This window comes from Dipodomys spectabilis, unplaced genomic scaffold (assembly GCF_019054845.1).
Source record: "Dipodomys spectabilis isolate Male_0828 unplaced genomic scaffold, ASM1905484v1 ptg000095l, whole genome shotgun sequence".
NCBI classification, from domain to species: Eukaryota; Metazoa; Chordata; class Mammalia; order Rodentia; family Heteromyidae; genus Dipodomys; species Dipodomys spectabilis.
In genome coordinates this window covers 49,800,581-50,088,938 of record NW_024870772.1, presented here as the reverse complement: position 1 = coordinate 50,088,938, position 288,358 = coordinate 49,800,581, and the positions used below count along the sequence as shown (strand labels likewise).

Genomic DNA, 288,358 nt, shown 5'->3' with positions numbered 1-288,358 from the left:
TTAGATACTTGAGCAATCTCACAATTTGCTGCCCAAAATTGTCAGCCTGTATTGACCATTTGGAATGGCCCACAAATAATGGTACAAATATCCAAATGACCCCAGGCAGAAAAAAAGGTCGCCCACATCTGCCAAGGGTAATCCTTTACCTCAGCCAAATGATCAAGGTTAACAACAGTAGTCCTAAGTCACACTGGTAAAGTACTAGGGCAGGATGTGATAAGAAAGGCACTTTACCCCCTGTGACCTTCTCCCTAAGCATCACACTCTGCCCAGCGGGCTGCCCATTGCACAGCCATGTATGGGGAAGGGGACACACCCTGAGGACACAGAAGTTTCACATTTGAGACTCACCCAGACTCAATCTATGCATCTCCTCATTGGCTAGTCCTGACTTACCTTCTTTTTTTTTTTCTTTCTTTCTTTCTTTTTTTTTTGCCAATCCCGGGACTTGAACTTAGGGCCTGGGCTCTGTCCCTGAGCTTCTTTTGCTCAAGGCTAGCACTCTACACATGAGCCACAGCCCCACTTCTGGCTTTTTCTGTGTATGTGGTACTGAGAAATTGAACCCAGGGTTTCAAGCATGCTAGACCAGCACTCTAACACTAAGCCACCTTCCCAGCCCAACTTTATATAAAACTATAATTAGCTGGGCACTAGTGGTAGATGCTTGTAATCCTAGCTACTTGAGAAGCTGAGATTTGAGAACTGCTGTTTAAAGTTAGCCTGGGAAGGAAAGTTAGTGAGATTCTTATCACAATTAAGTGCCCAAAAGCTGGAAGTGGATTTTTTTTTTAACTACACACATTTTCTTTTTTGGTAGTGGGATTTGAAGTGTTACTGTGGTTAAAGTGGTAGAGCACTAGCCTAAGCAAGAAAAGCTAAGGGACAGTGCTCAGACCTTGAGTTCAAGCCCCAGTACCAACACAAGAGGGAAAGAGGAGGGGGGAGGAGGAAGAGGAGTGAAGAGGAGGAGAAGGAAATCCTATCCTCTTAAGTATAGCAACTTCCTACTTCCTGAGTCTTTACCAAATCAAAAGTTTAGCAGAAATCTGTCAGAAACAGGGGGAGTCTGGGAATCCCAAGAGTTTGCCACTGGTGTCTGAAATGAGAACCATCTTTTGGAGGATGAGGCCCTTACCTGTGACGCCCATATTAACAAGGCAAGCACGGACTTCAATTAATAATAGAGTACTAACCAGTTTGTTAACTTCACAAATCCACCATGCTAATGTAAGACAATAAAGAAAACTGGATGGACAGCACATGGAAACTCTGTACCAGCTGTGTCATTTCTCTAAACATCTAAAACTATTCTAAAACCAAGAATTTCTTTTTAAAAATCTACTTTTAATTCTAAGCTTGAGTGGTATTCAGTACAAATTTGTTACTGGGTTATAACTGGACATATTATGTTACAATATCTAAAGAATTATCATAAACTAAACGGCACTAAGAAAAAATAATTAAAAGCTAATTATGCCAGGCACCGGTGGCTCACGCCTGTAATCCTAGCTACTCAGGAGGCTGTGATCTGAAAATCACAGTTCAAAGCCAGCCCAGGCAGAAAAGTCCCCGTGAGACTCTTATCTCCAATTAATCACTCGAAAACTGGAAGTGGCACCTTGAGCAGAAAAAAAAAAAAGGGAAAACACATGCACGTGCGCACATACACACCAAAAAATAACCAACCATGAATAACATAATTTGCAACTATTTCCTTCCCAAGGCAAAAACACAGTTTGAAGCTAACATAGATGAGAAAAGACAAAAGTTGTATATATGTGCATATATAAATATACACAGAGAGAAATATACAGATATGTGTGTGTGTGTGTGTGTGTATATATATATATATATATATATATATATATACAGAGAGATAAATATATAGATATATATGCCATAGAGGTTAGATATAGAGCAATAGATAGTTACAGATATAATCTAAATGCTGACCATTAAGTGGCCTAGATATGGCCAGTGTCCCAATGCTTCTGTCATTCCTCTAGGATGTCCCTGCAGCTTTACTCTGTCACTTTGTCCCAGCTCCACAAAGCAACACAATGGCAGAGAGCACTAGGGTAATAGAGCACTCAGCAAGCTTTCATGATGGTAAGAGCTCCCAACCTCACAGCATTTCCTCTACATTACACAGTCTCTCCTTCTATGTTTTCCAAGTCTATGCTCCCAAAGGTGACCCTTGACTCCAGCAGAGCCCCCTCAAAAATGTTGCTAAGCTCCTGGCTTTGTTGCTTCTGCCTGACCAGCTTATCTACCCTAACTTATTTCTGCTTCATACACATTAACCAAGAACTGAGCTACATTTTACCTTGATAAAAACACTTTCATACATTACAATTAAGGAAGTATGCCTAATTTCTAATATGCTAAATGGAGTGAGAGTATTGGGAAAACTTCAAACATAAAAAATGATTATCTAAGTTTATACAAACAATATTAGTGTCAAGCATACATATATCATGCCATTTGTTATATAAATTTCAATAGGTAAATAATAGCTCATGTAATTTTAAAAAAAGTCAAAGCCTTAGACAGCACTAGATCTAAAAAGTTACAGGTAAATTCTCCTTTGTAGAAATTCATCTTTGTAGAAATGCATAATTCTAATCATTTTTGAATGTTCAGGAATAATGAAGTACAGAAGCATTATTTAATAATAGCAACAATAACAGATTGCCTGTTGCTTCCACCAGGTGCATGAAAAGCATTAAATAGCAAAGTTTTTATTTAAATAGACCTTATACAAAATAATTTATTATATATTATCACTATACTTCAAAGGACAGAAAAACTAGACTGTCACATTAAACTGGAAAAATAAAAAGAAATTTCTACCTTGCTTCTCATATTTCTGATAGATCAAAGGCAAAAATAGTGAATTCATTAATATACTGTAGAAAATAATAATCTTCATTATATCTTACTGTGAAAGTGCTTCTAAGACACAAAATTCCAAAATGGAAATAAATGCTAAGTTTAAGGCATAAGATTTTTTCCAATCTTCAAAGACAAAAATGTCATACGTCAAAAGATACATAGCAAACTACAAAAATATACTAACAACACATAAGACAGAGGGCAAATTTTTTCATATGTAAAGAATTCTTACAATTTGATCAAAAAAGAAAACAAGGCGACAGAAATATGGTTCACACACTGTTCACAAAGTAAAAATACTAACAAATTACTTTTACTCCATAAGATATTTGAGAGCAATTAATTAATTTCTAAAGCATATGAAGTGAAATAAAGCAAGGCACCAAGGGTTTACACAGGAGGCTCTTATTTATATGAAAAGGGAGCTAGAATCACAGAACATTTGCACATAGCTTTGCACATGTTTAAGCATTTGAACATGCTAAAATTATTCAAAAAATAAAAGGGAAACATCATGGTTCCCTCTGGAAAAAGGAATTTAGAGATCTGGGGTAGAAGGAAAATGTAATTTTGCTATTGAGCATTCATGGTTTGAAATTTCTAGTTTGAACATTTTAATGATAGAAGCTTGTACTTCATTATCAGACATGTAATACTAAAAAAATCACAAACTTATTTTAATATAATTAATTTTTCTTTTAGATAAGTAATTTATTATTTCTTGTATACTAAAATTATTTAGGGGCTGGGAAGGTGACTCAGTGGTAGAGCGCTTGCCTTGCGTGCCTGAGCCCTGGGTTCGATTCCCCAGCACCATATAAGCAAAAAGAAAGAAGGCCGGAAGTAGCACTGTGGTTCAAGTGGTAGAGCGCTAGCCTTGAACTGAAGAGCTGAGGGACAGCACCCAGGCCCAGAATTCAAGCCCCACGACCGGACCCAAAAAAATAAAAATAAAAATAAAATAAAATTATTTAGAACCTTCCAAATGTTCCAGGAAGCACACTTCAAAAAACTCTCCTCTGCCGGGTTCACACCTGTAATCCTAGCTACTCAGGAGGCTGAGATCTGAGGATCATGGTTCAAAGCCAGCCTGGGCAGGAAAGTCCATGAGACTCTTATCTCCAATTAGCCACCAGAAAACTGGAAGTGGCACTGTGGCTCAAGTGGTAGAGTGCTAGCCTTGAGCTAAAGAGCTGAGGGGGAGAATGCCCAGGCCCAGAGTTCAGTCCCCACGACCGGACCAAAAAAAAAAAAGAACTTTCTGCTAGTGGTGCCAGAAACTCAAGATGTTTCCAGCAACCAGCACAGATCCAGATATGCTGGTCAAAGTAGTCTCCTAGCAGATTAATTCCCAGACAATCAGTACTTTTGTCTTTCCAGTGAGTTGATCAACCTGTCTTTCCTTCCCTCTCCCAAGGTTTTCCTTAGGAAAAGGTTCTCTAGGGCCAATAAAAAGAAGCATTTGGAAGTGGTTCTGTGGCTCAAAGTGGTAGGTAGAACACTGGCTTTGAGCAAAAAAAAGCTCAAGGACAGCACTCGTGCCCTGAGTTCAAGCCCCACAATCACAAAGAAAAGCATTTGACATTCAACTAACCAGCTCAAAATTCAGTGCTTGCTACATTGTTAGCAGCACAATAAGAATTTAGATAAATTAATGTCTCATCAAAGTAACATAAAGAAATGAACTAGCCTTTAAGACAGATAGCATGTGGAGAGAAAAACAAAGTTTATTTAAAAAAAAATCCTCATGTGGGGCTGGGAATGTGGCTTAGTAGTAGAGTGCTTGACTAGCATGCATGAAGCCCTGGGTTTGATTCCTCAATACCACATAAACAGAAAAGGCCAGAAGTGGCACTGTGGCTCAAGTGGTAGAGTGCTAGGCTTGAGCAAAAAGTAGCTCAGGGACAGTGCCCAGCCCCTGAGTTCAAAAAAAAAAAAAAAAATCTGCATGTAATTCTATTCTGGGTTTCTGAAAGGTCAATTTTAGAGTCTACAGGCCTTTGTTTTATACTGTGTGTATGGGGCACCTTTTTCTATTTTCTTTTTCAATAGTGACTGTTATCTAATACCCATTAAAGCTCCCATGTTTCCTGCAAGATACTTATTCCTGATTAGCTATTCACACAGTCAAAGATGGCTTGCTTGGGCTCTTTGAAACTTTATCCAGTCCATTATCAATATCAATTCATAGTCTAATACCCACATAACTCCAGTACATGGCAGTATATGTGAACAGAACAACATAGTAGACAAGCAGAATATTAAGCCTGGGGAAGGAGTACAGTGGCAGACTAGGAGGAAGCTCAGTAGTGGGACACCTGCAAAGCACACATGAGGCCCTGCTCAATTCTCAGCACCAAAAAGAAAAGAAAAACACAGTGGAAATACAGTCACATATAGGTATCTGTAGATGTGATCTACAGAAAAGTAGAGAGATAGCTATGGAAACTCATCTATCATTAAGTATTCTGAAAATATGAACATGCTACAAGCTAATCTAGCAAAATAAAATATTATATTTCAATTTTTAAGCACATTAAAGGCATTATTAGGTTTAGGCAATAAGCTCAAACCCCTTAGAAGTTCATATACTTTATGGTCTTCCTATATACTTCTCAACCAAACTTTAGGATTCTGTTCCAAATCCTTTTTAGGATCTTTAAAAGTTACTACTGCTTGGTCTGGGGGCTCATGCCACTCATCTAGCTACTCAGGAGGTTAAGATATGAGAATCACAGTTCAAAGTCAGCCCAGGTAAAAATATTTGTGAGACTCTGATTACCAATTAACTAGTAAAAAGCCAAAGTGGAGCTATGATTGAAGTGGTAGAGCACTAACCTTGAGCAAAAAAATCCAAACAAGAGTACAAGGCCCTGAGTTCAAGCTCCAGTATTGGCACATACACCAAAAAACAAAAACAAAAATGTTCCTGCTCCACCTCTTCTCTCTACAAAATATTTCTTCAATCAATATCTGACTATAAGAATGTACAGTTCTGTACATTCACAAAAAAAGCATTTGTGAAATTCTAACAGAGGGTACAGAAAACTAGGGTTCAAGACAGAAATGAACTATGGCATGGTGGCATGTGATTTTCACAGAAGGAGGCAGATGACTTAATTCTGCTAATGAACAACCACAGACTTGTTTTTACATCCATAGACCTTTGATGTCTTTATACATAAAACACAATAAAGGCCACTTCCTGAGAATTACTTTAAAAATGGATGAATACAAGTGAACTGCAGGCAGTATCACCGAGACGACATAGGCCTGAGAAGATGCAATGTAAATTTGGGGGTCACTGGAGCCTTCCTGTACAAAAGCTGCTCTGAGCACAGAGGCCTCTAAAGGTTTTGGACACAGGAGACTTTTGATCAACAGACCCAGGTCTTTCAGTATGAACACTTCTGTAGCTGCTCAGAAGTTCCACTGGCCCATAAAGAGACCAAAGCAATTTTTGAGAAAGATTACTAGCTAAGCTTAACCAAGACCATTCAAAGCAAAATGTTCCAAGATTCTTTTATCAACTGACAAATTACACAATAATAAATTCAATAAAGAAGCATTTCTAAAGTATATTTTAAAATTAAGCCAGGACGCTGGTGGCTCATGTCTGTAATCCTAAAAAAATCAGAAGGCTGAGATCTGAGGATGGCAGTTCAAAGCCAGCCCAGGTAGAAAAGTCCATGAGATACTCATCTCCAATTAGTCACCAGAAAACTGGAAGTGGAACTATGGCTCAAAGTGGTAAAGTGTTAGACTTGAAGCTCAAAGACAGTGCCCAGGCCCTGAGTTCAACTACAACCAACCAATCAACCAACAACACACACACACACACACACACACACACACACACACACACACATACACACACACACAAATTAAGTACATTATTAAGCAAGTTATAGAATTTGGCATAAAAATACTTAAAGCATGACTATAAAGTTAGAGATAAGAAGACAATGAACCTTTTTTTTAACCTGATGATTCTTCTAAGCTCCACCTGCTTAATTTTGTTTAAAGGTACAAAACACCTTTGAAATATGAAAGGACAAGTTCAAAACCTTTTGAAAATCTACATGAAGCTTTTTTACATTTTTTATTATTTTTAAATAGTTGAACAAAGGTATTTCGATCCAAAAAGTCAATATATTAATACAATCAATGGAAATAAAGTTGTTTTTGGATTTTTGGGTTTTTTTTTGTTTTGGGGGGGGTTGCTTTTGGGGGGAGTTTGGTTTGTTTTGGGTTTTTTTGTTTTTGTTTTTGTTTTTGTTTTTTTGTTGTTTTTTTTAAATTTTATTTTATTTTATTTGAGAGCATACTGTACAGAGGGGTTACAATTACATGGGCAGGATAATGCATACATTTCTTACAAAGCATTGCAGCCTCCTCCTTTGTTTACCCTTCACCTCCCTTCCCAGCCTCCCCCCTCCCCCCCACCCAATCCTTCCCCCCACCCCACACCGACATTGTAAAGCTCGTTTTTGACATGACATTTTGTACTTCTCATTGTTGCAACAGGTCCACCTGAATCCTTAAACGACTTGTTTGACTTTTTTGTTTGGTTTTGTTTTTGTTTTTGTTTTACGAAAGTTGTGGGGCTTGAACACTGTACCTGAGTTCATGCTCAAGGCTAGCACTCTACCACTTTGAGCCATACCTCTACTTCTTGTTTTTTGAGTGGTTAGAGAGTCCCATGGGGCCTTTTCTGCCCAGGCTGGCTTCAAACAAGGATCCTTAGATCTCAGCTTCCTGAGTAGCTAGGATTACAGGCATGAGCCATTGACATTTGGTGAAAATAAAGCTTTTTGTTTTTTTTTGGGGGGGGGGGGTGGTTCTGGTCGTGGGCCTGAACTCTGGGCCTGGGCACTGTCCCTCAGCTCTTCAGCTCAAGGCTAGCACTCTACCACTTGAACCACAGCGCCACTTCTGGCTTTTTTTTTCCTGCTTATGTAGTGCTGAGGAATTGAACCCAGGGCCTCATGCATGCAAGGCAAGCGCTCTACCACTGAGCCAACTTCCCAGCCCAAAAATAAAGCTTTTTAAAAGGAAGTTAATCCTGGAAGTGGCGCTGTGGCTCAAGTGATAAGAGCGCTTCGCCTTGAGCTGAAGAGCTGTGGGATAGCACCCAGGCCCAGAGCTCAGGCCCATGACCAACAAAAAATAAAAAAAGGAAAACAGGTGATATGGAAAAGTCCAGAGCACAGGGTAGGGCCCTTCCTGCATCTTCAAAGTTCCTATTGCATGTTTTGGTTTTTTTTAACTTTTCCTCTTTTAAAACGTCTTCAGATTATAATGCTTCAGTAAAACAAAAATGACTAAAGAACTGTGAGCATCCAAAGATTAAACTGCATCTGCTCTGTCCTGAGGGGGGAAAAAAAGAAGTTAATCACGTTAGTTTAGAAACAAATCTACTTCTTGAAATCAATAAGTATAAATGTACATTCATTATGTGCATTTTTCAAATCTACATGCATGCATAAATTAATAGAAACCTTTTCACAGAAACCAGCAGAACTGACTTCTCAACCATGATTTTTTTAAATTTTTATCAGCATATATTTGCTGCACAAGATTTCATTGTGCCATTGCCACACATGCATTAATTAACCACTGAATATTTCAAGCACAGACCAGCTATGATTTTTAACATGGTCAGACATCCTTCTCCGTGTTCAGTTTTGCACAAAACACACTGTCATACAGATGCAGGGTAAATCTGATAAGTGATTGTGACTTTCATGTCCTGTAATGGTGCCCATTAACCTGGTATTTATGATAATTCTGGAATAAAGACTTCTCTGAAACAGAGATAACAATGACAACATTTATTTGACAAAACTATACAAACAGAACAAGGAAATGTTAATGGGTACATGATTTGTACTTGGGGTGAAGAAAGTTGCTCTAAAATAACTACTGGTGATGATTGAGTAGCCTTATAAATATACTAAAATACAATATGTCGTACACTTTAGTAGGAGGAATTTTATGTTATGTGAACTGTACTATTAAAAAAATAAAACAATAGTCAAAACTGAGTAATGAGCCAGGCACTTGGCAGCTCATGCCTGTAATCATAGCTACACAAGAGGTTAAGATCTGAGGACTGCAGTTCGAAGCCAGCCCAGGCAGGAAAAGTCAGTGAGACTCTTATCTCCAATTAGCCACCAGGAAACCAGAAGTGGAGCTGTGGCTCAAAAAGGTAAAACTGCTAGCCTTGAGCAAAAAAGAAAAAGAAAAGGCTCAGGGGCAGCATCCAGACCCTGATGTTCAAGCCCCATGACCAACCCACACACAAAACCTGAGTAATGACATTCTATAATGTGTGCTCTGTATTTTAACTCAGCCATAGCTGGGCACAGGAAACTAAACAACACACACAAGATCAGGCTAGTTGGGGAGAGGGGGTGAGAATGGGGAGGAGAAAGGAGGGAAAAGAATCAGCATCAATGTGTTCTTTGCTTTGATTTCAAAAAAAACTATATAAAAGGCCTCAGATTCAAGCCCCAAGTCTTTATTCGTCCTCTGAGAAGCTTCCTTGTGGAAAAATTACCACTGGCTTTTTAAACATGCCTAGACAGAAACAGGGTAAACACACCCTGTTCTATTACTTCTAATCTTGTGCTTAGAAGCTGGGTCCCAGGAGACCAGGGAGACCAGGGCGCCCAGCACCAGGTAGCCTTCCTCCACCCCAGGATTCCTTTCATGTGTCCTGAGCTCTTGTGAATGAGGACTGCTTCCCAGAGAGGGCATCTCAGAAGTCTGGGCAGCTGAGCTATGTCCTTTTCTTTCAGTACAATGGACACTTTTTCTTCAACGGATTTCTATACTAAGGATAAATCAAAGCCAGAAACACATTACCTATTTGGACAGAAAAAAAACCTATAAGATCACTCAGTCTTTCTATGTCCAAATTTAACAACCTTCAGGACTTACATCTCTTTCCAAAAAGCATACTTTGTAAAGCAATTGAAAATAAAAGCATATAACAAGGCATTCCTAAGGCTGCATTGGTCAGCCAGAGCTATTAAAAGTTTACATGACACTAAAGGAAAAGACTTTTTCCCCCCTTTAAAAAAAAAAAAATCAAGGACAATGACCAGAAAGGAACAATGATTAAAGCTCCTGTGGGACAGGTAACATTCTACATCTTGAGTTGAATGTTGGTTGCATATGCTCTATTTGTACAAATGCATTAAACTGTATAATTTTGAAATGTACTTCCATAAAAAGTAAGTAAATAATAAAGTTGCTGAATGAAATGGGAACATTTCATACACTAGTTTGTTCACTAAACCAAAACATCAAGTTTAAGAGTTATAATGAGGCTGGGTGCTGGTGGCTCATGCCTAGCTACTCAGGAGGCTGAGATGGGAGGATCATGATTCAAAACCAGCCAGGGCAGCAAAGTCCATGAGAGTCTTATCTCCTTAATGACCAGAAAACCAGAAGTGGCACTGTGGCTCAAGTGGTAGAGCACTGGTCTTGAGCTGAAGAGCTGAGGGACAGCTCCCAGACCCTGAGTTCAAGCCCCACAACTGCCAAAAAATAAAAAAAGTTTAAAAGGAAATAATAATTTGATGACAACACTTAAAAATTTTAAAAAGCACTATGCTGCCAGGTTCTATGCTAAACCCTTTGCATATACTTTATCTTTTTTTTTTTTACCTAGTTGACAAAGGGGTTTCAATACACTCACAAGGCAAGTTTAATATAAAAAAAAATGGTCACATTTTCAATCTATGGGACCCTCTACCTAAAAAATCTTGTGTCCATCTTTCTCTAGATAATTGTGTGAGTAGGTGGAAAAAGTCACAAAGCAACTTCTATTTCCCACAGTGGAGGAGATAAGGAAGAGGCAGGTACAGACATGTTAACAATAAGATTGTTGAATGGATTCACAAAGCACCCAAGAGTAGAAAATGTCCATTTTCCTCCTGCTGAATATTTTTTAAAATGCTATTTCCTTTAACTGATGTGTGTGTACACATCAGCATAGATATGTGTGTATATAGAAAGAGTAGGTAAAAATTGATTATTTTTAATCCCCTTTAAAGTATTTCTATCATATCAATAGGCTGTTTTCTGTTCTGTAATGTATGAGATGATCCATCAGGTATTTACTCAGGATAAATGGAAATATATACCTTTAAAGACTTACGTATGGCAGCCAAAAATGCAACCAAAGAAAAAACAAAAAAAAATTCTCACGCCGGGCGCTGGTGGCTCACGCCTGTAATCCTAGCTACACAGGAGGCTGAGATCTGAGGATCTCGGTTTAAAGCCAACCTGGGCAGAAGAGACCGTGAGACTCCTATCTCCAATAAACCACCAGAAAACCGGAAGTGGCACTGTAGCTCAAGTGGTAGAGCGCTCACTTTGAGCTGAAGAGCTGAGGGACAGTGCCCAGGCCCAGAGTTCAAGCCCCATGACCAACAAAAAAAAAAAAAATTCTCAAGTACTTAATAACTAGAGTAACAAAATTTGACATATACAGTTCAGTAATAAAAATGGATGAACTATAAGATAGACCATTATTTTTTTAATGAGTTATTGATAGGTGAAATAATATAAATCCCAAACTGGCTGTGCTGAGTATGGAAAAAAAGATAGAAATGCTACACACTATTTATTTCTATGCATATAAAATTTTATAAAATGCAAGCTAATCTATAACAACAGAAACAAACTAGCCTTAGGGGTCCCTAGATTGCCTAGGAATGGAGAAGGTCCAAGGGAAGGACAGAGAGGAATTACCAGGATGCACAAAGAAACTTTGCAGAGTGATGAGTATGTCCATTATCTTAACTGCGTTGGTGGTTTCAAAGGACTATATAAAACTGATCTGATCACATACATCCAACGTGTGTAGTTTGGTATGGCAAGGTGGCTCACACCTGCAGGTATCCAGGAAGTGGAGGTCAGGAGGACTGTGGATAGAGGCCAGCCAAGGCACAAGATAAAAACAAATATGAAGGGCTGGAGCGGTGGCTCAGTGGTAGAGTGCTTGCCTTGCATGCCTGAGGCCCTGGGTTCAATTCCTTAGTACCACAAAGGCAGAAAAAGCCAGAAGGGGCACTGTGGCTCTAGTGGTAGAGTGCTAGCCTTGAGCTGAAGAGCTGAGGGACAGTGCCCAAGCCCAGAGTTCAGGCCCCACGACTGACAAAAAATATATATATATATAATACCATTACAATCAATAAGCCAAGCCTGTGGCACCCACTGTGAGCCCCTATGAGGGAGACAGAGGTAGGACAAATCATGGTCATGGGCTGGCCCAGACACTGTCTGAAAAACAACTAATAAGAAAAAGTGCTGGGGCTGTTGATAAAGTAATATAGTACCTGCCTAACAAAGTATAAGGCCTTGATTTCAAACCCAGTACCACCAAAAAATAGATATACATGTATGTACACATACATGTCTGTCATAGCTCAGCAAAGTGAATTTTAAAAAGAACAATTGTGACCATGGGAAAAATCTGAATATGGACTTTCTATGAGAAAATAGTATCTTGTGAATCTGTTTTTGATTTTTGTTTTTTTGAGCCAGTCCTAGGGCTTGAACTCATGTCTCATGGTCTCACATGGCTTTTTTAGATCATGCCTGGTGCTCCATGCCTCCACTTCCCTCAATCAAATTTTTATAAAGCAGGAAGGTAAGATATCTTCATCCCCATAATACAATGCCACCAGGGAAGATCCAAAGACAGGCACTCCGATACGCCCATTTTTATCCTGTCTACTCATCAAAGAATTGCCTCTTAAGCACCATTTCCAAAATACATGTCTGCCTGCCCTCTTTCATGTCTAAATCTGTTCATATTAAATAATCCTTTGGGGATAAACAATTTCTGTCTCCATGTAGCTCAATGAACCAAAGGAAGGCCTGTGACTCTAAGGTGAAATGCCACTGTTAGCATCCTAGTTCTTTACCCGCAAGGAATTCTCTAGCAGTTACTTGGATCAATTCCATGTTTTAAAAAATGAGTTTCATTTCCAAGAATTATTTGCTGCTTTGTATCACTCTTAGACAAACCCAAGACTAGACTAGACTAAGTTAGGCCCAAGCATAATATCTTAGATGCCAGGAATAATCAGATACCCAGGTAATATATAAGAGTTGTCAGGAAGGTGGGAGGAAGGTCAGAATGCCCATCTGGTTTCTCCTCTGAAATCACTGGAGAAAAAAAAAAACAACCCAGGGCCTCAAGGCGAGAAAGAAACAGCGAATGTAAAGTGTTTTGATGTATTTATGAGTCTGAATTATCAGGCCAAGTACCCGGCTCTATATTCCCATCTGGTACCAAAGCTATGACTGGCGCTTAGATTAAAAATAACACATTCAATATGGCATTGTAATTATCTTCCTAAAACTGACTGCTTAAATAATCACATTAAATTAATCTTACTCTTAAAAACTTAGAGCTTATCTTGTTTCAAAGTAATGGCATGCAGAAATATGTATGTTCTTTAAAAATATGCCTACAACAGAAGAATCTCTAAATTTTTCTCAATTACTTATTCTATTAGCATGGAGAACATACAATGAAATGATACCATTCTCAAGTCTGTACAAATTTAATATAATTTTATAACATTTTAAACATTATAAAACTATATTCTGAATAGATATACTTTGATCATCACTATTCACTTCTTTGGATATTATACATTTATAACCACATGTTAGGTATAAAATCAAGTTCATTTCTGAGCAAGGCGAAAGATCTTCCAAGGTAAACTGGGGTGAAGAGGTATACTGGGGTTTGAACTCATAGCCTCAAGCTCCCTTAACTCAAAGCTTAATGTTCTACCACGTTAGCCATCCCACTTCCAGATTCTTGCTGATTAACTGGAGATAAAATCTCCTAGGTTTGTCTGTCCTACCTGGCTTTGAACTGTGATCCTCAGATCTCAGAATCCTGAGTAGCTAGAACTACAGGGGTGAGCCACCAGTGCCCAACCCAAAAGAACTTTTGAGTAGACATGCCTTTGTCTTCAGGACCCAGGCCCACATAGTATGAGACATTTCACTAAGTAGACACGCTCTCCTTACACAAGAGGTATAGAAATTAGAACAGGGATTCTACACATAAGAAATCCTAGATGAAATGATGACAACCGAGCTGGGGTGATAATTCAGCAGTAGAGTAGTTGCCTAGCATGCACAAATGCCCAGCACCGTAACCTTCAGCAAAATTGGCACATGTGCCAGGGCAAGGCAGCTCCTAAGCTCCCCATCCAGACACGCCTCCCTCACGGCCTCGAACTGTGGCCAGAGCTACGTGAGGATGGCCTCCTCCAAAATCTGAAACCACCTCTTTGGCTTGTCTAGATTAGGGTATTTAAAAAACAAAACACCGCAGTTTACAAAAGCTGTCAAATTCTCAGCAGGATGAAAATCTTACTGAATTTGACACTAATTCACTGTCTAAAACAGGAGCTAAGAAAAAAGATGGACAGTGAACAGACCTTCTTTAGTGATTCCATATTCATCAGTAGCTTAACCCGAATCAAGAGTCATGTATTACAGAGAAAAATCACCTTGCTGGTCTCATATCCTCCTTGTTGTTAGTTTATACAGAACAGAGAGAAACCCGAGTTAGAAAGTTAACTTTCTTTTTTTTTTTTTTTTTTTGGGGGGGGGTCTGGTCATGGGGCCTGAACTCGGCCTGGGCACTGTTCCTCAGCTCTTCAGCTCAAGGCTAGTGCTCTACCACTTGAGCCACAGCACCACTTCCGGCTTCTTTCTTTTTGCTTATGTGGTGCTGAGGAATCGAACCCAGGGTCTCAGGTATGCAAGGCAAGCGCTCTACCACTCAGCCACCTTCCCAGCCCCGAAAGTTAACTTTCATGTGTGGGCATGGTAGCACATATGTGTAATCCAGCATTCACAAGGCTGGAGCAGAAAGATTGTGAGTTTGAGCCAGCGTGGACAATAAAATGATTATCAAGGAAGGAAGGGAGGGAGGGAGGGAAGGAGGGAGGGAGGGAGGGAAGACCATAAAATATGAAGACCATAAAATATGAAATTCATATCTCAGTACCTAGGCAAGTCTATTTGCAACCCATCTGAAAGTAAGATGCTAAGTTGAAGCTCCTTCACGTAAATATATAACACACATATGTTATAGTACTGTTATCCAATAAGGTGGCTAATGTCTAGAACAAGGAATATTCCAGGCCACCTTCTCCAAACCCGTCTCAACTGTGTGTCCCACTCAGCAGATACAATTTTAGTCTTGCTCACATTTCTAGGTTGTGCCTTTCAGAACTGCTGGGCTCCTACCCAAAGTGAATTAGGATACATCAGAGTTAATCACAGTGGTCATATTTGAAGCCACATTATTGGTTTAAGCATGGATGTGGGCCATAATTGTGGCCTGCAAGCTTTGAGGATGGTCTTCCTCCAGCTGAAAGAAGGCGGCAGGGCAAAGAGTTGCTTTTTCACATCCCTGGAAGTAGTTGCACAAAGACCACAGGACAAAGGTAGCCACAGCAGCTCTAAGCATCACTTTTGCATCTATGAAGGAATTTCTAAGATATTGACCTAGACATCTCAAGACACCAAGCTGCTACATCAAAACCTACTTATGTATTCTTACTTAACTTTTGTGGGTTTTTTTGGTTTTTTGGTCGGTTGTGGGGCTTGAACTCAGGGCCTCGGCACTGTCTCTGAGCATCTCTGTTCTCAAGGCTAACACTCTACTACTTATGCCACAGCACCACTTCTGACTTCTGAGTGGTTAATTGGAAATACAAGTCTCACGGGGGGGGGCTGGGAAGGTGGCTTGGTGGTAGAGTGCTTGCCTTGCATGCAGGAGGCCCTGGGTTCGATTCTTCAGCACCACATAAGCAGAAAAAGCCAGAAGTGGCTGTGACTCAAGTGGTAGAGTGCTGGTCTTGAGCTAAAGAGCTGAGCGACAGTGCCCTGGCCCAGAATTTGGGTTCAACGACAGACAAACAAAAACATTAAAAGTGGGCTGGGAAGGTGGCTCAGTGGTAGAGTGCTTGCCTTGCATGCATGAGGCCCTGGGTTCGATTCTTCAGCACCACATAAGCAGAAAAGGCCAGAAGTGGCGCTGTGGCTCAAGTGGTAGAGTGCTAGCCTTGAGCTGAAGAGCTGAGGGACAGCGCCCAGGCCCAGAGCTCAGACCCCATGACTGGCAAAAAAAACAGTAAAAGTCTCACAGGGACTTTTCTGCCCAGGCTTACTTCAAACCATGATCCTCAGATCTCAGCCTCCTGAGTAGCTGGTATTGTAAGCATGAGCCACCAGTGCCCAGCTACTTTACGTGTTCTTGAATCTGCTTGCACTTATCACCTATGGTCAAAATGTGAAAATGATGCACCATCTAGATTCTAAATAGACAACTAGAACTTCCTCTGCCTGTAGCACTCTGACAATCAATTTGAGAGGAAAAAAAAAAAAAAACCAATCTGTAAAACTGGAAGGGAATATTTCCTTGGTTGGCAAACTAGTGCTTTGTAAGGATGAGCTGCTATTGATCCCTGGAAACTTCTCTCTTTGGTAAAAATTACTTTGTATCTTTTTTTAATACAAATTGGATTATGTAGTTAATATGACCAGAGGAATGTTTTAATTATAGGACATAAAAATGGCAACAGTTTAATCTTAATTTATCTCTCACTGTTGAGGCCAGGCTGGGAGAAATAGCCTCAAATCAAAGAAACTTACTTCACATATGAAGATGAATTTCCTGAAAGAATCACAAGAAAAAAACAATTCTCCCAGGACAATGTGGAATTTCCTTGATGAAAATCTTTTAAAAAAAAGATATTTCCTGTAGCTGAAGGCTTAAGAACTATATTTGGATTACTTGGATTACATGACAACTCAAAATCCCAGCCAGGCCACCTATGCAGAGAGAAAATTCTTCATTCTACACAGAAATTTAGAAAAAAAGTTAAGCCTTAAGATGAAAGTAAGCCAGGCACTAGTGGCTCATGCCTGTAATCTCAGGAGGCTGAGATATGAGGACTGAAGTTCAAAGCCAGCCTAGTCCATGAGAGTCTTATCTCTAATTAACTACTCAGGAAAAGCTGGAAGTGGTGCTGTGACTCAAGTGGTAGAGCCCCAGCCTTGAGCACAAAGAAGCTCAGGGACAGTGCTCAGGCCCTGATTTCAAGCCCCAGGAATGGTATTAAAATATATATATATACTATGTCTCAATTCTTACAAAATTATTTGGCCTGAAAATGTCCAATGACTGAGTGCAAGTTAATTTATTTAATCAAAAGGATAAATGAAAGCACTTACTACATCAAAAAGAAGTTGCACATACTTATCGGAATAAAAACTGTTTCAGCCCAATGGCAATTCCATAACTTAAGACTCTTTTTTTCAAAAACCATGTTTTAGATTAACAACTTTGCTGGCTAAGGGTAATGCCGAATGTAGAAAATACAGTTTGAAATATTAAGACGTACTGCGCCAGAGTATAAAACCCCCTCTAGAGGGAGTCCTAATTTATAATGAACAAAATCCAGAATGTTAATTCAGAATATTAACATTGAAAAGCAAGTGCAGTAAGTGTTCATTTCTCCAGGGAAGTCATAGGGTTTGTTGACTTGCTGTGCAATGGAAAATGGGTCTTTGAGTTAGGAACTAAAACATACACATCACCTGTGAGCTACTTACAGAAGGACAGGACAAGAGAGGCAGTGGTGTGGCTGGCATAGGACAGCTACACCTCTAGTGGTAGAGCGCTAGCCTTAAGCTCAGGGACAGTGCCCAGGCCCTGAGTTCAAGCCCAGGATCAGAAGAAGAAAGAAGAAGACGAAAGAAGGAAGAAGAAGAAGAAGAAGAGGAGGAGGGGGAGGGGGAGGAGGTAGGGGGAGGAGGGGAAGGAGGGGGAGGAGGGGGAGGAGGGGGAAGAAGAAGAAGAGGAAGAAGAAGAAGGAGGAGGAGGAGAAGAAGAAGAAGAAGAAGGGATAGAATAGATAGGATAGGAAAAAGATAGATAGATAGACAGACAGATAGATTGATTGATTTAGATAGGCAGACAGACAGACAGATCCAATGCATCAGCCTGCATGGGCTTTGCTGGGGCTGGACAAATGAAGTGTCCACTTCCACCACGCATCCAAAGGAGTGAGTAGCACCATGCATCCAAAGGAGTGAGTAGCATCATGGACGCTGAGCAGTGTCCAGTCAGAGGGAGTAGAGTAGTCCTTAGCATCCCAGAGAAGAGTGGCGAAAGGAGCCCTTGCTGGGCCAGGAAACAGCAAGGCCCCTTCCCTCAAACATCCTGCTGTCCCCACCCCTGGTAATAGCATACCTGGCAAACAGAAGGAGGGGAAGGGAAGAAGAAAGAGAGGAAGGGAGGAGAGAGGAGCAGTCTCATTCTTAACAGACTCAACTATCAGATGTCCTCTCACTTTAGAAAAGGTTTTCGCTAATGTTTCATTAAATTGAGTCCCATTCCCAAAAAACAGACCAAGGAGGGGGGGAGGATAGATACAAAGATAAAACATTTTTAGAGGAAGTAAGTAATCAAGTCTCATAGATTTCTACTTTATGGGAAAGCTATTCCTTTATCTGCATGTATAACTTTTATCTACACAAATATTTACTGATCAATTATAGATTATAGAGTCTCAGAATCTATAATTCTAAAAGAAAGTGACAATGGGCATTATAGTTCTATAAGTATTTAGAAAATGATAGCCTCCTTTGTTTATTTAAACTTGGACTCTGAAGATATATATTAAAAAGATTATAATCAACCATAACCAAAGCCTAGGCTTGACTCAAGTCTGGTCGAGATAATAATATATTAAATAGCCTTCTGGAGTTGAAATACAAGATTGGCATCTAATCAAACAGCACACCAACTCAGTAGTATAAACAAATCACATGTGTTAGGAAATGGTCTTGGTCATCAAAAAATTAAGTAAATAAACTGTCAGGGCTTCAGACTAAAGAAAAAATCTGCAAACATTTATACTCCTACCTGCTGTCCTGACGTCAAGCCTTTGGTACATCCAAGTAAGTATCAATCAGTGTATTATGTGATTGCTTATGCCACGTTAACTACGGCACTCTAACCATACAAACTTTTTATAAGCCAATAGCCATAATTAGAAGGGAGTTTCTGTTGTAAATGAAGGGTCTGCTAGCAAAGAAGCAGGGTAGATGAAAACACTTTGAAGAGACATTATCTGCTATTTACAAACTAATTCTAGCTTCTACATATGAGAGAAAAAATGTAACCTATGTCTCTCTGGACCTGACTTACTTCACTTAACATGAGTTTCCCCAGGTCCTTCCATTTATTTGCAAATTATATACTATCATTCTTTCTAATGGATGAGTAAAATTCTATATGTATTACCACATTTTCTTGATCCATTCATCCACTAGGGGCATCTGGTCTGATTCCATACCTTGGCCATGGTGAACAATGCTGCAATGAACACAGTTGTGCCCATGGCTTTACTAGATCCTAGTTTGTAATCCTTTTGATAAATGTCCAAGAATGGAATTACTGGATTATAAGGTAGTTCTATGTTTAGTTTTCTGAGGAATCTCCATACCATTTTCCACAAAGTTTACATTTCCACCAAGTTTACATTCCCACCAACAGTATACCGTATACGGTATACCAGTATACCGTGCCAGCATGTATTATTCTTTGTATTCTAAATGATGGGCCTTAATTTCCTCATCTACCAAATGAGAATGACACAGTAACTATCTCACAAAAAATTAAGAGGAAATAACATACATAAAATACTTGTAACATTGCCAACTGGATCATACTCTACTCTTGTTATTGTTACTATCAGTAATAACGGTTTCTTTCTCCTTTGATCCCAAAACCCCAACTGTCAAATTCTAAAGAAATTATACAAACTACAGTAGTAACACAGAATTATTTACTTCAGCTAAGCACTGGTGGCTCACACCTGTAATCCTCATGACTCAGGAAGCTGTGATCTGAGAATCATGATTCAAAGCCCAGGAAAGTTCATGAGACTCAATTCTAATTAACCACCAAAAAGGTAAAGATGGAGCTGAAGCCCAAGTGATAAAAGCACCAACCTTAAAGAAAAAGCTAAGGAACAAACCCCAAATCCTGAGTTCAAACCCCAATACCAGCACAAAATGTGATGTGTGTGTCCATCCTTATAGAGGGCATGGTTGTAGTTTCCACATTCTCAAAGGAAAAGCATGAGCCAAGAAAAATTAAGAACCACTGGTCTTGATCTAAAGAATCCAACTGTGCGTCCTTTAGACAATTGTCCACACTCACTTTCCCTTCAGGGCTTCTAGGAAGTGTTGAGCTTCAGGACCACAACCCCCGAACAGGTACCTGAAATTCAGCTTTTCTCTGATATGAAATGGGTTTTCAAGCTGTGTCAAGTGTCAGTAACACCCATACTCATATGAAGCACATAAACCATCCACTTTTCTACAAGCATTTCGCTATGAACATTGACAAAGCTGTCTCAAAGGATTGATGGTATTTCTTCCAGGTAGTATTAAACACATAGACACATAGACACACAGACACACACACACACACACACACACACACTTCGCCTGTAGATAAAAATTGCAGGTGAGCCCAATACCAATCATTTTCCTAGCTACACATCACTTGTGAACTTTAAAAAATAATAATTTTCCTCTATCTAATTGATGGAATCTGGAAATTTTTTTGTCTTATTGTTTTAATCATGTGTTATACAAGAAAATCCCTGCCACAGCTGAGATACACACAATCAACCCTCCTCTCCTTAGAATGGTGGTTAAAATGTCACAAAACCCTACGAGCATAAAATTAGGACAGTTGCCTACAATGCCATGGAAACATAGCTCTGTAAAAAATTGCATGCATCAAGGTTGGTGCTGATGGCTCGCACCTGTAACTCTAGCTACGCAGGAAGCTGAGATCTGAGGATTGTGGCTCAAAGCCAGCCTACGTAAAAAAAAAAAAAAAAAAATCTAATAGAATATATCCAATTAACTAGCAAAAAGCCTGAAGTAGAGCTGTGGCTCAAGTGGTAGGATGCCAGCCTTCAGCCCAAACAAATGAAAGGCACTGAATTCAAGTCCCAGTACTGGTAAAAAAAAAAAAGGAGAAGAAGAAAAACTCATGCATCTAAACAAAGTCACAGACTCAGAATCTAGTCTTCAAATTGGGTACTGGTGGCGAATGCCTGAAATCCTAGCTACTCAGGAGGCTAAGATCTGAGGACAACAGTTCAAAGCCAGCCCAGGCAGAAAAGTTCATGAGACTCGTATTTCCAATTAACCACCAGAAAACCAGAATTGAAGCTGTGGCTCAAAGTGGTCAAACACTAGCAAATGATCTCAGTGATAGCTCCCAGACCCTGAGTTCAAGCCCCACAACTGATTTTTTTTTAAATCAAAAAAAAAAAAATCTAGCCTTCAGCAGAACAAAACCAAAGACATAATTTTTGTCAAACAATCAAATGTTGAATAGGCTCAGAGCACTAGCATAGCTAGTGCTAGTGCTACTTCCTAAGAGACTAAGATATAAGTCAGAATGCCGACTTATTAATTAATCATAGAGAATATATTCTTTTCCACTAATCAGAAAATTTAAACTTGAAGCCTGGGTGCTGCTTTCTCAATGTCCACAGAAATAGAATCCTGAATTAGTAATCAGAAGTTCTTTGAAAGTTACACAAAGGGAGATAGAAAGGCTTTGTTAAGTCTGATCTGGAGAGGGTGCTAGCTAAAGAATTTTCTTGCCTAACATACATCTTAACAGCAGGTCTACACAGGTAATCTCTCTCTTTTGGATACTACTTCCTGAACAGGAGACTTTTCTTTGTCCCAGAGTTTTCCTCTTTCCCACTCTTCCCTCCATTAAAGTACTTCCCTAACAAGGCACAAAACTGTGAACAAGGGCACGCTTTCTCAGTGTTATTATCCTCTTTTTTAGATAGGAAACTTCCAGATAAGATTGCTTAAACAATTAGCCAAGGTCAAGTATAAGCAGAGCAGAAGCAAAGCCATATCTCAAAACCTAAGCAGTAGCCAAGCAGAGTGCAGTACACCTGTAATCTCGGCATTCAAGAGCCTAACGCAATACAACTTTCATTTGAGGTCAATGAATGTAAGCTATTTAGTCAAGGCCAGACTGGACGACATTGAGAAATCCTATAGAAAGAAAGAAAAAAAGAAAGAGAGAGAGAGAGAGAGAGAAAGAGAGAGAGAGAGAGAAAGTTCCCAATTTAATCTTGGAACAAATGATGCCTTCACAGTATTTTTCCCTTAGCCTTCTGTCATTAGTCTGATTTAAACATCCCTCTCTGTGGTCTCATAACACCATAAGCATGCCATCTCTCTCACTACAATGAAACTGCCTGAGTTCTATTCTAGAAGTCACTTTGTATCCCTAGAGCACTATTAATCTAGGTGAATAGGCAAAGCAGTGTGCGGAGTAGTTCAACATACAGATCAACAAATCAAAGGTCCCAAATTAGCATCTTACGATGGTCACAAGTCCTCAGTCCTCAGCATCTCATCTAAAAAATTAGGATGAAATGGATGTAATTGGATATACAAGGTTCCTTCTGGATCTAAAAATCACTACAACGGTAGATAGACTTGGAAATTTTTTTATGAATTACCTCAGCAGCATGAAGCATAATAAAATGAAATTCTACATTTATCCTCAAAACTCTCTAGCTACAGAAAATGTATAAAAATAATAGAGAGTTCAGTACCGGCTTTCTTGTTTTCTGAAAGTCTATAACTGTCATCTGTACTAAAATCAGTGGCACCCTCCTCTGGTGAATGCAAAAGGATCTGAACACCACCAGAACTACCTGCTGGGCTTTGCTTCCAATGATACAGAATGAAAAAACAAAAGGGAATAGCACAAAAGTACTTAATGTCACTCCTCTAGCAACTCAGTAACACTTTTTATAGAAGCTTCCTACTTTCCCCTAAAACAAAGCCAAAAATGATGAACTAATGACACAAGGTTATAGAGAAAATAGATATATTTTTCAAAGGTATTAATAATATTATTTTGCAAGCAAACATAAGCTACAGCAACAAGCATTTCATAGTTTAGCTAAAGATGACCATCTTTTTATTTTTAAAAAGTTTAAATGAAAATCCAAATATATGTAAAATTCTTTTCGTTAAATAAAAGCATCTACCATGCTCTTTCTGGATAGTATATTTACCACAATATAATACCAGAAATTTTCAACTTGAAACTTGATTAGGTCTGCGAGTTTCTGATTTTAGCAAATCAACTTAAAAAACATTGTTTTAGTCATCCAATTACACATACAGACTCAAAATATGCCAATGTATCATACCAGACAACCACAACCCAAAGTTTTATGATGTTATTGTTACATCATACTGCCAATTACAAGTTAAAATTTTAATCCGAATTTTAAAGTAAAAGTGTGCTTTCTAAGACCAGAATCAGATTCCTATCCACCAACTACTTTCAAATCAAAGTCTATTAAGCTCAATAAGTGACTTACAAATGAGAAAATGAATGCTTCCTTTCACCCCAGAGAATCCAGAAACAAAAAAATGAAAACACAGACATTCTGAATCCAGCCAACAAAACACATCAGTCATTACACTTGCTGGCAACCTTGTCACTCAGGTGTGTCTTTGTCCAGGTACGTAGTGTCTCTACCTCCAATTAACTTCTCATTTTCCATCTACCTGTGGTCAAGGGGAGGGCTCACTCCCACGCCACACAGAACGTTACAAAATGACAACTACTGGGAAACATTCATTCCGAAAGAAAATAAAAGACTAGACGGAAAACTGCTTTCAGTGGGCTTCTGTTTTGTTTTTAATGGGACTGGGGTTTAAATTCGGGGCCTACAACTTGCTGAGCAGGTGATCTACCACTGAGCCACACCTCCAGACCCAACTCAGCCCACAAAACAAAACAAAAACAAAAAAAAAAGGCCTGATTTAAAGTTTTTCCTGTTTGTCAACCTCTGTAAAGCGGGTTCTGCAACGCAGGAGAATTAACAGAGAAAGAATCGCTGATGGTGGGTGGAGAATGCAGATAAGATAACCAATTAAAAGCCTTCCTCGTGTTTACCCCGAACCAAGGCCAAGGAACCAGCAAACGTCTGAGCGACGGTGTAGTTTCCTACAGCTCCCAAAAGTCCCGGGGGTGGTGAGGGGCCGAGCAAGTTGGATGGAAGATGGTGAAAAAAGAGAAAGAGGAGGTGCGGGTTACAGAAGAATAAGGCCAATTAAAAACCCCAAAAAATAAAAAATAAATAAATAAAGGAAGGAATCTTAAGTATGGAAGCAATGGATCTAGGTTCCACACTGGCCAGCTGAGGAAGGTGGGGCGCCCAGGCTGCCCCCTCCGGAGCGCCGGCGGGGTGTCGGCCACGTGTAACACGCCCCTGTCCCGGTCCCAGCCCCGAGGCCGGGAGCCAGGACCCCCCTGACCTCCAGGCAGCTGAACCCCCGCGGGCCATCAGGGGGGAGACGTGTGGGAGAGAGGTGCAGACGGGCCTCCCGCCCCATCTTCCGATCCCAGACGGATCGGCGGGGGCGCCGGGGTGGGCCGGGGCCCCGCCAAGGCCGCGGGGGCTCCTCCGTCCCGTCGCCGCGCTCCTCACACCCGCGGCCGGCGAGGCGCCCGGGAAGCCGGCCGAGCTGGGGGGAAGGTTGGGGGGGGGGGACGCGCGGGGCCGCCCGCGGGGTTCGTCCCCGGAGCGCCGGCGATCGCCGGGCGCCCCTCGGCCGTCCCACCCCGGCCGGCAGACGAAGGGTCTTTTCCTTGGGAGGGCGTCCGACAGAACTCTTCCTTGGTGGCTAATTCGGACTCTATCCTGAGAACAGGGGCGCTGAGACCCGGGGCGGGGGGGGGGGGGGTTGGGGGAAGAGGGATCCGGGCGAGGGCAAAGTTCACTGGAAATGTCAAGACCTGCACAATCACTGGCCGGGTCAACCGGCTGTCTGTCCCAGCTTGGGTCTCCCCGCTGTGGGGGACCCCGGACCCCAAAGAGTTCTGCGTCCAGAAGTGTTTGGGGGCCAACTTCGGGGCATCGCCACGCCCCTCTCACACGCGCCGTCCACAGACAGACAGACAGACAGACACGCTGCCAACCCCTACCTCGCCGCCGTGCCCGTCGAAGATCCCGAAGATGGACGGGTGCGTCTTGTTGGCCAGGTCCGTGAGAACCTGGAAGCGGTCCTCCATGTGGTCCCGGCGGCCCTGGATGGAGTAGACGGCCACGTTGTGGCTCTTGAACTCCCAGGTCTTGGAGAACTCGGCCTCGAGCACGTCCAGCCCGCCCAGGCGGTCGTTCTGCATGATCTCGGCCACCTTGCCCTTCACCATCTTCACGGCGTCGCGGCTGGACTTGACGATGGTCTTCACCTCGTCCGTGTGGAAGAAGTAGCTCCACAGGGCCAGGCTGACGCACAGCAGGAACAGCGTCTCGGGTCTCAGCAAGAAGTAGCGCATGATGCGACCCAGCAGAGACAGCAGAGTCATCGTATCCTCTATCATTTAGCACCGCCGGGGCCCCGCCGCCGGCAGCCGCGCGCCCCGAGGGCTCGCGGGGTGCGGGGCGCGGCAAGGGCGGCCCGCGGGGACCGAAAGTCGGGGTGCGGGGCGCGGGGCGCGCGGGGCCCGGCGGGTCGGCGGGCGGGGACCCGCGCGGCCGGCGAGGCGGCTACCCCTTTTGTCTCCCGCCCGGCGGCCCGCAGGCCCGCGCCGCCCGTCCGCCCTCCCGCCGCCTCCCGCCGCTCTTTGTGAGCCCGCAACGACGCCGGCGGCGGTGGCGGCGGCGGCGGAGGCGGCGGCGGCCGCGGGTCCCGGTCCGGCGAGAGGCACCGAGTGGAGTTGCGCCGGGCGGGCGGCGAGCCCGAGAGTTCGGGGCGCACGCGCGGCCCCCGCGGAGTTCCCCCGCCGGTTCCCGGGAGCGATCGGCAGGTGAGGCGGCGCGGGGCGCGGGAGCCTGGCGGGCCGGGGATGCGCGCTGCTCGGTCTCCGCGGCCGGGAATCCGAGCGCTCCGGCCCCCTCACACACTCGGGGTGCCCAAGAGAATAAAAGTTTTCCGCGGGAGCCCGGGAAAAGGCGGGGAGATGCGGAGCCCGACGCGGCGAAACCGGAGGGGAGCCGCAGGCGGCCGGCCCGGCTCTGCCAGCCTCTCCCCGTACCCCGCGCTCGGCTCGGCTCCGCTCGGCCTCGCTCGCGCGCTCCCACCCGGACTCCCGGCTCCGCCCGCTCGGCCCCGCCCCCAGCCAAGGCTCCTCCCCTCTAGGCCCCGCCTCCACTCGGGGCCACGCCCCTTCGCGTTCCCTAGCCCAGAACCTAAGACGTGAGGAGGGGCGGGCGCGCGCGTGTGGCCAGGGCGGACCGGCCCAACTGCGGCGGGCGGAGGCGGGGAGAGCAGGGCGCGCGTCCTTCGCTGGGCCCTCGCATAGGGTTTCCCTCGTCTTTCGAGCGGGCTCCCGTGACGGCACGTGGTAGTCGTGGAAGGCCGAGCGTGGGCTTCGGGGCGCGTCAGCCGCCGTTGGCGGGGCAGAGGGTGCGCGAGCGCGTCACCCCCTCCGAGGCCGCGCGATGGTGCGGTCCGCCGGGCGAGCGGAGGGCGAGCGAAGAGGGACGCACTTCCTCGGGCTCCGAGGCCGCGCTTAGCGCACCTGTGCCTGCCTGCCGCCCGCGGCCTTCGGGACCCCGCAAGGGCCAAGAACGCACTTATGGGGTGGGGGTGAGGAGGCTCCTGGAAACTTCCATACAATAGAAGGGGGAGCCTGGAGACGAGTGCGCCCTGATGCGTCCCCAGGGGTCCTGGCCGTTCGCGGGGACCGGGCGGCCTGGCCCTAGCCCTGCCCGGCTGACCGCCCTCGGGTTTGGGGGTCCCTGGCTGGCACGGCCTCCCCGGTCCCCGCAGGGAAAGACGAAGGGGGCGGGAGAGCCGAGAACGAACCGCGCGCCCACGGGCCGGGAACGCGGGATCGGTGCGGGGAGGGCCGCGGGCGCGGGAGGGAGGCGATCGCGCCGGGCGGGCCGGGGACACCGGTGCTGCCCGGCGCCTGCAGCCCTGCCCGGGACGTCCTGACCCCGGCTCCCTGCTTTACAAATAAGAAGAGCTAGAGAAAGATGCACCACCCTGGCCCCGGGGTTGTTAGAGTCGTCTGCTCGGCTCTCAGCATTGCCCCCGTGGCTTGGTCCGCTGACCACCCTCCCTGCCGGGGATCTCCCCAAAATTCTCCAGCCCAGAGTCTTCATCGAAATGTGAAATTCCACTTCCTCCCCGCCAGGTGACAGGTGCCTGAATTCCTAGAAGCAGATGCGGCTGGGGACTTAAAGCAGTAGGTTCCCGCACCTGACAGACCTGCACCATAAACTCTGAACCCTCCGTCTCCCCGTGACCCCATGACCCTGCTGAATCCCCCCCACCCTGCTACCACGTCATGCCTCCTGTCTCTAAACTCTCCTCTGGTCACCATGGTGGGCCACTTCAATGCTCCAATAATGCTCTGGTCTGTTGAGATTGTTTGCTGCTCTTTCTTTAATACCCTCGAGACTCCGTTTTCCTAGGACTTTTTTCAGTTTCTAAGACTTTGCCAACATTTCTACAAAAGGCAATGTTTCCATCATCACTAGAAGAAAAACAAAGGAAGAAAATCTGAGCATTTATATGACAAACTATGATCCCCAAAATGTAAGTGTGCATAAAAAAAAGTAAGTCTACACTAGGTTAAATAGTCAATTGTTAATAGTCAAGAGGTTCCAAAATCAGATAAATTCAAAAACGTTTAGGAACTATAAAATAAAGGTAATGAGCCAGTCACCATGGCTCATGCCTGTACTTCTAGCTACTCAGGAGTCTAAGATCTGCAGATAATGGCTCAAAGCCAGCACAGAAAGGAAGGTCTGTAAGACTTATCTCTAATTAACTCCCCCTCCCCAAAGAAAAAGCCAGAAGTAGAGTGCTAGCTTTTTTGGGGGAGGTGGGGGAGTAGGGAGAATGTTCAGGAACAGTGCCCAGGCGTTTGAGCCGTAGGATTGGCAGGCATCCATGATAAAAAGGTAATAAATCATGAAGATGAGTTAACATTACTTATTGTAAATTAGTAAATCACTCTGGGTGCATTATTACTCATGAAACTGTTCGCAACAAAAGAAATGTAAGCGGGCATTGGTGGCTCATGCCTGTAATCCTAGCCCCTGAGGAAGCTGAAGTCAGAATCATGGTTGGAAAACTGTATGGGCAGGGAAGTCCATGATACTCTTATCTCCGATTTACCACCTAAAAACAGTAAGTAGAGCTGTGGCTCAAAGTGATAGAGCACTAGTCTTGAGCATAAAAGCTTAGGGACAGTGCCCAGTCCCTGAATTCAAGCCCTACAACCAACAAAAGAAAATAAATTTGTAACAAGCTAGTTTTGTTTTTTTTTTTGCTAATTCCCGAACAAACTACAAGTCAGAGTAGGCCCTAGCATAACAGAGACTCACTCAGATTCCTATCACCTCTCCAGCACTCTTGTAGTCATAAAAGATGTGATTTCTGTTTTTCCCATACCTAAGTGAAAATGACATTATCATACCAGCCTCTCTAGAGGTTAATTAGCAAGGCTTGACTTGATGAATTAATTAATAAACCTAGATATCCTGCAGAGTCTAGAGACATGCTTTGACATTCACATTAAGTAGTTCATCTGTGTGAAAAATCAATAAAATCCTTTTTCACACCCACCCTGTGGGTACTTTTCTATTTCTATTAAATCATGTCATTTACTTGGCAGTTTCCTTAAATACCTAGATGACTTTGTAGTATACTGTAAGTTTTAGAACAATAGGTAAAAAATGACTTTGCTCTAGTAGCAAACATTTTTCAGGTGTAACAATTCTATTTTCATTCCATTTTCATAACAATCCTCTGAGGAAGACAGAGGAGCTCTTTTCTCATATAAAAAAGAAACTGAAAGCCTGGCACCAGTGGCTCATGCTTGTGATCCTAGCATCTCAGGAGGCTGAGACCTGAGGATTGCAGTTTGAAGCCTCCCGGAGTAGGAAAGTCTATGAGACTCTTACCTCCACTGAAGTACTCAGAAAAAGCAAGAAGTGGTGCTGTGGCTCAAGTGGTAGAGTGATAACCTTGAGCAAAAGAAGCTCAGGGACAGTGCCCCAGCCCTGAATTCAAGCCCCAGGACCTGCAAAGAAAAAAGAAAAACAACAAGAAGAAAGTGAGTAACAAAAGATGTAAAATGAATATTATAATACAAAAAATTAACTCAAACTCATTTCTTCAGATTAATGGTTCACAACTCTTAGCATCCATTGGTTGACCAGTGATGCTGAAATGATTAGGCTAATAGTTATACCTCTCTAGTCACAAAATTTTCAGGCCAGGTGCCCATGGCTCACACTTGTAATCATAGCCCCTCCGAAGGCTAAGATCTGAGGATCAAAGTTTAAAGCTAGCCAAGGCTTTAAAGGCAAGTTGGCCAATTCTTACAATTCCATAATTACAGGTGTGAACCACCAGCATCTTGTATGGCTTGGTTTTTGAGCTTTATAAAAATAACTTACTGTTTATTGTCTTTCAGTACTTATCTTTTTACTTGCTGTTGTTTATTACTTAGTTCTTCATTTATTGATGTATTTGAGAAAGGGTCTTGCCCAACAACTGGTCCTCCTGCTTTAGTCTCCCAAGTGCTGGGATTACATAATGCCCAACTTACTTGCTATTGCATTTCTAGATCCTTCCATGCTGTTAGCTAGAGCTGTAGTTCAATCATTTCTACTGCCAGGTTATGTTCCAGTATGTGGCTATTCCATAATTCATGTAATCATCTTCCCTAAATGTGTATTGATATTCCAAATATTTTCTTTTATAATCAATGACTCCATGATTATTTTAATGTTCTCTGAAATATGAAGCTAGGAGTGAGGTTATGATATGGTAGAGGATGTAAAGATGGAATATGATATTTGACTTGGATTGTGTAAAATGGATAATGAATGATTTTAAGATATAAATGTAAGTGTGCTGTGGATAAGACTTCCCTGGTAACTCATTACTTTAGCTAGTAACTGTAATTGTAAGTCTGTAACTCCATGACCCTGTAACTCTGATTCTGCTGTTTTCTGAGCAATCGGAGCCCTAACCCAGTGGACCATCACCACCCTTTGTTCTATTCCCCTGCTTCCCACAAGCAAAACCTTAGTGGGATATTTAAACTTAAGGTGTGTATTTCTTGTAACAATCATTGGCTAAAACCAATACCCAGCCTCCCCTTTCCCCGCCCTAGCCCAAAATGCTTAAAAGCCCATATGGGCTGGCCCTCAGGGCCGTTTCCTGGGATCCCAACTCCAGGTGCGGTCCTGGCGCATCAGCACTTTTCACTCAATAAAATCTTTTACATTTTTACTGAGGACTGAGTGGTCTCACTGCCCCTCCCCACTACAGTTACTGGACAGTAGAGAATGAAAGTATTCAATTTTAACATTCATGGCCTAGTTATTTTTGAACATGATACTCCTATTTATACTCAAACCAAATGTAACCAAGGTTCCTTACTATAGATTGATTTCTGCCAGGTGCCAGTGGCTCACGCCTATAATCATAGCTACTCAGGAGGCTGAGATCTGAGGATTGTGGTTCAAAGCCAGACCAGGCAAGGAAAGTCCATGAGATTCTTATCTCCAATGAACCACTAGAAAACCAGAAGTAGTGCCATGGCTCAGGTGGTAGAGTGCTAGCCTTGAGCTGAAAACCTCAGGGACAGCGCCCAAGCCCAGAGTGCAAGCCCCACAACCAACCTACCACCCAAAAAAAGGTGACTTCTAACCTAAATGTGATTTTCAGTAAATTGCAAAACATGGTCATGACTATTAAACCATATTGAAACTCCAGTGCTTCTTATAAAACATTCCCAAGTGTGAAATTCAATGGTAAAATTCCCTTAGAAACAAAACAATTCAATAATTTTCTTTTTTGTTTTGTGTTGGTCCCTGAGCTCAGGGCCTGGGCATGATCACTGAACTTTTTTGCTCAAGGCTAGTGCTCTACCACTTGGGCCACAGCTCCACTTGCACCTTTTTGGTGGTCATTAGAGATGAGAGTCTCATGAAGTTTTCTGCCTGGGCTGCCTTTGAACTGTGATCCTCAGATCACAGCCTCCAGAGTAGCTATGATTATAGGCATGAGCCACTGACATCTAGAAGATTTTCAAGTTTGAATGAACTTTTAGTGAAAGTGAGGGCTTTAGTGCAGTTTTAAAAATTAATTTAGGGGCTGGGAAGGTGGCTCCGTGGTAGAGCACTTGCCTTGCATGCATGAGGCCCTGGGTTTGATTCCTCAGCACCACATAAGCAAAAAGAAAAAAGCCAGAAGTGGTGCTGTGACTCAAGTGGTAGAGCGCTAGCCTTGAGCTGAAGAGCTGAGGGACAGCATCCAGGCCGAGTCAGGCCCCACGACCAGACCCCCCAAAAAAATTAATTTAGCCCAGTGGGGGTGGCTTACATCTGTAATCCTAGGTAATCAGGAGCCTGAGATCTCAGTTCTGAAGCCATCCTGGGCAGGAAAGTCCATGAGACTCTTATCCCCAATAAGCTACTCAGAAAAAGACAGAAGTGGCTCTGTGGCTCAAGTGATAGAGTGCTAGCGTTGAGCAAAATAGGCTCCGAGATGGAGTTCAAGCCCCAGGATCAGCAAGGGGAAAAAATTAATTTGTCATTTAAAATTAGTTTAATAGTAGACCAATTTGGACTTTTTTTAATGTCCCAAATATCTGTCAAACGAGAACAAGGGCCGGGAAGGTGGCTCAATGATAGAGTGCTTACTTGCATGCATGAGGCCCTGGGTTCAATTCCTTAGCACCACATAAGCAGAAAAAGCTGGAAGTGATGCTATTGCTGAAGTGGCAGAGCACTAGCCTTGAACTGAAGAGCCGAGGAACAGCACCCAGGCCCAGAGTTCAGGCCACTCACCACCGACAAAAAAAAAATTGAAAACACTAGTGTCAGGGCACAATAGATTTTATTTCACTGGACTCCAAAAGCATAGTGATATTTTCTGTAATCTAAGATTTTATATTAACTACAGAGATATCAGGAATACTTTTTGCTAACTACAATTTATACCATTGTGCCAAATCTATTTATATAAACCATACTTACCCTAAGAAGCCTTCATTTAATTCCCTTAGGTTTCCCTCTAACACGCTTCAAAAAAAAAGCTTCCTAAGGGGCTGGGAAGGTGGCACAATGGTAAAAGTGCTTACCTTGGATGCATGAGTCCCTAGGTTTGATTCCTCAGTACCATATAAACAGAAAAAGCCAGAAGTGGCACTATGGCTCAAGTGGTAGAGTGCTAGCCTTAGGCTGAAGAGCTGAAGGATGCACCCAGGCCCAGAGTTCAAGCTTCCTAAATGTTAATGTTACCTAAAGAACATCTTAAATTTTGTATTGTAATAAACACATTGCTAAAATTCTATCCAATTTATTGTGTGAATAAGTGACTAATTGTTTTGTAAAGCCAATGATGACAAGAAATAACAGCATATGTGAACAGATGAACTTTGTTTTTCTCCCTACAGTAGGTTGGGTTTTCTTTTAAAAGGTAAAACAGTTTTAAGAAATAACACCTAGCTGGGTGCTGGTGGCTCAAGCCTGTAATCCTAGCTACTCAGGAGGCTGAGATCTGAGGATCATGGTTCAAACCCAGCCCAGGCAGGAAACTCTGTGAGACACTTATCTCCAATAAACTACTAGAAAACCAGAAGTGGCGCTGTGGCTCAAGAGGTAGAGCACTTACCTTGAGCTGAAGAGCTGAGGGACAGTACCCAGGCCCAGAGTTCAAGCCCCACAACCAACAAAAAGAGAAAAAGAAAAGAAATAACATTCTCAGAGCTGGGAATGTGGCTTAGTGGTAGAGAGCTTGCCTAGCATGCATGAAGCCCTGGGTTCTATTCCTCAGTACCACATACAGAGAAAAAGCTGGAAGTGGCACTGTGGCTCAAGTGGTAGAACACTAGCCTTGTGCAAAAGAAGCTCAAGGACAATGTCCAGGCCCTAGAGTTCAAGCCCTAAGACTGGCAAAGAAAGAAAAGAAGGGAGAGGAAGGGATGGTAAAAGAAAGGGCATCCTCCAGAGCACAACTAACTGGAAGTATAGTAGAATAAGAATATGGCTCTGAAGAAATGCTGGGGACTGGCTGAGGATGTCACTCCGTGTGGAGCAACCCTGGGTTGCTTTCCTGCCCCACAAACAGGAGGCCTGCCCGAGCTTAAACTATATGTATGCCAACAGAGGCTTATGTTAATATCTCTTTCTATTTCTTTTTTCAGCTGAAAATATTGCAAACTCTTCCCTATTCCATTCTTTTATCCAGATTCTTCTGGAGGTTTCTGTGTACATACCGAGAATAGCTACATTCCCTTTGATTTTCATATGTTCCCTCAATAGCTCCCATTGAAAATATTTATATTATGTTGGGCCACTACATTTGGGAATCTAATTAATTTAAATAAAACAGTAAGATGAGCACCGGTGGTTGTGATCCTAGCTACTCAGAGGCTGAGCTTTGAGGATCGTGGTTCAAAGGCAGCCCAGGCAGAAAAGTCTGTGAGACTTATCTCCAGTTACTCACCAGAAAACCAGAAGTGGTACTATGGCTCAAAGTGGTAGAGCACTATCCTTGAGCAAAAGAGCTCAGGGACAGGGCTCAGGCCCTAAGTTCAAGCCCCATGGCCAACAAAAAAAAGTTAAAGAATATTTGAGCCAGGCGCCAGTGGCTCATGCCTGTAATCCTAGCTACTCGGGAGGCTGAGATCTGAGGATCATGGTTCAAAGCCAGTCCAAGCAGAAAAGTCTGTGAGACTCTATCTCCAATAAACCACCAAAAAACTGGAAGTGGCGCTGTGGCTCAAGTGGTAGAGCGCTTGCCTTGAGCTGAAGAGCCGAGGGATAACGCCCAGGCCAAATTCAAGCCCCATGACTGACCAAAAAAAAAAAATTTGTAAAAATCTTTCTGGTTTTTACTTTTGAAGAGATACATCCTATCTCTGCTTCTCCCTCACACCCAAAATAAATCTTAGCCACAGTTGATACTACTTGTGGTTGACTGAAAAAAAGGTCATGTGATCTAAGGTTACATAGAAGTAAAGCTGGGACATAGCTCCCATATGGTCCCATGTCCATTAATATTAATCATAATAAATGGGTCAGGTGTTGGTGGCTCACTCCTCTAATCCTAGCTACTCGGGATGCTGAGTTGGGGTTCTAAGCTTATCTCCAACTAACTACAGAAAACTGATGTGGCACTGGCTCAAGTGGTAGAGCACTCACCTTGAACAAAAGAGCTCAGGGCAGAAGTGGAGCTGTAGCTCGAATGGTAGAGCACTAACCTTGAGCACAGAGAGGCTCAGGGACAGTGCCCAGGCCCTGAGTTCAAGCCCCATGACCACCCAAAAAAACACATCTTCATGAAAGTTTTTTCTTAACCACAAAAAAATTTTAAGACAGTTTTCCAAAGAAGTACAAACAGCTACTAAATATAAAAGGAATTTTCGAACTCCTTAGCCATAAAGGAAATGCAAATCCAAAGTTGCTGAACTTCTGTCTCAACCCAGCCAGAATGGCAATCACCAAGAAAACAAAAACAACAAATGCTGGTGAGCTCAGGGGCAGGTGGATGCCTTTACACTGTAGGTGGGAATGTAAATCAATGCAGCCACTGTGGAAGGCAGTACGGAGAGTCCTCAAGAACCTAAAACAGAATTACCATAAGCAAACAAGTATATAACCAAAAGAAGGAAAGTCAAAGTACAATAAAGGTAATGACAAACTCATGTTTACAGCAGTGCTATTTACAATAGTCAAGCTATGGAATCTGCCTGAGTTCCCAACGGCTTGATCAATTGATCAAGGAAAAGTAGTATATGTACACAGTGCAGTCCTATTCAGCAACAAAGAAGAATGAAATTATGTTGTTTTCAAGAACACTGGTAAAACTGGAGGTCATCATGCTGACTAAGATGAGCCAGGTTCAGAAAGAGAAATAGCACATATATTTTTTGCTCATGTGTAGAATGTAGATCTGATCATAATAATATGCCATAAATATTAAACATGAACTCTTTGGGAGGGAGAAATGGAAGGTGGGGAAAAGAGACCAACGGGTAAATATGAAGATACAAAGCGTGTGTGTTTGTGTGTGTGTGTGTGTGTGTGTGTGAAAATAGCATAATGAACTTCACTAGAAACTTAAAAAGGACAGAGCTAGAGGGGGCGATTAAGAAGGTAGTACAGTCAAGCATCTGTGGCTCATGCCTGTAATACTAGCTAATCAGGAGGCTGAGATCTGAGGATCACAATTTGAAGCCAGCCCAGGCAGAAAAGTCCCCATGAGACTCTTATCACTAATTAAACACTGAAAAACCAGGAGTGGTGCTGTGGCTCAAAGTGGTAGAGCTTTGAGTCAAAGAGCTTAGGGACAGAGCCCAGGCCCTGCGTTCAAGCCCCATGACTGACAGAGAAAGAAAGTATAGATGGGATGAATTTTATCAAAAGATATGTGAATACATATAAATATCATAATGAACCCTCTTTATACAATTACATTAATGTTTTTAAAGTTTGCTGTTGAAAGAAGGCTTGTTTCAGAACAACTCATGTAAGTTTTCTCATTTAAGTGAATAAACATCTTTGGTGTATTTTTCCACTTATTTCCCTAGGCTTGTTCCTTTCTGTTCTCTGTATCTGCTAAGAGGTCTGTTTATTCTAAGTCATTAGCATCTGTGTCATATGACGACAGATGCTGAGGAACATCTCACAATGTCTAGAGACTAGCAGAATCTCTGAAGCAAGGTAACAATGTTAAGATGTCTTGCATCTCAGCTTGCAGATTAAGTTACTGGTTTATTTCATTTTCACAAGTAGAATCAACCCTAAGCAAATAAGAGCCAAAGATAATTTACTGAACTATCTTAACTCAAAATGATTGTCCTAATTTTGAAGGAGCGCTTACCTCAGAGAGAAAAATACAGTCCCTGGAGGTGTGGGAGAATTGCACTTAAATAACAAATGTGGGAGCTGGGAAGGTGGCTCCGTGGTAGAGCGCTTGCCTTGCATGCATGAGGCCCTGGGTTCGATTCCTCAGCACCACTTAAGCAAAAAGAAAAAAGCCGGAAGTGGCGCTGTGGCTCAAGTGGTAGAGCGCTAGCCTTGAGCTGAAGAGCTGAGGGACAGCGCCCAGGCCCAGAGTTCAGGCTCCACAACCGGACTCCCCCGAAAAATATTAACAAATGTGGAAATTTTTGACAGAAATTAGCAGAAGTATGAGAATAGTTGTCTTCACCTTATGTGTGGTATATTCAACTGTACATTCAGAAGGAGGAGGGTACAGAACCCAAGGGGAAAAGGATGGGAACGTCCAGCAATGGAGCTCACTGGACACTGATGAGAGTAAATTATACAACTCATGGGTGGAGACGGGAGGGAGGGACTGGGAGAGAGTGAGGGAACAGAAGACATTGTACAAGAAGAAATGTACTTGTTACCTGACTCATGAAATTGTAATCCCTCTGCACATCACTCTATAATGCCAGGAAAGGAAATTAATAATAAAGTATGAGAATAAGAAGTAACACATTGTGATGTTAGCACAAAAGGAAGTAGAAAAGACATCCAAGAATACTCACAAGACAATATATTGGAAATGAACTTTACAACTTGGGGGAAGGGAGTGGGAAAAATGAGAGAGAGGGTAACAATGTTCAACAAGAATTGTACTGCTTATCTTGTGTATGGAACTAACTCCTCTTGTACATCACCTTGACAAGTAAATTTTTTTTAAAGACATCCAAGAAGGAAGGAAAGAAAAACTGATTTCTAATAACTTATATTTCTTCTTCATCTTATCTTTTGGTGTTGGGCCTAGGCATTGTCCCTTAATTTTCCACTACAGGTTGGCAATCTACCTTTGAGCCACAGCTCCACTTCTGCCTTTTTACTGGTTAATTGGCGATACAGAGTCTAAAGGACTTTCCTGCCTAGACTGGCTTCAAACCTCATATCTCAGCCTCCTGAGTAGCTAGGATTATAGGCATGAGCTAGCCACTAACACCAAGCTAAGGACGTGATAGTCAAACCATAACAGATATTGAGTCATTTTACAACAAATCTTAACAAGCCATTTATGAAGATTTTCCCTAACAATGCACCAATGAATAAATATAAAGTCAGAAGGTATTTTTCATCTTGCTTGCCAGTACTGTCTCAGCTTTTTCACTCAAGGCTGGTACTCTACCACTCGATCCATGCCTTCACTTTAGGTGTTTTGTTGCTTAGTTGGAGATTAGTCCCATACGCTTTTCAGCTCAGGCTGCCTTTGAACACAATCCTTAGCTCTCAGCCTCCTGAGTAGTAGGGATTACACTCATGAGCCACTGTGGCTGTAATCAGAAGATACCTTTCTGTTTCCAGTCATTACCACCTTCTCTGAGCCCATAGTATGCTCACTGATAGATTGCCACCTGTCTCTGGTTCTCTGGGCAGGCCAGGGCTCCCAGCAGCAGGCCAACATGGATGCCCTTGACATCTTGAGTTGGGGTAGAAAATGCAAGAATCTGCTTTCTAAGTCATCTCCTACTGCTCCGTGTCTGGGAGACTGAGCCTGTCTCCCTGAAAGGCCAGCACAGTTGGCAGAGAGCCTCCACTGTGGTCCAGCACTGGGTGTGTACAGCCACCAAGCTTCCCACGGGCAGTTCCCAGCCATTAGCCGAATGTCTGTCCCAGGAGACAAGGGACTTCTCTGACACATGGCTTTGGCTCCAGGACTCCTTGTCAACATGGCCAGACTTCCCTAAACTTCTCGGGGCCTGGACTGTTCCCACCTCACCTTCCTTCCCTGTCTTCTCCCTTTAGCCTCAGGCTGGCACTGGGGTGCCAGGCTCCCCCAGCCTGTCTGCCTGCCTGCCTCTCCTGCAGGTGTTTCCCTAATAAAAATCCTTTCACATTGAATCCGTTTTAGCAGCTGAGTCTCCCAGGGCCCAAAATAACACACTTTCTAAGTTAAGAATGACTGGCTTAGATTTGCTTTGCTCAGAATGCTTGGCAGTGCCTCCGAAATAGAAAGCTTATAAAAATACTCTGCGGTGGGCGTCTTTCAGTGCACTCCCTGCTCCATGAGGTGCCCGGCCTAGCCAGCTAGCTCTGTACTCTGCCATGTACCCTCCACACAAAGACTGGCACCCTAGCCTTTCAAATCTATTTTTTATATGTGTATGCGTGTGTGCTGGTACTAGGCCTTGAACTCAGGGCCTGAGCACTGTCCCTAAGCATTTTTACTCAAGGTTGGCACTCTGTCACTTGAGCCCACAGCTCCACTTCCTTGGTAGCTATTTGGAGACAAGACTCTCACCAACTGTCCTGCCCAGGCTGACACCAAACTGCAACCCTCAGATCTCAGCCTCCTGGTAGTATGACAGGAGGCACTGATACAAGGCAAAACTACTCCTTATGCAATATCCTAAATTGTTTTTAACTAACAGTATGCAATTTGGCTTCATAGGCAGCTCAACACCTCTTTGAAGCAAGCCCTTTGTCCACAAAAAGTGATTTCAAAGTTATCAGGATTATGATCAAACTTTCTTCATAAACATATTTACTGATTATACCTAATGCTATGTCAATTGTGCATACTTATCTAAATGCTGTCCATTGGCTAATTCATTTAATCTGCCAATAGTCCTATGACAGGCATTATTTGTACCACGTTACAGATGAAGAAGGCAGGTCACAAAGATAGTAAATTTAGCCAACATCACATTGTTAACAAATATAAGCGCCAGGATGCAGGCCGACTGGCCTTGATCCAAACTCATAACAACTACCCTGACAACCATTCTAGCACATAAAAGAAGAAAGCTGGAGTTTCTAGTTGGAGGAAATATCGATGTTTTCCATTACTGACATTTCTACTTAGAGTGTGAACATAACACTGCTGTAGTTATTTAAAGTGTCCAAGTTGTCCTTTCTAAAATTTGAGAACAAAATAAAAGGTTAATTGCTTAAACCACAGAGTCTCATAAACAGTCTAGAAACTCTAGCAAGGAATTACCATTGGCTGTCTCCTTTTTCTTCCTCCTAAGCAGCTGTTTATACACACAGTGCAGCACACTGAATTTTCAAAAATCACCCTTGCAGTTCAGCTGGAGAATGCATTTCCATAATAAGAGCAATTAACTTGCACAATGGTTTTCTAGGAGAAAGTCACACACTTTACACCTTGGGCCCTGGGAAGGCTCACCTGACCAGGATTGATTCACAGAGGAAAATTCAGGACAAGCATGCCCAGCTCTGCAGGAATTACCCCTAGCTTGCTCTGCTCTGGTCAAAGTGACCAGGACCCCTGAGGCACACATCCACTTCTGAAGTTAACATTTAGGCCAGAGGGGGGAAGATAAGGAGACACAGAGCAGGCAACGCCCCAGCCTCTGTGGGACTCCAGGGAAGCAGAGGACCAGGTAGAAGTAACACCTCTTCCTCTTCCTAAAGGCCCCCTCTTCTCTTCCCTCTCCTTCTTTCCCTCCTCTTCCTCTAGTCCTTCTCCTTCTCTCCCCCTTCCATCTCTCCCCTTCCTCCTCCTATTCCTCTTCCTCTTCCCCAGCTTCACTCTCCTCCTCATCTCCTCTCTCCTCTCCCCATCTTCCTTCTCCTCCTCTTTCTCTGCCTCTCCTCCTCTTCTTCCTCTTTCTCCTCTCCCTCTCCCTCTCTCCTCCTTTCTCCTCTTCCCCTCCCCCTGTTCCTCCCCTTCCTCCCCTCTTCCTCCTCCTCCTTACTTAGGAAGCCAGGAGACCTCATAAGGCATAAGATGCCCCCCACCCCACCCCCAGTTTAGAGGGTATATATCAACACACTGCTAGCTATCTTATTCTTACCATCAAATAAACTTTGCCTCTGCTCCCACTTCTCCTGCTTTATAATTTTTTTGTTCTTGGGTGGAGAGAAAGAACCCAAGACTTGTGGACAAGTCTTTTGACTGATTCCAATTACCAAATGAGTCTGAAGGGGTGAATTTTGCCTGATTTTCACGTTGCGCAGTGCTCTGGAATGTCTGCCAACTCTATCAGGGAAGACAACTTGGCAAGATCACCATGTCTCAAAAAAGCAGGTGTGAAATAAATGTAAGGTTTATAGGCTGATGAGAGGCAGAGCCGAGCTCTCCGCTGGCCGCTGCTTGTCCCCGAGCAGCCTGTGCCAAGAATCTGTGTGCACAGAGGCTGTGGTTTCCACAGCCTCTGCGAAGAGCTCGCTGGGTTTCTGCCAATTTGGCTTCATTTTCTGGTGCAAATGGTAGCTGTGCCAGTTAAGTGTTCGTGGATTTGACTGAATTGCCTTGCGTGCTTTTGTTGTTGTTGTTGTTGTTTACACTAGTAATTTTGGATTTCAAAAAAGTGAACATGTTGAAAATGAGTGCACAGATTTTTGAGATTTCTCATGAACATTTTTAAAGAGCAAGGAGGTTGACATCCCTCGGGGAACACCAGCTCGAATTCACTTGACATCAAGCTCTGGAAATAAACAGAAGTCTCACGTCACAAAGGCTAGAACCGCAACTTAGCAATGGTGCTCACATAACCGAGCCATTCCTTCACTTCCTAAAAGCAAGCCAAATCTTAGTGTGTGTGGGGGGGGGGGGGGGGGAGGTTATTAGTTGATTTGTGTGTGTGTGTGTGTGTGTGTGTGTGTGTGTGTGTGTATGCGCGCACGCGTGTGTATACTGGAGTTTGAACTCAAGGCTTCATACTCTTACTTGGATTTTTTGTTCAAGGCTGACCTTTGGCCACTTGAACCACACTTTTACTTTCTACTTTTTGCTGGCTAGTTGGAGGATAAAAGTCTTAGTTTTGTCCACCCAAGCTAGCTTAGAACCTGGATCCTCAGATATCAGCCTCCCAAGTAGCTAGGGATTGCAGGTGTGAGTCACCAGTGCTCAGCTCAGATAATTGGCGTGATCGGTAGTGTATGCTCCTGAGTGTGGTTATTTCATCTCACTTTCTCTTTACAGTCAATACATAGAAAATTAATAACAAACAGCTTCTTAAATAGTCACTTTCCAAATAAGATGATGTCATTTGCAGGGGAATGGACGGAGCTAGAACAAGTCACGCTAAGCAAGGTAAGCCAAACTCAGAGAGACAGACGGCACATGTTTTTCCTCCTATGTGGCAGCTAGATCTAAAATAGAACAACATGATAACTTACACAGGACTCTAGGCATCCACACACAGTCCAGCTAAGGGAGGATACTCTTGAGGAAAGAACATTTAAAACACTACTCATTGAAATAAACTACAGAAATGCAAACATGGGGTTTTGTTATTATTGTTTATGGTAGTGTTTGGTTTTGCTTTGGGTTTTTTTTTCCCCCTTTGGATTTTCTTTTTCTTTTGGGGGAGTCAAAGGGGACACAGAAGGGTGGAGGAAGAGTGAACAAATGCAGTCATAGTTTTCAGTATATGCTATGTGGAAAACGAACTATTACACCTTGGGGGCATGTGGGGGACAAGCGAAGGAAGGGGTAACATTGTCCAGAAAAAAAAATCTACTCATCGCCTGACTTGTGAAATGACAACCCCTTTGTCCAACATCTTAATAGTAACATTATTTTTTTAAGTCACTTTCCATGGTAATTCTCAACCCATCATGAGTGGACACATGACAGTTGGTTCTAGCATTTTACTTCTCTTTTCTTTAGGGAACCCTGAACTTCCAGGAAATCCAGGTGTGTGCCTGTCCCTGGGAATGCCCATTGGATTGAGGCAGAGCCAATCAGAGTCAACCAGAGGCAATCAGAGCATGCTAACTCCCTAGCTGTTTGATGAGAGGGGCTTGGAAAACACACCCCAAGTAGCTGGAGTTGAGGAAGCCACAGAGGGAAAAAGCCAGACTTTTAATGCCTTCAAAACTTCAGGATCAAACCACCTGAAGCTCCCTCTGGACGTCTCCAAGAATTCCCTTTTATTTTAGGTATCAGACATAGCTGCTGTTTCTTGTCATTTGAAAACTATCTAATAATAGTTCTTTGCAAGGTGTCAATCACGGGGGCATTTCCTTAATGTTGGGACCCTGGCTGTCCTGTTTTTCTGAAGTAGGATGTTTCTGGCAGCAAACAGTAGAAAATCTGTCCTAACTAGCTTCAAGGATAATAATATCCAAGACCGATGGGAGGCACAACACGAATGGGTCTCCCCAGAGTTCATTGTTCAGGGGTCTTGACCACTGAACTATTTATAATGCCAGAGGACAACATGGTTATAATAGTGGCGATAATATTTATAATGCCATAGAACAACATGTTGGAAATACATGTACTCACACACACCGTTGTTTTGTTTATTTGTTTTTCTTTTCTTTTCTTTTCTATTTTTTTTGGTGTCTGTAGTAGGGCTTGAACTCTGAGCCTGGATGCTCCATAGCTCCACTTCTGCAGAGTCTCACCGTTTTCTACCAGGGCTGGCTTCAAATCTCGATCCTCAGGTCTCCTTCCTCCAGAGAAGACACTCGTACCACCATCCCTAGCCAAAGGCAGTCTTGATTTGGAGTTGGTTCAACATGATCACTAAAGACCTAAGTTGTTGCGTCTTTTCACTCTCGTGTTCTCAAAGGTCTGTCTGGTCTCTCGTAGCTGGAAGATGCCTGGTAGGAAGGTAATGGTTCTGGGAAATGTCTCACCGACTCTGCCTCACATCACAGGCCTGCACAAAAACAGTGAATAGATTGGCGTAAACCTTAGGACTCAGGACTCTGCCTTCATTGTATTTGTTGCCATATGATGGATGGAATCTGAACAAAACTGGAGTTGTCCTGGCAATGAAAATATTTGCCATATCCACTAAGTTGATCATGAAAATACTATTATAACCTGTTTATAGTCTACCTTGAGAGAAGTTAATCTATTAAAATGTTCAAAATGAAATGTTAGAGTGGAAAGAAGATATTAAGCTTCATTTGTTTTTATGTTCAAGTCACTCTATGTCAACTACACATCGATAGAGCCTGAAATTATTCTGATTATGATTTGTACTGGCATCATAACTGTTGAGCCTGATTCAGTGTTCTAATATTAAAACACAAATTCCGGGATTTAGATGAATTCAGCAGCAAGGTTATTAAACAAGTGAATGTTCAATTAAGCTCTTGTTGGAGCAAGACATGTCAGTTGTGGGAAGTTCATGTGGTTTCTTTTCATAAAAAGAGGTTAGGACCCAGATATATTAATATAAAATATTAATTTTATATACTGATAACTCAAGATGTATAAATCCACAATATGGCAACACTTTTTTTTTTTTTTTGCCAGTCCTGGGGCTTGAATTTAGGGTCTGGGCTTTGTCCCCGAGCCTCTCTGTGCTCAAGACTAGTGCTCTACAACTTCAGCCGGGCCATTTCCATCTTTTTCTGAGTAGTTATTGGAAATAAGAGTCTTATGGACTTTCCTGTCTGGACTGGCAAACCGTGATTAGCTAGGATTACAGGCATGAGCCACCGGTACCCAGCAAGTGGCAACACTTCTAAGACCAGAACCAAAGTTTAACTGACAATAATTTAAAATGACAAATAGAAGAAATAGAAAAGTTAGATGTAGAAGAAAATTAAGTTCAAGAAAGGAAGAGCTAGAGAAGAATAATTCTTTTTCAAAAATTGTGCTTTGCTATCATAAAAAAATCATCCTCCAAGAGGTATCTATATTCAGCAATATGACTACTCATATTTTTATTTCTTTTGAGTGTTTATATATCTAGAAACAGATGTTGCACCTTGTTTACTCTACAATGAATTGCTCTGGCAATATTCACAGATATACTCTGCACATCTGCGAAGGTTCTGGTACACAGTTTTGGTTTTTTTTTGTCAATTCCATTATTTTGATTCGTTGATAAGATTCCTGCTACCTCAGAATGGATTTTACTAATGGAGAACTTGGCTTTAGCTTAATATTTAATGTTTTGACTTTCCTAATAACATACTCTTAGGTCCCAATTACCTCAACGTACGTCTCCTGCCTATCCATTGTTGCTTTGTTGCTTATAATGACAACTGAACAAATTCTGTGTGGGGAAAAATAGGTTGCCTATAAAGAAATTTCTGCTTGTCTTTATTATGATAAATAGCATAACCATTCACATGATTAGGAGAATTATTAATCCTTATTGTTATCGATCTGTTATGATAGAATAACTGGCTTCTCTTTGATAACAGTCTATATTCACTAATGAAAAGTTTAATAACAATATATTACAACTAGTATCACATGCTCTCTCTGTCTCTGTCTTTATCTCACTCTATATATTTCTCTCTCCCCTCCCTCTCCCTCTCTCTCTCTCTTCTCCTCCCCTCCCTCCCTCCTTCTCTCCTTTCACCAGTGCTGGAGTTGAAATGGAATGCCAAACCGTTTACATGCTAGGAAAGTGCTCTACCACTGAGCAACATCATTCTTAAGTCCATATTTTTTTTAAAGGTTTGCTTATATTGTCTAAAACATTAAATGGATTTATTTTATATATGATTCTTACCTAGTTAATCCCAAATCTGAGTAGCAACATTGGAATCCACTGTTTTTTTATGATATTCCTTTCCTTTTTTCTTTTTCTTTCTTTTTTTCCTTCCTTCCTTTCCTCCTTCCTTCATTTCTTTCTTTCGTTTTGCCAGGCCTGGGCTTGAACCCAAGGCCTGGGCACTATCTCTGAGCTTCTCTTGCTCAAGGCTAGCACTCTACCACTTGAGCCATGCACCATTTCTGGCATTTTCTGTATATGTGGTACTGAGGAATCGGACCCAGGGCTTCATGCACGTTAGGCAAGCACTCTACCACTGAGCCATATTCCCAGCCCCTGATTCTCCTTTTCTTATAAATAAGAAATGTTTTCAGCTACATATTATACTCCATTGTAAATTAACTAATTAGAAATAGCATTTTGATTTATTATCCTTTTATAATTTGATATAATGTTGGTGAATTAATTATGTTGGATCTACATCATTTAAATCTTAATTGTTTTTAGTAATGTCATACTACTAAATGTGTTCAGGAGTCTGTATGCTGTTACTTGAAGTATGGCACACATACATATTTTATCTTTTGGTGGTACTGGTGTGGATTCAGAGCCTTGGGCTTGCTAGGCTGGTGTTATACTACTTATCCATGCTCCACCTCTGGTTTTTGCTGGTTATTTTTTGTTTGTTTTTGCACCAGTCTTGGGGCTTGAACTCAGGGCATGGGTGCTATCTCTGAGCTTTTGTATTCAAGGCTAGCTCTCTACTACATGAACCACTTCCAGCTTTTTTGATGCTTAATTGGAGATAAGAGTCTCACAAACTTTCCTGCTTCAGCTGGCTTCAAACCATGATCCTCAGATCTCAGCCTCCTGAGTGGCTAGGATTAGAGGCGTGAGCCACCAGTGCTCAGTTTGCTGGTTATTTTTAAGATAAGGTCTTACCCTGGCTTCACACTTTTAGTGTCCAGAACTGTGAGAAAATGAATTCTTGTAGCTTGCAATAATGTATTACATCAGCCCCAGGACACACCGCCTCCCCATGAAGAGGGTGACATATCTCAGGGACTCTGCCGCCTACCTCTGCCTATTACTGACCTTACTAAGACTCAAGTCAGCTCAGCTAAAGCAGCATTCATTACCTGCACATTGAATGCCTGTCACTGCACATACACATTGCCATGTTTTTTTACAATAGTGAAAAAAGACAGACACGGCCAGCCTTTGACCCCATTGATCTCTGTGTCTGGAGAGAAAAGGGCTGAAAGTTAAACAAGGAATGACAAGAAAAAAAAAGCTGGGCACAGCAGCTCAAGCCTGTAATCAAGCTACTTGGGAGGTGGAGATCAGGGGAATGTAGCTTAAGGCCAGCCTGGGGCGGGGAGGGTTGGAATAGGGGGAGTCTGTGAGACTCCATTTGAACTGATGGCTGAGCACAATGATGTGCCTTTGATCTCAGCCATGTGTCACAAACAGGAGGATCAAAGTCCAGGCTGGCCCAGGCCTAATGTGAGAAAGTGATTCAAAGATGGCCAACACAAAAAGAGCTGCCACAGTGCCTCTAGTGGTAGAGCTCTGCCTAGCAAGTACAAAATCCTAAATTCAACTCCTAAGAAAGAAGGTTGGGGGGGGAGGGGATGCAGGAAATTACAAGAACTAAAGAGAAGGATTTCATGCCCTTCCAATGCTAGGACATTATCTAATGGGCTTGTCATGGATTATTTTTTTTAATTCCTTAGAAAAACATACCTTTGTTCAGCTTTGCCTTGGACTATTAGATTTGACTATTGTAGATTTCTATCCAGTAGACTTACAATATTTGATACCAAATATTATGAGTATGTTGTGTACACAGAACAGTAACATTTGAAAATGCCTTTCTTAGAGGGCTGAATAAGCTCCTGTTCCTTACATGCTTTTGGATGCCACCTGCGCCTCCTAAGGTCTTCCTTCATCCATTAACTAATTCAATACATTTTCTGACATGTTCATTCTGTTTTGGGGTGAGAGTCGTTTTTTTTTTGACCCTTTGAGTATTGTACTTAGACATAGAGTGGTATATCTACTTCTGTATTATATTTCTACAACATAGTAAATATATTGTTCAATTTTTCTCTTTCATTAGTGCATTATTCTGTTTTGATATAGTACTTTTTGTTTGTTTTGTTTTGTTTTACTAATAGATGTATTCTGTTTGTGAGACTTTCCATGAGAATTACCTGAATTCCAGGCTGAAGAAAACTTGGGCCAGGGGATTGCTGCCACCTTGTGGAAGAGTGGGAGAAATTCAAGGTTCTGATCCCTCCAGGAACTCTGGAGGCCTCTGCTTCTCTAACTTGGCGTATTGCTCATCCAATATCACAGAAATGAAGGCTTCTGTGCAAATCACCAGGTATCTCCCAGAAGTAGGGCACCCATGAAATTAATTGTTCAAGCTGAGACTTGAGTGTGAAGAGGAGTACTATGAACATTTTCTGACCAGGCAGGGCAGGATGAAATGCCATGTGACCATGGAGTCTCAGAAAACCATTTCCCACAGCAAAGGCCCAGGAGCAGTGTCCTTCCGAAATTGTCCTGTTCTCCTGTCTCCTGAGCCTTCTCTCCACACCATGCAAGGCACACGCTGGAATTTCTCTTCCTCTAGGTGATTCTAGAAACTAGACACTGTTTCTATCCCCCTTCACAGGCCATCCAGGCTAGAATGACATTCTCTGCCTGTCTTTCTGTTTAGGAAGCAGGCATCAAGAAATTCTTCAAACCACCTTGTCTGACAGATCATATGACACCATTCCAGAAGAGACTTTGCCCCAAAGTCAAGAGGAAGAAGGAGAGTACAGAGAGGCTCTGGGTGGACAGAACTTGCTGGACTGGCCTACTTGTTGTTGTCCATGATGACACTGTCTACCCATCATCAAAGCTGATTCTAAAAATGGAGAATTCACTCTGAGCCTGGGCGTTCAATGTCGTGTAACACTACAATCAAGTACCTGTGTGGTACTCTTCTTTGTGTCTTTTGGTATCTGTGATAATGGCAAGATAGAGACCATCTTCTTTTCTGCTCTTTTGAGTTCTTACCTTGAGTTGGACCAGCTCTGTTCATGGACTTGGTTCTTTGCCATGATCCCTTAGAGATCAAGAAAATATTGAGGCCAGGCGCTGGTGGCTCATACCTATAATCCTAGCTTCTCAGGGGGCTGAGATCTGAGGATTGAGGTTGAAAGCCAGACTGGGCAGGAATGTACGTGAGATTCTTATCTCCAATGAACCACCAGAAAACTGGAAATGTTGTTGTGGCTCAAGTGGTAGAGCACTAACCTTGAGCCAAATTGCTCAGGGACAGCACCCAAGCATAGAACTCAAGACCCACTACCAACCAAAAAAAAGAAAGAAAGAAAGAAAACATTGAGAGGCCATGCTTTTATCTAATTTAGCAGGCCAGATCAGTCTCTTCTGTGTTAACAATATCTAAATAGCATAATGTGTAGATTAGGAAGTCTTGATTTTCAATCTATACTCTATGTTGCAATATGAACAACATCTTTAACATTGTTTACCACGAGGCCTTCTTTAGCAAGTAGTTTGGAACTGCCATATAACCATGTAGCCAAAGCGGAGAAGAATTCCAAGGGAGGAAACGGGAATCTTGTAAACAGTGATTTTTCAGCTTTACCCAATGATGCACTTTGTTTTTTTAAATTATTAAGTCCAATTTAAAGAAAGCTTTTCATTTCAGCCTCTGATACTCTTGGATGATACCTGGAGGGGAATGTGCACTCACAGAATGACCTGTGATCTTCAATGTTCTAGAAGTTCCATGTCACCAGGAGTCAGTTCTTACTGCGCAGCTGGGAACCAGCAACTTTTTAATTCCGTCATCCTCTCTACACCTATCTGCAGAAAAGTTTTTCTTTGCTCCGACCTCAAACATTTTATTTCCTCTGCCTCCTATTTTGTTAATAAGTATCTCCATGGACGTAGGGTTGTGTGTTTTTATTTGTCCAATGTGTTCTAACCCACTGCCGTATTTCTTGATGGATGCTGGAATTGTCTCAGGCTTGGCCATTGCAAGTCACTTTTAGTTGTCTCCTTAACCTTTTGCACCTGTTTCCATTGGCTTTTGTTCTCTAGCAAAAGAATAAAACAAAAAGAGCTATTTCTGGCTCACCTTTCTGAGGCTTTCCATGCCCCAGATTTGAATTGCCATTTCTTTAAGGAGCTCAAGTTCCTTGCCCGGGAGAAGAATGCTTTGAAGCCAAGATCTGGCCTGTGGTTCCCGTAGGTATATTGCTTCTTGGCCCTTTTCATTTCCCTTCGACAGATCTCCCCTTTCATTCTTCCGTTTGGCTAGGTGGCATTTCACAATCATCTCAGGAGCAATGTTTTGCTATTACAGATAACTCCAGGCTACTTTTCAGTCTCTGGTTGTGTATTCTCAGGGTCAGTTCCCTCAAATGAGATCTTTAGATTAAAAGCTAAAGGCAAATGTGTTTTCTTTTGTTTTGTTTGTTCCTGAGCTTGAACTCTGGGCCTGGGTGCTGTTCCTGAGTTCCTTTTGCTCCAGGCTAGAGCTCTACCACTTGAGTCACAAATCTGCTTCCAGCTTTTTGCTGTGATTAGTGGACTTTGCTGCCCAGGCTGGCTTCAAACTGTGATCTTCAAATCTCAGCCTCCAGACAGGCTAGGATTACAGGTGTGAGCCACAATTTGTGCCCAGCACAAATGTGGTTTTGTTATATTTTACCTGCTTCCTTTCCTGAGGAGACACAGGAGATTGTGTAAGAGATTTATCATACTACAGAATGGCTGTACTTTATAGTACTTGGTAATATACTTGAAAATCACTGAGACTAGTTTGCTTGTTTGTTTGTGTGCCTGTCTTGGGGCTTGAACTCAGAGCCTTATGATTGTCCCTGAGCTTTTTTTGCTCAAGATGAGTGCACTACCACTTGAGCCATAGCTCCACTTCCAGCTTTTTGGTGGATAATTAGAGATGACAAATTAACCATTTCCTGCCCAGGCTGGCTTTGAACCACGATCCTCAGATCTCAGCCTCCCAAGTAGCTAGGATTACAGATGTGAGCCACCAGCTTCTGGTTTTTAAGCATCTTCAACACAAGGAATAAGAATGTGAGATAACGCATATATTGGGTCACTCAGCCATTCCACATGTATGTATATTCAAAGCATATTCTATATCATAAATGTTTATCATTTTAAGTTTCAAGATATAATTATTAATTACAAAATAAAAAATTTGAATGATTTATTGACTTATAGACTTCCTGGTATATAGCACACCTGGGAGCTGGGTGAGGAGGACTGGAAATTGGAAGTCAGTCTGGAATACAAAGTCTCAGTCAGCTTGAGCTACTTGAAGAGACACTGTCTTAACCTCCCCTACACAAAAAGATATATTGACTATAAATACACATGAAGAAAAAAATAAAGACTGCAAGAAAAAATAGAAAATGCTAATAGAGTTGCATTTCCCTACTTTCTAACTTTGATACATTTCTGTCAAAAAATATCCTGAATTTTATTAAATATTTCTTCTCTGTTTCATAGTTAGACTTTTGTATAGCATTAGAGTGTTTAATAATGGAAAGTACACCATAGCTTAAAGATACAGCTGAAACTATGCAGAGGTGTGATACAGAATTTCCACCAAACAGCTAAGAGTTGGTACTTTAACTTTGTAAGAAGACAGAGAATTCCTTTCATGATTGTAGGCAGCTGGAGGGATGGAGTCTCAGATTTCTTCCCTGAAAATGGTGATAATGTTACTACCCTACAGAGTTGTGTGAGGAGTAAGTGAGATAATATATACGAATATTTAGACACTAGCCTGCAGTGTAGTGTTAGCATGTCTTAGCTGTTCTGTTTTGGGGGTTTTGTTATTAGTGTTAAACCTTGGTTACAGCGCCCTCTTCTGTCCATATGTTACAGTACTTCTTATCTTTGAAAGGTTTTATTAATACTTTAATGCATTTGAAATGCCTTTTCCACTCAGAAGCAAAAATGTGGAGGATGGTGGTTAGACTCAAGACTAAAAAGATTACATCTTTTTAAGACATGTGTTCTGTTCCTGAATATAAAAGCTATATAAGGGGCTGGTAAGGTAGCTCAGTGGTAGAGTGCTTACCTTGCATGCATGAGGCCCTGGGTTCAATTCCTCAGCACCACATTAGCAGGGGAAAAAAAAAGCTGGAAGCGGCGCTGTGGCTCAAGTGGTAGAGCACTAGCCTTGAGCTGAAGAGCTGAGGGACATCGCCCAGACCCAGAGTTCAGGCCCCATGACCGACAAAAAAAAATTTAATTTTAAAAAGCTATATAAACCCACTATATAAGATTTAGAGAATTTAGATACAGAAATTTAGATACAGAAAACTCTAGTCACATACAATAAATGTTTTATGTGTGTGTGTGTGTGTGTGTGTGTGTGTGTGTGTGCGTGCGCGCGCGCGCACGACACGTGTCTATTTAATCTAGGTTGGGTAATGCTTAGTTTCCTTATATTCTTAAAATAAGGCTGAAAAATCGTTTCTGACCCCAACATGATTTCTGAGGGAACAAAACTAGAGTAACTGAAAACACTACTCCCATGCTTGAGTCTAACCACCATCCTCCACATTAGTGCAGCACCTTTCAGATAAAGTGTACTTTTTCATAGATGAAAGCATTTAATCTGCTAATAGGACTATGGTAAATATCTGGTGGACCGGAACCTTCTGGCATTCTTAGGTTATATTAAAATATGAAGATGCCCAGTAGCACTGCCAAAGGAGAAGTCTGTCTGTCCGTCTCTGACTCAATCTTGGGAGAAAGTTTGCCAAACAAGAGCAGGCTGGCACTAATGTTTGCACAATGGAGCACGGAGGGTACTCGTTGCTTGGGGCACATTTCCACGCGTCCTGCACACCTCAGTGATCAGTGGCTTCTGAGACGGCTCTTTCAAGCTGGCCAATTCCTGCTCCTTCTTTGGTTTGACAAAACGCATGTGTATCATCAGAAGACTCCAACCTTCAGTTTCTATTTTTATTGTTTAACACTGGATTTACTCTTTTTTTTTTTTTTTTTTTTGTCGGTCGTAGGGCTTGAACTCTGGGCCTGGGTGCTGTCCCTCAGCTCTTCAGCTCAAGGCGAGCGCTCTACCACTTGAGCCACAGCGCCACTTCCAGTTTTCTGGTGGTTTATTGGAGATAGGAGTCTCACGGTCTCTCCTGCTGGGGCTGGCTTTGAACCGCGATCCTCAGATCTCAGCCTCCTGAGTAGCCAGGATTACAGGCATGAGCCACCAGCGCCCGGCTGGATTTACTCTTATTTTTATTCAATATTTCATTGTTAAGATAAAGGTGGTGTACAGAGGGGTCACAGTTACGTGTCAGAGAGAGGGTACATTTCTCTTTTAGGTGACTTCACCCCTTCCCTTGCTCTCACCCAGTTTTTCCCTCCCATCCCCACCCGCAAATTGTATAGCTCATTTTCTAGAATCACTGCTGCATTTGTTCACCCTTCGTCCCTCCATTTCTGTGCCTTCCTTTCCTCCCAAAGACAGATAAATGAACAAACAAGACAAAATGAAAAGAAAAGGGAAAAAAAAACTTGTTTCCATTTCCTGGAGTTCATTTAGATAAATAGTATTTTATATGATCAAAGGCCTTTGTGTTTCTCTCTTAAGGATGTCCTCTTTATGTCTCGCTCTGTGTGTGAATATCGAGACTCCTGTATAAGTTTAAAACTGACACATTAATATGCCAGTCTCTGAAGTAGCTCAGTGGTAGAGTGCTTGCCTAGCATGCATATAGCCCTGGGTTCAATTCCTCAATACCACATACATAGAGAACACTAGAAGTGGTGCTGAGGCTCAAGTGGTAGAGTGCTAGCCTTGAGCAAAAGAATCTCAGGAACAGTGCCTAAGCCCTGAGTTCAAGTCCCAGGACTGGCACACAAAGAAGAAAATGAAAAAAAAAAGATAGAATATTAAACTTGTGTTTAGCTTTCAGAACATGTAAGTGATGCTTATCTTCATCTTAAAGATTGAGATTTGCTTCTAAAATCAAATTCATAGCAGTATAAAACTTTTGCAGTTAGGTGCCACTGGCTCATGCCTATAATCCTAGCTACTCAGGAGGCTGAGATCTGAGGATCACAGTTCAAAGCCAGCCTTGGCAGGAAAATCTGTAAGACTCCTATCTCCAATGAACCACCAGAAAACCACAAGTGGTGCTGTGGCTCAAGTGGTAGAGTGGTAACCCTGAGCTGAAAAACTGAGGGACAGCACCCAGGCCCAGAGTTCAAGCCCCACAACCGACAAAAAACAAAAAAAATGCAGAAAAGGTACAGAATAAAATTGTGTAGTATTTAGGACTTGTTAAATAAAGTGAGATGATAGATAATTTGCTATACCATACAATTATTAAATTGTCTATATGCATTCATTGTCTATATGTATTGTAGCCTCCTCCTTTGTTTCCCCTTCCCATTCCTTCCCATCCTCCCCTCTCCCCCCCCAGCATACTTCTTTACTTCTGCTGTTGCGCTTAATCTATTCTGATCAGCTTATTTTTCTTTTTTCTTTTTTTTTGAGGGGGGTGTCAGGTCGTGGGGCCTGAACTCTGGGCCTGGGCGCTGTCCCTCAGCTCTTCAGCTCAAGGCTAGCACTCTACCACTTGAGCCACAGTGCCACTTCCGGCTTTTTTCTTTTTCTGCTTATGTGGTGCTGAGAAATCGAACCCAGGGCCTCATACATGCACGGCAAGCGCTCTACAACCTTCCCAGCCCTGATCAGCTTAATTTTCTATGAACCTTTTTTGTTATAAAAGTAATATTTGTTGGCCTGAACTTTCTGTGTTTTCTTCGGTGGTGAGGATCGAACCCAGAGCCTCCTACCTGCTAGGCAAGAGCAATCACACACAGACTCACCCCAACCCTGTTCTGGCCTGTTGGAAGCTCACCAAGGAAAGATTATATCTTTTTTTTTTTTTGGTGGTCATGGGGCTTGAACTCTGGGCCTGAGCGCTGTCCCTCAGCTCTTCAGCTCAAGGCGAGTGCTCTACTACTTGAGCTACAGCACCACTTCCGAAGATTATATCTTATCTGTAAAACAATGTGGCAGTAACAGCACAGGCCTGGGACCCTAGCACCTCTGACTTTGAATCTTTGTTCTACTACTTTTTTCTGTGGTTGTTGTAGTTTAACCCTGATTAATCTCAGTAAACCTGTAAAACTGATAGTCACAGCTATTTTCCTCAGGGCCGCTGGAAGTATGAAATGGCATGTGGAAGGATTCAATCAAGGGTGTGAGGCCCTGAATTCAATTCTTGTAATTACAGTAAAAGTAAATAACATGTATGTTGATGGAGCAAGAGGTATGGTTCAAGTGGTAAAGCACCAGTCTAGCAGGCATAGACTCTAAGTTCAAACCCCAGGACTGCCCCAAAATGTAAGCTAATAATAAGTACTGTGAATTAAATAATAATGAATAATAATAAATGTCATGAATAAAATATTCACAGCCTCTTTCCTCTCCTCTAGCCCATCTAAGAGTTAGGTGTGCAGTTAGGATGTGTACATCTTCATTATTTAAAACATCCCATGTGGCACAGGTGCCCTTGACCTTTGCTGAGCAAATCCTGGTTAAGAGAAGACCATCTGCCTTTTACCACTGAACTTCCATTTTCCTTTGTGATCTTAAGATTTTGAACCTGTCCTAAGCATCTACCCAGAACATCACAAGCCAAGATACTGTAAAGATACTTGCACATCCATGTTCATTGCTGCACTAGTCACAATAGCCAAGTTGTAGAAACAGCCTAGGTGCCCCACAGAGATGAATGGATCCAAAAACTGTGGTATCAATATACAATGGAATTTTACATAGCAGGGGAATGGATGGACCTAGAACCAATCATGTGAAGTGAAGTGAGCCACACTCAGAGCCACAATCAGTACATGCTTTTTCTCCTATATGGAAACTACATCTAAAATACACTGGGACATGAGAAATCACACAGGTCTCTAGGCATCCACACATAGCCAGACCAAAGGAGGACACTCTTAAGAGAGGAACACAAAGGTGCAAAGCCTATGTGCATCTGATCATACAAAATAATATTTACGGAAATTAACTCTACCACCTAAGCCACAGTGCCACTTCCAGCTTTTTCTGCTAGAATCGAATCCAGGGCCTCATGCATGTGAGGCAAACCTTTTAGCTACCTTCCCAGCCCCAAGAGATGTATTCATTACCTGACTTATGTAAATGTAGCTACTCTGGACATCACCTTTATAAAAACAATTAAAACTTTTTTAAAAGAAAGGAAGAAAAATAATAACCATTTGCAGTGTGGAGGGCTGCCTCGGAGACTGAAGTTCAGCGTCCAGCCCAAATGAGATGAGGCGGAGTGGGAAGAAAGACTCTGTCACATCATGACTTTTCCGCAGTTCTAGGCCTGGGAATCTGCATTCCAATCTAGTCCTCTCGGCTGCACCTGGATCTTAAAAGGCCAGAGGCGTCTCCTAGTGAAGGAACTTTCCCTGACTCACCTGCTGGGGTCCAAGTCCGTGGGAGTGAGCTAGCCCTGTAGACAGCACCACCTCCTCCTCTGTGGCATTTCCTGCTCCCCAGGTCAGAGTCCTGCCACTAGTGTGGTGATTGCCCTAATCTAGTTCCTGGCTTTATATTGCTTCCCCACCCCTCATGAACAAAGTGTGCGCTGCTGCCTGCTTGATCAGATGAGATGGTGCGAGGTAGTACAGCTCTCTAAGTCATGGAGATTCCACAGATTCCCACTGAGAGGGGTCTCGGAGCTGCAGCTGGGAGCTGAGCCCTGGGGTCAGATGCTCCATAACCCCCCCCAAGGCCCTCCCTTAACCCCAGACTTTGTCAATCACCCAATGCTTTCCCCTCCCCACAGGACACAGCTCCTGGGCCATTAACCTGGTTTATTGTTTTAAGACTCTGCGTTGAAGGAGGATTTCCAAAAGTTGGAAGGAATCCAGACAAAAACAAAACAAAATGAAAAACTAGGGATTTGAGAAAGGATGTTAGTATCCAAGCTTTTCCTCTCTAGAATTTACAGTTTATTGTTCGTAGCACTCAGCGGTTTAGGGAGAAGTGTGATCGAAATTCGATACCTGTGTGAGGGAAAGATGATTCAAAAGACTTCTGACCCAACTAGCAGGTGGCTTTCTGGTCTTAGCCACATCAAATCAATAATTATTCCCAGGGTTCCAAACCGGTCTTGGGGGAATCATCTGACCTGTGCAAACTTTCACAGAGTATTCGAGACGCTTCTTTCTCAGTGATCGTGGAGCACGCAGGAGGCTAAAGGCTCCTGCTGGGAAATAAACATTTGCTAGAGTTGGTGAACTGACCAAATCACAGCCACCTTCAGCCACTCACTTTATTTTCTCACATCCCAATGGAGATCAAACAGGAAGGGTGACTATCTCATACTGCATCATCATCTCTCTCTCTGCATCTGCCTGCAGCCTCATTTTTGCTTGAAGAAGGCCAGGGTGTCTCTGGACTTGCGGTGGCTCTTGAGGAAGGAGGTCAGCTTGGCGAAGGCCTCGGCCAGGCCCTGGCCGGTGAGCGCACAGCAGGGCTGCACGTACCAGCTGCGGCTGCTGCACAGCTTGTGCACTTTAAACATCCTGGTGATGTCTTCTGCGTTCAAGGCCCCGGGAGCATCTTGTTTGTTGGCTAAGATGAGGACGGGCACGTTTTTAAGGTGTTCGTTGCTCAGGATGTGTTTGAACTCTTTGCAGGAATCTTTGAGCCTCTGTTGGTCTGTGCTGTCCACCACATACACCAGGCCATCAGCCTCCTCGCAGTGCAGGCTCCATGTGGGCCTCATTTTTTCCTGTCCTCCAATGTCCCAGACTGTGATCGGGGGTCCATCTTCCACCTCGATCATCTCCACATTGAATCCAATGGTTGGGAGGGTGGTGAAATCCTGGGCATGCTTGAGTTTGTAGAGAACCGTGGACTTCCCAGCCCAGTCAAGGCCCAGGAGCAGGACGTGGACTTGCTTGACATTCCGATTTCTGCAGCTCAGCTGACCCATGTGCCCGAGATTCTCTGTCTTCTCCCAAGACCTTTGTCTTCAGGCAGCAAAGTGTCTCTCTCTCTCTCTCTCTGTCTCCTCTGAGAATGTCTAGGAGAGGGAGTTCCGAGTGAAAAGGAGCCTGGGTAGCCTTATCAACCGGATTATAGGCAAACAATCCTATTTGCAGTGGCAGCCAGTCCTGAGGGAGCCGGAGGACGCTGGCAGCCAATGACACAGTGGCTCAAAGGGGACATTCTTAGAGAGTGAGTCCCACTGGGAGTGGCTGAGTGGCTGAGTTTATTCCCTCAGGTGCGAGGTCTGGAGGGGCCCGAGGGTACATCACAGACAGAGACCCAGCGAAAACAACTTTTCCTTTTAACTGCCCAAACTACCCTATTCAACATCTTCTGTGCAACTCTCTGAAGAATTGGATGGTTTATCTAATCCCAAGTGTAAATAAGTAACCAGGCCTCTTACATGTCTCTTTTCTCTCCTTCCCACGCCAGTATCTTAAGTACCTTTCCCACATCCAGAATGCTCTACAGGAAAAGTTAAACCACCCTGGAGCACCATTGCTTGCATATTTCGGGTAGAAAAGGAAGGGAAGGGCTGGAGGTATGGTTTAACCAAGGGCTTGAGTTCAATCAACAGCACTAACAAAAAATAAGAATGCACAGAATTAGTAAACAAAAAAATCTATGGATAATAATACAATTCTTGGTCGGGTACTAATGGTTAATGCCTATAATCTCAGGTATTACTGAAGATCTGAGATTCATGGTTCAAATCTCCAATTAACCAGCAAAAAGCTGGAAGTGGAGGTGTGGCTCAAGTGGTGGAGCACCTGTGTTGAGGGGGAAATGAAAGGGTGTTGAGAAAAGAAAAAAGCCAAACAAAAGCATGAATCCTGGAGTTCAGGCCCCAGGATCAGCACAGGAAAGAAGGAAGGAAAGAAGGAAAGAAGGAAGGAAGGAAGGAAGAAGGGAGGGATGGAAGGAAGAAAAAAAAAGAAAAGAAACTAAGAGAGATTTATTTGGGTGTTTTGTGTTTTTTTTGGTTGTTTGGTTTTGGTGATACTGGGGCTTGAACTCAGTGCCTTGGGTTTATTCGGCTTGCTTGTTCACGACCAATACTCTACCATGCTTTCAGCCTACTAAGGGGGATTTGTAACCTAAGTATTTTTTAACTAAGCAGACAGTCTGGTTATAGGTAGCAAGCTGAATTCACATATATATATATATATATATATATATATATATATATATATATCCTTTCCTTCCCAAGGCACCATCATGATGGTGGAATAAGAGGAGCATCCCAAGCCCACAGAAAGAAAAGCAAGGGTGGAGATTGCAGCCAGGCTCTGGCAGTGATGAGAGATGACTGATTACCACAGCCTAGAGCCCAGGCTGGGAGCCAAGGCCCTGCAGAGACAAACACGTGAATGGTCGAGAGGAGGCAGGAAATATAGGACTCACAACAGGGAAATAACATCTGAACAAGGAACAGAAAGGACACACCCGGACACACATGGATGACAGATAGACACACACACACACACACACACAGAGCTGCTGGTGACCACTCATCCTCCAGATGTTTAGTCCCAGGCCAAACAAACACACCAACCAAAAAACTGAAGGCTTCTTTTCTACACAGATCTCAGAGGGCTGAGTGGTAAAATATTTACCCAGCAGGCTAGGCACTGGGTTTGATCCCCAGCAGAGAGAGAGAGAGAGAGAGAGAGAGAGAGAGAGAGGCCTACTGTGTGACCCAGCAAGTGCTCTATGTCAAGTTGCAAAGACTTTGACTAAAGTTATTGAAACCCCCCAAAAGGACAATAAACAAAGCCAAAAGGGGTTGAAGAAGTGCTTGAGTCTCAAAGCACTAGTCTAGCACGTGTGAGGTCCTGGGTTTAATCCCAATATAAAGGGAGAGAAAAAAGGAAAGAGAAGAAGAAATGAGAAACACTAAGGCATTTGGAGACATTTGAATATAAACTATTCAAGAGGCATGGTGGTGGGGAGTGGTGATGTTCACCTATAATCCTGGCACTCAGGAGTCAAGAGACAGGACGATGGCAAGTTCTGGACAAGCAGAAAGAAAACAAAAGGCATGTTTTTCAGAAAGAAACGAAGCTCTCCTGTGGGCCATATTGTTATGGTGGTTAGGAGGGAGGATGTCCCAGTTTGAGGAAATCCTGGCTAAAAAGACAATTGCTTGTAACGCATTAATTTCACTTGGCTCAAGCAAATGCAAGCACAGGACAGGTGTGTAGCAAGCGTGCAGGGGGGAGGAGTTGGGGAACAGGGAAACAGGGAGCCATGGGAGGAGCGGGGAGAGGGCTTGATGCTGAGCTTTTGTCTTGAGTTCTTGGTGCTATTTCAGGACTTCCTTCTACATTTTGAAAGTTTTCCAACTCACATGTCGGAAAGACAAGTGAGGCAAACGAATCAAATTAAGCTGCTGTTCATAGTAATAGAGAATAAACCAGGTTTTATATGTGCTTAGAGTGTAGTTCCAAAGTGAACTTAGAGACTCTATAGCCTATCAAGGCTCTTTCCCAATCCTGTAGACAGGCCTAATTTTTCATTTTCTATTTTATTTTAAGCAAAATGGTACAGACCTCAATCCAGTTTTCAGATTATACTCTGGTATGAACAAGTCAGTCTTTGTCCTAGTTGAGATTCTTTTTTATTTGGCCCTTCGTGGGACCTGAACTCAGGGCCTGAACACTGTCCCTGAGCTGTTTTGCTAAAGGCTAGTGCACCACCACTGTGAGCCACAGCTCCACTTCCAGTTTTGTGGTTAATTAGAGATAAGTGTCTCACAGACTTTCCTACCCAGACTGGCTTTGAACCATGATCCTCGGATCTCAGCCTCTGGACTAGCTAGGATTATAGGCGTGAGCCACCAGCACCTGGCCTAACTGAGATTCTTGACACTGAGAAAAATGAGGAACACCAGTTGATGATACTGGGCCATTTCCTCCAGACAGACCCAAAACTATCACTTATGCTCCCAAAGGTGGAAAGCTCTTTTCTTTCCCTTGGTAGAATGCTGGATCTGAATTCAAATCTCTCTTCTTACACTCACTAAGTATTAAATGATGGCTGGCAGGCTTTCTCTCTCCTTGTCCTCATAAATGTATTTTTTTTTGTTGCTGTTGTTGATCGGGGGGGCTTGAACTCTGGGCTTGGGTGCTGTCCCTGCGCTCTTCAGCTCAAGGCGAGCTCTCTACCACTTGAGCCATAGCGCCACTTCTGGCTTTCTGGTGGTTTATTGGAGATAACAGTCTCACTGACTTTTCTGCCTGGGCTTTGAACTGCAATCCTCAGATCTTAGCCTCCTGAGTAAGTATTACGGGCGTGAGCCACCAGCACCTGGCTTTTTTTTTTTTTGGTTTTTTTTTTACATTTTCAAACACCTGTGATTGTAGCTAGTTGTGGTAGTGTACACATGTAATCTCAGCAATGGGCAGGATAGGGCAAGAAGATCATGATCCTGGACTACATAGTAAGATATTATTTCAAAAACAAGAAGAAACTAGGTTAGTGGCTCATGCCTGTAATCTTAGCTACTCAGGAGACTGAGATCTGAGGATGGAGGTTCATGAGACCCTATCTTCTATTGACCATCAGAAAGCCGGAAGTGGCCCTGTAGCTCAAGTGGCAAAGTGCTAGCCTTGAGCACAAAGCTCAGGAACAGTGCCCAGGCACAGAGTTCAAGCACAAGGTCTGACAAAAAAAAAAAAGAACCAACTGAAAATGTACTCTTTAGCTGACTTATGTAACTGTAACCCATCTGTGCATCACCTTTATAATAACAATAAGAATTAGAAAAGAAGCCACTGACCATTGAGCCATTTGAAACTTCTTTTTTTTGGGGGGGGGGGTCCGGTCGTGGGGCCTGAACTCTGGGCCTGGGCGCTGTCCCTCAGCTCTTCAGCTCAAGGCTAGCGCTCTACCACTTGAGCCACAGCACCACTTCTGGCTTTTTTCTTTTTGCTTATGTGGTGCTGAGGAATCGAACCCAGGGCCTCAGGTATGCAAGGCAAGCGTTCTACCACTGAGCCACCTTCCCAGCCCCTTGAAACTTCTTTTTTAAAAAAGTACTTTCCAATCATTCTAGTTTAGAAAAGGAACATTTTTATCACAAAACATCTTTAAAGGGGCTGGGAAGGTGGCTCAGTGGTAGAGCGCTTGCCTTGCATGCATGAGGCCCTGGGTTCAATTCCTCAGCACCACATAAGCAGAAAAAACCAGAAGTGGTAGAGTGCTCGCCTTTGAGCTGAAGAGCTGAGGGACAGCACCCAGGTCCAGAGTTCAGGCCCTGTGACTGGCAAAAAAAAAAAAAAAAAAATCTTTAAAATGTAAAGCATCTTTTAAAAATGTAAAACCTACTGTGATTGTGGAATTCACTTTAGTCTATTTTCTTTTCCTGCTCAAACACACATACGGTTTTTGCAGGCCTCAAGCTTGTAGTGAGCACATAATGTTTATACATAATGCAAGACACTGGTGGTATGAATATAATCCACACTCTCCAGTTCAAGGAACTGAGAATCTAACGGAGGAGACAGACAGCAGCTTGCATAAATACTTCTATAAATAAGACTTCCAGGCAGCATCACAGTCACACAAATGAAGGGTAAAATGGCAGGTGTGCCCAGGAGCAAAGTGCTTCCCTCACTCTGGGGGCGGGGGTAGAAGTGGGGGAGGGGGCAAGGGGACAGAGGAAGAGTGGAGGAGGTGGCAGGGCCCCATGGAGCAAGTGTGGCCCATCACGTGTAGTTTGCACAGTGGAGGTGTGCTAACACTGCCACCAGAGGGTGCCCAGGCCCGACCTGGGGAATTAGGCTGTGGGTTTAGACCAGTGTCACCCACGTGAGCTTGGTCTAGCCCCACAAGAGGAAGCCTGGGCTGGTTCCAGGATGAAAGGCAAGCTAATTGTCAAATACGTCCACTGCCATTCTTCTTCTTGGGCTTCCTAGAGGATGCACAGGACGCTGGAGTGGTCACAATGAGAAAACTGGCCGATGAGCGAAGCGGCTGAGTGCAGTCTCCAGGAGAATGCACAGCCCCGGAGAGAGCTGGTTAAGATCAAGGTCAAGGTCATCTCACTGGCTTCTCTTCTGGTTCCTATCAACTCCTTGCTATTCTCCTTTTTTCCTTCCCACTCCTAATTTAGTCCTTTTCCTTCTTTTCTTTCTGCCTGGATTGGGTCACTGGTGACCTGGAGCATTCACAGATATGGCTTTAAGCACTGGATTATCATGCTGTATTACAAGCCAAAAACAAAAACAAAAAAAAAAATGCTTCTCACTTCACAAGTCGGGTTTTGTGTTTGTTTTACCTTCTGATTTTCTACAACCTGAGGCAGCAGTGAATTCTTGGTGGAGAGCAATCCAGTTCCTTTCCACCAATCTCTGCTGACTCTACTCCCAGCTAAAGGACAAGCATGTAGAATAAAAGCATTCCTCTTGCTGTTCACATTGCTCTTTTTAAAAAGGAAACCAAGTCCGTCCAGATTTGCAACATGCTTCACAACATAGACATAATTGAGACAACTGAATTCCAAAGCTCCATACTGACATATAATGGTTATTTATATGGTTGTAATGGAAAAGTTCATCTTCTGCCATTTTAAGTGTATTATAATTAGGTTAAAATGAGGTTAGTTAAAAGTATTAACTGAAAGCAATTAGAGTTGAGTGAAAGCTAGAACTAACAAACAGCAAAATTATTTTTCTCTCTTCTTTCTTATCATTAAAAAAATTCCTTGTGGGTTAGGAATGTGGCTCAGTGGTAGAGTGCTTGTCTAGCATGCATGAAACCCTGGGTTTGATTCTTCAGGACCACATACATAGAAAAAGCTGGAAGTGGCACTATGGCTCAAGTGGTAGAGCACTTGCCTTGAGCTGAAGAGCTCAGGGACAGCACCCAGGCCCAGAGTTCAAGCCCCAGGACTGGCAAAAAAGAAAAAAGAAAGAGAGAAAGAGAGAAAGGAAGGAAAGAAGGAAGGAAGGAAGAATATCCTTGCTCTAATAAGCCTGAAAGGAAAAAAATAATGATTTTAAAAAGAAATTGATAAGATTAATGTGAGTTAGTCCTCCTTGCATAAAGCATATGACAAAGTGCATGACCACGTTAAATGCTTGTGTGAGCAAGTGTCCAGGTACTGAGACAGTCAGGTAACCATTTTTTTTTTTTTTTTTGGGTCCGGTTGTGGGGCCTGAACTCTGGGCCTGGGCGCTGTCCCTCAGCTCTTCAGCGCTCTACCACTTGAGCCACAGCGCCACTTCCGACTTTTTTCTTTTTGCTTATGTGGTGCTGGGAATCGAACCCAGGGCCTCAGGCATGCAAGGCAAGCGCTCTACCACTGAGCCACCTTCCCAGCCCCCAGGTAACCATTTTTGATAAGGAAATTTTGTAATAACCAGAGATGAAAGAAATGAGAGGGTGAGAGGAGAGAGCTGGTGGGTGCAGGATGTTCAGACTGCCAGAGAGTCAAATGAGACTTTTTATTTTGCCTGTCCTGGAGCTTGAAGTCAGATCCTGGATACCATCCTTGAGCTTTGTTTTGCTCCAGGCTAAGACTCTACCACTTGAGTTCCACTTCTGGCTTTTTGAGACAATTAGTTTCATCAAAGATTCTGCTCTTGCGGGGCACTGGGTGGCTCACGCCTGTAATCCTAGCTACTCAGGAGGCTGAAATCTGAGGATCCAGGTTAGAAGCCAGCCAAAGCAGAACAGTCCCTGTGAGACTCTTATCTCCAGTTAACTACTCAGAAACCGGAAGTGGCCCTGTAGCGGAAGTGGTGCTGTGGCTTAAGGCCCTGGAGCACAAAGAGGCTCAGGGACAGTGCTCAGGCCCTGAGTTCAAGCCCCACACCACACACACACACACACACACACACACACACAAATTCTGCTCTTGCACGTTGCCGCTCACTGGTGGAGCTCCCTACCTGAATGTGTACAACCCAGGGCATACAATGAGATCTAGAGAATAGCTGGATTTGACAAAAGCAGGAGAAATTTCCGAGTACAGATCAGATACTTTGGAAGTGACCCAGAGTCTCAACTTTAGTTTGGCTTAAACTTGAAGCATGAAACATCCCAGGTTTAGTCAAGCACAGAATCTGACTGTCAAGGCTGTCACATTTCCTTTCTGTATCCACGGGACACTGTATGAACCTCCTCCCTCAATTCCTTCAGCTGCAAATCGGGAAATAACATCATTTACCTCCCAGGGTTGTGATAAGGAATAAGTGAGATATGTAACGACCAAAGTTAGGACACATTAGGGTCTCGGTAATGGCCACTGTTATTTTAGCATTCATTGGTCAGAGGATTTGTATTTGCTGATTGGATTTACTGTTATCCTGTTTTGAGATGGAGTCTAAAGTTATCTTAGCTCCATAGAATGCACTGTGGTATCTATTGGGAGTCGAGGGAGCCAAATTTGCTCAGTATCAGACATAACATGATAGAATCATGTAACGCATCTTCTCCACAGTCAAGTTCTCGAGATTCTTCACCTCCCTCCCTCCCTCCCTCCCTTCTCTGTCTTCTCTCCTTCCTTCCTTCCTTCCTTCCTTCCTTCCCTCCCTCCTTCCTTTCTTCCTTCCTTCCCTCCCTCCTTCCTTCCTTCCTTCCTTCTTTCCCCTCCCTCCTTTCTTCCCTCCCTCCCTTCCCTACTTTCTCTCCCTCTCTTCTTCCCTCCCTTCCTCCTTCCTTTCCTCCCTCCTTTTTTTCCTTCTTTCCTTCCTTCCTTCCCTTTCCTCCCTCCCTTCCTTACTTCTTTCCTTCCTCCCTCCCTCCCTCCCTCCCTCCCTCCCTCCCTCCCTCCCTCCTTCCTTCCTTCCTTCCTTCCTTCCTTCCTTCCATGTCAGAGCTTGAATCTGAGGCTTGCACTTGCTCAGATTGCTTGCTGAGCTGACACTCTTCTTGAGCCATGCTTGCAGCCCAGTGTTTTGCTGGTTAATTGGGGATGGAGTCTTGTGGGTTTTTCTGACCTCAAACCTTGGTCCTCTAGATCTCATCCTCCTGGATAGCTAGGATTGGAAGTGAGGAGCCATAGCTGACCAGCTTTGCTGGGCAGTATATAAATATAAATATATATATATATATATACATATACACACATATATACACACATATATATACATACACACACTATCAATATAGTCTCAATCTTAACAACAAGCACTTAAACAGCTCTAATTCTCCTGACCCAACACCGCCATCCTAAGGAGGAATCCAGTCATAAGCTGGCTTCCTGGGCAGCTCACTTTGTCTCCAGAGTCCTAACTCTAAGGCTAAGGTCTCCTGCTTGCTAAGCGAGTACTTTCCCACTGAGTTACTTCCCCAGCCCCGGCCTCCTAATTTTTAAGAACTGAACTATTGCCTTTTGTTGTTCTTGTTGCTTTTTGGAATGCAGTCCCTCCCGCTAACTGCTCTGGGGATTAGGTTTCTTGTACTCCTGTCCTTTCCTAAAATAGGTATCCTGACTCCCATTGGCCATAGCAGCTTGACCCTCATAAATCTAACACTCAGGATAAGCCCTTGTGAACCGTTGTACACATCTTGGTCTTTTGAGTACGGGCTCATCATGGTCCCCTCCAGGGTCTCCATCAGCATTCTGTAAGACCAGCATCTTCATTGATGGTTACCAAGTAAAAAGCAGACACATAAATACATGGAGATATTTACAGAAGTCTTAGTATAAAGTATACATATCTAGCAAGATAATATCATGAGACTTTCTTTCAACTTCATTATCAAAAACTTCCATTTTAAAAATTCTACCCACAGAGGCAGGTGGCAGGGGCAGGGGGAGAGGGGGTACCCCACTGAGGCTGCAATGCACGCCTTCTGGAAGAATCATATCTCCATCCCAGGTCAAATCCTGACTTCCCAGGGAAGCAGCATTGGTGCGGTAGGTGAGGCCCGTGAACTGTGCTGATGAGGACACAGGGGCAGCTCACTACCAGAGCATTATTCCAACCTTTGTCAGAGTCCAGACTATGGAGGCTCTTTGTGGAGGCCTCACTCTGCTCTGAGAATAGTTCCTCTAAGAATTGCTGCTTCCCTGGGGAAAAGAGAACCCCAGGGGGGGAGGGGGATCCACATCCATTCTGGTTCAACTGCAGAGATCCCATCGCTGATTGGAGACTCTCCTCCATCCCTAAGGATATGGTGGGTGCAGTGCTAACTGGCCATCATTATCATCATCACCAGCAGCAGCAGCATTGATGACTTAAACAGCTTCTCCCCTCAGGTGTTTTGCTTTTCTGTCCACGTGCAAATGGTCTCTAGAATTCTACTAGTTCATGCTTCTAACAGCTGGATGTCTGAAGATTAAAATAGCAGATTAAGCCAGGTGCTGGTGGCTCAGGCCTGTAATCCTAGCTACTCAGGAGGCTGAAGATCGAAGTTTGAAGCCAGCCTGGGCAGGAAAGCTATGAGACTCTTATCTCCAATGAACCTCCAGAAAACTGGAAGTGGTGCTGTAGCTCAGGTGGTAGAGTGCTTGCCTTGAGCTGGAGAGTGCAAGGCCAGCGCCCAGGGCTAGTGTTCAAGCCCTATGACAAAAAAAAAAAAAAAAAAAAGATTAAAACAGCCTATTGAAATAGCAGATCAAATTGTCACTAAGGAGAGAGAAGAGACTTACCTCTTCTGCTGCAATTCAAAACATCAAACAAAGTTGGGAAGTTTTATAGGACAAGAGCTTAAGAGTACCCAAGGCAGAGAGGAAGACAAGAAAGCTTCGAGGTGACACAAAGAGCTAGCTAGAAAAGCCACTGTGGGATGACAGGCTAAGAACGCACAAGGCTGCCAATCCAAGATCCATCTACAAAGATAAGCAACATCACTCTTGATCAGCAGAAGTGAGAAAGATCCCAGTGATTTTCAAGAACTGGAAGACAGGCTGGGAAGGTGGCTCAGTGGTAGAGCTCTTGCCTTGCATGCATGAGGCCCTGGGTTCGGTTCCTCAGCACCACATAAGCAAAAAGAAAAAAGCTGGAAGTGGCGCTGTGGCTCAAGTGGTAGAGTGCTAGCCTTGAGCTGAAGAGCTGAGGGACAGCGCCCAGGCTCAGAGTTCAGGCCCCATGACCAACAAAAAAAAAGAGAGAGAGAGAGAAAAGCAACAAGAGGAGCAAAAGGCAACACTGAGTTCATCATGATCATGGCCAGCAAAGGGACAGGTAGTTGGAACTTACTTGAAGAGAGAGAATTGAGGAAGGTAACATGGAGACTAAGCAAGGCCAGTCACAGAGGGATTATGAGTCAGGGGGAGGAGCTTGAGTTTCATTCCAGATTCCCCTAGAAAGCCACTGGGCACTTGTAAGCAGAGAAGTAGCATTTGGGCTGCTAGTTGGCAAATAAGAAGGTAGAGGAATAGCCAGGCACAGGTGGCTCACGCCTATAATCCTAGCTACTCAGGAGGCTGAGATCTGAGGATCACGGTTCAAAGCCAGCCCAGGCAGGAAAGTCCGTGAAACTCTTATCGCCAATAAACCACTCGAAAACCGGAAGTGGCATTGTGGCTCAAGCGGTAGAGTGCTCACCTTGAGCTGAAGAGTGCAGGGAGAGTGCCCAAGCCCAGAGTTCAAGTCCCATGACCGACCAAAAAAAAAAGAGAGAGAAGAAGATAGAGGACCAGTTAGAAAACTCTCAAAGTTGTCCTAACCAGAAACAACAGCAGGGTAGACTCCGGTCATGAAGGAGGAAGTGAGAAGAAGTGACCAGATTCGAGGAGTCATTTGGAGAAGTCATGACCAGGGACTTTCTAGATGTGGAGAGAGAGAGAGCCTCCAAGAAGCATCTGTATTGTAGGAACTTCTTTTTTTGGTTTTATAACCAACAACTGGCAGGATGGTGATTCTACTTACTGACAAGAGTAAGCAGAGCTTGAAAGAGAAAACCGACATTGAAACGTCATTTCTTTAATAATACTTGACAAGCCGATGGAAATCTAATAGTGAAGAGGAGATCAAACCAAACACAATGCAATATAATAATAAAGCAAAATAGCAAGCTGGATAGGATGGGGCCCATCTATAAGCCTGGCCCTGGGGAGACTAAGCCAGAAGGGTCACGAGTTCAAAGCCAGCATGGGTCCCATAAGGAGACTCTGTCCATAAAAGAAGCAGATTAGGAAGTATGTTTTAATAAGCACTTATGCACATATCTTTGAATGAAAACATATTTACAGGAATCTTAGAGGAGCGTTGTACATACACACACAAACACATTTATTGACAATAACAATATAGTCTTTAAAAGACTCCTTCCTTGAGAACTCTCCTTCATACATGCAGATCTCTGCACACCAGGCCCAGCCAGCCTCTTGCCTTGCTGCTCAGTTCTCTATCACACTGCAGAGCAAATTAAAGAAGAGTCTAATCATTTACTCCTCATCATTGCATTCATTTGTTCATGTATGTATATTTCCTTACATATTTATTGAAGTACTGGGATTTGAACCCAGGACCTTGTGCTTGCTAGTCAAATACTCCACCACTGACATTCTATATAAATTAGTTCATCTACAATTCTTCTTTTGCTTTACAATTGTCTTTCTAATAAAACTTGCTAGCATTGTGTTTTAGTTTAGATTTAGTTTTCCCTTTAGAATATTACTTCAATATTTATTCACCTGACTATTAATGAATATTTAGTACATTTTCAGACTTTTGTTGTTATGAATAATGATATTATGAAGGAATATTCTCGTTCATGTGACCTGCTGAACATTTTCAAGTTGTTTTTTTTTTTTTTTCTGTTGCGACACTCAAGAATAGATACAGAGAGGAAAGGCATATACTGTGTGTGTGTGTGTGTGTGTGTGTGTGTGTGTGTGTGTGTGTGTGTGTGTGTGTGTGTGTGTGTGTTGTGGGGCTTGAACTCAGGGCCAGGGCACTGTTCCTCAGGCTAGCGCTCTACCACAGCCCCACAGCTCCACTTCCAGTTTCCTGGTGGTTAATTGGAGATAGGCGTCTCATAGCCTTTCTTACCTGGCTAGTTTTGAACTGCAATCCCCTGATCTCAGTCTCCTGAGTAGTTGGGATTACGGGAGTGAACCACTGGCACCCAGCTTACTTATTCCATTTTCTTAGATGTTCGGTTAATTTTTACGTCTCTAAACACTAACACTTTTATCAGCCTCAACAGTAAGGTGGATTTCTTCTTGATAGTATAGAGTTGGACCTTTTATGGGTGTTTATATGCTGGTACTGGGGCTTGAACTCAGGGTCTCACACACTCACTTGACTCTACGACTTGAGCCACAGCTCCATTCTGGCTTTTTGGTGGTTAAATGGAGATAAAAATGCCTGGTTGCCTTTGAACTCAGTCCTCAGATCGCAGCCTCTTGAGTAGCTGGAATTACAGATATGAGTCACCAACACTTGGCGGTTATCTTTATTTTTCACAGATAAAGAAGAACAAATCCAGATGTAGTTCTATAACCTGCAGACTTACAATATTCCAGTGTGTGTGTGTGTGTGTGTGTGTGTGTGTGTGTTGTTTTTTGTTTTATTTCTTAGGTCTAGATTCTGTATAGGGAAAGAACATACAAGCATTTTCATCTTTCTCAGTCTAGTTTTATTATCTTTCCATGAAAAGGGATCTGCACTCAAAAGAGACAGGCATCTGTGAGACAAGATAGTTCTTACAAAGACACAGTTTTCCTCATCAAGGTAACATCTTTGTGGCCATTAGCACCCCAATGACAAGGCTCTCCTCCTTAGCTGGGGAACTCCACCCATAGGGCAGGTGGCCGTCTTGAGATCTGTCACCCTGGACTTGGCTGATCACTACTCTTCTTGATACAACCAAGATGACAGACATTAACGACATTCATAATGACATTTCTTTTCTCATGTGATTATTGGAGGCAACTTCCTCTATTCACTGACTGTGTCCTCCGCATGCTGCAAAATATGCAGGCATGTAGATAAACCCTTGATATGTGGTGCAAAGGTATGGGGGTTGGAGAGCTTGGGAGGGTGCCAGACATTTGGCTCTGCCATGGGAGAGACTGTCATGTAGCAAAGACCATTAATGTCTGGCTTATGGTCATATAATTTACAATTCTCCCTTGGACCAACTATCTATAGTCGTCTGTCCTCCTGACCTAATGCCAGTTATAGGATCTGTATGTTTTGGGGCTGGGAAGGTGGCTCAGTGGTAGAGTGCTTGCCTTGCATGCATGAGGCCCTGGGTTCAATTCCTCAGCACCACATAAGCAAAAAGAAAAAAGCCGGAAGTGGCGCTGTGGCTCAAGTGATAGAGTGCTAGCCTTGAGCTGAAGAGCTGAGGGACAGCGTCCAGGCCCAGAGTTCAGGCCCCACGACCGGACCCCCTCCCCCAATAAAAAGGACTGTATGTTTTACAAATAAACCAGTGTAAGTGTGGTGCATGGCTTACACCTGTAGTCCTAGCTACTCAGGAAGCTGAAGTCAGGATCTCAGTTCCAAGCCAGCCAGGGCAGAAAAAGGCCATGAGACTCTTGTCTCCGATGAACCAGCAAAAAGCCAGACATGCAATGTGGCTTAAGAAGTAGAGTGCCAGCCTTGAGCAGAAAAAGCCAAACAAGACAGAGAGGCTCTGAGTTCGAGCCCCAGTACCAGCATACCAGCACAAATGAATATACAACCAACAAATACATGAGCGCTATCATTTCAACACGTCAGCCAGATGAAAGGTATTGGTCTTTTACCACATTTTCTTCCTGATAAGTCTTTGAAACTGATTTGCGTTCTTCTTCACTAAACCCATTGCCAGAGCTCCATAGCCACTGGTGACCTGAGCTGCTGGCTCATTCTCCAAGCTGAAGAGAGAAGGTCAAGAGTGGGAGCAGTGGATGGTCACTGCAAGATACGGCTGAGTCCCTACAGGTGGGGACAGCTGGGTCACCACGGGTGTGGACAGCAGAGGATGGAGAGAGGAGCACATGACCAATGGAGCAAATGGGGGGGGGGGACTGGGGTTTTGAGGACATCCTACTACTCAGGTGGAACCAGGTAAAACAGGAAAGAGAAATGACAACTGTGCAAGTCTAAGACACATCCTGAGGCCAGATAGGCCCGGTGCAGAAAACACTTGGCAATTGTCCATGTCCCTGGGGCACGTAAGTACGGGTCTCAGGTTCCGTGGGCGATGCCACCCCACAGCCAGTGCCCAGCCCACCTTCCCACATGGCACCCGAGGCAGGCAGAGCTAAGTTCATCAGGAAGATTTTTTTTTTTCTTTTTTTTTTTTTTTGGGTCCGGTCGTGGGGCCTGAACTCTGGGCCTGGGCGCTGTCCCTCAGCTCTTCAGCTCAAGGCTAGCACTCTACCACTTGAGCCACAGCGCCACTTCCGGCTTTTTTCTTTTTTGCTTATGTGGTGCTGAGGAATCGAACCCAGGGCCTCAGGCATGCAAGGCAAGCGCTCTACCACTGAGCCATCTTCCCAGCCCCAAGATTTTTTTTTTTTAAAGAACCCAGAAGTGAGCTTCTCTACAATTGGCCGAGAATGGGACTTGGGAGAAATTTAAATTCACTTAAATAGGTGACATTGTCCAAAAAGAAATGTACTTCTTAACTGACTTATGTAACTGCAATTGCTCTGCACCTCTTTTTTTTTTTTTTTTTGCCAGTCTTGGGGCTTGAACTCTGGGCCTGGACACTGTCCTTCAGCTCTTCAGCTCAAGGCTGAGTGCTCTACCACTTGAGCCACAACACCACTTCTGGTTTTCAGGTGGTTCATTGGAGATGAGAGTCTCATGGACTTTCCTGCTAGGCTGGCTTGGAACTGCAATCCTCAGATCTCAGCCTCCTAAGTAGCTAGGATGACAGGTGTGAGCCACCGGTGCCTGGCTGCTGTACATCACGTTTATAATAACAACTAAAAAAAATAGAAAGTAAGTTAAGTAAATAAAAAATGAGATAAATTCACTTCAGCATTTGGAAGTTGTGCATTGTGGTCTGCACCGAGTGGAGAGGGGACTGTCCAGAAGGGAACGGGTCCCTCCAGTCACCTGGCCAGAGCCCTGCCACACTGGCCACGCCTGTCTGTAGTCCCTGCCACCCTGCCCCAGCGCTGACCAGAGGACCTGTGACCAGGCCCCTGACCTGGCGCCCAGGTCCCATCACCCCACCTCCCTGCCTGCTCCATAGCGACAGCCTGGCCCTGACTCTCACTGCTGAAGGCTCTGGGGTCAGGGTAGGGGAAGCCTGCCACACTGCTGATGGGGATGAGCCCTTACTTCACACCCAGCCCCTCACATTCTCACCCATTCCCTGTTCCCAAAGTCCTCCTTTGTGTCTGTCTACTCTCTGGCCCACACCACACTCTGACCTCCTCTAGGGACTGTAACATTTAAAGAGGGGCTGGGAAGGTGGCTCAGTGGTAGAGTGCTCGCCTAGCATGCATGAAGCCCTGGGTTCAATTTCTCAATACCACATACACAGAAAAAGCCAGAGGTAGTGCTGTGGCTCAAGAGGTAGAGTGCTAGCCTTGAGCAAAAGAAGCTCAGGGACAGTGGCCAAGCCCTGAGTTCAAGCCCAGGACAAAAAAAGAAAAAAAGAAAGAAAAATTAAAGAGGATTTGCTCTCAAGCTTCCCCCCAGGGAGTGAAAACCTTAAAATTTGTGTCCAGTGGGCCTGTCCCTAGCCCAGGCCTGGGGGCTTTCTCCCACCTGCAAAGAGTCCAGTCATTCTTCCCAGATGAGCTCTGTCGCTCACACAGCCCTGGGAGCCCCTTGCCCTCCCTCGCTCAACCTGGGGACCAACCCAACTGCCAGGAGCCCTTTCTATGTTGTTCCAGCTTACTTTTGTTTGATTTTGTTTGTTTTCCATGTCAATGATAGTATTCTTCTGTTTGTTTACTGGGGACTGAACTCTGGACCACTTGAGCAACACCCCTTTAGCTCTGAGTTTTTTAGATAGGGTCTCAGGCTTTTGCCAGTCCAGCCTGTGTCACCATTCTTCCACAACCACCATCCTAGTAGTTGAGATTACTGGCAGGCCTGGATTCAATGATCATATAGTTTTATGTGGCTGCGGATTATTCAAGATCCTGAGTATATGTGGAGTGGATGGGGAGGGTTTGCTTTTTGTTGTTGTTGTTTGGGGGTGTGCTGTTTTATTTTAACTTGGGAGATTCTCAGCCATCAAGCCATCTCTGGAATGATGGCTTAAAGAAGAAAAGTCATTTCCAGGCCTGCCATCTGTTAGATAAAATGGTGGAATGATCATAACCAGATCACCTAAAAACCTGGAGTTCCATGAAACAATAATCAAGCATGAGTGAGAAATACGTATTGTGGGGAGGGGGTTACTCCCATTTCTGACAGCTTCTGTTTGTCTCAGACAACGCACTCCCATTTCTGTGATAAGATGCAAGCAAATCGATCCCTTCAGGGCCTTAGGATCCAGATGGGATCAAAATAATATTAAGTAACGGATGTTAAAATTAAGAAATTTCTATCCCGTAATAACATTCAGGACATGTAGCCTTCAAGGTATTCTGTAAGTACTTGATAAAATTTCTCTCACCATTCACCTTAACTTCGAATCCTAGTACTTTTGTGGGTGAGAATCTCATGTGCAGAACCCAGGTGACTCATAGTTAGAATCAGGGTCTTTAGACCCAGTCACCTGGGTCTCAAGTCAGGGCACCACTCCCTGTGGATGGCCTCACTGCCAAGAAATGACTCAGTCGGGCAATCTGTTGGCAGAAACATCAATTTACTAATCTGATTTCTTTCCCCATAACTTCTGCACAGACTACAGAACATCACACTAGCACTGCCAGACAAATGTTAAGATATATGTCTACGTAAGTTGTGTGTGTGTGTGTGTGTGTGTGTGTGTGTTTGTGTGCACTAACTTCCTCAGCTGCATAAACTCATTTCCACTTACTCTGGATTTCTCGAGAAAACTTACCTTATGATAATATTTTAGAGTTTAACTCAAAAAGTTAAACTAGATAGGAGGAAAGGAGATTTACTGGAACAGGTATGTAAATAGAGTAGTAAAATCCCCTCCCACCCCACATAACTAATCCAAGCTAATTTTTAAAAGTTAAACTAAGTAAGAAAAATAGCATCACAATTTTTAAGAAAGTATTCTTAAAGGACCGTTGAGAGAAAAATCATTTCCAAAGGGAATAGCTATTCTTCAACAAGTAAGACAATTATCTATCTTCTGAAGTTTCTAAATTATATTTCAGTGAAATCAATAAATCTGTAAAACTACAAGAAAAGCCAACTTTGCGCAAATTTTTAGCTGAGAAAATGTAATAGTGCTTTTCTTTTAACTAGAATTTTCTCTTTCTGCTTAAAAATGTACAGAATGATGCAGCCTCTTAAGGAATTTCTTTCTGCTGGTGTTTCTTTTCTTCTCTGTTTTTATAAAATTACTGTCTAACTATCCTATGACTTCACATAAAATTTTAAATAAAGTTGGCATTCATTTATAATAATATGCTGGACAGTCTGCTTATTAACTCCAAATTCAAAGCATTAAGAAATTAAACATGAAATTGCTTGGTCTTATTTATTAGCCATGTAACAAAGATTTACTGCCTTCTCTTAGCTATAAAATTATTCATCCAAACCAAAGACACATTCAGCTTAGTCATCAGAAAGGTTAAAGCATGAAAGTTCTCCTTGCCAAAAGTGAACAGTAAAATAAATCAGGAAATATTGATTTAATAATAGCAGCCTACATTCAGAGGGAAAGAAGAAGCAATTTCTGTCTCCTCCTCCTTATTTAGCAATGGTTAAATGTTTTCATTCATGAAAGAATTTCTGTCCAAATAACTCAAGATGACTTCAATTCTCCTTGGCTTTGTCTACAGGAGTCACTATATACTCTGGTCAATTAAATTAACCTGTCATTTTGCTTTTCCATACAATGCTGTTCTCCCCAGAGGCCTCTGGAAGAATTATTAATGATGATCGTGAAAGGTTTCAAAAGCCTGATTATTTACTAGCTGCATACCAAGTAATGATTAAAAATGAGAAAACATTGAGAAGAACAGAAGGAAAATAAACTACTTTGCATTTCATCTTAGAGTGTGACTTGGAAAGGTAGTTCGGTTTAAATGTTCTTGAGTAAGGATTCGGGAGTAAAAGCTCTTCATAATATTATTCTAGAAAGATCTATGGGAAAGAAAGGAATATGAAAGGATAAATTCTTTAGTCCCCCCCCCAGTAATACTTCTCTCTATTACTATGGATATACTTTTTAGAAATAACATAAGATTCTTACTAGCAGTTGAGAGAGAGAGAGAGAAGCTTTTCCTTAAACATCTAAACAATTTAGTTAAAATATTTTTAAAATTTAATTATGTGGAAAATCAATTCTCTACACGAGTTTGCTAAACCCCAAAGTGATTATTAGAATTTGAGAGGTTAGCTCAGATAAAATACAGGTCTCATCATAAGAGGAAAATCAGTATTAATTAAATCCAGAAAGAGGTCAACAAGACAGGTCATGACGGAAAGCTTTTGAGGCTGGAGTCAAATCCACCTGGGTGGAAAACCAGCCCTGCCACTCGCTGGCTCCGTCTCAATTTCCTTCTTTTTAAACCTTGATAAACCTGTTTCACTGTGTTGCTCTGTGGGGTTTTGAACTCACAGCCTCCTGCTTTTGAGGCAGTATCTGTACCACTGGAGTCACAACCCCAGCCTTTTCCACTTCACTGGTTTTTCTGACAGGGCCTTGCTTTTTGCCTGGGGATAGCTTTAGAACATGATCTATCTATGCCTACTGCATAGCTGGGATCATAGGCACATGCCTCCATACCCAGCTTGCTCCATTGAGATGGGTTTGATCTTTTAGTTTAGACTGGCTTCAGACTTCAATCCTGACCTTTGGCACCCAAATCGCTGAGATTACAGGCATGAGTCGCTAGGCTCAGAGTGAGAAAGTATGTCTTGTCCAGAGCCTGGCTGTCCGGTAAATCCTTTAAAATGCTGTAGTAGCTATTCTGTTTGGATTGAATTCAGCAACTAATTGCAACAGTAAAGGATCCCATTTGAGACGATCTTATCCAGTGGTTCATTAAAACTTTAAAAGAATCTAGCAGATCAAGATCACAAATGTAGCTGGTACTGATGACTTCTGCCTATAATCATGGCTGCTGAAGAGCCAAGATCTGGAGGATCACAGTTTGAAGTCAGCAAAATTGCAGAGGGAGGCATAGCTCAAATGGTTGAGTACTAGCTGTGAGTAAGAAAGTAAGTGAAAGCACTAGGACCTGAGATCAAGCACACACACACACACACACACACACACACACAGAGAGAGAGAGAGAGAGAGAGAGAGAGAGAAACTGGGTACCAGTGGCTAATGTCTGTAATCCTAGCTATTCAGGTGGCTGTGATCTGAGTTCAAAGCCAGCCTGGGAAGGAAAGTTTGTGAGACTCTTATCTCCAATTAACTACCTAAAAAGTAGAGGCGTGGAAGAGGAGTGTGTGGCTCAAGTGGTAGAGCACTAGCCTTGAGAAAAGAAAAAGATCAGGGACAGTGCTCAGTGCTCAGGCCCTAGAACTGGCACACACACAAAGAAAGAAGAGAAAGAAAGAAAGAGAGAGAAAGAAAGGAAGGAAGAAAAAAGAAAGAAAGAAAGAGAGAAAGAAAAGAAAGAGAGAGAGAAAGAAAGAGAGAGAGAAAGGAAAAGAAAACATTAAGTTTGTGACACAGGCAAATGAGTGATGTGGCAGCTACCTGACACCGTATAAAGGAAGACTGACCGCAGCATGCATGGCTCATACCACAAGTCCCTTATAAGTCATGATTGAGAGGCTTTTTTTAGGGGGGGGCTTTTGGGGGGGGGCTGCCATTGCTTTATTTTCTGCCGATGACATTTTTTATTTTGAAAGAATTTCAGTCATGGCAAAATCTACAGAACATCGAATCTGCTGCTTTCACCATTTTGAGGCACGAGGGCACAGGTGCATTCACGGTGTCTGCCACGGCCACCACGCCCATCTCCAGAGGCTTTCTTCTTCCCATGTGGTCTCTCTGTTCCCACTAAACACAACTCCCCACACACCTCTCCCAGCAACCACCCCCCACCTTCTATCTCCCTGACTTTGACTTCTCTGGGTGCCTCCTATGAGAGGATCTATGGATGATGTTTTTGGGCATAGAGAGGAATGGCTTGAGATCTTCATATCCATCCTCTTCCACAGCTACATTCTCTGTGGGACAGGTGCCCCCCTGAGGTACCTTGGCTGCAGCCTCGATTAAGGACTGCACTGACGCCTGTAATCCCGGATTAAAATTGCAACACAGTATTTACCGTGTAACCAATCCACTCATCACTGTACAGCCTCTAAACTCGGGACTCTCGAGATCACCATCCTGGAGAGGAAGCAACAACATAGGGAAAGGGATTCTATTCTAAGCATGTGCTGGGAAATCTGTATTTTTCACCTAATTTTATATAAAAACTCTGCACAGAAAAGATATGAATAGAAAATGCACCAAAATAATAAGAGTAGCTCTATTGGGGTGGTGGGTAATATGAATATTCCTTTTTTCTTTTTCTTTCTTTTTTTTGGGGAGGGAGGTCCAGTCGTGGGGCCTGAACTCTGGGCCTGGGCACTGGCCCTCAGCTCTTCAGCTCAAGGCTAGCGCTCTACCACTTGAGCCACAGCACCACTTCCGGCTTTTTTTCTTTTTGCATGTGTGGTGCTGAGGAATCAAACCCAGGGCCTCATGCATGCAAGGCAAGTGCTCTACCACTGAGCCACCTTCCCAGCCCCTCCTTTTTTCTTATCTCTAGTTATATTCCTTCTGTAGCAGAAAAAAATATGTGTATAAGTACAAGCCAATGAATTGTAGAAAAGCAAATGCACCAGATACGTTATTCATAGCAGCTCCATCATCGATTGAAACCCTGCACTGCATTCTGATAGCTCCCCATCTTGTGTATTTGCTTTCCCGAAATAAACTCTAAAACCCAACATGCGAATGAGGGGTGCTAGAACTAAGGAGACTGTTCAGCCAGAAGTTGAATTAAGTGATTCTGAGAGTATGTATCCTAATTCAAAATGACATACTGAGCAAGGAGTTCACATCTGTAATCCTAGCTAACTCAAGAGTGTGAGATGAGGATTGCAGCTGGGGGCCAGCTGAGCAAAAAAAATCCCCATGAAACTATTACTCCAATTAACCACTCAAAAACTGGAAATAGCTCTGTGGCCAAAGTGGTAGAGCACTAGCCTTGAGCACAAAGAGGCTCAAGGACAGCGCCCAGGCCCTGAGTTCAAGCCCCACAACCAACAACCCCAACAACAAAAAGAATAAAACACCCTCAATAATTAGAGTCATGTTTAACCAAAGCATTTCAGAGTTGATACACTACTCAACTCCAGAGCTCTCTCTTCTGTAGCACCATGCTGGTCTCGTGGCCCAATGGTGGGGCTCTAAGGGGTCAAAGTTTCCATCAGCTCAGACCCATGAGAGATTGTGGGAGAAAACCCTCCATGATCCAAGAAAACATGCTATGTGAGCAAGAAATACTCTTCTGTTCCTTTAGGCCACCGAGATGCAGGGATCAATTTATTATTCACCATAGTCTACCATTGTCTGATTAATGCAACTTAGTATCTGAAATTGGAAGTATTTAACACTGTACAAACAATATATAAATTCAAAACACCTTATATGCTAGAGAACAACTTATTCTCTAACCAAAAAAGAATGCAGATTTATTGTCATTTTGAGTTAAGCAAAGATAGTTACATTTACTTGAAAGCAACAATGAAGACACGGCATTTTACCAAAAACCCTAAATATTTAATGGTGTTAAAAGGAACAAATAAATCATGCTTTTCCATTCTTATACAGAAAAAAATGGAACTCAAAGCCAGGTTCTAACAGTTTACACCTATAATCTAGCTGCTCAGAAGGCTAAGATCTGAAGATTGAGGTCTGCCAGCCTGCACAGACAAATTCCAGGAACTCTTTTTTTTTTTTTTGGGTCCGGTCGTGGGGCCTGAACTCTGGGCCTGGGCGCTGTCCCTCAGCTCTTCAGCTCAAGGCTAGCGCTCTACCACTTGAGCCACAGCGCCACTTCTGGCTTTTTTCTTATGTGGTGCTGAGGAATCGAACCCAGGGCCTCATGCATTACAAGCCAAGTGCTCTACCACTGAGCCACCTTCCCAGCCCTCCAGGAACTTTTATATTCAGTTAACCAGCTAAAACCCAGAAGTGAAGGTACTGTTCAAGTGATAGAGTGCCAGCCATGGACAAAAAGGCTAACCAAGGATGTAAAGCCCTGAGTTCAAGCCCTAGTATTAGTGTCGTGCATATACACACACACACACACACACACCAGACAGAACTCATGAGACATATTAGTTTTCATAAAATAACTAGAGAAAATTGTGCTTCCATTTTCCTTTCTCTGTATCCTGTGTGCCTTAATTGTGGGCAGATTTAAGATGGCAGAATCTGCAAGGTAACATCTTCATGTAACTATCTAATGTTTGATTTAGATGGACTGAAGTTCACAAACATGAAGCCCTGAAATATTGGAATATTTTCTGACAACCAATCACATTCCTTTAACATAGCTGGAGTCTTTTCTGAGATCCAATCACATCCCTTTCCACATCCAGAGTTTTTTCTGATTTCCAGTCATATTCCTTTCCACATCCCTTTACCCTTATCCAAGTAGTCACACTATTCTACTAATCCTACTTCCTAAATCCCCCCGAATTAATTCCCCTCCCAGCTTGCAGACCTGGTATCTTTTTCAGGCAGGATAGGTAAGGAGACAAGGAGAGTATGTTATGTTAAATGAAATCAAAAGGGTCAGACTCAGAAGTTGAAACAAGGAAGCAACTGAGGAAGCAGATTAGCTCCCTTAGCATTACAACATGCTTCCTTTATTAAATTATTATTAATTATTATTATTTTAAAGTAATCATACAAAGCAGTTTCAATTCAACAAATCACATCTAATATACCTCCTTTTTAATGTTCAACTACAAGATTAGGAGATCAAGGAGCAGGTATCTAAATTGGCCTTCTCCTTCAAAATGATAAGTCTAGGAACTCTTCCTGACCAAGTAGCACAGAGAAAAACAGAAAGTCTGGCCTAGGTCAGGAGCCAGTGGCTCACGCCTGTAATCCAAGCTACTCTAGAGGCTGAGATCTGAGGATTGTGGTTCAGAGCCAGCCCTATCAGGAAAATCCATGAGACTCTTATCTTCAATTAACCACCAAAAAAAAAAAAAAAAATCCCCCCGGAAAAAAAACAAAAACAAAAGCAAATCCAGGAGTGGAGCTGTAGTTCAAATGATAGAGCACTAGTCTTGAGAGAGAAAAAAAATCTCAGGGACAGGTACCCAGGCCCCAGTACATACACACATACACACACACACACACACACACACACACACACACACACATCTGATCTAGCAAAAGAAGTCCTGAAGATGGGTGTGCCACACATCATCTTACAGCCCCAGAGCCAAGGTATACGGGAGAGGAACAGCTAGAAGAGCCCACCAAGTATCTCCTTGCAGCTCAGAAAGTATAAAAGCTAAACTGGGCACTGGTGGCTCACGCCTGAAATCCTAGCTAATTAGGAGTCTAAGATCTGAGGAGCATGGTTCAAAGCCAGCCCAGGCAGGAAAATCCCTGAGATTCTTATCTCCAATAAACCACTAGAAAACTGTAAGTGGCACTGTGACTCAAGTGGTAGAGCGCTGGCCTTGAGCTGAAGAGCTCAGGGACAGTGCACAGGCCCAAAGTTCAAGCCCCACGAACATTTTGAGTCTATAACTCCCATTTCCTGCCAGAGGGGCAGGAAATTCTTCTCTCTCTTTTTCGATTTCTCCCTGCTTTAGCCCTGTTATACTAAAACACATTCTTGCTAAAACTTTACCTGCTTTTATCTCAGACTACTTTGCTGTGAGATACCCTGACATTGTTTGCACACATGGCCCTCAAGGCCCTGCAATGCTGCATGGACCCCAGGAAGTGGCGGGAACTCATTGTCCATCATCTAGGACACCAGTGTCCTCACTCACCTGCTCAGAAGCCACCCAGCCCCACCAGGGAAGCTGGTGGCATGTCCAGCCCCCTGCCCATGGAATCAGATGACCTGGCTCAGCCTCCTCTGGCCCACTCCACTCAGAACTCAGAACAAGGACTCCTGTAGTCCTCAACAATACTTAGTCGCCCAAACCAAAAGCCTAGGAGTCATCTTGACTTTTTCCATTTCCCTTCACATTCCACAGCTAGGCAATCCCTGACCGGTCTTCTCTGACTCCCATAGAATTTAGGAGAGTCCAGTGAGGGACAATGTTCTTACTCCAAGTGAAGAGACAACTGGAAGATATACAAGTCAGACGGATGGAGATGGACATATGACTTCCCCAAAATATAATTAAGAATCGAGCCACCAGACATACCAGCTCAGGACTCAGCAGGCTGAGATCTGAAGAGTTCAAAGCCAGCCCAGTCAGTAAAGTCCATGACACCCTTAGCTTCAGCTAATCACCAAAAGGCCAGAAATGGAGCTGGAGCTCAAGTGGCAAGGCATTAGCCTTGAGCAAAAAAGCTCAGGGCCTGAGTTCAAGCCCCAGGACCAGCTATTAAAAAAAAAAAAAAAGCAGAGCTAATATGGATAAGCTCATTCTCCCCTCTGCAGGTAACAAGGTACCCCAACAGTGACCCACAGCTAGACAGGCTGACTAAGAGCAAGGAACAAGGGTTTCCATGGACAATTCCAGGGCAGGGTGTGTGTTCCTGCAACGCTTACAAGAAGGAGGCACAGTGGAGAACACACAACCTCCAGCATTCCCCAACGTTCTCCAGACTTTAGTTTCTCACCCCCAGTAGGTCAAAGTGTTCACAATGGATATGGCTGCCATCTTTGCTACAGGATGAGATTAACAATCTACCCAGCCAGTCTTGGCTTTTCCGAGATGCTGAAGAGTGTTTGATTTTAACCCTAGGACTCTTTAAAATGAGTCAGAATAGTACATTAATTAAATTAATTTTAAGGTCTGTTCCCCTCACCTCCCCTGCTCAACATTCTCCATTCTACTTCCCTTCCCAAACTCTGGACTGTGTCATTGTAGCCAGTGCAGCTATATCAAAAGTTTGGCACTGGGATTAAAATCATAACATAAACATACTCAAATAATAAAAATGTCAGCAAAGACAAAGTCTCAGATTTAAATATTAACTGCCTTTTAAAATGTATTTTCCTGGGGAGGAAATTAGAGTTAAAAATTAAATCCGCACACAAATTAATCCAAATATTTTAGAGGTCAACACAAAGTCCACAGATCACATTCTTGTATACGTGGGAGTTCAAAATCCAAAGAAACTGAAATCCAAAGATTCACAAATCCCCCAAGTCCCAAAGAAAGAATTGAATGGACACACACACGAAAGTGGGAAAGCAAGGAGTTTCATTGAAGAACTTGAAAGTACACAATTAAGGGCAACTATGAATACAGCTAGGCAACTCTAGAGTAAGCACTGGTTAACAATTTTCAACTTTCTAGCTAGCTGCCAGTTGTTCACACCTGTAATCAGGAGGCTGAGATTGAGAATCAAGGGTCAAAAGCCAACCTGGTCAGGAAAGTCCATGAGACTCTTATCTCCAAGTAACCACCAAAAAGAAATGGCACTGTGGCTCAAGTGGTGGAATGCAAAAGAAGCTTAGGGACAATGAGCAGGCCCTAAGTTCAAGCCCTAGGATCAACACACACACACACACACACACACACACACACACACACAGCTGAAAGTGGAGGTATGGGTCAAGTAGTCAAGCGCTGGCCTTGAACACAAAAGCTCAGAAACAGCAACCAAGCCCTGAGTTCAAGCCCCAGGACCAACAAACAGAGAGAGAGAGAGAGAGAGAGAGAGCACAAAAATTCAGCTGTCTAGAACTTGGGTGGGTGTGGGAGGAGTTCACAGTGATGATGAGATCCTAGGGAAATGAGGGACCATGATCTCCACGTATGCAAGGCTGCCATCCCATAATTTCACGTATATCGACGAGATGCATGGAGACATCAGGCTAAGGATGCATACACATTTCCACTGCACAGGTGCATTCCCTGATTAGAATAGACATTCGCACACAGTGAGATCAGAGGAGGACACTCTTGAGAGAAGAACACAAAGAAGCAATACCTATGTGTCTCTGAGCACATGAAAGGATATTTATAGAATTGAACTCCAGGGGCTGGGAAGGTGGCTCAGTGGTAGAGTGCTTGCCTTGCATGCCAGAGGCCCTGGGTTCGATTCCTCAGCACCACATAAGCAAAAAGAAAAAAGCCGGAAGTGGCGCTGTGGCTCAAGTGGTAGAGCGCTAGCCTTGAGCTGAAGAGCTGAGGGACAGCGCCCAGGCCCAGAGTTCAGGCCCCACGACTGGACCCAAAAAAAAAAAAAAAAAAGAATTGAACTCCAGGAAATGGAGTGGCTGTTTTTGTTTTCTTTTCTTTTGGTGTTGTTTGTTTATCTGGCTTTGGGAGGATAAGGAGGGACATAGAAATGAAGTCACAAAGGGTGAACAAAGGCAGCAGTGGTGCTCAGTAGACACTAGGCTGAAAATGAACTAGACAACTTATCTGTCTTATATAACTGTAACCCCTCTGTATATCACCTTTATAATAACAATAAAAAAGAATACTAAAGTGTCAGCCAAGAATAAGAAGAAAAGAAAAAAGAACTGGCCTGAACTTTTTCTACCCTTAGGGAGAGATCCTAACACAGACTGACTACAAACTGAATGACCAGGGAGGGACGAGGGAGGAGAGAGAGCTCGTGTGTTTGCGAGACTATGACAAGGACAGTGTGTGGGCTTTAGCATTCTTCCCCACGCCAGCCTGGCTCGAGTGCATCTCTGCTATGTCCCGTATTTAAAGTACCAGGATTTAGGAGAACACAAAAGAGGATCGCAGCGCTGGGCTCTGACTCACCCGCTCCCCCCACCAAATCTAGAAAAACAGCCAATAGTGTTGCCACAACTCAAATTGTGTCATGCCCAGACTTTCTGCTGAGACTTAATGAAATTGGATGGCAGGAGGTCAGACAAATAATGTTCACAGCCTTTTTCACACCAGATGCTCACCTGCTGAAGAAGGGATAAACAAAATGTGCTATATACATACAATGGAATACTATTCTCCCCTAAAAAGGAATGAAGTACTCCAGCATGGATGAGCCTTTGGAAACATGATGATGAATGAAAGAAACAGCAGGCTGTAATGCTCCATTTATATGAAATGTCTGGGATAGGCTAATCCATAGAGACTAGAAATTAATTAGTGGCTTCAGGGGACAGAGGGTAGAGGAGAGTGGAGAATAATTGCTAGCAGGAACAGGATGTCTTTTACGGGTGCTAGAAATGTGCTAGAATTTGTGATGATGACTGCACTCATTGAGTGGTATACCTTCAAGTGGTAACGTTTTTGCTATGTGAATTATATCTCAATTATTAAAAAATAGGGGAAGGGACCTTGCTTGAGATCGTGATACTCCAGTTCTCCCTCTCTGCACATGCTCAGTACATCCCAGGTCACCAGAGCTCAGCCTTCCATCCCCGTCCTCACACTTGCTCCTTATGCTTACTTCTCTCTTCTTGTGGAGGCGCTCAGGTCAAGGTCACCTTCACAGCGAGGCCTCTGTCCTGCCTCTCTCAGTGTCTCTCGTGCTGTCTTGTATTAGTTCTTTCCCTGCTGTAAAGGTTAATTGTAATGGTGGACTCATTGGTTTGCAAGCTGCCTAGGAAGTCAGCTTGTGAGGGTTTCCCCAGACTCCTGGCAGATGCCACAGTAACTGTCCCACCTGTAAGTGGCCCCATCCTGTGATCTGGGAGCTGGCAGCTGGGATGGAACACAAGGGAAAGAAGGAGGAAGCCAGCTAGTGTGGGTATGTAACTATATTTATGATATCTAAGCACACATAAGTAGTATATATACACACATACATAATTATACATATGTGTGAGTAATATAGAACTATTATACCATATGTATGCATGTGAATATATACATACACATATAAAATTATAGTTATATAAAATATTTAGTTCTGTTCCTTAGAGAATACTCTGGCTAATAAAACAGCACTTAGCACTTTCTGAAATGAGTTATTCATTCTCTCTTCTGTGAAAACATATGTTCTCTGAAAGCAAAAGGTTAGTCTGTTCTACTCTCTGCTGTAATCCAGGTGCAAAAACATATATATATATATATATATATGTATGTATGTATGTATATGTGAACCAGGCCCACGGGGAGCAGATGAGAAACTGGAGGTCTGGGGAAAGGTCCCCACCATCATTTGCAAATTTCCCAAAGACAAAGCTCTGTAGTTGTTGAAAGGGACACAACTGCCAGAAGTCTATGGAATCAGCTACACGTGTGTGGCATGGTTCTCGATTCTGGAACAAGCAGGAGAGTCAGGGTGCAGGAGAGTCTTGATCTGGGCGCTGGGCACCATGGAAAGAGATCAAATAGAGGGGGACTAAGAGGCAGGGTGTGGCCAGGTGTCCTGGGATTGCTGTCAGCCCAGCCTCGGGGCTTCGTTCCCAGAAAGGGCAGTAATACAGACAGAAGCCCTCTCAGCCTTGCACAGAACACAGTGCGTTGGGGAAGTGAAGCAAGGCAGCCATGGAGAATGGAATGAAGGAGCCATCTGACACAGCAGTGTTGGGAGGTGGGGCGGTGGATGGTGGGAAGCACAAGGCTGGTCTGCCAGGCGGCAGGAGGTATGTTCTGAAGCAGACAGCTGTACCCAGTCTAGCCTGGTCTCTGAAGCAGACATCTGTGCCTGGTCTAGCCTGTTCTCTCCATGAACTGCTGATGAAGCTGGAGCCACACTGCTGTTCTGTCAGCAGGGCTAAGGAAAATGTGGCTCACACATACAGCAGGGGAGAGTGGTCATATTCTCTTCTTCCAATAGGAAAATGTCCTGCTTTGAATTCTGAAATGTTCTGTGAATCATCTATGACATAAATTAAGTGGAAGCAACACTGCAAGGGGGTGGGAAGCCATCTGCTAATGTATATGTCTGTAAATTGATCATCGAGTACATATATATGTATATGTAGAGAGAGAGAGAGAGACTGACAGAGACACAGAGATAAAGAGACAGAGAGATGGGAAAAAAATGAATGTGTACACACACACATACTTCTGAACTAAGCAGGGTAGAAGAGGACTTATACATTGTCTAGGTTTAGATTACCAAATAACACAAGGGTTAGGGGAGGCAGGAAACAAATGCTTGAAGGATGAGAAAGTGAGGAGGTACAAGGAAGTTAAAGGCTTATTTGGAAACTATAATCAACATTTAAAAAATGGAAAGGGTTGGTGGGTGCCAGTTGCCTAGCTGTTCAGGAGGCTGAGGTCTGAGGATTGTGGTTCAAAGCCAGCCTGGTCAAGAAAGCCCATGAGACTCTTATCTCCAATTAAACACCAGAAAACCAGAAGTAGCACTGTGACTCAAGTGGTAGAGCACTAGCCTTGAATGCAAAAGCTCAGAGACAGTGCCCAGGCTGTGAGTTCAAGCACCGGGACTAATGAGGGAAAAAAAAAAAAGGAAAGACTGGCACTTCAAGATTAAAAAGATAGGGGCTGGGGGGTTTAGCCCAGTGGAAGGGCGCCCACCCGACGCACGCAAGGCCCTGGGTTCGGTCCTCAGCCCTGGAAAAAAAAAGATTAAAAAGATAGCACCTTTAGCTTTAAAAAGATAAAGACATACCCATAGCAGATTCAGCAATTACATGTGATACTGTAACTAAAAGTCGTTTTTACAAAGTTTAGGAAAATGCATTCCTACAATCCTAGCACATGCCTTTAGGCTAGTGTGGGCTACTTAGCAAACCCTTGTCTTAAAAATTAGGAACATGAAGTATGGCTCAAATGGCAGAGCACCAGCTGTGAGTGGAAAAGCTGAGCAAGAGAACTAGAGGCCTTGAGTTCAAACCCCATGAAAACAAATTTTTAATTAAATTTAGACAGACTCTAAAAATTACTTCAAAATAAAATAAGGTAAGTATAAGAAAGTGAGCAGATGGGCTGGGAAGGTGGCTCAGTGGTAGAGCACTTGCCTTGCATGCATGAGGCCCTGGGTTTGATTCCTCAGCACCACATAAGCAAAAAGAAAAAAGCCTAAAGTGGCGCTGTGGCTCAAGTGGTAGAGCGCTAGCCTTGAGCTGAAGAGCTGAGGGACAGCGCCCAGGCCCAGAGGTCAGGCCCCACGACCGGACCCCCACCCCCACCCCCCCAAAAAAAGAAAGTGAGCAGAACATAATGGGCTAAGTTTGCCCAGCCACACTGAAGTAATAACATCCAGGGATATCTGAGATTGTGAATTAGACACATCTCAGGTGGGAAAGGAGGAGCTCAGATCCAAACCCAGATCCACCTGTGGGGAGACGTCTGCTGTCAAGCTGTCCCCTCACATCATTGCTCAACTTACCTGCCTGAAATAGGCCTTTTACTCACCACGAAACCTTCAACACCCTCCCATGGCTTACGACGTCAACTCCTAATTCTGCCTATTCAGCCTCGCTTCTCTGACCTCTGCAGTACACTCTTCTCTCGAGCCTGTCTCCCCACTGCCTACCTCCCGGCCTTTGCCCAGGATGCTGGTGTGAAATATATGCTGTCTCCTGCCTGACTAACCAAACGTCAGCCTTCTGTCAAGGCTGATCTAAGATTTCAGTTCCACCATGGGCCTTTTTTATTTGTTCTTTTCTTTGAACTCCCAGGACACAATTATATTCCATCGTGTATTATTCATAACTGTTTTCCATATATGGATGCCAGCATATAAAAGAGAAGGAAGAAATTTCATGAAGAGAAAAGTCGAGAGGATGGTGCCATAGTCCACTAGAATGGTACATACACCACGTTCTGTCCACCTAGAAAGCCCTTCCTGGGAATTCCAACTGTTGCACCCTAATCTACCCCCTCCCAGCAAGAAGCAATTGGAGTGGTTGTCACCCTCACCCCCTAACAGCAGTCAAAAGAGTGAAGAATGAGGGAGAATTAGATATAGATAGGTATAAAAATGATGGATATTGGGCCTGGGGATGTGGCTTAGTGGTAGAGTGCTTGCCTAACATATGTGAAGCCCTGGTTTTGATTCCTCAGTACCACATACACAGAAAAAGCCAGAAGTTGCTGTGGTTCAAGTGGAAGAGTGCTAGCCATGAGCAAAAGAAGCTCAGGGACAGTACAGAGCCTGAGTTCAAGCCCCAGGATTGGCCAATAAATAAATAAATAAATAAAATGGCGGATATAACAGAAGGCCCATGGAGCCCATCAGAGTGCTTCTTCCCACAATGCCATGGGTTTCAATTCAAATTTCTCTTCTTCCCCCAATTTCCTGGTTGCCCACTCAACCAGCAAAAAGAGCCAGGGCCAGGACATGCACAAGCCATCAAGCAATCAGTGCAAAACCCAAGGAAGGAGATAAGGGAAGAGCCCTATACGATAACAACCACCCTTTAAGGGGACCACAGCAGACTCCTAGCTCTGGAGCCCTTAATTAGGGAGAATCCATACTCTACTTTTGCTTTCAATAAACATGCTCTGTCTGCTTTAAGCAACAACAAGAGGGGCTCTCTCCACTGTGAGCCTCTGTTCTGTTGCTGGAAGGATGGAGGTATGCCGCCGTTTGATGCCAGAAAGGATGCAGGGCTGGCTGTTTGTGGTGAGCATCCTGCTTCCTGTCACCTAGCACTCATCCTGAGTGTCTGGCATCTTAAGGAATGAAACACTTATCACATGGCCAGTCCACATTACGGGAGCTTACTGTACAGATTCTTGGCCTCCACTCCAGACCTACTGAATCAGGAAGTCCAGTGTGGCACTAAGTAGTCTGTGTTGTAATGGCTTTCTAGATGACTCAACTCCACAGGAATGTCAGAGCAGACACTTAAATCATAATATGAAATTATTTCTGTAGGAAGTGCAATACTTCTTTGTCTTCTGGAATAAAAGGTAGGAAACAGAGTCTTTTACCAACTGCCAGGAGAACTAGCAGACATCATTCCAGACAGAAGTACAGGACAGCACACAGCCAACACCACACAACACCAGATTGCAACCATCCGTGTTGAGCCATCCAGCCCTGGTCACTGTAAATAACTGAGGCACCAACAGGCCTCTTTATCATGAGACTTTATAAAAACAATACAATGATCCTAACTGAATCACCGTCTAAAAGAAAACCCAGGTATTTTTCTAATTATACACATATCTTGTACTGTAACAAATACTGCAGAAGTATGCATGTGTTCTCATGTCTTTAGTCTAGAGTCCTGATGAAAGTTTGAAGGCAACTCTTAGAGAATGTTTTTCTTTTCTTTTTTTTTTTAATTTTATTTTATTTGAGAACATACTGTACAGAGGGGTTACAATTACATGGGCAGGATAATGCATACATTTCTTACCAAGCATTGCAGCCTCCTCTTTTGTTTACCCTTCACCTTCCTTCCCAGCCTCCCCCCTCCCCGCCACCCAATCATACCCCCCCCCCACACACCGACATTGTAAAGCTGGTTTTGACATGACATTTTGTACTTCTCATTGTTGCAACAGGTCCACCTGAATCCTTAAACGACTTGTTTGTCCCCATCTCCTCCACATGTTATACTGACATCAAATATAGTGAAAGCGGGGGTTACACTGTGGAGGAGGGACATACAAAGCAACAAAGAAATAATCTTATAAATGCGTTAGAAACACATGCATGAAAGAAACAAAAACATTAAAATACATATTTAAGGGTTCGTTTTCCTAACATCACATTATCTGACCTTTTCCGCTTGACTCATACCTATACTAGATATTGCAAATAAGGGAAACCATGGGACCTATGTTTCTTTGGGCCTGGCTTACTTCACTTAATATAATTTTTTCCAAGCCTTTCCATTTCCTAACAAATGGGGCAATGTCATTCTTTCTGATGGAGGCATAGAATTCCGTTGTGTATATATACCACATTTTCTTGATCCATTCATCAACTGAGGGGCATCTGGGTTGGTTCCGTATCTTAGCTATGGTAAATAATGCTGCAATAAACATAGTTGTGCTGGTAGCTTTAGTGTGGTCTTTTTTGTAAACATTAGGGTAAATGCCCAAAAGTGGGATGAGAATGTTTTTCTTTTCAATTGGATTTCAGTTCCTGTATTATCTAGGTTTTATTCATTTTCTCAACAAAATATACTGTTTTTGTCACACTGTAGTTTGCCCAGGAATGGCTGGTTCCTCACAAGTTGTTTAAAAGAAGTCTCAAATTTGCTCAAAAGTTCAGATTGCTTTTTCTGGAGTGCTCTGGAACAAACCCCATACTAGCTTCTAGCTCCTCAAATCAGGATCATGGAATCTGTCTACTTTTGTAGCTCTTTTGTAGCTTTTTTTTTTCCAGGGCTGAGGACCGAACCCAGGGCCTTGTGCGCACTGGGCGGGCGCCCTTCCGCTGGGCTAAACCCCTAGCCCCGAATCTGTCTACTTTCAACAGCATCTCTGATCTCTCCCTCCTGTGGCTTTCAGTTAGATTTATATCCACTTTCTTCTAGAGAAGAAATAATTTCCAGGTTGAAACCAAACTGAAATTTTCATACATCTGAGAGTGGATGCATGGAAATCTGACAAATATTGCCAAAACACCTGTCAGAGGGGTTCTACCAATGGTCCTAGAAACATGGCAAGTGTCCATTTTCCCATGTCCTCAATGCCAGAAATACAGATAGCTATCTACTGAGGGTATTTTGGGGGTCTTATGAGATTCTCACATTCAAGCATCTCTCTATTGACCCTTTCTCTCTAGTGAATATAATTCAAAATTAAATGAAGGACTTACTATCTCTTACAAGCAAAGAAATCATAGAATTTACCTATGATATATGTAATGAACTGTACAACACAGGGAACTTTCATATAAACTATGGATTTTAATCACTAGTAATATGTCCATATAGTTTCATTAGTTATGAGGCATGTTGTAGGGATGATATATGAATGAATGTATAAAGGATCTTTCCGAACTTTCCACTGTAAGCCTAGATATTAACTCTCTAGACTATAAAGTCAATAGTTGCTCCATATCTTCAAGAAGCAAAAATCAAAAGATAATGAATATCAGTGGCTTAAGTGGTAGAGCACCAGCCTTAGAAAAAATAGCTCAGAGACAGTGCCCAGGCCCTGAGTTCAACCCCAGTTCCTGTACAAGAAAGAAGGAAGGAAGGAAAGAACAGAGGGAGGGATGGAGGGACGGAGGGGCAAGGGAGGAGAAGAAAGAGACAGAGAAAGAAAGAAACAGAAAGAGAAAGAGGAAAAAGAAAGAAAGAAAAAGAGAAAGATGAGTGAAAAAGAAAGAAGGAGAAAAAGGAAAGAAGGAAGGAAGAAGGAAGGAAGGAAGCAGGGAGGGAAAAAAGAAACACTATTGATAATGTAGATATTGGCTAACTAGGCATGAGCTTGATAATGACTGAGATAACATTTGGTTATGAGACAGTGATTCACGTACTTCACTTGTTTATTACCCCTATCATATACTGCCCTGCTAATTGAGTCAACCATTCATTTTTTGCACAATAAGTGCAAGGGGTATTATCTCCAAATAATCTGCTCCTTCTTCAGGTGACCCCTGGAACATACAGGACCTCAGATCCCAGCCGTCCGAGCTGCCCCAGCAATCCTGACCTAGCCTATATATCATAGCAGCAGGACATAGACAAAGACTGACTTCTAGTCTCCAATGCCTAGGAGACATGGGCCTGGAGCCCAGAGGGAGGAGGAGAGGTAGCAGCTAGCCACGAGCACCAGGAAGTGCAAAGGGAACTGCAAGTGGAGGATGGAAACACAAGGTCTTGAAAGGACATATGGCAATTTAAGCTTTTCAGCCCACCTTGCTGGCCTGCTGAGGTTCTGATATCACAAAATATATTTTCCTTTTTTAGTTCCTTACCCACCTAAGAACTAATAAAAAGCTCCACTTCAGCCCAAGGTGAGCAAAGGAATAGTTCCTAAAACAACAGATCTATAATTTACCTACCTGGCTAGTAAACCACATCCTAGACCAGTAAACCTTTACCACACTGTGGCCATGACTCTGCTCTATGGGCTGGTCCTGGGATGGGGGAGGGGGGACTTAGTGCCCCAGGCCCCTTCCATGCCAATAAAGCTTGTGTCCAACTAAAAATCACTGTCATTCTCACCCTAGAGATGACCTACTTTTGGTGTATTGAGGATATGTTCCTTTCCCCTTTCCTAATAAACTTTCCTATCACTTTGATTTCAATAAAACAAAAATCCAGCTGCCTAAGGTTTTGCCTGGTAAGTTTTATTGACCTTTACAAGAGTAGTAGCAGAGGAGGTATTAGCTAGACCTCAAGGCTGGACCAATACAAGGCCTGAGGGTCATAGGTCTGATGCCCAGATGTCCATTCCATCCCTGCACCTCGACATTGGACAATTCTATTCCTCTTGCTGTTGACTAATCGAGAAACATTTTAATTAGAGGTATAGTATTTTAGACAGCAGAGTACACTCTCACTTGCTTAAGCAGGAAGGGATTCATTATAGGTTAGCTTAAAACATGTCTAGGGGGCTGGGAATGTGGCTCAGTGGTAGAGAGCTTGCCTTGCATGCATGAAGCCCTGAGTTCGATTCCTCAGTACCACATACACAGAAAAAGACAGAAGTGATGCTGTGGTTCAAGTGGTAGAGTGCTAGCCTTGAGCTGAAGAGCTGAGGGGCAGAGCCCAGGCCCAGAGTTCAAGCCCAGGATTGGCAAATAAAAAAACAAAACAAAACAAAAACATGTCTGGGCAAGCCAAGGAAGCAAGTCTGCCTTTTGTATAATCATTGACCACAAAACCAGGAGAAAATGACCAACCGAAGCCTAGGAACTTTTGAGCAGAAATGCATCTGCTGCCACTACCTGCTGCTTGATGACCCTGAATCCAAGATCTGTTCAGCAGAACCTCCACAACTACAATAACAAAAGCAATGGTGCCTGCCAGAACTGCGTGGTACCTGCCTGTGATACTCCCTTCCGCCAGCCACTTCTGGCTGGGATGCATCTTCCTGGTATGAAGCATGAACTATCCCAGCTACACTTCAGGGAAGTCTTGTAAATATAGCAAGCAAAATTTCCAGCTTTTAAAGCCCAAGAAGATGAGTTCCAATGAGGCTGGAGGGGTGGGAATGAGTAATATTCCCCAAAGCCCATCCCTTCACCTCCTGAGGGAGGGAGGAGGGGGTGACATCTTCTCCTTCATCTTACCACATTCAAATTTCAAATCACTAGCACTTCTGCAGTCTGGGATCTGAGGATCTGCGATGGTGATTGGAGGTCAGCCTGGACAAACAATTTCAAATTACAAATTGCAATGTATTCCGCCCCTTGTACTGCATTTTATCTTCTCCTCTTCCTTTGACACACAGAATCTCATCCATAATTCATTTTTTGTGGGGTAATGTATTTTCTTCCTTTATGTGATCACTAAGCATTAATGGAGTGAACTGTGAGGTAATCAATCACAGGTGAACAGATGAGTAGAAACGTAAGCACAGAAGAAAATAAGGATTGCTGCTACAGGCCAAGAGGCTACAGATGCTACTTATGACTTTCTTCCTCCACTATTCATCCTCTACTCCTTTGCCCTCCACCAGAAGCTTCATGGTTGGATCAGTTATCTGATGAGAAGTTCCTTCCTAAAGAGTGTAAGCCTTTTATGGTAGTTCCATCCTATGGCATCCTGGGTTTGCATTGGTTTACCATTAGACATGGGAGTAGTGGAGGGAAAGGATTCTCTAGGGTCCAAGCATTCTCCAACTTAACTTCAAGGTGTGGAAGACACTATTTCCCCCTTTCAAATCAGAATCAGGTACCTTGGACAAGTATGTAATCTTTGCCTTCCCATGTTTGTGAACTAGGAGAGATCAGTCCAAAACGATCAAGTGTCAGTCTTACCCCTACTTCAATGAAATCCTTAGGTATGATTGTTACAACCAAAGCATTACAATCATCAGGAACATGAAAGAAAAACTTCAAGAGAAGACCACCAGGTTTATTAGTAAGAAGTATTACTCCTTAATTTATCCATTGGTTCAGCCAACATATCAGGGCCATGAAAGATATATGCTGACTACAGTTGGACTGCTAGACAGCACTACGGCCTCAGTAGGTAGAATGGCTGCTCAATCTGTGATGGACCACTATAGAGAGCTGGTGGATATTTCAGGGATGGGGGCCGGATCAGGGGCTCAGGTCCTGGTCACAGTTGCGGGTGTGTTACACATATAGGAGCTGAATGGCCAAATCAGCCCAGGGGAAGAACTCAATATTACACCTATGTGTAATCTACTTCTCTTACATGGTGGAGTTTTCACATGAGCTTATTGAACAAACACTTAGATTAGAAGACCACTTTGTCAATCTACTTAAGAAACTCCTCTCAGATGTAGTTTGACAAATATTCACACAGTGAAGGTTATTTGCCTACTCTGCTTCTGATTGAAAGATGTCATGTGCCTACCTAGATCATCTCATCACCATCTTCACTCTCACTCCTTCCATGAACAGACTTAGCTCTGCCCATGAATCAACATAAATCCACACCTTAGATTACCTTCTTCCGTATGGAATAGACCATGTAGTGTCTTTTTCAATGAAATCTTGCCTGATATGCCCAGGATTGGTTCTTCTTCTTACTCCTGTAGTATCTTTTACCTTAATCTATTTGATTGGGAGAAAACTAAACATGAAAGGGTTGGTGCCATATTAACCCATGACTAAGGATCATTTGCATCAGACAGAGTATTTAAGTATCCCCAGGTAAATGTCTTTTACTTCTCCTTCACAGAACCCTAAAATGGAAATCTTTCTGAGGGAAATAATTTATTAAATTAAGGAGAGTTTTCTATACTTGGTTCATTAGATGATATTAGTGAATATTATTGAGATAGCCTATCTGGAAAGAAAAGAAAAATCACCGAGTGCTGTAAGGAAAACTTTCAATAAGTAGGACACAATACTCCATTCGGACGCCATAGTCTTCCTTTAAATGGAATCAGATGGCAAAAGCCATCTACTCATGCAAACCCCTCATTAACTCCATCAATATCTGACATTAGGTTCATAAACCAGTCTGAATATCCCACCTTATGCAGTGTCACAAAGATAGATGAAAAAATTAAGCCATTGATTCAGACTTCTTGTGAACACTGCCACCTATGACATAAATAAAGAATCAGAGATACAGGGAGATGAGAGAGACTTACATACCAGCCACAGACACAGACTGCTCCTATAGTCAGGCTGATACAAATCCAACTAGAGTGTATTTAAAAGATCTACGAAGGGCTGGGAAGGTGGCTCAGTGATAGAGCGCTTGCCTTGCATGCATGAAGCCCTGGGTTCGATTCCTCAGCACCATATAAGCAGAAAAAATAAAGCTGGAAGTGACATTGTGGCTCAAGTGGTAGAGCGCTAGCCTTGAGGTGAAGAGCTGAGGGACAGCGCCCAGGCCTAGAGTTCAGGCCCACAACCAGACCCCCCCCCCCCCAAAAAAAATCTACCTATCAGGGATTGGAAGCATGGCTCAGTTGACAGAGTGCCATCCAATGAGCAAAAGCATCAAGTACTGAGTTTGAGTCCTGGTCTTTGGGAAAATTAAAAAATCTATATATCAACAACCTTTAGAGTCACTCTTGGGAAAGGAATATATAAATATAAGTCCTGCACATGCTTAGGCTCCATTATATTTCCATTAAATGACATATTATGGCTCCTGTGACAATTTTATGCACCAACCTGGCTAGGTTAAGGGATGCCCAAATAGCTAGGAAGCCATTGTTTCTGGTTGTGTCTGTAAAAGTTTATAGAGAGATCAGTATTGGAGCTGGTGGTTCTCACCTGTAATCCTAGCTATTCAGGAGGCTGAGATCTGAGGATCTCAGTTTGAAGCCAATCTGGACAGAAAAGTGTAAGATTCTTATCTCCAATAAACTACAAAAGAAAAAAGAAAAAGGAGCCAGAAGTGGAGCTGTGGCCCAAGTGATAGAGCAAAAGAAGCTCAGGGAGCCAGGCGACAGTGGCTTACGCCTGTAATCCTAGCTACTCAGGAGGCTGAGGTGAGGATCACAATTGGAAGCCAGCCCAGGCAAGAAAGGCTGTGAGACTCTTATCTCCAATTAACCACCAGAAAACTGAATGTAGAGCTGTGGCTTAAGTTTAAGCCCCACAATGGACCCCACCCAAAAAAATCAGAAACACTAAATAGAAAAATAAACATATGCAGGAAAAAAATTGGGGGGGGGGTAGAACTTGAACTCAGGGCTGGGCACTGTTCCTGAGCTCTTTTGTTTAAGGCTAGTTGTTCTATCACTTTGAGCCACAGTGCCACTTCTGATTTTTAAGTGGTTAATTGAAGATAGAGTCTCACAAGGACGTATCTGCCTGGGCTGGCTTTGTACTGTGATTCTCAGATCTCAGCCTCCTGAACAGCTATGATTATAGGTGTGAGCCACCAGTGCCCAGCCCAAATACTTTTATAATATAAAATGAGCCTGACATTGATGGCTCATGCCTATAATCTTACTTATTGAGGAGGCTGATATATGAGGATCTTAGTGGAAGCCAGCCCACAAAGGAAAGTCCATGAATCTCTTGTCTCCAATTAACCATCAAAAAGCTGGAATTGCTGTGGTTCAAATAGTAGAGCATCAGCCCTGAGCAAAAAAAGCTAAGCAAGAGTGTGAGGCTTTGAGTTGAAGCCCAATATCAGTGCAACAAATACATAAATAATAGGTTTTGAAAAATGCTACAGAAAACCATCAAAGAAAACAATGATCAAAGATAACAATACTTGTCATTCAGTTTTTAAGCCATTAAAAGACATTCCGCAAATGATAAATGAAAATGAAACTGTTTCAAAACTCTCAGTGTGTTTCTATAATTTGTTTATGTAGCATGGTTAAATTATAACCTGAGCAGTAGCTATCCAGGGCAGAATAACTTTGATTGTGCAATCATTTATAAATCTTGGCTCATTTCCACGTTCATGCAAGCAACACCAGGGATGACTCTTGGGAAAAGTGTTCTGGAACCCTTTCCAACAGGACCAACGTTTATAACTAAATCTGTTGTTTTACAGCTTTAAGGATTTAGACTGTGTAGAAAAAAAAGGATTAAGTCACCATCCGTTCATCAACTTTATCTATAGGAACTGTGCCAAACACGTACGTGTGTGTGTGTGTGTGTGTGTGTGTGTGTGCCAGTTATTGGCTTTGAACTCAATGCCTCATTGTCTTGCTTATCATTTCACTCAAAACTGGTGCTCTATCATTAGAGGCATACCTCCACTTTGTTTTTTCATGGTTAAAAGTCTCATGGAGTCATTAATTGGTTGTATCTGCCTACGAAGTGTTTCTTCTGATGCTTCTATTTATAAGCAGACCTAAAATCCTGGGAGCCTAATTTGGGATCCATATCATAGATTATGTTCTGCCATGTAGAACATCAAGGTTTGATCGGGTACATCTTACGGTTGCAGCCAAAAGGCTAGAGAAAAGACTTTTTTTTGGGGGGGGGGGGGTCGGTCGTGGGGCTTGAACTCTGGGCCTGGGCGCTGTCACTCAGCTCTTCAGCTCAAGGCTAGCACTCTACCACTTGAGCCACAGCACCAGTTCTGGTTTTCTGAGTGGTTTATTGGAGATAAGAGTCCCACAGACTTTTCCTGCCTGGGCTGGCTTTGAACCTCGATCCTCAGATCTCAGCCTCCTGAGTAGCTAGGACTACAGGCGAGCCACCAGCACCCAGCTGAGAAAAGACATTCTAATACCTAGTGGGCTCTAAATAAGATGGTCTAACACTTCCTAGGCTCTCACTCTCATTAGTCAAACGGTCAGCGGCCTTTGACAGGCTCTAATGACTGTTAGATTGAGCATGGAGGTGGAAGGACAAAGATGTTTAGGATTTAAGAGTGGGACATGAGAGAAACCTTAAAGGGTGTGTTACAGGACTGGAAAGGTGGCTCAGTGGTAGAGTGCTCGCCTAGAATGCATGAAGCCCTGGGTTCAATTCCTCAGCACCACATATACAGAAAAAGTCAGAAGAGGCTCGAGTGGTAGTGTGCTAGCCTAGAGCAAAGGAAGCTCAGGGACAGTGCTCAGATCCTGAGTTCAAGCCCCAGCACTGGCGGAAGGAAGGAAGGGAGGGAGGGAGGGAGGAAGGAAGGAAGGAAGGAAAGGAATAAGGGAGGAAAGGAAGGCAGGCAGGCAGGAAGGAAAAGGTGTTTTGCAGGTGTTTTTCAAAGCCCTTCACAAGGCACCAGTGACACCGGAGTCTCCATGTGGCATCAGGGCCTGTGCAGACCTCTGACTTCATAGGCATCTGAAAAATGTGTTGAAATTCTAGTTGAGAAGTTCTCCAAGAGACTTGGGAGCTTTGTGTAATATGGTGACAGACTATAAATAGGGATATGACGAGTCCTATGAGGTGTTCATTTCAAGACTAATTTATGTGCCGTGAAAGTGCTCACTCTTCTAATGTGTCTTGATTCCTGTCCAGAATTCCATGTGCATGCATGGTACCGTATGTCACATATCATCTATGCTCAGTAACAGAGAAGTCTATTTGCATCAGAGTCTTGTTTATATGTGACTCTCCAATGCAGTCATCTCTCTTGGAGCATCCTGATTTTTTGGAGGAGGGTACCAGGGTTTGAGCTCTTTCTGCTCAAGGCTGGCACTCTACACATTTTTTTTTTTTTTGATCCGGTTGTGGGGCCTGCACTCTGGGCCTGGGCGCTGTCCCTCAGCTCTTCAGCTCAAGGCTAGCACTCTACCACTTGAGCCACAGTGCCACTTCCGGCTTTTTGCTTATGTGGTGCTGAGGAATCAAACCCAGGGCCTCATGCATGCAAGGCAAGCACTCTACCGCTGAGCCACCTTCTCAGCCCCAAGGCTGGCACTCTAGTGCTTGTTATAGTTCTACTTCTGGCTTTTAGTTGGTTAATAGGAGACAAGAGTCTATAGACTTTTCTGCCCAGGCTGGCTTTGAACTGAGATCCTTGGATCTCAGTCTCCTGAGTAGCTAGAATTACAGATGTAAGCCACTGGCATCTGACTTTAACATTTTTAAAGCAATTCCTATTCATGAGAATTTTCAGCAGTCTGATCAGCATCTGTAATAGAGGTAGAAAGTATTACTGAGTAATACTTTCATTTTCACAAATGCAAAAGCAGAGGGTGGGGAGGGAGGAGAAGGAGGTAGAGAATGAGGGAGGAAGATGGGGAGAGGGAGAACTCTCCTCAATGCATTTGCCCACTGTTATCTCCACTATTAACTGTACGGCCTACAGTGTCTTTTCTTCTCAATGATTGCTATGTACATATGTTTGACAAGAAGCACCAGTTCTGACAAATGGTTGCATTAGGTCACATTTATGTCATCTTCCAATTCTGAGGTATCACAAATATATAAACCTATTTTAAACACGGAAGACAGGCTACAGTGATGCTGGGAATGGGCAGAAGGCAGAGGCGATCCTACTTCTTCAGTAGAAGCTGGCACTGATTCAATGTGGTATGCAGGAGAAAAGCATGGGGAATCATAGCTCCCTAGTGTTTTTTTGTTGTTTTGGTGGGGTTTTGTTTTGTTTTGTTTTTTTGTCAGTTGTGGGGCCTAAACTCAGGACCTGCATACTGTCCCTGAGCCTCTTTGTGCTCAAGGCTAGCACCCATCCACATGAGCCACAGCACCATTCCAAATTTCTCTGAGTAGTTTACTGGAGATAAGAGTCTCAGGTGGACTTTGCTGGTTTTGAACCTCAGATCTCAGCTTCCTGAGTAGCTGGGATTACCGGCATGAGCTATTGGCGCCTGGCTGCTACCTAATGCTTTCAGCTCTAGTAGCTGAGTAGGGATAAGGAAGCATGACTCAATAGGTCCTCCAACACCATTATATTTTGCCTGTGAAGAAATACCCATGAACAGCACAATTACACACAGAGATGCTGAATCTGTATTTGTTTTGTTTGGTGGTATCACAGATGGCCCAAATAGGTCAGTCTACATATGGCAAGAAAACCCCACTCCTGCCCAGCGCTGGACTAGCCACTCAGGAAGCTTAGACATTAGAGAGTGATTCGAAACCAGTAAGGCAGGAAAAGTTTCCCATTAATTATTTCCAATTAATCACTAAACAAGCTAGAAGTGTTACTGTGGATCAAGTGATACAGCGCTAGCCTTGAGTAAAAAATAAATAAATAAATAAAGCAAGCAAGCAAGCTAAGGGACAGGGACAGGGGGCTAGGCCCAGAGTTCAGCTTCGGTACCAGCACACAAACACACACTTCCTCCCCCCCACTCCCCACCCCGCACGCATACACACACACACACACACATTCTCCTTTAAAAATGTTTAACAGTCGCATCCTAAATCTTGAATTCTGCACATTGTTCTAACAGGAACAAACAAAATCCATCAGAAACAAAATATTAAAACAACACCACCAGAAAAGCCAAGAGCAAAACACCAAGTTCCCGAAAGCATTTTGGATCGGGGCGGGTTCCTCCCACCTTTTCCATAATCAAACATCCTCAGCACCCCATATTCCATCTGGCTCTAGTCGCTACTACTTCGCATAACCCCGCACTTTTGAGGTGCTACTGGTTGGTATTTAAATGTGTGTGTTCTTTAAAATCACATTTCCTAGTGTGCTCTTTGCGTCCGGTGCCATTTCTGTCTGACCACGGCAGCCCGGACTGGTTTCCTTCTCCAAGTTACAATATTGCAATATCGGGGGGCCACGGTCAGTCCCCGACCTGTACGGGGCAGAACCTTGTGGCGGAGGAGCTCCTTCAACTTCCCGGGACGCGAGGCCTGGGACCTCCCGCGGGGCACTAACCCACAGGCCGACCCTGGCGGCCCAAAGGTCCTCTCCTTCCCCTCCGCCCCGCATTCCCCCGAGCGCTCCTGACCGGGCTTGGCCTGGGACGGTGGGCCGAAAGGCCCGGGGAAACCGCCACGGGGCAGGAGGCACCGCGCACAGGGGTGTCCCCAACTCCGAACACCTGACCCGGGTTGCGGGGATCACCGGACCCCCATCCTCCCCCCCCCCTCAGCCCCGGACTGCCGGGATCACCAGATTCCGCCCCCACCCCGCCCGCCCTGCCCCGGGCTACGGGGATCGCCGGACCCCGCCACTCCGCTTGGGGCTGCCGGGACCAATGGCGCACAATACGCTCCCGGCCTCCCCTTCTTCCACCCGGCTCGTCTCCAACCCACGGCAACCAGGCGTCCTCCCCTCCGTCCAGGGCTCCGCAGCAGTCCCAACCGACCCAGCCCCTGCGCGCCGTCCCCACCGCGAACCCGCCCCGCCACCCGCTCTTCCCCTTTCCGTCCGCTCTTCCGCCTCCCCGCGCTCTATCGCCGCTTCTGATTGGCCGAGAGCGCCGGAGCCCGGTCGGCCAATGAGCGAGCGGGGCTGGCGGCGATGGGCGTGGCCGCGGCGCCGGGCCTCAGACCGAGGCTGCCTCCCCCTCTCAGCCGGCCGCACATTCCGCCGCCGTTGCCGCCGCCCGGGCCCGCGGTTGTCTTCGCCGGAGCCGCCGCCGCCGCCGCCGCCACGCTAGTGTTGGGGCTGGGGGCAGTGGGGAGAGGAGGGTAGGCCGCGGCGGAGGCCGGTGAGGGGCGGAAGGAGGCGGCCGGCCGGCCGGCTCCGGCAGCGGCAGCCCCGGCGGCGGCCCGGGTCTTGGGAGTGTCGGTGCGGCGCGGAGGTTGGGGCGGATCCCGCGGGGCCCGGGCGGGGGGGGGAGCAGGAGTCGCCGGCCCGGCCATGGCGGACAACGAGAAATTAGACAACCAACGGCTGAAGAATTTCAAGAACAAAGGCCGCGACTTGGAGGTAAACTCCGGGGGCGCGGAGGGCGGGGGCCGCGAGCGTCGGGCCGGGCGGCGCGGGGGGCCGGGCGGCGCGGGGCCGGCGGCGGCGGTGACGCCTCTCCGGACGCGCCGGGAAGTTTGTGAGGGCCGGAGCCGGCCGCGGCCTCGCCGTGAGCGGGGCGCGGGCACGGCCGGCGCGGCCTAGGCCTGCCCCGCGGAGCCGGCCCGCCGCGGGTGCGAGCGGCCGGGCGGCGCGGCGGGGAGGCCGGGCGCGGCGGGGCGGAGGCAGCGTGCGTGCGCGGCGGGCGCTGCTCCGGCCCGGCCCGGCCCTGGGCCGCCGGCGAGGTTCCGGCTGGGGATCGGGACCGAGGGAAGGGGCCTCCGGGGACCGGCATGGGGGCCGCCAAGTGCGGGCCGGGAACTTCCTTAGCGTGGCCCGAGGCGTCTCCACGGCAAGGCGCGTTTGCTCCTCTGCCTCTCCCGTCTTCTGGATTCCCGCTGTCCTCTGCCTCCCGCCACGTCCAACTGCAGGAGTCAACTTCTCCACGCCGCTGAGAGGCCGTCCCGGAGGTGCTCATGGGGCTTCCCACGGCCCGGTTCACCACGTACGCAGGCCTCACGGGGTGCCATCCTCCAGGCAAAGCGTACCCCCGTTTCAGCTTGGCCACCCGTGCCGAGGAGGACCACGAACTGCATCCTTACACAGAAAGCCAGGGGTACACAAGGCCGTCCACGCGTGCATCCTTTCCCTCCACCTGCCACGTTGCGGGTGGGCTGTGGAACCAACCGCACTATCACTTTGACTATCTAAAAAAGAAGAGGAAAAAAAGCTTCATTGTCCCTGATACACAGCTGCTCCTGGGGCTCTCTGTGTACCCGAGGGTGTGTGTGTGTGGTGTGAGAGACACCCAGCTCAGAGTTTGGGTAAAACACTTCTTTCCTTCAGCATTGAGAATTTAGGCACCTAGTGGTTGCCCCCTACACCCCCCCCCCCCCCAAGTTCTGAGTCAACTTTTTAAAGTTGTGCTTTTGTATATTTTTATCCTTCGGTCTTCTTGGATCTTCAGATTCCTATGGTATGCTTCTGAACTTCAGCATTTGCTTAATAATGGAGGTGGTGCCTTTAAAAAAAAAAAAAACTTTTATGAAGCCCTTCGATCTCTTTAAATGCAGTTTGTGCTGTGTTAGTGGTTTTACTTAGCCCAGACTGTGGTGGCCCAGGCTGCGGACTGTTAATTCTGAGATTAGCTTAGGGCTGATATGAGATACTGTCCTTTCCATCTATTTTTCTAGTGAAAGAAGTTCAGCATCTTTATTGAAATAATTCCCTGGGTGTAAAAACAAAAAACAGCGGTGTAATTGTACAATTGGTTGTTTTTAGTAAATTGTGCGCCAGTGTAATGAAAATTTTTTTGCTACTATGAATATTTGAAATGGGAAAAATCACAAATTTTAAAACTTAAGAATTGATCAAATACCACAAAGTAACAAAATCCAGAAAAAACAATCAAGTGCCTGACATATTTCTCAAAGGTTGACTGAGATGTAGTTTCCCTCATATGACATGGGTTGTGCAGTGTTATCACCAGTCTTTGAACACCTGCACCATCCACAACTGGAACCCTTATTGATTAGATGTCCCTCCCTGTCAGCGACCCCTAACAGCCACTTCCTGCCTCTTTAATGGGCCTACTCTAGATATTTGGAAGAAATGAAATTGCATAATTGTTGATCTTTTGTAACTGGCTTCTTTCAAGATAATTCATGTTGTAACAAGAATGTATCCTTTGGGCTAAGTACATTGTGCTTATCCATTCATCCTTCCTTCGACATTGTCAATACTGTTTTAGCTACTATATATAATGCTGTTATGAACATTCATGTACACATTTATGTGCAATTGTATGTTGCATTTCTTTTGGTCTTAAACCTGAGAGTAGACTTGCTGGGCATTTACTTAGTCTCACCCTGTTTGCTTGAAAGTGAAAATCCCCCTGATTTAGCCTCCCAAGTGCTGGAATTACATCTATGTGCCACCATGCCTGGCCTACCAGATTATTTTCTAGTTACCATTAAAAAAAAAAAAAATCAGTGCTGGTGGATCAAGCTTGTACTCCTAGCCTACTCAGGTGGCTGAGATCTGAGGATTGTAGTTCGAAGCCAGACAGAGCAGGAAACTCCATGAGACACTTATCTCCAATAAGCTACTCAAAAAAGCCAGAAGTAGCACTGTGCATCTAGTGGTAGAGTGCTCACCTTGAGCAAAAAAAAGCTCAGTAACAGCAACTAGGCCTAGATTTCAAGCCCCAGAACCTGGAGGAAAAAAAAAAAGTATCTTTTTCCTGTTTATTTCTTGCCACTATGGTGAGACTGAGATTAAATCATTATGTAATTTAAAAATAAATATAACTGCATATTAGACACGCATCCTTTAATTTCCAATATCTGTATATATTAGAAATAGTATTTTAACTTTACCATATGAAGAAATTATTCTAATGTAAAGTCATACATTCTCCTTACTGTGACATGCACCACTCACATATATGGAGCTTGGGATGTTAGAACATTTGCCTAGCATGCAGGAGGCCCTGGGTTCAAACACACACACACACACACAGGCAACCATGCATGCATATAGACACATGGCTTCTGAAAAAAAAATCACGTAATTGTTATGAGATACAAACATCCTTTATTGTCTTTAGAGCACATTACAATGGTCTGTTGTATGTATTTCTTCTATACATGGTCTCTATTTCTTAAAACACCATTTTCTCCCCCTTCAATTATACTTACTATATTTGTATGTAGAATACAACAAATTATAAGAAAATACTACATTTTGATTTAGGTCTCATGATGATATTTGTTTCATTGGGAAGTCTTTGAAAAGAAGTATGGGCTAGTGTAGTACAATGAATTTTAAACCATTGTATCCAAAATGTCATTGTAGCTTGGGGGTGGGGGGCGGGCATGAAGGTAGGAGTTTGTATTTTATAGCATCCCTCTGTTAGACTGGCTGCGTTTCAAGTAATTAATAGTCACATGTGCCTAGTGGCCACTTTATTGTATAGAAATCTACAAATGTTAGCATAGCTAGGTAATTGTTAGCATCTTTTGTTTGATCTAATGATAGTTTGACTAGAAAAGATGAAGAGTCCAAAGTTGGAGAGTGTAATTAAATCTGGTTTCTAACTTTGTGTATAACCTTGGAGGAAAAAAATGAAGTCTTTGGATTCTTTCATCTGTAAAACTAGAAGGGCTTGGAATCTGTTTCTTGAATAGTGTAAAGGTAATATGTTAATAGAGCCTGACAAGTCTCTGAGCATCTTATCTTTAACTTTTCTTTTGGGCCTCTAGAATAAGAAGATACAGTGCAATTGATTCTCTTATTCCCTTATTTGCTGTAGGCTGTCCTCTGTTGTACATCTTAGGTTACAGTGTACTTTTAATTTATACTGAATAATGGGAAATGTTTTTTTGGGGAGGTGGGGCCTGAACTCTGGGCCTGGGCGCTGTCCCTCAGCTCTTCAGCTCAAGGATAGTGCTCTACCACTTGAGCCACAGCGCCACTTCTGGCTTTTTTCTTTTTGCTTATGTGGTGCTGAGGAATCAAACCCAGGGCCTCGTGCATGCAAGGCAAGCGCTCTACCACTGAGCCACCTTCCCAGCCCTGCTTTTTTAAAATATAGAAACATACTGTTGCACATTAAAGAGCAGTTTAGGCAGAGCATTAGTGACCTTTCTGAAGTTAACAATATCTCATTGTTGAGGTTGAGAGTGATTTATAGCTGTCAATCTGTTATTTCTTAGTACTTTTGTGTGTGTGTGTGTGTGTGTGTGTGTGTGTGTGTGTGTGCATGTGTGTGCGCATGTGCGCGTGCGCACGCTGTGCATGTGCTATTACTGGGCTTGAATTCAGGGCCTCTCACTTTCCCTTAGTTTTTTTATTCAACTCTGGCTGGTGCTGTACCATTTGAGCCATACCTCCACTTCCAGTTTTTTGTTGGTGAATTTGGAGGTAAGATAATTGGACTTCTCTACACAAGTTGACTTGAAGTCTGGATTCTCATAGCAGGCTTCTGAGTAGCTAGGATTATAGATGTAAGCCACCAGCTCCTGGCTTGGTGACCGGTATACCATTCTATTGTTTTGCTACTCTGCGTGTGTGTGCGTGTGCGTGCGTGCGTGCATGCGTGCACACTCGTGCACATTCTGGTAATTGGGCTTGAGCTCAGAGCCTGGGTGCTGTTCCTAAGATTTTACCTTAATGCTGGCACTGTACCACTTGGAGCCACTGTGACATTTCTGGCTTTTTGGTAGTTAATTGGAGATGAGTTTCCCAGACTGTATTGCCTGGGCCAGCTTTGAACTGCGATCCTCAGATCTTAGCCTCCTGAATAGTTAGGATTACAAGTGTGAGCCACCAATGCTTGGCTGCATAGTTTTTTTTTATATAAGTTATGTGAGCCAGGCACTGAAAATTGGAAGTGGTACTGTGGTTCAAACTGGTAGAGCACTAACCTTGAGCAAGACCGGGTCTGGGACAGTGCCCAGGCCTTGAGTTCAAGCCCCACAAATGACCCAGCCCCTCCCCCACCTCCGAAAATGAGTGCTCTGGTTGAAGTAGAATGGAAGATACATTTTTTAGATATTAAAATGCTACATAACCAGAAGATTGCAATTGTCCACACAATAAAGGATATGAAGTCAGCTTGAACTTAAAAAAAGTTGTTTGGCTATCAAGAGTTTAATAATACTGTCTATTTTGTTGTTTGGAAATAGCCTTGGTGCATTGTTGGAGTATGCAGGATCAAGAGCATTGTGAAGCTGTTAAGTCTTGTTAACTTTTAGAGACTGACCTCTCTCATCACAAATCTTGGAGCATACTTAGTATACTTAAAATAACTGCTGTCTACTTTTCATGTAATAGTTCAACCATGTGACAATACGAAATATCCAATAGAAATACAGTTGGAAATTTAAATTATTTTTATGTTTTCTGCTAGGTTTCTAGGTTTCATAAAGGAACCCATTTCAACCATGTGACAATACGAAATATCCAATAGAAATACAGTTGGAAATTTAAATTATTTTTATGTTTTCTGCTAGGTTTCTAGGTTTCATAAAGGAACCCATTTCAGGGTTGTTTCATTGATCTTTTTTTTAGAGATAATCAGTTTATTGTTTTTCATGGGTACATATGTGGAATGAATATACAAGATTGGGTAGAATTAGAGGGGTGATTTAGGTTTGAAGGAATTAAACTGCTTTAAAAAGCAATGTTGGTTTTTTTCCCCCTTAGTGTATAGAAGCCTTGTACAGGCTAATACAACTTTTTTTTAATTTAATAGAACAATTTTTTTATTTTTTTATTGTGAAAGTATCGTACAGAGGGTTACAATTACATGGGCAAGGTAATGAGTGCATTTCTTATCAAGCATTGTTGCCTGCTCCTTTGTTTCCCCTTCCCATCCCTTCCCATCTACCCCCATCCCCGCTAATACAACTATACAACTTTTAAACATTGATCCTTAATAACTGATAATGATTATAGGTCCTTCTTGAGACCTTTATTGATGAATTTCATGAGTCATCAAAGCTTTTGATAGTCCCTGGTTATGTTTTGAGCAGAGAGAAGTGTATGATCAAAGGGGACTTTTTTTTTTTTTTTTAAATTAAAGGCCTGGGCACTGTCCCTGAGCTTCTTTTGCTCAAGGCTAGCACTCTACCACTTGGGCCACAGAGCCACTTCTGGCTTTTTCTGTTTATGTAGTACTGAGCAATTGAACCCAGGGCTCCATGCATGGTAGGCAAGCACTCTACCTCTAAGCCATATTCCCAGCCCCAAAAGAAACTTTTTGAACTATATATTCTTTTATCTATAATATCAGTTTCTCTCAACCCTATTAAATAGAAGTTAATTCATCTTAAAGAAGAAACTCTTATGCTTCTGACATAAACAGCTAACATTCAAAGAAATGATTTTAGCCCAGTGTGTCAATGTAAAGTCTGTACTTTCCATACCACACCATATTACTTTATCTTCTCTTGGTCTTAATGCAGAGTTCACATTTTATTAAAAGGTTTTGTATGAAAGCACTAGTATCAAATCTCTGAAGTATAATAGTACTAGGTGTTTCTTTTGTTCCCTCAGAGAGATTTTGGGGATTGTATATCATTTGTGAACTTTAAACACTAGAGAACACAATCTGTTTTGTATGTTTTCACTGTAGGTTTGATAAAAAAACAAAAACTCAGGGCGACTCCATTATTTGTAGTTAATACAACAGTCTTCAGATTGACACCTACTAAACAAGGACAACATGTGCTTGGTGCACAAGTCTCATTTAAGATCCTCAGAGTTTCATTTGTGGCTTTTCTTGTGGGGGACAGGTCAGCTTCAGGCCCTAATTCCTATTGGCCCTTGGAATACATACTTCAGCCCTTTTTGCCTTGGTTATTTTTTACAGGGTCTCCATGTTTTTTGCCCTCTGTAGGCCTCAAACCTCAAGCCTCATATTTATGACTCCTAATAACTGGGACCTCAGATATATGCCACCAGCTTTTTGTTTTGAGATGGAGATCTCATTTTGAGGTGAGTGTGGGGCTCTCCTCAAACTTGATCCTCCTGATCTCTTCTTCCAGAGTAGCTTTATAGACATGTGCTTGGCAGGAGGTTTTTTTTTTTGTTTTTTGTGGGTTGTGGGGATTGAACTCTGGGCCTAGGCGCTGTCCCTGAGATCTTTAGCTCAAGGCAAGCCTCACCATTTAAGCCACAGTGCTACTTCCAGTTTTCTGGTAGTTAATAGAAGATGGCTGGCTTTGAACCTTGATCCTCAGAAACTCAGCCTCCGGGAGTAGGATTATAGTCATGAGCCACCAGCGCCTGGCATATGATTATTTCTTAATTACAGAATAAAACAAGCCACATCGGTAAACCTTTCTTACACTGTTAAAATCTATTGGTCCATAGGTGTTGGTCTGACTTGGTTCAGATGTATCTTTTACTCATGCCTAATTTTGTGACATATATTTAAAAAAACAAAAAACCATATCCCTGAGCAACAACAGAAAAAAAACTTGTTATGCAGATTTTCTAAATGCTGATGTGAAAAAAAAATGCAGTTATTGTCAGCACACAGTTAAATAACTCTAGTATCAGAAACCTCAGTGGTGGATACAAATTTTCTAAAATTCTAATTTTCATGTAAAACCCCAAGTAACCCTATTAGCAGTAAATATTGAAATGCATTCCTGTCTTTGTTCATTTCTGTAAAACATCTGCCAGATACTGAATCTGAATAACCATAATTCCTTTGTCATTCTTTCAAGTAAAACAATGTTTCCTAACAAAAGTCACTAGTTAAATTCACAAGTCAGTTGCACAAGTACCTTTTCTTTGAGATAGTTGAAACTGGAGAAGTTGGTCTGCTGCAGAAGTGATTCATGTATAATCCCTGTTTTTATCACACAATTAGAAAAGGTTTCTTGTCTTCATTTCTTCTTGGGCACTAGAAATATGTCCCCCTTGGCATAAGTGTAAACTTTACCACATGGACACTCATGTGTACATATGCCACATACATGTATTGGTGTCTTAATTTGCCCTTGTGGGCTCTTTGAAATGGTCTCAGGCCTGCCCATATGGGCCTGTGGACTAATCACTTCTATTACAAATGACTATTACTTTTTTTTAATATAAGTTCTTGTGGGGCTTGAACTCTGGGCTCTTCAGCTCAAGGCAAGCACTCCAGCACTTGAGCCACAGTGCCACTTCAGTTTTCTTGTGCTTAATTGTAGATAAGAGTCTCACTGACTTTCTCACCCAGGCTGGCTCTGAACCTCAATCTTCAAATCTCAGCTTCCTGAGTAGCTAGGATTACAGTCATGAGCCATGGTGCCCGGCATTAATACAAGTTCTTTAAAGGACTTTATAATAGGGATGAAAAGAATTTGGACTGCCAGGTTTTTGTGGCTCAGGCCTGCAATTGTGGCTACTCAGGAGGCTGAGATTTAAGGATTGTGGTTCAAAGCCAGCCCAGGCAGAAAAGTCTGTGAGATTTATCTCCAGTTAACCACCAAAAAGCAGGAGATAGGACTGTAGATCAAGTGGAAAAGTGCCTTCCTTTAGCAAAAAAAAAAAAAGCACTGGGATACTGCCCAGGCCCTGAGTTCAAATGACAGGACTGGTGCAAAAAGAAAACAATTTTTTTCAAATAATTGTTAATTCTTTGTTCTTTGGTAGGTAGGTATGAAATCCAAGTATTTTCTGTTTCCCTTCAGAATAATGACTTTTAAGAGTACTGTGATCTTTTCAATAGTCTTAATGTTGAAGGCTGATAACTTGTATCAGAAATCACTGGGTTTGGGCTGGGAAGTTGGCTCAGTGGTAGAGCGCTTGCCTTGCATGCTCGAGGCCCTGGGTTCGATTCCTCAGCACCACATAAGCAAAAAGAAAAAAGCCGGAAGTGGCGCTGTGGCTCAAGTGGTTGAGTGCTAGCCTTGAGCTGAAGAGCTGAGGGACAGCCCAGGCCCAGAGTTCAGGCCCCATGACCGGACCCAAAAAAAAAAAAAAGAAATCACTGGGTTTTTAGATTATGTAGTTATGTTTCAGGGAACAGAAACCCATCTTGTCAGTTTAAGCATAAACTCATAACAGATAAAGTATTAGTGTCCAAGCTTTGATTGGTCAAAACACAATCAGATTAATCACAGACAGTGATGTTGCTTTATGATTGGCCAGTATTAGGTCACATACATGGCAAGTCTTCTGTGTTTTAGACTCTCCATTGAAACTAGTGTTGCCACGTAGGCAACTACTGTAACTATGTAAGCATGCAAAAACTAGCGGAAGCATGCAAAAAAAAGGAGAAAAAAAACTATCAAAGACACATCTGTATCTTCTCCACCTATAGATGGTTGGTTCCCTATTTTCCCTTTGAGGGTGATGTGATACGTTCATTACATTTCAAGTATATGTATAAAATTGAGTTCCCAGTTGATCAACAGTTTTATCAAACATCCCAATTCCGTTTCATTTTCCTGCTTTAAAACAGCATTATCTTCAGTAATGGAAAGTTTAAGACCAATAAGCAAGTAAGATGTGATCAACATCCTTTAGAGAAATACAGACCCAAACCATGAGATAGCCCTGTCGTGCTCTCCCAGGATGGTGGTGAAGATTGGCAGTACCCAGTGTTTGTGTGGCAAAAGTGGACCCTCACACATGGCAGAGGGGAATGCAAAGCGGGGCACGTAGTCAGCCCTGGGCTGGGCATAGCTCAGTGATAGAACATTGCCAAGTAGGAATGAAGTGCTGGGTTCAATCTAGTGCAGCTGGCAGTGATTGAGAATATGAAATAGTTAACATGTACTCAGCAGTTGCACTCCGACATGTTAACCCAGGGGAATTACAAACCTTTCTCTGCATGAAAATGCATGTACAAAGCACATGAGAGTCCAGACTAGAAAATAACCCGAAACATCCATAAACTGATGAATGCATGATCAAAACGTGCTGTCTGTCCAGTGGAGTATTATTTTCTTATAAAAAGGAATGAAGTACTGATAAAAGCAACAGAATAGAAGATGTACCTTGAAAATAAGCTGCCTTTAAGAAACCAATTGCAAAAGATTATGGAATGGTATGTAAAAACTCCCCAAAATAAAGACATCTTATGATTTTCCCTAAATTTTAGGTGTTTAAGAGCTGTATTTCTGACCACATACACATTTCCTAATGTCATAATATTAAGCCCCAAAGTAAGCAGTCAGTTCTTTTGTGGCGAACAGCTGACTGTTCTCAAATGAGTTTCTGATGCAGAGATAGCATCAAATCACAGGTTGAAAGCTCAGGTCTGCAGGACTGCCTGCCCCTCCCTTTCAGATGGTAGGAGCCAGCACAGGTTGTGGCCTGCACATCTGATGGACTAGCTATAAGTCAGGATTGCTATGCTTCTTCCCTTGGTTCAGTTTACTTGAAGGTTTATGGGGATGCAGATAATGTGGAAATGGGGTGTGGATCTCGCCCAGTATGCCACCCTCCAGGTACCAACACATTTTGCTCCATTTGTTTGGGGAACATCTGGCCTGCCTATGTATGTCCAAATGGCCTTGGCAGAGAAAAGGTTCCCATCCATAACTGTTAGCTGAAATGCCAAACAAGTTTTTTTTTTTTTTTTTTTTTTATTGTTTTGGAAGCCCTGTCTTGTAGGTGTATGATAATTGGCTATTGGTAAAGATTATCACTTTAACCTTCTACCTGTTTCTTCTGGCTGGCTGATTGGGGAAGCTGAAAAGTCCCAGCCCCCTAATTATGCCCTCTGCTCTTTTGTGATCCACCCATACTCCAAACCCCTAGCTGCTACATCAGCATGCTGAAGACAGTTGTTTAGTTTTTCTTTTTGAGACAGTGTCATATATAGAGAACAGGCTGGGCTTGAACCTTTCATTCTCTTGCCTATGACTCCTCTTGAGTGCTGGGATTATAAACACATGCCACCAGGTGCCCAGTTCCCAACAGTGCTCTTAATTAAACTCCAAGATTTTTAGGAGCTGTACATCAGTGGACAAGATATATTTGATAATATTACGTTATTGACTTGGTAGGTAAATCTGTAAGGACACTGATTACCACAGTAATCAGTGGTTGGGACAAAAAGGAAATGGACAATGAATGCTTTTAGGTATGGGTTGTTTTTGTAGGGACGACAGTCACTTGGAGTTAAGTAGTGGCAATCAGTGTATAACTTTGTAAGTATACTAAGAAACACTTCTCTGTACGCTATAAGTGAACCATAAGGTATGTAAATTGTGTCTAAATAATGCTATTCTGGGAAGTGGCGCTGTGGCTCAAGTGGTAGAGTGCTTGCCTTGAGCTGAAGAGCTGAGGGACAGCGCCCAGGCCCAGAGTTCAAAACCCATGACCAACAAAAAGTAATAATGCTATTATGGTAATAACAAAGAAAGTTCAAGAGAAATTAGGGCTATAACAATTTTATACTACTGTGGGGTCATCATTGAATTTCTCCCAACAACTCTTTTTCACTGGCTTTTCCTTCTATCTAGCCTTTCTCTTTATTAAGTTCATTTACTCAGCAAATATTTATTCAGCATGTAGGTCTGAGGCTCTGTTGTAATCAATGAGGTCAGATCAGTGAGTAACACAGGCTCAATTCCTGTTTAGGCACATCAATACCGCTCATCCCCAGCCTTAAAGCTGATCCTGTGGGGGATGTTCAACCATTGTGAGTTAGGCTTGTTGTAGATTGCTTTGTTTCCTTTACTAAACTCAAACTTATACTAAGCCTTAAAGTTAAAGGGAAAGGAAATTCTAAATATTTTGTATCTGCTAAGTTTTTCCTTGAGGCTTGTGGGAAAGTGTGTTGTTAGAATGAGAAGACCTAATATTGGATTTTATTACTATATGCCATTAGTGAAATTTAATATTCTTAAGCCTTCGTTTCTGCAACTATAAAATTTAAACTCTAGTACTTTTTCCTGAATTAAGCTTTTAATAATACAAAACACTTTTATTTAGATTAATAATAATTAAGTAACACCTTGTTTTGGATTTGGTCAAATGAAGTGGAGTGCTAGGAACTGGAAGGGGAGACAGTTTTCACATTGTCCAAGATACTTCAGATAGAATTAACTTTGTGGGAATTCAAGCATTTTTGCGTACTGTCTACCAACTGCCAAGTCAGCCACGAAGTTTCATTTTTCCTAGCTACTTTCTTAGGCTTTATGGAATTCTATGTCACATTACTAAAAAGCAGAATCTGACTGAGCTTATAACTGCCTAAGCTAAAGCAGATTTTTATTTTAACTATTGTTCTGCTTATGGATTGGCTTTTCCTGAGTCTTGGGGTGCTTGCCTTCTCTCTCCCAGCACCAGTCAGCTGAGTTGTGGAGAGCGAGGCATGTCATTGGAGCTGCTTTGGGAGTCTTCCTAAAAAGAGCAGTTTGTTTTTGTTTTTGTTTTTTTTTTTCATTTTAAACAAGAAGTTTATTTAAACAACAAGACGCTTGACTTGAAGGGAAAACTATCTAGGATTCTTTTTTTTTTCAAGAGTAATTTACCCCTACTTAAAGACAGATTGCCCTACATGTAACAGCTACGTACAAAAAAAGTTATAAAATTGTCCTTCGTTTTACAATGATAAATGAAAACATTAAAATTCTCCAATCAAACAAGGTATGCAAGGATTTTTGTTGTTTTTTTCTTTTTTTTTTTGTTAAAACAGTGAGAGCAAAATAACTTACTGAAATATAAAGATAAAAGCTGAATGTGCATGCCACGAATGGAGAAGGGGGATATTTTCACAGGACCAGTATTCTTCCCCAACCCATCTCCATTTGATGTCAATCAAAATATACCATTGGCCATTTAGTTTAAAAGAAAAAGAAAGAAGAAAAGCAATATGCTTGTGCACATACACCAGTTACTTTATGTACAATAAAGGAATGGGGAAGGGGAAAATGAAAGAATAGAGAAAACTATACTGTAGTAGTCAGGATGTGGTGGAACCAAATTGCAGTTTTCTAATTAAGAATGTGTTCTTGGTCTATAAGAACAAAGTTCTGGAGCAAAATAGCAGGTTCCCTTTTTTAGTAGACACCTCCTGTCTGCTGCTAGAACACATCAATTGTATCTTCATCCTCCATTTCCAACTGTGCAGGTGTGTCTGTGTCATTGATTGGCTGCCCATCAAATCGGAATCTGACCTGCCTCACTGACAAACCCTGTCGTTCACAATAGGCTTTCATTAGTTTACTAAGTGGTGCATGCCTCTTCATCTTAAACTGCACCACAGAACCATCCTGCCCCGCCACCTTCAAATTAATATGATCGTTGTTCTCAGTCTTGACTCCTTCCTTGGGCTTTTCGTCCGCCATCGCGAGCGCCGGAGTCTCCTCAGATGCCGCTTCACAAAAGAGGTCCCCGGTCCGCACCGAACGAGCACACAGGCAGCACCAAAGAGCAGTTTCTTTAGAGAAGACTGTGTTAATATAACATTAGTTAATCTTATTCTCATTCTTTTCCACTACCTTTCTACTCACTTATAATCTGATATAAATCACTGTGGCCTCATTATTGTCTCATTTCCAAAGTAGTTCTCTGTTTTTGGTATTGCTTCTCTCAGTTCATAAAGTAACCCACCTGTATGGTCCTTTTTGTGTGTCTCCACCCCTCCCCCCATGTTAGAAATCTATTCTTTACCACCCATAATTGGAAGTAGGTAAAACCAGATAGGGCAGAATGGTCATAAAGTATATTGAAGTCTAGTCAGTTCTTTTTTGCCTGCCTCTTTTCTTCTGAGAAGCTCCTCCCCAGCTGTGTTGATAATCAGATGACTGTTTTGGTGGTTAGACCATAGCCTACAATAAGAGTTCCAAACACAAGCTAGTTCCCTTGGAGTTTTCAATACCAGACACTGTAAGGAAACTTGGGAAACCTGGTCCTGTTGCAGTATTTCATCACAACTCCGTCCCCTGCAGTCATCACTCACCAGCCTTTGTACAAGTACAACCCTGAGAAGTGGCAGCCATAATGCAATTGTCTTTTCCCCAAAATGTTGCATATCAGTTACAACAAACAGAGCCGCAACCGTCAAGGGAAGAACTTATTCTGGGCTCCTTTTTGACCACAGCAGCTATGAGGAAGCAGTTGCAGTTTTGATAAGGTCCTCCAGTGTGCTCCTTTTGAAAAATAAAGGAAGAACTTGAGGCATTGGTGGCTCATGCTTGTAATCCTAGCTAACACTGGAGGCCGAGTGAGCTATGAACAACACTATTTGAAACTGGTCTCAAAAGGAAAGTCCTTGAGACACTTATCTCCAGTTAATGACCAAAAAGCCAGAAATGGAGCTGTGGTCTGTGGTGGAGTGCCAGCCTTTGGTGAAAAAGCAAAGGGGCAACTTAGGGACCCAGTACTGGCGTAAAATAATAAGCAAATTTGAGGCCAGTCCAGGCGAAAAAGTGTGAAAGACTCCCATCTCAGCCAGTGGCTGGGCAATACTGACACATACCTGTTATCAATACTAGCTTATGGGAAAACTCAGTAGCTGGGTGTGGTGGTACATGCCTGTCATCCCTGGTGACAGGGGGAAGCACAAGCAGGATCAAAGCCTAGGTCATCTCAGACACGAAGTGAGACCCTGCCTCAAAAATTACTAGTGTTAAAGGGATTGGAAGCATGTCTCTAGTGGTAGATGGCCTGCCTCACCAGCACGAGGACCTAGCTTTAGTCCCCAGTACTTCTAAGAGAGAGGGAGGACTTATTTGTTGAAGCCTTTTCCCTGGCTGGTAGATCCAGTGGTTCAGGGTCATGAGAATTCTGATTAAATGGATTAACTCATTGATAAATTCATAATTTGATGGCATTGGGCAATGGTGGGAAAGGGTCCTGATGGGAGAAAGTAGGTCACTGGGTATGAACCTTTGAAAGAGGTGCTGTCCCTGGCTCCTTTCTGTTTCACAGCTCTCACATATCAACAGCCCTCTCCCCTTAGACCTTCACACACACCACTCTGTTGCATGTGTGCCACTCTGTTACAGTGTCTTCCCAGGGAGAAGGAGAAGAAAGATAAAGGAGGGTGAGCGCCCACCTGTAATCCTAACTACTGAGGAGGCTGATATCTGAAGATTGTTATTTGAAGTCAGCTGGGGCAGGAAAATCCATTAGACTTTTATCTCCAATTAACCACTAAAAAAGCTGGAAATGGAGCTGTGGCTCAAGTGGTACAGCACTAGCCTTGAGAGAATTGAGAGGGGGAAGAAGAGAAAGAGGAAGAGAAGAAAAAAGACCATAAACCTGTCATCCTAGCTGAGATGGGGAGGATCCCATTTGGAGGCCAGCCTTGGCATGTGTGCAAGACGCCTTCGCAACCAGTAGCTGAGTGAGGTAGCATGAACCTCTATGCACGGGAGGCCCAGAGTTACAGGACAGACATGGCAGAAAGAAGCTGTGCACTGCAGTAACACAAGAAAAATAGGGTGTCAGCCTTGAGCAGAAAAGCTAAGAAACAGTACCTACACCCTGAGTTCAAGCTCCATTACCAGCACCAAAAAAAAAAGTCTTCAAGGCAAAAGATTGCTAAATAATATTGCAAAATTTAAAAAATATATCGGGACATGGTGATATACACTAGTCATCTCAACTACAGAAGAGACTATAAAGAGGATTCTAGTGGCTGCCCGTGGCTCACACCTGTAATCCTAGCTACTCAGGAGGCTGAGTTCGAGGATCATGGTTCAAAGCCAGCCCAGGCAGGAAAGTCATTCAGACTCTTACTATAAAACATTACCTTCCCCCACTCCCTCCCCCACAAACACATAAAGGAAATGAAGCTGTGGCTCAAGTGGTAGATTGCTAACCTTTTTTTTTTTTTTTTGCCAGTCCTGGGCTAGAACTCGGCCTAGGCACTGTCCCTGAGCTTTTCTGTGCTCAAGGCTTAGCGTTCTACCACTTGAGCCACAATACCACTTATGGCTTTTTTTGTGTGTATGTGTTACTAAGGAGTCGAACCAGGGTTTCATGCATGCTAGGCAAGCTCTCTACCACTAAACCACCTTCCTACCCCCGTTGCTAGCCTTGAGCAAAAAAAGCTCAGGAACAGAGCCCAGGCCCTGAATCCAAACCCAGACCTGCAAAAAAAAAAAAGAGGAAAGGAAAATAAAATACTGGTTTCTCTTTTCGATCGCCCTTGCTAAGGGACCCTCTGATACTTGTCTTACCACTAGCTCATTTTTACTAGCTTTCTGGTATTAGTATTTATTGTTTTTGCATTATACCGATTCATATAGCCTATAGGTCTTCGTAATACAAGTTGAAAATCGTTCATCCAAAATCCTTGGGACCCAGTGTTTTTGGATTTTCAAATATTTGTATATACATAATGAGATGCCTTGAGGATTGGACCCAAGTCTACACATAAAGTTCAATTATAATTCATATCTGCTTTATACATATGGCCTGAAGATAACTTTATATAATTCTTAAAATTTTGTGCAAGATAAAAAGGCAACCTACAGAATGGGAGATCTTTACCAGCTATACATCCAACAAGGGCCTAATATCCGGAATATATAAGGAGCTCAGGAAACTAACACACACACACACATACACCCTAAATCAATAATTCAATTGATAAATAGGCAAAGGAGCTAAATAAAAGCAGCAAGAATGGCTTCTTTCCAGAAGAAACAAAAATAGCTAATAACACATGACGATTGCTCAACATAAAAGAAATGCAAATCAAATCAAAATGAGCTTCTGTGTCACCCTGATGAGAATACCACATATGCTATCAGGCATACACAGGGAGGAGGAGAAATCAACTCTATTGTACTGTTAGTAGGAATGTAAACCACCTAATATGGTGTGGAGATTCCTCAAAAAACAGAACTAGCGGGGCTGGGAAGGTGGCTCAGTGGTAGAGCGCTTGCCTTGCATGCATGAGGCCCTGGGTTCGATTCCTCAGTACCACATAAACAAAAAAGAAAAAGCCGGAAGTGGCGCTGTGGCTCAAGTGGTAGAGTGCTAGCCTTGAGCTGTAGAGCTGAGGGACAGTGCCCAGGCCCAGAGTTCAGGCCCCACGACCGGACCCAGAAAAAAAAAAAAAAACAGAACTAGCTGGGCGTTGGTGGCTTACATCTGTAATACTAGCTACTCAGGAGGCTGAGATCTGAGGATCATGGTTCAAAGCCAGCCTGGGCAGGAATGTCTGGAAGATTCTTTATCTCCAGTTAATCACCAGAAACCCAGAAAAAGCAGCTGTGTCTCAACATGGCAAAGAGCTTAGGAACAGTGCCCAGGCCCAGAGTTCAAACCCCATGACCACAAAAAAACACTACCACCACAAACACAGAACTGTCATAAGATACAGCAATATCACGCTTGGGCATCTGCCCAGAATATTACGAGTCAGAATACAGTAGATATTTACATGTCTATGTTTGTTGTTGCACTGTTCACAATGGCAAAGTTGTGGAAACGGCCTAGATGCCCTACAACAGATGAGTGGATCACGAAAAATTTAGTGCATGTATGTATACAACAAAATTTTACTCATCTGTAAGAAAGAATACGTCAATTACAGGGAAATAGACCTAGGAAAAAATAGGCTCAGAGAATCAAACAGCACATGTTTTCTCATGTGTGGAAGTTAGAGCTAAACTATAAACATAGGCCTAGAGGTGTAGCCGAAGTGGTAGAGAGACTGCTTAGCCAGCACAAGGCCCTGAGTTCAAATCTCAGTATCACAAAAAATAATAAAATACAAACATACATGATAACATATACAATGTTGTATGCATTATACACAGAAATTGATTAAATGATGGTATATTTAGGCAAGGAGTCCAGTGGTGTAACTCCTGAACAACTAATGAACTGTTTAACAAAATGAATACCAAGAAACCAAAACATGTTTGGGTGGGGCTGCAAACCAAGGGAGGAAGTGTGAGTAAATACAGTCACCTGATGTAAAATTTAAACTGTGGAACTTCTTGAGGGTAGGAATGGAGAAAGATCGGGAGAAAGATGGAAGAGTTGACATTGACTGAGAAGCATTGTATTCATAAGCTGACTCTGGGATTGAAATTCCTTTGTACAACTACTTAATAACCATCTGAGCAAGATAACCATTTGATTTTAGCAGGCTATCAAAAGGAGCCCCATAGCACACATAAATTAAGACTCTTACCATGGTTATTGTGACTAGAGTAAACTGGGAGGAGGAATGAGAGTAAGAGCCGGGGATACATGTCTGGAGTTTGCAGTAATGTAGGTGACAATAATAACTTAGGGCCAAACTACTGGCAGAAGAGGTAGTGAAGTTGGATTTTGGATGAGTGAATGCATAATAATGAGGAGGAAATAAAAGAAAATATGGAATATGGCTCTAAAGGTTTCAGATCTGTGCAAGTGGGAAATGGACTTTCCCACTTGCACAGAAGTAGGAATATACTTGTTAAAGATAAGTTTTGGATATAAATTGAAATATTCAACATCTAAACATTATCATTTGGTATTTCCACTGATGTGAATGCATATATAGAAACAGCTTGAACTTCTGAATATTTGGCTTTTTTTACAGTGAGTATGTATCCATGTATTAGGTAATATTAAAAATGAGAAAACAAGACACCTGAAAGGGGGGGGGGGTGCCACCAGGAATTCAGTGTATATCCTACAGAATTAAGAGGAGTGATGGGAGGGCTGGGGAAAAACGTTGAGAGGGATGATGTTGTACTGCTTTGCTAAATGACAATTCCATTGTATAACTACTTACAGATAAAAGATAGGTTAAAAAAATGAGGGGTGAGTAACATCCAAAGAAGAAAGGTACTCATTACCTGACTTAACAAATTTTTTTTTTTTTTTTTTGTCTGTCGTGGGGCTTGAACTCTGGGCCTGGGCGCTGTCCCTCAGCTCTTCAGCTCAAGGCGAGCGCTCTACCACTTGAGCTACAGCGCCACTTCCTGACTTAACAAATTTTTAACCCCTCTGTATAACACCTTAATAATAACAATAAAATTATATTTTTTTAAAAAATGAGTGGTCACAATATGTGATAGAATAGTTAACATGCCACCATAGAAGACCTCCAAGATCTATAAATAAAGTGAACCAAAGTAAAGTGAAGAACAAAACAGACATTGGTCTTACTGGTGTAGTAAATCTAATAGTCTTTGGAAAAGCCTTTATGAGTAGAAAGGCTCTGAAGGCTTTTTGTCCTCCCCCTCCCTTTTTAAATCAGGTGAACTTACCAGTTTTGTGCATATTGACTTTAAATGTCACTAATTTACACGAGGATAAGATTATGGCCTTTTTTTCCTTTGTACCTCTCTATTTTTTGCATAATTTTTTTTTCGCCAGTCCAGGGGCTTGAACTCAGGGCCTGGGCACTGTCCCTGAGCTGCTTTTGCTCAAGGCTAGTACTCTACCACTTGAGCCACAGCACCACTTCTAGCTTTTTCTGTTTATGTGATACTGAGGAATCGAACCCAGGGCTTCATGCATGATAGGCAAGCACTTGACCACCAAAGCCACATTCCCAGCCCCTGCATAAATCTGAAGTTCTAGTTTTTTAAATATTTTTGAAATGTGAATTTGTGGCAGAAATTTATACAGCTTTAGAGTAGGATCTTGTAAGCAAACTATAGATGTACATATATGACTAGATAAAAAGATTAAATGTATATGTTAAATCATTGAGTAAGTTTTTTGAACTGATTAAAAATTTTAAATTGTTTTGTAGACTATGAGAAGACAACGAAATGAAGTTGTAGTTGAATTAAGGAAGGTGAGTCTGGTCGATAATTCTAACATGTAGCAGATAGCAAATATGTTAGTGTTTTAGGTAAAATGTATAAGCTATTGTATAATGGAGGTTTATTTACTGAATATAGTTATGCCTTTTTCAGTCTCTAAGGTTCAATGCATCTTCTTTTGAAGAAGGAAAAAATTGCCTACGTTTGAAAAGCTATTGAAATTGAAAAACTCTTAAAATACAGTTTATCCCCTGGAAATAGATACAATCAAGTTAAATGATTATTTTTGGCAATTTTACTGGGCTTGACAAAGTATAAGTCATAGAGTTATTATTACACTAAATAGTTCTGCTGTTAATAAGTAGTTACGCTCTCTGAAGGTAAAAAGTTAAAAGTTAATTAAAAGTTTTATCCACTTTTCAAATGTTAATTAATTGTAAATTTAAATGTTTTAAGTGAAATTAAAATGGCCCTTGAATTTTTGTAAGACATGATTGATTTTTGTCTCGTTTTAAACTGCCCAACATCTGCTTTGACTTTGCTTTTAGGTGATGAGAGAAGCTCCCAGATGATGTGTGTGTGAAGGGTTTAGTACTTTTTAAGTGTGTGTGTTTGGTTCTGGCTTAAAATATACACCATCCTTTCTAGTAAAAAAAAAAAAAAAAAATTTTTCGTAGTTCACAGTACATTGGAAATGTAGTAATTGGAATTTGGGAGTCAATTTGTGGTCAGATAAGTGTTTAATTCACTATTTGGCTTAAGTTTTTGCATTGAAAATTATTTTCTTTTTAAGGCACTGTATTTCAGTTTGAAGGCACTTGATTGCCTGACTTTGTGAAAATATGCATCTTGTTCGTATTCTTAACTGAAAGTGTTTGTATGGTTTTCTTGTGTGTATGTGTGTGTGTTTTATAAGAATAAAAGAGATGAGCATCTCTTGAAGAGACGGAATGTACCACATGAAGATATCTGTGAAGACTCTGATATAGATGGTGATTATAGAGTGGTAAGTTACTGCTATTCTAGTAACTTAAAACTATCAATGAAAGGTTTACAGCTGTCCTCTATTAAGGTCTTTTTAATTTTCTTTTCTTTTTAACTTTTTCCTAGCAAAATACCTCTTTAGAAGCTATTGTTCAGGTAAGTTGAATATTATTACCTTTCGTATTTGTTGTAGTCAACAACTACTTACTGTGTATCTATATCATGGTCGTTGTTTGTTTTTTATATAGAATGCTTCGAGTGATAACCAAGGAATCCAATTAAGTGCAGTTCAAGCTGCTAGGTAAGTTAAATCTTAGAAACAGCTTTAAGTAATAATACTGTCCGTCAAATTTAACTTTATTGGCCATGGGTCACGCCTGGCTAGTAATCCTAGCTACTCAAGGGGCTGAGATCTGAGCATTATGTCAGATTCTTTAGACCCTTACCAGGTAGAAGATAATGCTCATGTTACCCAAACAGTAAGTTGAATTAAAGCATACTATATCATTGTATATGACAAGTAGACACTAAATGTATGGCTACATGTACACTCCCAATAACTTCCCAAAATATCAAGTCATTTTGTACATTCCTATTGGGAAACCTATGCTGTCATACTTTATAGGAAAAGATAGAAAAGCTTCTGAAACATTGTATTAACCAATAAGTTAGAAAACACATAGTTGTACTATGATACAATACAGGATTGCTTGAACTCTGGGCCTGAGTGCTGTCCCTCAGCTCTTCAGTTCAAGGCTAGCGCTCTACCACTTGAGCTACAGCGCCACTTCCGGTTTTCGGGTGGTTTATTGGAGATAAGAGTTTCACGGACTTTCCTGCCCGGGCTGGCTTTGAACCGTGATCCTCAGATCTCAGCCTCCTGAGTAGCTAGGACTACAGGCGTGAGCCACTGGCGCCTGGCTAGGATTGCTTTTTATATTTATGAATATAACAATAACATCACGTTAGGGTTGTTAGTAGAAAAATGATGTGAGTGATCCTAGTTAGTATAGTTTCAACTGGAATAAAACATTTTCACAGGTGAAAGTGTCTTAGAGAGGCTTTGGAGGATAGGGAGAAAAAAATCACAGAACATTTCTCATTAGAGTGGTGAAGGGTTGGTGCTTGGTAGTTAGGGGAAGAAATTCTTCTCAACATGAACTCTGCAAGAACAAGTGTACTTCTCCTGAGACAGCCCTTAAGTATGTGCTCTGGGGATCCATGGGAGATCCTGAGACTGTCTTGAGAAACATACAAGAGAAAATTGATTTTCAAAATAACTCCTCTAAGATTTTTCTGGGAGTATGACTCAGTGGTAGAGTATACCTAGCACATGAGGACCTGAATTCAAATCCTAGTACTGCCAAAAAGTTAACTCCAAGACTATGTTTTTTCACAATAATAAAGAAACAACTGAGAATAGATAAAACAAGTCTTAACACAAATCAGCACAGTAGCACGTGATTCCATATTATTTGTTGTAGATATTATGTCTTTTATTGTCAAGAATGAAAGTTATTTCTCTTTAAAAACTGTCTTTAGTAAAGCAGTAAATTTTTTTTATTAAGTAGCTATACACAAAGTTGGCTCAATTATCTTCATTAAATCTTCTCTCTTGTTTTCTCACATTCTTAATTGAGAAAAACTGAGTTAAGACTTTGAATGGAGGTGTGACCAATTTTATTTTATAATGGGGTGAATTTATTTTTGCTTGATACATTTCTGTTTGTGCTAAGCACTGTGTTACACTAATAATTCTATATGCCATGGTGGCACTGTGATTTATGTGCTGGGGATGTGCACACTCATGTAATTTTTCTTTGATAATTTTTCTCCTTTTAAGAAATTTAGTATATAATTGAGAATATAGAACTATTTAAATAGTGGTTTTCAACAGCAAGTGTGAGACTACACTGTGTAAAAACTCAAAGGTGTTATTGTATAATGAACACATGGAACTGGAACTGAACTCTGAAGTGACAGAGTTTGAGTAGCTGGCAAGGTCTTCCTAGTGAGGAGAGTAGGCTGCAAATGGTGTAGAAATTAGATTGAAATGGTGTAATAGAACTCCTGTTATAGACAACAAGATTGATTAATGGGGCTAACTGTGCCCTCGCTTCGTGTATATATAAGGAGATGATTTGGTTAATCTTCCTTTTTTTTTAATATATAGTTCTTTTTACATCAAATCACATGACTATATTTGCTCACCCTTCCTCCATTCTGGCAAATTTTTGTTAGGCCTTGATTTTATATTTTTTTATTTTTATTTTTTTTTGGGGTCCGGTCATAGGGCCTGAACTCTGGGCCTGGCACTGTCCCTCAGCTCTTCAGCTCAAGGCTGGCGCTCTACCACTTGAGCCACAGCGCCACTTTCCGGCTTTTTTCTTTTTGTTTATGTGGTGCTGAGGAATCGAACCCAGGGCCTCATACATGCAAGGCAAGCGCTCTACCACTGAGCTACCTTCCCAGCCCCTGGCCTTGATTTTATATAGCAGGCATTCCAGTGATGGAATGAAGACTTGTGTTAGGCCACACTGAGGGCTTATCAGCTAGACAAGCAGTTTCCTACATATTAAAATGGGTACTGACAGACTTGGTGGCTCATGCCTATAATCCTAGCTATTCAGTAGACTGAGGTCTAAAGATCAGGTTGGAAGCCAAGCCCAGTCAGGGAAATCTGTGAGACTCATCTCCAATTAACCACCAAATGGTAGCACACTAGCCTTAAGCAACAAAATTCAGGGACAAAGCCCAGACCTTTGAGTTCAGGCCTCCAAGACCTGTACCAAAAAAGGGAGGAGTAGGGTGCTAGGTTTTGTTTTTAATCTTACAAGCTCCATGAGAAAATGGTCTGTCTTGCTCAACTCAGTATCTCTAGGAGCTCTTTGTTTTCTTGCATATTCCACAGTCCATTTGTCTTTAGTTGCTATATGAGTATCATGCCTTTATGACTTTGACATCAATGCATAGAATAGGATGAAGAATTCATGATTATCAGTTGTAAACATAGAAAGTCTACCTGCACTTGTCCTTACTCTGTTGTAGTATGACTAACTTTAAATACTTCAGTGAACTCTTAATTTCTTTCTTAGTGGGGTAAATGCTATGTTGAAGATGTTTACCCAATTATTTTCTCTGGGATCAAAATTAAATACAAAGCTAGTACATAAAAATATTTAGTTGTAGCCGGGCGTTGGTGGCTCATGCCTGTAATCCTAGCTACTCAGGAGGCTGAGATCTGAGTATCACGGTTCAAAGCCAGCCTGGGCAGGAAAGTCCATGAAACTCTTATCTCCAATAAACCACCAGAAAACTGGAAGTGGCCCTGTAGCTCAAGTGGTAGAGCGCTAGCCTTGAGCTGAAGAGCTGAGGAACAGCGCTCAGGCCCAGAGTTCAAGCTCCACGACCGACCAAAAAAAAAAGAAAATACTTAGTTGTCTTTTTAGAAGCCTTATTCAGAACTTTATTGGAGAAATAACAGTGTACTAATGAGAATATGTCTACTGTATTTTTCTCATTTTTGAGTATTTTTGTTAATTTACAAATTCATCTTTATAATTAGGATGTTACATTTTATAGATTACAAAATAACCTTTCAAAGAGGGTAATTTGCCTGATATTCAGATTTAGAATAATATATATTACATATTAATTTGAATTTAATTTTAGTAGTTACTAAGTTTTCTATGAGGTGTATATATCTACATATATATGTGTATATATATCTTACAGGAAGCTTTTGTCCAGTGATCGAAATCCACCAATTGATGATTTAATAAAATCTGGAATATTACCTATTTTAGTTCATTGTCTTGAAAGAGATGACAAGTAAGTATATCCATTTTTTTTTTTAATGTACAGTGTTCCCTTTGTAGGCTACTAGGTTTTCTTAGAAGTTTGGTCTTTAACATAAAAAGAAAGCTGTGAGTAATGGTGCATGCCTGAAATCACAGCACTTCTAAGACCAAGGCTAGGAGGATTACAAGTTTGAGACCAGCTTCTCCTATAGTGAGGGTGGAAAAATCCTAGCACTTGTAAACCTAGCTCAGGAAGCTGAGATCTAAGAATCATGGTTTGAAGCCAGTCTGAGCAGAGAAAACCTGAAGACTCTTATCTCCAAATAACCAGCAGGAAAAATTAAAAATAAAAACTAAACAGCTGGAAATGGGGGCATGGTTCAAGTAGTGAGTGGAAAAAGCCAAGCAAAAGTACAAGTCCCAGTGCTAGCACAAAAAAAAAAAAACTCAAAAGAATGAAAGATGTAGTGTGAGAAATGTTTCGCTGGGTGCCAGTTGCTCATGCCTGTAATCCTTAGCTACTCAGGAGGCTGAGATCTGAGGATCACCGTTCAAAGGCCAGCCCAGGCAGGAAACTCCATGAGACTCTTATCTCCAATAAACCACTAGAAAACCGGAAGGACTGCTGTGGCTCAAGCAGTAGAGAGCTCGCCTTGAGCTGAAGAGCGCAGGGAAGACACCCAGTCCCAGAGTTCAAGCCCCATGACCAACAAAAAAAAGAAATGTTAGTTTCAACAGACGTAAAGCTGGAGGTGTCTCTCAGTGGCAGAGTTGCTCTTGGCAAGTAAGAGGCCCTGTGTTCAAATCCTAATACTGCCAAAGAGTAAGAGAAAGCAGAAACAGACCAAATACAAACTTCAGAATGTTGAATTTAATTTATAAGCTAGTTTGACTAGATAATCATATCAGATAAAACTGGAGAGTAATATGCAAGTATCATAAGAAATGTTACAGGACCAGGGCTAGGAAGGTGGCTCAGTGGTAGAGCGCTTGCCTTGCATGCATGAGGCCCTGGGTTCAATTCCTCAGCACCACATAAGCAAAAAGAAAAAAGCCGGAAGTGGCACTGTGGCTCAAGTGGTAGAGTGCTAGCCTTGAGCTGAAGAGCTGAGGGACAGTGCCCAGGCCCAGAGTTCAGGCCCCACCACCGGACCCAAAAAAAAAAAAAGAAAAAGAAATGTTACAGGACCTTACAGAATTTATTAATTAAGAAATTCTTCATAGGGACATATGAGGAAGTGGTATTCCATTTATACCAAGTTGTTGTTTGAAAATGTTGTTGGGGTTTTTCAAAATGCTAGATGGAAAGAGATAACTTTTAAAACTTAAATATTAAATGCATTTTAAGTGCAAGAGAAAGGAAGTGATCAGTAGACATGTAGACCAATGTAAAAATCTCTACTGTTTAAAATTATTTGTTGTTTTATAGTCCTTCTTTACAGTTTGAAGCTGCGTGGGCTTTGACAAACATTGCATCTGGAACCTCTGAGCAAACTCAAGCAGTGGTTCAGTCCAGTAAGTTGGTTATTAAACAAAACTGATTTATTTTTAAAGTAGAAGATAATCAATGATACTCCTAAAAGAATGTAGCTATTTATATTATCAAATTACACCTATCCATTAGCATATAAGGTTGTTGAAATAGCCAACTTAACTGTTACTATTAGTCACCTTGTTTTGGTAGCTGACGTTTTCTGTTCCCTAAAATTATTCTCATTACTTCCTCAAACTGATAATATTTCCCTGTGAGAGTAACAGATTTATTACTGTAGTCCATTGTATAGAACATTAGAAGTGAAGTTTTCCCATTGTTGAACTTTTTGCAGGGAAGGACCTGTTTACTAGGGCTTGAACTCAGGGCCTTGTACTTTCCACATAGGCACTCTAAAACTTGAGCCTTAATGAGATTTCTGTCACAGTGTTTAAAGACATCTATAAAGTCGTCTTATGGAAAGAACAGTTAAGTTTTTTTCTAATTAGTAAACGTTAATTATGTTAGAGGGCATTTTGTATATTTGTATAAAGTATCCTTTCTCTCAGTTTCCCTTACTCCTCCTCCCCCTTCTCAAACAAATTTCAGTAAGTTTGATTGTTCTTTTTACCCTCCCTCCTCCAATTACTTACCTTTCTCCCAATAGAATCTGTATAACTTTGAGATATTTTTTGTATTAGTAATTAGATTTTAATTTTATTTTCCAAAGATAGAAGTGGAAAATTGCTATATGACATACTAAACCTGCGTGTATTGTTTCTGTGAATATTATTTCATTTTTCTACCAAATGAAGAATTATAATTTAAGAAAGATGATTTTAAAACCCTTAAATGTTAACATAGTATTTATCTAAATTTATTGAAGTTATAATCACTAATTTTTTTATGATTTTGAAAGTGGGGGTAAATTGTCTTTTAGGTAGTAAACATTTCCATATTAATATGTCATAATATGACTTGGAAAGATAATCACCTTAAATCCTCCTGAAAGTGGTTTAGGTCTGGTTCAAGTATATGTGTTTTGCTTTTGCTTTGTGTAATTGGCTGATGGGGTTCAATGTTTTCTGTCTTACTCCTCAGTTCCTTAAAGATGAGAAAGAAGATTGCAATTTGTTTTACCATTGCTACTCTGTCTTTTTGTTATTGGTAGTGACGGGTGGTGGTTCTGGGGCTTAAACTCACAGCCTGGGCACTGTTTCTGAGCTTTCTTTTTTTTTTTTTTTTTTTTTTTGCTCAAGGCTAGTGTTCTACCAGTTTGAGCCACAGTGCCACTTCTGGTTTTCTCTGGTTAATTGAAGATAAGACGGACTTTCCTACCTGGGCTGGCTTTGAACTGTGGTCCTCAGATCTCAGCCTTCTAAGTAGCTAGGATTATAGGCAAGAGTCACCATTGCCCCACATCTGTCTTTCTTAATGGACCAACACATACTAATATTCACAACATTTAAATACTTACTCTTCTTCCATTACTAAGGAATGGAAGAAGATTTGAGTGCAGTGTTCGGGTACATAAAAATCTGTCCATGATTCCCATACTTGTTAAGTAACAAAATTACTTTCTGACTCAAAAGTTTTTGTGGCCCAAGAACCAGTGGGCCAATTACTATATTAATGACGTTAATTTAAATTCTTAAATTCAAAAGTTTGAACAGTTTGAATCTTCCTTCCTCCTCTCAGAATGGTAACTCTTTATCTGTAAGTAGTTTTTTTTTTTCTTTTTTGGTGGCAGCATTCTGGCTTGAAGTCAGTACCTCTTGTTCTTTTTTTGGCATTTGACCACTTAAACCATGCCTCTGGCTCTGTCTTTTTTGCTGGTAAATTGGAGATTAATTGGATTTGTCTATCTGAGCTGGTTTTGAACCTCCATCCTCAAATCTCAGCCTCATGAGTAGCTAGGATTATAATGGCCACCTGTGCCTAGGAGTAATTAGTGTTAAAATTGGAATTTAGTCCAAACTGGGGTTCTAGCTTAATGTTCTACCACTTAATAGGCATAAAGCCCTGGGTTCAGTCCCCAGCAGCCCTTCTCCCCTAATAAAAAGTCTAGGCTGTGAGTGAAATTTTATAAGCTTAATTTGACACTGTCTAAATGTTGCAACTGGCCTTTTGTTGTTGTTGTTGTTTATTTGTTGGTGTAGTGTTCTTTTTTATTTTGGTTGTGTTTTGGGGTTTATTTTTTGTTGTGGGGATCCTGAGGCATGAACTCAGGGACTCCCGTGCACTCCCTTTTTCCCTCCTGGCTAGAGCTTTTCCTCTTGAGCCATGCCTCCAGTCCAGTGTCTTTGCTGGTTAATTGAAGATAGAATCTCTGAGACTTTTCTGCCAAGCTAGATTCAAACCTCAGCTATTCCTCAGATCTCAGCCTCCTGCCTGAGTAACTAGGATTACAGGTGTGAGTCTAATACATGTAATTTAAAATATACTTTGATAGGGGTTTTTTTGACATCTCAGCAAAAACATCAAGATTGATGCTTGAAAATAATATTGTGATGAGAGACTGTTTATCTGTGTTTGGAGGGAGGGTGACAGGGTGAGCATTACACATGTACTTTATGTGCCACTATATAGTATGTGTATGTATGCAGATGGAATTATGAAACCCACCAAAGTCTGTTTATAAGGATTGTGGGGAGAGTGGTTAAGAGTACCATAGATGGGGTGAATTTTATCAAAGTGTGTCAGTGGGCATGCTGCAAATAGTGAATATTTGCACTCGTTGTAATATTCAATGAACATTTGTAATATCAATGAATTGGATGAATATTCAATGAATAGTTGAATAAATTAAATATTTATTCAATTTGTATGGTTTATGCTAATAAAGCACTTGATTTTTAATGCAACATCTTCAACCTTAGGTGTTGACATGTTTTCCTTCCTTAGATGCTGTGCCACTTTTCCTGAGGCTTCTCCATTCGCCCCATCAGAATGTCTGTGAGCAAGCAGTATGGGCACTGGGAAATATTATAGGTTTGTATCAAACTTGTAATGTTGATATCATAAATACACTAGGTATAAAAAATAATTGTTAGTAGTCCAAAAGATTCAGTTTATCTTTACTATTTGTGTGCATGAGCATGTGCATACACACACAAAATAGCTTACAGAAATTATAAGTATGTAAGTATAAAGCAGTAAAAAGTACAAGAAATATTTTCATTGCTCAGGGATACCCATCTTTTTGTCTGTGTTCAACTTTTTTTGAGGACAAGGGCAGCTAGGGGAAACTTGGGGCCCCATATTTGCTAGAGAGGCTCAACCACTGGAGCCACACCAGGTGCTACAAGTGATCACTACTGTTTATGCTTCCAGTGTCGCTGGGGTGACAAGAAGCCAGCTGTTCGAGATGTTTTGCCTAAGCTGGCCTTAAATGGCAATCCTCCTGATCTCCATTTCCTGAGCAGTGGGGTTATAAATAGGAGTTAGACACTGAGCCTCATAGTCAAGTTTGAATTAATTAAATCATCATGAAATACATACATATTTTAGATCTGTTTTATATTGGGGTCTGCTTTTTCATCTTTACCCAACTGTGATAAGGAGACAAAGCTTAGACTAATGTTTCTCAATTGCTATTGAGAACAACCTAATATGAAACTTTTATACCTTCAGTACATTAATATTGAATAAATGTATAGAACATAGTGATATATCCCTGTCATAATTATAGGAAGAATAATTAAAGACAATCCTAATAGTTTAAAGACTTTTTTTTTTTTTTTTGGTGAAACAAGGTCTCTGTTGCTCAGACTAGCCACAAAATCACTAGCCTCCTGTATAATGGGATTATACACTTAGACTGGTTAATAGACACTTTAACCCAAACTCAAGTTCAAAGAACTATCCCTCAGTGGAAAATGGAAACATTTGGGGATTAGAATGCTAAGGTGTTCATAGTATAGCTCAGAAACCTAGCTGTTGAGGGTAGAAGTTTGAGAAGGGGTTTTTAAGGGATCTTTAGTTTGGTCAAGGGCAAAGTTTCCTGCACATCTTTTTCAGAGAAGTAATTAGTGTGACTTTGTTATAACTCGTTATTTTAGAGCCAATATGAAAATTGATGCTGTAATTCTAGCTACTCAGGAAGCTGAGATCTAAGGATCATGGTTCAAAGCCAGTACCAGTAGTAAAGTTCGTGAGAGTATTATCATATCTCCCTCCAAAAACCTGGAAGTAGAACTGTAGCTCAAGTGGTAGAGCACTAGCCTTAAGCCAAATAAGCTCAGGCACAGAGCCCAGGGCTGAGTTCAAGCTCTAAGACCAGCACAAAAAGGATGATAATGAGTTTCTATGGGATGTTTTGTCTCTAGACTTTCTGGCATAGGGTAGACTGATACTATAAATTACATTATTTATCTAGTGTTCTTTCTCTGTGTGTCTGTGTGTTTGAACTCCAACCTGAGGTTCTATTCCTTTCCCTGTGTGTGTGTGTGTGTTTGAACTCCAAACTGAGATTCTATTCCCTTCTGGCTTTTTGGTGGTTGGTTAATTGGGAATAAGAGTCTCATAGACTTTGTTGTCCAAGACTGGTTGGTTAATTGGGAATAAGAGTCTCATAGACTTTGTTGTCCAAGACTGCCTTTGAACCAAGATTCTCAGATCTCAGCCACCTGAGTAGCTAGGATTATAGACATGAGCCACCAAGCGTATGATACCCAGTTTTGTACTCCAGTTACATTTAGAACTGATTCAAATATATGGATATAAAAACAAAGCATCTTGGACTGGGAAGATGGCTCAGTGGTAGAGCACTTGCCTTGCATGCATGAGGCCCTGGGTTCGATTCCTCAGTACCACATAAGCAGGAAAAAAAAAGCCGGAAGTGGCGCTGTGGCTCAAGTGGTAGAGCACTGGCCTTGAGCTGAAGAGCTGAGGGACAGTGCCCAGGCCCACAGTTCAGGCCCCACAACTGGACCAAAAAAATAAAGCATCTTATCTCCACATATTCTACTGCCAGGAGAGTTGTTTGATTATGGTGATACTTCAACATAATTTCAGACTAGACACTATGGTGTACACATTTGATCAAATGTTTGTATGGCTTCAGACTGGATCCTACATTGATATACTCAGTACAGAAGTTAAATTAAATTAAATTGCCAGTTGACTGTATAGTGGTTCTTAAAACTTTTGTGTGTCAAAACCACATGGAAGCTGGGTGCCAGTAGCTCACACCTGTAATCTTTGTTATTCAGGAGGCTAAAATCTCACTATCATGGTTTGAAGCCAGCCTGGACAGGAAACTCCATGAGACTCTTACCTCCAGTTAATCAACCACCAAAAAGCCAGAAGTGGAACAGTGGCTCAAGTGTTAAAGTGCTAGCCTTGAAAAACAAAAGCTCATAGAAACAGCACCCAGGCCCTGAGTTCAAGCTTATTAAAACAGAATCCTATGCCCACAGATATTTCTGCTTCAGTAATTCTGAATTACATTGAAAACCACTGTGCTAGTGCTATTTTTTCTTACCATAATTTTCTATTTTTAAAGCATTTTATGGCCCTCCCCTTTTTTTGGGGGGTCCGGTAGTGGGGCCTGAACTCTAGGCCTGGGCACTGTCTCTCAGCTCTTCAGCTCAAGGCTAGTGCTCTTGAGCCATAGTGCTACTTCCGGCTTTTTTCTTTTTGCTTATGTGGTGCTGAGGAATCAAACCTAGGATCTCATACATGCAAGGCAAGCGCTCTACCACTGAGCCACCTTCCCAGCTCATGGCTTACTCTTTATGTTCTGATATTAGATAGTAAGTATAAATTCTGCATCTTTTGTACTATTTTAACCTTCTTCTTTTTTTTTTTTTTGGTGCTAGTCCTGAGCTTGAACTCAAGGCCTGAGCACTTTCCCTGAGTTTTGTAATTCAGGTCTGGTGCTCTACCACTTGAGCCACATCTCCACTTCTGGCTTTCTGGTGGTTAGTTGGAGATAAGTTTAATAGACTTGCCTGCCCAGGCTGGCTTTAAACTGTGATCCTTAGATCTCAGCCTCATGAGTATCAAGGATTACAGGCATGAGCCGCTGGTGCTCAGCTTTGACATAACATTTTATTACCATAGTGTACCATACAGTACAGTGACAAGAGTAACATTAAAGAGCTACAGTTCTCACGAAGTATTTTAAGGTAGTACTGGCATTTGAACTCAAGGCCTTGTACTTGCTAGACATGCACTCTGCCACCATTCTTGTAGCTGTTTGTTTTGGTTTGGTTTGTTTTTGCATTTTTGTTCAAGCTTGCCTAGGACTGTAATTCTCCTAGCACTGCCTTTCCTGTGGCTGGAATTACTGGCATGAGCCATGGCACCCTTAGGCTTCCAGAATTTAGATGGCATAATGAGCAGCTTATAAAGCTAAAAATGTATGATGTGTGAGTGTCAACATTGTGGTTCACATTCTGAATTTTATGTAAAACTAGTTAATTAACATACTGTATTCAGTACTATATGTTTTCTAAAGATGCTTCTTGTCTTATTGAATTAATCCTGTCTACAGGTGATGGACCTCAGTGTAGAGATTATGTCATAAGTCTTGGCGTTGTAAAACCTTTACTTTCATTCATAAGTCCATCTATTCCAATAACATTCTTAAGAAACGTGACTTGGGTTATGGTCAACCTATGTCGCCACAAAGACCCACCACCACCAATGGAAACCATCCAGGAGGTAAACAGATTTTTTTAATTAAATAAAATAGATATTTATGTGTGTTTTATCTAAGTATGTTTTAAAACCTGCATATTTCTCTCCTTAGATTCTTCCAGCCCTTTGTGTTTTAATTCATCACACAGATGTAAATGTGAGTAACTGCTTCTCATCAAGTACTTGTATGTGTAATGTATATATAGGGCTCCCCCAGGGAGACATTATTTCAGTGTGTTCATATTAGATTTTAGTGTTTAGAGCTGTCACACATAATCTGGTATTTGTATTTATTCTCTTTCATATGTCACATAATAGAATTGCAGTGTTAAAAACCAGTATGGGGGCTGGGAAGTTGGCTCAATGGTAGAATGCCTTGCATGCATTGAGGTCCTGGGTTCGATACCTCAGCACCACATAAGCAGAAAAAAGCCGGAAGTGGTGCTGTGGCTCAAGTGGTAGAGCACTAGCCTTGAGCTGAAGAGCTGAGGGACAGGGCCCAGGCCCAGAGTTCAGGTCCATGACCGACCAAAAATAAATAAATTAATGAATTAATTTAAAAAACCTAAACTAAAAAAAAAAAATTGCCAGTATGTAGCTCACTAAGATTGTGGCTCTGATTTTTATGGAAGCTCATTTTGGGCAGCACATACACATAGTAGTATTTTTTGTGTTTTGTTAAAACTAAAGAGAAATATTTCTGCTTATATTCATGTGTACGCATAAGCTAAAACATGAAAAATGAGCTGCTTTTTTGTTTCCCTGGGGTTGGTCCTGAGGCTTGAACATCTCAGGATTTGAGCGCTGTCCCCAACTTTTTTGCTCAAGGCTGATGGATCTAACATTTTAGCCACAGCTCTACTTCTTACGTTTTGGTAGTTAATTATAGATAAGAATCTTCGAGATTTTTCCTCCAAAGCTGCTTTGAACTAAGATACTCAAATCTCAGCCACCTGGATAGCTAAGATTACATTCATGAATCATCAGCACTTGGCCTGTCTGCTTTTAAAAGTTGTACTAACATTTGGGGTATTAAAAACTGGGAATATGGATTGAGAGTATAGTCCAATGCTACAGCAGTTACTTGCCATGTACAAGGCCCTAGGTTTGATTCCCCACCTCCATGAGAAAAAAAGAGGATGTAGTGGGTAAGGGAAACCACAGGAGTTCAATGTTAAATGTGTATCAACAATCAAGGTCTCACATGAATCTTTACAAGACATAAGTTTCACCAGTTTCAGGTCCTCAGAGTCTGAGCTAGGAAGATTACTAATATAGGAGATTGAAACCGTTTCAGGCTAGCAAGACTTTCTGTTTGTTTTAAAAAAAAAAAAAAAACAGAGCCCAGGCACCAGTGACTCATTCCTGAATCCTAGCTACTCTGGAGGCTGAGATCTGGGCAGAAAAATCCATTATGCACACTCACATTAGCACGTTTGCGCATGCTCTCTCTCTTCCTCTCTCCCTCTCTCCCTTTCTCCCTTTCTCTCTCCCCCTCTTTCCTCTCTCCCTCTCTCCCTGTGCTGATCCTAAGTGTGAACTCAGGGCCTTAGCACTGCCCCTGAGCTTTTGAGTTCAAGACTGGCACTCTACCACTTGAACCACAGTTCTACTTCCAGCTTTTTTAGTGGTTTAGTGGAAATAAGAATCTCACAGATTTTTCTTGCCTGGGCTGACTTCAAACCTCAATCCTCAAATCTCAGTCTCCTGAGTAGTGAGGATTACAGGCATGAGCTACCAACACCCGCTTGCACAATAGTTTTAACATTCGGTTGTCACACCGTCACTTGGCCCTAGCTTTTAATTAAGACTTACCATACAAAGAAAGATCAAACATACGACCTGCTGTACTTCAAAGTACAATCATTAAAAAACTGTAGGCTGTAATTAGTATAAGTTAATCATAGGGGGCTGCTGCTGCTGACTTTTTTTTTAATAGGTATAAAAAAAAGAATAAGGTAGTATTTTCTTTCTTAATGTCTTGATTTACAGAGAACTCAAAGGTATCCTCCTAGCCCAGGTATTTCAAACCATTGTGCTGCTGCGATCATAAAGCCTCTTTTTTTTTGGTCGTTCCTGGGGGCTGAACTCTGGGCCTGGGCCCTGTCCCTCAGCTCTTCACCTCAAGGCTAGTACCCTACCACTTGAGCCACAGTGCCACTTCCAGCTTTTTCTGCTTATGTGGTGCTGAGGAATTGAACCCAGGGCCTCGTGCATGCAAGGCAAGTACTCTACTATTGAGCCACCTTCCCAGTCCCCATAGAGCCTTTCTTATTGTATATATTGGACACAAAGTCTTGGTGTTTGTTAGCCTACAACTGGAACATTTGACAAAGAGTATCTTTTTTATTTTTCCTATTTAATGCATTAAGATTGGATACTGGTCAGGGTATGGCCCTAACGAACATACATATTCTGGATATGGCTACAAAATACAGAGATGAGGATTCCAGTGAGCTGGGTACCAGTGGATTACACCTGTAATCCTAGCTACTCAGAGGCTGAGATTTGAGGACTACAGTTCAAAGCCAGCCTGAGCAGGAAAGTCTGTGAGACATTTTTGTTGGATCATAGAGCTTGAACTCAAAGCCTGGGTGGATGTCCCTGAACTCTTTATGCTCAAAGCTAGCATTCTGCCACATTAAGCCATAGCACTGCTTCCTGTTTTTGAGTGGTTAACTGGCAATAAGAGTCTCACATGACACAAGACACTATGTTGAAAAATGAACTTTACAATTTTTTTTGGGGGGGGGACTATAGTTGTGGAGGTGGGAGGGAAGGATGGTAGGGGGAAAACAAAGGAGGAGGTAATAATGCTTGATAGGAAATATACTCATTACCTTGCACATGTAACTGTAACCCCTCTGTATAGTATTTTTACAATTTTTTAAAAGTATTTAAGGGGCTGGGAAGGTGGCTCAGTGGTAGAGCGCTTGCCTTGCATGCATGAGGCCCTGGGTTCGATTCCTCAGCACCACATAAGCAAAAAGAAAAAAGCCGTAAGTGGCGCTGTGGCTCAAGTGGTAGAGCGCTCGCCTTGAGCTGAAGAGCTGAGGGACAGCGCCCAGGCCCAGAGTTTGGGCCCCATGACCAGACCCAAAAAAAAAAAAAGTATTTAAAAAAAGAGTCTCACAGTGACTTTTCTGCCCAGGCTGGCTTTAAACTGTGATCCGCAGATCTCAGCCTCCTGAGTAGTTAAGATTACAGGCATGAACCACTGGTGCTGGCATTTGTGAGACTCTTGTCTCCAATAAATTACCAAAAACGCCAGAAGTGGAGCTGTGGTTCAAGTGGTAGAGCACTGGCTTTGAGTAAAAAGGTCAGGATAGCACCCAGGTCCTGAGTTCAAGCCCCAGGACTGGCACCAAAAAGGAAAAAAAAATCCAGTGGTGGTAATAATAATAACAGCAACAGAAGAACAATCATATTTGTTGTATAATTTAAAATACAAAGATAAAAAAATTACTCAAAGGCTTTGAATTTTCATTTCCTTTATTAGATATTGGTAGACACAGTCTGGGCCCTCTCTTACCTTACTGATGCTGGCAATGAACAGATACAGATGGTAATAGACTCGGGAATAGTTCCTCATTTGGTTCCTCTACTCAGCCACCAGGAAGTTAAAGTTCAGGTAAGTGTCTCAGTTATTTTTCTCAACTAGAATTGTTTTGCATGCATAGCATTTAAAGCTGGGCAGTTTCAATTGTTTAAATTTTATTTGTAGTATAGCATGTCTATGATGAAAACTGAATTGTTTCATCTCATTTTAAAGAGAGTTCATTAAATCCTCCCTCTCTCTCCTCCTGCCCCCTCGCCCCCTTCCTTCCAAAAGAAGGAAGGAAAGAAGGCAGGCAGGTAGCCAGCCGGCCAAGGTTGCCTCTAAATCCATGACTGATTCCTTTGGAGGCAACTTTGGAGGCATCTGAAACAGTTCTTTTTCAGCATCTTGTTTTTCTTTTCCCATTCCTCCCCCATCATTGTCTTTTTTATTCACCTGACAAGTGTAGAAGTTTACTTCACACTTTGTTTTACCAGTACCAAGGTAAAGGCTTCATACTGGAATGTGCAGCTTTTGTGCTCAAAGCTAGTCCTCTAGCACTTGAGTCACAGCCCCACTTCTGGATATTTTTTTGGAGGTTAATTGGAGATAGGAGTCTCATGGATTTTCCTGGTGGGGCTGGCTTCAAACTAGTCTGCAGATCTCAGCCTCCTGAGTAGTTAGAATTAGAAGCATAAACCATCAGAGCGCCCAGCTTTGCATTTTTGATAAAGGTGAATTTCTTTAATCTAGATTGTCATACAAAGGAATTCCAGTTTATCATGCCCACATAGGTGTACATTGTATCTGGATCAGGGTCACCTTTCCATTATTATCTCACCTCTAGCCTTTATCCTATCCCCACAGGTTTCATAGTTGCATTTACTCCTATATACATTGAATATTGTGACTGTGTTCATTCCTCTTTCTATTCATCTGCCATTCCCTATGGCTCCCACCCATCTCAGGCAAGCCATGTTTCAGCTTCCTGGTATTCATTTTGTTAAACTGTCTATTGTTCAGAGGGTTTTGCGTCATGGAAACCCACTCCTTGGCACATACCATACTTGGATCATTCGTTGTGTGTGTGTGTGTGTGTGTGTGTGTGTGTGTGTGTGTGTGTGTGTGTGTGTGTGTGTGTGTGTGTGTAGAGATAAACAGGAAACCCACTCCTTGACCATACTTGGATCATTCGTGTGTGTGTGTGTGTGTGTGTGTGTGTGTGTGTGTGTGTGTGTGTGTGTGTAGAGATAAACAGGTGATCCTTTATGTGTTTTTATCATATTTTCATCAGTTAGGCCATCTAGGCTATTTCCATAACTTTGTTATTATGGATAGTGCTATAATGAATACAGGTGTGAAGATGAATTTATTGAGTGCTGACTTGCAGTCTTGATAAATGACCTAGATTGGTCATTTTAAAATCATTGGATCGCCGGGCGCCGGTGGCTCACGCCTGTAATCCTAGCTACTCAGGAGGCTAAGATCTGAGAATCGCGGTTCAAAGCCAGCCCAGGCAGGAAAGACCGTGAGACTCCTATCTCCAATAAACCACTAGAAAACCGGAAGTGGCGCTGTAGCTCAAGTGGTAGAGCGCTTGCCTTGAGCTGAAGAGCTGAGGGACAGCGCCTAGGCCCAAAGTTCAAGCCCCATGACCGACAAAAAAAATAAAAATAAAATAAAATCATTGGATCTTAGAATAGTTATGTTTTTTGTGGGTTCCCACCCCGCACCAAGGACTTTCTTTAGCGACTTGCATAGTGGCTACACTAACTTATATTCCCCCTATCAGTGTATTAGGGTTCCTAATATACGCCTCACATATATGCCTCACATCATTCCTCCATACACATATGCCCCATCCACAGCCTTCCCCACATTTATTGTTTGGATTTTTTATGGTAGCCATTATTAGTGGAATGAGATGGAACATTTCTTTCATAGTCAGAGGTAATGCATGTTTCTTGGTATATTTACTGGCCTACCTGTACCTCTTTTTTTTTTTTTTTTGAGACGTGTCTGGCTACCTCCTGTGTTCATTTAATATTTGGGTTATTGCTTCTTTGGGGGTTACTTTTTTAAGCTTTTTTTGTACATTTTGGTCATTAGAACCTTATCAGATGTATAGCTCAAAGATGATCTATTCTGTAGGATGTCTTTTTAGCTTAATCATTATGTCCTTTCAGTGCAAAAATTTTTTAACTTGCATCTCTTGAGTCTTGGCATAGGCTAAGTTTTTGGGTTTTTTGGTTTTTTTTTCTGGTCTGTCATGGGGACTGAACTCTGGGCCTGGGCAGTGTCCTTCAGCTCTTCAGCTTAAGGCTAAGCACTCTACCACTTGAGCCACAGCACTACTTCCAGCTTTTCTGCTTATGTGGTGCTGAGGAATCAAACTCAGGGCCTCATGCATGCAAGGCAAGCATTCCACCACTAAGCCATCTTCCCAGCCTAAGTTTGCTTTTTTTATCTTTTAGTTTTAATGCTACACTTGGCATTAGGGCTTGAGAATCTAGATTTGGAAATTTTTCTGTACCCAGCATGCAAAGTTAATGTTTTATATTTAATTAGATAACTAATAGGATTTTCTTACTCTTTCAACTTTCATGTCATAATTAAAGAAAACCAGCATGGTTAATCCCCATAAGTTTTTTCCTCTGTGTCCTTGTCCTCCCCACCCCCAAAGTTATTAAGGTATAAGTACAATCCCAGGTATCATGTCATTTCATCCATCTTACATCTCTGAAAGTCAAAGCCTTTTTTTTTTTGGTCAATCGTGGGGCTTGAACTCTGGACCTGGGCACTGTCCCTGAGCTTTTCATTTCAAGGCTAGTGCTCTACCTCTTGAGCCGCAGTGCCACTTCCTATTTTCTGGTGGTTTATGGGAGATCAGAGTCTCACAGACTTTTGTGCCCAGGCTGGCTTTGAACCGCCTTCTGAGTAGCTAGGATTACAGATGTGAACCACCAGCCCCGGCTGTCAAGGCCTTTTTTAAAATGACATAATTGTAGTATTATTAGTGCAGTTTTGAAGTGTTAAGACCTTGGATCCATAAGTGCTATCTAAAATATGACACACCACACATAAAGGAAAAAAATTGACAGACTTCACCAAATTAAAAAACTTGGACGAAGCATGGTGATACATGTTTATAATTCCAGCACTCAGGAGGCTGAGTTTGAGACCAGCCTGAGCTGTGTAAGTAGTGAGACTGATTCTCAAAAACAAAGAAAAAAATTTAATGTTTAGGAGGATACCATCAAAAAGCAAAAGTACAACCCTACAGAATAAGAGAATATCTACAAACGATATTCTTAAAAGAGGTTTTTGTTTACAAAATGTGTAAAGAACTCTTGCAACAGCCGGGCACCGGTGCCTCATGCCTGTAATCCTAGCTACTCAGAAGGCTGAGATCTGAGGATCATGGTTCATAGCCAGCCCGGGCTGGAAAGTCCATGAAACTCTTATCTCCAATAAATCACCAGAAAACCAGAAGTGGCGCTGTAGCTCAAGTGGTAGAGCGCTAGCCTTGAGCTGAAGAGCTGAGGGACAGTGCTCAGGCCCAGAGTTCAAGCCCCATGACTGACCCAAAAAAACTCTTACAACTTAAAAATAGACAGGTTGGGCTGGGAAGGTGGCTCAGTAGTAGAGCGCTTGCCTTGCATGTCTGAGGCCCTGGGTTCAATTCCCCAGCACCACATAAGCAAAAAGAAAAAAAAGCCAGAAGTGGCGCTGTGGCTCAAGTGGTAGAGCGTTAGCCTTGAGTTGAAGAGCTGAGGGACAGCACCCAGGCCCAGAGTTCAGGCCCCACGTCTGGATCCCCCCCCCCCCCCCCCCCCAAAAAATAGGTTATTTTACAGTGGGCAAGATGAAACCTTGAATTGTATTAGGAAATGGGGTGAGGATGAGGGAAATGATGGGTTGGTGATAGAATACATTGTGTACATGCATAGAAGTGTCACAGTGAAATCTCCTTGTGTAGCTATTGCATGCTAATAAAACATAGGAAAGAGAATAGATGGACAGACAATGATTGGTAAGTGCATAGAAATAGGCTGTACCATCATTAGTCATTATTTCACATTAGGAAATGTAACTCAAAGCTCTTTACATCCAGAACAAATATAATTATGAAGGCAGAGGCAAATATTGACAAAAATGAATAGAAGTTAATACCTTTGACATTGCTGATTGAAGTGATGGTATAGCTGCATGAAAGTTAAACATAAATAGAGTGTGGTCAGTAGCTGCACTCCCTCAGTCTACACATATTCATGTATCCACACAAAACTTTGCATAAAAATACTCATTGCAAGACTGATCAGAATAGAAATAAATGTTTGTTTGTTTGTTCTTTGAGTCTGGTCGTGGGGCCTGAACTCTGGGCCTGGGTGCTGTCCTTCAGCTCTTCAGCTCAAGGCTAGCACTCTACCACTTGAGCCACAGTGCCACTTCTGGCTTTTTTTTTTCTGCTTATGTGGTGCTGAGGAATCGAACCCAGGGCCTCATGCATGCAAGGCAAGCGCTCTACCACTGAGCCACCTTCCCAGACCTAAAAAAACATTTGAACAATCAAAAAAAACGTGATATAGCTATACAGTGGGAAATTAGTTGTCCACACAAAGGAATAGGTACTAATAAACGCAGTAACGTAGACCTGTTACTCTGTATACAAAATGCCCAGAATATACAAGTAGACATGGAGGTAGGCATGGAGAACTAGGATTGAAGGACAGCAGGGCTGACTGCTAATGGACAAAACTGTTCTTTGGGAATAACATAAATGTTCCAGAATTAAACACTGGTAAAAGTATGCAACTTTGATTATGCTAAGAAGTAGGGAATTGTATACTTTGAAAGGATGAATTATTTTGTAGATTATAGCTTAGGCTCTTTTGGTATTAATACTGGGATTTGAACTCAGAGCTACTCAAAGTTGGCCCTCTACCACTTGAGCCACCTCCACGTCTGTACTTTTGCTGGTTAATTAGAGATAAGACTCAAATTTTTCTCCTGTGGCTGGCTTCAGACCTGGATCCTCAGATCTCAGCCTCCTGAGTAGCTAGGATTGTAGTCATGATAACCTGGATCTGTATATGTATTGCTATATCAAGTCTTTTAAGTACTGGGGTCATTTGTATTTTTCAAAGGAAAGAAATTAGAGGGGAAATTATTTAATAGAGAAGGATTAAAGTACTATCTTCTGGCACCAATTATTTCCTGAAATTAGCCTCGTTTATTGACTCACAAAAATTAAAGTTTCAGCCAGGTGCTGGTGGCTCATGCCTGTAATCCTAGCTGCTCAGGAGGCTGAGAGCTGAGGATCACGGTTCAAAGCCAACCTGGGTAGAAAAGTCCATGAGACTCTTATCTCCAGTAAATCACTGGAAAATCGGAAGTGGCATTGTGGCTCAAGCAGTAGAGCACTCACCTTGAGCTGAAGAGCGCAGGGACAGTGCCCAAGCCTAGAGTTCAAGCCCCCCCATGACTGACAAAAAAAAATTAAAGTTTCATAAAATCTGGAATTTGTATCATTTTCTGACATAAAGGAAGTACCCAGAGAGGATAGGCTAGTTGGGATGGGTGCACCTGTCATTCATAAGCTGTCCCATAGCAGTGGAACAGCCTTTCACTGACTTCTTTGCATTGCAGACCGCTGCACTTCGAGCCGTGGGCAACATCGTTACTGGGACTGATGAGCAAACACAGATAGTTTTGAACTGTGATGCTCTCTCACACTTCCCAGCGCTCCTGACTCATCCTAAAGAGAAAATTAACAAAGTAAGTGTTGTGGAACAGTTTCAGAGCACATAGAAGGATAGTTTTCATTTGTTAAAAGTATCACTTAGATACCAAAAGAACATAATTCACTATAGCATACAGAGCAATATGGCATATATGAAGAAAACTTTTAAAAAATGAGTTTTTGTGGATAGGGTGCTCTGCCCCTGGGCTGGCCACTCTTTGGCTCTATTGGAAATGATGAAATGGAGATACTTGGGTGTTGAATGATGCATGACTGGAAAAATTTTATATGTATGTTGAGTAATTCTAGCTTAGTATTTTGTAGATAGTTAATAGTGTGTGTTTGTGTGTGTGTGTGTTCCTGTGTGTGTGGCGGCTATGGAAGGGGGGCACTGAGCGGTGATGCTGATATTGGAGTGCATCTGAGGCTGTTGTAGACAAACCAGGCTTTGATTACAGCATTGCTGATGATTATAACCCAACAATAGCTCACCTGCCTAGCCCAGCACCCTCAAATCTCCAACAGGTTCATAGAACATGATCCTGTGATCTGATCCAAAAGAGCCTAATTGACAATATTTTTAATGTAAAACATATTTTAGTACCTGTCAGAAAAAGAGATGATGTAGCTAAATTTAGTCAGTTTAAGTTGGTACATTCTAACAATACCTTCCTCAATAGAATATTAGATACTTGTTTCTTGCTAATGATGGTTTTAGTAATATATTTATTGTCTTTGAACTTCTCAGCACACTTAAGAACCCACATGGGCTGGGAAAGTGGCTTGGTGGTAGTAGAGTGCTTGCCTAGCTTGCACAAAACCTGGGTTCGATTCCTTAGTACCACATAAACAGAAAAAGCCAGAAGTGGCACTGTGGCTGAAGTGGTAGCATGCTACAAAAGAAGCTCAGGGACAGTGCCCAGGACCCAAGTTCAAGTCCCAGGACCAGCAAAAAAAAACCCACGTTGGCCAAAAGTATAGCATCATTGTAGGGCAAAGGCCAGCATTCACAGGTCATTAAGATAGACTAAGAACACGGGGGAGCATCCGGTTTCACTTCTGCTCTAGAAGGTAATGATGCAATGAATGACTGTAATGCATAAGGGTATGACAACCTGCTGTTTGATTTCTGATGTTTCTATTATCATGAATAATTGAAATTTATCTGCTTTGGCTGGGCTTGTTTAGGATAGACTAAAAAGCACAATATGTGAGGAAAGGTTATTGAGCCTCACAAGTGTTAGGGCCTCTGTGTTTCAGTTCCTTGCTGTCCAGCCATACTTTTTTGTTTTTGGGTTTTTTTTTTTTTGTTTTTTTTTTGTCATACTGTTTGACAGTATTATCTTTAAAGAATTCTTTTGAAGGGCTAGTTCTGTATGACTTGTATTAGAGGGCATTGGTGATTTGTCCAAAGAAAATATGGACAGAGGTAGAAGAATTGAGATTTCCAAGATTTTTATTTTGTAATTCATTCATCAGTGACTGCTGCTTTTTCTTAGTTCAGTTTTGTTTATTTGTTTTTTTGGTGCTGGTTCTGGGGCTTGAACTTGGGACCTGGGTGCTCAAGGCTTATTGCTCTACCACTTGAGCCACAGCTCCACTTGGGCTTTTTGGTGAATAATTGGCGATAAGAGTCTCACAGACTCTCTTGCCCAAGCTGTCTTTGAACTTCGATCCTTAGACTTCAGCCTCCTCATGTGGCTAAGATTACAGGTGTGTCAGTCATGGGGCTTGAACTCTGGGCCTGGGCACTGTCCCTGCCCTTTTCAGTGCAAGGCAAGCGTTCTACCACTTGAGCCACAGAGCTACTTCAGGTTTTCCAGTGGTTTATTGGAGATAAAGAGTCTCACGGAATTTCCTGCCCGGGCTGGCTTTGAACCGTGATCCTCAGATCTCAGCCTCCTGAGCAGCTAGGATTACAGGCGTGAACCACCAGCGCCCAGCTCAAATTTTATTTTTTATGAAGTACTAATGAGGTCTTGTTCCACAGGAAGCAGTATGGTTTCTCTCTAACATCACCGCTGGAAATCAACAACAGGTGCAGGCAGTAATTGATGCCAATCTTGTACCAATGATAATACACCTTTTGGATAAGGTAAGAGAATGAATGTTTCCTTTTTGTTTTTGTTCGAGTACTAGGGTTTGAACTCAAGGCTACTCTTGCCCTCACTCAGTTTTTTCTTCTCATTCTTCCAGTTCGAGTTTTTGTTGTTTACTGTACTGGGTTTGAACGTGTGCCTTTTTACCACCTCAAAACTTTTTCCTTTTTTTGTTACTAATAGGGTTTCACATTTATACCCTGGCCAGCTGAATTGACCCTCAATTCTGTTATGCTTCCCGAATCGCTAGGATTACAGGCACAAGCAGTGCTTGTACCCAGCTTTTATTGGTTGAAATGGGAGTTTTGGAAACTTTCCGTGATGGCCTCAAACCTGTCTTTCTGATCTCCATGTCCTGAGCAGCTAGGATCATGTGATGAGGCTTGAGCCGATTCACCTGGCCCATTTTTTTAGTTTTGGCTATCCTTAGTTGCTTTATACAAAATAGGCAAATGGGTATTTGCTTACATATATCCTTTCATCCTACTCAGGAATAATACACCATATCCATCTCCCACTACTCTACCTTTTGAAAGAAGTATATCCTAAGACAACCCTCAGATCACTATATAGATACCTTCCTTATTTGTTATTACTGTTAAATATAAATTGTGGGGGCTGGGAAGTTGGCTCAGTGTTAGAGTGTTTATCTGGTATGCATGAGGCCCTGGGTTTGATTCCTCAGCACCACATAAGCATAAGAAAGCCGGAAGTGGTACTGTGGCTCAAGTGGTAAGACACTAGCCTTCAGCTGAAGAGCTGAGGGACAGCACCCAGGCCCAGAGTTCAGCTCCGTGACCAACAAAAAATAAATTAAAAATATATATAAATATATATATATACATATAGATATACTATAGTGATACTTCCAAGAATAGCTCACATATTTTTTCCACTTTGAATCCAGGTTATAAATATACAAATCATATGAATTTTACTGTATATTGTGGTTACTCTCAAGATTTATAGACCCTTCAAAGGAGGAGACAACAATGTTTGATAAGAAATGCACTCATCATCTTGCCTATGTAATTGTAACCCCTCTGTACGGTATTTTCACAATGAAAAAAAAAGATTTATAGACCCTTTTGTACTAATTGGTAAATATTTACATTTTCTAAGTTTGATAGATAGGAAAAGGTAGCTCAGTGCTATTCTTTGAGTGTGTATGTTGCTAATCATACTTTTAATAGTTACGTCTTATTCCCTGTAGATGGTCTGTAAGCCACATCCTTTCTGTTGAGAATTTTAGTTTAACTTTTTTGCTACTGTGACCATATACAAGAAGGTATACAGTTGATAATTTTAAATCATTTTCGTGGTACCAAGTCGTAGGCTTTTTTAAATATTTTAAATTTGTATTTATATTGCTTATAAATTACAGATTTTTCCAAAGAGTTTCATGGACTTTCCCGCTAAAGATAGCTTTAAACCATAATACTCAGATCTTAACTTTCAGAGTACCTAGGATTACAGGTGTGAGCCACTGGTGCCCAGCAATCTTACTTCATTTTATTGACTTTTTTTAATCTGATATTATTGAACAGTAATATGTCAGTTATTTTTAGGAGAGTTCACCAAAAAAGCTTCTGCTTGTTGAAGGCAGATTGATTATAGTTTAAGTAAATACACACACACACACACACACACATTAGCTAAAATGAAAGTTGGGATAAGCAGTTATTTCATATAACATCTTTTTGAGTGTTCCTACCTTACTACCTTACATTTAATAGCCTTTTCTTTCTGCCTTTTTTTTTTTTTTTAGGGGGATTTTGGCACTCAGAAAGAAGCTGCTTGGGCCATAAGTAACTTAACGATTAGTGGAAGGAAAGATCAAGTAAGTCAAACTTACTTCTCATCCTAGTTAAAAAAAAAAAAGTTTAGATAATTATAACACTTAGATTTAAGTAAATCATATTTGAAAATACTAATATTCTGTAGGATATGTGTTGTTTTGTTGTTCATTTGTTTATGGAGGCTGAGGATTTAACCCCAGCATTCACACATGGCAAGCATATGTTCTGCTACTGAGTAACACTTCAAGCCCCTAGACTGATTTTTTTTTTCTCCATCACAAAAGGATTACCTTGTGACCTCAGTCATATTTTACAGCAGAAAAGTGGTCTTCTTTTTCTAGCATATTGAGGTGGTGGGCATTGGATGTACATATCAGGCAAATGCTCTACCACTGAGCCAAAACCCTGGGTCCTCTTCAGGAGTTCTCAAATACGTGGTAAGATCAAGGAAGCACCTATAGTTAAGGTTGTAACAGTATAAAGGCTGGCTACTCAGGAGGCTGAGATCCTCAGATCAAGTTTGAAGCCAGCCCAGGCACATAAACCTACAATTAACCTGCAAAAAGCTGGAACTGGATGTCTGGCTGAAGTGATAGAGTATTATCCATGACCTGGAAAGGCTAGAGAGCATGAGGCCCTGGGTTCAAACCCTAATACTATACCACAGAGGAGGAGAAGAGGGGGGAAAAAAAAATAGTATTAAGATGAAACAGGCAGAAATCAAATTTTCATAACAAATAGAGGCCCCTCCCAAACAATTAAAAAAAATTAGGCAGCAGCAAAACAAGTAAAATGAAATCTCAGTTGGAGTTAGGTTGAGAAATGATGGTGAGGCCATCAAATTTAATGAGATACACTCAGCTTAATATGAATGACTGAGCTTAAAATACTGTTCCTCTTACAGGGGATAATAGTCCTCAAGCCTAAGACATGTTTTACAGAGCAGATAATAAGGAGTTACGTGACAGTACATGTATAATTCACAAAATAACAAAGATCTAACTGTGAACATCACAGAATAGGAATTGGCTACATGAAAATAATAGCATTAAGTAGCAATGTGTAAATGATGGAGCAATGCCAGGAAACCAGTGAGTGGTACATTGAGCAATAGCTCAGCACATCTCACCTCTGAAGGGGCTGATGACAGTGACAGACAGAGAGAGTCAGTGGGTGCAGTCACATCACATTGTCAGGTTTTAAATAACAGTATTAGCAGCTGGTGCTGGAGGCTCACATCTGTAATGGCTAAGATTTGAGAATTGTGATTTAAAGACAGCCCGGCCTTGAACTCAATACCTGGGCTCTGTCCATGAGCCTCTCTGTGCTCAAGGTTAGCACCACAATGCCACTTCTGGCTTTTTCTGAGTAGTTTATTAGAGATAAGAGTCTCCTGAACTTTCCTGCTCAGACTGGCTTTGAACCACGATCCTCACATCTCAACTTCCTGAGTAGCTAGGATTATAGGCATGAGCCACCGGGTGCCTGGCTATGATACTCTTTTCTCCAAAAAAGTAGCCAAAAAAAGATGGAAATTGTTTTTGTAAAATATACTATTTGTGGGGCTGGGAAGGTGGCTCAGTGGTAGAGCGCTTGCCTTGCATGCATAAGGCCCTGGTTTCGATTCCTCAGCACCACATAAGCAAAAAAAAAAAAAAGCCGGAAGTGGCACTGTGGCTCAAGTGGTAGAGCGCTAGCCTTGAGCTGAAGAGCTGAGGGACAACGCTCAGGCCCAGAGTTCAGGCCCCACGACCTGACCCAAAATAAATAAATAAATTTGTTTTCCACGTAAGAGTAGACGTTGACTTACGTTTTACTATTTTATGGTGTCTGTTATTCAGGTAGCATACCTTATCCAACAAAATGTTATCCCACCATTTTGCAACTTGCTGACTGTAAAAGATGCACAAGTTGTGCAAGTAGTACTCGATGGACTGAGTAATATATTAAAAATGGCTGAAGATGAGGCAGAAACCATAGCCAACCTCATAGAAGAGTGTGGAGGTAAGTTGGATATAAACTGTCCCTCCACGTCTTAACATTCTGTTGGTAACTACCTTTATTTTCTTCAGTATTTTCCTATCTTAAGATAATCAAGTAGCAGAATAAAACAGTACTATATTCTAATGTACAGTCCTGTTCAGCATCTTGCATATGCTTAGGTAACTGCATTGCTGCCACGTATGGAACAGGCTCTGAGCCAAGGTACTGGGAAGACAGGGTTAAACAAAACACTCTCCTTGCCCTTGAGGCATGTAGTCCAGCCTTGGAGATTAATATGAACTGGTTTAATGTGCTAATTACCCTAATAGAAATGTACAACAAAATGGGCTACGTAATCCACCTGGAAGAAGCAGGAAGTGACACCTGAGCTGGATTTTGAGAGATGAATTAGGATTAATAAAGTTAAAGGGATGAAAGGTGTTCCAGGCAGAGCTAACACCATGAGCAAAGTCTGTGGTGAGAAATAGCATTCAGCAATTTATAAGTAGTCCCGTGTTGCTGAATCACAAAGTATGGGATACAAACTACAAGAGATGAAGCTGGAGATGTAGCCAGCATCAGGCCCTGTGAAGTCTGAAAGCTTTGTAGGACCACCAGTATTTTATTCAGTAGAATATCACTTACCAAACGTGGCCAAGAAGCAGAGGCACCTAGGACGTGAGAATCTCTCATGAGAAGAGGTATCATGCAGATGAAAAACAACTCTGAATGTGGCTATGGGCCAGAATGTCACTTGTTGTCAACCAGAATAGACATTAGAGATATTTCTGACCAAAGTTGAAATAAATGAAGGAAAGTTAACTGTACAAGAGTAGAAGAAACCTCCCCCCCCCCCCCAATAAGTGGGGGACTCAAGAGACTTGAAAAAACAATAAGAAATGTGCATATAAAAGTACTAATATCCAGCTATCATGTTAAGCACAGGGGATGGAATAATGTTAGAGAACTGGAGTGAGTGCCAGCAAAATAAGTAGCAGGTATCATTAATTCTATTTACTACTTGATTTTACCATGTAAGCATTTTTAATTAAGCTCCTCTGTGGATTCTTACATGAAGTGTGACAGGCTGCTGGAGGATTTCAGATGTATCTGAGAATGGTGTCTTTGAAGGAAGAGGGCAGGGAGATCAATTGGAAAACTTACAGTGGTCAAGATATGATAAATGAAAGCAATAATAGTCAAAGCAGATGACAGGATTCAAGAGATAGGACCCAGGCTTGATAGCACACACCTGTAATCTCAGCTACATGGGAAACAGTAGGGGATCTTGATTTGAGGCCATCCTCGGAGTGGGGTAGGGAGAGACTATCTCTAAAAATAAGCTTGGTCCGGCTGGGAAGGTGGCTCAGTGGTAGAGCACTTGACTTGCATGCATGAGGCCCTGGGTTTGATTCCTCAGCACCACATAAGCAGAAAAAGCTGGAAGTCTTCACTGTGGCTCAAGTGGTAGAGCACTAGCCTTGAGGTGAAGAGCTGAGGGACAGCGCCCAGGCCCAGAGTTCAAGCCCCACGACTGACAAAAAAAAAAAATAAGCTTGGTGCCAGGTGCCATTGTCTTGTACCTGTAAGCCTAGCTACTTAGGAGGCTGAGATCTAAGGGTCACGGTTCAAAGCCAGTCTGGACAGGAAAGTCTATATTCTCTTACCTCCATTTAACCATCAAAAAGCTGGAAATTGAGCAGTAACTTAAAATGCTATAGAGTGCCAGCCTTGAGCTCAGGGACAAGGGAAGGGGTGTGAGGATGGGGAGCCTTGGGTAGTAGAGACAGGGGTAGGAATGTCTTGATCTGAGACCAGCCTGCCAAGAGTGAAAGACCCTATCTGAAAAATCTAAGGCTAAAATAGTAAATATAAGTCTCTGGATTTTGAGATTTGACTGAAAGGGATCTAGGCTTTTAAGAAGAGGGCATAACTAGAGTGGGAAATGAGCCCAAGAAAATGTTTTCCATTTAAGAAAGGGACAGGAAGGGACCCTGAAGGGACAGTTTATTTCAGAAGGCTTACAATAAAGTCTAATTTGCATATTCACAAGTTAAGTGTATGTACATCAATATTTTAATGTTTCTTTTCCTAAACTTATTTCTGTTTATGGGGAAAATCCCTTACTCCCCTGAAAACTTGTGGTTGGGCTTGATCATTTTAAGCATATAGGAAGTATCTTAAAGAATCTTTGTTTAGTGGGCTGAGAAGTTGGCTCAGTGGTAGAGCACTTGCCTTGCATGCCTGAGGCCCTGGGTTCGATTCCTCAGCACCACATAAGCAAAAAGCCGGAAGTGGCGCTGTGGCTCAAGTGGTAGAGCACTAGCCTTGAGCTGAAGAGCTGAGGGACAGCGCTCAGGCCCAGAGTTCAGGCCCCACAACCGGACCCCCAAAAAAAAAAAAGAATCTTTGTTTAGTGCCTCGTATCTTCCACTTTCTTTATCACACATGTTCACTAAAACAACTTGTTGTAAATTCTAGATAGCAGAATGATTGTACATTTTTATTTTCAGCAAAAGCAATAATACATGCTATTCTTTATGAACATTGGTTATGTAATACTCTGCTTAATTTTTACTTAGACATTCCATTCTGTTAGAAACTCAGTTTTTAATGTTTGAAGATAAATATGCAATATTCACTTATAGATTCCCAAAAATAGTAATTCAAGTAGTTTATAGCATAAAAATTGGATTGTATATAAACTAGTACCAGTACCATTATTTCACATAATACAATTTTTTACAGGGTTGGAGAAAATTGAACAACTTCAGAATCATGAAAATGAAGACATCTACAAATTGGCCTATGAGATCATTGATCAGTTCTTCTCTTCAGATGATGTACTTAATTTTGTAGTTTTATTATTTATGTAAATAAGCATATTGTATCTCTAGTGTAGTAATACTAGCATGTATATACATATATGTACTTTTTTGCAGTGGGATTAAAATAGGCATGCGACAGAGTTTTATTTGGTTTGGAAACAAGTATTTCAGTATTTTTAAATCCTTAAGGCATATTTGCTCTAATAACAAAAAAAGTAACATTTTTGACACTGGATGAGTCAAACTGTGTTTCTACTTGAATTCCTCAAAGTTCTCATTTCTTATTGGTAATAATATCATATGTTTAGAAACAAAACCATTGATATTGATATATCCTATAATTCTTTATTTTTATTTTTTGTTGGTTGTGGGGCTTGAACTCAGGGCCTGGGCACTGTCCCTGAGCTTTTTTGCTCAAGGCTAGTGTTCTACCTTTGAGCCACAACTCCACTTCCACTTTTCTGGTGGAAAACAAATAGTCTCACTTACTTTCCAGCCCAGGCTGGCTTTGAATTTCTGTATTTAAATCTCAGCATCCTGAGTAGCTAGGCTTTCAATCATGAGCCACTGGCGCCCAGCCCCATCCTGTAATTCTTTAGTTAATTCATGTTCGAAATGTTGCCATTATGATTTTGATTTGGTATCCAACACTAAATATAAAGATAATAGATAAAATAAAAAGTTAGTCATAAAACAAAAGGTAAGGTAAACTGAGTGCCAGTGGTTCCTGCCAGGCATTCCAGGTGCTCAGGTGAAAGTTGGAATACAATGAGTCCAGGACAGGCAAAAACCTTTGTTGGTATGTGTCTGAGATCCTTGGTTCAGTGGCAAGCATAGGTAGGATCAAGGCCAGCCTAAGGTATAATTGATAGATGTTATCTCAATAATACCAAAGCAAAAAGTTTAAGCCAGGACTCAAGGAGTGGTACTCTACAACTTGAGTCACAGCTCTATTGCCTTTTTGGTGGGTAATTGAAAATGAGAGTCTCGTGGACTTTCCTGCCTGGACTGGTTTCAAACTAGGTAGGACCCCAGCCACCAGCACTCCAGTTACATCTCTTAAAATTTGAGCCAGGTGCCAGTGGCTCGTGCCTGTAATTCTAGCTACTCAGGAGACCGAGATCTACTGAGAATCACAGTTTGATGCCAGCATGGGCAGGAAAATCATGAAACTCTTTGTCTCCAATAATCTACTCAGAAAAGGCCAGAAGTGGTGCTGTGGCTCAAATGGTAGAACTCTAGCCTTGTGCACAAAGAGACTCAGAGTGCCCAGGCTGAGTTCAGGCCCCAGAACTGGCAAAAAAAAAAAAAAATTTCTTCTCATTTTGGTAACCCTTAGGAGAAAGCCTTTACATGGTATTTCAGCTTTCTCAAGGATGGTAGTATATTGCTAACATTTATCACCTAACTCTCACTAGGATAAGGGTAGAAGTATTACTGTATTGCTATTAAGGGAACTATAAAACTAATCCCCTCTCTTTTTTTCCTATAGATTGATGAAGACCCTAGCCTTGTTCCAGAGACAATTCAAGGTGGAACATTTGGTTTCAATTCTTCTGCCAATGTACCAACAGAAGGGTTCCAATTCTAGAAAGATGTTGTGGAAGTTAGGTACAATGCAGCACTGAGATACATATATATATATATACATATATATAAAAAGGTTTGATCCATCAAGCTTGGCTCGTGGGATCTGCTGCTGCATTAAATCGGGAAAGAAAATGTGAAGATTTCATTTGGAATCACAGAAAATGCCCAAATGAGGTCAAGATGGCGAGTGGGTGCGAGTGAGAATGAGTGGCAAAATGTAACGAAAACTTGACATGAATGCTTATTTAGGTTGTCCTATGTCAAAAGGGCCACAGTGCCTGAGCAGGAACTTTGACTGACTCCAGCAATTGAGGGGAGCACAGTACTGTCATCTTCAAGCCTTATAAGCATAAAAGAGAGTAGAATGCCCAATAAGTCAAGGAGAGGGAGCCCGGGCCTTGCTGTGAAGCGATGTGTGAGTGGACAGTGTTGAGTGAATGGTCTGGCTCAGTGACAGCGCCAGTTCATCCTGAAAATCTGGGGCTCTTCACTCATGAAGCAGACTCCTCGTCCTGGAGTGACTGTGTCCGAGAGTGTGGTGTGGTGCTGTATGTGAACGCATGCAAGCTTGATTCGCCTTCGGGGGCTGGTAACAGACCTAGTCAATCATCAGAGTGAGATCACAAGTGTGACTACACTGGACAGGAAAACAAAGACCGGTTTAGCAGCAGACATTGGTTTACTCTGCAGCCTGTGTTTTCTATCCCCTCTCTCCCCTCCCCGCCTTTCTTTTCTTTTCTTTTCTTTTTTTAATTTTATTTACTTTACCTAGTATGGCTTTTTTAGTTGCTTCTCAAGTCAGAAAACTTCAGGAAGGTTCCCCGTGCATTTGCACCAGATGAATGTTGGATGCTATGAAAAGCTTTCCATATCATCAAAACTAATTTGTGTAGATTTTTGCATGAAAAGAATCATAAATTTCCCTCAAAATAGACTGTGTTGCAGTACACATGTTGCCATAATAGTATACAACAGTAAAAATGTGCTTAAAAGGCCATCCTTTTCATTTTCAGAAATAACATGAAGATCTTTGCATGAGGTAAATCTACAGCATAGTTCATTTTTAGATTTTGTTAAGTCCTGTAAAGAAGAAGAAGAAGAAAGTTTCAGTTGTGATAGAATACCGTGCTGTGTTTAAATGTTAACTTGTTTTCAAACTTTGTTTTCTATGAAAATGATATGGAAACTTCTACAATGAAATTTGGTGCATATGTACTGCTGAATAAAGACCGATGAAGAGGTTTGAGTAGATGTACAAATCAAGTGAGGATTTGAACACCTTTAATAATATGCCCAATCTGTTCAATTGTTTTAGGATCTTTTTATCTTAGATGTAGGCAGCCATGAACAATCTATTTTGAGCCACTTTAGGGAGAAAACTTTGTATTTTTAAAACTTGCATAAAAGTTATGCAAGTGGTTTTTATAAATTGGAATAATACCTCAGTTTTGAGGTTCTGCACACTAAATTAAATGTGACATAAATTAATTTGTACAAAAAGAACTCTTTATAAGGTGGCTCATTGTAGGAGATCCTGTGCCTTCCCCCTGAGCACAAGTGTTGCATGAACAACAGTTTGCTATAAGAAACATGCCAGGTTAGCCACCATAGCATCTATATCTACTTTGTGTTTAAAATCAACTGGTAATTCTGAAACACTGTAGAATGGATAAAACTTATTTTGTGATCATAACTCTTTGTTGAACTAGAGTATTTTTGCAGCATTCCTTGTCATCAGAAACATGGTTAAAGTTTAAAACTAGAAACAGCAGAAAACTAGCTTGTAAAATTTATCCAAGTAGACTGCAGGCTAGGCTGTCTTGGGGAAATAAACATTAAAACTTAAAGCAATGTTTTACATGGGGCGTGTGTGTGGTGTGCAATTTTTTTATACTATAACATTTAGAGTTTCACCTCACTGGCTTCTGTTTGCTTTTTGTCTTTGTTAAAATTCCATAAGCTCTATCATTTCAGTATGCACACAGATCACTGAATTGCTCAGTTGATGGGTTCTATTCTTGTGTTTTCTTGTTAAAACTGAAATCTGGGCCTTCTTTCCACCCTCCCAACCAGATAGACTTCAACAACTTCAGCTATGTTTTAAGTACTTTTAGTAAAAACAGTAGGTTGTAAAGGGCCTTTTACAAGGTAGTTCTCATCCTATATAAGTAGGAGTGAAGAGTGTAGGTTTACCCTTACTGTACTTAGGGGACACTCTTTTCCAGTCCTGCTCCTCATTTCCCTCAAGAAACATTGTGGAAACTGAGTTCTGGCTTTTTCAATATGAGTATTTAACCAGTTACCCCAGAATTTTCACAGAATTCTGGGTCACATTTTCTTGGGGTTGCATGCTTATAGCTGTTTGCCTCCCGAGGATGTGCAGTCAAGATGAAGACAAAGCCAGTCTCATCTGCACTCTTTCCATGCTCAGATAGCAGTGTATATACTTGCATGTATGTATATATATATATATATATATATATATATATATATATATATAAAATGCGGGAGGTTGCTGCATATAGGATATGTGTGGGTTGACAGTCCCTGTGTACTGCTTTCTCAGCCTCCATGCAAAGTTAGGGTGTTTTGTTTGTGTGTGAAAATAATTTCAAGAGTCTTAACAAAAGTTCCACAAGGTGGAAGTTTTAGCCAAGATTTATTTCAATGTAATAGGTTAAAGCAGGAAGAGACTTTCCCACTCCCTACACAGGGGTTGGGTCCAAAATGGGTTCAGGAACTGGTGTCTCAGCTTAATCCTAGCTGCTCAGAGGCTGAGATCTGAGGATCATGGTTCAAAGCCAGCCCAAGTAAGAAAGTCCATGAGAGGGTCTGGGAAGGTGGCTCAGTGGTAGAGCACTTGTCTTGCATGCCTGAGGCCCTGGGTTCGATTCCTCAGCACCACATAAGAAAAAAGCCGGAAGTGGCGCTGTGGCTCAAGTGGTAGAGCGCTAGCCTTGAGCTGAAGAGCTGAGGGACAGTGCCCAGGCCCAGAGTTCAGGCCTCATGACCGGACCCAAAAAAAAAGTCCATGAGATCTCTGATGAATCCCTAAAAGCTGTTAGTGGAGTTGTGACTCGGGTGGTAGATTATGCCTATTAGCCTTGAGCAAAAATTATTTCTCTGAGCCTTCAGAAGACCGGCCCTGCCCCTCCTTGGTCTCACCTCCAAAATGATGACCAATTGCTATTGGTCTTGTTACGGTGGCCCTGGAAGCATCGTGCAGGCTCTTCTATGACTATGGAAACAATTCCCCCATAAGGGCAGTCACACGAAAACTCTACTCATACATCGCTGATGGTGGAATCTGGGTAATGTCCTTGTGAAGGGGCCTGGCTCTCAGCTGACAAAGTGTCAGAATTACAAATAACTCCACAAGTGAGAGACAATGTCCATGCAGATTTATCCAGTGCAGTGCCATTTGGAACATAAAAAGACAACAATCAGGAAGCTGCTTAATATTTCATAGAATGGACTTCTGAGCCAGGTGCTGGTGGCTCACACCTTTAATTCCCACCACACAGGAAGCAGAGAGCCGAGGGTTGTATTTAAAGCAAAGTCTGAGACTCATCTCCAATTAAGCACCAAAAAGCTCCAAGTGGAGAAGGCTCTGAGGTCCAGCCCTAATACCAGCACACACTAAAGGGATCGTTTCACACTTATTTTCAAAATAGAGGCTTTGTGTTGAGAAGAAACTCCAGAATATTGTGAAAAGGAGAAAAAAAAAAAAAGCCAGGTGCCTGTACTTGGTATTTTAGCATTTGTATTTGGGAGAGGAAATACTTTGTCTCTTGGTACTACTAGGGTTTGAATTCAGCCTCTCACACTTGCTAGGCAGACCATTTGAACCACACCTTCAGCTCTTTTGCTTTACTTTTTAGATAGTCCATCAGGCCAACCTTGCACCTTGACTACATGCCTCCTGCACCGCTGAGCTTTCGGTCACGGGCCCAGACCCAACATCTATATTATTAAAATTTAGAAGAATATACAAGGAATTGTTAACATTGGATTCTCTGTGCAGACAAATTGGGTCTTACATGCTTTTGGAATTTGCAATTAGTTGATATCTTTAGTAGATAACTTTGCTGCCACAAGGTGGCAGTGTTGAAGGCCTTATAAAATTTTTTGTGCCAGTCCTGGGGGCTTGAACTCCGGACTTGGGCACTGTCCCTAAACTACTTTTGCTCTAGGCTAGGGCTCTACCGCTTGCCACAATGCCACTTCTGATGTTTTCTGAGTAGTTTGTTGGAGATAAGAGTCGCAAAGACTTCCCAGCCTGGTCTGGCTCTTCTATGACTATGGAAACAATTCCCCCATAAGGGCAGTCACACGAAAACTCTACTCATACATCACTGATGGTGGAATCTGGGTAATGTCCTTGTGAAGGGACCTGGCTCTCAGCTGACAAAGTGTCAGAATTACAAATAACTCCACAAGTGAGAGACAATGTCCATGCAGATTTATCCAGTGCAGTGCCATTTGGAACATAAAAAGACAACAATCAGGAAGCTGCTTAATATTTCATAGAATGGACTTCTGAGCCAGGTGCTGGTGGCTCACACCTTTAATTCCCACCACACAGGAAGCAGAGAGCCGAGGGTTGTGATTATTAGATCTCTGTTTCCTGAGTAGCTAGGATTATAGTTGTGAAGTACCGGCACCTTGTCTCAAAGTTTTTTGGTTTTTTTTGGTTTTTTTGGGTGTGTGTGTGGGGGGGGTCTGATCGTGGGGTCTGAACTCTGGGCCTGGGCACTGTCCCTCAGCTCTTCAGCTCAAGGCTAGCTCTCTACCACTTGAGCCACAGCGCCACTTCTGGCATTTTTTTTCTCCTTATGTGGTGCTGAGGAATCAAACCCAGGGCCTCAGGCATGCAAGGCAAGGGCTCTACCACTGAGCCACCTTCCCAGGCCTCAAAGTATTTTTAAGTTTTGTCACATATGTTTATATCTACCCTTTTTCTCCAAGGCCTCAATTGAGGATTAAATATGTAAAATGTGTTTTCATTATAAGAGTGTTTTTTCTTTACTTTGTTTTATTCCCCTAATTTTGTAATCATAGTTCATTTTTCACTTTCATTAAAAGTACTAAAAAGCCTGTGGTTAAAAAAAGAAAAAAGAGGGCTGGGATGGTGGCTCAGTGGTAGAGTGCTTGCCTTGCATGCATGAGGCCCTGGGTTCGATTCCTCCTCAGTACCACATAAGCAAAAAGAAAAAAGCCGGAAGTGGCGCTGTGGCTCAAATGGTAGAGCGCTAGCCTTGAACTGAAGAACTGAGGGACAGCACTCAGGCCCAGAGTTCAGACCCCACAACCGGACCCAAAAAAAAAAGAAAATTAAAAAAAAAGAAACCTCAGGCCCTGGTGGCTCACGTCCATAATCCTAGCTGTTCAGGAGGCTGAGATCTGAGGATTGCAGTTCAAAGCCAGTCTGGGCAGGAAAAGTCTGTGAGACTTACCTGCAATTAAACTGGAAAAACAGAAGTGATGCCCTGGCTCAGAATGATATAACTCTAGCCTTGAGCAAAAGAGCTGGGGGACAGCACTCAGGCCCTCAGTTTGAGCCCTAAGACTGACAAAAATTGTGTGTGCCAATACAGGGAACCATACCCAGGGCCTTGAGCTCTGGTTTGGTGTTTTCACTCACTACTGGTGCTCTACCACTGGAGTCACACTCCAGTTCCAGCTTTTTGCTGCCTAATTGGAGATAAGTCACATTTGCCTCCTTGGGTTGGCTTCAAAGCAGAATCCTCAGCTCTCAGCCTCCTGAATAGGATTACAGGTGTGAGCCACCAGCATACAGCTCTATTATAGGTGGGGGTGGGGGGAAGGAGGGTTGGAGGGTGCCAGAGACAATCTAAGGTCTCCTATCTTGGATCACAGACTCCTGCCACCCCTTACCTAGCTCATTGATTGAAATGAGATCCTACTAAAATCCTCTCCTCCCTCGCTAGCCTCTATGATCCTCCCCATCTCCACCTCCAAAGTACTTGGAATTACAGGGGTGAGCCACCAAGTCTGGCTGGTCTATTTTTAATTCATTCTCACTTTAAAATCCAGGAAATGGAAGAATGTGGACAGAGGGTTTGTCAGGCTATAACACATGGTCTCTTCCGGGTCCCAAGAGTCCATACTCCATCTGTCACAGGGGTTTTTGGTCTGAGCTCCCACAGAAATGCCCCTTCACCATGACTTACAGCACCTGGGGTGATGTCTAACCCCCCCCTCTCCCAAATCTGCCCTAAAAACTCCTTGACTGCTGAAGCACACCTCCAGAAACAATCCTGTTTCCCCAACACAATGTTCTGTTTCTCTCAATGTTCTGTTTCTCTCTCTCTCTCTCTCCCTCTCTCTCTCCTCTCTCCCTCTCCCTCCCTCCCTCCCTCCCTCCCTCCCTCTCTCTCTCTCTCTCTCTCTCTCTCTCTCTCTCTCTCTCTCTCTCCTCTCTGTCCCTCTCTCTCAGATAGAAAAGTTCATTAGGAAAGAAATCGAATTCCTTTCCTTTTTATAGTTAGGCACAAGTTTTATTGGCATGGAAGGTGCTTGACACACTAAGTCCCCTTCCTCCCACACACACACAACCTGCCATGGGTGACAGTTTGTTGGTCTAGGATGTGGTTTACTGGCCTGCATAGGTAAATGATAGATCTGTTATTTTGGGAGCTATTCCTAGACCCACCGTAGGCTGGAATGAAGTCTGTTATTAGTCCTTAGGTGGCTGAGGAACTAGAAACAGATGTGTTTTGTGACATCAGGACCCCCACTTCAGCTTCCCTTTGCACTTGCAGGTATGCATGGCTAGCTGCTACCTCTCCTCCCTCCAGGGCTCTAGATCTGCCGGTCTCCTAGGTGACGACACCTGATTGGTCCTTGACTACCTCCTGCTGGCCGTGCCATCAACTGTGCTAGCACAGCTCCTTCAGCTTCTGTTTCCACAAGACACAGATCCTTGAGATCCACTTGTGAAGAACACTGGGACCTGGTGCCAATGGCTCACACTTGTAATCCTGAGGTTCAAAGCCAGCCCAGGCAGGAAAGTCTGATTTTTTTTTTCGTTCATGGGGCTTGAACTCTGGGCCTGGGTGCTGTCCATCAGCTCTTCAGCTCAAGGCTCTACCAATTGAGCCATAGCACCACTTCTGGTTTTCTGGTGGTTAATTGGAAATAAGAGTCTCATAGACTTTCCTGCCAGGGCTGGCTTTGAATCTTGATCCTCGGATCTCAGCCTCCTGAGTAGCTAGGATTATAGGCGTAGGCCACCGGCACCAGGCAGTCTGTAATTTTATCTCTAAATATCAAGCAACAACAACAAAAAGTTGGAAGAAGGGATACGGCTCAAGTGGTAGAGCACCAGCCTTGAGTGAAAAAGCTAAAGGACAGCTAGGCACTGGTGGCTCACACCTGTAATCCCAGCTGCTCAGGAGGCTGAGATCTGAGGATCCTGGTTTGAAGCCAGCCCAGGTAGGAAAGTCCATGAGACTCTTATCTCCAGTGAACCAGGAGAAAACCAGAAGGTGAGCTATGGCTCAAAGTAGTAGAGTGCTAACCTTGAGTGAAAAAGCTAAAGGATACAATAAGACCCTAAGTTCATGACCTAGTACCAGCAAGGGGGGGGGGGGGGGGAGAGGGAGAGACAGAGACTGAGAGAGGACTGAAAGACCTCCAAAGTGCTAACCAAGGCCAAGTAGAGCAGAAGGAATGAAGGCCTGCTGTGCTTTGTGTACTAAGATGGAGGCCACCCCTGCAGGTAATCCCTTAGCCTGAGCTGAACAGGTTCTTTGTGTTAAAGGTATCGTCTTGCAGCATGGATGAAGAGGGCTGTGAGCATCAGCAAAGATTGTGGGTGATTTGGGGAGGACCGGCTTTCACATCATATTTAGCTAGGCTGGGGATTAGAATGGTGATACAAATCTGAGTTACAAAAGGCTGTTGTATGCAAACCACTGCATACACTGCATACAAACCACTCCTCTCCGAGGGAGGAGAAGGTGGGGAGGGGGAGGAGGAGGAGGAGCGGCTCAGCCCTGGGGCCAGGCTGTTCCTCTGGGGTGCAGCCAGGCTGTTCTGTGTCTGTGCTCTGCAGCTATTCTGGGCACTCCTTCACCCTCTCCCAACTGGCCCTTGTTCCGTCTCTAATGCCACAGCAACAAGTGGATCCCAATCCTAATGTGGTGTTCTATCTAGAAACCTACATGGGTTTTCCCCCTCAAATGATACTCCTCATGTCTCCAGTTCTAGCTTTTTCTGTGGGAAAACACACTAAATAAACAGTATTAATAAACAGTATTCAAGCAGATACCTGAAAGTCAATTCGGATAATGATTTTGTCTCTGGGATCAAGGAACTCTTATTCTTTTTTTTTTTGGGGGGGGGGGGGGGTCCGGTAGTGGGGCCTGAACTCTGGGCCTCAGCGCTGTCCCTCAGCTCTTTTTAGCTCAAGGCTAGCGCTCTACCACTTGAGCCACAGCACCACTTCCAGCTTTTTTTTTTCTTTTTGCTTATGTGGTGCTGAGGAATCGAACCCAGGGCCTCAAGCATGCAAGGCAAGTGCTCTACCACTGAGCCACCTTCCCAGCCAGGAACTCCTATTCTTACTGACCTTAATCTACCCCTATTAATTCTTCTATCTATAGTTAGATGATACTGGATAAAGTTAAAAAAAAAAACTTTTCTAATAATACACATTATTATTCATTGGGTGGGTAGCTGGCTTCCAGTTCTTCGGTTTGAACTCAGAGCCCCACACTTGCTCAGCTTTGCTTGCTGGGTTGATGCTCTACCACTTGAGCCACATTTCTAGCCTGGCTGGAGGCAGTGTCAGACTTTTCTCCCCAGACTGGCTTTGAACCTTCATCTTCCAGATCTCATCCTCCTGAGTAGCTAGCTAGGATTGCAGGCATTGAGCCACGAGCACTGCTCTTCCTTGGACATGAGCCAGGCTTTTTGGAGTCCTTTCACAGCTTTGATACCCAGTTCTCAGCTGAAGAAAATATAAGCCTATTAAGGCACTTCTGTACAATTATTATAACTGCTCACTCTCAAAAGTAGAATAACCGATCCATACTCCCCTCCAAAAAAAAGAGTGGAGGAAGAAACAAGAAAAAAATTCACAGGTTATAATAAATGTTCCCAATGTTTTACTGGATCTGTCGTGGTTTGGGGAGCAGTTTTATTGGGACTTACTCACTGGCTCCTGGGAGAGTTCACCTACTGGAGAGAGGTGGAGGAGAAGACGGAGGGAGAACTGGGTCAAAATGCTCCAGGTATGAATGTGCAAACAGAACACTGAGGCTTGCTGAGATTGGACTAGAGGCGGGAGGGAGGGAGAAGAGTGGGTCTGATCTAGATACATTGTTGGCCCCTGGGCAAGGCAAAATGAAACCTCCCAGTGCAACTCCTTGATGCTGAAAAAAATGTGGGGGAGAAACCAAAGAAAAGCAAGAAAAAGTGACCTGAGTGAAAGATAACAATAAGAAACATAGACCTACAGAAGTAAACATCCCACCCAAACAAAAATAACCATGATAGACTTATACAAGAGAATATGGTGGGGGGGGGGGGGGGGGGAGCCGTGAGATCATGCACAGTAAAGAACAGCCCTCCAAGCCAGGCACTGCTGCTCATGCCTGTAATCCTAGCTGTTCAGGAAGCCGAGATCTGAAGACAGTGGTTGGAAGCCAGCCCAGTCTGAAAACTCTGTGAGACTCATATCCCCCATTAGCCACCAAAAATCCAGAAGTAGAAGTGTGTGGCTCAAGTAGTAGAATGCCAGTCTTGAGCGTAAAAGTGAAAAAGAAGGGAGGGGAGGGGAAGAAGGGGAGGGGAAGGCATGGTTCCATCAGCATTTGAGAGCTAAGGTCACTGTGATCGAAGGTATTTGCTGGGCCTTTGAGCTGAAGTCCCTACATGGAAGCCTCTGTAGGAGCAGGAGCAAGACCACTCAAGAGGGAGGCTGGGCTTCATCCATGAATGGGCCTCTGCAGGGGCAAAGTTCTGATGACTTTTTCCACCGAAGACTGACGCTCCTCTTTCTTCTTAGGTTGTGTCATTTGTGAGCGTCGTTTATGCAGTGCATTTCCATCATGATGACTCAATTTCCCTTCCATGATTGTGGTCTGGAAAGGCCTGGTACTGTCTTCCTCATGATGACTCAATTTCCCTTCCATGACTGTGGTCTGGAAAGGCCTGGTACTGTCTTTATTGTTTTTTATGCTGGTCCTAGGCTTGAACTCAGGACCTGCCACTGTCCCTTAACATTTTCACTCAGGGCTGACATTTGATCACAAGAGCCACAGCTCCACTTCTGGCCTTTTACTGGTTAATTGGAGATGGGAGTCACCCAGGCTGGCTTCAAACCTCTGTCCTCAGATCTCAACCTCATGCATAGCTGGGATTACGGGTATGAGTCACAAGTGCCCCGCTCTGCCTCAAAGAGACTGATGGAACAGTTGGCCTCTCGCATCCTTGTGTGACAGACTTTGCACTTTATTTCCTAGTTGGCCTTGAAGTAAACAGTGTATCTGTTCCTCTCTGGAGTCACATGAATGGAGGAGAGGAGGGAAGAGGTTGGCAGGAAGGCAGAGCCTGGGCAGACAAGGGGAGAAATTCAGATTCCAGCCTCCCTCAGTTTACATCTACTTATGCTCACATTTCTGCCCATGCAAACATGTGCAGTTGTTATCCATTTCAACATGGGGTTTGTTTGCCGAGGTAAAGAACTGTATGCTACCTAGTGCTTCTAGAATTTCCAGCTGCAGGTAGCATAGGCACTTTGGACTGGAAGGGAATTGTAGGACAGTTGTTCCCTCTTAGAGGAGTGAAGAAAACCTAGCCAAGAAGCCTGGCACCAGTGGCTCACGCCTGTGATTCCAGCCTCTCAGGAGGCTGAGATCTCAGGATTGCTATTAGAAGCCAGCCCAAGCAGAAAGGTCTATGAGACACTTATCTCCAATTAACCAACAAAAAGCAAGAGGTGGGATATGGCTGAAGTGGTAGAGCACCAGCTTTGGATGAAATAAAGCTAAGGGGAAAGCACCCAGGCCCTGAGTTGAAGCCTTTACACACACACACACACACACACACACACACACACACACACACACACACACACACACACACACACACACACACACACACACACACACACACACACACACACACACACACCCCACATCCCTAACAGGCTGTGAGATGGGCATTCTGAGCAGTTTAGCAAATTAATCACCAAGTAAATATCCAAGCGTCTTGTCCCGGCCGTGCACTGCCCCTTACAAGCTGAGGTGTCCACTTATTCACTGTGCCAGGCACAGCTCTGGGCATGGAGTTTCTGGGTAGGACAGTGGTGTGAGCAGCCTTGGGCAGGCTCGGGGCTGTGGGAGGGACGGCTCAGAGCCAGAGTGCTTACCTAGCATGGGCAAGGTGCTGGGTTCTGTCTCCAGCAGGTAGACAACCAAGTCAACCCTTGCGGCAAACGCCTTCTCGGCCAGCGAGGAAGAACGACCACCACACCAGGAGTCTTCTCAGATCACACTTTATTGGAGAGCCTTTGCGTTGATGGGAGAGCTTAAGCGAGAGACCCCGTGTACAGAAACGTGGCCGCTTATATAGGGAACAGGAACACGGGTCGTTCTATCATTGGTCGTCTGCCTTTCGCCGTCACCAGGTGCCACGGGATTGGCTGGGGACGCTACGTGGCTCGCGCATGCGCAAAGCCCGGGACCCACAGTCCCGCCAAGTACTGCCTAATATGGAGTTGTTTACCTCCAAGCTGCAAGGAAGTGGGCGCCATCCTGTAATGGCGTTCGCCCCGGCTCCCCGCAAACCCTGACTGTGGAAGGGGGAAGAACATTAGGGCAGAGTGAGCAGTGGAGGCTCTGGGGCAGCAGGCCGACCCTGGAGGCCTTCCCAGCAGCCTCTTATTCTGGTGTGCCAGACAAGAAGTAGTCTTTTTTTTTCTTTTTGTGCTAGTACTAGGGCTTGAACTCAGGGCCATGCACTCACTCAAGTCTGGGGTTCTACTACTTGAGCCACATCCCTATTTCTAGATTTTTCCTGGTTAATTGGAGATAAGAATCTCACAGAGTTTCTTATCTGGACTGCTTTGCACCATGATCCTCAGATCTCAGCCTCCTGGGTTGCTGGGATTACAGATAGTAGCCACAAGTGCCTAACAGTTGTACACTTTTTTTTTTTTTTTTTGCCAGTCCTGGGGATGGAACTCAGGGCCTGGGCACTGTCCCTGAGCTTCTTTTGCTTAAGGCTAGCACTCTACCACTTGAGCCACAGTACCACTTCTGGCGTTTACTGTTTGAATGGTACTGAGGAATCAAACCCAGGGCTTCATGCATGCTAGGCAAGCACTCTACCACTAAGCCACCTTCCCAGCTCTGTGCTGCTTTTTTGTGTGTGCTACAATGAGAAACAGACAAGAAAGCACTGTCTTGGAGAACAGCAAACTGCCCATGGGGGAAGTGGTTGGATGGGGAATCCAAGTGAGAATCATGTTGACCCGATCACGAGACCAGGACCTGCTTCTGGATTTAGTGAGTTACCAGTTGTAGGTGGTGGAGGGAAGGTACCCTTAGGAGATCCTTAGTCTTGAGCAACTGGAAATGGGGGAGTGTCCGTCGTCCACTGAGGCAGGGTAGGTAGGTTTGTGGGGGGAGACTATGGGTTAGGACATGGTAACGAAGAAGTACCTGGACCTGATGTCCACTAGGCAGGTGAATGTACAGCTCAGGAGTAGAGAAGGAAGCCTGAACTACAGAGACTCAAGACTCTTCAGCACAGCTAGCAACCGAAGCGCTAAGGTCAGGGAGTAAGGTGGCCAACAGAAATGCATGTAGTAGCCAGGCATCAGTGGCTCACACCTGTAATTCCAGCTACTCAGAAGGCTGAGCTCTGAGGATCACAATTCAAAGCCAATGTAGGCAGGAAAAAGTCCGTGAGACTCCGATCTCCAACCAGCCACCAAAAAGCTGGGAGTGGAGCCATGAATCAGGTGGTAGAGCACCATCGCCTGTCATCTTCAGAAGCAGGGTGGCCGTGGGGCTTGGGACGCTGCTTTCCAGATTCTCCTAGGCAACCCTGAAAGCACTCGAAGCTTGATGCTAGTTCCTGCTGCCAGTGTTCTAGGAGTGCCTTTATTTTATCTCAGCCTTTCAGCCTCTCTTTTCAATGGCTGCTATGTGTGTGTTAGTTCTGTGCACCCCAAGTTTACATGCAGACTTAAGTCTCCTATCATGGCTTCCTGCCTATCAGGGGTCCCCAGGCTGGACACACCCAGGCTGGGCTGAGGATGTGGCCACGCCCTTGGCTCCGCCCCCGTGTGTATACCAAGGAAGGGAACCACTCAGCTCAGAGAAAAAGGGAAGAAAAGCCAGACTCTGATAGGTCGTAGTGACTGATAAAGTGAGGTAAAGGTGGATTCTTTCATTGGAGAGGGCCTTGGTTTGTCAGATCCCTGTCAGACATAGATGTGGGGTACAGCCTCAACCTGGGCATTAGTGCTGATGGGTTTGAACCTTACAAGCATCAGAGCCTCTGTAAAACAACACATCACTGCACCAACCAAGCGTTTCTTACTCACTAGGCCTCGGTAGAGCTTGAAGGGTTTGCTTGTCTAACAGTCCTGGCTGATGCTTAAAGAGAGAGAGAAAAGGGAAAGAAAAAGTAGACAAGCAAACAAAACCAAACCTAGAAAGCCCAAAACAGAAACAAAAACCCACCAATGAGGGCAAGTCATCTAGTTGGCAGGTGTGAGCAGGTAACTAGGAACTCAGGGATGGAGAGCAAGGGTAGGAGACAGTATAAGTAAGAGTTCTGTGTGTGTCCACGAGTGCACATGCACACACATGTATATGGAGAGTGTGGAGGGTGTGTGAAAGTGAAGCTATGATTTATAAGAGTACTAGAAGGGGCTGGGAAGGTGGCTCAGTGGTAGACTGCTTGCCTTGCATGCATGAGGCCCTGGGTTCGATTCCTCAGCACCACATAAGCAAAAAGAAAAAAAAGGCCGGAAGTGGCGCTGTGGCTCAAGTGGTAGAGCACTAGCCTTGAGCTGAAGAGCTGAGGGACAGCACCCAGACCCAGAACCGGACTCCCCCCCTCCCAAAAAAAAAAAGAGTACTAGAAGATCAGGATGCATTGTACTCATAATTGTGGGCCGGAAAACTTTATATGACTACTTGAAATAGAAATTGAAGGTAAATTGCGTTGGGCACCTGTGGTTTATGCTTGTGATCCACACCTGTGATCCCAGATACTCAGGAAGCTGAGGATATGCAAAGCCAGCCTGGCTAAGAAAGTCCATAAGACACAGATCCGCCCATGAACCACCAGAAAGCCAGAAATGGAGCAGTAGCTCCCGTGGTAGAGCATTAGCTTTGAGCAAAGAAGTTCAGGGACAGCACCCAGGCCCTGAGTTCAAACCTCAGGACTGCGAGGCTGGGAAGGTGGCTCAGTGGTAGAGTACTTGCCTTGCATGCATGAGGCCCTGGGTTTGATTCCTCAGCACCACATAAGCATAAAAAGCCGGAAGTGGCTTTGTGGCTCAAGTGGTAGATGGCTAGTCTTGAGCTGAAGAGCTGAGGGACAGCGTCCAGGCCCAGAGTTCAAGCCCCACAACCAGCAAAACAAAACAAAACCTCAGGATTGGCATGCACACACACACACACACACACACACACACACACTCACACACACACACACACACACACACACACACACACACACACACGGCAAATTGCCTTTATTCCATTCATAGAGAAGATAAACCATTCAGTTAAACAAATACAGAGACCATTGAAACCTACCTTCCTTCCTTTCTCCCTCCTTCCCTCCTTCCCTTTCTTTCTTCCTTCTTTCCCTCCCTTCTTCCCTCCCTCTCTTCTTCCTTCTCTCCCTTCTTTCTATCTGAGAAGGGAGGGTCTCCGTTGTAACCCAGACTGGCCTGAAACTCTCCATCATCCTTCCTCGGCATCCATTGGGGTTCGGGGAGCTGGCACTCCACGTGCACATCGCCCCAGGACTTACTTCTTTTATTTCAGAGAGCTCCATTTGTAGTTCATTCACCTTACTTTCCTACTGAGCTTCCTTGAAGTAGGTCATGCTGATTTTAAAGTTCTGTTCATCTCTTTCAGTGAAGGAGCCATTTGGGCTGAAAGGGTTTTTTTCCCAACCACACTGACGCACCAGTAAAAGAGCAAAGGTAGTTCCATTCACTTTTTCAATCAGAAGATACTTTTAGTAAGCAGATTTTATTGGATACGTTAGTTTCCAGCTCTTTCATGAGTCTCTGGTTTTTTCCCCTTGGTAAGGAGGGGAAAAGATAACAGTGTTATAATGAAGATGGGGATAGAAACAAAACATGGCTGTATTGACTCTCAGCAGTGCCCGTCATGGTGAAGTATGTATTTGAAGTTGGACTGAACTAACCTGTCTTGTAATGGGTCTATTTTTACAAGCACCAACAGAAGCTTGGGGTGCATGCGGCTGTGTGGGCGCAGAGTAGATGCAGGCGACAGCCTCCCTTCACATACACAGGGCAACTGACTGAGGGCAAGGACGGGGTGGGAGTTGGGTCCCGCTCAACTCTGGTTAACATGGTGCAGTGCACACGTTTGAGTTCGCGCACGCAGGTAACACTGCTCAGTGCACACATTTGAGTTCACACACGCAGGTCCCCTTCAAAGAAGGTACGAATGCTGAGTTTGCTCTTTTATTTTCTTTTTTTCTTTCTTTCTCTTTCTTTCTTCCTTTTTTTTTTTTTTTTTTGTCGGTTGTGGGGCTTGAACTCTGGGTGTGAGTGTTGTCCCTGAGCTCTTCAGCTCAAGGCGAGCGCTCTACCACTTGAGCCACAGCACCATTTCCGTATATTTGGTGGTTTATTGGAGATAAGAGTCTCATGGTCTTTCCTGCCTGGGCTGGCTTTGAACTGTGATCCTCAGATCTCAGCCTTCTGAGTGGCTGGAATTACTGACGTGAGCCATCCAAGCCCAGCTTTTTTTTTGTTGTTGTTACTTCAGTCGCCTTCACATTTACTTGTCCAAATTGCCATTTGGTTTCATTGTCCTAAGTCAGGTGAGGCTCATTCACAGGGCTGGGAGCAAACTGGAAGACGGCTCGGGTGGCATGCCTGTCCTGCAAGAGGGAGGTCTTCATTTCCAATCCTCGTGTACTTCAAAACACAATTGTAAACAGCTTTCTTTTAGGAATCACGGAGTGGCTGGGAAGGTGGCTCAGTGGTAGAGTGCTTGCCTAACATGCATGAAGCCCTGGGTTTGATTCCTCAGAACCACATAAACAGAAAAAGCTGGAAGTGGCACTGTGGATCAAGTGAAAGAGTGCTTAAAAATCACCACTATATTCCATTGCCTTTCAAAGGTATACTTTATATCTATGTACTTAAAAAAAATCAACTATTGGTCATGGCTCTCAGGGCTGAGGCTATCTGAGTGCATATGCATAGAAGAATGTGGAGAAGTTTCTAGAAAAGCTTCTCTCCTAGGCAGAGGGCTGCCACAGTCAGCACCACCTCTTCCTCCCTTCCTGATCACATCTGCAGCTGGACTCTGTCCACAGTTGGGGCAAGACTCTGCATCCAGCTCCTGGGAATACTGAGCTGCAGAGCTAAGGAACCTGTGACCCTTACGGAAGAAAAACAAACACCGGTTTTGTACCGCTGTTGGTGGGGGGTGGGGTGGGGAGGAGAGGCAAGTGGTGGAGAGGAGCAAGGTGGGCTGAGAGGTGGTGGCAGGAGGGTTTTGTGCTTGGTTTTGTAGCAGGCTTGGAGAGCTCCTGGAAGATGCTGCATAGGAGGCCCCTGAGATCAAGCTGCCTGGGCCTGACTCCAGGAACAGGTGAGGACAAAGGAAAGCGGCTTCATGGTGACATTCTGACTTCTAGCTGGGCTTTGGTGGCTCCCGCCTGTAATCCTAGCTGAGGAGGCTGAGATATGGAGGCTCGAGGTTTAAAGCCAGCCCTGGCAGGAAAGTCTGTAAAACTCTTATATAAAATGAACCATTAGAAAACTGGAAGTGGCTCTGTGGTTCAAGTGGTAGAGAGCTAGCCTTGACCAAAAGAGCTCAGGGACATCGCCCAGGCTGCAAGTTCAAGCCCCACAACTAACAACAACAACAACAAAAGATTCTAACTTCCAGTTCTCTAAATCTTACTCCAGGCCTTGGAGAAAGATTAGTGGCATATCTTCACCTCTGAAGATGACTGGAAGAATATAGGAATAATAATAATAATAATATAAGGTCCCTCTCCTCGGTCAGTATCTAGTTCAAGGCTCAACATGAAAATGCTCAACATGGAAGTGGTGCTGTGGCTCAAGTGGTAGAGCACTTGCCTTAAGCTGAAGAGCTGAGGGATAGTGCCAAGCCCAGAGTTCAAGCCCCATGACCAACCAAAAAAAAAAAAAAAGCTCAACAGGTGCTTGTAGAATCATTCACTGAATTATGCTAGTTATGGTTTAATCCTTTGCCTTGCATGGTTCTAGTTTCTTTAGAGTTCTCTGTCTTCCTTTCATGCATATGTGTGTGTGTGTGTGTGTGTGTGTGTGTGTGTGTGTGTGTGTGCCAGTCCTAGGGTGTGAACTCTAGGCCAGGGCACTATCTCTGAGCTTTTTTTTTTTTTGCTCAAGGCTAGGGCTCTACCACTTGAGCCATAGTTCCACTTGCAGTTTTTTGGTGGTTAATTGGATCTAAGAGTCTCACTGAGTTTCCTGCCAGGCTAGCTGTGAACTGAGATCCTATCTCAGCCTTCTGAGTAGCTAAGATTTCAGGTGTGAGCCACTGACACACGGCTTTCTTTTTCTTTTTTCTTTTGTCCACTCTCATGGATTGAACCTAGAGTCATTTCAAGGCAAAGTCTCAGCTCTCCTGAGTTGCTATGTTGTACGTATATACAAGTGTGTATGTACATATGTATGTAAGCATGTACGTATGTATGTGTGTATGTATTATATGTTTTGTGCCAGTCCTGGGGCTTGAACTCAGAGCCTTGTGTTTTCACTTAGCTTTTTGCACTTAAGGCTAGCATTGTAACACTTGGGCCACACCTCCATTTCTGTATTTTGGAGACTGGATACCCTTGGGTCTTGGTCTTTCTCTGGAGTGAAGGAACAGAAGATGTAGTCATTGGTGGGCAAGTCTGGTGTACACATGTGCTCTCTAGGACATGAGGCATGGTGAGTCACAGGGACATTCAGCAGGGAACAAATACAAGTTCATAAATGGACTTAGCATTTGACACTTTGTTACTAATTACTCCTTTTATATTGTTATTCATCCTTTTATTGTTGTATAATATACAATAAACTATACACGTTCAAAGGCCATGGCTTCTGAAGCTTTAGTATACAGCATCCATACACATGAGTGAATATGGAGCCCAGCTCTTCGTCTTGTGGGTCAGAGGTGGTGCCTCAGTCTGTTCTCCATGATGCTATTTTTTAAAAACCTTTTGGGACTTTTGGATAAGTTGAAACATTTTTTTTAAATGTGTGTGCCAGTCCTGGGGCTGGAACTCAGGGCCTGGGTGCTGTCCCTTAGTTTTTCTGCTGAAGACTTCCAGCTTTTTTGGTAATTAATTGGAGGTAAGAGTCTCATGGATTTTTCTTCCCAGGCTGGCTTTGAACCAAGATCCTCATATCCCAGCCTCTGGAGTAGCTAGGATTACAGGCATGAGCCACTAGCACTGGGTACACACACAGTTTAAAAGTTCCCATATATCATGCTTTTACATCTCACCCAATCTTTTCCTTCATTGTAAATATTTTATGTGAGTAAGATTCTCAAAATTAGGAAATACTGGTATAATACTATTAAAAAACCTTTATACTGTTAACTTTTTTTGGTCTGCTCCAGGATTATATCCAGGGTCCTTCATTACTTTCAGTCCGCATTCTCTAGCAGTTTCTCAGCCTTTCCTAATGACCTAGACTTTTGAAGGATATAGGTAGTTCTTTCTTTCTTTCTTCTTCCCTCCCTCCCTCCCTCCCTCCCTCTCTCCCTTCCTTCCTTCCTTTCTTTCCTTCCTTTCTTTCTTTTTTTGGTCAGTCATAGAGCTTGAACTCAGGGCCTGGACACTGTCCCTTAGCTCTTCTGCTCAAGGCTAGAGCTCTCCCACTTGAGCCACAGGGTCACTTTTGATTTTGAATGATTTATTGGAGATAAGAGTTTCATGAGCTTTCCTGCCTGGGCTGGCTTTGAACTGCAATTCTCAGATCTCAGCCTCCTGAGCAGCTAGGATTATAGGCCTGAGCCGCAGGTACAGCTAGTTCTTGTATAAGCTCCCTAAATTTGAGTTCATTTGGTGTGGTCTCATGGGCTTTCCTGCCTAGGCTGGCTTTGAACTGTTAATGCTCTGCTGTCAGCCTTCTGAATTCCTAAGATTACATGTGTGAGTCACTGGTGCCCAGCCCAACCCACTTATTAATTACTTGAAATTCTATTTTTTGAAGAATCCTCCTTTCTGCTTGTACTATTCAATTATTTATTTATACCATTAGAGAATCATGGGTGCAAATCCTACTCTATTTGTTTAGTTGCTCAAATTGTCTAAGATTTGGTTATTAGTTAACTCCTTCAATTAAATCCTTTCACAATAATTTCCTTTTCCTGTCAGGTATGTGACAACATAACTTCCAGGAGGAAGAATTTCTGTTAGCTCATGTTTTCAGAAAGTTCCATGCATTGTCCTTGGACCCACTGATTCCCAGCCCAATATTACAACAGCAGAGGCTAGCACCACATGGCAGACAGGAAGTGGTGAGACAGGAACCAGGAAGGAAGTATAACTTTCAAAGGTACCTTTAGTGACCTCCTTCCTCCAGCAAGGCTCCACCTCTTAAAGCGTCAGCTTCAGTAGCAGGGGTGAAGGCGGGGGTGGGGGGGTGGGGGGGGGTGGGGAGGGGGTGGGCATGTGAGTGGCATTCCACACACAGGCCATAGCTGTTCTCATCATGCTTGGATCTCTTACTTACTTTCTGCTATTACAAGATGCTCAAGAAGAATTTACTTTTATTGCCTAATTGGTTAATTTTTTCCCCCATAAAGCACAGAGATCCGGTCATGGGCTCTGCTCATTCCTGTGGAGATATCTTTGCTTCTAAGTCCTTGTCAGCAGGCACAGCTAGGAAGTGTGTGTAAACAACACATATGTCTACACCTGTTGATAAAATGCTAACTCACATGCTGATTCTAAAGCATTGTTCATAGGTTCTTCTCCTTTTCCTCTCTCCACCCCTTGCTCCTTACCTATCGATCATCTATTTATGTATTTACTTTTTGTCAGTTGTGGGGCTTGGACTCTAGGCCTGGATGCTGTCCCTGTGCTCTTCAGCTCAAGGCTAGCGCTCTACCACTTGAGCCACAGCGCCACTTCCGGTTTTCTGGTGGTTAATTGGAGGAAAGAGTCTCAAAGCCTGGACTGGCTTTGAACCGTGATCCTCAGATCTCAGCCTCCTGAGTAGCTAAGATTACAGGCGTGAGCCACCGGCACCCAGCTTCTATTTATTTTTTGAAGCAGTGACTTGCTATGTTACACAAGCTGGTCCCCCTAATCCTCTCACCTCAGCCTCCCCAGCTGCAGGAACTACAGGTATGTCCCCCCACACCCAGCTCCCCACACCTTGGCTATTCTTCCAGTCTTCCTGTACATAGGTGTTTTCAATGTTCTTACAGCTATGTAGGTCTTACTGAAATGGGAAGATTATAAACATACCAAGTGAGCAGCATCTTTTTGATGACTTGTCTATGTGGTGGGGGATAAAAAGCACAGTGGCTGGGAAGGTGGCTCAGTGGTAGAGTGCTTGCCTCGCATGCATGAGGCTCTGGGTTCGATTCCTCAGTAACACATAAGAAGAAAAAAGCCAGAAGTGGCGCTGTGGCTCAAGTGGTAGGGCGCAAGCCTTGAGCTGAAGAGCTGAGGGACAGCGCCCAGGCCGAGAGTTCAGCCCCTACAACAACAACAAAAAAAAGCATAATGTCTGTTTAGGTGATACCAGTATTGCTCTTAAAGAACCCTCATTCATTTTCTTTTTTGTTTTGTTTTTCGTTTTTGGGGTCCAGTCGTGGGGCCTGAACTCTGGGCCTGGGTGCTGTCCCTTAGCTCTTCAGCTCAAGGCTAGCGCTCTACCACTTGAGGCACAGCACCACTTCCGGCTTTTTTCTTTTTGCTTATGTGGTGCTAAGGAATCGAACCTGGGGCCTCAAGCATGCAAGGCAAGCGCTCTACCACTGAGCCAACTTCCCAGCCCTCTCATTCATTTTTACAAGAAAACCAACCTGGTCTTGTCACCTGTAATCCTAGCTACTCAGAGGAGGCTGACATCTGAGGATCATGGTTCAAAGCCAGACCGGGCAGGAATGTCCATAAGACTCTTGTCTCCAATACTTATCTACTCAGAAAAAGCCAGCAGTGGGGCTGTAACTCAAGTAGTAAAGCGCTAGCCTTGAGCACCAAGAGACTCAGGAACAGCATCCAGGCCTAGAAGTTCAAGCCCAGGACTGGCAAACAAAAAGTGAATAGATTGTGTATTGCTTGGGAGACAGCACAATCAGAAGCAGGGAGGAGGAGAGGCGATGTGGGGGAGTGGTGAACAGTGAGGGCCTACTGAACCCATCACAAGATGAGGCCCGTCTGTGCCAACATTGACTCATTGGAACAGTATCTTTTTGTGCTCAACTCATAGATGTCCCATTGTCTGCTGACAGGTGGTTGAAACGATGACTTGTTTTCAACACAGTGTAACTGGCGGTTTGAAGAACCCATCAATGACATAGTGGGTTTAATTTTGTGTTTCCACTGTGCTTTCAAAGTTCACTCTGTGGGGGAAAGTTCTTGCCTGACTTTGGAAGCCCCAGCAGACGCCTGGCTTTTCTGGTCCCTATTTGCTAAAGCCAAGACCTAGGGCCATTTCAAGAAGTGGCAAAACCCCAGTCGCCTTTCAGAACTGTCAGTGTCACAGACACGGGAAAGGGAGGTGGGCCACCTCATTCCTCATGATCTCCTCTCTACTCCTCCCACAACCACCCCCAACGCTTGGCATGCTGTAGCCACTCTCCACCTCTTAGATTTCCCCACACGTTTAGTAAACACCAGTCTCCCAGGCCCTGCCTCTCAGCTTGAGGTGGAGTGCAGACATTAAGAGGACTGAATCGATCTTTCCAGGAGAGGCCGCCCCATCCTCAAAACACCGCACACCTTCCCTACCACTCTTCTCAAACCTCCCTGTTCTCTGTGGCCCTCAGCCAGGTGGAGCTCACACTTGCTGTTCATTTGTCATCTTGTCTCTTGAAACTGCAGCTCAAATTTCAAATACAGAAGTCAGTTGAAGAAAAGTAATTTATTTGGCCTGGAAAGATGCGAATCATGCTGGGTGTTGGTGGCTCACACCTGTAATCTTAGTTACTCAGGAGGCTGAGGTTTGGAGATCACTGTTGGAAGTTGGCCTTGGGCAGGAAAGTCACTGAGACTCTGATCTCCAACGAATGATCAGAAAACTGGAAGTGGTGCTATGGCTCAACGGTAGAGCACTAGCCTTCAGCAAAAGAGCTCAGGGACAGAGTACAGGCCCTGAGTTCAAGCCCCAGGACTGACCAAAAAAAAAAAAGGAATAAGGGAATTGTTAAGCTTTGGCCCAACCCCCTAGCAGGTGGCAGAAAGACTTATGGTTATATGGCTTATGTGACTATTGGAAGCCGGTGAATTCTATCAGTGAAATCAACAAAGCAAACCCAAACAAAATGTCCTGTCACAAAGACACACATCACTGTTTATAACATGATTCTCTGAGGTAAAAAACAAGATGAGATGAGCGACGTTAAGCTATCTGTATTTTTTGATAGTGTCAATAAAGATGCACCAACCCAAGCCAAACTGATGCTATTTCAGAGTGAAACTAGGCACTAAATGTAACTTCAGCTGGGGCCATTTGCCCTACATTCAACAAGACATAAAGACTCTTTTGGGATGCCTGACCTTCGCATACCAAAGCCAGAAAAGAGCCGTGATAACCACACACTTGGCAGTGGACTTGCAATGAATAACTGAAACAACCCTTTTCTTCCACCTGCTTCCATCCATCCGAATGATCCGTACCATCCCTGACAGGTACCTGTTTTTCTCTTGTTCCTACACAGCGGCATATGTTTGTTATCTCAACCACATAAAAGCATCATGCTGTTGTCAGTCGTTTGAGTTTTATTCTAAAGATCGCCCTGCACATCTAAAAGAAACAAAACGTGCATGCTCTTCTGTGAATCCGTTATTGCCTATTTTGTGTGCTTTTTGCGACCGTGCAGGACTGACTGCACACTCTCTCGGCTTTTTCACTCATAGCTGTCTCCCCACAGTTCCAGTCAGGCATTTTTTTTGCTGGCTAACTGGAGATGGACTTTTCTGCCCAGGCCTGCTTCAGACCTCTATCCTCCAGGTCTCAGACTCCTGGATAGATAGGATCTTAGGCGTTGAAGAACGTAAAAAAAAACATTTTTATATATATATATATATATATATATATATATATATATATATATATATATATGACAGCACCTAACAGCCATTTTTGCTTCTGTATGAATTGCTTTGTGCTAGATGATTGTATGGCTTTTGTATGATTTTAACTGTGACTGGTTTTAGTTACTCAGTAGTGGAATGTCAGCCTGGGAGCCTAGAGTTGCTTAGTAAAAGACTTCAAAGGGTTTATAGCCCTGACCCAAGGGGGCAAAGTCCTCAGAATTATTCCCACAGCTGCAAAGCCTCTCCCAAAGGCCTAGGCAGTAAGGCCCTAGGGAAGAAATATAATGTTTTAAGAAACCTAAGCAACTCCATTTTTGTTTAACACTCCATCTCAGTTCTGCGACGACTTGTGATCCACTTTAGCTCCAATGCTAGGAATTTATGACAGAAAGCCATGCACAATTCTTGGAGCCATAGATGGCGTTTGCTTAAGGCAGGTAACGCCCCAAAGTGGTGTTGCCCCTCAGCCACCTAGGACTAAGAGTTTCTAACTAACCCATTCTTCAGAGCCCGGGGTGAGACGTGCCATGCATTCTGCTGGTCTGGGTGTGACTCGTAACCTTTTTCGGTCAAGCTATGGACCAAGGACATTTTTTTGTAAAGGTCAACCAATCATTATTTGCCCAGTTTAGCTTGCTTTAAATGTAAATGTTAACCAATCATGTAATTTCTTATGTAAAAGTTCCTTAAAGTTGTTTGTCCAATACTATAAAAACTGCCCTGATTCTATGCTCAGGGCCTCTTAGCGTCACCGGTTACCATGGGCGCAGAGAACCAAGCTCGAGCTTGCAATAAACCGGCTCTTTGTTGCCTACATTGATCTTGGTCTCTGGTGGTCTTCTGGGGGTCCCCGAATTTCGGTATAACAGTGTGACTCCTGGTGCCTGGCCTAAAGTGATTCCCAACGGTGGATAGTAAATGGAGAGGAAACCAGTTGGACCACTCCAAGGATATTTCTGGTCATTTTGGACTTAAATGTCCTTGTAGTCTTCCAGTTTGCTTCCAAAAAAGAATAGCTGAGAAGGGGTGGGCAGAAAGAATTTCCCTCTGTACTGTGTACTAAGGTACAAATTTGGGCTCAAATCTGGTCTAGGGCAACATCGACACGGTTGAAGTTTTTCCTCTAAAAATGTTTCTTGCAATCTCTTTTTGTTGTTGTTGGACGTGGGGCTTGAACCCGGGGCCTGGGTGCTGTCCCTCAGCTCTTTAGCTCAAGGCTAGCTCTCTACCACTTGAGCTACAGCGCCACTTCCGGTTTTCTGGTGGTTTATTGCAGATAAGTCTCAGGGACGTTCCTGCCCGGGCTGGCTTCGAACCGCGATCCTTAGATCCCAGTCTCCTGAACCGCAGACGCCCCGCCCCGCTGCTGTGAGGTCACAACGGCGGTCGCCGCGCTAGACCGGGGTGGGGGTGGGTCCCCGGGGTGGGGGTGGGTCCCCGGTCATCGACGTTCCCACCGCGCGGCGGCCCGCATAAACCGCCGGCCTTCCCGCGCGCGCAGCCCCTCGGCCCCGCCTCTCCGGACGCTCTCAGCGCACACCGCTCCCACAGGCCGGATCGCGCCCAGTGCGCAGGCGCGGGGAGCACTCCCCCGCCCCGCCCCGCCCGCGGCCGTTTACTTTCAAACCGCGGCCCCGCGCAGCGTCCCTTTGGCGGGCGCGGCGCGGTTGAACGTCGCTTGCAGACTGCGCCTGCGCGGCGAGGCGGCTCGGCCCCGCCCCAGCGGACACCTGGAGTCTCTCGGAGGGAGGAGCCGGGGGCGCCCCGCCGCCCTCCGCCGCCGCCTGCGCGCCGCCCTGGAGCCCGCTCCGGATCCCGCCGCGCCCGGGCCGCGCGCTTCCCGCTCGTCCGCCTCGTCGCGGTGAGTCCGCGGCCGCCTCGCCGGCCCCGAGCGGCGGCACCGCGCCTCCCGGCGCCCCGGCGGCGGCCGGCAGTCCGGGGGCGCGGCGGGTGGGCGCCCCGAGGGGCGGTCGGGCTCCGGGACCCGCGCTCCCGCCGCGTCTCCGCGGGCTCGGGACCCCGGAGGGACCGGGGCTCGGGGGGCGGCGGGACCGCACTCCACAAGCTCTCCGTCGCGGCTGGGGGGGGGGTCTGAGTTTCAGGGGTGCGGGCTGGGCAGGCGCGGGTCCCCGCGGCCGAGCTCGCTGCGGACCGGGGCGCGCGTGGGGCAACCGCTCCTCAGGGAGCGATGGAGCCGGCGCGGGGGGCGCGATGGGGCCGAGCCGGGAGCGGGGCCGGCGCGGGGTCACTCCGGGAGCGGGGCCGGCGCGGGGTCACTCCGGGAGCGGGGCCGGCGCGGGGGGCGCTCCGGGAGGGGCCGGCGCGGGGGGCGCTCCGGGTCCGGGTCCGAGCCGGGAGCGGGGCCGGCGCGGGGTCACTCCGGGAGCGGGGCCGGCGCGGGGGGCGCTCCGGGAGGGGCCGGCGTGGGGGGCGCTCCGGGTCCGGGTCCGAGCCGGGAGCGGGCCGGCGCGGGGGGCGGTCCGGGTCCGAGCCGGGAGCGGGGCCGGCGCGGGGAGCGCTCTGGGTCCGGGTCCGGGTCCGAGCCGGGAGCGGGGCCGGCGTGGGGGGCGCTCCGGGTCCGGGTCCGAGTCGGGAGCGGGGCCGGCGCGGGGGGCGCTCCGGGTCCGGGTCCGAGCCGGGAGCGGGGCCGGCGTGGGGGGCGCTCCGGGTCCGGGTTTTGAGCGGGGTCGGCGCGGAGGGCGGTCCGGTTCCGAGCCGCGAGCAGGGCGGGCGCGGGGAGCGCTCTGGGTCCGGGTCCGGGTCCGAGCCGGGAGCGGGGCCGGCGCGGGGGCGCTCCGGGGCCGGGGCCCGGTCTGCGTCCGAGCCCGAGCCGGCCCTGTCCGCGGGGCCGCCTGCCTCGCCAGGTTCCCGCGGTCTCGCCGAGTTGTGCCGAGCGCCCGGCCTCAGCCCCGGCCCCGTCGCGGGGCACCCGTCGCCCCGGTGTGTAAAGGGCCAGGGGTCGGGATTTGAAGGTAGCCGGAGAACCCTCTTCAGGAACGGTGTCGCCAACCGGTCATTTTCCGTAAGACTGGGACGCGCGAATAACCAGCCGTCCCGGGACAGGGTCATTAATGTTACTTTTATGACATGGTTTTAAAGAAGTTTTTTTTTTTTGGAAAGTCAGGTTGGAGCATTAAAGAAAAATATTTTAATTTCAGGAAAAGAATAAAAGAATCAGGAAAAGCTGGAGATAAAGGATATTCAGTATCCAAACCAGGAAATCGACAAAAAAAGGTAAGATCTGGGATAGGGATCGGATAGGAAGTCAGATTTCAGTAGATTTACAATGCAAGATTTACAAATCTCTTGGAAAAGGGTGTATGCTGTCAGTGCGTAAAGTCATAAACCACCGCGTGGAAGGAGCCCGTGCGGAAAAAATCAACACCACCCGGAGGCAGTCACTCCAACCGAACCTTCCTGAGATTTTTATAGTGTACATTCCAGTACACGTATACGCATAGCTCTACAACTTGGATTCTATTTCACTGTCCATTTAAGGCTTGGTCTGTATTTCTTTTTAATGAGCTTAAGTAAGATACCATAGTTTAACTTGTCTGGCAAGATGAAATTTTGATTTTCAGTAATGAGAGTGTTGGTGTTGTCTTTCCGTAAGTATGTTATTGAATGTGGCCTACTGTGAAAAGTATAAAAGCAGTAAAATCTTAGTTTAATATGTTCTTGGTTAATTTATATTCTTAGTTCCCCTTTTAGTTTTGGGGAAAAACAATATCAAAGTAAAGAAAACTACTGAGGAATAAAGAGAAAGATCTAACCATAGAACTTCTTGTCATCCTCCTCGTCCTCCTTTCTCCTCTCTCCTTGGTTCTTCTTGTCGGTGGTGGCGCTTGAACTGTGGGCCTGGGCACTGTCCCTCAGCTCAAGGCTTACGCTCTACCACTTGAGTCACAGCACCACTTCTGCCTTTTTCTGCTTATGTGTTGCTGAGGAATCGAACCCAGGTCCTCATGCATGCAAGGCAAGCAGTCTACCACTGAGCCACCTTCTAGCTTAGAACTTATTCTTTAAAATATACATCATGACAAAGATAATTTTGAAAGTTTTGTATGTAGATAGCACAGTTGTAGCATTTCTTGTCTTTTTTTGTTTGCCGGTCCCAGGGTTTGAACACTTCTGGCTTTTTCTGTTTATGTGGTACTGAGAAACGAACCCAGGGCTTCATGCATGGTAGGCAAGCAATCTACCACTGAGCCACCTTCCCAGCCCCTTTTCTTAAGTCCTGAATTGTAGTAAACATAGTTGTTTTTTTTAAAACCAGTTTGGTCCACAAACAGGTGAGCTCTACTCTGGGTGGTGGCACCATTTGAGTTTTCCTTGGTTTATAGCTGACTCACTGGAAGTCCTGTGACTAGCCATCTAAATAAAAAACATGGTATAAATACAAATTTTTAGAGATTATAAAGTGTAATGGATGTTTTATAGCCATATTTAGAGAGGAAAGGTAAAGAGTGTATCAGAACTAATGGAGAATGGGTAGTGGGAGTTTTGGCATTGCTTATTAGTTCTCTGTCACCTATAACATCTCTTACCTACTTGATTAGACAGTAGGGATGCTTGTTTGCCCTTGTTGGAAGACTTCATAAAAAAAGTTTGGAAATTCAAAAATGTTTGGTTTTAGTGCTTAAACCATAAGAAATTTGTTAAGCAATAATTAGATCATTTAGCCTTATGTTTCTTTTTTTCCACTATTGACCTAATTGAACAAATTATATATGAACTTTTTTTTTTGTCGGTCGTGGGGCTTGAACTCTGGGCTTGGGGGCTGTCCTTGTGCTCTTCAGCGCAAGGTGAGTGCTCTACCACTTGAGCCACAGCACCACTTCTGGTTTTCTAGCGGTTTATTGGTGATAAGAGTCTCATGAACTTTCCTGTCCAGTCTGGCTTTGAACTGTGATCCTCAGATCTCAGCCTCCTGAGTAGCTAGGATTACAGGCGTGAGCCACCAGCGCCCGGCTACATGAACTTTTTGTTGTTACTGAATTAACTGCTCTAGGAAGAACCGTACTTAGCTGTGGAGTAGTTTAGTTTTGTTTTGTTTGTCATCATGCTTAAACACTTACTCTACCCTGAACTGTATCCTCAGCATTGTTATGGTACAGTATTCTTTTTTCTTATTGTTGTTGGACTTGAACTCTGGGCCTGGGTGCTGTTCCTACACTTTTCTGCGCAAGGCTTGTGTTCTATCACTTTGAGCCACAGCTCCATTTCAGTTTTTGGGTGATTACTTGGAGATGAGTCACAGGCTGGCTTTGACAGACCTCAGCCTCCTGAGTTAGGATTACAGGTATGAGCCACCAGCACCTGGCTGGTACTGTATTTTTAATGTTCACCTGGATTGGACTTTTGTAGAACATTGTTCTTTTAAGGTTTTCCCTTAGTACCTTATTAATTAACTTTTGTGTGGATACTGGTGCTTGAGCTCCAGACCTCCTCTCATGGCTTTTCTGCTCCTGACTAGTGCTCTACCTCTTGAACCAAACTTCCATTTCTGGCTTTTGTTGTTGTTTTTTGTTCTAACTGGTTAATTAGCAGTAAGAATCTCTTAGATTTACTTTCTGGGTTGGCTTCAAGCCACAATCTTCAGATCTCATCCTGAGTAGGTAGGATTACAGGTGTGATCCATTGGTACCTGGCTGTAGTATCCATTTTTTTTTTTTTTTTTGTCTATTTTTTTTTTTTTCCCCCAGTCATGGGCCTTGAACTCTGGGCCTGGGTGCTGTCCCTCAGCTCTTCAGCTCAAGGCTAGCACTCTACCACTTGAGCCACAGCACCACTTCTGGCTTTTTTCTGCTTATGTGGTGCTGAGGAATCGAACCCAGGGCCTCATGCATGCAAGGCAAGCACTCTACCACTGAGCCACCTTCCCAGCCCCTTTTTTGTCTATTTTTAGTGTGTTGTATTGTTAGGTTTTGGTAGGTTATAGTGTGCTAGGTTTTGGAAGGTTACTTGTGCTCACCACCATACACTTCATACTTTGGAATCGTGTAATATTATTTTTAATATCTGTAAACTTTCTATATTTGTGTTCTGGTACAAGGAATTGTTGACCATTTGAAAGAAATCACTGGAGACGCTTCTTGCCTTTCTTTCCTCTTTTTTTTGGGGGGGGAGGGGGTCAGTCAGGGCCTGGGTACTGTCTTTGAGCTCTTTTACTCAAGGCTAGAACTTTTTTTTTGGTTGGTTGTGGGGCCTGAACTCTGGGCGATGTTCCTCAGCTCTTCAGCTCAAAGCTAGCTACCACTTGAGCCACAGTGCCACTTCCATCTTTTTCTGCTTAGGTGGTGCTGAGGAATTGAACCCAGGGCCTCATGCATGCAAGGCAAGTACTCTACCACTAAATTTTGAACCACAGTGCCACTTCCAGAGTCTCATGGACTTTCCTGCACTGGCTGGCTTCCAACTACAATGGTCACATCTCAGCCTTCTATTAGCTAGGATTATAGGTGTGAGCCATGGGTATGCAGCTTAAACTTTTCAAAACAGATTTGTGTGTGTGTGTTGGTTGTGGTGGGGCTTGAACTCAGAGCCTGGGTGCTGTCTATAAGCTCTTGTTCAAGACTAGCACCCCACCAACTTTGAGCCACAGCTCCACTTCCAGTTTTTGAGTGGTTACTTGGAGAGAAGAGTCTCATGGGGACTTTTCTGCCTGGACTGGCTTCAAACCTCAATCCTCAGATCTCAGCTAGGATTACAGACATGAGCCACTGGCTCCTGACTCCATCAGATTTCTTTCTCTTTTTCTTTTGGTGTCAATTCTGGGGCTTGAACTCAGGGCCTGCGAGTTGTCACTGAGATTTTTCACTTAAGGCTAGTGCTCTACCACTTGAGCCACAGCTTCACTTCTGGCATTTTGCTGGTTAATTAGAGATGAGTGACCGACTTTCCTGTTCAGGCTAGCTTCAAACCACAATCCTCAAATCTTAGTATCCTGAGTAGGAGCTAAGATGAAAGACATGAGCCACCCGTGCCTGACTCCAAGCTTGTTTTTATCTATCTGTCTATCTTTTGTTGTACATCTTCTTGGGAAATTATGGTAACCAGCAAATCCTGAGGCCATAATGTTCTTGTTTTCCTCTTTTTCTCTGCTTTTCTTTAGAGACAGGATCTTGCTGTGTAGTCACTCTGACCTTCAACTTGTATCCTGCTGCCTGAGTTTCCTGGGTACTGCACTGCTGCACCCAGTAGGATTATTTTCCTTTAACGTCTTATATTTTAATTCATGTTGATTAAAAGTAAAACTACTACTTACATTTCACACAGCAGATCCTTGCCCTCACACTCCCTCCTCCAGACGCTGCTCTTTAAAAGTAATTACTTTCATCTCTTAACCATTTGTTTTGGTATTAACTTCTCTATTTTCTAAATAATATGCTCTTACTGTGGTTTTTCTAGTTTTCATTTTTGAATACAGATCAGCTTTCTTCAAAGAAAAAATATAGTTTTCAAACTTTTCTTCCCTTATTACGATTACCTTCCATTTTAATTTTTAATCATCAAGACAATAGTTGATAATTAAATTTCTGGCATCTTGAAGTGACCTAATTTTTGGGTAAATTTTATTGAAAATATTTTGGTAGTAACTTAGACTGTGAATTTTTTTTCTTCCGTTTTATATAAGTTTAGGAGATGACATTTTCTTTCTTTTTTTGTTTTGTTTGGTCCTGGGGGCTGAACTCTGGGCCTGGGCGCTGTCCCTCAGCTCCTCAGCTCCTCAGCTCAAGGCTAGCGCTCTACCACTTGAGCCACAGCGCCACTTCTGGCTTTTTTCTGATTATGTAGTGCTGAGGAATCAAACCCAGGGCCTCATGCATGCAAGGCATGTACTCTACCACTGAGCCAACTTGCCAGTGCTCTTTTCTTTTTTTTTTTTTTAAACCAAGTACTGGCTAGGGTCTTGCGTTCTCTTTTAGCTTTTTTGCTCACAGCTGGTACTCTTACCACTTGAGTTATGCCTCCAGTTTTGGCTTTTTGCTGTTTAGAGATAAAGGTCTCTTGGATTTGTCAGCTTAGGCTGGTCTGAACCTCCATCCTCAGGTCTTAGCCTTCTAAATAGCTGTGTTTACAAGTGTAAGCTACACTGCCCAGCTTGACATTATTTTCATTATTATTGTAAATATTTTCATTCTAAAAAGTAAGCTTTTGATTCTCAGTGAAAATGTTTTTTGATAGGTATGGACTACAACTTTAGATTAGATTCTGTTTAGGTCAAGTTTTGCTATTTATACATTAACTAGCTGTGATATTACTATGATTATGATTATTTTGCTGGTTGTGGAGCTTGAAATCAGGGCCTGGCCTTTTCTTCTCTAGGCTAGTGCTCTACCACTTTGAGCCAGACCTCCATGGTTTTCTGGAGGTTAATTGGAGCTGAGTCTCATGGACTTTCCTCCCCAGGCTAGCTTTGAATTATGATCCTCAGATCTCAGCCTCCTGCATATCAAGGATTACAGGTGTGAGCCACCAGTGCCTGCCTGTAATAGCATTATTAAATCTAGGTCCATTGCTTAAGTTTTCTTCCCTTCAACAATCTTGTCTGTTCCCTCACTGTTCTGACATTATTGAAATACTATGAGAAACATGATTTTTTTTTTTTGACAAGATTAAGAGCCCACTGTAGGTGTGGGGTAAAGTTGTAAATGTTTCCCAACATGCAGTCACTTGAATTGACCTGCCACGACTGTCATCTTGTAGACTGTTGCACAGTTACTGTAGTTTCCTTGAATCCTTCACAGTTAAGGATTAGTGGCTCATTTGGTATACTGAATATTGCCAGTCTGAATAGAATCTCCTGTTGCAGCTTTTTCCTGCAGCTTTTTCCTAAGGGGGAAAAAAAAAGATTTTATCATCTTTGGGTGCTGTGGCTTATGCTTGTCAGCCTTCGCTGCTTGGGATGCTGAGAATCTTGGCTGCCCTGGGCAAAAAGGGAGAGTGTATCTTAAAAGTAACCAGAGAGCTTGGCACTGGTGTGTCTCATGCCTGTAATCTTAGCTATTTAGGAAGATGAGCTCTGAAGACTATGGTTCAAAGAGAGCCACAACAAACTCTAGTTAACCATCAGAAAGCCAGAACTGGGCTGTATACTGCCAGCCATAAACAAGCCAAGTGAGAGGCCTTGAGTGGAAGCCCCAGTCCCAATACACACAATCTCATGCAGAGAGGAAAAAGCGCTGGAAGTGTGGCCTACAGTTGGTAGAGAACCTGTTTAGCAGGTAAGAAGCTCTGAGTTTAAACCCAGCACCACCACCCTCCCCAAGGGAAAAGTAAAAGAAGCTGAAGTCTGGTCTGATTAACAGTGTATTTATAACTGTTCATTCAAGCATATAGGGTGTGAATGCCTAGTCTAGGTTAATTTTTGTGATTAGATTATAGAACTACACCATAGTTTACGTACAATTTTTGCCTTATAGGAGGTGTACAATTTAGCATATAACAATGCTGCAAGCCTTTTATAATTATGAAGTCTGAGTGTGGCTTCAGAGGTAGACATGTATGTTGAGACATGAGGGATAAGGTAGATGCTTAGATAAGGAGCCAACAGAAAATGTCTGAGGTTTTGTTTGTTAGAAGTGAAGTTAGTCTGGGCACCGGTGGCTCACACCTGTAATCCTAGCTTCTCAGGCTGAGATCTGAGCCAGGGCAGGAAAGTCCATAAGACTGCTCCAGTTAACCACCAGAAAACTTGAGTTCTTTTGCTCAAGGCTTTGAACCGTGTTCTTCCGATCTGAGCCTCCTTAGTAGCTGTGATTTATAGGTGTGAGCCACTGGCACCTGACTTCAACTAATTTTTTGATGGCAAAGTCTAGTGAATTTTTTTTTTTTTTAACTTCCAAATGTTCAAGTTAAAAATAATTTAGGCTTGTAATGTGGCTTAGTGGTATAGTGCTTGCCTAGCATACATGAAGCCTTGGGGTTGATTCCTCAATACCATATAAACAGAAAAAGCCATGAGTGGTAGCACTGAGCAAAGAGCTCAGGGAAGCCAGGTACCCGTAGCTCACTCCTGTAAGCCTAGCTACTCAGGAGGCTGAGATACGAGGATTTTGGTTCAAAGACAGCCCGACAGGAAAGCCTCTGAGACGATAATCTCCAATTAAGCACCAGAAAACTGGAAGTGGCACTGTTGCTTAAGTGGTAGATCACTGGCCTTGAGCCAAAGAGCACAGGGACAGCGCCCTGGCCCAGAGTTCAAGCCCCATGACCCTGTTGGGATGGGGGTGGTGGACTTAGGGACAGTGCTCAGGCCCTGAGTTCAAGTTCCAGGACAGGCAAAAAAAAAATTACAAGTTACACTGTTGGTCTGGGTCTGGGTATATGTAAGTGGTAGAGCACTTGGCCAGCATATATATACAATATTCTGGGTTTGGTCTAGTACCATGAAAATAAAAAGAAAGAAAATTGTTATGCAGAAACTGAGTTTCTGATATTTTTTCCAACTCAAACAGGTAAGAAATTTATGCTCACTTTCTAGAGAAACTAAATCTGTAACTTGCTTTAAGAAACTATGAGTTGGATGTTTTAGCTCATGCCTATAGTTCTATAAACTTCTCAGGAAGTTGAGATACGAAGATCACACAGTTTGAAGCTATTCTAGGCAAAAAGTTCTGAGACTTTCCAATTAACCAGCAATAAGTTGGACAGGAGGATTGGCTTAATTGGTAGAGCATCAGCCTAAAAGCTGAACAAGCTGAATGTGTGATACTTCTAAACACCACACACACACACACACACACACACACACACACACACACACACACACACACACACACACACACACACACACACACACACACACACACACACACACACACACACACACACACACACACACACACACACACACACACTGGTAGATCAGCCTAAAAGCTGAACAAGCTGAATGTGTGATACTTCTAAACACACACACACACACACACTGGTAGATCAGCCTAAAAGCTGAACAAGCTGAATGTGTGATACTTCTAAACACACACACACACACACACACACGGCTTAATTGGTAGAGCATCAGCCTAAAAGCTGAACAACAAGCTGAATGTGTGATACTTCTAAACACACACACACACCAACGATTGAGAGCCATTGTTGGAATGCATCTTGTACATTTGGAAATGTCTAACAAATGTATGCTTATAAAAACAAGTATCAATGAGGCACTAACGTATTTGCTTTTTTAAAAAATTACAGAATATGATGTCGCTAAACCTAAGTTGTTATATTGTATAAATGAAATGCTTACTACCTATATATGTGCAGTGTCTGGATTTTAGCATTTTGGCATGTAACAAGTTGCATACAGTAATTGTAATTACTAAGTAACTTAAAGAACACTAAGTTTTAGTCCTCATTATATAGAAAAAGTTTAAATTGTTAATTTGAAGCATTTCATTATAAATTAATTGGAGTCATTTTACTTGGTATAAATTTTATCCCAAAGGTATGAATTTTATCGCTTACTCTTTGTGAACAACTTTGACTAATTGAATGTCTTTTTAAAAAGAAATGCTTAGTAAATTTTAGATGACAAGCACTGTATATTAATAATTTGGATGTTAATGTATAAAGTATGCAGAATAGACTGAATTTTTTTTTTCTCTTGACAGGAAATGCACAATTTTGAGGATGAGTTAACATGTCCCATTTGTTACAGTATTTTTGAAGATCCTCGTGTATTACCATGTTCTCATACATTTTGTAGAAACTGTTTGGAAAATGTTCTTCAGGCATCTGGTAATTTTTATATATGGAGACCTTTGCGAATTCCACTCAAGTGTCCTAACTGCAGAAGTATTATTGAAATTGCTCCAAGTGGTATTGAATCTTTACCTGTTAATTTTGCATTAAGGGCTATCATTGAAAAGTATCAGCAGGAAGAGCATCCAGATATTGTCACCTGCCCTGAACACTATAGGCAACCATTGAATGTTTATTGTCTTCTGGATAAAAAATTAGTTTGTGGTCATTGCCTAACTATAGGTCAACATCATGGTCATCCTATAGATGACCTTCAGAGTGCCTATCTGAAAGAAAAAGACACACCAAGAAGATTGCTTAAACAACTTACTGATGCACACTGGACAGATATTACTCGTCTTATCGAAAAGCTAGAAGAACAGAAATCTCATTCAGAGAAAATGGTCCAAGGCGACAAGGAAATTGTTCTCCAGTATTTTAAGGAGCTTACTGATACATTAGAACAGAAAAAGAAGAACTTCCTAACTGCTCTCTGTGATGTTGGCAATATGATGAGTCAAGAATATACTCCACAGATTGAAAGACTGAAGGAAATACGAGAGCAGCAGCTTGAATTGGTTACCATGACCACATCTTTACAAGAAGAATCTCCACTTAAATTTCTAGAAAAAATTGATGATGTTCGCCAGCGTGTGCAGATGCTAAAAGAAAGACCACTTCCTGATGTCCAACCTGTTGAAATTCAACCTCGGGTAAGCAAAGTATTAAAAGAAGAATGGAGCAGAACGGAAATAGGAAAAATTAAGAGAGCTTTTATTCCTGAAATGAAGATTTCTTCAAGAAGGGTGCCCTGTTCCTGGCCTGAGAAAGATGAAAAGGAGATTGAGCTTTTTAAGATTTTAAATATTGCTATAGTCACGCTTATTTCAGTGATATTAATGTTGATACTCCTTTTCAACCATCACATAATAACCTTCTTAAATGAAATCACTTCAATATGTTTTTCTGAAGTCTCTTTGTCTGTTTACCAAAGCTTATCTAACAAGTTGCATGATTTACAAAATATACTCTGTCACACTTTTTATTTTTTGAAGGAATTTATGTGGGAAGTAGTTTATCATTGAAAATGTAAATCTGAATTGTGAAGTCAGTCGGGGGACAGCAGAGGCTAACCACTGCTAATGGAGACTAGGGTAGCTAAAGTAGCAAACTAAACTTTAGTAGACTTGCAACAAATATAAATATATAGAAATATATTAAATCTTCCGTGTTTCTGTTGGGACAATAACTTTTTTTTGGAGGGGTGGGGGGGACAATACCTGAGTTTGAACTCAGGGCCTTGCTAGGCAGATGTACTACTTCAGGCGTCCCGTTGTTTGAGCCAAACCTCCAATTCAGGCTTGTGTTGGTATATAACAGTATCTGAAAGTTAGTTCACACTGTCATTTATCAGAAAACAATAAAAACAGCTAGTAAATTCAGTAATATACCCCAGTTTTACTGGTGTAAGAGGTTGACATTGTAATAGATTTGGTCTTTTACTTTCTGCAATGGTTGTCTTTATGTGTATGTGACATTTTGATGAAAAAAAATGCAAAATCTTATGTTTCCTGCCTGAGGCAGGAAATCCTTGTATACATGCATAACTTTGTCAGCCTAGGCAACATAGACCTTTTCTCAGAGGGTTGGAGTAGAGCCCTTGCTTAGTGTATGCTACCAGTAAACATTTTTAGTTTGGTAGTCAGTTTCTAGTTGTATGTGACATTCTCAACATACTTAGCCTTCTTGCCAGGTGTTTATTCACTGTGCTGATGCAGAAGTACCACAAACCATCTTACATTCCAGAATTTTTCTTTTTGCTTATGTGGTGCTGAGGAATCGAACCCAGGGCCTCAGGCATGCAAGGCAAGCGCTCTACCACTGAGCCAACTTCCCAGCCCTACATTCCAGAACTTTTAAGAGACGCCTTAGTTCTAACTGAAATTGGCTCGTTGTCCATGAACTCCAAGTTGGGTTTTGTGAGTCCCATGAGTACTGCTTGTGACACCATTTCTAGGCTAATTAGGGGATGCTCTTGGCCCCCACACATTGAAAGTGGACAAACAGCTGTATTCTGGGAACTGGTTCTAAAGGTCTTGCTGAGAACAGATTTTACCACTTAAAGATTACAGCATGAAATCTATGATCAGAGCTAGACTAGCACAATTATGTCCAGATTTTTAAAGGGTATACCAGGTTAAGTCATACATATTACCTTTAGACTGAAGTTGTACTATGCTTAAGATATTAGTCACTATAAGTTTTTGAAAAATGTAGTTAGGCAATGAATTTATGGAATGAAAGTAACCGTTAAGATCATAATTTTTGAGGAGGGTATTAACTTCACAGAAGTAATGCAAAGCCATGTGTGTGTTTAGGGCTAAGGTTTCTTACTGGTAAGATTTATAAACTCAAAGCATATGCCTGTTAACATTTTAGGATTGACAGTATTTTTTTTAAGACTTGTGTTTGTTTTGAGAAGTATTGAAGTAGCTGATCCTTAATCATGCTGTTTTGTACTTCACCAGGATGAGATTGTAAAGTCAGTAATCCTGAGCTTTTATGTATGAAACTTTTATAATAAACTCCTTTTGGTATTTTATTTGTATTTAACGGCTTGGTAAGATGCTAATTCAGGAGTGGTGGCTTTGCAATTTTCATATGGGCTCTGGACATTCCAGCTTCAAAATTCAGTACTATGTTGTTTATCAAAATGTAATCTTGTCTCATCAACAAAATGCATTTGATTACACTTAAATTTTAGGCCTTTGTCCATGCCACTAGTGTGCTTGTATTTTTAATGACTTTATATTATAAATGCCAGGTTTGGGGGCTGGGAAGGTGGCTCAGTTGTAGAATGCTTGCCTTGCAGACATGAGGGCCTCCCTGGGTTCAATTCCTCAGCATCACGTAAGTACAAAAAGCTGGAAGTGGCGCTGTAGCTCAAGTGGTAGAGGGCTAGCCTTGAGCTGAAGAGCTGAGGGACAGCACCCAGGTCCAGAGTTCAGACCCCACAACCAACAACAAAAAAAGCAAGGTTTGTCTTTCAAAAGCATAAATAGTGGTCTAATGAATGAGTTGGCAATTGATGAATTCTTGGAGAAATATCTGGAAATTGAATCTCTAGATGGCTTCTTATGTAATCCAAGTGGCTGTCAACTTACTTTCAGATTCCTAACATTCTTCAAATACAGTTAAAAAAAAAAACACGCCCTATTTGAGCACTATTCAGAAGGATGGGATCAGAGGATTATGGTTTGAAGCCAGCCCTTACAAAGTCTGAGACATCTCCAGTTTAATCAGCATAAGAACAGTGGCTCAACTGGCAGGGCAAAAATGGACAAGCCGAAGCAGTGTGAGGATACCCCCAGCCCTTGATGCCCACACTTGTGGTTCTAGTGATAGCATGGTAGCTGTGAGAGTACCAGATAAGCCTACCTCCTGGCCCCTGGCTGCCTCCCCCAGCAAAAAGTCTTAGTCACATGTTTTATTTTCCCTTTATGAGCCATTGAGCAAATAAGTTTCCCATTATGTGAGCATCATTAAGCACAGCGACTTAAGAATCTGCCCAGTGTTGACTGGCAGAATTTCCCAGTGTAGGTCAAGTGAACAAGAAGCTGAGCCCTGACAACATGCTCTAGCTTTGAAATTTACTTTCAACATACTTTTTGAACTCACGTTAGTGGCAGTTCTTGACTAAGGTCAAGTCACCTGATTCTCCAGCCATTCCATTTCCTCTAAATTTGCCACGTAGAAATTTTATTCTTTAGGATCTGGGCATGGGGGTGCGCATCTTTAATCTTAGTACTTAGGAAGAAGCTGAGGGAGGACTGAGGTCAGCTTGGGATATTTATACATATAGCAAGGTAAAAATTTTACAATCTGTTAAGTATAGACTATAACCTTAAACAGTGAAAATAGAAACCATTTTTGCCAAATAGCTTAATATGTACTTTATACAGCCACGTGTAATCTTTTACAAACAGAACCAGAAATTCACCAAATCTGTCCAAACTTGACATCTTTAGGATAAAGTTCAACAAAGTCCTTTAGATGCAATTTCTTTTGGGTTTACTGCAACACTCTTTGTTATATTGTATGTCTTATAAATTCCAATAAGGCGATCTGAAATCTCAAACATATTGTTTCGAAGAGAAATTATTATGAATTGGGCATTTTTTGTTTGTTCCTAGAAAAAAAGAAAAAGTAGTAAATAATCCAGATAATTCCATGGAGTCACAAAGTTCCAGAATGAAAACAATGATTATGACTTACATATATGTAAAATGCAACAATGGACACATTTTTAAAATCCAGGGCTGCGTCTATCTCATCCATGAAGTAAAGGGGCGTGGGCTTGTAGTGGTGAAGAGCAAATACTAAGGCCAGTGAGCTGAGCGTTTTCTCTCCTCCTGAAAGGTTGAAGATCTTCTTCCAGCTTTTCTTAGGTGGCCGAACACTGAATTTAGGTAATTCTTTTAGTCAAATTATGTGTAAAATTGTGTAAATTACTTCTACCAGCCTCCTTGGGAATTCCTATGTGTTTTTCACAAATGAATTTTTTTTTTTTGAGAGCGCCTCCCTACGTAGCCTGGAGTGGCTTTGAATTTACAATCTTCCTGCCTTTTTACCCTCCCCCGCACCCAGCACTTAGAACCATGAACAACCACCAGGCTTGGCTTGAACTACCTACCACCCTCATTTTTGCTTTTTTTTTTTTGGTCGGTCGTGGGGCCTGAACTCTTGAGCTGGGCACTGTCCCTCAGCTCTTCAGCTCAAGGCTAGCACTCTACCACTTGAGCCACAGCGCCACTTCCGGCTTTTTTCCCCCTGCTTATGTGGTGATGAGGAATCGAACCCAGGGCCTCAGGCATGCAAGGCAAGCGCTCTACCACTGAGCCATCTTCCCAGCCCCACCCTCCTTTTTTCTAGTTAGTTTAAAAACCCTTTGTGGAAGATGAACACTAGGAACACTAGGATCTTTGAAGATCTCAAAGATAGTTAAGTATTCTTGCTCTTTGTTTCTTTTAACTAATACTTGAAGGCTATAAAAAAACCCAAACTACACAAATACCTTGTGTATTTGTTGGCCTGTAATTTATACTATAAGCTTGCAAATATATAAACAAATTAGCTAACCTTCATAGCTCACCCCTAGAAATATTGAACAGCAATATGTAGAACAAACCTGAACATGATTCCTTCGGAGAAAGGATCCAAGCTGTCTACAAGTTCTAGTTCAGCATCCCCTCCTAGAGTAAGCATCTGGTAATTTTCCTTTAATTTATTTGTTATTATATAAAATCCTGCCATAAACTCATTAAGCCTTTGTTTTCGAAGGTCTTCATATGCCCGTCTAAAATTATCTCTTTCAGATGTAATTTTGTCCAATTCTGCTACTCGTAGCAAATACAATTCTTCCTATGAGAAGATTGTGAGAAAAACTTCAGGTGTAAGTTTCAGATCATGATAAAGTGAGTAGGCTAAGAATTAAGAGAATCTATTACACATCAATGTGTCCATACCTTCTTTTTATACTCTGCGATAGCACCGAGGTTTGGCTTCATTTCATGGTGCTGGGCTTCCAACAGTGCAATTTGGTTTGTTAGAGAATCTGGGTTCTTGATTGCTTCCAGATCCTTTGGACTCAGAACCGAAATCTCCTCAACAGGATGATCTTCTATAGGATGCAATGTCAGTTTTGAAATCTAAAAGTTCAATTAATATGAGGATTTATTTTTTACATTTTAAAATTCTATCTTTAAGTAGTTGTACAAAGAAGTTCCCATTCTACAAAACAGTATGTGAGTACAAGGTGTCTTACAACATTGTCACCCATCCCTCCTCACTTTTTTTTTTTTAAAAAAAAAATTGAGATTAGGTGATTACATAAACGTCACACATTTCACAGTATTGTGGAATAGTGATGCTTAGTTAAAGTCACAAACACATTTTAACTTTCACAAGGCAAATTGTCATTATCATGGTCTATGAGAGGATTTGTTATTAAGAAAATACAATCATACGAATATGAAATCATGATCTGAGACTAATTTGTTAATGAATTCTCAAAATTAGTTCAATAAAATTAGCTGTCATAAAATGTAAGATTTTCTAAAATCTTTAATTCTGGGGTTGCCCAATTCTAACAAGTACTCAATTTTTCCGCACTATTGTTTAAAATGGTGCTTTATAAATAGACTATCAAAATTAATAATCACAACTGGCCTCAAAACAAAAACCAGTAAGAGGCTCAAATAATGTTGAAGTAAATGGTAGCACTCTTACCTCCTTTTGCCAGTACTTTGTTTTAGAGTTATGTTCAGCAATATGACCATCTATTTGCTCAAGTTTCAACTTAATGCTCAGTGCATCTTTTTGAAGAACATGTTCATTTTCTTGAATAACTTTCAGTTCCTGAAGAAGGCTACGATGTTCTTTCTGGATCTCTGGCAAGGATTCCTATAAACCAACAACTAGTTAGCAGTTAGCAACCTGTCCCCATATCCCTTCCCTTTTATTCACACAAAATTGGACACTCACTTTTGTTGTACAAATAGGTTTACAGTTACACGGCTTTGGGTATCACTCCTCCTCCATCATACAAAATAAAAACGTACCTCAGCAGCTTTTGTGTTGCTGATGACCTCTTCTGCTTTCTCATCAAGGTTTTGTAGTTCTTCTTGTAAGTCCTTCACTTCTTTCTCAGTATCTTTTATTTCTTTCTCTGTGCGAAAGGCAGAGTCCTGTGCCTTTTTAAAATTTCTAAAGCAAAATGACAGTGAAAATGTAATAATGGGATTTGAAAGTCTACCAAGGAATTTTTCAAGATACTCAAAGTGACATTTTTTCCCCCAACTCACTGAGCCACTTTAAATTGGATTTTATGCATTTCTATAATTATGAAGATGAACTATGATTTTATCAAATACATATGAAATTTCTTATATAAGCTCTAATATCCAATTTTTAAGACTTTTATGCAAAGCTATCCATTTGTTGATGAAATCTTTTTAGTTGGCAGTCCTGGGACTTGGAACTCAGCCTGGGTGCTGTCCCCTGAGACTCTTTCTCAAGGCTAGTGCTCTACCACTTGAGCCACAGCACCATTTCTGGTCCTTTCTGAGTGGTTTATTGGAGATGAGTCTCATGGACTTTCCTGCCTGGGCTGGCTTCAAACTGCAATCCTCAGATTTCAGTCTCCTAAGTAGCCAGGATTACAAGCATGAGCCACTGACAACTGGTGAAATCTGTCACTTTTACCTATGTGTCTATCTTATTTTCAGTGATTCGTATCTGTAGCTAGCTTTATTTTACGTATGTCATTAGTATTCTCAAAGGTTAATTTATTCAGGATCCATGAAGGGACAGACAACTTAAGTCTTGTGAGTTGTGGTAATGAAATTAGAAAAAAATCCCATAACTTAATGGGGCTAGAAATGCTTCAGTGAACAGACCTGCCTTACCATGCATGAGATCCTGGGTCTATTCCTAGCACTACATAAAAGAGCCAGTACAGTCTTGCCAAGAGATTCCATTCTTATCTCTGTTCCTCTAAATCACAGAAACAAAACTTATGCCTCAAAAATGGGGGAGTTACAAAATTGCAGTTTCCTAAGATATCTTGTTTACCAGTTTTAAAACCCAGGCCACTGGATAAAGGCTCCTTCACTGTAAATTGTTTCCTTAGTAAAGCCCTGTCGGGTAACAAAAGGGGTAGTATGCACACTACCTGTCCGCAGTATTGATTGCTACTTGGGCTTTCGTAATAGCAGAGGCACATTCATCTAACTGCTTGTTGAGTTTATCCAGTTTGTCTTGCTGGGCCTTGAGTTTATGGTTGTTGATTTCTACGATGAGATCATGTAACCGCTTAACCTCAGCTTCTACCTTGCCAGCTTTCTCTGCCACACCATCATATTCTGAAATAGAAAGTAAAGACCTCAATTCATGTTTCAGTATTGCCCACCATTTTAGCTATGAAGTTCATCAATGACAGCTATGCAGGAGAATACATTTTAGGAAAAAGTAGCTTAAACCCAAACCCCATATGTCAAAAATGCTGTTGCTGGATGCTGGTAGCTTTATGCCTGTAACCCTAGCTACTCAGGAGGTTGGTTGAGTTCTGAGGATCACGGTTTGAAGCCAGCCAGGGCAGCAAAGTTCATTGGAGAGACCTTCCATTAATCACCAGAAAGCCGGATGCCGAGCCTTGGCTCAGTGATAAAAAGCACCAGCCTGAAGGAAAAAAGCTCAGGGATAGAACCCCGGTCCTGAGTTGAAGCTCAAAAATCAACACAAATGCTGTATAACATTCTCTGGCTCAGCTGTGAACATACCTACTTATGTCCAGACTATTTTAAGATCTTAGTTTTCTTCCTCTTTAATGGTATTTCACTGACTACTGGTCTCATGATTCTCAGCTTCCCACTATGTACCCGATCCATTCTGCAGTGTTTTTTGTTTGTTTTGTTTTTTGTCGGTTATGGGGCCTGAACTTTGGGCCTGAGAGCTGTTCTCAGTTCTTCAGCTCAAGGCTATAGCGCTCTACCACTTGAACCACAGTGCCACTTTCGGCTTTTTCTGTTTATGTGGTGCTGAGGGACCCAGAGCCTCAAGCATGCAAGGCAAGTGCTCTACCACTGAGGCACCTTCCCAGCCCTCACTTTTTAAATTATAAAATAACTTACCTCAAGATCAGGACCAAAGAAAATATAAAATTATATAAAGTACAAAAGTAAGAGCATGGAAGCTAGTTCTGAACACAGGGTTGTAATCAGCACTTTGGGAGGCTAGGCTAGAGCAGGGGGATCCTGAATTGAAGGGCAACTTGGAGTACATAGTGATTTTCAGGTCTGCCTGTGTGAGACATGGGTCTCAAAAGCATAAGGGGAACATAGGCTCTTAGGCTATGGAATAAGGTCATAGCACTATCCTTATACCACCACGTGTGAGATCCCTTCAGCAAATTTTACAACTTTCTTTACTTGGAGGGGAGGCTATGAAGACTCTCTACAGAGGCTTCTGAGAAAAGCACAAACCACAGAATGTAATGATGTGCATCATTTACCTGCAATTTGCCATAGCAAACTGCTTTCTTACAGAAAATACCCTTTAAATACCTTATTTTTGACAATCTCCAAAGTCTTTCTGTTGGTCTAGGAATATGGCTCAAGTGGTAGAGTGCCTGCCAAGGAAGTACAGGGCCTTGAGTTCAAACCCCACTACAGTCCTACTCCCTAAAATACACCTTCAAACATACCTGCTTTGAAAGCACTGACATTTCCTTCTAGCAGTTTCTGTTTTTTTTGGTCAGGAGCTGTAGCAAGTACATTAGTTTCAAGTTCCTTAACTTGGACACTCAAATATTCTTCCTGTTCCGATAAACGCTGCAAAAAAAAAAAAAAAATAGCATTTAAGGTCAACATTTTAACTTAGTAACACTTATGTTTGCTTTGGAAATTTTGTACTTAAGATCTTCAAGAAAAGATAAACTTTTATAGGAAAAGGATAGAAAACAAATACAAAACTGAACAAATTTCTGTGTAAGCTTGTTACAGAGCTTAAGTCAAAATGCCATTTCCAGTTCAAAATATAAAACCATACTTATTACTAGTGTTCAAACACTGACAAGAATTTGCATTTTTTGCTTTTGTTGCTAGTAGTGTGTGAATTAGAATTCACTTGGAGAGCAATTTGGCATTATACAACAAATTATTTGATTACTAAATACTGTAAAATACTTGTAACTGAAGGAAACGTGTGTATAAAGGTATTTACAAGGATATTTAGTCATCTATATAATAGAAAAATAAAAATAGAGTTAATAAAAGTGGGGCTGGGAAGGTGGCTCAGTGGTAGAGCGCTTGCCTTGCATGCCTGAGGCCCTGGGTTCGATTCCTCAGCACCACATAAACAAAAAGAAAAAACCGGAAGTGGCGCTGTGGCTCAAGTAGTAAGTAGAGCGCTAGCCTTGAGCTGTAGAGCTGAGGGACAGCGCCCAGACCCAGAGTTCAGGCCCCACGTCTGGATCCCCTCCTCCCCCCAAAAAAGGAAAACTAGATATAACATTAGAAAGCGAGATCAAACTAGTATGTAAATATATTAGATGCAACTGAATAGTTAAAAAAAATGCACACTCCAAGAAGGCAATGATTATTTGGGTATTTGCTAAAAAAGCTTAAATAGTGGGCATGCACTGCCTTTTCAAAATCAAGAAAACATTCTACAATGAAGAGAATGAAATGATCAGAAATATAGCTGCTAAGTGAGGGCAGATTTCTATGGAGCACAAATGGGAGGAATGGCTGGGTGTTACTCTTCAGCGCACAAGATGAATCACCCTTTGTATTTATTTACTTGGTTCTGCCCAATTCAGCTGATAACACAGACACACACAGTACCTGGATGCTTGCAGTAAACTTTTCTAGTGTATTCCTCATTTCTCGTTCACTGTGCCGTAACTTAACTATGACTTCTTCAAGTTGTACTTTCTGTTCTTGGATTTGTGTTGCTTTTTGAGAATCTTTTTGCAACTGTGATTCCATTTTATTTACCTACCAAAAAAAAAAAAAAAAAAAAAAAAAGGAGTGAAATTTTCTTCATCATTTCAGATTGAATAAAGACCACCCAAACTTCTGAGAGGTGAGAACAGGCAACAATCTCAGCCACTTGGGAGGGTGGAGGCCAGCCCGTGTACAAAGCATCACACACAGGCATGCACACACATGCACACAAAAAGCGAAACCAAAACAACAAAATAATTACGACACCAAAAAGAAAACCTGCTGTTCTCAAAGATGATAAAACCAAATCACACAGTTCAAATCTTAGTACTAAAGCTTAGGAGATAGTCAACAAGTTTCTGTGTAGAAAGACAACCGTTAGCTATACGAAACAAAACACCAACTATTATAAAGCCATATATCATTCAATCGAGACAAGCATTCACTTAAATATGTGGGGGAAAAAAATCAAGGCATATTTCGGATAAAGGTATATAGGACATGCCAGTGTTCTACCACTTATCTGTACCCTAGCCTCCAGTTTTGGAAAAGAAAATTTGGAACCATGCATTAGAAGTCTTTGCTACATCTTCTACCTTAAAGACGTACTCTCAAAGAGGAAAAAAAAATACAATATTCCCACTTAAATGCCAAATATAAGTGACTAGTTGGTGAATTATAAAACTTATGCATATCTAAATGTGATAACTGAAAAATCTATGCTGAACACTATTTCTGGGGTGTTGAAAACCAGAGCCTATGCACACTAGGCAAACATTCCCACTCTGAACATCCTCGGGTTTGCACTATACCCCTCCCTCCCAGACCCAATCAGTCTTATTAGTACATATTACTGGTATTAAGGGTGGGTTGGTAGTGTTGTCATTGTGACTTTTCTTCTCACATGTACAAGGTACTTCCATCAGCCTCACCCCCTATCGCTCACTCTCCCCATCCTAACTCCCTGCTTCTTATAACAATTTTAAAAGGTTCTATTGTCCTATTTTTCACCTACAGCATACTTTCTAAGGCTCAACATAAAATTTTTACTACTAGGAAATATAATTGTGGCTCAAATGGAAGGGTACCAAGCTTGAAATTCAGTACCAGGCAGGAAGTTCCAACTCTAGTACTTGCAGAAAAAAGAGAAAAGCTATCAGTCACTTATGTAGAAAAAAAAATTCAACCTTAAATTTCAAGTCTGGCAAGTACAGTATACTTTCAAGATGGCTGAATCTTGTGACATGTTAAAAATGAGTGTGAGAAGGCTGGGAACGTAGCTTAGTGGTAGAGTGCTCGCCTAGCATGCATGAAGCCCCTGGGTTTGACTCCTCAACACCACTTACACACACACAAAAAACTGGCCCTGTGGCCCAAGTGGCAGAGTGCTAGCCTTGAGCAAAAGCAGCTCAGGGACAGTGCCCAGGCCTTGAGTTCAAGCCCCAGTTGGAGGAAAAGTATGTGCACCGACCTCTTCCTCAGAGATTTCCAGGACAAGCGATAATCCCATTCTCCCCTTCATCACTTTGCTTCCACCACCAGTCATTGTACCTAGAGAACAGGGAGTCAGGTGGGTCTCAGAGGCCTTGCCCAGCAAGAGTACATTCATGCAGCACATTCACGGCAGGAAAAGTTTTTTTTACCTGACTGTTCTATGATTTGTCCCTGTAATGTCACCACTCTCCACCGTCTGTCCTTCTGATAGGCTACTCTTGTAGCTTGATCCAAGTTGTCAGCTACCAAGGTATCCCGCAATGCAAAGTAAAAAGCTTGGCGGATTTTGTCATCATTTACTTTAACTAAATCAAATAACCGAGGGGTGTTCTCAGGAGTTTGAATTTTGGCCATCTTTTTTGCCCACACTGCCATCTAAAAGTTAAAAACAAACCAGCCAACCAACAAACAAAAATACATGTATATAGTTAAAAACCATTTCTTTTCATAATGCTAAAGGAAATACTATCATTTTATATCAACTCTAAGGAATTGACACTAAAAATCTATTAGATTATATTTCTAAACAGAAAAATAATCTGAATGCAAATTAAGTCAAAACGGGCTAAAGTCTAAATAAAAAAAAGCAATAAAACTCTAGAAAACATTTGCAAGAAAGAAAGAAAAAGAAACTGGGCTTACCAATATTAAAAACTATGTTTTTTTTTTTTTTGTCAGTTGTGGGGCCTGAGCTCTGGGCCTGGGCGTTGTCCCTCAGCTCTTCAGCTCAAGGCTAGCACTCTACCACTTGAGCCACAGTGCCACTTCTGGCTTTGTCTGCTTATGTGGTGCTGAGGAATTGAACCGAGGGAGAGCCTCATGCCTGCAAGGCAAGCATTCTACAACTGAGCCACCTTCCCAGCCCCAACAACTATGTTTCAAAGGCCACCATTAACAAAAATACATCCCTTACAATGGTAAGAAGTAGGAAGTATTTATAAAGCATTTATCAATTCTAATCTTACAGGAGATTTGTACCCGGAATGTCAAGAACTTTTAAAACTTACCAATATCATCAATAAAAACAGGGCAAAGGATTTAAAAATTCCCAAAGAAGACAAAGCAACAGGAACATGCAAATGAAGGCACAACCACATGTCACTTTGCATTTATTAAGATAAGACCGTGTAGCTGGGCACAGGTGCCTTATACCTGTACCAGCTATATTTAAGAGACGGAGATGCCAGGATCATGGTTCAAAGCCAGCTGAAGCAGGCAGAAAGTTCGATCTTTATCTCCTATTAACCATGAAAATGGCAATAGTAGTGAAGTTAAGGCTCAAGTGGTACTGTTAGCCTTAAGCAAAAAACTAAGGGACAGTGTTCAGGCCTTGAGTTCAAGCTCCAGTGGCAGCACACACAGAAAACATATTAAGACTGTATAATACCAAATCCTGTAAATGGTGTGAAGAAACTGGAAACCTTATTCATGCAAGTAGGAAATAGTGGAAAACAGTTAAAGAAGGAAACCTGAACCATTAGTGCTATTCCTGTGTCTAGATACCTAGAGAACTTCAAATTAATTCATGTTCACACAAAACTATAGACACCAATATTAGTAGTACTTTGAAAACAATCCCAAGCAGAAACAGTCCAAATGTACATCAACAGATGGCAAACAAAATGTGTGTGATACACACAATTCAGAATAGAATACTTGTGGCAATGAAAAGGGATGAAGGTTAGACATATGCCACCAAGTAGATGAACATGAAAGCCAGCTATATACATGAGTGTAGCTAGCTCTAGAATGCATAAAGCTAAGAGACCAAAGGCCGGTCAGTGGTTGTAAGGGGGTGGGTGTGAGACTGGTGTCAGGTGGCTCACTTATATTGCCTATTTGAAGGAAATATTCTGCAACAGGACAATGGCCACAACTGAAAACTCCCATGACTACACTGAAATCAACCGAACTGCATACTTTAGTGAATTACTCATACATAATCAGAGCTACCTTTACTATGAATGAAAGCTTTATTAAGGAAAAACTGGTTACGGATAAACAAGTTCTGGTCACACACACTGGAGGACATTCTAACACTGGGTCTTTTAGCTGAGGCATAGCAAGTTCTTGGTTTTTCTATAACCATGTAAACCAGAACCTGACACAATTCTGAAGACCTGTCATGGTTCACTTAGCGTAGAGAAGTTTGAATTCAATGGGGTTTTAAAAAGCAGCTAGCTTGTAAGCTTCAGTTCAATGCAGGCAGCTCATTATGAATACCCACCTTATCTAGACCTATGAAGGTGGCAACTCCAATGTTATGTCTCTTCAGGAAGTTCACACATTCTTGGGCTGTATCGATAGAATCAACAACGATGTAGTCTAAGGCATGACAACACGATGAAATGGCAATATCATATTTTTCATCAATGGCTCCTAAATCCCCCTTAAGAAGCGGCACACACAAAAAAATCCGTAATTAGAAAAGAATTATGTAAAAGCACAGGACCCATTTCTTTACAAGTCAGATTTTCAATGTTAATTTTAATTGAAAAACTAAAAACATCCTGTTAATGAAGATACCAGGCCAGGTATAGCACACACCTGTACCTAGCACTCAGGAGACCGAGGCAGGGTCAAGTAACCTTGCAAGCCCCTGTATCAAACCATAAAAACCAAAACAAGAAAAAAAAACAACAGGGCACACAGAGAAAATCTTGGTGCTCCTCTCTTGGCAACCTTCCCTTCCTGCAGGGATCCGGTCGGAACCCAGGCCCAGGCTCACTGCACAGCTCTCTACCACGAACACTTATGTCCAGCCCGACATGAAGCTCATCTGACTTGAAATTTTAATGAGCACAATACAAAAAAACTCTCATTTCATGAAAACATACCAAGTAGATATGAGACCTAACAAATTTTTTTTTTTTTTGGTTCAGTCATGGGGCTTGAACTTTGGGCCTGGGCGCTGTCCTTCTGCTCTTCAGCTCAAGGCTAGTGCTCTACCATTTGAGCCATAGCGCCACTTCTGGCTTTTTTCTTACATGGTGCTGAGGAATTGAATCCAGGGCCTCAGGCATGCAAGGTAAGTGCTCTACCACTGAGCCACCTTCCCAGCCTGAAACCTAACAATTATAAACAAATGACTTGGAGAACTTTCATTTACTGAAAGCCATCTATTACTAAGCTATGTAGCAGCACTGGTTGAATGACTTTAGTTTTCCTTGAGAACAAAAAATAGAGGCACATTATTTGACTTCAAGAAAAAAATGTGGAAGTCACTGATACTAGAGACAGAAGCTAACTTACACCTATTAGTCCAGCTGTTTCCATCTTTGTGTGACCTAGGACTGCATGAACTGGCTCCTTTGACTCTAGCTTTACTGAGCCTCGGGGCAGGAGATGAATAGGGTTGAGGTACCGATTTCCCACCTCCTGCAGGCGTAGGGTCCTTTCCTTTTTGAGGCTCAGGAGCCCTAACAGTACCTACTATTACTAGTTAATGATGTGTTGACTTCCCTAAACCATAACTGTAACTCCAAAGTACGTTATTAAAACCTAGAACACCAAATATCTATCAATTAACCACTTAATCAAAAATGTATTTAGGTGCTACTGGTTATTTTACTTAGGACCTCACCTTAAAGAGAAGTACACCTCACCTGAGCCATACACAAAGCCCTTTTATTTTTGGGATAAGGTTTAGTGTTTATACTTGGGGCAGGCAGGACCAAGTTCTTTCTATTTATTTTTCTGAAGAAGTTATAATGACAGGCTGGTATAATCATGACTACTTATTGGGTGAGATGGGATCTTGGAAGTGTTTTGTTCAGCCTGGCTTCAAACTGTGGCCTTTCTAGCTCTGCCTCCTGGGTAGTTGGGATTATAGGCAGAGTGCCTGGCATCTAGCAAATGTTAATTATTGTGAGTTTCGTTAAGTTTGTCAACTACTATTAGTTACTGGGATTTGGGGGACGCAGGGGAAGAGGCTATAGTTAATTTCTAATACTACAGTTATTTTTTTTGGAGGGAACTCAAGCTCAGAGACAAATAGAACACTTCTTTTGTCTCATTTGCGGTAGCTAGATCTAAAATATATCTGGACAAGATAAGTTATACAGGGCTCTATGCATCTACACATGAAGCAAACAATAAACAGACTAAAGGAAGATACTCTTAGGGGAGGAACCCAAAAGCTTAATTTCTCTAAACATCTACAATATTATCAGAAAGAATTCCAGTAGAAAGTTTCTCTTTGTTGTTGTTACTGTTGGGTGTTTTTTTTTTTTTTGTATTGTTTTTATCTTTTTTGGGGGTGAGCAAAAGAGAGGCAGAGGAATGGGAGGAGGGTGGGCAAATGCAGTCATGGTATTCAGTATGTACTATGTCAGAAATAAACTATGCAACTTAGGACAGAGAAGGGAGAGAAGCTTTACCTGACTTACAGAATATAACCCTTCTATACAACTCCTTAATAATGCCCATAAAAAAGAGTTAAGTTTACTTATCAACTTCCATAGTTAATATTTTTTGGGCTATGCACAAAATGATTGCAAATTGTCAAAAACTAATTGAAATACAAAATGTTTGAAAATTAGTGTCCCTTATTATATAATATCAAGAGGCTAAGATTATAATTTACATGTCTTTTTTGAGAAAAATATAGTCATTCCCAAATAAATTTATATTACCAATCTTCCATATATTCCTGGAATCCTGCCAGATTTTTTTTCTTGAATGATTGCATCAAGGACTTTCCCCCTACTTCGATTCATCGCTAAGGAACTCTTTGCTTCTTCAACCTTTTGAAAAAGATCATGAACCAAACTCTTCAAGTTTTTTTCTTCTTGTGTAAGTTTTTGGAATTCTTTTTCTTTCTGGAAGTGGAAAATAAAGAGCATGAGATCAAAGGCATTAAATCCTAACTATGCTCAGTCATTGCACAGAAGTCATCACAATGCCTTAGTAATGAAGACACATGGGAACTGAGCTTGCACATGACAATTTGGGTCTGGCTTTGAAGACACCGCTGCATGGGTCTCTTGCTTGTTCAGGGCTAACATAAGGACAAAGAGCACTATGGTTCCAAGAGCATCTCCCTGGACTCTGACTAAGGAAAGTACTGTGGCACCATGTATGCACGAGCATGTCCCAAGTCTCAAGTTTTGCCTTTATCAAAGCAGACCAGTCTGGATCCCAGTTATGGGTGATTGGGACTTAATATGGTTATGCTATGTTTCTGCCCGATAAAAAAAATGAAATCAAAACAACAACAACAACACTAACAAAACAGAGCAATACCACCAGCCCAGGTTTGTTCTTTCTGACTTTTCTGTTATGTTGGTCCTAGAGCTTGAACTCAGGGCCTGGGTACTATCTCTGAACTTTTTTTTGCTCAAGACTAACACTCTACCACTTTGAGCTGTAGTTCCACTTGTAGTTTTCTGGAGGTAAGAGTCTCATGGACTTTCCTGCCTGGGATGGCTTTGATCTGTGATCCTTAGATCTCAGCCTCCTTAGTAGCTAGGATTACAGTATGAGCCACCAGTACACAGCCCAGCTAGTTTCTTAATACATAGCACTTGAAGTAATAAGATGCCGACCCTGTTTTTTGCTCTTCACTGTAGGCACTGATATTAAAAAATCTACTACACAAAATTCAAAATGAAATATGAAAACAAAGTTTTACCTCCTTTAATTCCCGTTCAGTTTGAGGGAGCTTGGCCTCTATATCTTTGATGGCAGTTTTCCTTTCTTTCAGAGTTTCAGAAGCTGTAACCAAGGCTTCTTTCGCCTTATTTAGTTGAGACACTGCAGTGTTATGACGGCTGAGATAGATATCAAGTTCTGACTGGGCCACATCCATCTTTGAACGTGCTTCATTAACTGATTTATTGAAACCCATAAGTTCTTTTTCTCGACTCTGTTAAAATAGAAATACAGTAAATCTGGAATATATTCACTTTTAAACCTAAAGTAGAATGAGTACCATAGAGATTTTTTTTTGTTTTTTGTTGGTCATGGGGCTTGAACTCTGGGCCTGGGCGCTGTCCCTCAGCTCTTCAGCTCAAGGCCATACCTCTACTGCTTGAGCCACAGCACCACTTCCGGTTTTCTAGTGGCTTATTGGAGATAAGAGACTCACAGACGTTCCTGCCCTGGATGGCTTCGAACCGTGATCCTCAGATGTCAGCCTCCTGGGTAGCTAGGATTACAGGTATGAGCCACCGGCGCCCAGCTTATATGTAGTTTTGAAATCAATTTAATAAGACGCTACCACCACAGAAATAACCCTTACAAATAGAGGTTAACTTAGTTTACATCTAGCTGTCATTGTTCTCTGATGCCACAAGAACCTGGTGAAGCAGATCTTAGCATGCTCATTTATGGACATTTTAAGCCAGAGGACTAATTGGGTCTAAAGTTTATAATTCAGCCTCTTCCTATATTAGCAGGTATAAGAACCACTCAGAAGTTTTGAGTATACCGATAAGTGACTGTGCACTTCTATGTTACTAAGTTAATGTGGCTCTCTATAACTCTATCATTTGTGATGGAATGACAGATTTACCTCACCATGTAACTCCCCTTATCACACAGGCTCTACTTTGGTCCTGCAGCCTCAGGACACATCATATTTCGAAGCAGAATGGACTTACGCCAGCAGCCCCAGTAGCTCTTTATGCAGTCAATTATATCATTTCTATTTGCTTTGTGCTTACATAAAGCATGTTCTGTTTCCTCATCTCAAGGAAGATGACTTGACACCTGAATCCTGCACCAGAACAATGAAGTGACCCCATCCCCGCTGTAAGACTTTTTTTTTGGGTCCGGTCGTGGGGCCTGAACTCCGGGCCTGGGCGCTCCCTCAGCTCTTCAGCTCAAGGCTAGTGCTCTACCACTTGAGCCACAGCGCCACTTCCGGCTTTTTTCTTATGTGGTGCTGAGGAATCAAACCCAGGATCTCATGCATGCAAGGCAAGCGCTCTACCCCACTGAGCCACCTTCCCAGCCCCATCACCGCTGTAAGAACTACAACTCTTAACTGAACACACGAACCATGTCACCCTGTGCTTGGTTAGTCCCTGTGTTTTAAAGGTGGCCACATTAGTTAGTAAGGAATAACTCAGAAGATGAAAGGAAAATGGGATGCTTCTGTAAGCTAAATAATAGCTATATGACAAAGTATTTGATACTTCTGCTGTGACTAATTCTGTTAACTTTTTAAAAATGGGAAAATAGAAAATAAATGGGGGAAAGTGTAGACCGAAAATCTGATATCAAAAGGCTAAGTAAGGGTCTTACCATTAGCCAGGCTGGCCTTGACCTTCGAATCCTCCTGCCTTAGCTTCTCAAGAAGCTGGGATTATAGTACAGACATTTCCCACACCTGGCTTAACCAGTTTTAAGATACTTTACTTCAAAAGCAGTCTTCAACTGGGTGCTAGTAGTGTGATCCTAGCTACTCAAGACTGAGATCTGAGGACTGCATTTCAAAACCAGATATGGCACGGAAGTCTATGAGACTTTTGTCTCCAACTAACCACCAAACCCCCAGAAGTAGAGTTTAAGAATAGTACCCAGGCCGCAAGCTCCAGGAGCACTACTCCCAACTCTCCAAATTAAAATCTAACCATCCAAATCAACAGTAATAAAAGAATCTTACTTCTTTTTCATTCTGAAGCCCTTGAGTTTCCTGTTTTAGGCTGTCCATAACTTCCTTCAACTTTTTTTCTTCTTTCTCCTTTTCCTTCTCAAGGGAATTGCTTCTGGCTGTTGCCTCAGTTATGATAGTCTTACTCTTGACAGGCAGATTTTTAAATTCTTCAGCCTGAGATTATAAGACAAACTAATGTTCACAGGGATACATGTTTTTTAGGCCACACAATATTATCAAAGCTTGATCATTTAAAAATGACTCCTTGAGGAAGTAGACATGTGGTTCAAATGAAAGAAAAAGCTTGAGCAAGCATGTGAGTCCCGAGTTCAAGGTCTAGTACCAGTGCACGCACACAGGTACCCACCACCCACCAACTCCCCCCCCCCACAGAGATTTGTGTATATCTGAGAAAATGTCACATGAAGTCTTCTCTTGTATAGCAAACGTATGCAAATAAAGAGATGTTAAAAAATTCCTTGGTTTGCGGTGTGCCTCAATGGCAGACGGCATGTATAAGGAAGGCCCTGGCATCAATCTCCAGTACTTTTGTGCAAGGCTAGAGCCACTTCTGGTTTTCTAGTGGTTAGACTTTCCTGCCTGAGCTGCCTTTGAACTGTGATCCTCAGATATCAGCCTCCTAAGTAGCTACGATTATGGGAGTGAGCCACTGGTACTCAGTTTTCCAGTATACTTCTCAATTAGATCTGAACTGGCTTTAGTAAGTATTTTCCCATTTGCTTGTGACTTCTGTATTCTCAGTCACAGTAAAAGCCAGTAACTTATGAAAAAAAAAAGTTCAGAGAAGGGCTTTTAGGTAGGCATCCTGTCTCTCCTGATTTCAAGCTACATATCCTTCTTCCATAATAAATGCACTCTATATACATGCAATTTCCTGATAAATTGTTTACCATGTATTACATGAATGATAGTTATTCTTCCTCATTCCAATCCTACCACTTCTGGTCACTAGACACAGCTATTGTTTTATCCCATTAATACCTTCTGGACCAATCAATTACTCAAGTATTATCACAGCACTTGACCTGGCTGTGCAGTTTAGGGGTTGCGCCTAGATGCTGATAGACCAGTCCTAGAAAAGACAATTCTCACAGAACTTTGTTAGTATTTTGAATACAAAGTGTTTCCATGAACACATGGTAATGCTTCACCTGCAACTGTCATGTCACTAGGGGAAGAAAATGTTCTAAGGAGACTGTGATTCTGGTGTCCTACCTATGTATGGATAGAATTGCAAACATGGTACCCCCAAGTTACTTGAGATGATTCTGGCTCTAGTCATACTAGCTAGGTTTTTCTATATTAAAGCCCAAATTTCATTTTCCTTTAACTACAGAACAGATAACTCACCATTGTAAATTATGAGCTTCCTTATTTTTGCTATAATCCCTTTTTCCAAACACTATACTAAAAGGGAAAACTATCATCACCACCAAGACAGCCACTGATTAAGTCAATGTGTACAAGGATCCCTTAAGAGGATAAAATAACATTCAATAATAAACCATTCAGCATCCACAATCATGAATCATTCTCTCAAGATCTATTTATCATTCACAGACGTGATAATTCACCTTTCTCTTAGGCAACAGGACAAACACACTTGTGGACACAATAAAGATTTGACATGCAGATAAGAAATTTTCTGATTCCCCTCCCACCTACCTTTTCTTTATCTTTCTGAAGTTGTTTCTCTAGTTTTTTAGCTTTAATTTTAGCATGTTGCAATTTCTCTCTAACTTGGACATCTTCCAAATCTAATTGTTTATATTTTTCTTTATTCTCCTCGATAAATTTTGTGATTTTATTCAGTTTCCTAGTAAAGCAAGTAAATCATTAGTCATTATTTTGGATATTTATTCAAAGCCATGCTATAGACCCTTTCCAGTATAAATATTATTTGCTCAAAGTTTTACACAGGATCCTAAACATTTCTGTCTCCAAGCTGATCTCCCCATAGGCACAGACACGAACATGTTTACTATAACAAAATTGATTTGCTTTCTCAGGGAAGGAAATATTTGACATTTTCTAGTTATTGTGATTGCAAGCTGCATCAAAATTAAAATGAAACTTACAAAGAGATACTGGTGTCATTGAACAGTGGCAGAGTAGGGTCAAATTAAAATTTAAAAGAAATCTAATTAGAATAAACCCAAATCTACCTCTATGAACTTTACTTTTTTTATTTGGTACTGGTGGCTCAGACTGAGATGATTATGGTTCAAAGCTAGCCCAGGCAGGAAAGGTTGTGAGACTCTTATATCCAAAACCTCAGAAACTCAGGGACAGCACCAAGGCCCCGAGTTTAAGCCTCAGTTTAAGCCTGCGGGACTGGTGGGGAGAAGAGGAGGGGAGGAAATAATTCATCTACTGAACATTTTTGGTTTTGTATCTGGTATTGCCACTAGGGGGTGACAATTTCCTATTACAGTATTTAAGGCCTGAATTAGCCACTGAATCTGTAATAAACTGGATATAGGGCAATGGTTCTTTTTTGATGTTGTTGGTTGTGGGGCTTGAAATGGCCTGAGAGCTGTCCCTGAGCTGGCACTCTACCACTCAGAGCCACTTCCAGTTTTCTGGTGGTTAATCGGAGTTAAGAGTCTTATGGAAGCTGGGTGTCAACAGCTCACACCTATAACTCTAGCTACTCAAGAGGCTAAAATCTTAAGTCAAAGATGGAAGCCAGCCCAGGCAGGAAAGTCTGTAAGTCTCATCTTTAATTAACCACCAGAAAACCAGAAGTGGCTCTGTGGCTCAAAAGTGGTAAGAGTGCTAGCCTTGAGCAAGAGAGCTCAGAAACAGCACCCAGGCTGCTGAGTTCAAGCCCCGCGACCAACACCAACAAACAAAATAAAAACCCACCTAGACTTTCCTGCCCAGGCTGGCTTTGAACTATGATCCTCAGATCTCAGCCTCCAGAGCGTTGGTGGGATTACAGGCATGAGCCAGTTTTTGTTTTTTGAGAAAAGATAAATGCATTCTGTAAAAGTATCCTAACTATGACCTAGTAGTAAGTATACACACTGCAATAGAATTAACAATCTAAATACTTCCCAAAATACCTACTTCTCTACATCTTTAACATCTTTATTCTTAGCTTTCATTTCATCTGACAGTCTATTACTCTTCTCATTGATTTCTTTGGCATCTTCATAAATTTTTTCCTTTTGAGTTTCCATTTCAGCAATTCGTTTCTGCAGGTCATAACTAGAGAAAGGGGAAAAAAGGAGACTCTAGAACACTGTTTCTAAAATTGTGCAACTGTTTTAGTAAAAACCAGCTGTTCCCAAAGTAATTTTTCATTTCAATATGTAATGGACTATCTACGATAGATCACCATCTAGAAATTATTCAATGGTAAATTCTAAAAATAACCCATTCACTTGAAATTGCCTGCTGTTTGCATACTGGGAGTGCATAACTGTACCCAGACCCCTACCTCAACAAGTCACTCTGTGGCACCGTGGTTATGGGTCTCCACCAAAAGGTATTAGGGTCCGGATAGTGGTGAAGCACCAGGGACAAGACCTACGATGGAGGAACTACATACACTTGGGATTGGCCTTCTCTAAGGTTTTAGGGACCCACAGGAGAGGGGTTTTTCCCTGGTCTGAGGAGATTACTGTATAGAAGTATTAATAACCAATCAGGAATAATAAATTTTTGCAAAGGTGTCTCTCAAAGTATAATACCAAAAAGTACATGATCTTATTGAAATAATCCCTAATTTAATGAATTTATTACTTCAAATAACTAACAAACTTTTACTCTAGGACAACAAAAACTACTTTGACTGGTTAAAATACTAATTAAAGTTACTTACATGTAGTATTGACAAACATGATTCTTTTTTTTAAATATTTCATTTTCTAAGGTCAGAAACTCAATGGCCATGTTCTTCTCTCCTTCTAAGGCATCCTTTTCTTTTTCTACCATTTTAACTCTGTTTAGCTAAAACAGAAAATAAAATTTTAAAATATTTTCTATGTATAAAGCATGCCAACAATAGATTTAAAAACCAAACAATTCCACCTTCTCTCCTCTGTGTTCGTTCAGTACTTCAACTCTCCGACACAAGACTCTAATAGGTTCATTCAGCCGACCACAGCCAATTATGTCTTCTAAATACTCAAGCATACCCTCATCATGTTCAGTCTGGCCTTTTGGTTTCATCATAGCAATCTGTTCAACTTCACCCTTTAAAAAAAGTAATATTCCATATTCACTGTATATGTTTAGCTTAGTCTTAGGGGAGAATCAGGGCAGTTAATTAACAAATAGCAACAAACAACTTATGTTCATCAAATAGCTTTTATATAAGGAATGTATATTTTTATTACTTTAAATTCTTACAAGATTACAATGTCTACTCATAAATACACATAAAGGCAAAAGGAATAAGCAAGTTAAGTTTAACTTTCCTTTTCTCGTTGGTTTTGGGGCTTGAACTCAGGGCCTTAGGCACTGTCCCTGAGCCTCTATGTGCTCAAGGCTAGGACTCTACCACTTGAGCCACAGCACCACTTCTGGTTTTGAGTGGTTAATTGAAGATAAAAGTTTTACCATGTAAGGTCCTCCTGAAAATACTTTTATGATTATGTTACTAATATTTGGTAATGCTGCTACTATACAAATTGCTGATCATATCAATACTTAGTTAAATGGCTCACGACAGTAATCCTAGCTACTCAGGAGCTGGAGATCTGAGAATAGTGGTTTGAAGCCATAAGACACTTATCTCCAATTAATCACTCACTCAAAAACCAGAAGTAGACCTGTGGCTCAAAGTGGTAGAGTGCCAGCATACCAGGTCCTGAGTTTAAACCCCTCAACAAAAACAAAACAGAACAAAACACAAGTCTTAGGTGGAAAAGGAAGTCCTCTATTTCAAATGGAAATAATGAAAGAAATCCAACTGATCACCTGACCACAGAAAACTCTGTACTGGCATATGACACCAACCTTGTGTTTGCAGTCCATCTAGCAATTTTAAACTATAATTGAAACTTAGATCAACTTAATATATTTTTATGTCTTCATTTTGTTTACAAAGACAAAAAAGAAGCATGTATTATCAGGTTAACTGTAAGGCAGACTGCCAGGGCAATCATTTGGTTTGACAGAGGAAACAACTGTCTGAACATGTTCAGGCAAAATGCAGCTTATCCTTTGCTAAAGTAGTCTGCTTGTTGTATACTCTACATGCTGGAATTGAATGGGCAGGCAGGGGGGAAAATCTCTTACTTCCACCCAAACTGCTAAGTGTCTATGACCTGAACTTAAACATTTGGAGCAAAACTTAATAACCAAGTGTCTGTCACAATTTTAAAGAAAGCTTGAATATAATGGTATCAAGTAAAAAGAAATTCAAGGTACAATATAGAACAATACAATACAGCTCATTTTTTGGTTTAATCACTGCAAGGAGGTTGCTGACATTGTTTGGGAAAGGGAAAGAGGGCAGGCCAGTGAGGGCAAAACTGACTTAACAGTTGTAAAAATTGTGTTAATGTAACAATGAAATCACCCCTTCACAGAACTAATGTAAGTGAACTAAAAGAAAAAGTACTCTGACAGTATCTCATCATTGCAGTACCCTGCCAAGTATAGTGAAGTTGTTAATCCATTTATTCTATATAACATTCAGTATATTATGTATGAGTGTATCAATGGAATAGATTGCACAGAAAAATACCTTCCTAACACCATCACACACTATAACCAGAAAAATGAAAGAAAGGGAGGGAGTAAAGCTATTAGGAAGCAGCCAGTCTTAGGAGAAAGCATATTTTGGTTATGTTAGGAGAAAGCTTATTTTGGTTATTTTTTTTCCTTTTCCAAATAAGCTAAAGGACGTAAAGCTGACTTTTTTACTCTTTAGTAAGGCTGCTCCGTTTTATTTTACATTTTAAAGAAAAGCTCATTGATAAATTGCAATAGTTCCACCTCAAACCCCTCACAACATTTGATTTTAGATTTTGTCTGTATTATTGGCTTAGCACACTGAAGCCACAGGGTGTGAACTGGGTGTTAACTTATATTTACTGTCAGGACTGCTGTGGTTTTGAGATGATGACCACCAACTTCTCTTATGGTTCTGTCCTCCTTGTCCTCTATGTCCTAGCACTCACTAGGAATAGGTAACTCCTTAATCCTCCTTATTCTATTTTGTGATGTCATTTGTGGGATGACAGCCTGTTCACAAAAGACTATATATTTTTCAGGAAACATATCCACACCATGTAGAATATAAATTGTTTTCAGTTAGGGCAATGACATAATCTGCCAAGGTTCCCAGTTACAAATAGCATTTGTTGGAACAACCACATATAAAACCTGTTAAGCCGTTACACAGGATCTGAGGTTGGTGAAAAGGCATTCAGTTTTCTCTACCCTCTATAGATTAAAGCATACTAAATGAGGCCCCTCCTCACCAGCTGTTACTCCTGACTAGAGGGGTTGGGCTGGGTATGAAATGTGTGGTAGAAAGCTTCCTAGCAGGTGAGGCTCTAGCTCCCACCCCTAGATTACTAAAAACTAACAGCAAAACAAAATTGCAAAGTACAACAAGATCTTAAGTCTTAACTTATTCCTGTATTTACCATAAAAATTAAGCTCAAATTGCTAGCAAGGATAAACTATACAAAACCAAACAGTATACAGCTATAATAAAACACTTTTTCTTAGTAAGACCATATCAAGATAAATACACACCTGCACATCAAAATTCAACAGCCCAGAATGACTAGACTTTCACTGAGCTCTACTTCCACGCATGGGCTTGAACATTCTATTCTGCTCTAACAGTATTCATACCTATTCTGGTTGCTAGGGAGAAACTACCTGTTTAAATCTCTGCAATCCCAATAGCTGAGGTATTGGGGTGTATTACTGATTAAGGCTAAAGGTGTTTTAATGTTAACAGCTACAGACTTCTATAAAGAAACCAGAACCCAACTTGTTTACTGTAGAAATCATAACTGACGATATAGAGGCTATAATTCTAATCTATGACAATCCACCATCCAAAGTAAAAAACAACAAAAGAACTTAGCCTTTCTTATGAACTTTAACATAGATTAAAAAAAAATTTAACTTATTTTGAGACAGTTTCATTATGTAAGTACTTCAGATTGGTTCAGAATTTGACATCTTCCCATCTCCACTGTCTGAATGCTGCGATTACAGGCATGAACCACATGCTCTGATTTTAACTCAGAGTTTGTAGTACAAAGACATCAAGTTGGATGAGGTATCATAACACATGCCTGTAATCCCAGCTACACAGGAGGCACTTGTATAATTATGGTCTAAGGCAGGCAAGGCAAAAATTTGAACCCTACCAGAAAAAAGACTAAAGCAAAAAATAGGCTGGGGGCATGAGTGAAGTGATAAAAGTACCTGCTAAGCCTGAGTTCAAATCCCAGTACCACCAAAAGTAAAAAGCATATAAAGCTGAAAATTGTCAAAATTAAAGTTATACTACTAGTTGTAGGTCTTAAGGACTTTAGAAAAACATTCTGGAGACAGATCATTAATGCAACTTTGAAGTGAAATGAAAACTTTACCCTCGCATAGGGCAGGTACATTAACCAATGAAGCAAAACCAATTAAATATACTAACTTATTGTCAGAAATACAAAACAAATAAGCTCTAGTTGTTTAGGCCAAATAGTTATTCATGGGACAGAGGGTTCCAGGAAGGCACACTACATGTGAAGAGGGGGGGAAAAAATATATATATATATAAAAAAATATATATATATATAAAACTTTCCTCTAAGGAAATAACAGGTCAACCAACCATAACCTAATGCTTTTGTTTTTTTTTTTTTTTGCCGGTCATGGGGCCTGAACTCTGGCTCTGGGCACTGTCCCTCAGCTCTTCAGCTCAAGGCTAGTGCTCTACCACTGGAGCCACAGCGTTACTTCTGGCTTTTTCTGTTTATGTGGTGCTGAGGAATCGAACCCAGGGCCTCATGCTTGCAAGGCATGCACTCTACCGCTGAGCTACCTTCCCAGCCCCCCATAACCTAATGCTTTTAAGAATCATGTTTAACTTTTTTTTAAAGTTACACTATCATTTGCTCAAAAAGTTGCCCATTTTATCAACATATCTGAATTATACAAAATAATGAATTTCATTGATTATAAAATTATAAAGATTTATGTCCATACCTTCTACCTTTGAATTGTCTAGTTTTTTAAGTTATACTTTTATAAGCCATTTTTATATTAATTACCAACTCTTAGCATAGTGTCTCATTAGTAACTCACTTGAGTGGTTAATCAAAGTTTAAATGGATCCAAATACTAGAAATGCTTACTTGGAAAACTTATGAAACCGATATGTAAGGATTATGAAAATTTTTACTCCTGTGGAATTCTAAAATTAAACAATTTTTAATTTTAAAAGTAAAATTTTATTTTTACATTTAGATTCCTTAGGACACGAAGCACTACTATACAGCTCCTGTGTTGAATTCAGCTTTCTTAAATGTTGATATAAGTTATGACAGCAATAGGGAGTTTTCAGGACAAATGTTACTAGAAGGAAATGAAATAAAAACCACAATCACACTTACCTTCAAATGCTTTCAATCTCTAGTATTAAGTCTTAAGAGTCTGATAAAGAGCTAAAATACAATAAAACAAAAACAGAAACCACTGAACTGTCACTAGAAGTTAACTGTACCTTTAATTATATCTATTCTAGCTCTGCTTCTTTGTTACAGTTAAGGCTCTTATCCAAACTGCACCTTTCAACTGAAGGTTTACTCTAGTATTTTTTTTTTTTTGGGTCCGGTCATGGAGCCTGAACTCTGGGCCTGGGCGCTGTCCCTCAGCAATTCAGCTCAAAGCTAGCGCTCTACTACTTGAGCCACAGCTCCACTTCCGGCTTTTTTCTTTTTGCTTATGTGGTGCTGAGGAATCGAACCCAGGGCCTTGAGCATGCAAGGCAAGCGCTCTACCACTGAGCCACCTTCTCAGCCCGGTTTACTCTAGTATTATTTGAGCATTTTTGTTCAGAGCACAGAAAAAGCTCTGTCTGTGCTTTCTATCATTAGGTCAAAAGGTTTAGACAAGCCGGGTGCCAGTGGCTCACGCCTGTAATCCTAGCTACTCAGGAGGCTGAGATCTGAGGATCACGGTTCAAAGCCAGCCAGGACAAGAAAGTCCGTGAGACTCTTATCTCCAATAAAACCACTAGAAAACCGGAAGTGGTGCTGTGGCTCAAGCGGTAGAGCGCTTGCCTTGAGCTGAAGAGCGCAGGGACAGCGCCCAAGCCAAGAGTTCAAGCCCCACGACTGACCACTTCCCCAAAAATGGTTTAGACACTATGTACTTCAGAAGCATATAAACTCCCAATTTATAAACTATTTTTATTTACTTGTTTGGGAAATTAGTGTGTTTTTAGCTTCCTGTATTATTGAACTATGTACATAGAAGCTTTATAGAAAGGGAAAAAAAATCTTTAGGAGAGTTTAAATGCAGTCTACTTGCTTTTGATGAATTTTTGCAGAGACATAAAACTGATCACCCCAGGATGACAGTAAAAAAATAGCAAAGAACAAAAAGTAAAACATGACTACACTCTCCTACAAAACCTTAGCATCATTAAATTTATTATAAAGGGCACATTTTTAAATTTCCAAAAAATCTAATTCCAGGAAGCCTACAAAGCTTGATTAAAACAAACACTACCTATAATGCTTTGCTTTAAGTGTATATTTACATTAGTTCAAATCTTATTTAGAAATATACTTGCAACTGACTTCCCAACAGTCATTTAAAATTAAGTTTGGGTCAAAGAAGTACTGTAAATGTACCTGCTAATAAAGTGTATTAAACTAAAAATTATTCCAGAATGTTGATTTGCCTTGTATACTATCAATGTAACAACTATTTTAAAAGATAACTGAAGAATAGACTAGAATGTTTGAGGAGTTTGGAATCACCCAGTCATTCCAACAAGACATTTAGTATCCAGATCTCCAACTTGTTTTAAAACCAGTGACACAAGATCCTACAGGTAATCCAGTCATTTCTGCTTTATGAAAATAATATTTTTCTTACTATGCTTCCAGTGATTCTAGATAGCACATGAGAGTAAGATGTCCTTAAATCAAACAGGAATTTAAAAACACTCAACACAAAGCCAAGATTTTACACTCAAAACTATTTTTTTGGAAGATAAAGACTCAGGGAAGAAAAGTATTAATCTATTCTGGTAGGATATACTTTTATTTACAAAAATAATTTCTAATTAAAAGCATCTGATTCTAAGCACTTAATAAAAGACTTTTTTTGTATAAGAGTTGTGATAAGAATGTAACTATCAAGTTACATTCTGATCTAACAACAGTAGTGAATGTTCAATAAAGTAGGCCATTTTAAACAAAACAAAAACCAATCTGAGGAAACTTAAGCAACCTAGTGTTAAACTTGAGTGCTGAAAGATTAAATTTGATAAGTGCTTAAAAAAAAAAAAGGATAGTCTATTAAAAGGCTATAAATCTCACTGAAAATATTATCTTAGAGGGAGACACAGACTTGGGTGACAGTTGCGGTATCCCTGTCACACTAAAGCAGCACAGTAATATTGGTGTTTCATACTTATGTCACCACGCCAATATTTACGTGCTGCTAGAGTGGAACAAGTACATCAGTGCATCAAAATATAAAACACACATGTGAGAATGAAAGTAATAGTTTTGAATGAGTTTCCTTAAGTTTCTAGAGCAGCAAATAATGATTCGCATTTTGACTATAGTATGTAAACCATGATGTGCTGCTACAGTACTTTAAGGTCTCAAGAATGCAGGATCCACCAACAGGGCTGCCCTCCAGCTTCTTCCATAACAAAACAACAAAGCAAAGACAATCTCTCTCAATTCTATTCTGAACTTACCTGTAAGATTAGAAATCTATTATGGTCCAAGTCAATTCCATGGCTTCGAAGAAGATTTCCAACATCCTTAAATGTTTTTTTCTTCCCACTAATGTGATAGACAGAAGTATTATCTCTGTAGGCCGTTCTAGATACATAGAAGTTACTATTAGGCACGACTTCATAATCATCCCCTTCCTGTTTTGAGGAAAAACAAAACCAGAAAACAACTTGGTTATTAAGTCACAGGTCTGCTTCAGATTCACACACTTTATACTGAAACCAAGTTTATGGATTAAATACTTCAACTTACACACACACACAAACTGCCGGTAGTTCTCAAAAATAAACTTGCTTAAAACAAATAGATATTTGGCTCCTTTTCAAGGAGGCCCCAAATCAAAATGCTAAATCAAGCAAACAAACAAAAACTTCAGCTCTAGAAAAGCCTGAAAAATAATATTGGACTGTTAGAGGAGACAATAAAGGTAGACAGGGAGTCCAAACACATCTGAACAAACCCACCCAAATGAATACATGCTAACAGACTAAGTGACTCCATCTTTCTGAAGAAAAAGAAAGGAAAGAGTAATAATAGGCTGAAACTTTTTGGGGGGTGGGTGGGGGTGGCAAAGAATGCACCATCAGCTGAGGTAAAAAGAACTGTAACTAAGTCTCAACTCTATTCCTAATTTAAACAACAACAAAAAAATCAAGTACAAATGTACTTTCACATTAAAACTCACCCTCAAAAGCTGTCATTTTGAAGCTATGGCTTCTCAATTTCAAACGAATCGAATGTAATAAACAGGCAATGGAATAAAATCTGATTTACTGGCAATCTATTTTTTTAGTCCAAATTATGCCACAAAATGATTTAAGAAGCAAAATTAAGATAGCTGCTTCTTTGTAAGCTTTTTATAAAATCAAACAAAAGAAAACAGTAGCTAAGTCACTTTCCCATTTCATTATGTAGAATTGTTTTATTTTTTAAGTTTTAATCAGGTTTTGAACCACAAATTTAATAAATTCATCCTTAGAGACCTCTCTGTCCCAGAAAACCAACAAAACTATGTACATTTAACCTATAACCATATATATTTCTACAAAACAAGTAAAATTGAAAAGCTCTTCTACATCACAAATACACAGGACCACTAATACTGAATTTAATGTGATTGACATAATGAAAATGATAAACTTAGTTAACTATTACATTCTCAAGATTAGGTAACTTATTCTGAAGCAATAAACAAATTCCCAAAAACAACCCTAAACAGAATGCCTACTTAGCACCTAGAATCCTAAAACTACTCAATGTTTTATTCCAAGAAGATAATGATTACCAAGCTATTTATAATCCATTTTCTGGCTAAAAATGTTCATGTTTAACAGCCACCACCATTCTCCCAAAAGAAATATGGCCATGGAGGTAATGAAAGCAACCTCTTTTACTTAAATTCACATGTATTTTTAAAAGCTGACTTAAGCTAACAGGAATAACATGTGTAATGCATTCAAGTCCTTTGTTTTCCTTACTCGAAGTTGCAAATAGAAAACAAAACAAAACCCTTACCTTATCAATTATCTTTTGGAAATGAACCTCTACAGTGCAACTCTGAATATCCTTATGTTCATCAGAATTATGAATTAGCACCGACAGTTTCTTAGATCTTATTTTTTGAGCTCGATAGCCAAACACAAAAAGCATAGAATCGATAACATTGGACTTGCCGCTGCCATTTGGCCCAATAATACAGGAAAAGCGCTGCATAAGAAAAAAGTATTTTTTAAAGCTGAAGACTGATTAAATTACTTTTTACTTGCAGTAAAAATTACAGGCACTTAAAAGTTCTCACTAGTAGAAAACACATAATTTATACTTTCTTACATCTTTTCTCCTTTACGATACCTTAAGTAAAAAATTCGAATCCAGACGTTTTATAAAACATCTTAATAAAGAGAAAATATTACCCTCAAACACAAACACACGATTCCACCCAACGAGAAAGAACTTCAATACTAACAAGGTTCCAAAGATACCAGATGACTAAAACCTCATTCGGTTGTTAAAACTCATAGGCACAGAAAACAGTAAGCAAACAGAAACATTTGTCTTGAAGAAGTATTACAATAGCTTCTTGAAACAGACTAATACCTTATGGAAAGGGCCCAGAATTTTCTCCCCGGCATAAGACTTGAAGTTCTGGTTTACGATATGAGTTATCATGAGCCGAGGAGCTCCAGCTTCACTGGTCATGGCTGGGGGTGGGGGTGGAGGAATACTACTCAAAATTTCTTCTAAACTTCTGTCATCTAGTTCCTCAGCCGGGGCCTCTAAGTCAGAGGAAGGAGAGGGAGAGAGGAGAGAAGCCTCCGTCAGTACAGTGAGCCACTTCGTGCCCGCTACTCCTTCAAAGATGCTATTTCGGAATCAACACGACGCAGCCACCGCAACTCCCCGGACCGACTGACCTCGTCGCGTCGCTTGACTTGTGTCAAGAAAATTCTCGACACCTGCCACGCAATTTTGCACAAGCACATCACGATCCGTTGCAGTCGACACAGGGCGTCCATGTCTAACCTGTCAGTACCGCGCATCCAGTCCGTGGGTGAAGTTCACTCAGCGAACCCAGAACACGGGTCACAATCGGCCCCTCGGCTTCCGTTCGAACCCGGCGCCGGTCGGGTCTCCCCTGGCCCCCGGGAGCTCCAGGCTCAGAGGCGCCGGGCCGGGGCCGGACGCCAACGACCGCCCCGCGGCTTCAGGACGGTGCGGGCCCGCAGAGGTGAGGGGCGAGGCGGGCTGTGCGCGCGTGCGGCCAGCTGTCCACCCCGCTCGGCCCCGACGCCGCCGATCGCCCACCCCGCCCGGAACCGCGACCCCCCGACGGCGGCTCACCTGCGGCGGCCGGGCTCTGGGCGCGGCCGGCCGGCGGCTCGGGCTCCGCGTCGCTGTTGGCGCCGTCCGGGGCCGCCCGCGGCCCTTCCTCCCGGCGCCGGGCGGTGGAGGGCTGGGCGCCTTTCCGGGGCATGGTCGCTAGGGCGGGGAAACCGGGGCCGGGGTGAGCGCGCGGGCCCCGTGGGGTCCCCACCCGCGGCAGCTCCCCGGCCCCGACGTGCGCGGACCCGCGGCCACCCTCGTGGACACCTGTGACGCTTCCACGCCCGGGACAGGGTGCCGGCGCCCCGAGCGGGACGGGGTTAGTCGGGCCGGCTTCCGGCGGGACCCACGGCCGAGCCCGGGCGGGGCGCCCCGCCCGCCAGCGCCCGGACGGCCCGGGGGCTCAGGGTCGGTGGTACCCGCCGGGCTCGTCGTCCGCCCGATCCCGTCCCGTCCGGGGCGGAAAGGCTCCGATCCAGGGCTGCGGCGCCCGAGAGAGGCGCGCGGAACCCCCGCCGCCCTCCGCGCCGGGAGCGACCGAAAGGGACAGCGGGGGGGGGGGGGGACAACGGGGGGACCGCCCGGTCCGCGGCCTCCGCCACCCCGCGGCCCCAGGCCTCTCCCTCCAGGCGGCCCTGGATGGGGCGGGGGTCCGCGTGTGACAACCCGGCCAGCCGAAGGAGCAGCGTACTTGCGCGGCAGTCCGCCCGCCCCGGCGCCGGCGTGGCCCGGGGTGCGCTCCCCACCCCCACTCCCCGCGCCTACCGACGCCTCAGCTCCGGGTCCTCCACTCGAAAATGGCGCCTAAAATACAAACTCGAACGGAAATTCGTTACAAATGCGCGCAAGGACTTCTGGGATCGACTCTTTTGAAAAAAAAAAAAAAGAAAGGGCGGTGACGATCACCGCCATCTTCTGGCCGCTCGCGCGCATGCGCGGGCTCCCGGCGGGAGGAAGTTTCTAGGAAGTAGTTAGGACCGAGGAAATGCTTTCCCCCACCCCGCTGTGATCTCTAAGGGAAGCAGTGTTGTGGAGACTACGGCATTTTGAAAAACAGCCTGGAAATCATGAAAAAAAGAGAAAAATAATGCCCCGCCCCTTCCATCCCCAGCTGGAGGCCGGCTGCCCAATGACAGCCGTGGAGGAGAGGGCGGGCTCGTTTAGAGGCGGGGCTGGGGGGCGTGGCCGCACAGATGACGCGCCTCTGGCAAGTATCGCGGGAAGTGAGACGAGCGAGCGAGAGTGACGCTTGGAAGTCACTATGGTGACGGGAGGTCGGGGAGGCTTCCTCTCCGCGGGTCCCACCTCCGAGGACGGCTACCTGCGCTGCCCGGGAAGTTGAGGTACAGCGGTCCCCTCGGCACACTTCCGGGAGAGGGTCTGGGAGCGCGTCCGGCGTTGGCTCCTTTCTGGAGGGGTGCGCGCTGGTGGAGCATCGGCCGGGGGCCGGGGGCTGGCGGGAGGCGGAGGAGGGAGGCCGGAGGTCGGTGTGGACGGGCGGAACCACACCGGAGCCGCCTCGGAATTGCTTGTGCCCGGCCAGGGGGTGTCCGCGCCGGCGGTTGGGGATTTCGGCTCCGAATGGGAAATGGTGGGTGTGATGGGGGGTTATCTTGAGGAGGGGAGTGTGCGTGTGCGTGGCCCGGAGCGGGGCACTGATGACCATGCTTGGTGGTGTCCGCGGGCCTTTTCCCGGAGAGTGAAGGGGTGGTGGTCGTGGTGGTGGGTCGTCAGCATCCGCGCTCGTCCCGGACCCCGGGCTGCTGCTCAGAATCCTGCTTGTAGCCCGGCGCTTTTCTGGAGGCTCAGCTGTGCTATGGTTATCATCAACTCGGTCAAACGTGCTCTCATTTTCTGCAGCTTTAAGAACCACCAGTTGGTTCGACTATCTCCAGTAATTATTTAATCTAACGGCTTTTGTGTTGAAAGTTGCATCTCTCCTTAGTTCCCTCCTCCCCCTTAAGAAAGCCCAATATATTGAAGCCCTAGTGAATAGGCTTTCTGCAAAAACTTAGATTGGTTGCTCTAAAGTATATTACGGCCCTTGCACCACGTAGTGCAAGGTTGGGTTCAGTGATTGTTCCAGAAGGCACCCAAGAGCGAGAATTTGGTAGGATTGAGTAAGTATGGACTCTTTTCTAACAACAGATTTTATATTGGCAGTTGAAAAAATAGAATACTTTTAACAAAACAAATGTCAGAAAATGAAACTCAATGTAAACAATATTTGGCTATTAAGTTTAGAGGATATAGAGATTCTCTTTGAGGGCTTCTGGAACCGTTTCACAAGTTGTAAACCACTGCACATCCGAGTGGAGGAAGATGCTACTGTGAAAAGATTATAAATTAGGCCAAATGGTGCTGTCAATATGGTGGACAACAGAGCACAGTAGTTGTAGAAAGGTACAAATAGAACTCAGAATTCCAAGTCCCATCATCCTTTAGCTGTAGGCTTGGGCAGTTAGCTCTATCAGTTAGTGTATTGGAGGGTATTTATTTGTAAAACCAAAGTTTAATGCCTAACTCATAGGATTGTTTCTGCAGTACACATATCATTTGATGCTGCTGTGTTAGTGATGTTAGGGTGTGCAGTAAGGATGGGTAATGGAAGGATATCAAGTTAGGAGAGTAGTTTATGAAGGATCTTGAAAGACAAGGTAATGCAAAAATGGCTTGGTGGTATGACTCATGTATTTGAGCATCAACCTCACAAGCATGAGGCCCTGAGTTCAACCTGCCCCATGCCTCCAAAACAGTAGAAGAAACAGCTATTAGAAAAAACTCAAGCTACAGAATGACTTGAAAACTAAGAAGAATTAGGCCAGGTTTGGTGGTATATGCTGGTAATCTTAGCACTTAAAGGCCAGCTTTGTCTAAAATAAAGAAGAATTAGTTATTAGTAGTTATCAGGGATGTGTTAGAGAAAAGGCTGGCATTAGAAATGGTTTTAGTTAGATGGCTACTGTACAGTTATCCTTGGAAATGAGAATTACTTGTCACAGTAGAAAGAGAAGAGCTTAAAGTCATTTTTTGGGAAAAGTTTATTGGTTTGGTAGCTTTTGGTGGTTAAGAGTATAAACTCTTGAAATCAATCAGGTATTAATCTTTGTGAATTCTTGAATTAGTGAAGAAGGTATGGGAAGAATGGTAAAATTCTGTGAATTATAACTGAATGGTTGATGTTCTAATGACTGATGTGAGAGGAATCAGCCTGCTGATTCCAGAGGCAGCAACAAGCCTTTGAATCTATCTATTCTTCTGCTCTCCTTGTTATTTCATCTTTTCCCATTGCTTTTACTGTGATCTTAGCTCCTCAAACTGATAATCGGGTATCTCCCACACTCAGCTTTCCTGAGACTCTCAACTTGTCTAAACAATTTCTCCTTGACTTCTCCACTGGCATGTCTAATAAACACTTTGAATTTGAATTTAACATCCAGAGTGGAACCTGTTTTGGGGGAAGGGATTGATTAAACCAGGGAATCAAACCAACACGTGCTAAGCACAGTCCTCTACTGGTAAGCCATTCCCCCAACCTCTCACCACCCTGCTTTTTCATTTGGTTTTGAGATAAACTGCTCCAACTAGTCTTGACTTTTCTTTTAAATTGATATCACTAAGTTGTGCATGCAATACTTCTTGCATAATCACCCTTCTCCCACTCTCTTCTCTCCTCCCAAACCATTCTCAACCTTCCTTGTTTCATTTTCATTTTAGCCCTTCTCACTTCTCATTTGCCCCTTTTCACAAAGCATACACCCCAGACGTGTTTCAACTTCCTAAAATTCTTTCTTGTTCTTTAAAATTCATGTAAATGAATTTTTCATCATGTTATCTCATATGCATTTTATAATACTTTATAGTCAGAGTGATTTTATCCACATGATCCTGTGTGTGTTTATGTATATATTTTGAGTCTGATATCCACAGATGAGGGAAAATACATCCTTTGTCATTCTGAACCTTAGTCTCAAACTCTTAATCTTACTACTTCAGCCTACCGGCTGTTGGGATTACAGGTGTGTGCCTCTACCTGGCACTATCAGGTTTTACTAAGCACAAATTTCCCTTTCAGACCTTATAAATGTTGACCCACACATGAACAATGACAACTTATGATTTTTAATATTCAAGCCAAAGATACTGCTGCTCCAGTGTAAAGTTGCCAAGTTACCTATATCCTGGAAGTGTTTGTCTTCCCACCCCACTACTCTAACATGACTTCTAGTCAGATCTTTGATGACCAGTTTGGGCAGCTACAAAAACAGCAGCATTCAGGCCGTTGTGAGTTTCCTTGGCATGGCTGTCCTCTAATGGTGCTTTCCCCTTAATCTTTTGTTCAGTACCATATCAAAGTGGCCATGCTATTCATTCAGGACTGACCAAGGGCCAGTCTTCCCAGGAAGTGTTAGGTAGTTACTGTGCCCTGACTTTTTGTCTCTGTTTCAGAATGGTGGGTGGCTGTGATTTCTTCCTGGAGGAAGGGTCCTAACTATTGTGGATTGCTCATGTTGAATGTAGTTTCTGGTTGCAATAGTGTAGTTAGCTTTTGTATGTGTTTTTATCTTATCTGCTGGGCTTGTGATTTAAAAAGCAATAATGTTTCTGTTATATATCTATATTCTTTGAGGTTGAATTTATTTTGAAGAAGCAACTCTTTATAAAATGTTACTATCTCCCCCATTCCCCAGTAGGAGGAGAGGTGGTGGGAGGGAGGAAGTTCAGAGAAAGGTGGAGAGATACCAAGGATCAGACAGTGAACCAGTGAAATGTGCCTGGGTTCATTTTGTTCTAGTTCTGGCTGTGCCACACATAGCTTCATACTTGTGAAGTTCAAGAGCAATCACTCACAGAGCTAGGAAAGGGAGAAGTGAAAAGAGCACTTGGAAAGTCAGCAGTGTTTACACCTTGCTGATCCGAGTCTTCCTGGATGCAGGTAAAGAGAAATTACCTAAGTGATGCCTGTTGAACTCCTATCTGTGGCCAGCACTTCCTCTGATATAGTGAGCAGTAATTTTAAACTTGGTAAGCAGATATTTTGTCCACTTTAATCACATTTTCATCTTTTTTTTTCTATGTTGGTTAATAATTCTCAAAAATAGCATTTATGTAATGTAAATTGGACTCACAAAATATTTTCTTTTAATGACTTGGTTGAGGGGTGTTATTTTTCTTTTTCTAAGTTTTTATTTCGACAGTTTCACTGATTTCTTTGCACAATGCTTCGTCCTCCCCTTCATGCCCCCCTCCAGGGGTTCATTGTGCTTCCAGCTGGCCTCAAGCTTCAGCCTCTTGAGCAGCTGGGACTACAGGTGTGCACTACCAAACCAGTTTATGTAACTTAGTAAGCAATCTATTGCCTCTTCCTTACTTGATGCACTTGTTTTTCACACTTCCTGTGTGGTAGTCTTACTGTCAGGTAGGACATCTCCCCCCAGCAGAATGGAAACTCCAGAGTGAGCATGTTGTGCAATTTCCACATAGATTCTAAAAGTAAGGCCCTTAAAATTTGTTTCAGCTTTCCACCAGATCTTCGGAATTCAATTGATACCTCGTAGATAGGATTAAAATTTATCTGTGGTCTAGGTACAGTGGCTCATGCTTGTAATCCCAGCTATTTTAGAGAATCAAAGTTTGAGGCCAGTTTGGACAAAAAGTTAGCAAGACCTCCCATCTCAAACAATAAACCTGTAATCCCCCATCCATGGAAGGCATAAATTAGGAACATGTCTGGGCCCCGATAGGCAGACGTGAGGGTTTATCTAAAAGCAGCAAGAGACTCCAGTGGTACAGTGCTGACCTAGCAAGCTCAAAGTGCTGAGTTCAAATCTCAGTACTACCAAAAAGTTGATCTGTGATTGAGGAATTCCTAGTTTGCAGATCTTTTGACTTGACCTCAGGACAGCCTAGAAATTCTTTTTTGTTTTCTTTTCTTTTTTTTTTTTTTTGTGGGTCGTGGGGCTTGAACTCTGGGCCTGGGCGCTGTCCTTCAGCTTTCAGCTCAAGGTGAGTGCTCTACTGCTTGAGACATAGCGCCACTTCTGGTTTTTGAGTGGTTAATTGGAGATAAGAGTCTCTGGCTTTGAACCACAATCCTCAGATCTTAGCCTCCTGAGTAGCTAGGATCACAGGCATTAGCCACTGGCACCCAGCAGCCTAGAAATTCTTTACCCAATGGGATTTGCTTAATAATGTTCTGGATTCTTGAGGCTGGCTAAGTCAGAGGATATCTGGGGTTCAAGCCTCCGCCCTCCCCATCACCTCTTGGGAGATTAGGACATCAACTAATTTTCTTCTTTCCATGTATTTGATGCTGAGAGGATCGATAGTAAGTACCGTGATGCTTCTCTGGATGTGTGTGTGTGTTTGTGTACACACATGTGTGCGTGCATGCGCATCCTTTTATTTTTCAATACTTGCTTGTTTCTCCTTTTGTTTTTACAGTGAATACAATCAAGTAGTATTGAGAAATTTTACTGGAAGAAGAGACATGAGACTGAAGATATCACTTTTAAAAGAACCAAAGCATATCCTTTTAATAACATAAACCTTCATGTAATAATTTATTAGATTATTGGTGAAAGTTTATTTTTCTCCCATTCCTTTAATATGGTATAGTTTAGCAAAACCGTTTTTGAAAATTTTGAGATCAGGTGGTACAGGTATCTCTCTCTCTCTCTCTCTCTCTCTCTCTCTCTCTCTCTCTTTCTCTCTTGTGTTGGTACTGGGGCTTGTACTCAGGGCCTAGGCACTATCCCTTAGCTCTCAAAGCTGGAATTCTGCCACTTGAAACACACCTCTACTTCCAGCTTTTTGCTGGTTAGTTGGAAATAAGAGTCTCAGGGATGTTCCTGTCTAGACTGGCTTCTAACTGTAACCCTCAGATCTCAGCATCCCAAGGATCAGAGGTGTGAGCCACTAGTGCCCAGCTCAAGTTTAGGACTCCTGTGGGCTTTATGCTTTCTTGACATGGCATCACATCAGGAGCTGGTGAGCTGCGTGGGCTGGACCACTGCTGAAGAATTGTACTCGTGCAGCGATGACCACCAGATAGTGAAGTGGAACCTGTTAACCAGTGAGACCAGTCAAATAGTAAAACTTCCTGATGACATTTACCCCATTGACCTTCACTGGTTTCCAAAAAACTTAGGTATAAAGAAACAGACTCAAGCAGAAAGCTTTGTCCTTACAAGTTCGGATGGTAAGTTGTCAAATATTATATGCTCATCTTGTGAGCATATAAAATATATTAGCTCATCTAATAAATAATGGCTCCCAATATATTAGTGTGACTAGTGTGACTTGTGCTTTGAGTTGTTTTATAAAGCTGCATACCTTCCTGTAGTTTATCTGATTTTCTGTGTAGTCATTTGGTGGGTGTATAGACTACAGAATTTTTGTTATTGTTGCAGAGGCAAGGGACTTCATCTGGTTTAAACCAGGATTGAATTTGGTTTTTGAGTTCGCTTCTGCATAGAGATTAGCTGTTTTCACTATTTTGGTTTCTTACTTATTAATAATGTAACTACATAAAGATGTGGATGTGCTTATTCATTTAGTTAGCTGCCTATAAAATATGGTATGTTCCAGCACATAAATTTCTAATTAGAGTTGAATATTTATATAATTTGATCATAATTTTATGACTGGTGAATAGAAAACATAATTTTCATACCTTGTTTTGGGAAACAGGCTCTAGTACTATGTATCCCAGGTAAGACTCAAACTCTCAATCCTTCTACTTGAACCTTGTGAGGGCTGGTATTACAAATGTGTGCTATTAGGGCCAGCTTGATTTTTCTTTTTTTTTTTTTTTTAAGGAATATTTTTGTTTTCTTGGAAATACTTGAACTGTTTTCATCCGTATTATACTCTACCTGCTTTGTCAATTGGGTATACTAATTGTGGGACATTGATTGTAAGTTACAGAAACTTACCTGGGTAACTTATGCACATGCAAATGGAGTTCTTTTTTTATGTGTCCTGTATCTTCAGAGATAGCTGTGTTAGTTCCCGATTCTGACAGTCTTGTGTCTGGTTCTGCCCACATGCTTAACTTAATGATGGCCATTAAGCCAAGACTCATCACACTGCCTAAGAAATGGTGACAGAGAGTGCTTTTCCTCACTATTTCTTACAAGTTAGTTGCAGCATCCTCTTGAGTGCGGGCCTTGAGCCATCACTGAGTAAATGAACTATTTTACTGAAGAAAGGGGACACAACTATGCAGATCAAGCCTTACGCTAATACATACAAGAAGAGGAGGGAGAAAAGGGAAGAGGGATTTGTAATCAGAGGAGGAAGGGGTGCTGTGGACTTCAGTGATAGAGAAGCCGGGTTTGTGTTCTTTTTTTTTTCTTTTTTTTGGGTCCGGTCGTGGGGCCTGAACTCTGGGCCTGGACGCTGTCCCTCAGCTCTTCAGCTCAAGGCTAGCGCTCTACCACTTGAGCCATAGCGCCACTTCCGGCTTTTTTCTTTTTGCTTATGTGGTGCTGAGGAATCGAACCCAGGGCCTCAGGCATGCAAGCAAGTGCTCTACCACTGAGCCACCTTCCCAGCCCATATGTTCTTTTTACTTAGTTTTTCTACAGCTTGATTAAATGTGTATTTTCTAGGAAATGGATGACTACTTTTTTGTTTTTTTTTGGTCGGTTGTGGGGCTTGAACTCTGGGCTTGGGTGCTGTCCCTGCGTTCTTCAGCTCAAGGCGAGTGCTCTACTGCTTGAGCCACAGCGCCACTTCCGGCTTTCTAGTGGTTTATTGGAGATAAGAGTCTCATGGACTTTCTTGCCAGGGCTGGCTTTGAACCGCGATCCTCAGATCTCAGCCTCCTGAGTAGCTAGTATTACAGGCTTGAGCCACCGGTGCCTGGCCGATGACTACTTTTTATTACTTTTATTTGTTCAGTGCCTCCTAAGTTATATGTGTAAAAAATATCTGAAGATAGATTAAGAGGTATACTAGCTCAGGCTAAGCAAGAGCAGGAGCCTGAGTTCAAACCCAGCACCAGCAAAAAGAGAAATACATAAAAAAATTTTTAGTATTTGCTTAATGTTTTTGCTTTTGGACTTTTTGTTTTTTTGCCTTTGTAGTATTTTTTATACAAGAATTCTGGAGCCCAGCATGGCCTTGAACTCAAAATCCTCATTTCACAGTCTCTTGAGTGCTGGGATTACAGGTGTGTACTACCATACCTGACAATCTTTATTTCTAATTGAGGTTGAAAGTCAAAGTCTTGTATTCAAAAGTTACCTGCCTTGTGCACTGCTTGCACATGATTGTTCATTTGAAATATAAGTAGGTATATTTGTTTTCCATTTAAGGTTTTCTCCTTCTCCATCCTTTTAGTTTATGTTAACAAATTTGTAAAATACTAATATGGATAGTTCCACTGAGTCAAAATACAATATATATGCAGAGTAATGTCATTAATCTTACCCACCCAATTGCACATACCCTTTTTCTGTTCTCATTTTTTGCTTCTGATTTGTTCTTCCTTTGTTTCTTTTGGCAAAATAGATATATGTTTTCTCAGTTTACATTTTTTGTCACACATACATTACCACCTTTTTTGCCTTTTTAAAAAAGTCAGCACTAGACAAAGATCAACAGCATGTATGTATGTATGTAGGTATGTATGTGCCAGTACTAGAGGGTTTGGGTGTTGTCCTTTAGCTTTTTAATCAAGGCTGGTGTTCTACCATGAGACACAGCTCCAGTTCCAGCTTTTTTGCTGTTTAATTGGAGATGAGTCTCGTGGACTTTCCTGCCTGGGAATCTCAGCCTCCTGAATGGCTAGGAGTACAGGTGTGAGCCATGGGTGCCAGACTCTCTTTTGTAAGAACAATTTTCTTTTTAACTGCTCTTGGGACTTGAACTCTGGCCCTGAGCCCTACCTCTGGGCTCCTTTTGCTCAAGGCTCATAATCCACCACTTGAGCCACAGTTCAACTTCCAGCTTTTTCTGTGATTAACTGGAGATAAGAGTCCAGGTTGGCTTTGAAGCATGATCCTCACATATCTACCTCTTGAGTAGCTAGGATTACAGGTGTGAGCCAGCAGTGCTGGCTCACTCTAATAAATTTATAAAATGTACAATCATCTAATAATGTCAACCCAGTATTTAAAAGTAAAATCATTTGAGGCTTAATTCATAGCTCAGAAGTTCTTCCTTCAGTTTTCCTCATGGTTTTTCTCCCCTCAGTGTGGCAGAAGAGGAAGTCCTAGTTTGTTAATTTGTTCTCCATGCTTTCTTGGTTCCCTTTTCTGGCCCTCTTTTCTTCTGAAATTCTGATAAACTTACATTATTGAAGGGTCTTAGGATTTGGAGACAGTTCTTGAAGTATGTACCACAGACTTTTTACACATAATGTGAAATTTTTACACTTGAAGAATTTATAAGGAATTAAAATTTTAAAAAGGATTTAAAATGTAGTAAAGGAGTCAGGTGCTGGTGGCTCACACATGTAATCCTAGCTACTTAGGAGGTTGAGATCTGAGGATCGTGGTTCAAAGCCAGCCAGGGTAGGAAAGTCCGTGAGACTCTTATCTCCAATAAACCACCAGAAAACTGGAAGTGGCCCTGTAGTTCAAGTGGTAGAGTGCTAGCCTTCAACTGAAGAGCTGAGGGACAACACTTAGGCCCAGAGTTCAAGCCTCATGACTGGCAAAAAGAAAAAAAGTAGTAAAGGAATTGTTGTGTAATGGAATTCTAGTATGAATAGCCTTCAGCCTTCAGGTATGAAATCTTTCATAAAGCCACTCAGCATTCTTAAATTGTATTTATTAGAAGCTATGAATTTTTTAATTGTATTGAATATTTTAGATATTTTTACATTTTTTGGACATCAGGATAATCCCTACTTCTCCCATTAGTTAGTATACCTATTTGTTAATTACTTAATTTATTTTTATTTATTTTTACTTATTTTTTAAATATTAGAGCGTAGGCCTTAGAAAGGCTGGGCTATAGTTGAGTGGTAAAGTGCTTTCCCTGCATGGGTGAGGCCCCTGGTTCCTCCCCAGCTCCCCAGCCCCCAACAGGAAAGGTAGCCATTAGTACCTCTTTGTGGCTTTTTCCTGCTGTCTGCCAAGATCTTTCTATAATTAGGCAGTCTGCACAAGTGTATAGAGCTTGCTACAAGGACAAAGTCAGGTTCAATCCCTAGTATCTCCCCATTTCTCTCACCAAAAAAAGGGCTTGTGTGTTTTTTATCCAGAAACTCTGTTATAAACCTTCTTGTTCTCATGAATATTTCTTAAAACATTGGTAATATTTATAAGTATTTATAATACTTTAAATCTGCTTCCTCTTCTTTTTGTTTTTCATTTTACTTTTCGTAGTATGAGGTATCAAATCCGGGGTCTGTCATTCTGTCATTCAACTGCACACTAGAACTTCTCAATTTTGTGTATGTTTGGGTTTGATTTTAGAGCCTTGTGCTTAGAAAGTAAGCTATCATGCCTTTTTTTTGGTGTCCAGTTCTGGGGCTTGAACTCAGGGCTTAGGTGCTCTCTCTGAGCCTCTTTGTGCTCAAGGCTAGTGTTCTACCACTTGAGCCACAGTGCCATTTCAACTTTTTCTTAGTAGTTTACTAGTGATAAGAGTCTCATGGACTTTCTTGCCCAGGTTGGCTTTGAACTGCAATCCTAAGATTTCTGTTCAGCAGCAGGGATTACAGGCGTGAGCCACTGGCACCTGGCTCTCTATCATGCCTTTTTAATAATTTTATTTATTTATTTTAAGGAAAACGAGGAAAGTTGTAGAGACGCTATAGTTAAATGGCTAGTTATGGGTTTTTTATAAGTTTACTTACATAAGCTTTTTTTTTTTTTTTAAAGGTTTTGAGTCATTGTATATAACTCAGGTTGGCTTGGAACTTAGAACTTGCTGTGTAGCTCAGGATGGCCTTGAACTTGTGATCCTTCCACTTTAACCTCCTGAGTGCTAGGACCAAGGAAATGCATAACCATTTCTTGTACCGACTTTTGTAATTTTATATTTCTGTTTTACTGGGATATGCTGTATAAGCAGTTTATAACAATAGAAAGAAGTCCAAGATTATTGTTAAATTTGTACATAAGGTGATCTTAGAGCCATGTGCAAGTAGCTCACATCTATAATCCTACCTATACAAGAGGCTGAGATCTAAGTATTGCAGTTTGAAGCTAGCTCAGGCAGGAGAAGTCTGAGGAATTTTTATCTCCCAATTAATCACAAAAAGCCAGAAGTGGTGCTGTGGCTTAAGTTGTAGCCTTGAGCAAAAGAGCTCAGGAACAGTGTCCAGGCCCAGAGTTCATGTCCCAGGACTGGCACAAAAAAAGATGGCTTCAGATTCCTGAGATATGTCTTTTTTTTTTTTTTTTTTTTGGTCGGTTGTGAGGCTTGAACTCTGGGTCTGGGCGCTATCCCTCAGCTCTTCAGCTCAAGGCGAGCGCTCTACCGCTTGAGCCTCAGCACCACTTCCCGTTTTCTAGTGGTTTGTTGGAGATTGAGAGTCTCATGGACTTTCCTGCCCGGGTTGGCTTTGAACTGTGATCCTCAGATCTCAGCCTCCTGAATAGCTATGATTACAGGCGTGAGCCACCGGTGCCCGGCTCCTAAGATATGTCTTACATGGGTTATAAGAGAATACTTTTAACACTTGCCAGAAAATCTGTAGTATTTTTTGATAAGAAATATTAGTAATCTAAATACATATTCTCTCTGAAGTTAGAGACGTTGAAAAGACAGTTTTTGGACCCTATATTTCTGGCCAAGAGTGATTTGTTAATTTTTGATGGGTTTATTCATTAACTGCAATAGTTGTTTATTATATGGAGATATCATGTACAAGGCATGATGCTACCATAGAGTAAGTAACTGGCACCAGATTAGCTTTGCACTTCACGCCCATTGCATCTTTACAGTGTCTTCCTGGAGAGGAGACTTTTTGCCTTGTATTTTCTTTGTCAAGCAATTACATAGTGCCTGGCACAATGCAAAACCATAGGCGGCAAGTATTTTCAGCTATTTAACTATCTTCTACTTTATTCATAGATGGGGAGTTGAGTACACACAATGCCAACTTCTGCTCAGATAAAGACTTTGTTAGCATGTCTTCTGGCCCTTGGGCTAGATTCCAGCACAGTTTCAGTGGCCTCTGCACTGTCGTCTCCATGCACACATGTGGCCATTCTACTGTTTGCTTCAAGGTTTCATCATTTTGTTCTGTGCCAATCTTCAAAGCATTTGTGTGTGTGTCCCTTGAGGTTAAGAATACTTGTTTTTTTTTGGGTCCAGTTGTGGGGTCTGAACGCTGGGCCTGGGCGCTGTCCCTCAGCTCTTCAGCTCAAGGCTAGCACTCTACCACTTGAGCCACAGCGCCACTTCCGGCTTTTTTCTTTTTGCTTATGTGGTGCTGAGGAATCAAACCCAGGGCCTCATGCATGCAAGGCAAGCACTCTACCACTGAGCCACCTTCCCAGCCCAGAATACTTGTATTATTATTTAGAAATGCAGTACCTATCAACTATGCTAGTCTTGCTGTGGATGTTGAAAAGTGGATAAGTTAATTGGATAAAAAAGACTCCTTTGAATCTATTTCTTGTAGGTAAATTCCATCTGATTTCCAAGTTAGGAAGAGTGGAAAAGAGTGTGGAAGCTCACTGTGGGGCCGTGCTTGCGGGAAGGTGGAATTATGAAGGAACAGCACTAGTGACAGGTAAGTTTCCACAACAATATCTTTCTGCTGCAATCAACCCCAGTGCTTCACCCAGACAAGCGTTCTATCTGTGAGGGATGCCCAAGATAGCACTGTAAATGTAGTGTTCTTTTTTTTTTTTTTTTGGTGCTGGTACTGGGGCTTGAACTCATTCTCTCATGCTCCTCTTGCTTTCACTAAGCTTTTTACTTAAGGCTGACACTCTTATTACTTGAGCCATTCCTCTACTTCTGCCTTTTTGCTGGTTAATTGGAGATAAGAATCCCAGGGATTGTTTTTCTGAGTTGCCTTTGAATGGTGATCCCCAGATCAGGGTAATCCTAGAACAGATGTGAGTCACTGACACTTGGCTTAAATGAATTTTTAAAGGAAAATCTCCAAAGAAACAGTATTTTCATTTAGCAGTAGTATCTTTAACTGTCTGATGGTAAATACCTGGCACAGGATTGATGTATTATTAAGAGTATCATTAATTGTTCATTTTCTTACATGACTTTGAAGACTGTTCTATCGAAGAAGGCTTTCAGGATGGTCAAATATGGAGTAAAAAATTATTATTCTTTAGAATTCCAAATATTTTCCTTTACCTTACCTTTATCCCCCTTGTGTTTCCCTCTCATCTCTGTCCTCCTCTGAGGAGTTGCTCTGGCTCATTGTGTTAATTGTCCATTACAGTAGATGAGTGCCTAACAGGTAGTGACTAAAGATGATAAACACACAGTAGGGGTCAGAGAGCAGTGTAGGTGGGTGCCTCCCTCTTGTCATGGTCTCCCATGAGGCTCCTGTTCAAGGCTACAGTCACAAAAGGCTTGAGGGGTCTTGAGCCAGGAGGACCAATTCCAACCTGGCTCACTCAGTGGCTCTTGACAGGAGGCCCTGGTTCCTCCCTGGCTCTGACAGGAAACTATAATTCCTTGCTACGTAGGCATCTCCATCAGGCTGATTCTTCCAGTGATCCAAACACTAGCAAGATAGCAGCTACAGTCTTTTATGACTCACCCTCAGAAATCATACTCTCATTTAGACCATCACAGTTTTTTCATTAGAAACAAGTCAGTAAGTACAGCCTATATTGAAGAGGAGAACATTGAAACTGCACCTATTGAACATATAGAGATATATTTTGTGGAGATACTTTTAAAACTGCCATAACTATCCTCCGGGCCTTCTGTAGTGGGACTTTTTTCACTGAATGGTCTCTTCCCTCACCTGTACTTTTAGCTTCCCTTTTTCAAGAGGATTCTTTTTCAGCATATAACTGTGTCCTTTTAGAGCAGGAAGGAAATATAAATCTCAGGCTGAGGATGCAGCTCAGTGGTAGAGCAGTAATCTGGCATGCAGAAGACCCCAGGTCCAATCCACAGCATTGATTGCAAAAATAAAGAAGAATAGAATGGAATAAAATGAATCCAAATGAAATAAAGAATTGAAATGGTAAATACATAATAAAATCCCCTCAGCAACTCTCTAGCTACAACCTTTTCTTCCCTTTTCAGCTAAGCTATTCAAGAGCAATCTGCTATTTTACTTGGTTTACTCCTCAGCTCACTGGCAGTTGGCTGTAGCAGTTCTTACTACACTGAAATTACTTCCTACAATTCAAAGTAGAGTTTACAGTAATAGTGGAATAGCATGTTCACAAGGTTTTTGTTGAAGGAAAAAAAATTTTAGTCATGGAAGTTAAGACTACATTGATGAAATTGTTTGAAAATAATGCCTATTGATTTCACAGTTATAGCCACTTGTTCAATTAGAATAAGTTGTATCTTAACTATACATTAATATACTTTGATATGTATATACAGAAACTGAATTTTATTTTCTACAGATAAAAATATTTTTCCCCCTCTGTATAGTTGGAGAAGATGGACAAATCAAAATCTGGTCAAAAACTGGGATGCTCAGATCAACATTAGCTCAGCAAGGTATGCTATGTAACTTTGAAAAAATTTGAAAATTATAAAATACAAAATGGTTTAACATTTTCCTTTATAAACAGTCTATAGAGTGATCGGTATTGACTTTGGTCAAGTTCAAAACCTAAAATCTTTTTATTTCTCCTTTTACTTTGTATTCTCATTTCTACAATGCCTAATGGACGATGGAAGCCACATTACTCAGTCCGTGAAGTATGAGAAATACTCATGCTTTTCTGTACATTAGTAAATCTGTGTAAATGCATTGGCAGGCTAGGATATTCCTTTAACACAATTGTGAAGCACTTGCATCATATCCTACATAGATTTAGAGTTGGGTTCCTAGGGAATTAGCATATGTGGTAGCATATGACTGCCATTTCAGCATTTAAGAGACAGAGGCAGGAGGATTGTGAGTTTGAAGCCAGCAGTGTTCAAGGCCTGCCTGAGCTGTTTCAGTGTTTCAGAATACTAGTGTCTTGAAGATTTGGTTCAGTGGTAGAGTGTTCTCTAGCACATGAAAAGCCCTAGGATCAATCCCCATAACTGGAGAAAAAAAAGGAAGATCATAGGAAGAGAAAAGGTTTATCTCCTTACTTTTACTATGTCCCAATAACATTGTGTAGTATTAGCACCCACCTAGTTGCTGTCCTAATGGAGGGAACTTACACACTGGTGATCTCAGACCTGATAACCCACACTATCTAAAGGAACCTCTCAAATGTCCGAGGTTAAGAGAACCGCGTAGCAGAAAGTCATCCAGTAGTCACTCCTGCTGGGATTCAGTTTGTGTATAATCCTTTCCTTTGTGGCAGATAATACTCATAATTAGGTTTTATGTAAGTCAGGGAAGTAGTTTAAATGTTGACCAGGTGTGTATCTGCAGAGACAGGTTGGTGAAAGACTTACAGATTGTTCTTTTTTTTTGGGGGGGGGGGGGGGGGTCTGGTCATGGAGCCTGAACTCTGGGCCTGGGTGCTGTCCCTCAGCTGTTCAGCTCAAGGCTAGCGCTCTACCACTTGAGCCACAGTGCCACTTCCAGCTTTTTTCTTTTTGCTTATGTGGTGCTGAAGAATTGAACCCAGGGCCTCAGGCATGCAAGGCAAGCGCTCTACCACTGAGCCACCTTCCCAACCCCCAGATTGTTCTTTTTAAAAAATTTTTTTTTTATTGTGAAGATACCGTATAGAGGGTTTACCATTACATGGGCAAGATAATGAGTACATTTCTTATCAAGCATTGTTGCCTCCTCCTTTGTTTCTCCTTCCCATCCCTTCCCATTACAGATTGTTCTTTATAATTATATGATAAAATTACGATGTGAAGCATCTACAACTGGATATGAACAATTTCCAAATTTCCTTTAAAAACTCGTTTGTTGTAAAAAGTAAAGTCAAGTCACATTTCTTTTTTTTGCCCCTCGTGGGGCCTGAATTCTGGGCCTGGGTACTGTCCCTCAGCTCTTCAGCTCAAGGTTAGTGCTCTACACTTGAGCCACAGTGCCACTTCTGACTTTTTCTGCTTATGTGGTACTGAGGAATCAAACCCAGGGCCTCATGCATGCAAGGCAAGCACTCTACCACTGAGCCACCTTCCCAGCCCCTCACATTTCTTTAACTATTCATTAACCCAATGTTAACAGAAATAACCAGAAATGCCACACAATGTTTCTCTTCTGAGGTTAAATCTTTGCTACCTTAGTCTCCAAGTAGAATATTTATCCATGAGTAGAAAATCTATAATTCACAGAGGATAATACATGAATTTCCTTTTAACAAAAGTCAGGTGCCGGGCTGAGAAGGTGGCTCAGTGGTAGAGTGCTTACCTCACATGCATGAGGGCCTGGGTTCGATTCCTTACCACCACATAAACAGAAAAGGCTGGAAATAGCACTAATGGCTCAAGTGGTAGAGTGCTAGCCTTGAGCTGAAGAGCTCAGGGACAGCGCCCAGGCCTAGAGTGCAAGCTCCAAGACCGACCTGCTTCCCCTCCCCCCCCCCCCCCCCAAAAAAAAAAGTCAAGTACCAATGGCTTACATCTGTAATGCTAACTACTCAGGAGACTGAGATATGAGTGTCATAGTTTGAAGGCAGCCTGAGCAGGAAAGTCCATGAGACTTTTGCTTTGTCTTTTATATTACCCTGTTCTGTAGCTACCTACTTCACATTCTTAGAGGCAATACTGTTACCATTTTTTGTGTAGTAAATACATACTTTCCCTTTATGAACAAGGGGCTGCATGCTATTGTATATTTCTTGCTTTTTGACTCCACCTGAATCATGAACTATCTTGCAGAAATTTTCATTTTACCATACATAAAAATCTTCCTTGCTGGGTGCCGGTGGCTCACACCTGTAATCCTAGCTACTCAGGAGGCTGAGATCTGAGGATCATGGTTCAAAGCCAGCCCCGGCAGGAAAGTCCGTGAGACTATCTCCAGTGAACCACTAGAAAACCGGAAGTGGCACTGTGGCTCAAGTGGTAGAGTGCTTGCTTTGAGCTGAAGAGCTGAGGGATAGTGCTCTGGGCCTGGGCCCATTACTGACTCCCTCCCCCCCCCAAATAAAAAAAAAAAATCTTCCTTAAACTTTTTTTTCAAAGTGGATGTACTAGCAGAAAATGAAGTTCTAGTTTCTTTATATCTTCCTAATGCTTGTTTTTAATGCTTTGTTTGTTTTTTGTGGTGCTAAGGATTGAACCTTGGATTTCATGCATTGTTTTATTTTCTTCATTTATTCTTAAGGGCCTCAAAGATTCTAACCATGCATTCTACCATTGAGCTGTACTTCTAGCCCTTGTCTGTAGTTTTAATTATAATCTATTGTTTGTGAAAGTGGTATTTCATTGTGGTTTTTGACTTGTATTCTCCTGATGGCTACTGAGATTGAATATCTTTTCATCTGTTTATTGGACATTATATATATATATATATATATATATATATATATATATATATATATATATATATATATATATATATATATATATACTTGGGAGAAATATCTATTCCTTTGCCTGTTTTTAAATACTATTGGAAAGGCTTTCCAGAAAATATTGTAACATCTTATCAAGTTTTGTTTTCATTTTTGTTGGTCATAGGGGTCAGGGCTTGGGTGTCCAAGGCTAGCACCCACCATTTTTGTTGTTGTTGTTGTTGTTCATAGGGCTTGAACTCTGGGCCTTGGCACTGTCCCTGAGCTTTTTAGCTTAAGGCGAGCGCTTTACCACTTGAGCTACAGTGCTACTTCTGGCTTTTTCTGTGTATGTGGTACTAAGGAATTGAACCCCATGCTTCATGCATGCTAGGCAAGCACTCTACCACTAGGCCATATTCTCAGCCCCACCCTACCATTTTGAGCCACAGCTCTACTTCCATTTCCTGCCCAGTCTGGCTTTGAACTGTGATCCTCAGATCTCAGCTTCCTGAGTCACTAGGATTATAGGCATGAAACACCAGCACCTGACTCTTACCAAGTTTTTGAAGGATGAAGAAATTAGGTAAGAAAATGGGCTTTTTGGCCTCAGAGCTGTGGAGGAAGTTAGCATGCTCAGAAGCATGAAGACGGTAGAACAAGAGGCACAAAAGTCAGATGTGTGGAGCAGACACTGGACCAGGGTGCAGGCTGCATGAGGGGTGGTGCCACCAGAAGAGGGAAGACCCTGACAGCCCTGGGTGCTGGATGAAGGGTGTGGAGTTACTCTGCAAACATACGTATTAGCTTCATTTTCACACAAACAACCAAAGAGTAGGAGAGACTTATTTTGGCTCCTGGTTTCAAGGGTGTCAGTCTGTGGTGTCTGGCCTTTGTTTCTGGGTTATCATGAGGTAAAGCATGATGGCAGGAGCAGGAGTGGAGAAGGGTCTTTTATCTTATGGTGAACAGGAAGCAGAGAGACATAGAAGGGCCCTTAATAAGATACAGTTCCCAAGGACTAGTGATCTATTTCCTCCTAAACTTTCAACCACATCCCCAAATAGCACTACCAGTTAGGAACCAAAGGTTATACATGAGCCTAGGGGGATATTTCATATTCAAACCGCAACAACATACAGAACCGTAAAAGAAAATGCACACTAGGAGACTACGAGACATGACTGTCTCTTAGGACATTTACATTGGCAGGACATGCAGAATAAATTGGAGGAAGTTGAAATTAGCTGAAATGTGCCTTTCAAATTAGATGAAAGTTTCTGTGCTAGTGCTGCTTCAGGTTTGAGGGGGTGGTGGTAATAGTTCCCAGGGGCTGAAAGGGATGGATGCCCCTTAGGGGTGAGAAGTTCAGAGAGGAGAATAGTGTACAGTGTGTGTGGAGATGAGGGTGATTTTGAATATGTGGAGTTTGAAATTTTGGTATGGAGGTTTCTTTGGGGCAAGTAGAAATGAGTAATACATCAGAGGCTAAAATGTTAACTTGGTAGTCAATTACATAAAGGCGAAAGACGAAAAGAGATTCTGTGAGGGGTGTTGAGACCCTACCTCCACCCAGAGGGAGAGGTGACTGAGCCTGGAAAGCAAAGAACAAATCCTTTCTTTAAGCTTTCTCTTGAATTGACCTAGTGACAAACATAACCAAGCATGTTCTTGTTTTGAATAGATAAATCCTTGATTAATTATTGTTAGTACAAGTCTTCTACAAATACAAGAAAGGAAACAATTCTTTTGTTTTTGAACTCTTAATAATTTGGCCAAAAAATTGAATGGCAAGGGGAACAAACAACCCAGTAAACTCATGGCTACTTACTGTATTACAAAGTTGTTTCCGGTAGTAGCGGTGGACAGATAGTACTTTTTAGTGTCAGACTTCATTGTAGGCCTTCTATTCATAGAACTCTGCTGTTTTCAGAGCTGATAGTTAACGTTGAACAGTTTGTTTCAAATGCATTTTTAAAAACATACAGAAATACTTTGATGGAATACCTTTATAGTATGAATTTGAAAAACAGGGTCTGTTTGACCAAGTACTTCCTTAAACATTTGAAATACATTTTTGTCTCCTCTTCTGTGGTTTAAAATGCCTTCAACAGGTTGAAAGAATTTAGATAATTTGTTTTACAGAGAGATAAGGGTCTGACATTTAACACAACCCCAGGTGCGTGTGGTTTCTTAAAAAATGTCAAAAAGGTCACATGCTTTTAGTGTACAGAGTCAGAAAAACAAGATCTTTTTGAGTGCCTTAACTGAAATGGAGCATAAATAAAAATTCCCAATACAAAAAGCTAGACATTAGTTAGTTATTATAAGGTTAATTTGTGTGTCTGTCCATCTCTGCTAATAATAGTACATCTTGATATGCAATTTGCTAAATTTTTGTTTTGAAGTTATTATAATCTGAAACTTAATTTTTTTTTCACATTTTTTTTATTGTTTTCTTACCAAAAAAATTTTTATACTGACTTTTGCACTATGAAGTTCAACACTGGGAATAATTCATGCTTTCATAAGTATGTTACAACTACATTTTATATGCTTGAGTTTGTCTCAAGTGCTAGTGGGATGGATTTGATCATAATAGAAATCATTATTTTCTAAAAAGTAACAGACTTTAAAGAAAGATAAATCATTCATTTCTTTGTGAAGCCAATTCATCCACTTTGAACAGTGGTCTGTATCAGGACTATTCTTGCGGAAATGTACATAGCTATGTTGTTCATCTCCATTTTTCGAAAGAAACATACACACACAGAATATATATACATATCTTATGTATATATATATATATATATATATATATATATATATATACAGATTACATATCTATATTCATCTCCACTTAAAAAGGAACCATTTCTGTGTAATATGTATAAATGAATGAAGATATACAGTAGTTTCACAATGAGTATTTTATTTAAGTGAAAGGGCATAATGAAGACTCTTTTTTTTATATATATATATTTTTTTGGGTCTGGTTGTGGGGCCTGAACTCTGGGCCTGGACACTGTCCCTTAGCTCTTCAGCTCAAGGCTAGCACTCTACCACTTGAGCCATAGCGCCACTTCTGGCTTTTTTTTTCTGCTTATGTGGTGCTGAGGAATTGAACCCAGGGCCTCATGCATGCAAGGCAAGCACTCTACCACTGAGCCACCTTCCCAGCCTCACGAAGACTTTTTTGTTCTTTTTTTTTTGGGGGGGGGGGGGTCTGGTCGTGGGGCCTGAACTCTGGGCTTGGGCGCTGTCCCTCAGCTGTTCAGCTCAAGGCTAGCGCTCTACCACTTGAGCCACAGCGCCACTTCCAGCTTTTTTCTTTTTGCTTATGTGGTGCTGAGGAATTGAACCCAGGGCCTCAGGCATGCAAGGCAAGCGCTCTACCACTGAGCCACCTTCCCAGCCCCCTTTTTTTGTTCTTAATGTGATACCTATTTTGTATTTTTAATGAGTAAGAGAGATGAACTAATAATAAGACTTAGCTATTGATCTTACTTAGGGTTGCTTGTTTATCATAAAGAACTCTGTATTTGTTCCCATTGCTTGTATTTGATACTAGGAATATGATTAAATAGTATGTTAATACAAAGGAGTTACTTAACTTTCCTCTATAAACGTCTTTTGTTTTCTGCTACAAATTTTCCTGTTCTTTAGTAGTCTTATTATTTAGTAGTCTTTAGTAGTCTTATTGTTGAATCAGGAACTAGTCTCTTGTCCCAACAGGGGCAGGTAAGTGTTCTAAAAACAGGTTTATAAACTAGGAAATGATGACACAGCTGACTTAATCGGGCCACAAATTGAGGATGAAAGCATCTCTAGCTCCTCATCCTATGCCCAACTGTGTCTTTTACCACACTGGAGGCCTGAAGTCACATCTTGTATGTGACTTTTGGAGGGACTTGTGCTTACTGAATTGCTTCCTGGGATCTGTGTCTGTTAAAATGTAGCGTATACTCCAGGAAAGTGTAACTTTTTTTTTTGTTTGCTTGTTTTTTTGGGTCTGGTCATGGGGCCTGAACTCTGGGCCTGGATGCTGTCCCTCAGCTCTTCAGCTCAAGGCTAGCGCTCTACCATTTGAGCCACAGTGCCACTTCTGGCTTTTTTCTTTTTGCTTATGTGGTGCTGAAGAATCGAACCCAAGGCCTCTGGCATGCAAGGCATGCGCTCTACCACTGAGCCACCTTCCCAGCCCCAGGAAAGTGTAACTTAATGTGGTCAGGAAGACTTGATAGCCTCTACAGTAAAACTAAATTAAAAATATAGCATGCCCCTGGTGGTGGTAGTACAGATCTACAATCCCAGCATTTGGGAGACAGAAGCAGAAAGATGGCAAGTTCAAGGCTAGCCTGGATTATATAGACTCTGATTGCAACAAACAAAATATAGCATTGCCAGTGGGTCATAAGATTTTTAAAATATTAACTATTAATAAAATTCTGTTTATTAATATTAGCTCAGTCTGTATTTCAGTATCAAGCTTTTTCCAGTTTAAAAGGGCTACTATAAAAGGAAGAAATGAAATGACACCCCATATTCCTTTATTGGCCCTTGTAACAGTCTCGATATTAATTTTTATTCATTTATTTTTCAAATTTACTTTTTGTTTTGTGTCAGTACTGAGACTTGAACTCAGGGTCTGGGTGTTGTCCTTTATCTTTTTTTGCTCAAGGCTAGAGCTCTACCACTTGAATCTTACCTTTACTTCTGGCTTTTTGGAGTTGGCAATAAGAGTCTCATGGACTTTCCTATTTGTCTGGCTTAGTGTGGTGATGCTCAGATCTCAGCCTCCTGAGTAGTTAGGATTATAGGTGTGAGCCACTGATGCTCAGTTGTGATTGTTAGCTTGATTGGATTGAGAAATGCCCAGCAGATTTAGAAAAGCACCTTGTAGCTAATTTCAAAGACCTTTAGATTGTGAAAGTTCTAATAAATAGTTTGTTCCGCTGGTGGATTAAAAATGTGAATAGACTAATCTGTGGTGAGGTGTTGAATGTGGAAGGTAGGGCCTGGCTGGAGGAAGCTAGTGACAGGGGAGAGTATCTGAGAAGGGCATAGCTTGTTCTCGCTCTGTCTCTTGCTCAGCTTCTTGGTTGCCATGAGCTGAGAAGTTATCCTCTACCTTGCCCTTCCCTCCATGATAGACCAAAGCCTCTGAATCTGTGAGGAAATCTATCCTTCCTTCTTTACATTAGTTCCATCAGTATTATGTCACGACAATGAAAAAGTCTGACTGACACAGCCTAATAGTGAAAGTTGTTCAGCATCTTTTTCCTTTTCTGTCTTTGACAGGAACACCAGTGTATTCAGTAGCCTGGGGCCCAGATTCAGAGAAGGTTCTTTACACCGCAGGCAAGCAGCTCATCATTAAACCTCTCCAACCAAATGCAAAAGTTTCACAGGTACTGCTCAGGTATTTGTAAATTGCTATCCAGATCTACCTACATGTTAAGCTAGTAGTTACTTAAAATCTCTTTCTTCTGGGTGGTCTTTTTTTTACAGTCTGAGGTCTTTTAAGTGTGTAGTTTTATTAACCTTTATTATACATTAGGGAATATCTGTTTATGTTTCCAAGAAGGATTATTACTTTGTCCAATTCATATCATACCAGTAAATCATGAAGATGTTTTGGATTTCTGAATTTTCACATGACTTAGTACAGCTAGGAGTCTTTTACATTTATAGTCAGCTTCCATTGTATAGACTTGAAACTAAACGAAATCATAACTTTTGGATTTGCTTAGATTTTTTTTGTTTTTTACTTTATTTGATACAAAGTTTTACTAGGTAGTCCAGGCTGGCCTTGTCTCAGCCTCTAGAATGTTGGATTTATAGTATTTGTCATATGCCCATCAACTTTTTTGTTGTTGTTGTTCTTTAGTTATCGTTATAAGTTATCTTGTCAAACACTGAGCTCTCTTTAAGAGCTTTAGCTTTTAAAGAGAGTATTCGTATAATATAGAAAGTAAGCCTAATATTTAGAACAAATTAAGTATATAGAATTTTATGAATAACAGAATATTTAACTTAATGAAAAATATTGCATTTACATTTTCTCTTGTGCTGTTCAGAAAGCAGGAAGAGTTAGTATAGAAGTTCAGTATTTTTTTTAATTTTTTATTGTGAAAATACTGTACAGAGGGGTTACAATTACATGGGCAAGATAATGAGTACATTTCTTATCAAGCATTGTAGCCTCCTCCTTTGTTTCCCCTTCCCATCCATTCCCATCCCCCCCACCCCAGCCCCCCACCCAAGGAGAAAAGGGAAAGGTTGTTCTAAGCCCAGGATCCCCGAGGAAGGATTGTTCGTAAATTAGAAATGACAAACCAAGACCCACACAAAAACAAGCAAAACAATAATAGTACTTAAGAAAGATAAGATGGGACAAATACATGGAAAACTTAGTTTTTCTTTTTGGTATCAGTACTAAGACTTGAACTCAGGGCTTTGGTGCTGTCTCTTAGCTTTTTTGCTCAAGGTTGATATTCTACCACTTGAGCCATAGCTCCATTTCTGGCATTTTGATGGTCAATTGGAGGTAAGAGACTCGTGGACTTTGCTGCTTGGACTGGCTTTGAACCAGGATCCTCAGATCTCAGACTCCTGTGTAGCTAGGATTACAGATGTGAGCTCCTGGTGTCCCCGGTTATAGGCATTCTTTTTTTCAAAATTTTTTCTGGTATATGCATTCTTAATGTATTTCGAACATATAAATTCTCAGTAGTAGTACAATTGTGAATCAAACCTATAAAGGGTAAGGACAGTCCAAAGGCAGAGACCTGCCGGGCGCTGGTGGCTTACATCTGTAATCCTAGCTACTCAGGAGGCTGAGATCTGAGGACCGAGATTCAAAGCCAGCCCATGCAGGAAAGTCCGTGAAACTCCAATAAAACCACCAGAAAACCGGAAGTGGCGCTGTAACTCAAGTGGTAGAGCACTAGCCTTGAGCTGAAGCGCTGAGGGACAGCACTTAGACCCAGAGTTCAAGCCCCACGACCAACAAAAAAAAAAAAAAAAAAAAGGCAGAGACCATAAAGATAAGATAAAGAGAATGTTCAGAAAAAATTGAAGACATACTAAAGAATGATATGTAGAATGACAGTAGAGTTCAAGCAAAAGAAAACAAGGTAGGATATAGCTCAGTAGTAGAGCATACTTAGCTTGTCTGAGGCTCTGGACTGAATCTCAGTACCAGTAATGGGATCAACTGTACAAAGGATGCAGCCAGATTTGGATTCTATTGATAATCTGAAATATATAACATTTGTTTTAGTTTTTTCACATAAATGTCAGGCTTCAAATAGTTTAACACTAAGTGATTTCCATCTGGAATCTAGGCAACTGAGCGATTTAATGGAAATGTAAGCTATACAGTAGATATGGTGCTGTGAGCTGCTTTCATTGATGTAACTTGGAGATGGCACCAGCCAATAAGGCATAGCGCAGAATGTTAGAAGGAATAAAGTATTAGAAAGAAGCAAACAGCTAGACGTAGTAGTGTGCTCTTGTAGTCCTAACCACTCAAGAGTCTGAGCAGAAGGATTGCTTGAGCTTAGGAGTTCAGGGCCAGCTTAAGCAATGTAGTAAGACCTCTGTTACAAAAAATAAATAAATAAATAAAATATCCTTTTATAACAGAAAACAACCAGTGTGTGTGTGTGTGTGTGTGTGTGTGTGTGTGTGTGTGTGTGTGTGTGTGTGTGTGTGTGTGTGTGTGTGTGTGTGTGTGTGTGTGTGTGTGTGTGTGTGTGTGTGTGTGTCCTAGGAATTGAACTGAGGGACTGGGTATTATACATGAGCTTTTTTGTTCAGGGCTAGTATTCTACCACTTGAGCCACAGCTCCACCTCTGGCTTTTTGGTGGTGGTTAGTTGGAGATAAGAGTCTCATGGACTTTCATGACCAGGCCAGCTTTGAATTGTGATCCTCAGATCTCAGTCTTCTGAATAGCTAGGATTACAGGCATGAGTCATCAGTGCACAGCTAGAAAACTTTTAAAGTTATACTGTCTTTTTTTTTTTCTTACAGTGGAAAGCCCATGATGGCATAATTTTAAAAGTAGATTGGAACTCAGTCAATGATCTTATTTTATCTGCTGGTGAAGACTGCAAATATAAGGTATGTAATTGTTTACAGGTTTTTGATCAAAGAATAGCATGTAGATGAAAAGTATTTAGCATATATGGATATTCTTTTCAGTCTTTTCCCTTTAATAACCTAACAACTAACTTTCTAATTTTAACTGGTATTTTAAAATCCCAACTATAAAAATTGTCATTCACATTTAAAATTTAACTTAATAAGTAGCAACATCCGTTCAGCCTCTGGTTTTAGTGCCTTGATTTTAATCAGCTTGTTAAAATTTAAAAAAACTTTACTGCTTTACCAAATCTAGTCTATTTCAGAACATTGTTTTTTTATTAATAGTTGTACAAAAAGGTTTCAATTCCATAAGTCAGGTTATAAAAACAATGGATCTTGATAAGTTAGACCAAAGTAACTTGTGGAGAGTAAGGTTTTATTTCTTTTTGAAGTACTGGGGATTGAAATGGGGGCCTGGCACCTGCTAGGCAAGCTCGGTACCACTGAGGTGTATACTCCCAGGCCTCAGGAGAGAATTTAAAGTAACTGCAATTACGGGAACTTTAATTGAATTCAATTATTTTGGACAAAGTTGACAGAGCTCTCATTGAACAGAAAGAAATTTAAGTGAAATATTTAGCAGCTCAAACTTTTACTCTTAACCCTATGGCACTATGGAATTTGCTTTATCACTTTTAAATATACTAATATTTAAAATTTCTCAAAAAGTAAGTAAAGTTAACACTTAAAATAGATGGGTTTAATGTTTATGATTTAGCAAAATCTGAAAATTATAATACATTTTTTGAGATATTTAAGGTTCAAGGAATGCATTATATTTTTATCCCTTCTCTATAATAGTAAAGATATTTTATTGCTTATATTTTATGATTAGGATTCCTTCATTTTTATTTAAGGACAAAGTTCTTTGTAGTAATGGGATGATTGTTATAAAAGATTTTTTAAAAATTTGCTTTTATAGGTGTGGGATAGTTATGGCCGCCTTCTGTACAACTCACAGCCTCACGAACATCCCATTACCTCAGTTGCCTGGGCACCTGATGGAGAGATATTTGCTGTTGGGTCATTTAATACTTTACGCTTGTGTGATAAAACAGGGGTAAGTTCCCACGTGAGCACTTGCAGATGTGCTGTCAGATGTGGTGTTGCACCACATAACCGGTTCTCTCTCCTTTTATTTTTGTTGTTGTTGATTGTGGGCTTTGGGGCCTGGGTGCTGTCCTTCAGCTCTTCAGCTCAAGGTGAACACTCTACCACTTGAGCCACAGTGCCACATCCAATTTTCTAGTGGTTAATTGGAGATAAGGGTCTCACAGATATTCCTGCCTGGGTCGGCTTTGAACTTTGATCCCCAGATCTCAGCCTCCTGAGTAGCTTGGATTACAGGTGTGAGCCATAGGTGCCTGGAAGTGCAAAATATTTTTAGTGACTTGCATTTGACTGAATCTTTCTGATTTTTCTGCTGAGTGTATTGGTTCAATCAATTGTAGATTTATGGGCTTCTTCTCTGTTACTTGTTTTTCTAGAGATAATTCATTTTGACCAACTGAAAGATAGTAAAGTATTAAATTTGATGCCAATCAATATAGAGAGTACAGTTTTAATTTGTTTCAGCTATTAGTATGATTTGCACAAAATTTCAGTTGCTTTTATAAGGAATTAATAATAAATTAAAAAAATTAAAACCAAAGGTCATATTTTTCTTTGTTAAGAATTCATATTTGAATATGTGTCAGAATTTTTCTTTATAGGATATTCCCATTTTCATAAAACTGTTTAGAACTAAATAGCCAAGGTCAGCAACATTTACCCATTGTTACTGGAAAATGACTTATTCCACTGAAGAGCTATCAAGGCAGCAGTGACAGAAAGAGTTGGAGTTGTGTTATTCAGTTTTCTGTCTCTGTCACTATAGTGAAATACTTGAGAAAAATTATCTTTTTTTTTGTTTTTGGGGGTCCGGTCATGGGGCCTAAACTTGGGCCTGGGCGCTGTCCCTCTGCTCTTCAGCTCAAGGCTAGCGCTCTACCACTTGAGCCACAGCTCCTTTTCTGGCTTTTTTTCTTTTTGCTTATGTGGTGCTGGGGAATCAAACCTAGGGCCTCATGCATGCAAGGCAAGTGCTCTACCACTGAGCCACCTTCCCAGCCCCGAGAAAAATTATCTTAGAGAAAAAGTTTATTTGGTTTAGAGTTTTTGAGACTCCAGTCCATGATCAATTGGCCCTGTGTGTTGGGCCTGTGGCAAGGCAGAACATCATGGTAGGAATGAGGGGTAGAGCGCCTTTCATCAGCCAGGAAGTAAAAGAGAAAGAGGACTGGCTATGGTCCCATAAACCCACAGAGACCTAGAAAACCTCCTCAGAGCTGGCTGGAAGATACTCTCTTGTGCTGCTTCTGCTGTGGGATTGAACATTAAGCTCAATACAAGCCTTTTCTTTTTTCTTTTCCTTCTTTCCTTGCCTTCCTTCCTCCTCCCTCCCTCCATTCTCTCTCTCTCTCTCTCTCTCTCTCTCTCTCTCTCTTTTTAGGGAGGACAGGTCGTGGGGCCTGAACTCTGGGCCTGGGCGCTGTCCCTCAGCTCTTCAGCTCGAGGCTAGTGCTCTACCACTTGAGCCACAGCGCCACTTCCGGCTTTTTTCTTTTTGCTTATGTGGTGCTGAGGAATCGAACCCAGGGCCTCAGGCATGCAAGGCAAGCGCTCTACCACTGAGCCACCTTCCCAGCCCTCTCTTTCTTTCTTTCCAATTGTGGAGCTTGAACTCAGGGCCTGGGCGCTGTCCCTGAACTTCTTTTGCTCAAGGCTAGCACTCTACCTCTTGAGCTACAGCATCACTTCTGGCTTTTTCTGCTTATGTGGTACTGAGGAATTGAACCCAGGGCTTCCTGCATGCAAGGTAAGCACTCTACCACTAAGCCACACTCCTAGCCCCCAAGCCTTTTCTTGAATGTTATCATTAGTACAGTGGGCTGAGCTGGTAATACCAAGAGGGGCTGGTGGAGGTGGCAGCAGAACAGAGCAGAGCAGCTATGGCAGAAGAAGCCTTAGCAGCAGAATACGATCTCCTTTTAACTAACTGACTGATATTGCTTTGATTTGTCAGCAGGTGGAGCTATTGCTTGTATAAAAGGCGTATAGCCTTTTCACTTTGCACATTGGCATTATACAATGATACTGGCTTATCATTATAAACCTTCCTTCTGTTTATTCACTCCTCCATCCAGTTAATATAATTGTAATAATTCATCATCTGCAGCAACTGGTCTTACTGCAATATGTAACTTTTCATTGTCAGTGTAACATTTTATATATATATATATATATATATATATATATATATATATATTTGTAATATATAATTTAAGACAGTCTGTGAGTCACTAATTTCATATAAGAAAGAATAATGAGGAGATATTCTTTTAAATCAGATCATATGCCTTAAGGAACTATAAGGGACTTTCATCTATTTTCTCTGTGATTTATATTTATTTTATACAATACAATTTTATAAACTGAATTTGCCAAACAAAGCCAGAGATGATGTTTTTGAGGATCTTTTCAGTTCAGGAGTACAGTAGTAAAGAGGAATTTTTTTTGTTATTATAAAGATGATATACAGAGGGGTCACAGTTATATAATTCAGGTAGAGAGTGCATTTATTTCTTCATCTTTGTCTTTGTCTTCGTCGTCGTTTGTGGAGCTTGAACATAGGGCCTGGGCACCGTCCCTGAGCTTTTCTGCTTAAGGTTCATGTTCTAGCCACAGCTCCACTTCCAGTTTTCTGGTGGGTAATTGGAGATAAGAGTCTCATGAATATTCCTGCCCATGCTGGTTTCAAACTGCAATCCTCAGATGTCAGCCTCCTGAATAGCTAGGATTGCAAGCATGAGCCACTGGTGCCCAGCTGTCCGACATTTTTATCTTCATGTGCTATTATTATTATTATAATACTTAAATTCTGCCTATGAAAGCACACATAATATTTCTTCTTGAGCCTGGCTTATTTACTTAACATGATACTCTGACCTATCCATTTTCATGCAGATGGTGTAATTTCATTCTACTGTATGGCAGAATATAATAGACCATATTGTATATATACCACACTGTCTTTTTCCCATTATCTGTTGATGGATCCCTGAGCTGGTTCTGCAGCTTGCATAGTGCTATAGTAAACATGGGTGGGCAAGTACCTCTACTGTATTCTGACATACATTCCTTTGGCTATGCCCAAGAGTGGAAGAGGGGGAGTTTATGGTTAGTTCTGTTCTTAGGTTTCTGAGGAACCTCCATACTAATTTCTGTAGTAGCTGCCCTAATTTACATTACCATCAATAGCGTCCTGTTTAGCACTTGTTATTTATTTTTCTTGATGACTGCCATTCTGACTTGGGTAAGATGGACTTAGCAGTGATGTTTTAATTCACTACATTCTGAGAAAAAGAAAAAGAAGAAATAGTTTCATGTATATCATACTCTTGTGATTTAGAATGTATATCAGATGTTTTACATTGTATGTTTGTTTTCAGCTGTAGAGAAATTTTGAAATATTTCATAAGTTTTTGGATGTATGACAGAGGATCTCAAAAGGAACAAGTCTTATTTTTTCCTTCAGACTCTTTTCAGCATTGTTATTTAAAAGTTGTCATGAATATTAAAATGGTGTGTGAGTTTTTTATTTTATATGTGGTTTTATTATACTTATTCTACTGTGAACTTTAAAAATTCTACCTCAAGCTTCTGTTTCTATACTATGGTTACATTTTTCCTAATAAAATTATTTTTAATAATTCCAGATAATGATATACATTCTTTCCAAAAGAATCTTAACATCTTCACATGTACCCAGCTTATTAATTCTTTTTTTCTGACAAGTCAGTTTTTCTCTTGTTCTTCCCACTCCTCCCTTGTCCAGTGGTCCTATGCTTTAGAGAAACCCAACACCGGTAGCATATTTAACATCGCATGGTCCATCGATGGCACTCAGATCGCTGGAGCCTGTGGAAATGGCCATGTTGTTTTTGCACATGTGGTTGAGCAACGTTGGGAGTGGAAAAATTTTCAAGTGACATTAACTAAAAGGAGGACCATGCAGGTAAGATTATGTCATGGCTGTTTAAATCTGCTTCTCTTCACCATACCCAGAGTTATTCTAGTTAACTATATTTACACTGTAAAAGCTCATTCCCACTGGAGATGGGAGCTCCGTGATCTGTACAATGGGCTACTTTTTCATCACATAAGAGCCTATCACTGAAAGAGATGCTATGTGTAGTAATTACCAAGGTTATATGTTTAGGAGTGGTGAAGGAAATTTGAAGGAGTTAGGGACTATGTGGATTAAGTTAGAGAAGAGAAAATTTGAAGAAGCTAGGACAAATATGCACAAGTCAAACTTAGCACATACAGCTGACTCCAATGCAAGCTGAGCCTGCTAGTTACTGATAAGGTTGAATTATCATTAACTTTTACTATTCATAAAATAAATTTATTTAACTCAATTTAAAAAATTGCCCTTTAGGGGCTGGGAAGGTGGCTCAGTGGTAGAGCGCTTGCCTTGCATGCCTGAGGCCCTGGGTTCGATTCCTCAGCACCACATAAGCAAAAAGAAAAAAGCCAGAAGTGGCGCTGTGGCTCAAGTGGTAGAGCGCTAGCCTTGAGCTAAAAAGAGCTGAGGGACAGCACCCAGGCCCAGAGTTCAGGCCCCACGACCGGACCTAAAACAAAACAAAACAAAAAAAATTGCCCTTTAAGGCTGAGTGCTGGTAGCTCATGCGCATAATCCTAACTACTCAGGAGGCTGAGATACCAGGATCATAGTTCAAAGCCAGCCCTGGTAGGAAAGTCCATGAAACTCTTTATCTCTAGTTAACCACCAGAAAACTGGAAGTGGAACTGTGTTTCAAAGTGGTAAAGCTCAGGGACAACATCCAAGCCCCACCAGCCCCGCCCCTCCCCCCCCAAATTAAATTATTTAAGTCAAAATAAGAAAATGGCAGAAAGTTGCTCCTGGGACTTAGGAAGTCTGAGGGAGGACTTTTGTTACCATCTTTGGATTCATGTCTGACGCCCTTATGACAGTAAGACAGAAGCATTCAGATTTGTTTCCTGTCAGTTTTACATGGGAAGGGAGCCTTCTTAGGAAATGAAGATCTGGAGAAATGGTTACACACCTGCAGAATGGACAGCTGTGGAGAAATTAGCACGCCCCTTGGTTCTCATTCTTGTCTCTGTCTTCTGTTTGCAAGATAAGGATGCCCCTCTTCCCTGTAGTGTTTCGGGAAGGTCAGAAAACCCTTCCTACCTTTTATAACCTGCTTCTGGGGATGACAGCAGAGAGAAGGCTAGAAGGCCTTTCTGCTTTCTTTCCTTTTCTCAGATTCCTTCAGGTTCACATATTCAGTGTCAAGTGCTACCATATTTGGGGTCAATATGAAGTGAAATATGTTAAAGTGAAGTATTTTTAGATTAATACACCATTCTTGGATGTGGCAAGGAGAGATGAAGATGACAGGCCAGAGAGCCTTGGTGGCTTGTCTACTCAGTTATAAGCCTCATTGTGGCATTTACACACCACACACACACACACACACACACACACACACACACGATAATTTAGTAAAATTTACTTTCTCTAGTACTCTGTCATAACACCCTCAATGCTTCCCTCTTTAGTTTCTTGTGTGCCTGTACTGGAGCTTGAAATTGAGGCCTGGTCTCTGTCTCTTAGCTTTGTCACTCAAAGCTGGTACTCTACCACTTTAGCCACACCTCCACTTCCAGTTTTATAGTGGTTAACTGGAGATAAAATATCCAAATTTTTTAATTTGGATAATATATTTACCAGAGTCCTAATATAGTTTTTCTTTACTCATTTAAAAGTTTATATGGAGAATTGAATATGTACAAAATCAAATTGTCAAGCGCTTATTAATAACCCCCAGTTATTAACCCAAGATCAAGCTTTCCCTGTCTACCCTGTCTACTCTTCCCCTAATTTTTTCTTTTTGTCGGTCATGGGGCTTGAACTCTGCACCTGGGTGCTGTCCGTCCCTCACCTCTTAAGCTCAAGGCTAGTTGCTTGAGCCACAGCGCTACTTCCAGTTTTCTGGTTTTTCTGTTTTTGTGGTGCTGAGGAATCAAGCCCAGGGCCTCATTCATGTGAGGTAAGCACTCCACCACTGAGCTACCTTTCCAGCCCTCCCCTCATTATTTTTAAGCAAATTCAGACATCACCTTTCATGTGTAAAACTTTGAGTACAGTAGCTAAAAGATAGACTCATTTTAACACACTGTAGCACCATTAGCAAACATTGAAAATAATAGTTCCTTAGTAACAAATGTCAAATTTTCAATTGTCTCTTATACATCACAAAATTCAAAATAAGGGCTGGGAAGGTGGCTCAGTGGTAGAGTACTTGCCTTACATGCATGAGGCCCTGGGTTCGATTCCTCAGCACCACATAAGCAGAAAGAAAAAAGCCAGAAGTGGCACTGTGGCCCAAGTGGTAGAGCGCTAGCCTTGAGCTGAAGAGCTGAGGGACAGCGCCCAGGCCCAGAGGTCAGGCCCCACGACCGGACCCCCCCCCAAAAAAAAACAACAAAAACAAAACAAAAAAAAAAACCCAAAAAACAAAATTCAAAATAAGTTTTTAGGAACCAGGATTCAAGTGATTACAGTGTGTTGCATGCTACTTCTGTCTCTTAGTCAGTGAGTTCCTTTTTCACCTCTGTTTCTGACCCCTGGTACTTTATTTGGCGAAGAAAGCAAAGGATTTGTTCAATTGTTTTTCATAGTGTAGACTTAGCTGGTTGTATCCTTATGAGGTGTGGGTTTTTTTTTGTTTGTTTGTTTTGCTTTGCTTCTTGTTGTAGGGATGGAATCCAGGGCAAGTCCCCAGGCTACCTGGGGTGTGGTTGGCCTGCCTGTTCTTCCACATTTCCTGGAAATTAATCGTTGAGTATAGATGTGTGTGTGTGTGTGTGTGTGTGTGTGTGTGTGTGTGTGTGTGTGTGTGTGTGTGTGTGTGTGTGTGTGTGTGTGTGTGTGTGTGTACTTCTGTTATTTAACTTTGGCACCGTGTCTGTAATAAGGAATGCATTCTACATTCTGATCAACTGTGGTTGGCCTGCCTGTTCTTCCACATTTCCTGGAAATTAATCGTTGAGTATAGATGTGTGTGTGTGTGTGTGTGTGTGTGTGTGTGTGTGTGTACTTCTGTTATTTAACTTTGGCACCGTGTCTGTAATAAGGAATGCATTCTACATTCTGATCAACTGATTGGGACATTCTTTTATATATATGATGTTTAGAAGCTTGCCAGTAAGATGTTACTAAAAATAAGTTCAAGTCCTATTTTTTAAAAATGTCCTGTGTTGTAGAAAATATTTGTCTCTCTAAATAAACAGGAGTCATCCAAGTGGTTAGAGGGCTTTTATGGTAGAAAAGATGCACTATGATGGGTTTTAAGTGGCTTATCTAGTCCAAATGATCGGTGTACTTAATATTTGTAAATATTTTTAAAGGTTGAGAATTTGAGAACCTTAAAGGAGGTTTTGCATTCAGTGATTATAAAACATTGACTGCAGCTTTTGCTAAATTGGGCTAAGGTATTTCCCTCTTGCATTTGGTGGTATTTATTGCATGGTCACTGCTTGCCAGACCTCAGGCTATGCAGTGGGGAATGCAGAGGTGAATGAACCAAGCTTTATTCTCTGTTTCCATGGACCTTTTCCTTTTCTATATACATTCAACAAAAATTAAGGTGTGAAATGAAGGGGGAAAAAAACACATATTGGTTTATATGAAGTTGAGAGAGTGACTGACTTCCATTGTTGTTGTTTCAAAGGTTCAAGTAACATGGTGGAAGTTCCTCTCTTCCTTTCCTCTTCTGTTCTTCCGTTTTTCTGTGGTTGCCTCCATTTTCAGAAAGTCTTCTCCCTTCTGTGCTTCAAGCTTCCCTTCTACCCTTCTACCTCAAATCTACTAGTGAGCCATTGTTCCCAGCGATTCCAGCAGACATCCCGACGCTGAGTCTCCAGGAGTGATTCTGAGCTAAATCTATTTAGCTGAGGGAGACGAGAACATGAGTCAGCCTCACCTGAACCACTTAGTCACTGAAAGGGAGGAAAGAATTGTTCCCAAAGGAAAACCCAGGCCTACATACCAGGAGAGGAGAGAATCTGGCTGGGCAGACAGAAGAGATCTCCAGGACTGTCTGTCCTTTGGCTTTTGAACAGCTGCATGTATTCATTATTTATCACTGCATAATCATCCCATAACTTAGAGGCTTGAAGCTCCAGCATTTATTATCTCTGGGTTCCTGTGAGCCAGGAATCCAGGCATGGCTTAGCCAGCTTCTCTGACGCAGTCTCTCAAGGCTGTCCTCAAAGTGTCTCCTATTAAGCCCACCCCAGGTGATTTGCTTTCAAGCTCATGGGCAGGATTCAGTCCACTAGTGACTTTAGGACCGAGGGCTTCGGTGTGGTGGGCTGTGGATAGGAGAGTTCCTGCAGCTGTGGGTGTGTGGCCTTTCCATGGGGTAGTAGACAACTGATAGCTTGGTTTATCAGAGCAAGTGAGAAGAGCCAGAGAAAGCAACAAGGTCCAAGACTACGTTGTTTGTTTTTCTTTGTGATGGTCCTGGGGCTTGAACTCAGGGCCTGGACACTTAGCTCTTTCACTCAAGGATGTTGCTATGTTCTACCACTTGAGCCAAGGCTCAGTTTTGGCTTTTTGATTGTTAACTGGAGAGTTTCGGGAACTTTTCTGCCTAGGCTGGCTTTGAACTTCAGTCCTCAGATCTCAGCCTCCTGAGTAGTTAGGATTTATAGGTATGAGCCACTGGTTCCTGGTGTTGGCAATATTTTTTTAACACTCTTCCAGTAAAGACAAGTAATGATTTCATGGGCTCCAAGTTTCTTTCGTTCTCTACTCCTTCCTCTCACCCTCTCTATTCTTATGTTTCTTAAAGTTGTCTATGGCAATTTTTTGTGGGGGGTAGGGGGGGCAGTCCTGGGGCTTGAACTCAGAGCCTAGGGACTGTCCCTGGGGTTCTTTTGCTCAAGGCTATCGCACTACCACTTGAGCCACAGCATCACCTCCAGCCTTTTCTCTGTGTATGGTACTGAGGAATCAAACCCAGGGCTTCATGCATACTAGGTAAGCACTCTACCACTAAACCACATTCCCAGCCTCTTTATGGTACTTTTTAATACTATAAGTTTTTCAATTTATAGCCCTCCACTTAAAATTTAATGTCATTTATTAAAATGCTTAAGCATACTGTTTTGTATCTTACATTTTTACTTTATAGCCCAGAGATGACTCTATAAATCTTCCATGTTCTGCTGCAGCTATATAGTATGAATATGAATGTACCATAGTGTATTCAAGTTCCTGGTAGACAATTGGGCTGTTGTCAGTCTTTTGATAATGCTGGTAGTATGGTAGTAAGCAGGCTGTATATCTTATTTTGTAGTTTTGCTTGCCTGTCTTTGGGATAGGATTCTAGAGATGAGATCACTTGATCTTGAATATGCATACATGTGATTTTGTTATTGCTTGTCGTGGTGATAGGAGTTGGAGCACACATAGGAATAATAAATACTTGCTCTACCAAAGTACCTTACGTTGAACAGTTGTAAACTATAGACTGTTTTTCTGCCATAGATCTGGAGGCTACTCCTGGCCTCCAAGATCAAGGTACTAGCAAATTTGGTGTCTGAAGAAGACTTACTTTTCTAGCTCATAAAGATGGTGCTGTCTTGTGTCTGCACTAGAAAGTGATAACGCAGGTCTCTGCACCTCTATTTATAAGGGGAAGAACAAATCATTTCCCACAAGACCCCACAGCACATGAATTTGGGGTCAGGGACACAAACAGTCAGGCCACAGCCATCCTGCTAGATATGCAAGTATTCTCAAGAAGCACTTTTACGCTTTATTGTTCTATGTTTCTTTCCATGTTCTTTCCTTGTTCATTATACTTTGTTATTTCTTTTATAGCAAAATGATAACATTTTGAGGAGAATTTAAAGAAATAATTAACTTGCAGGTATAATTGCATTATAGATACAATTACATTGTTTTCTCTGTTTTTCACTTCTCACTGTGATAGAAGTGAAATGCCTCACACATTCTGAAATTGCTGGTATTAATCTGATTAAGATCTAGAAAATTTAATTTGCCCAACATTTTCCTTATCTGTTGAAGTTTTTCAGTAACTTCAAAATATTTAACCAGTACTGCTGAATGGTAAAATTTTTGTTAGAAACTTGATAAGAATTTTGACTATCATGGATAATATCTGTTTCTTATATATTATCTCTGTGCTTTTACCTGTAGAAATGCTTTCCCTATCATATATAGCTGAGGTTCTTAGTTATGCAGGACTCTTTGTTGTTGTTACTGTTGTTTGTACTAATATTGATGCTTGAACTCAGGGCCTGGGCACTCTCTCTTAGCTTTTTCACTCAAGGCTGGTGCTTTGCCACTTAAGTTACAGCTCCACATCCAGCTTTTTGGTGGTTAATTGGAGATAGGAGTCTCATAAACTTCTCTGCCCAGGATGGCTATGAACTATAATCTTCAGATCAGTGGTGGCATGAGTTACCAGCCTGACTCCTGTTTTGTTTTCTTGTTTTTTAATTCAAATATTTCCTACTTAACTTTTGATTTTTAATACCTTTAAAAAAAGAATTGAAGTTTTAAAGTAAAATCTAACTGAAAAGGGCTATTTTTACTCTTTTGGACAGTGTCTTTGCAACTTCCCATGCCACCCTCCATCTATCAGTCAGCTTTATCACTAAATATTCCAATGTATTGTCAGTTCATTGCTACATCATTCTGCCTGGCTTGCAGGTTATGAAATCCCTGTAGGGTTTTTTGGTGTTTTTTTTTAGTAGGTCCTGGAGCTTGAATTTAGGACCTGGCTGCTGTCCCTATGCTTCAAACCTAGCATTCTACCACTTAAGCCACAGTGGCAGTTCTGGCTTTTTCTTTGTAGTTTATTTGAGATAAGAGTCTCACAGTCTTTTCTGCCCAGGCTCTCTTCAAACCACAATCCTCAGATGTCAGCCTCCTTAATAGCTAGGATTACAGGCGTGAGCCATCAGTGCCCAACTCTAAGAATGTTTTTTATTTGTATTTATACTTTTTTGGTTTTTGAACCTAGTATAGCATCTTACACCTAGCTAAATTATTTATATAATTAAGTAATCAAGTGTACATTGAGTTTCTATGCAAATTAAAATATTGCTCATGTGTCTAATTAGTCTTGTTAACTTACCTAATTAACATGTAATTAAAATGTTAATGTTGTTTGTTGGCATTCCATTTTTCCTTGTTTAGGTTCGTAATGTTCTTAATGATGCTGTGGATTTGCTGGAGTTCCGTGACAGAGTCATTAAAGCCTCTCTGAACTATGCACACTTAGTTGTTTCAACGTCCCTTCAATGTTATGTGTTCTCGTAAGCATCTTAGATCATTTCCTAAAAATGTACAATTTTGCCTGTGACTAGGAACTCATCACAGATTGACCTTTCAAGTTTGACATTACAGCTAGTTATGTACAATGAAAGTAGATCTAATAAAGTTTATATCCCAAAGGTATATAATAGGAATTACCTTACCTGATACAGTGTTTACTCTCAGTTGCAAGGAATTTCGTACAGTTTTATTTTGAGACTCAAAGATTAGGAGCAGCTTATGAGGACTGAGTAATGGAACCATTAGGAGAATTTAGTGCTTGGGAGAATCTAGTGCTTAAAACATCAGTTCTGCTGGGTACCAGTGGCTCATGCCCACAATTGTAGCTACTTAGGAGGCTGCGATCTGAGGATTGCGGTTAGAAGCCAGAAAAATGTGAGAGACTGATCTCCAATTAGCTTCCAAAAAGCTGGAAGTGAGGATGTGGCTTAAGTGGTGGAGTGTCAGCCTTGAGCAAAAAAGCTAAGTGAGGGGCCAGGCCCTGAGGTTAAGCCCAGGACTGGAACACACAACAGAGCAGTAGTCCTCAGCACCTCAGCCTCATGAGCCACTGTGATTATTAAAGGTGTGTGTCACTGCCACCAGTTAACTTATTTTACTTCCTTTTTTTGCTGGTTGTGGGGCCTGAACTCTGGGCCTGAGTGCTGTCCCTTTGCTCTTCAGCTCAAGGCTAGCACTCTACCACTTGAGCCACAGCTCCACTTCCAGCTTTTTCTGCTTATGTGGTGCTGAGGAATCGAACCCAGGGCATGGGAGGCAAGCACTCTACCACTGAGCCACCTCCCAGCCCATTATTATTTACTTCTTTACTAGGAATGACTGGGATTTGAATCTAAGTTCATACTGTTGAATACATTTTAGTAATAACATATAATTATTAAAATAAACCTATATGTAATATGCTGATTTCTATTAGAAGAAATTCCAGAAGAAGAAAAGCAGTGCATGAGAAAACTATATTAAAATGTTCATTTTTTTTTCAAGTAATTGCATTGAAAATACTCTTTCTTGTTTTATTCAGCTTATATCTTAGGAAGTTTATATTTCCACAGCAATATATTTCAGTTGTCAGGAGTCTGGACATTTTCTAAAAGTTCATCCAAAAAGCCTCATATAATCACTACCTTTCTAATCAGCTCTCTTGCCAATGAATGCAGGTTAATTGTAATGACTAATTTAGCATGCTGCGATTTTTTTTTTTTCCTGAAGTGCAAAAGCATATTATCTTTATCATACCTGTGAACTTCAGTCTAATTACTGTACTATTACTAGAGCTAATTGCTATTGGAATTACCTTATTAGGAGAAATTTATTTGTTGTTTTATCCTTTGATGTATCATGTACTGAAATGGTCTACATTAACCAAGATTAATTGCTCACCAGTGTGACGGCTCACTGAAGCCTTCTTCCCATTTTCTGGATTCAAAATGGGTTCGTTCCAATCTGATTCAAAGAATTGACTTTTATATAGCTAGGTGCTAGTGGCTCAATGCCTAGCTACTCAGGAGCTGAAATCTGAGGGTTGCAGTTCAAAGTCAGGAGAGTCTGTGAGACTCTTAACTCTAATTAACCACTAAAAAGCCAGAAGTGGAGCTGTGATATAGCCTTGAGTGAATAAGCTAAGGGACAGTGCCCAGGCTCTCAGTTCAAGCCCTAGTACTGGCAGGCGCGTGCACATGTGTGTGCACACATATACACACACAATTTTTCAAATGAAAAGTATTGAGAAAAATTCAAAGCATACATGAGTCATAAACTATTTGGAACTGTGAGACAACTTCGAGGCTTTATGGATGGATGGATTTCTTCACTTGTAGATGTTCTCTTCACCCACTCCAGTATTGAAATCATTTTATACTAGAAAAGGAAAAGGAATCATTTCCTCATTTCTTCATCAATGGATCTATTTGTAAGCTTAGTCACAGCTTATATTTATGGTGTTTTACAGCTGACGCAAGCCCCTCACATCTCCCCCCAAGAAGTCTTGTCAGACAGTAGCCTTGGAACTGGAGAAAATCATCATGCTCTTGTTGTTTGTTCTGTACCTGCTGTGTATCAGGCAGGTATTCAGATGCTTGATAGCACTCTACAGATGAAATAAAACCTCTGGTGTTCCAGAGAGTATGCTTGTGAAAACTGGGCAGCCAGGAAACTTTTTTGTTTGTTTGTTTGTTTTTGTTTTTGGTCGGTCGTGGGGCCTGAACTCTGGGCCTGGGCGCTGTCCCTCAGCTCTTCAGCTCAAGGCTAGTGCTCTATCACTTGAGCCACAGCGCCACTTCTGGCTTTTTTTCTTTTTGCTTATGTGGTGCTGGGGAATCGAACCCAGGGCCTCATGCGTGCAAGGCAAGCGCTCTACCACTGAGCCACCTTCCCAGCCCCTGGTGAAACTTTTTAGTCTAGACCTGGGTAACAGAATCCTATATCATGCTGCTGCTGTTTTCGGTTTTCAGATAGTAAACATTAGGTAACTTCTCAGACTCACTGAACTGATAAACAGCAGAAAGGAGACTTGTTCTTAGTATTTCTAAGTTCAGATATTATAATACCTACAATACACATTTCCTGAATGTTTGCTATGGCTACTTGCATACTACAATGTAGTCTTTGTTCTGTACTTGGGGTATAGACATGAGTGAATAATCTTAGAGCAAAGTAGCAGGTGCTGAATAAAAGTGTGCATGCAATAATCATGAAAATAAAGTTACTTTATTAAAAATAAATGCCTCTCTACTTATTAAAAAAGTATTTAATATTTTAAATGTTAATGTCCATTTGTTTTTTAGTACAAAGAACTGGAATACACCACTCATATTTGATCTCAAAGAAGGAACCGTCAGTTTAATTCTGCAGGCAGAGAGGTAATTTACTTATTACACTTTTTCATCATTGGGCTTAGGTTAAGATACAGAAGTAAAACATTCGTTAAAACAGCTATCTTAGTCAGGTGCCAGTGGCTCACACCTATTCAGGAGGCTGAGATCTAAGGATCCCAGTTCAAAGCCAGCCCAAGCAGAAAAGTCCATGAGACTCATCTCAGCTAACCACCAGAAAACCGGAAGTGCCAATGTGGCTCAGAGTGGTAGAGTGCTAGCCTTGAGCAGAAAAAGAAAAAAACTCAGGGACAGTGTCCAGGTCCTGAGTTCAAGCCCTCAGCCAACAAAATAAACAATACCTACTTCATTTATAGAATTAAACAATAACTGTTTGAACTCAGTGTGCTTCTATTATATGTTTAAGAATTGAAAACACGGCTGGGAAGGTGGCTCAGTGGTAGAGTGCTTGCTTTGCATGCATGAGGCCCTGGGTTCTATTTCTCAGCACCACAAAAACAGAAAAAGCTGGGAGTGATGCTCAAGTGGTAGCCTTGAGCAGAAGAGCTGAGGGACAGTGCCCAGGCCCAGAGTTCAGGCCCCACAACCAACCAAAAAAACAAAACAAAAGAATAGAAAACACAATAGATAAGTTTATCAATGAATCTGCCATTATATATATATATATATATATATATATATATACACACACACACACATACACACACACACATCCATATATACACGTGGATATACATATTTACCTATCTGGATATGTACACAAATTCATACACACACACACATATGTATATTATCCATACTTTGTAGGTTTTTTTCTTTTTTGTGATACTGTGGTTGAACTCACAAATCCATACTTGGTTTGCTGTAGTTCTCTAGGTGGAGGAGGGTCACAAAAGGTCTTTTGTTTGCTCTGTGCTGTTTGAATTTTTAAATAATATTTTTATATTTTCAAAGGAAAAGTATACCTGTCATATAATGTTTGTGTGACTATCTCCATAATAAAAAACAGAAAACAAACCAAAACAGAGGTTGAATTTCAGTTTTTAAATATTCTATTCTTTATGTATTTATGTACTTATTTTAATTGTAAGACTTAGATATTTTCAAGAGATAAGCTATTTTATAATATAAAAATAAAATTATAGTGTCTTCCTGTTATTTATCCTTTATCTTTTAGGCATTTTCTTCTTGTTGATGGTGGTGGTATCTATTTATATTCTTATGAAGGACGCTTCATTTCCTCTCCCAAGTTTCCTGGGATGAGAACCGACATTCTGAATGCCCAGACTGTTTCTCTGAGTAATGATACCATAGCAATAAAAGACAAAGCTGATGAGAAAAGTAAGTTATATTCAGAATTTCTCATGCTAGATTTCTGTTACATTTGTTAATGCTACATTAACTTTCATTTTCTCATATGCTAATATTTTAACTTTGTATAGAAGAGTAACTTTCTGATTTGTTCTAAACATGAATTAAATAAGAGTTATTGTATCCAACACAACAATACTATCAGCACTCAAGATCAGTTGTAACAATTAAATGATGCTATATTCAGTAGCTGGAGAAAATGTTTTAAATCAATTGTGATCCTAAAAAATATTGATTTGTAAATACTTAAAAATAGTCACATTTTCTTCATTTAATAAGAGTATCTTCATTATTTCGGCTATTTTATGTATTTTTAAAATTACTGTTTTAAGTGGATGAAGCTGAAGAAAAATATGAATAACTTAAATTTTGTTTAAACAGCTCAGTCACATCAGTAGTTACAAATAAGTATAAGTAAGCTAAATGTTTTGGAATTCCCTAATACAGTAAAGTCATTTTATCAGGGTGTTGGTAAGTCCCTGATTCAGTTGTCCAGAAGGTGTTACTGAGTGCTTACTATGTGTCAGATACTTTCCTGGAAGTTGATGAACAAGGCAGACATTCTACTAAGCAAAAGTAAGGAATTGAGCCAATATGTAGGTAGTGTACCAGTTTCTGTATATGTGAAGGCTAAAATACAGGTCCAGCCTTTGTTAGATCAGATCTTCATACATTTCTGGGCAAAAGTAGATGAATTCATTCACATAGGCCCACCTCTTTATAATTCATACAGTCAGCATAAAAAAGATAAGGTATGGATTTTTTTGTTGTTGTTGTCAGTCCTGGGCCTGGACTTTGTCCCTGAGCTTTTGCTCAAGGCTAGCACTCTACCACTTGAGCCACAGTGCCACTTCTGTTTTTTTCTGCTTATGTGGTACTAAGGAATTGAACCCAGGGACCCATGCATGCAAGGCAAGCACTCTACCACTGAGCCACCTTCCCAGCCCCTGGATTTTTATTTTTTAAAGCTATTAATTTCAAAACTGTATAATGATGAAAATGGTCAACTGTAGACAGCCTAGAATATTTTAAAAATGGAAACCAAACTTTTCTAAATTTTGTTTCTGTACATTAAAAAAAAGCTGCTGTAGTGTTTTTTATTTTTCTCTGCATATTTGGTAATCTTAGAACATAAGTAACTGTTATAGCATGATCTGTCCTGTGAATATAGTCAGTGACTTTAGACGTAACAGCTAATAAATTTCAGTTAAATTTCTTATTACCAGTATGTTTGCGTCTTTGTGCTATGTGTTGTGTGGTCCATGTTTTTACTGTTCCTAGTACCCTTTTTGTCCTCATTGTTTTGTAATTCTGTGTCACTTGGTATGACTCTTGAGCTTGACAAATTTGGAAAGTACTTAATCACCAAAATACTCTAATGGTTTTCATTTTTTCCCAGTAATCTTTATTTTTTCCCCAGTTTTTTATTTTTTATTGTTATTTTACTATACAGAGGGGTTACAGTTACATAAGTCAGGTAATGAGTACATTTCTTTTTGAACAATGTCACCCTTTTCCTCACTCCCAGTTTTTTTCTTTTGGCCTCACCCACAAGTTGTATATTTCATTTTCAACATAGTGTCTAGTGAGTACCACTGTTGCATTTGTTCATCCTTTGTCCTTCCATTTCTGTGCCCCCCTTACTTCCCAAAGACAGATAAATGAACAAACAAGGTGAAAAGAAAAACAATGAAAAAAATCCGTTTGTTTTCCATTTCCTGGAGTTCATTTCAATAAATATTATTATATGTGATCAGAGGCACATAGGCATTGTGCCTTTGTGTTCCTCCCCTAGAGTGTCCTCATTTGGTCTCACTGTGTGTGAATGCCTAGAGCCCTATATAATTTATCCTGTTTTGATGTAAATTAGAAACTAGCTTCCACACATGAAAGAAAAAATGTGCCGTTTGTCTCTCTGAGTTTGGCTTACCTCACTTAACATGATTTGTTCTAGGCCCATCCAGTTCCCTGCCTCTTCTTTGAAGAAGAGAAAATAATAGGTACCAGTGCCCCTGTCATGTCAGAGCCAAGGAGTTACCTTGACAACATGGAAAAAGGGCTGAGGGACAGCACTGGACCAGGTTCCTCCAGTACTGTCACTCTGTCATTTTCACTTCACTTCAGAAGATAAGGAATGGACATGGAGAACTTGGAGCTGATCATCTGATATTCTGGAACATCAAGTAGAATGTTCTATACTAAGATCATCAGTGTGAAACAACATAGTAATGATCTGTGGAGAAAAATGGTTATTGGTAATCATTTTCTCACAATCTAAGCATACTTCAACTCAGTTTTGACATAGCCTACTCAGAATTAGTATTAACCCCAAAGGTTAAGGCCTACTGCCCTTACTTCCAGCCAGCCACCTCTTTTTATTTTTTGGTTGTGGGGCTTGAACTCTTGGCCTGGGCACTGTCCCTGAGCTCTTCAGCTCATGGCAAGCACTCTACCACTTGAGCCATTAGCGCCACTTCCTGTTTTCTGGTGGTTAATTGGAGATAAGAGTCTCACAGACTTTGTTGCTGGGGCTGGCTTTGAACGACGATCCTCAGATCTCAGCCTCCTGAGTAGCTAGGATGACAGGTGTGAGCTACCGGCACCACCTCTTTTTTGAGTGACTGTAAATTCAGGGTTCCTGTGCCCCACTTAACTTTGTAATTTGGTAAAATGACTGACAGAGCCCAAGAGACTATTCTTGTCATTTCCGCTCTGTTATACAACGTGTCCGCATGCCATGAGGCCTAGGAAGGAACACAGATAGCTTCCATGGCATCTTCACTCTCCAGTGCCTCAGTGTGCACCAAACAGGAAGCTTCTCAGAGCTTTGGCATCCAAAGACTTTCATGGTATCATATTACCTCCAATGATTGATTAAATCTCTGGCCACACAAGTGAACTTAATCTCTGGCCCTCTTCCCATCTCCAGAGGTCAGAGAACTCCAAGCTCCAACCCTCACCACATGCTTAGTCTTATTGGTGGTGAGTACCTCTTCTGGAGCTTGGGAGGCACTCTACAAGAGTCCACCGTTTTCATTAGCACTGTGACTTCCAGCCAGGAAGACAGGACAGTAGATAGACATAAAACAGAACAGTATGCATGCCTGGCATCACGAGCTCCATGGTGTGGAGTGCAATTGTGATTTTATACTGGTCCGAATCGGTAGTGGCAGAATTAAAAGTCACATCTACATTTGGACTTGTCATGGTTGAATCAGTGGCTCATTGATGCCTTTTCATGAACAGTTTAAATTAGGAATGTGTCTTAGGAAGAAACATTTAGTTCCCAAGTTTTCCTAAGAAATAATTAGGAATATGTTTTAGGAAGGAACGTTTAGTTTCCCAGTTTTCCTAAGAAGTGTGACCCCCCCATTAATAAATAAGAATTTGGTTCTATTGGTTGTTTTTTTTTTTTTTTTTTTGCTGTGCTGTGGCACAGAGTTCAATAATTTCTAAGTATTTTGCTAGTTCTACTGAAATGTACCAGTAAAGAGTCTAATATAGCACATTAATGTTCTGCTTTTTTTTTTCCCCCTAAGTCATCTTTCTCTTTGAGGCGTCCACTGGCAAACCCCTGGGGGATGGGAAGAGTCTTTCTCATAAGGTAATGGAACGAACTATTTCTAATGCAGATAACAATGGTGATTACTGCTCTATGAAGATTAATAGTCATATTTTAATGAGGAAAATGGAATTTAGTCTTATATTTTGAACCAGAGTACCTTCTACACAGATTATTTTGCCTAAAAAATCACAGTTTAAAACAAAGAATAGGGAAAGTCTATAATAGAAAGCGTGTATGCAAATTAATTGAATAAAAGGAATTGACTTGTAGGTCTATTGTTCAGGCTCTGCTTTTCAATATTATGATTATGGTTTGTTTATTTTTTGTCAGTCATGGGGGTTTGAACTCTGGGCCTAAGCCCTGTCCCTCAGCTCTTCAGCTCAAGGATAGTACTCTACCACTTGAGCCACAGTGCCACTTCTGGTTTTCTGGTGGTTAATTGGAGATGAGTCTCATGGACTTTCCTGCCTGGGCTGACTTTGAACCGTGATCCTCAGATCTCAGCCTCCTGAGTAGGTAGGATTACAGGCGTGAGCCACTGGTGTCCAGCATCCCTTTTGTACTTTAAAAATTGAATATTGAGTATACTCATGTAGTTTTGATTCAGATAGAAATCAAAACCATTATAAAGTATACAAGGGAGTCAACCATGGTGGCTCACCCTTGTAGTCCCAGCAACTCAGGTGGTAGAGACTGGGAGGATTGTGGTTGGAGGTTAGGCTGGGTGTGGTGTCTTCCTACCTGTTATCTCCCTTCTCATGATGCTTAGGTTGGAGGATTTTGGCTCAAAGCTGGCTGAGGCAAAAAGTGTGAAACTCTGTCTGAAAAAGCTGAAAGGGCCGGAGGTATGGCTCAAGTGTTAAGGTCCTTGAGTACTTCAAGTACTTCCAAAAAAAAAAAGTGTGAAAGACCCCCTACCAAATGGGCAGCCACTGCCGCTAACCTCTTATATATTTCCCCATACCCTCAGATTTTAGCCTCCTGATTAGCTAGGATTACAGACATGAGCCACCAGTGCCCAACATATGACTGTAATTCTTAATTGTAGAGATCATCTTCTTGGAAAGGTTTCTATTTTTAAAACATCTAACTTAGTATTCTATGAGTACCTTGATAGATTGAAACAAGACAAGTCTTTTCTATCTTAGAGTATAAACTATGGTAGGCCAAGCTCAGAGAGACAATTGGCACGTTTTCTCTCATGTGGAAGCTAGATCTAAAATACACTGGGACATGATATATTTTACAGGACTCTAGACATCCACACACAGTGAGACCAAAGGAGGATGCTCCTAGGAGAGGAACACAGAGGCTCAATGCCTATGTGCCTCTCATCATATAAAATAATAGTTATTGAAATGAACACTAGGAAATTTGAAACAAAGTTTTTTCCTTTGTTGCTGTTTCCATTTTCTTTTCTTTTTGTCTCAGTTTTCCATTTATATGTCTTTAGGAGGATAAAGGGAGGCATAGAGGACAAGACCTTATGTTCTAAATGAACCATACAACTTGTGCCTGGGGATGGGAGGGAAAAACTGGAAGAGTACAAGGGAAGGGTTGACATAGTCCACAAAGAAATGTACTCATTACCTGATTTATGTAACTGTAACTCCTCTTTATATCACCTTTATAATAACAAAAACTTTAAAAAAAGAATATAAACTATAGCATTCCAGAGAAGAGCTTAATTTTTTAAATGTATTTTGAACTGGAATGTGACTGATCCATCAATTTGGATAATGTGTGTTTTGTCTTAAAAGGGGTTGTTTATAGTACACTTAGAAACAGTACACTAATTATTATTATACATATAGTATAGTCATATGGTATAGTATGGTATGGTGTAGTCATATGGTATAGTCATGATTTTGTTCCTAGCAGTCTTTATATATAATATACAGTAAATTGGCCCCTCTAGGATTGAACTGAAATGACTATCTTGGAACATTTCCAACTTTTAAGAAAATCTATCTTAGTAGGTAGTATTAGATTAATGAAATATGCCAGAACTACTGTTTTTCTATGGAACAGCAGAGATCTTGGAGTCAGAAGTCTGAGTCAGAAATCTTAGACATGCTTGGGACCAGCCTGCTCTGAAGAAAAATCATTTAATAGCATTGGATTGCAATTGCAAGTAAATATTAAATAATAGCCATATCGGGTTTCCTGCTTCACAGGAAATGATATGAAAGACTCTGCAAATGTTAACCTGGGAGAAATATGAGTTATTCCTATGTGTGTTCAAAATTCATTCTGACAAATCTTTAAAATATAGGAATCATAAAATTTTAGTATGAGAAACTTGGTACTCAAAACAGACCATTCATGTGATACTCAGATGCTCCTTCACCATCAAGACAGGACAGAAGGGCAGTTTACATAGGGTCACACTGTAGATTATTTTCTTGTAGTGTGAGAATATCTTTCCCTTGATTTTCTGACAAAGTAATGACAATTAACTTTTGAATTATTAGTATATTGGCAGTCCAAAATCAACAGGAACATTTTATAATTCTAAGCAGATGAATGACATTTAATAGATTCTTTTGTGGTTGTTTATTTTAAATGTTTTGAGAGTATTGCTCTGTTACCCACACTGATCTAGAACTCATGATCCTCCTGCCTCAGCCTCCTGAATACTGGGATTGTAGGTTTGTGCTACCATGCCAGACTTAATTGATCTTTAAGGACAAGAATGCCATTTTAAAAAAATTACTTAAACGATCTTACCTCAGGCACTAGAATTGATCTGACATTTACTGTTATTGTTTTTTTTAATTTTAGAATGAAATCTTGGAAATTGCTCTGGATCAAAAAGGACTTACCAATGATAGAAAAGTTGCTTTCATTGATAAAAATAGGGATCTCTATATTACTTCAGTGAAACGATTTGGGAAGGAAGAACAAATTATCAAACTTGGTAAAATAATTCTAGTGCATTTAAAATTTTAATTATTGTTAATGTAAAAATCTATTTTATATACTAAATATTTAATGCTTGGATGACTCTGTGGTAATATTTTCTCACATTTCTTATCTATTTAACTCGATTTTAAAAGCAGGTTTTTGGCTTCTGCAGCTAAGTTGGCATCGAAAGGAAAATCTGTGAATTAAAAATGTAGTGTTCTAAGTAGAACCTTCAAGTAGTTTCATAAATGTTATGTGAATTTTTACATTTTTACCATTATGCTATCAGAAAGTAGAGATGTACCTACTTACCACAAATGAGATAGGATCTTGTTTTCTCAGTTAATTTTAAAGATACAATTTTTTTACTTGTATGTTGGCACTAACAAAATACTTCTATTCTTTTGAAATTAAGGAACAATGGTACACACATTGGCATGGTGCGACTCATGCAATATCCTGTGTGGCCTTCAGGATACTCGGTTCACAGTGTGGTACTATCCCAACACTGTGTATGTGGACAGAGACATTTTGCCTAAAACGTTATATGAGAAGGATGCAAGGTGAGATCTTCTGCATGGATTCTGCGTGGTGTAAAGAGAACTCCTTTCAGTCATGCTTTTGCATCTAAACAAATCATTTATGTAAAGCCAGCTTAGTGAGATTTTATTGATGAAGTCAAATTGAAAATGTAGTCTGAAGTGTTTATCTTTCATGTGACTATGAAGTATTTCTCATGTTGGTGGTGTTTAATGGAAGCTCAGGAAGTTTGCTCAGTATGATTGATTTTAAAGTAGGCAACTCTTACAATTTTTCAATAATATACAAGTTTGTGACAGCATCCCAGCATGCAGACAGTCATTGACTTTAAGACATTCTGAATGTATTTGTCTCTTAAATTGAATTTTTAGGTTGAGACTAAAGACAGAAAAAATTGAAAATTACTGAAAGCATTTAAAAAAGTACTTATGTGGACAAAGGGTGAATGAATGCAGCAGTGGTACTCACTAGACACTATGTTGAAAATAAACTATGCAACTTGTAGGTGGCTATGGGAGGGGAAAACTGGAAGAGAGCAAGGGGAGCAGGGGACTTTGTCCAAAAAGAAATGCACTCATTGCCTGACTTATGTAACTGTAACCCCTCTGTATTTATAATAACAGTAAAATAAAAATTTTAAAAATTTATGTGCTTCAGAAAGTGAAGTACATTTATATTCCTGAGTTTTCTAAGAGATCTCTTACCCTTCACAAAGGACTACAAAGGCTTCTTGACTCTAAATCTTAGTGTGGTTTCCAAGTATATTTAAAGTTTATTTTTAATACTCATGTTTACAACCTTGGCAAAACTAGAAAGGGCTTCAAAACAAAACTTATTTTTTAAAAGTATTTAAATCACTGAAAGGAACTTAGTCTTCTTAAAGTCTACTTTTTATTATGACAAAATTATCTTTGAATTAAGCATAATTTTTTATCAGTATGCCTTTTAATATGGTTAAGAACAAGCCAAGTGATTTCATCATTTACATGATTTATCTTAATCAGGAAAAAGATGCATTTGTCAGCCTTCTGTTACCATCACATATTCCTGAGACAGTCAAGTTGTAGAGAGGAGACTTAAGGTCTGAGCTTTCAGTCAGAGGTGAAGCTATATTTTTAAGGCTAGGAAGTGAGAGAGGAGGCCTGGGGTTGTGCCCTTCATTTCAGCAACCTTGAGGTCATCCCAGTAACACAAGTCTTTACCACGTAGGCCTTAGAGACCCTGAAGCTCCAAAATGCGGGTGGCTCATACCTGTAATCCTAGCTACTCAGTTGAGATCTGAAGGTCATAGTTCAAAGCCAGCATGGGCAGGAAAGTTTGTGAAACTCCAATTAACCATCAAAAAGCTGTGGCTCAAGTGGGTAGAATGCTAGCCTTGAGGAAAAAAGTTCAGAAACAGTACATAGGCTCTGAGTTCAATCCCTTATGACCCATACAAAAATATTTCTTTGCTCAGAGTATCTTGCCCCTCCTCCTTTCTCAACAGTGAATATAGTAAAAACCCTCATATTGTGAGTTTTGTGGGGAATCAGGTAACTATCAGAAGAGCGGATGGGTCTCTGGTCCACATCAGCATATCTCCGTATCCTGCTATTCTTCAGGAATATGTGAGCAGTTCCAAGTGGGAGGATGCTGTAAGACTTTGTCGCTTTGTTAAGGTACTCTCCATTTCTGATCCACATTCGTATATGTATTGTGCTTTAGCTTACCTTTTGGCAAGATATGTAATAATAGTTATGAATAGTTATGAGTGAGACCATGTTTGTTTGTTTTTGCCAGTCTTGGGGCTTGAACTCAGGGCCTGGGCCCTGTGCTGTCCCTGAGCTTTTGCTCAAGGCTAGCACTCTACCACTTGAGCCACAGTGCTACTTCTGGTCTTTGCTGTTCATGTGGTACTGAGGAATCGAACCCAGGACTTCATGCATGCTAGGCAAGCACTCTGCTACTAAGCCACATTCCCATCTTAGAGATCATGTGTTTTTATAAATGAATACATGGTTGGTATGAAGAGGTGTTGCCATGTGGTTGATTTTCAGAGAGGCTATAATTAGGCACTGGTACATGTATCAGTCTTCTGTGGAACATTTTCTGAGAGTCAGATTCCTAAGTTGTATTCCCACAGAGAGTCTGACTCACTGCACATCTTTTTGATTGAGGCATGCACATCTTTTTAAGTTCCTCAGACCATTCTTTTGTATACCTAAAGCTAAAAGTCTGGGCTTTAACCTGCGAATAATGGCATATGCCTATAATCTTAGCATTTGAAAGGCTGTGCATGAGGATTTATAGCCTCGGGATATATAGCAAGACCCTATCTCAACAAAAGGGGAAATATGCGTGTGTGTGTGTTTGTGTGTGTGTGTGTGTGTGTGTGTATTCTGCTCTGATCAGCATTTCCTAACTAGTTGGTTGAATCTAGTATATTCCAAAATGTGTCTGACCATAGATTTTCTTTATTGAATCAGTTACCATCCACTAGAATACACTCCTGAAATGTCATTTAGATGCTTTACCTTATCAGGGCTTATTGGTGGCCATCTTCATGGCAGCATCATATGAGAGCACACTACAAAGTGGCCACAATAAAATTTTTTCCTCTCACTAATTTTTATTTATTTATTTTTTGGGTCTGGTCGTGGAGCCTGAACTCTGGGCCTGGGCATTGTCCTTCAGCTCTTCAGCTCAAGGATAGCGCTCTACCACTTCAGCCACAGCGCCACTTCCAGCTTTTTTCTTTTTGCTTATGTGATGCTGAGGAATTGAACCCAGGGCCTCAGGCATGCAAGGCAAGCACTCTACCACTGAGCCACCTTCCCAGCCCCCTCACATTAATTTTTTAAGGTTAGTTTTCAATGGTATGTTTCAAAATTGTGTGTGTGAGTGAGCACACATTCACACCAGTACTGGGACTTGAGCTCAGAGCCACATAATTTCACTCAGTTTTTGCATTTGTCTGCCTGAGATGGCTTTGAACCTCAATACTCAGGTCTCAGCCTCCTGCGTAGCTAGGATTATAGACAGGAGCCACCACTACCTGGCTTCACTTGATAACTTATTACTTAAATTATTGAATAGTTTTCTGAGTATTCTGATGTGGGCCTCATGGTTAAGCGTGTACTCTTGGCTTCACTTAGGAGCAAACCATGTGGGCGTGTCTGGCTGCCATGGCACTTGCCAACCGAGACATGACCACTGCAGAAATTGCCTACGCAGCAATCGGCGAGGTGAGTCATGTGCACACATAAATGCATGTGCGTGCGTTTCTCACAAGTTGTTCTGTTGCATTTCTGTTTTTATTCACATGGAATGTACTACTTTTTCTTTTCTAGATTGATAAGGTTCAATACATCAACTCTATAAAAGATCTTCCATCCAAAGAATCAAAAATGGCACATATACTAATGTTTAGTGGGAACATACAGGAAGCTGAAATAGTACTTCTTCAGGCTGGCCTTGTTTATCAAGCAATCCAGATCAATATTAATCTCTACAACTGGGAAAGGTAATAAAAATGCTTTTCAGTGATTCCAAAGCCTGTTTGACCTTATGTATTCTTCCATCTATCACTTAGTAAATTACATTTTCCTGCTCTGCCTAACACTACAGAAGAGTTTTTTTGTGTTTATATTTGTGACAGGTTTGCCTGCAGGATTTTTAACATTTTCAAGCCTAGAAAATTATCTATTTAATCAATATTAATTATGATATTTGGCTTTTTGAGCTTTGCTTATCTCGTTCAACCTATTGATCACATCACCAGCTCTATCTACTTCCTGCACATTACATGATTTCATTTTTTTTATAGTCGTATAATATTCCATGGTATATAAACCAACTTTTTGAAGTTGGTTCTACAGTTTGCTGTTTTGAATAGAACTGGTTTAATTAACATGGGTATGCAAGTGTCTTTCTTGTATATTGACTTAGATTACTTCAGATATATGCCCAGGAGTGGTATAATGAAGTCATAAGATAAATCTGTTTTTATTGTTTTATGAGCCTCCATACTGATTTCCATAGTGTGTGCACACTCCAACGATGCATGAGGGTTCCTTCCCCACCCCCAAATCCTTACCACTATTTATTGTTGTTGATTTTATTGATGTTCTTACTGTTGTAAGTTGGAATCTTAGAATAGTTTTGATTTACTAAAAATATTGAACCTTTCTTCTCATATCTATTAGTCATTTCCCTACCATCCATCCCTTTTTTATCTTTGCAGATATCTGTCCTCTTTTCCCTTTCAGATCATATACTTCTAGAAGGACATTTTATGTATACAGAGTAGCTATTTAATATTCATATTCTTCATGTCAGTTACTCTGTGAGCTGCATTACAAACATAGATGGACATGCTATATTTCTCCACATGTCAGGAATTATTGAACAACAACAAATTCATAAGCTATGTCACTTTTACTTGGCAAGGCCTCATTGAACCCTATAGCTACTGCTCTAATCTTTTTTTAGACATTCTGTAAGCTTTTTATTACTGAGAATGGTACTGTGTGATCTGAGGTTAATATTAGTAGATAAGATTGGAATAAAGGAACCTGTGTTAGGAGCTGGGAAGGTGGCTCAGTGGTAGAGCGCTTGCCTTGCATGCATGAGGCCCTGGGTTCGATTCCTCAGCACCACATAAGCAAAAAAAAAAAAAGAAGGAACCTGTGTTATCAGTGGCCAGGGCTATCAGATGGCCTCAGTGAGGAGTGACATTGAACAAGACACATGTACTCATAAATTGACATGTTAAAAAAATAATGGGCTGGGAATGTGGCTTAGTGGTAGAGTGCTTGCCTAGTATGCATGAAGCCCTGGGTTCTCTTCCTCAGTACCACATAAACAGAAAAGGCCAGAAGTGGAGCTGTAGGCCAAGTGGTAGAGTGCTAGCCTTGAGAAAAAGGAGCTCAGGGACAGTGCCCAGGCCAAACTAGTGAGGGTAATGATGCCCTGGGTATACCTAAGATTCACCAGAAGGACGTAAAGAAGGAAGAGAAAGAAAAAGTGACAAAATGTTTCAACTAATCACATGTGGGGTCCTTTTTAGGTCTTGATTCAAACAAACAATAAAACATTCAAGATGGAGAAATAGGGTGCTGAATATAATACGGTAGGCAGTGAAGTATTTACAGATGAAAAGACATGATGACTGAAGTCTGATTTAAGGGAAATGGTAGGGGAGGGGGGTGCGGAGAGGGAGAGCAACGACTCACCAGCTGATTGTTGAAGCTGACTGACCGTGTATGTGAGGATTCACTATATGACTACTCCCTTGTGGATGATCCTTCTGAAGCCAGACCCTTAGATGTTGGTGTTCTTTTTTTTTTTTTTTTTGTCAGTCATGGGGCTTGAACTCTGAGCCTGGGTGCTGTCCCTCAGCTCTTCAGCTCAAGGTTGGTGCTCTACCACTTGAGCCACAGCGTCACTTCCAGTTTTCTGGTGTTTATTAGAGATAAAAGTCTCACAGATTTTGCTGCCTGGGCTGGCTTTGAACCACAATCCTCAGATCTCAGCCTCCTGAGTTGCTAGGATTACAGGTGTGAACCACCAGTGCCCAGTGATGTTGGTGTTCTGTAGCATATACCTGCTGCCCTCTTTTCTCTTGTTTCTGTACATCCTCATGGTGAATCTTAGCTATACTCTGGGATCATTATTCTCACTAGTTCTTCTCTAGTGGCTCTACCAAACTTTATAGCCATGAACCAAGGTTCCACAGGCACTGAGTTCTGGACTTTGTCCCGAGGACTTCAGCTCCAGACTTAGCTACAAGTTGAAGCTTGCATCTAGCTACTTGATAGGCTTAGGATTTAATTTGCTGGGTTTTGTTCATCTGTTTGAGAAGCATAGTCTTACTGGTTTGTGCCTCTGTCCTTCATATTTAAAATTTGAAAATTACCTGAAACCTAGTAAGATGTAGCACCTAAGGAGTCAGAGTAAGCAAGTTTTCTGCTGGCTGTCTACTTGGCACATTTCAAGGTAATGTTCTCTTAGAAACTGGAGATAAGAGAGGTAGAAATTAGAAGCTCTAAGTAACTGCATTGATTATTAACAAAAATAAATGTCTTACCTTATACCAGTTTTATATATATATATATATATGCCAGTTTAGTCATTCAAGCTATGCAAAAGCTCATACTCTGAAGTTATATCATCTCCTTTTTTTCCCCTTTTTCTGATCCTGGAGCTTGAACTCTAGGCCTGTGTGCTGTCCCTGAGCTTCTTTTGCTTGAGGCTAGCACTCTACCACTTGAGCCACAGAACCACTTCTGGCTTTTTCTGAATGGTTTATTGGAGATAAGAGTCTCACAGACTTTCTTGCCTGGGCTAGCTTTGAACTGTGATCCTCAGATCTCAACCTCCCAAGGTTTAGATTATAGACATCAGCCACTGGCGCCTGGCTAACATCTTTTTTTTTTTTTTTTTTTTAAATATATAACTTCTATTTAAATATATGGATCCATTCCAGCCTAGAATCTAATGTCACATTTGTTTGGTTGCCAGATAACTATTTTAAAACTAGAAACACATGTCTCCCAAAACCCTTATGTAATTTAGAGTAAGTTCCCTCTAAATGTGGTAAAGAACTGCTTTTTTTTTTTAACTCAGTCTATGCTTTAAGAGAACACTTAAAATAGCACCTACCATTTAAATGTTTGCCTTTAGCCATTGTTCTTCAAATAATACATATTTTATTATTACAGTAACAGCAGTGATAATAGATAATACTTAGTAATTGAGCTTCTAAATACAGATTAGACATCATATTCTGGTCTTTCTGCATAATGAAGTATATTGATGTTCCAGAACAACTTATCTCTTTGGAGTTTTTGAAAAGCCCCCAGCACAGAGAGTTGGCTGATGTGCCCTCTTTCAGTACACTTGCTGTTTTACAAAATGAAGATGTCCTTCTAGTCATACACAACACAGTGCCCAGAGGGTGCTCACTCGTCTCCTCATACACAGACACCACTGGGAAGGGCTCTGTGTACATTGAGGGCCTTGGACACCAGGAAAGGAATGGGCTCGAGGCAGCATTACTCCAGTTGCTCCTGGGATGCTGCCTCACTTCTCTAACCTTCCACTTCCATTCCTCTGTATTCTGTACTTCGTAGCTTTACACTCCCATTTGCCTGACCTTTTTCTCTGAAAGACTTAAAGTTACTGAGAAAAGGGGACTCTGAGCATCTGGTTGGTAGCAAATGTTATATTTGTATTTAGCAACAAAGCACATGTCAGGATGTTTTCATAAAACAATCACATGGTTTAATGTTGGCATTGCCATTGTCCTGTGCATGTTTTTTTCATATGGCATGTTTATTAGCTCTCAGTTTTCCATCAATTGCCAAATACATACAGCATATCTAAAATGCTTTTCAAAGTAACTAAAGCACACTGAGAATGAACTACATTTCCCTACTGAGAATTATTCACAAGTTGTGAGATAGCTAGATAGCTAGTCATTACTCATTTTTATCTAAAATAGCAGATTTGTAGTGGTTTTCTCATAAACTATGACTTCACTATTCAGCTTAGAGAGTCAGAGACCTGGAGTAGTGATGTGCTTTTGACTGTTATGATGACTACCCTGAATACTTTAAAACAAGAGGACTGCAAGTAGTGAGTAGAACCCCGGTCCGGCTGTGGGTGATGCGCAGGACTGTAGAGACTGAGCAAGTACCCCGTACTGAGATTCACCTGTTCCCTCCTCGCAGATTGTCACCCCTGTGTAGCATGTGCACATTTAGTGTCATACCAAGTGCTTCGCAATTCACTTAGTTCTATTCTGCTATTTAAATATTACTTTTCAAAGAACTTAGTTGTACAGATCAATAGATAATGATTCAATTATAAAATTTAAATTTTTCTTATACTCAAGGGACCAAAGACATTTTTGTCAGCCTTTTCTTAGTGTCAGTTTGTTTCACTAGATCTCCAATTTGCTGTAATGATAGTTTTAAATTCTATACATTTATTATAAACTAATGAAAATAGCGAAGAGAGTTGCATTCAAATGAAGTGCCACACTTGGATTTCTTGATGTTTTCAAAACACTTCTGTAGACCTTCACCAGACACGACACGCTCCTACTCACCAAAGAGAAATGGAAACCACATCTCCTTGTAATAAACGTATGGCTACTGGCAGAAGCAGTCTGAAAATAATTATAATACATGGTGAGAGTGCTATAATAATAGTTTGTAGAAATGATAGGAAGTGTAGATAATGGATATTTATTTCTACAAGGGGAGTAGTCAGAAGAGGTCATGTTTAATCTGAGTCTTGAAGGATAAATAGGAATTTGGAATATGGAGAAGGGAGAAAATGGCATTCCAGTCAGGGGATAAACAAAGGAGCAATCATTTATCCACTCCTAACTCCGGAACTCTGCTGGGTATGCAGTATAACGAGTGCAATCCTGATAATCTGTTTATTTCCCACTACAGGGCCCTGGAATTAGCTGTAAAATATAAAACCCACGTAGATACAGTGCTGGCATACCGTCAGAAGTTTCTGGAGACCTTTGGTAAACACGAAACTAATAAACGATACTTGCAATATGCAGAAGGTGTAAGTATTATACAGTATTTTATAAGAACATAGATGCTGTGTGTGTGTACATGAAACATTCATCTTATGAGTCCTACTATAATTTCAAAAAAAATTTTTTTTTTGCTTTATGACGTAGCCTACTTTTGTGACTGAAGAAGTAAATATTTTGTTGAATTCTTATAGCCATATTTGGAGTTACTCAAGTCTTTTTATAATATTCAATTTGTCTTAAATTGGGTGTCACTTGCTATTTTAGATCTATTAATAATGTAAATGGCTAGGATAAAAGTGAACTCCTGAATTGTGTCCTCCGCTCACTTGCCCCTTCTACTCCAGCGTGAATATATACACAAAGGAAAATGCATGTGTGGAATCCTAGAGGTTAGCTTGTACCACATAGAAATACTTAGTTTAAGCCTAAAACCAAAGATTCAACCTTTGCCTCCCAAACTCCTACTAGAATCTCAAATGTAATGACCCTAACAAGAAAAAAGAATTCCAGTACACATCAGCCCACAAAGAGAGCCCGAGCAAGAGCATTCACCCTCGCTCCCAGAGTGGCATAACTGATAGTTGACCTTATATAGGCTGTCCAAGGCCTAGGGAAAGGAAAGATTGCTCACCACTCTATGGAAATCCAAGAGGTTTGATTCTCAAGGGCTGTGATTCCAAAACAGGCCAGCCTTGATTTTGGCTCAGCGAACTAGTTTGCTTAGCCTTTTCCTTGTTCATTCATTCAAAACAAGTTTATGACATTTTACTCTGGGCTGGTACTGTGCTAAGTGTTGAATAGGATACTCCATCTTGGGATACAGTAAAATAGAATGTTCTATAAGGCCCTGAGTTTGATCCCTACACTTTGGAAAGGAAGCAAAACTAAATAACTAAATAAAATGGGATATTCTGATTTGTCCCAAGGTAGGTTAAGAAACCTTGAGATATGGAGAGAGGTGGAGAGAAGGCACCTACAATGTCTACTGAAAGCCAGTGTTACCTGCTTATACAGTGTTTCAAACACCACAGGTGCCATGATCTACATTCTTGAATTTCAGAGCAGCTTTGCAGGGAGTGAGGCCATTGAGACCAGTCTTAGTATTAGTGCTACTTTAGTGTTGACTTCCAAGATAGCTCCTGAAAATCCACATGACATTTGTACGTTTTGGGCCATACATAAGGCTTTTTGCTGCTCAGGTCCCTGGGATCTCGTATTACACTGACTCAGACTCTCACAGCAGGCAGAAGTCACCAGAGGCCACCTGATCTTTTTGTTGCAGTCTGAAACTTTGGCTATATGTGGAAACTGAGCACTTACCTTAAATTTATCCTATTTATAAATTTTATGTGCCCACCCTGTTTCCTTCTCATCACTGTCTTGACCAATATTTTTTTTTAGTATTGGCACATTAGGTACTTTTGAGAACACATATAAGAAAATAGTCCTTAGTCTAAATGCAGTTGTATTTTAGATAGCAAGACCTCAAAATCCTTAAATCTTCTTCATTATGTGTGTGTGTTTCAACTGCTGCCCGAATGTTTAATCAACAAAATCTTTATTCAGAAGGGTAACAGAGATTTCCAAGATGGGATAATGAGAATAACATGACTGTGTTGATAGTATTTTCTTTTTATCCCAAAACCATGTATATGGGTTACTTTGAACCACCATGACACTGTGTTCTAAGTTAACTAAAAATCACAAAACAATATTCTAAGATGAAAATGCTCTAAAGCTGGAAATGCCAAACAGAAGTGAGAGCAGTCCTTTCCATGGGCTAGCTATCAACACTCCCCCTCCCCCCATCGCGTGTACTCCAGCAGGTGTAGTTGATGGACTTTGGGTGTAGCAAAGCAGCCATTGTTCGCTGGGTCATCAGTGTGTGGTTCTCTTCTGATTGATTTGAAAAACACAGGAAGGTCAGTGCAAGGATGGAAGGAAACCAACACATTCATCAAGTTTTGTCTTCAGGTTTTTGGAGGCGGAGGGTTTGGTTGTGGAGCTTGAACTCAGGGCCTGGGCACTGTCCCTGAGCCTCTGTGTACTCAAGGCTAGTGCTCTACCACTTGAGCCACAGCGCCACATCTGGTTTTTGAGTGGTTTATTGGAGATAAAAGTCTCATGGGGACTTTTCTGTCAGGACTGGCTTTGAACCTCCATCCTCAGATCTCAGCCTCCTGAGTAGCTAGGATTAGAGTGTGAGCCACCAGCACCCGGCTGTCTTCCTTCCTTTTTTCTTTATAAAGGAAAGGGGTTTCAATTCAACACACAGCTTGTGAGTACAATGCATTGTGATCAATGTTACCCTTGTCTTCCTCTTTATTATCAATGCTTTGTTAGGCTAGAAACAAATATTTTACCATGTAAAAATATCAAGTTGAGGGGGCTGGGAAGGTGGCTCAGTGGTAGAGCGCTTACTTTGCATGAGGCCCTGGGTTTGATTCCTCAGCACCACATAAGCAAAAAGAAAAAAAGCCGGAAGTGGCGCTGTGGCTCAAGTGGTAGAGCGCTAGCCTTGAGCTGAATAGCTGAAGGACAGCGCCCAGGCCCAGAGTTCAGGCCCCATGACCAGACCAAAAAAAAAAAAAATCAAATTGGGATATTATGAAAATCCTGGTTGGAAAATGAGTCTTTCAAATAATTCAGTACTTGCTGTACTTTTCAACAAGCTGACATTTGCATCTTACCACATCAATTTATCTCTTAGATAAAAAGATTTTTTCTATTAATTATTAATGTACCTATTTTATATATTATCAATAAATATATAGAATTATTATTTTTTTAGAAAAGTATCCAAGAATATCTACAGATTACTTCATGGAAATTTAGATATAGGATATTGGAATGCACAAAAGAACCAAATTACTCAATTCCATCAATGGCTAGCACAAAAGAAAGGAGGCATGAAATTCTATTAAGGTTAAATAGAGCTGGCCGTCGGTGGCTCATGCCTGTAATCCTAACTACTCAAGAGGCTGAGATCTGAGGATCACAGTTCAAAGCCAGCCCGGGTAGGAAAGTGTGAAAATCCAATAAACCACCAGAAAACTGGAAGTGGTGCTGTAGCTCAAGTGGTAGAGCACAAGCTTTGAGCTGAAGAGCTGAGGGACAGTGCTCAGGCCCAGAGTTCAAGCCCTATGACCGACAAAAAACAAAAAGATAAACAGATCTCATAGTTACCTAAAATAAATGTTCAGTTAGCAAGTAGTACTCTGTCTGGTTTAATACTATCCTATACTACACTGTTCTGTGTAGAGATAAGAACTTGTTCATTTCTGACTCATCCTGAGGTTAATTCATAATAAACTAGTTTAATCTAGGACTGAGTGTTCTCAGAGAAGACACACAATCCTGTTGTTCCACTTGGTTGAACAGTAGGATGTGTTTTCCTAAGAAAATGGAATTTAGAGACAGAGTCCTTTCCCAAAGCCAGCTGGAGGAAGGAGAGGCACACACATAAAAATGCTAACACTTTTCAGTTACTTTTTATATGTGTCTCATTCTTGCCTGCCTTCTGCTTCCTCTAATGTTTCTTCATCTCTCACTCTTAATGACCATCAGATAGATCTTCAAAGCACTTAAAGAGTTGTTGGCAATGGATTTTCTGGTGTAAACTATGCTCAAGGGAACCAGTGTTCTCCTGTCTTTCATAGCTATGCTTCAATATGGAAGATGTAAAAAGCTAACATTGTGGAGATAGTGCTTTGTGGACACAGTCTTATCCACTTCTCTTTTTTTTCTCTTTTTTGTGCTTGAACTCAGCTCCTCACACTCTGATAGCTTTTCCATTCAAGACTGGCATTCTTCCACTTGAGCCACAGGTCTGTTTCCTGTTTTTCCTGGTAGATAAAAGGAAAGAATCTTGGGGATTTTTCTGCCTGGCCTGGCTTCAAACTGGGATGTTTAGACCTCAGCCTTTTATAATCAGATTTTTGTCTCATATAAACAGATTTTACATCAATGTGAGTCTGCTTTTTGGTATACAATTGTTCTATTTGATGTTATACTTAAAGATAATTCATGTTCTTCAGCATTAACTTTTCTTGGTGTGTTCTTTTTCTCTACTGCTTTAGAAATGTGATATATTCTGGTTTTGTTTATTCTCAGTCACTTTTTAAAATGTTTGACCATTTTATTTTTTAATATCTTTGGTTTAATATCTTCGGAAGTAGAGGTTTCACTTCCACATGTTACTTCATAAATACAGTTCATTTTGATCCATGTCACCTCTTCCTTCATTTTCCCCTCCCATCCTCACCCAAGTTACCTTGAATTAAACAAAAAGACCTATACTATAGAAGCATATTTCTTCTTCTCTGTTTTGTAGCTCGAAATAGATTGGGAGAAAATCAATGCCAAAATCGAGATGGAAATAACTAAAGAACGGGAGCGGTCCTCAAGCAAGAGTATTGGGCTAAAGCACTGAACGCCATCTCAGCCTTCAGGAAGTTCCACCCATAAAAGGAATTCCCATTTAACAGAAGATAAGCATGGTATGGTTGCTAAGGAACCAGAGCATAAAAGGTGTAGTTCAGGGGTAGAAGGCTGTAATTCAGTGGTAGAAGGCTTGCCTAGCGTGTATGCACGGTCCTCCAGTACCTCAAACAAGAAAGGAAAGGATAATGACATATTCTTTAGTTACAAGCACTTTCTATGCATTGAATGCCAACAGTACATTCAGAAAGACTAAGCACAAAATAATTGACATGATTCTATCTTTTATACTCTTCAAGTCTAATAATTAGCAAAATATTTCTATATTCCTGTCACCTGTGTAGTGCTGATTATATTCCAGGTTTTGGTTCACACTATTTTGTCCTTGATTCTTCAGCATGAACAAAGAATAATGCTGATAATAAAACACTGGACTCTCTCAAATGCATGTTAGCATTAATTTGTATATGGCCTCTAAATTATAAAGTACCTCCAAAGTTGATATAAGAATATACAAGGATGGATTTGTGAAAATATACTGTACATCAAAGCTAAGAGCAGCATTTATTCAAATAGCATAAGGTCAAAACAACTCATCTGTCCATCAGTAGATAAACAGATAATTCAAGGTAGTATGCTATCCAGTGGAATAGTATTCAGCCTTAAAAATTCAGATGAACTTTAAAAAAATTACTCTAAGTGAAGACACAAAAAGTCAAATATTGTATGTTGCCACTTTCATAGGAATCTAGAAATAAGTTCTCAGAGACAGGAAGGAGAATCGTGTCAGTGAGGAAGTAGGGCAAGGGGAAACGGAGGTTTATTTTCTTGTTAATGGGTACAGAGCTTCTGTTTGGGATGAGCAAGTTCTAAAAGTGCACTGTGATGGCCTCACTATTCCATGAATGCTGATGCCATCAAATTGCACTCCTAAAATGGTTAAAATTGTTACATTGTTTTATATATATATATATATATATATATATATATCATAATTTAAATGCATATGTAGAAGGAGCAAGAAGTATTTTCCTTGTTCTCTTCCTGCAGACAGCAGCACTGGAGTCTAACTTGGTGAAATTCTTCCTCAGGTGATAAACCTGCTCCATGGACTAACCTTAACTCAGTAGGTCCCCTTGAAAGTGTGTTACAGTAACATAAATACCCTGAACTTGGTTTGGAAGTAGAGTATTATAGAGAGGGCACAGCCCATGTATAAACACATAAATAACTGTATCAAGGTTTTTGTATAAAAATGTTCTTTAATTTCCAACTTGTTTCCTTTGTTTTCTGGAATATTCGGTTCTTGATCCAGATGCTGGACTCAAGAATGTGTTCAGTTTGTGAACTTTTTGAGCAGTTGCTTATAAATTGTACTTACTAGATTTGTATATGTTTTCTATATTATATTTCAATGAAAAAATTTAAAGTAATTGGGTAAATTTTGTTGTATATATTTTACTACAATAAAAATGTTAAAAAAAAAAAAAGTGTGTATTCTAACAACCATTCTCTGCTGTGTCTTCAATTCAGTTAGATTTGGACCCTTAACTATTAACTTGGAATTAGCCTCAAGTTGGCAGCCAAGTCCTCCAACCCCAAACTGCCCTGCTTTCAGACAGCAGCCATAAGAGCAGTTGCTAAGTTACATTGGTGACACATTTGGGGTTCCCTGTGGCCTCTCCTTCAAGTTGGGTACTTCGTGTGACACACAAGTCAGACAACTTGGCTACAAATGTGGGCATTCTCACTATCCTTCAGGTTCTATAATTTGCTAGAATGATTCACAGAACTCCTGGATACCCTCTTGTTACACTTTGGGGTTTATTGTAAATGGTTCAATGCAGAAATAATCCAGTGGGAGAAATGTATCAGTCAGATTCTGGGGTGAAGCTTAACTGGGAGGGGGTTGACTGAAGAGCTTCCATGTCTCTCCTCCCTCCTGGTGGAATCTGGGTGCCTCACCAGCTCAGGAAGGAGTTGACACACAGGAGGCTTGGCCTAGCCGCAGTGTCCCAGTATCTTTTCCATTTTCCAGCAGGTTTTCATAGAGAAGATTGACTTAATTCACTGTCCATACGACTGAGCTCACTCTTTTATCCCCTTCACTTCCTGGAGGTCGGGGGCTGAAGGAGCCAGCCCACGAATCATGGCTGTCTAATAGCTTCAGGGCTTCATTAGCATAATGAAGACATTCCAAGTTTTTGGAAGCTGTGTACCATGAACCACAGAGAAGCTCCATGTTTATGTTTTATTCTATCATAAGTCTTTACCAGCCATATTAAATTTGGTTTTTAAACTTACACTTTAAAAAGTATATATCACAGAAGCTTTTCCCTTGGTTTAGCATGAATACTTCTATATGTTTTTGGAAAATGATGTAAGTTTTTGCTTTGGCATGTGTGTATAAATGTTTTACCTTTTATAAAATGTAACAAAGAAGAATATCCACAATGCTTGACAACAGGCCCTGTTTGAATGATATTTCTGTATTATGATCTAAATAATGTTTTTGTACATAGGGAACATATGGTAAGTTTTAAAGCAAATATATATATATATTTTTTTTTTTTTTTTTTTTGGGTCCAGTCGTGGGGCCCTGAACTCTGGGCCTGGGCACTACCCCTCAGCTCTTCAGCTCAAGGCTAGTGCTCTACCACTTGAGCCACAGCGCCACTTCCGGCTTTTTTCTTTTTGCTTATGTGGTGCTGAGGAATCGAACCCAGGTCCTCAGACATGCAAGGCAAGTGCTCTACCACTGAGCCAACTTCCCAGCCCCAAAGTTTTAAAGCAAATATATTTTAAGAAATCACTTAGTGGAAAAAAAAAATCATGAGTAGCCATGGAAGATTATCTCCAGATATCTGTCATTTTGGTACATGTGGGAAATAGATGCCTCTCTGAGGGCTTGGAGGCATAGCTCAGTGGTAAACAGGCCTGCCCAGCAGGTGCCAGGCCCCAAGTTCAAACCCCAGTACTAAAAAAAAAATAAAATTAAGTTAAAAAATGCATTAAAGGGGCTGGGAAGATGGCTCAGTGGTAGAGTGCTTGCCTTGCATGCCTGAGGCCCTGGGTTCAATTCCTCAGCACCACATAAGCAAAAAGCAAAAAAAAAAAAAAAAGCCAGAGGTGGCGCTGTGGCTCAAAGTGGTAGAGCACTAGCCTTGAGCTGAAGAGCTGAGGGACAGTGCCC

The 288,358-nt window shown here is 41.9% G+C and overlaps 7 protein-coding genes and 2 non-coding genes across 12 annotated transcripts; 4 read left to right on the top strand and 5 right to left on the bottom strand.

The window, feature by feature from the left end:
- Nucleotides 1-24,979: 24,979 nt before the first annotated feature.
- LOC122112905 (protein phosphatase 1L-like) lies at nt 24,980-25,451 on the bottom strand. The gene has a single exon (XM_042685853.1). It carries the CDS (start codon nt 25,430-25,432, stop codon nt 24,980-24,982), a length of 453 nt encoding a protein of 150 aa, XP_042541787.1. The 5' UTR covers nt 25,433-25,451.
- Nucleotides 25,452-55,935: 30,484 nt separating this feature from the next.
- On the bottom strand, nt 55,936-56,612 carry Arl14 (ADP ribosylation factor like GTPase 14). Its single transcript, XM_042685829.1, has one exon. It carries the CDS (start codon nt 56,509-56,511, stop codon nt 55,936-55,938), a length of 576 nt encoding a protein of 191 aa, XP_042541763.1. The 5' UTR covers nt 56,512-56,612.
- Nucleotides 56,613-101,155: 44,543 nt separating this feature from the next.
- Kpna4 (karyopherin subunit alpha 4) lies at nt 101,156-155,018 on the top strand. The gene is made up of 17 exons (XM_042685370.1): nt 101,156-101,418; nt 120,668-120,712; nt 121,597-121,686; nt 121,791-121,820; nt 121,913-121,965; nt 125,400-125,495; nt 126,894-126,979; nt 129,840-129,926; nt 133,435-133,604; nt 133,693-133,737; nt 137,080-137,211; nt 142,768-142,896; nt 144,852-144,956; nt 146,729-146,800; nt 148,601-148,763; nt 151,491-151,585; nt 153,063-155,018. The coding sequence occupies exons 1-17, from the start codon at nt 101,350-101,352 to the stop codon at nt 153,159-153,161; spliced, it is 1,566 nt and encodes a 521-aa protein (XP_042541304.1). The 5' UTR covers nt 101,156-101,349; the 3' UTR covers nt 153,162-155,018.
- On the bottom strand, nt 113,471-114,374 carry LOC122112544 (small ubiquitin-related modifier 2-like). The gene has a single exon (XM_042685371.1). It carries the CDS (start codon nt 114,297-114,299, stop codon nt 114,036-114,038), a length of 264 nt encoding a protein of 87 aa, XP_042541305.1. The 5' UTR covers nt 114,300-114,374; the 3' UTR covers nt 113,471-114,035.
- On the bottom strand, nt 114,959-115,094 carry LOC122112957. The gene has a single exon (XR_006148333.1). It is a non-coding gene; the product is annotated as a small nucleolar RNA SNORA16B/SNORA16A family (small nucleolar RNA).
- Nucleotides 143,090-143,419, top strand: LOC122112925. The gene has a single exon (XR_006148303.1).
- A 23,470-nt stretch (nt 155,019-178,488) lies between the features above and the next one.
- On the top strand, nt 178,489-191,042 carry Trim59 (tripartite motif containing 59). Its single transcript, XM_042685787.1, has 3 exons — nt 178,489-178,547; nt 179,845-179,920; nt 188,305-191,042. The coding sequence occupies exon 3, from the start codon at nt 188,308-188,310 to the stop codon at nt 189,517-189,519; it is 1,212 nt and encodes a 403-aa protein (XP_042541721.1). The 5' UTR covers nt 178,489-178,547; nt 179,845-179,920; nt 188,305-188,307; the 3' UTR covers nt 189,520-191,042.
- Nucleotides 191,043-192,372: 1,330 nt separating this feature from the next.
- Nucleotides 192,373-222,698, bottom strand: Smc4 (structural maintenance of chromosomes 4). The gene is made up of 24 exons (XM_042685799.1): nt 222,601-222,698; nt 221,854-221,991; nt 221,110-221,288; nt 220,528-220,719; nt 218,973-219,149; nt 212,093-212,257; nt 211,884-212,011; nt 211,127-211,267; nt 209,720-209,870; nt 208,043-208,207; nt 206,066-206,299; nt 205,068-205,253; nt 202,661-202,822; nt 200,583-200,808; nt 200,411-200,490; nt 198,838-198,990; nt 197,697-197,823; nt 196,167-196,356; nt 195,055-195,199; nt 194,723-194,896; nt 193,960-194,142; nt 193,623-193,855; nt 192,710-192,893; nt 192,373-192,623 (listed from the first exon to the last, which is right to left on the bottom strand). Exons 2-24 carry the CDS (start codon nt 221,984-221,986, stop codon nt 192,471-192,473), a joined length of 3,861 nt encoding a protein of 1,286 aa, XP_042541733.1. The 5' UTR covers nt 221,987-221,991; nt 222,601-222,698; the 3' UTR covers nt 192,373-192,470.
- Nucleotides 222,699-223,088: 390 nt separating this feature from the next.
- Ift80 (intraflagellar transport 80) lies at nt 223,089-286,611 on the top strand. Of its 4 annotated transcripts, XR_006148280.1 has the most exons (21): nt 223,089-223,178; nt 228,280-228,362; nt 228,815-229,036; nt 235,427-235,537; nt 237,394-237,462; nt 245,667-245,776; nt 248,405-248,494; nt 249,441-249,578; nt 253,395-253,574; nt 260,832-260,950; nt 263,753-263,827; nt 264,978-265,141; nt 268,711-268,775; nt 271,521-271,656; nt 272,059-272,206; nt 273,670-273,841; nt 275,318-275,407; nt 275,513-275,685; nt 280,628-280,751; nt 285,059-285,224; nt 286,216-286,611. XR_006148280.1 is itself a non-coding variant. In XM_042685800.1 (20 exons), exons 2-20 carry the CDS (start codon nt 228,326-228,328, stop codon nt 285,155-285,157), a joined length of 2,322 nt encoding a protein of 773 aa, XP_042541734.1. In that variant the 5' UTR covers nt 223,089-223,178; nt 228,280-228,325; the 3' UTR covers nt 285,158-286,611. The 4 variants fall into 4 exon arrangements, 3 of the variants coding, with proteins under 3 accessions (XP_042541734.1, XP_042541736.1, XP_042541735.1); XM_042685800.1 differs by having other exon boundaries at nt 285,059-286,611; XM_042685802.1 differs by lacking the exon at nt 223,089-223,178 and adding an exon at nt 223,232-223,252 and having other exon boundaries at nt 285,059-286,611.
- The last annotated feature ends 1,747 nt before the right edge of the window (nt 286,612-288,358 follow it).

Excerpts from the sequence above, each read along its gene's own strand:
- Smc4 (XM_042685799.1), bottom strand. The coding sequence starts at position 221,986 with ATGCCCCGGAAAGGCGCCCAGCCCTCCACCGCCCGGCGCCGGGAGGAA. Across the intron at positions 220,720-221,109 it reads TTCTGGGCCCTTTCCATAAG|CGCTTTTCCTGTATTATTGG; the intron begins GTATTAGTCTGT and ends TTTCTTATGCAG. Across the intron at positions 192,894-193,622 it reads TCCGAAGGAATCATGTTCAG|TGTTCGGCCACCTAAGAAAA; the intron begins GTTTGTTCTACA and ends ACCTAAATTCAG.
- Ift80 (XM_042685800.1), top strand. The coding sequence starts at position 228,326 with ATGAGACTGAAGATATCACTTTTAAAAGAACCAAAGC. Across the intron at positions 253,575-260,831 it reads CTAAAAGGAGGACCATGCAG|GTTCGTAATGTTCTTAATGA; the intron begins GTAAGATTATGT and ends TTCCTTGTTTAG. Across the intron at positions 275,408-275,512 it reads CCTACGCAGCAATCGGCGAG|ATTGATAAGGTTCAATACAT; the intron begins GTGAGTCATGTG and ends TTTCTTTTCTAG.
- LOC122112905 (XM_042685853.1), bottom strand. The coding sequence starts at position 25,432 with ATGATAGAGGATACGATGACTCTGCTGTCTCTGCTGGGTCGCATCATG.
- Kpna4 (XM_042685370.1), top strand. The coding sequence starts at position 101,350 with ATGGCGGACAACGAGAAATTAGACAACCAACGGCTGAAGAATTTCAAG. Across the intron at positions 101,419-120,667 it reads ACAAAGGCCGCGACTTGGAG|ACTATGAGAAGACAACGAAA; the intron begins GTAAACTCCGGG and ends ATTGTTTTGTAG. Across the intron at positions 144,957-146,728 it reads TAATACACCTTTTGGATAAG|GGGGATTTTGGCACTCAGAA; the intron begins GTAAGAGAATGA and ends TTTTTTTTTTAG.
- Arl14 (XM_042685829.1), bottom strand. The coding sequence starts at position 56,511 with ATGGGTCAGCTGAGCTGCAGAAATCGGAATGTCAAGCAAGTCCACGTC.
- LOC122112544 (XM_042685371.1), bottom strand. The coding sequence starts at position 114,299 with ATGGCGGACGAAAAGCCCAAGGAAGGAGTCAAGACTGAGAACAACGAT.
- Trim59 (XM_042685787.1), top strand. The coding sequence starts at position 188,308 with ATGCACAATTTTGAGGATGAGTTAACATGTCCCATTTGTTACAGTATT.